Source organism: Triturus cristatus, chromosome 3_2 (genome assembly GCF_964204655.1).
Source record: "Triturus cristatus chromosome 3_2, aTriCri1.1, whole genome shotgun sequence".
In the NCBI taxonomy this organism is placed as follows: Eukaryota; Metazoa; Chordata; class Amphibia; order Caudata; family Salamandridae; genus Triturus; species Triturus cristatus.
In genome coordinates this window covers 1,048,932,973-1,049,176,765 of record NC_140584.1, presented here as the reverse complement: position 1 = coordinate 1,049,176,765, position 243,793 = coordinate 1,048,932,973, and the positions used below count along the sequence as shown (strand labels likewise).

The window sequence follows — 243,793 nt, the reverse complement described above, 5'->3', positions numbered from 1 at the left end:
GCTGGGTTTTCTGAATATCGGTCGTACATACATTCCTGATTATGCCCAGCGTATCAAGTCGCTTTATGCCTTGGTACAACCTACTTTTACCAAATCTTGCTGGCTGCCTGAGCATTCGGCTGCATTGCAATCTTTGCAGTCTGATCTTCTTGCTTCAAAGTTCTTACAAACTCGTGATAACCACACTAACCTAGTCATTAGAATCGTACCGGGTGCAGTGGGTTTCACCTACTTGATGTTCAATGAGGGCGACACCGTCCCCATTGCATACAAATCTCATCTGTACACTTCGGCTGAGCTGCGCTTCTCCGCTGTCGAAAAAGTGCTGACAGCAGTTCAGATGGCGATCCTGAAAGAGCGAGCGCTATCACAGGGGAAGCACACGCTGGTGGTAACACCGTACCCTGCCCTTGAGGCGGTCACTAAAGCCAGTGTACCTAATTCTAAGGCTTTGCATCCAAGATGGATACAATGGGCAACCTCCTTGACTTCGCCTGACGTCACATATATCTTTGACGCGGCATTACAGACACAGGAGTTCTTGGAGTATGAATTTGTTCATCCGGCTCCTCTGACTTTGCGCCCGCTCGAGGAGTACCATTGTGTCATTTACACTGATGGGTCTGCGCAACCCGCAACTGGATCAAAGCACGCCTATTCAGCGGCCTGCGCAATTGTAGTGGGTACTTTCGTGAATGGTGAGTTCCAGTCTGATGTCGTGCATACGCAGTCATTGGGTGATTGTACCGCGCAGTTGGCAGAACTGAAAGCTCTGGTGCTTGCACTGGAGTTTGGGATCCTCGAGTCACCACTCTTATAGTGAGTGACTCGTTCTATTGTGTTCAATCATACAACGAGAATCTACACTTTTGGAGTCACAATGACTTTCGTGATTCGAAAGGTAGCAAAGTAAAGCACAAAACGCTTTGGGTTCGAGTGGCAGAACTTAAAGAAGGTCTGCCCCTCGTGAATGTAATTCACACTCTTGGTCACCAACGAGTTGGTGTCCATGCTGTCGGTAACAGTTTGGCTGACGAGGCAGCAAAAACCGCAGTGGCGACATATTTAGTAGCAGCAGTTACAAGATCCAAGACTAGGATTGATGATGACATCTTGGCAGCTATTGCTGCGTCCGAGACAGGGACGGGCTTTCCAAAAGGTTTCCCTTCCCGCTACCATTATCGTTTAAGTCCTGATAACGTCCCGTTAGTGAGGATTAACGACGTTGGTGACAGATTGATTCCCAACGCGGACTGCAGACCATCTCTGATTACAGCTGCCCACGAAGGAGTTGCGTCTGCGCACGCCGGCGTTTCGGCGACTGTATCTCTTTTGCAGCAACGTTACTGGTGGTACGGTTTGTACAAACAAACGCGAGCTTATGTTCCTTTATGTGACATTTGCCAGCAGATTAAACCTGCGTCGCGCGTCCACCACAAACGCAGCTGTATATATCTAATCAACCACTTGCGTGTGTTTATTTAGATCACTGCGGTCCTTTTTCCTCTGATACTGCGTACAAGTACATCTTGGTTGCAGTGGATTCGTGCACACGTTTTCTGTGGGTGTGGCCGCAAAGGAGTACTGATGCCCGGACGGTCATCAAGGATTTGCGTGTCTTTATTGGGAGTTTTGCATGTGGTACCCTTCATTCTGACCAGGGCCCTGCGTTTGCCTCTAGGGCTTACAAAGAAGCCATGAGAAGTTTGGGGGTCCAAGTCAAATTTTCGTCTCCATACCGGCCTGAGGGCAATAGTGTTGTGGAGCGAATGAACAGTGACCTAAAGCAATCTTTGACAGCAAGGGTTTTAGGTACAGGCCGAAGCTGGCTAACCCACTTGTATGACGTGCAACGTGCACTTAATAATCTCCCTAGAAGGTCTCTGGTTGGGCGGACCCCAAACATGATGCTCTTTGGAGTGCGAATGTTTGTTTCGGACCTTGAGGGTCTAGACATGGCGGCGGCTGCCACACCTTTTGACCTAGATGATCACTCTGCTGTATTGCAGAATCTACAAGAAGCAAGAGACACTCTAGCAAAGGAACACGTACCCTCTACATGCGAAGCTGAGCTCCAGATTCCAGTAGTCGGCTGGCTACCTCGAGTTGGTGACCTGGTCCGTGAGAAGGTGGAGAACAAGAAAGAGTTTGACCCCTCTTATCGTGCACCAGTCCCGGTGCTTGGAGTCCAGGGTACACGTACAGTTATTTCACCACCACTTCCTGGTCGCAAGGATAACAGGTACATCTCGATTGACAATGTCAAGCTACAGCGAGTGGCCGATACTTCACAGTATGACACCTTCAGTTTCTTGCCCTTCCATTCTGCGAAATTCTGTTGTGATGCCGCCCTCGAACATCATGCCTGAGGTTGCCGTTGAGATGCATGCTGTTGCTTCCCCTCCTATGCCGCCTACTGATGGTGGTTTGCCTGATGATCCAAAGTATGCTTATCCTGCAAGTGTCCCGTTGCCTCTTTTACATTCAACAGCGATTCACCAATCCCGTTCTTCCTTTGACACTGAATCAATGACTTCCACTGCCCCTTCCAAAATTGCTATATTTTTTGCCTGGTTCAAGAGACATTTTTTAGTGGCACCATGGACTTACATCTGGCTGGTGCTAATGTGTATTTTTTTGTTCATGACAATTGGCTTTGTGGTAGTGTTTTTTAAATTTATAAATGGACACTACCTGACTGAAAGATCTACGATTGGATTAATTGATGGAACTTTGGCCCCCCATTCCTCATCGCACATAATGAAAAGGGACCAGACTTTTGTGAACATTACTGCCTGGCCTGTGCGTGATGGGATCGCTTGGGATGCTGTTAAATTTCAAATTCATGGACCTACCGAAGTGATTAATGTGCCTAATGTATTTCGTGTTTCTATGGGTGATGTAGTTAAACAGAATGTCCGATCTGATGATTGGGATGTACAAGCAATAGAAGCACTATTTTCTGATCTAAAATATTATGCTGCATTTGATGCTGAAGATTTGTATTTAAATTCTGCTAACTATGGTGAACAATTTTGTTATCAACATTATGGCACACATTTCCTACACAGAGCAAATACCTTTCGACATTTTGTTAATTACACACAATGAGAACATTGTCCGGCCCCTTATCATGGCAGTTCGGCCACGTTAGTGAACAAGTTCACATACTTTTCGGATTTTAGTGTGTCTAAACCGGCCTCCTTTTATTTTAAAATGGCGCCTGAGACCGCCTCGAAGGTAAGGTTGACACATACCAAATTATTATATTCCAAGTCCTTTATGGACGAATTGGCTATTGGAGGCTATGAGCTATGGAAAGCTACTATCGATCTTAAATCGGTTTGGGGTACTAAACCATGGCAGGTTCAGGGAACAGAAGCTTTGCACCGCGCCTGTCTTATCCCAAACCACATTTTATTTTTGAATTCATCTATTTTGCAGACGACTTGTTTTGGTTTGGCAACGTCTAAAAAACTGAATTCCCCCACAATCCCGGATCTGGGTGCTTACCTCGGCTGGGGTAATTACACTGATCTATCCCTTGCTAAGTTGCAGTCCCTCATTTCCAACACCACCTTTAATGTCTTGGCGTTTAATCCTGAGGGGTGGGTAGTATGGCAAACTGGGTCAGATTCTTGTCAACGTCGATTTTTATCCTTGGCACCTGGGTACACTCAAGTCAGGGTAGATCCTCGTTTTGAATCATCACACACTGTAACTACCTACTCTGTGGGTAAGTTATGCCAGTCGTGGCTGCAACATTCCACATTAGCGTCTGTTAAACTTCATTTGTCACGTTTAAACGACAAAATTGATTTGAATGATTTTATTAAAGGTCCTGCAGTAGGCAGGTACAAAAGATGGGTATATGCTATTTACAACGAAGTTTGGAAATTGTCACAATTTGAGGCTGCCTCCAGATTACGTGCTATTGACCAGGCCAATATGGAAAAAGTGTTGGCTGTGATTGATAATAGTATAACTACCATGTCTTCTAGAATTTACACTTTAGATAACATAGTTTCATCTGTCGTAGACATTGTGCAGGATGATTTGTCTGTGTTGTACCATGGCCAGAATCAGTTGCGTTCTGTTATGCAGTTTGCATGGACTTTACAAACGTTAAAGGCAGGGAAGGTCCCATGGGATTACATGAATGTTTCCTCTTTGTTCCTCCCTTTTAATTTAACTGCGAAACAACAGTTCATGTCTATGAAGGATGCGACTTATTCATTACTGCACATTGAGAAATTAGAACCATTGCCTTTCTCTATTGCTGAGTTAAATTCAGCCGTGTGGCATATCCACGGCGTGATCACTTTACCTTTTTCGCTTTTTAAGTTTAGTTCGTGCATGAAACATTATGCTCTTGGCAGATATGAACAACTTGGTAGTGCGTTCCTGCACGAAGTTTGGTCGCTCCCGTTTACATATAGATGCATGCGGGAGGGCACAGAGGTTTATCTGAAGGGTGAGGAATGCACTTCTGCTCCTGATCATTCTGTGGTGTGTAGACACATACAATTATATGGTGCTTGCAATGTACACGCTCCTAATTTGGCTTGCGTCCTGAAAGGTGTCCCGGTGCCAGTTATAACCCCTTCGTTTACACTGCTTGCTAACGGTAGTTATTTGCTTTTAAATAATGAGAATTGCTGTGGGACGCTAATGGGCATACCGTACATAGTCACTGTTTCACAGCGTGTAGTTTGCTGTAATAATGTCCTTTTCCCACCCCCGCATGACCGGCTCGATGTTTCTATCTGGCCTTCGATTCCAACCTTGAGCGCAGAGTTCAACCAGATGAGCAGAATAAGGGCTCTTTTGTCTCAAAAGGAGGTCGCTTTGACTTCATCCCGTGAAACCTTTCTTCTTCACGTGGCAAACACCCGCATGGAGGTGCAGGCGCTTTTGAATACTGACCTCCCCTTCCATTTTGGAACATTGATACACACTATCTTTAATGCCTCGTCTACGACCGGCATTGTTCATTTTTTTAAACTAGTGGGCTCCGGCCTCGTGACCTCCTTTCAGACTATTTTTGGTGTGATTCCCGCATTTTTTCATTCTATTTTTTCCGCGTCTTCGGAGGTCTTCCTTTGCTTCTCGCCTTTATAGCTGGAATACTTTTGTTGATTTGCGTCCTACGCAATGGCTGCGCAACTTGCGTACCGAGACAACAAGCCCCGGCTGTTTCATCTGCGTAACCGGATGCTTGAATACTATGGCACGTTGCCCCTGGCGACTTTAAGTGTCGCGTATGGATTGTCCTTCCGGTTTCCCTTTTTTACTTGTGTGCAACCCGTCTTTCACTGCCTGGATTGTCCATTCCAGTGGGCTCTGGATTTATGCCGGTCAACCTCGGTGTCCCCTGTACCGGATTTTGGTCAACTGATGGGCCCCTTAACGGCTCATGAGTATGAATGTTCTGGTGTTGGGTTTATGGCCTTGGGTGCGGCACATGGAGTCCTTGGTAATTGGGCCATTGAAGAGGCTACGATTGACTTTCTGGAACGAAGTTATATCGAGGAACCTTCCTGTTGTCCCCGTGTGGTGCTGGAAGCTCCAATTGTGAGTGAACATGTGTGTTCCTTTCCCTTGCTGAACTGGATGGCAGATACTTTTGCGGAACGCTCCAATGATTTCCTCTTGGAGGCTGTTGCAACTTATTGTGCCTATACCTTTATGGATTGACTTTTTATCTGGATCGACCCATGATGTATCCATCGATGTCGTTTTTTCCCCATTTTTTCTTGTTTTTTTTTTCCCACCTGACGACATCTTTTTCTGTTTTTGAATGTTTTTTTTTTCCCTTTCGAACTTTACACTTACCTTATATGGACTTATAGTTCATGCCCTTGGTTCCGTTCTTTCTAACTTGAACTCTGCGTTCTTGATAAGTGCGCCCCTAGTGGTTAGTAGTCCGATCAGAGGGGGGTGTAGTATGGTTAACCACACCCTATGTACAACGCTAAGTTAGCATAACCTCGATGGCTGTTAGAAAGCCAGCTTGCCGCTTCTGCTGCTTTTGCATGCGACACTGTTGTTACATGTTATTCATTCGAGAACTGCTGACTCGACTTTGCTTCACATGAGAACCGTCTGTTGTTTAACATCCTTAACAGTGAGCTGTGACCTTGGTATGTACACCGTGTAAAGAAAGAGTCTGGGTCACTAGACGGGGCAGGTTGTTGTGTTCAAGTTGATCGTACTACTTCTTAGCCATAACATACATACAGCTGCCAATACCTGAAAGACGAGCCCTTTAATATTACAGAGCAGCATGTTTTCTGTTACATTCAAAACGAAGAGCTGTTGCAGGAGAGATCCTAGCTGATCCTGTGATGTGATTTCACTAAGCTGATCTATAAGGTATGGGGTCCCCCATGCAAGCCTAAGAGACCTTCTATTAGTCTAATAATACCTTATTAGTTGCTAGAGAAAGGAGGGTGGTTGCTTTCCACGGTCATTATTATTATGATTGCTCCTTTCATTTTCTATGGTATTGTAACAATGCTGATGGTGCTGATCCTAACCATTTGTCTGCTTGTGTTAGCCAAAGTACTGCATCTTAGGACGCGAGGTTTATAAAATAAACTCTTTAAACTTTACCGTGTCTTTGTTATTCTGTTGTGGACTGATATATAGCTACCAACGGTTATTTCGGATTCCCACCACTCCTGACAGTATCTAAGTCGCTTGTTCTGGGTTGTCTATACATTGGGACCGCTGAGCTAAAATCTCGGATAACGAATGTGACACTAAGCTAGTTGGATAGGGGTTCTTGGTTCTGAGGGGAGTTTCTGGTACACCACAATTCTCTGAGGTCCTGGTTTCCTGCGCATAGTTCTGTGCATAAGCTGAATCCCTGCAACACTTGTCTCCCAATCCAAATCATTTCAGTGCCGCTTCTAAATATGGCTAGTGGACTCTGTTGAAGGCTTTCTCCAAGTCTATAGAGAAAAGCATTTTGTCCCGCTGGAAACAGGATGCCTTGTCTATGAGGTGGAGAATTCTCTTGGTGTTGTCTGAGCTCTGCTCGCCCGGAATAAATCCAGCTTGGTCTGGCACCACTAGTCCGGGCATATAAGTGGCCAGACGTTTAGCTAGGATTCCTGTAAATAGTTTGACATCTAAGTTCAAGAGCGATATCGGTCTATACGATGCACACAGACAGTTGTCTTTCCCTGGTTTTGTTCTTACTACTACAAAGGCTTCCTTCATGGAAGGAGGGTGCCCCTGAGTCTGAAATCTATTGGTCTATAAGATTCACACAGACGGTTGTCTTTCCCTGGTTTTGCTATTACTACTACTAAGGCTTCCTTCATGGAAGGAGGGAGTGTCCCTAAATCTGAAATCTCATTAAAAACTCAGGTGAGAAGGGGAGCCAGTAGATTACAAAAGGTTTTATAAAAAGGGGCTGAGAAGCCATCTGGACCTGGGGATTTATGGACCTGAAGCTGCGATTATTTCTTCTATCATTATGTGGCTATCTAAGCTCGCTGCTTGCTCTTCTGTCAGGCTTGGTACTTTGCTGTTTTCTAGTTAGCTGGAGATCGCTTGGAGTGGGAGATCCTGCATGGAGTACAAAGCTTTATAAAATACCCCAAATCTCTTCGCTCCCGCTTCGTCCCCCATCACCTCTGACCCATTGTCCGTCAGTAGGGCCTCAACCATGTTAGCCTGTCGCTGGCCTCTGAGTTTGTTTGCTAGCATTCTCCCAGGCTTGTTACCCCCACATAGAATGCATGCTTGAGGTGGAGTAGAGAATACTTCGCCCTGGCCAAATCTAGCCCTGCAAGTTGTTTCCTGGTCGCCTCTAGTTGGCGCCAGACTCTGGGTGCCCCAATACGATAGTGAATACTCACCAGTTTGCACGTTTGTTGCTGTATGTGCGTACGCTTATCGCGTTGCTCCTTGTTATCTGCCGCTGAGATTGCGATCAATTTCCCTGTAAGCTCAACCTTCATTGCTTCCCAGATCATTGCCGTTGAGGTCTCCGCTGTATCATTGACCTCTAAGTACCTATAGATCGCACTCTCTATTTGCTTTGCTACTTCTGGTCTATGTAGTAGGGTCTCTCGCAGTCACCAGAAACAGGGTCTTTGCACATGGGGGGGAGCACAATGTCTGGCAGAACCGCTGAGTGGTAAGATAGGGATCTAGTTTCAATGTCTACTGCTTGTGTCGCTGCTAGGGCCTCCCTAGAGCCAAGGAAGTGATCCAATCTCGCTATGGATTTGTGCGCATGTGAGTCGAATGTATAATCCCTAGTGTTTGGGTGCAAATTTATCCAGAAACTGCAATCTAAGGGCAGCTTTCTAGCTAATTTCCCCTGCTACCCCGTGTCTTGGGGTCGAGCGGTCAACTGCATTGTTAAAAACTAAGTTTAAGTCGCATCCCAAGATCACCCACCTGTCCTTTGCGGTTAGAATGTCTGCTGCTGCTTCCTGCAGGAATCTGTCTTGTCCTTCATTTGGGACGTACACTGACCCCAAGACGATAGAGTGTTGGCTAAAATGAACTCTATACCCCAGAAGTCGCCTCCCTATCTCCATCACCATCGACCCAACCTTCCCCTGAAAGGATTGTGGAAACAGAATCGCCCCCAGCCCTCTTATGTAGTAACGAGGAAAAGAATTGCTGCGAGAAGGCCCGGGATCGCATCCTAGTCCAATCTCTATGAAGGAGATGCGTCTCCTGTAGGAGGAAAATCTTTGTTCGGGACTTTTCTAAGTATGCAAGGACCGCTCTTCTCTTGATAGGGTTATTTAATCCCCTAGGGCCCGATTCACAGAACTAACTTAAGACAAAATCCTAAACTTACTACCATTTTCGTATTCACAGAAGGCACTTACTCATTTTGGTATTCACAGAAGACACTTACTCACTTCGGTATTCACAGAAGTTAGTAGTCCTAACTTTAGGACTCCTAAATGCCTTCTGTGAATACCGAAAGTCTTAAAATTAGGATTTTTCTCAGTTTAGGAGTCCTAAAGCTAGCGAGCCCGGAGCAAGATGGCTGCGCCGTAGTGCAGCTCCGCTGGTCGAGCTCCTTACCCGCCCGGGACCCCATCGCCTGGAGCTGCGGAGGGAGCTGTGGCCCGGATCGGGGATTGGCCCTGTTCGACCTGACGGCGCACCGCAAGAGGTGCGGAGCTGGCGGTGGCGGCCTGGAAAGCTTTGGGGTGCAGCCCAGTGTTCGGGGCCGGATCCTGACGCGGCCTGGACGATCTGGTGGAGCCTGCGGTGGGGCTGACGCCTGGCGGCAAACCCGGACGGGGGCGACCTAGCCGGATCTGCTGGTGAGTGGGCGCTGGCTTCGGATGTCGGGGGCACCCTGGCCCTGAGTTGGGAGGACGGACAGCACGGCCTGGGGGGGCCTCTTCGGACACTGTTGCGGCACCATAGTGGCCTGCGAGCGTGATCCTGGTATATTGCGACGGACGCATACTGTGACTGCCTTGGGGTGTCTGCTCGGCTGCGACATTTGATCGTTGGCTGCTCTTAGGTGGATCCGCACTGGCGCAAGTTGTTTAGGAGTGTGTATTGGGCTCTATGCAACCTCCCCCCGTGTGGACAGCTGCGCAGATTTCTGCGGCGTTTGAGTGGATCCGGATCTGGGCTGCGAGGAGCCGACGGGTGGCGGCCTGGTGACGGTCCTCGCACTTGGAAAGAGGCATTGACAATATGGGCCGCACAGATAAGCAGCAGAGCAAACTTCAATTCGAGGCCAAATCGCAAACTAAGACTCCTGCGGCTACCGCCCCTGGTGCGGAGCCGGGACCAGAGCAATGCCCGCCCACGCGACTGGAGCAACTGATGCTCACTATGCAGCAGAGTCTCCAAACCATAGATGCCAAGATAGATGGTATTAATCTCCGCATGGACAGCATGGCCTCCCGCCTGGACAAGCAGGGTGCACAGATCGTAGAAGCGGAGACCCGCATTTCGGAGGCAGAAGACCGCATGGAGGTGCTGGGTACATCCTGTGCTGCTATGGAGAAAGTGCTCGAGGTCATAAAAGCCCGGAATGAGGATTTTGAAGCCCGCTCCCGGAGAAATAACCTGCGCATAACGGGGGTGGCCGAGACTACCAACACTGGTCCCATGGAACTGTATGTGGAAACATTGCTCACGACATTGTTGGGTGCTGAACACTTCTCCAAGGTTTTTGTGGTGGAGCGTGCTCACCAATCCCTGGCTCCTAGACCTGTTCCGGGTGCCCTGCCCAGGCCGATCATCGCCAGGCTCCTCAATTATAGAGACAGGGACGTGGCTCTTCGGCTGGCCAGAGAGAAGGGGAAGCTGGAATATCAGGGTATGAAAATAGAACTATTCCCAGATTTCACCGTGGCGGTGCAGCAGGCTCGGCGCGAATTCCAGGCGGTAAAGAAAAAGCTGCAGTCCCTGAAAATTCAATACGCCATGCTATACCCTGCCCGGCTACGGATCCAACATGGGGGGACGGCGCATGTATTTACGACACCAAAGGAGGCAATGGTCTATGCTCGACGCTTGGAGAAGCAGGAACCATCTGGCAAGAACGCCAGACAACTGGACTCAGAGGATTGAGTGTGGACCTGCCTATTGTCATTTTATTGTCTCTTGGTGCTTTGTTGCCTGCGCTCCTTGATCTGCTGCTGCTGATGGTGGTACTGTGTGGCCTCGGGTGGTGTGGGGGCCGTGGCTCTCTATATTGATGGGGCTGGGTGGCTGAAGCCGGGTACCATGTACTTCTTCGACTTCTCCTTGTCAGGTTTCTATGATGGCTGCCACTCTCCTTTAGCTCGACCCACCCTGCTTCTGCGGGGGGCCAGGAGCCGCTGGTGACCCCTCTTATGGGTACTTCCCACACAGTTTTGGGTGTTTGTAGATGCCTGGTTGGCGTCCAAGTTAGGGCACTGCTGTTACTTAACCTATGGTTCTTATGTGTTGGGAGGTTGCAGTTGCCCTATGTTCGTTTGGTTCATGCTGGGGTACATGTGTGGCAGTCGTTGCTAACCGCAGTGGGGGGGATGGGGTGGTTGGGGATTTATACTTCAACATGTTGATGAGACACAGATTGCTAGGATGTATAATATGTGGTACTGCCGCTATGGCTGCTTATTGTTTATCTATCATTATGTTTGGCTGCAATGTCGAAGAACGAGTCAACCCTAAAGTGGCTGAGTTGGAATGTCCGGGGGCTTAATAACGCTAGGAAGGTGAGGCAAGTGCTAGCTTATTTAGACAGGCATGGTATACAGATTGCTCTGCTGCAGGAGACGCATCTCACGCAGCAGACTGCCCAGAAGGTGGCATCGGGTTGGGCGGGGGTGCGGCTGGCTGCGTCCTACTCCTCATATGCTCGGGGGGTTATGATACTGGTCAAGAAGGGCATTCCCTTTGTACCCCACTCGGTTGAGACGGATGCAGATGGCAGATATATTATAGCGCAGGGCACACTTTATAATACACCATTAACTATCGTTAATCTTTATGGCCCCAATGTGGATGATCCGGGTTTCTTTGATGCTCTTTGGAGTAAGCTGGCCAATACCCAATGTGCGACTGTTGTGTGTGGGGGGGACTTTAATGCGGTGTTGGATCCCGCGCTAGACCGGAAAACCACGGTGGTCTGCCCTGCCCGAAGGGCCTCGGGTGTAATACGGGAGGGAATGAGCTCTTTGGGACTGGTTGACGTTTGGCGGAGAAAGTACCCTCAGACTATGGAGGGGACGTGTCACTCATACGCCAGGCAGACTTGGTCCCGGATAGATTATTGGCTAGTGGCGCCTGATGTTTGCAGTTGGGTGGTGCGGGTTGGACACTTGCCTAGAACACTGTCTGACCACTCACCGGTGGTGCTGGACATGATGGTGCCGACACGGGTCCCGCCCCCTTTCCAGTGGCGCATGCAGTCCACATCCTTACTAGATCCAGTGTTCACGGAGGGGGTTCGTGAGGCCATCGCGAATTACTTCGCAGTTAATACGGGATCGGTTGCAACGATGGAGTCCTTATGGGAAGCCTTTAAGGTGACCATTCGTGGGGAGTGCATTGGCCTCCAGGCTGGTGTATTGCGGTCTCTCCGTCGTCAGATGACGGCCCAAGAGAAGGAGCTGACGGATCTGGAACACTCCTATAGTGCCCAGCCTAGCCCATCCCTTCTAGCGCAAATAAAGGGAAAAATCTCGGAATATAATGACACTGCGGACCGGGAGGTCCGGCATCTCTCCCGACGCAGCAGGGCGCGATATTATGGGGAGGGCGGAAGACCGGGGAGATCACTCGCCTCCCGCATTCTTGACCCTCATCGTCGGGTGCATGTGATACAGGGAATTGAGGTTGCTGGGGAGACCCGGCACGATGCTGATGGTATCCTGAGGGCATTTACGGACTACTACACGGATATGTACAGTCACCGGCCCACAGCGGGGCTGGACGAACTAAATCAATATTTGGATGAGGTCGCGTTGGTGTGGCTGTCGCGCAGACAACAGGAATTTTTGATGCACCGATTGACGCTTGGGGAAATTCAGGATGCTATTAAGGCGCTTCCTAGCGGTAAGGCGGCGGGCACTGATGGCCTGCCGGCTGAATTTTATAAGGAATATGCGGACCAACTTGCGCCGTGTCTATTACAACTCTATGAGGAGGCGTATGAGACCCAGCGCTTGCCGCCGACACTTCGTGAGGCGCTGGTGATTGCCCTGCTAAAGCCTGATAAGCCGCCGGATCAATGCGATTCGTACCGCCCGTTGTCGTTGATTAATACTGACGTCAAAATATTGGCGAAGGTGCTGGCCGCGAGGCTCCAGCTCCGCCTACCGGTTATGGTCCTCCCGGACCAGTCGGGGTTTGTCCCCTCTCGCTCCACGTCTCATAACCTTCGCACTATCTTTGCGGTCATGCATGTATTGACCCCTACGCTCCCGGCGGTGGCGGTACTACTCGACGCTGCTAAAGCGTTTGACTCTATAGCATGGTCTTACATGATAGCAGTCCTTCATCGTATGGGAGTGCCGTTGTAGTAAGGACTCCCTTAATACGTACATACATTGTTAAGTTAGCATAACCGCGTTAGAAGTTAGAAAGCCATCTTGCTGCTTTTGCACACGGCACTGCATTTACATGTTATTGCTTAAACGAACTGCTGACTCGAGTTTTGCCTCACACGAGAGCAATCTGTTGTTACCATCCCGAGCTCTGCGAAGCGACCTTGGTCTGCACACGATGTGACAAACAGTCTGAGTTGTTAGACAATGCATGTTTTCCACTCTAGGTTGATCGACCCACTATTTAGCCATAACACACGAGCTGCTGCACATACCTGAAAGTTGGTGCTTTTAATATCACGGACATCATGTTTATTATTCAGACCGAAGACGAGCCTTCCTGCGAGAAGTCTCCTGCTGCTCCTGTGATGTGATTTCACTAAGCTGATCTTTGAGGTATGGGGTCCCCTATTCAAGCCTAAGAGACCCTCTGTTAGACTAATAATAATATTAGCTTCTTAGTAAAGGGAAAGTGGTAGTATCCACTGTCATTATAACATGATCACCCCTTTTATATTCTATGGAATTGTAACTATGTTAATGGTTTTGATTTTAATCATTTGTCTGCTTGTATTAGCCAAAGTACTGCATATTAGGACACGTGGTCTATAAAAATAAACTCTTTTTATTTTCACCGTGTCTCTGTTGATTCTTGTTGTGGACTGATGTGAGAATAATATACGAACAGGTGTTTCCGATTCCCACCATTCCTGAGTATGTACTGAGTCGCGTGTTCTGGGTTGTCTTTTCATTGGGACCGCCGAGCTAAATCTCGGATAACGAATGGGACACTTATGCTAGCCGGATACTGGGTTCTGGGTTCTGAGGTGAGTTTCTGGAACACCACAACTCACTGAGGTCCTGGGGTTCTACGCATAGTTCTGTGAATAAGCAGAATCCCTGCAACATGGCGCACCTAACGTTTGGTCTATGAGTTGAAACGCCTTAGTAGTGCTCGCGTTTGTCCACAACACCCTCATTCTTGTTTCCGGATAACAAGTCTGACGGATTTAAACCTACCTAGGTCTATTGATATAGGTTCTTTCAAGCTTGATAATTAAAAAGGTTAGTGAACCCTTGTGCTACTGATAGTTTCACGTGTATTGTCCTGATGTCGGTGGATATTGCGGCGCATAGCCGAGCGGCTCTAAAACGTCATTTGACGCAGTATGGGGTACCGGACACTGGTATGAACGTCATCTTTGTGGTGGGAGCCGATGCGGCTCATCCCTATGAGTTGTTCTACTCTTGGGTGACGATTCCAGCGGTGGGGGATGATGACACCTTTCATTCTTACACTGCCGCTGCAGTGCCGGCGAACTATACGCCGTATAGGACACAGGAAATACCAATATCTGCTTGGCAGCATCTTATTTGGTTTAATGGCGCCCTTCCCCATGTGGTTATACCGCCGAGAATGGGCCCTTTATCAATTGCAGGGGCCACTTGGCCGGTACTAGCCGGATTTACGCCTCATCCCCGTTACCTCACGGTGACGGTGGCTGAGCTGCGTGTACTACACACTGCCCTAATTACGGTATATAGGGCGTTGGTGCAGTATGTGTCGCGCAATATGCAGGCGGGGGCGCCTGCTGTTGCGGGACAGCCTACTGATCATCACGCGGTGGTCATTAGTCCTGTTATGGTCAATTCTGTTATGGGCAAGCGCCCCCTTACTAGGGATGATTTCCCATTTTGGCTTGCTGAGAAATTTGACCAAATAGAAGCGGTTTACCCGAATACTTCACCTGTGGAGAAACACAGGATCCTCACCATTAGTTTGCCTAAGGACTTGGTCCCACACATTGACGATTGTACAAATTGGGGCAAGGTCTTTGCAGCGACGTACGCGCAGTGCTATGGCACTCCGTCTATGTTGCAGCTGCCCTCCGTAATCAAAAGAGTTCAAGAGAACCATGGTGCGGAGTCTGCGATAGAGTTAGGGATGCGGCTCCTCGGGCAATTTGACCTGGTGGCTACCATGATAATTGGTAACCTGAAGGGTGATGCTTTGCATTTCCAGGTTCGTAATGAACTGAAACGAATTCCTGAGGAGGACAAACCGCAGGAGTTTGCGAAAATAATCGCAGAGGCATATCGGGATTTGGGTCGTAGCTCTTTAGGAGTTAAGCCTGTCATAAAAAATCCCGATCTAAAGCAGCAGGGTAAGGCAGAAACGTCTGGTAAGGACGACCGGCCCTTTTTTCCTAAACAAAAATGGCAGGTTAAACAACAGGGGAAGCAGCAGCAGCAGAAACAGGGCTCTCGGCCTGCCTCTCCCGTACAGTCTAGTAGTGAACGCACTTATGATCTGCGCGATCGTGCTGCTATAAAGTCTCCTGATAGATTTCAGGTTTCTGAACAGCGCTCTCCTCGTTCTTCACAGGAAACATCGGCTACACAGTCCGGTGGCGGAGGCGGTGGCAAAGGTCGGGGTGCTCCACAACAGCGTGACCAGCCCCGACAGACTGAGGGTAAAGGCAAGCAGGACGAATTTGCACGACAAAGACCCCCGTTTCAGAAGAAGAAAGTGGCGGCTCTGACGGCAAGGTATGCCTCAGATAGTGCGGACACAGCTTCGGAACCGGACATGGGCGCTGACGCTCCTGGACAGCGCAGCGGAAATTACCATAGTCCGTCAAGCTCTGCGTCCATTTCTGGCGGTGACAGCAACTGATATATCGGTTACTGTGGAAACAGCTGACACCAGAGTGGCTCCCCCTGATAGACTTTATGAAATAGTCTTATTAATTGAGGGTGACATACAACGTACAATAAAAGGGATTTTTTGGGATAATCTGACCACTACCTATGATATCCTCCTAGTGGAGGCGGATTGGCCCCCAGCTTTCATTTTAGAGGCTCCTAGAGGGGAGGAAGTAATCCTCCCGTCCTTTGCGCACACAGTGCCTAAGGACCAAGCTGAAGTGTATGCTGAGGAGTGGGCGCTTGCGCTTGCGCCGGCAGTGTATCGCACTCAGGTGGGATGGGACAGATTGTCCCCCTGCCATGAGATTCCATTGCGGTCTATGCCCCAGCCTCAACCCCAATATCCTATGCGTCGTGAAGCGAGACCTCACGTCGCGGCAATCCTTGAACAATTGGAATATCAGGGTGTTATTGAAACATGTGTGTCCCCTATGAATAACCCTTTATTCACTGTAACGAAGCCTGACGGCTCGTACCGTTTAGTTTTGGATTACCGGCACCTAAACTCCCACTGCCGGACCTGCGCGGTACAAAATACACATAGTTCGGCTTTGGTCGACAGTCTCGTGCGTAAAAGATTTAAAACGACACTTGACATTTCCAATGGCTTTTTTAGCCATAACCTGTCCACACTGAGTAGCCAGTGGACAGCGTTTACTTCGGGCGGAAAACAAAAACAGTTTACCAGATTAGCCATGGGGTACAAAAATAGCCCTGGCGTCTTTTCTGCTCGCGTGGTTTCTCTTTTAGAAAGAATAGACCCCGAAGCATACTCATATGTTGACGATATCTATCTTACGGATGATGAGCTGATGCCACATCTGTCTCGCGTTGACAATATTATAGTGAGTTTTGCAGACTATGGCTACAAATTCAATTTTGCGAAGTCACACATCGCAGAATATACGGTGTTGTTTTTGGGCTACGAGCTCAACAATGAAGGTAAGGGGTTAGCCCCCCACTTTCTGGAAAAGTGTGCACGCTTGAGTGCTCCTACGACACTGAAGAAATTACAATCTCTGCTGGGTTTTCTGAATTTCGGCCGTACGTATATTCCTGATTATGCCCAGCGTATCAAGCCGCTTTACGCCTTGGTACAGCCTTCATTTTCGAAGTCTAGCTGGCAGCTAGAACACTCTGCTATTTTACAGTCTTTACAGGCTGACCTTCTTGCTTCACAATACTTGCTGACACGTGATAACCGCACTAACCTGGTAATAAGAATAGTACCAGGCGCCGTGGGGTTCACGTATTTGACGTTTAATGAGGGCGACACAGTCCCCATTGCGTACAAATCCCACTTGTACACCTCTGCTGAATTACGTTTTTCCACGGTCGAAAAAGTTCTGACTGCTGTGCAGATGGCGATCCTCAAGGAACGCGCACTGTCGCATGGGAAACAGATTCTGGTTGTAACACCATATCCTGCTTTAGAGGCAGTGACAAAAGCAAGTGTACCAAATTCTAAAGCTTTGCATCCACGGTGGATACAATGGGCTACAACACTGACGTCGCCAGACGTCACTTACATCTTTGATGCCTCATTACAGACTCAAGAGTTCTTGCAGTATGAATTCGTTCATCCGGCACCTCTGTCTTTGCGCCCGCTCGAAGAATACCATTGTGTCATATACACTGACGGGTCTGCGCAACCCGCAATTGGATCGAAGCACGCTTATTCAGCGGCTTGCGCAATTGTCGTAGGTACATTCGTAAATGGTGAATTCCAATCTGATGCAGTGCATACGCAGTCGTTGGGTGATTGTACCGCGCAATTGGCGGAGCTCCGGGCTCTAGTGCTTGCACTGGAGTTTGCTGATCCCCGAGTCACTACTCTTATAGTGAGTGACTCCTTCTACTGTGTCCAGTCCTACAATGACAATTTACACTTCTGGTCTCAGAATGATTACCGTGACACTAAAGGTAGCACAATTAAGCATAAAACGCTTTGGGTTCGAGTGGCAGACTTTAAAGAACGTCTCCCACTCGTAAGTGTTATACACACTCTTGGTCACCAGCGGCTTGGTGTCCATGCTGTCGGCAACAGCTTAGCTGACGAGGCAGCGAAAACAGCAGTGGCTACATACTTAGTGGCAGCAGTTACAAGATCCAAAAGTAAGATTGATGATGACATCTTGGCAGCTATTGCTGCTACAGAGAAGGGAGGAGATTACCCGAAGGGTTTTCCCTCTCGGTATATTTACCATTTAAGTCCTGATAACGTCCCGTTAGTGAGGATTAACGACGTTGGTGATAGGATAATTCCCAACGCGGACTGCAGACCAGCACTGATCTTGGCTGCACATGAGGGGTTGGCGTCTGCCCACGCCGGTGTGTCAGCTACAATATCTCTGCTACAACAACGTTACTGGTGGTTTGGTTTATATAAACAAGCGCGCGCTTATGTTCTTGATTGTGACATTTGCCAACAGATTAAACCTTCTACTGTTGCGCGCCCACCACAGACACAGCTGTACATCTCTAATAAGCCATTTGGTTGTGTTTATTTAGATCACTGCGGTCCTTTTTCTTCTGATACTGCGTACAAGTACATCTTGGTTGCAGTGGATTCGTGCACACGTTTTCTATGGGTGTGGCCACAAAGGAGTGCTGACTCGCGGACTGTCATCAGGGATTTGCGTGTCTTTGTGGGAACTTTTGCGTGTGGTACCTTCCATTCTGATCAGGGCCCTGCGTTCGCCTCTAAGGCTTACAAGGAGGCTATGAAAAATTTGGGGGTCCTTGTCAAATTTTCGTCTCCCTACCGACCTGAGGGTAATAGCGTGATGGAGCGAATGAACCGTGACTTAAAGCAATCATTGACAGCACGTGTTTTAGACACAGGCCAGAACTGGCTAGCCCATTTATATAACGTTCAACGTGCACTAAATAATCTCCCTAGAAGGTCTCTGGGTGGGCGGACCCCGTACATGATGCTCTTCGGAATCAGAATGTTTGTTCCAGACCTTGATGGTCTAGACATTGCGGCGTCGACCGCACCCTTTGACGTAGATGATCACTGTGCTGTTTTGCAGACTCTACAAGAAGCCAGAGACTCTCTTTCGAAAGAACATTTGCCCTCCACGTCTGAAGCTGAGGTTCAGATTCCGGTAGTCGGCTGGCTACCCCGAGTTGGTGATCTGGTCCGTGAGAAGGTGGAGAACAAGAAGGAGTTCGGCCCCTCTTATCGTGCACCAGTTCCAGTGCTTGGAGTGCAGGGTACAAGAACAGTCATTTTACCTCCACTTCCTGGTCGCAAAGAAAACAGGTACATCTCTATTGACAATGTCAAACTTCAGCGAGTGGCCGATACTTCTTAGTATGACTCCGGCAGTTTCATGCCAGACAATGCAAAGAAATTCAATGATGGTTCCTGCTTCTACCACCTTGTCTGATGTTGCAATCGAGATGCATTCAGTTACTGATCCCTTGCTGATACCACCGGCTGGTGGTTTGTCCGATGAGACTGAGTATGCTTATCCTACACGTGGACCTTCGCCTGTTTTACAATCTACAGCGCTTGGCCAGTCCCGTTTTTCCTTTGACACTAACTCTTTGCCCTCACCTCCCCCATCAAACATTGTTGTTTTTGTGAGCTGGTTTAAGAAGCATTTTTTGATAGCTCCTTGGACATACATCTGGTTGATGCTTTTTGGTATTTTTTTGTTCATGTCTATTGGATTTGTTGTAGTGTTCTTCCGTTTGGTGGATGGACATTATCTCAAAGAGAGATCGACAATTAGACTTATCAATGGAACTTTGGCCCCCCACTCCTCATCCCACATCATGAAAAGGGACCAGACTTTTGTGAATATTACTGCCTGGCCCGTCCTGGATGGAATCGCATGGGATGCTGTTAAATTTCAAATTCATGGGCCTACAGAGGTCATTAATGTGCCTAATGAATTTCGTGTTTCTATGGGCGATGTAGTTAAACAGAACATACGTTCTGATGATTGGGATGTACACGCCATTGAAGCACTATTTTCAGATTTGAAATATTATGCCGCCTTTGATGCAGAGGATTTGTATGACAATGCGGCTAATTATGCGGAACAGTATTGTTTTCAACATTATGGCAATCACTTCTTGCATAAATCAAATTCGTTTAGGAATTTTGTAAATTTTACCCAGTGGGAACATTGTCCCACCCCCTCGTTTGGCAGTTCACACACATTAGTTGATAAGTTTACTTATTTTACTGATTTCAGTTTTTCAGCCCCGGCTTCCTTTTATTTTAAAGTTAAGCCTGAGTCTGCCTCCAAGGTTAGACTGACACACACCAAATTGCTATATTCTAAGTCCTTTATGGATGAGTTGTCAATCAAAGGTTATGATCTATGGAAGGCTACAATTGATCTTAAGTCGGTTTGGGGTTCCAAACCGTGGCAGGTTCAGGGAACTGAAGCTTTACACCGTGCCTGTCTAGTACCAAATCATATGTTGTTTTTAAATGCAACCATCTTCCAAACCACCTGTTTCGGATTGGCCACTTCTAAAAAACTAAATTCGCCTTCTGTGCCGGATCTGGGTGCTTACCCAAATTGGGATAATCACACGGATCTGTCCCTTCCTGCTTTACAGTTATTGGTATCCAATTCGTCCTTCAACATTTCGAAATTTAATAGTGAGGGATGGTTAATTTGGCAAAGCAGCTCTGATACCTGTCAACGTCGTTTTCTAGGACTGAAACCGGGGTATACTCAAGATCGAGTGGACCCCCGGTTTGAGTCGTCACATACAGTAACTACATACTCAGTAGGGAAATTATGTCAGTCCTGGCTGCGACATTCCACCTTGGCATCTGTCAAAGTTCATTTATCAAAGTTACATGACAAAATAGATTTGAATGATTTTGTTAAAGGTCCTGTGGGTGGCAGATCCAAGAGATGGGCGTATGCTATTTACAACGAAGTATGGAAACTGTCGCAAATTGAGGCAGCTTCAAGATTGAGAGCTATTGATCAGGCTAATATGGAAAAAGTATTAGCAGTTATTGATAACAGCATTAACACTCTTTCTTCTCGCATTTATACATTAGATAATATTGTATCTTCAATTGTTGATATTGTGCAGGATGATATGTCTGTTTTGTATCATGGTCAAAACCAGTTGCGTTCTGCTATGCAGTTTGCATGGACATTACAAACTTTGAAGGCAGGGAAGGTCCCTTGGGACTATCTGAATACAACATCGTTATTTCTTCCCTTTAACCTTACTGACAAACAGCAGTTCATGTCCATGAAAGATGCTACATATTCCCTGCTCCATATTGAGAAATTGGAGGCGTTACCTTTTTCTGTTGCGGAAGTCGATTCCGCTGTGTGGCTCTTACACGGATTGATAAGTCTACCGTTTGCGCTTTTTAAGTTTACCTCTTGTATGAAACACTATGCTCTGGGTAGATATGAACAGCTGGGTACCGCTTTCATACATGAAGTCTGGTCCCTCCCCTTTACGTATAGATGTACAAGGGACGGTACTGAGGTTTATCTGAAGGGTGAAGAATGTACAACGTCACCTGATCATTCTGTTGTATGTCGGCACATTCAATTACACGGTGCTTGTAATGTACACGCTCCGAATTTGGCCTGCGTCCTCAAAGGTATCCCGGTACCAGTGATTACGCCATCTTTCACGCTGCTTGCAAACGGTAGTTATTTGATTTTAAACAATGAAGCTTGCTGTGGGATGTTAGTAGGGATCCCGTATATAGTAACTGTAACACAGAGGGTGGTCTGCTGCAATAACGTCCTGTTTCCACCCCCGCATGGGAGGCTGGATGCTTCTATCTGGCCTTCAATTCCAACCTTGAAAGCAGAGTTCGACAAAATGAGCAGAATAAGAGCGCTATTGTCCCAAAAGGAGGTGCCATTGACTTCCTCCCGGGAAACATTTGTCCTTCACGTAGCAAATACGCGCACCGAGGTACAGGCGCTTTTGAATACTGACCTCCCCCTGCATTTTGGTGCTTTGATCCAAACAATTTTCAATGCCTCGTCCACGACTGGCCTGGCTCATTTTTTTAAACTTGTGGGCTCGGGCCTCGTGACCTCTTTCCAGACTATTTTTGGTGTGATTCCGGCATTTTTTCATTCTATTTTCTCCAGCGTCTTTGGAGGTATCCCGTTAATTCTGGCTCTAGTGGCAGGTGTGCTACTTTTACTTTTCATCTTGCGGAATGGCTGCTCTTTCTGTGCCACACGTCAGCCTGTCCCGTCTGCAGCTTCTTCGTGACAGGATGCTTGATTACTATGGTGTCCTGCCGTTGGCGACTTTGAGCCTGGCATATGGATTATCCTTCCGGTATTCCTACTTCACCTGTGTGCAACCTGTCTTCCACTGCCTAGATTGTCCCTTTGAATGGCCTATGGATTTGTGTTTAACCAACATGGTGTCTCCGGACCCGGATTTTGATCGGCTCATGAGGCCCTTAGTGTCTCACGAGTCTGCCTGTTCTGGAGTTCGGATTATGGCCTGCGGTGCGGCACATGGTATCCTGGGTAATTGGGACATCGTGAGAGCGGCATATGACTTCTTGAATATGAGTTACTTGGAAGTACATGCTGGTTGCCCTCTGATGGTGCTAGAGGCTCCGCTGATAGAAGAACACGTATGTTCCTTTTCTTTACTTAACTGGATGGCTGAAACCTTCAGTGGCCGTGCCAATGATTTTCTGCTGGAAGCAGTGGCCACATATGCTGCATATACTTTTATGGATTAAGTGAACTTTCGTCCACAGTGTTTTCCTCACGTGTCTTGAACTGGCCCTGTACGTCTGCACTTCTGCCCGGTGAGGCGTTTTTTCAGTTTTTTCACCTCCCCGATTCCAGTTTGAATTTTTTTGTTTTTCCTCTCTATTTTTGAGGTTTTTTCCTGTTCGAACTTTGCCTGAACTGACCAGTTCCTTTTTCAATTGGATACGCCTTGTTCTGCTCTGTCGCGCTTGAACTCTGCGTTCTCTCTCTTTTCTTGCATACTAAGTAGTGCTTCGATCAAGGGGGCATGTAGTAAGGACTCCCTTAATACGTACATACATTGTTAAGTTAGCATAACCGCGTGAGAAGTTAGAAAGCCATCTTGCTGCTTTTGCACACGGCACTGCATTTACATGTTATTGCTTAAACGAACTGCTGACTCGAGTTTTGCCTCACACGAGAGCAATCTGTTGTTACCATCCCGAGCTCTGCGAAGCGACCTTGGTCTGCACACGATGTGACAAACAGTCTGAGTTGTTAGACAATGCATGTTTTCCACTCTAGGTTGATCGACCCACTATTTAGCCATAACACACGAGCTGCTGCACATACCTGAAAGTTGGTGCTTTTAATATCACGGACATCATGTTTATTATTCAGACCGAAGACGAGCCTTCCTGCGAGAAGTCTCCTGCTGCTCCTGTGATGTGATTTCACTAAGCTGATCTTTGAGGTATGGGGTCCCCTATTCAAGCCTAAGAGACCCTCTGTTAGACTAATAATAATATTAGCTTCTTAGTAAAGGGAAAGTGGTAGTATCCACTGTCATTATAACATGATCACCCCTTTTATATTCTATGGAATTGTAACTATGTTAATGGTTTTGATTTTAATCATTTGTCTGCTTGTATTAGCCAAAGTACTGCATATTAGGACACGTGGTCTATAAAAATAAACTCTTTTTATTTTCACCGTGTCTCTGTTGATTCTTGTTGTGGACTGATGTGAGAATAATATACGAACAGGTGTTTCCGATTCCCACCATTCCTGAGTATGTACTGAGTCGCGTGTTCTGGGTTGTCTTTTCATTGGGACCGCCGAGCTAAATCTCGGATAACGAATGGGACACTTATGCTAGCCGGATACTGGGTTCTGGGTTCTGAGGTGAGTTTCTGGTACACCACAACTCACTGAGGTCCTGGGGTTCTACGCATAGTTCTGTGTATAAGCAGAATCCCTGCAACACCGTTTGTCTTTACAAACTGGATTAGGTTGCTGTATACTGGGCCGGAGGCCAGGGTGAGAATTAATGGGCATCTCTCTGAGAAGTTTGCGATTCACCGAGGCACGCGGCAGGGTTGCCCGCTATCGCCTCTACTATTTGCCCTGGTGCTCGAGCCTCTGGCCTGCATGGTGAGGCAGCGCCACGCTGCGTTGGCATTGCGCTTTCTGCAGCGCCCGCTGGCAGTTTCCATGTATGCGGATGACATGGTGCTGTATGTCCGAGACCCGGAGCAATATCTGGCGCCGCTTATCCGCGAATACGTCCGATTTGAACGCTTCTCTGGCCTGGGGATTAATTGGACCAAGTCCACTGTGCTGCCTCTTACTGATTGCACCCGGCCTTTTGACATGGAATATCCATTGATGTGGGGTCTGGAGGCTGTTAAATACTTGGGGGTGTGGCTGCATAGGGACCCCCAAACGGTCATACAGGCAAATTTTGGTACTGCAATTACCAAATTGGAGGAGCAGGTTTCTCGTTGGGTTAAGCTACCGTTCTCCTTTGCAGATCGAATAGCCTTGATGAAGATGGTAGTGCTCCCGCGCCTATTGTATTACTTTTGCAATATTCCAGTCCGGCTTAATCGTTCCTTCTTTGATACTCTTCGCACCCTCCTGATTACACTGGCGTGGGGGGGGAAGAAGTCCCGCCTTGGTTGGGCGACTCTCACCCTACCATACGCCCAGGGTGGATTTGCGGCGCCTGATTTTTACCTCTACTACCTCTGTGCGCAGGCGCAGTATGCTTATTATTGGCAGCACGACCCGGCTTTCATCCCGCATGTGGCTGTAGAGGCGGGAGCGGTCCATCCATTGCCCCTTAAAGCAATGATTGTCAACACATATACGATATATGAGAAGGGGGTGTTTGACACAGTACAGACTACTGCCAGTGCCTGGCGAGCATTGGGACGGCGCGCGGGCAGATTGCCGCTCTACGCCCCGGGAATGCCGCTGCTCCATCACTCTGATCTATCGGTGACCCAGGAGGCGGGCGCTTTGAGGACGCTGGCGGCGATGGGGCTCAATGTTATGGCGGACGTATTCGCGGGAGGACAGTTTATAACCCTGGCAGACCTAGAAGCCCGAGGGGAGGTAACGGCCATGCAACGCTTCGTATATGCGAGGTTGCGCTCAGCATGTATTCCGCACTTCCCGTCTGAGCCGCCGACTCTTGGGGCGCTGCAGATGATTTATACAACAGCCTCTAGAGCGCGGCTGGTGACCAGGCTCTATAAAGAATCGCAGAGGGATGGGCTCTCCGTGGGATCCGCTGCTCTGGACAATTGGAACAAGGTGCTACCGGAGCCTCTCACGGAAGAGGAGTGGCTGGATAGCTGCAGTTTGACGGGCCACCTAACGCCGAATGGCAATCTAAGGCTGGTGCACTTCAAGTACCTGCATCAGATGTACTACACACCAGCGCAATTATGTAGGTTCGGACTCCGCCAGTCTGATGCCTGTAAGCGATGTGGCGCGTCAGGGGCGGACTTTTATCACTTGGCTTGGAGCTGCCCGAAGATATTTGCATATTGGGGTGAGGTGATTGGAGTGCTTGGGAAGGTGATTGAGAGGCCGCTGGACTGCCATCCGCGGATGTGTCTGTTGGGGGTTGGGGCTGTGGTCCGCCCTTGTCACAAAAAACTAGTGTCCATTGCCCTGCTCATGGCTAAGCGACGTATATCTATCTGTTGGGAGAGCCGGTTGGTTCCCACGGTCAAATTGTGGCTGCAAGACTTGGCATATTGCCGGGATCAGCTTACCTGTTATGCGGAGGAGCTGCCTGCGGCCTCCAAGCCAAGAGATATCTGGGGACCACTCACAACGTATTTGCTCTCACTTAATGATGATTGATGTATTGTACGATGTTGATGCTTGTGCTTTCCTCTGTCTTTTTGTTTCTCCTCTTATGTTTATCCTCAGGGGCTGAGCTCTGTTGCCTGGCCTCGGAGCCCTGTGACTTCCTGCGACTGTGATGTGGCAGCCTAGTAAGATTATTGTATTATTGTACCACTGCTGATTGTATCTCTCCTTATACCGATACCTTGAATCTGTTCAATTTCACACTGGTGATATGCATGTTTTAACGTCTGTGTTGGTTTTCTTTTGAAAATGCTTAATAAAAAAATAAAAAAAAAAGTTAGTTCTGTGAATCGGGCCCTTAACGTTTAAGGTCAAAACCTTAAGGTTATTGTGTGGAAGACATTATAGAGGCTCCACTCTTCCTCCCAGCTCAGGCTTCCCTCATCCTCCCCTATCACCATCCCGTGGGAAGCCCTCCACTTCATGGATAAATTGATGTGTATGTTGCGTTTGTCAAATGAACACCCAATAATAATCCCAAGCACAAAAACAGTAACAACAAAGAACCATTGTCCCTGGATTGGAGAGGGAAAACAAAAGTATGTCTCTCCACCAGTAGAAGTGTCTCTGTGTGGGAACGTGCCCATGTCCGCTCACTCTCTCAAGGAGGATCGCCGGAGGCAGTATCCTTAGCCAGTTTGTCCAACAGGGCCTTTCTCTCTGATGCCATGGTTGCTTGATCTGGGCCGGACCCCCTCTGGTTCGAGGGGACCTGTCTCCACCTCCATCGGTTATTTCCTTCGAGACTGACCGTTGCCTCCTCCTGTTGCGAATCCCCCAGAGCTTCTATTTGAAGCAGTGGGCAAGCCGCGGAAAGGGAGCGAATCTGATGAAGTTGATCCTGCTAGCGAAGAATCAGGTGTAAAGGATGTCCCCAGGAATAGGCCACTTTCTGTGCTCGCAGGAAGTTCATGACTCTGCGGAACTCTTTCCGCTTCTGGAGCGTGGAGGCTGCCAGGTCCTGGTACAGATGTAGGGTGGGTAGAAAGACTGGCTATTTCTTTTGGAGGGGGTTGGGGCATTGGCATGCCCATTCTGGGCAGCCCACACCCCTGTCCTACTAAAATCAATTGACCCTGGTGTCCAAGTGGGCTGTCTGCCCCCCCTCAGGGGGGCAGTGCGGAGGTAATAACCCCCATATTCTCCCTGGGGGGCAGAAAGACTGTCCCTTTTGTTCTGGGGGTGGGGGCATTGTAAAGCCCATTTAGAGCAGCACCCACCTTAAGTATTTAAAAATAAATAATCCGGGGTAGTGGCCTAGATGGCGACGGAGTAATAGGCGGGTTTCGTCTCTCCAATCTGTCCCGAGAGATTCTCCCTCGCCGCCTGGCCCATGAACAGTACTGAGGTCATCTCTCTTGCTTTCTTCAGGATACGTTCATTCAGAGTCTAGTTATGCACACAAGTCAGGCTATCTAGGGATCATGGCGATCCTGTTCCCCAGCGGCTGACTCTATCTGTCCTGTCTAAGTGAATCTCCGAGGCTGGGGTGTCTCCTAAAATTTCGGCGAAGAGCTCCGTGACATAGGTCTCGATGTCTCCATCCTCCGCTTCTCTTAGGGATCCCCGTATGCGGATGTTATTCCAAGTACGGGTGCGTGACCAGTCTTCAGCCCTGGTCAAGCCACCGCTAGAGACCATGATTAATTTCAGGCCCGGCTGCTCTGTCGCGGCCATCTCATATGGGGCTCCGATTTCTTTGTGCGCTGTAGCCTTATGCTGATGTCCGCTTGTTGAGTCTAAAATTGAATGCGGAGCTCGCCGCTTCTTAATAGCTCGGGTCCATGGCCCCCTGCTCCCTGTCAAGCGTCAACACCCAGCCGGGGTCTTTCGCGATCCCCGGCAGACACAGTTGCGGTTTCACCAGCTCTTGGGGCCACTCCAGGCCCTATGCGTGCCTGTCACCCTTCATGTCTGCTTGTGGCTGGCCTTACCCCAGGGCGGTCAGTTCCGGGTCGTTCGTTGGCTGTCTCCATACATCACTGCAGGGCCCAGGCCTGTATCTCCGCCGGTGATCTAAATCCGCTCTCCGCTTTGACCCGATAGGCACTCACCAGCGTGTTCTTGATTTCAGAGCTCATGGGTCCTCAGCTGTGGGTCCCCTGCAAGTCGATTGCCACCAGCGTCCGGCGGAGGTGCACTGACTCTGTCTGCATCTCTCGCACACTGCGCCATTGCCCAGTGAGGCTCCGCTCCAGTGCAGTTCGGGCTCAGGCCGCTCACTGCCTTCTCTAGTCTCCTGCTCTCCTCGTCGCCTAAGCTCCCCTCTCGGCGGTCACGAAGCCTCTCTGCATCTCCAGCTGCTAATTACCTCGTTCACCAAGGTCTATCAGAATCTCTCGGGACGGGATGGAAAGACGAAACCCACCTCTCACTCTGTCGCCATCTTGGCCACGTCCCCGAAGTAATTGTTTTTCAATACTTAGGGGTGGGTGCTGCTCTAAATGGGTATTACAATGCCCCCAACCCACTAGAACAAAAGGGACATTCTTTCTGCCCCCCTCCCCCCCGCCCCCCCCCCAGGGGAGCATATGGGGGTTATTACCTCCAAACTGCCCCCCAGGGGGGTTAGAAAATCCACTTGGATGCCAGGGACAATTGATTTTTGTAAAGCAGGGGTGTAGGCTGTCCAGAATGGGCATGCCAATGCCCTAACCCCCTCCAAATGAAATGCCAGTCTTTCTACCCCCCCCCCAGGAGGGCAGATGGGGCAGTAGCCCCAGATCTGCCAACCTGTGGGGCAGAAAGACCACTAGGATACCAGGGACTATTTCTATTCTTCTTAGTAGAGCAGGGGTAGAGGCTGCCCAGAATGAGCATGCCAATGCCCCCAGCCCCTCCAAAAGTAATAGACAGTCTTTCTGCCCCCCCTGGGGAGCGCATGTGGCAATAACCTCCGATCTGCCCCTAGGGGGCAGAAAGCCCACTAACCACCAGGGAGTATTTTTTGTTTTGTACCCAGAGTAGGGGTGGGGTTAGGGGTGGGGCCTGCCCAGAATGGGCATGCCAATGCCCTCCCCACAAAAAGAGCCACAGTATTTCTATAGGTTTCCCTAGATGGCCGCCAAGCCTGGGACCAAAAGCGCAGGTGACTCCCTCGCAAAACCAAGTCTTTTTATGATCGATAATTGTGAAGTCTCCACTGTACGTTTTGGGCCTCTTCCTGTCGCGGGCACTAGGTCTATCCACACAAGTGAGGTACCATTGTTAACGGGAGACTTGGGGAATGCTGGGTGGGATTAATTTGGTGGCTCACCACAGATTTCCGGAACTTTTCATCACAGAAATGTAAGGAAAATGTGTTTATTTTGACAAAGTTTGAGGTTTGCAAAGGATTCTGGGTAACGGAACCTGATGAGAGCCACACAAGTCACCCTATCCTGGATTCCCCTGGGCGTTTAGTTTTAAAAAATGTACATGTTTTCTATGTTTCCCTAAGTGCCCTCTGAGTTAGGGTCCAAAATCCACAGCTAGGCACAATGCGGAAAAAGGATCAGTTTTCACTGGAAAAAAGCACAAGTTAAGCTGTGGGCCTTTTCCTGTCGCCGGACACTAGGCCTACCCACACAAGTGAGGTACCATTTTTATCGGGAGACTTGGGGGAATGCTGAGTGGGTGGAAGTTTGTGGCTCCCCACAGATTTCAGAAGTTTCAATCACAGAAATGTAAGGAAAATGTGTGGGTTTCTTTTACAAAGTTTGAGGTTTGCAAGGGACTTGAGGGAATGCTGGGTGGGTGGTAGTTTGTGGCTTCCTGCAGATTCCATAACCTTCCATCACAGAAATGTGAGGAAAATGTTTGTTATTTAACAAAGTTTGAAGTTTGCAAGGGATTTCGGGTGACAGGACCTAGTGAGAGCCACACAAGTCACCCCATCCTGGGATTCCCTTGAGAGTCTAGTTTTCATAAATGTACAGGTTGGCTAGATATTCCTAGGTGACAGCTGAGTTAGGGCCCAAAATCCACAGCTGGGCACATTAAATAAAAAGGGTCAGTTTCTGTGTAAAAATGTGATGTGTCCATGTTGCGTTTTGGGCTGTGTCCTGTCGGAGGCACTAGTCCTACCCACACAAGTGAGGTACCATTTTTATCAGGAGACTTGGGGAAATTCTGGGTGGTTGGACGTTTGTGGCTCTCTGCAGATTCCAGAACTTTCCATCACAGAAATGTGAGGACATTTTTTACAACGTTTGAGGTTTACAAGGGGTTCTGGGTAACAGAACCTGGTGAAAGCCACACAAATCACCCCATTCTGGATTCCCCTGAGTGTCTAGTTGTCAAAAATGTACAGGTTTGCTAGGTTTCCCTAGGTGCCGTCTGAGATAGGCCCCAAAATCCACAGCTAGGCACATTGCACAAAAGTGTCAGTTTTGGGCTGTTTACCATTGCTTACACTAGGCCTGCTAGAGCGTGGGTGACCAGCTCGGGTTAAACACACACATACCTAAATACTCACCTGGGACCAAACCATTCACGCAAATGAGCTAGCAAACCCCGCTGATATACATTTTTGAGTTTACCTGCAATTTAATTTCATCTTTAACAAGTCTTACCAATTTGATCTCCTTAATTTAATTCCTTTCTCGATTAATCAGGTTTCTGAGATAGATTAAGGTAGAAAATGACATTTAACTTAAAACTTGAAATAACCACAAACTCAAAAAGTTTTAAGAACTTTATCAAAATCAATACTTTTGTGAGTCAGACTCAACTACAGCTTAAACACATTCTTTCAAGAGGCAAATTAAAGTCAAATAAAACATAGTCATAATAATGATCAATGAAGACGGTACCTGGAAAAAGGAAAAAGAGAGAGCAGGTACAATGACAGTTTTCGCAGAATTATATTTACCTAAGGTGATAGATGAACCCAACTCTTTGAAGATAGGCCGATAGAATCTGCCAGGACAGGATGCGGACAGAGGATTGGACACATTTGGATCTGGGAAGGTGACCTCTTCTAAGTGCAACGCCAGCGTTGCACCCCTCTCTGATACTGCTCTCCTCGGGCGTCCATCTTCCGAAATCCCCTTCTAGATGATTAGATTAGCTATCAGTATCTCTATTTCTCGAGTAGAGTTTCTGGCAGCAGCAGGGTCTGAGACAGCGTCTCGGACAGAGTCTGTAGCAGCATACGTGTTCGGTCGGTGACGAGTCGGAATGACAGATCTGACAAGTCTGACAACCATTCTAGTTAACTTACCTCAATTATACTATTCTGTATTCGTGTACCACCCCCAAAAATTGCAATATTCGTGTTTTCCCCTATTCTGATTGGTCAGGGCGAGGAGGTGAGTTCATCACACCACAGTAAAAGTAATAATTTCACTGTGGACAATTGTTCTATGTTTCCGCCCCTTAATTTGCTTTCCCATAGCTTTATTCCCACCCGCATTTCACATTATGATGAATACATTTTTGCAACAATATTTTATTTTCTTCCTGTATTCAGGTCAACAGTTCCTTTTCCCAGGCGTCTCAGTTCAATGTGGCCTTGGCTGGGTTTCAAGTGGTGCTGTCACAGGGTTTTCAGCAGGTTCTTGTGCGCCTGCGTGAACATCAAGTGAGGAGTGATTTTTAGTCACCCTCCGAGGCCCAAATGTGAACTAATAATAAAGTCAGAAAAAGACACATTAGAATGGGACAATAAATGATTTCACTGTATACCATTTATCTCTGTTCTATCCCCATTTACTTATTTTAATCTTTTTGCATCAGTGTTTCATAGAACGTACGAGTTTTAGTTCAAGTAGTAGCATATGCGTTAACATGTGCGTTTCAAGCAGCCATGTTTAAAGCCATTGCGCAGCTGCAAAGTTTTCCCACCAAGCGACAGAATGGGTCGTACTACGTAGATGCAGTAGACGCATGCGCAATGAAGTTCCCGTGTTTTTGGTGGGCATTTTAAGACACTCAGGTTACTTGTTAGTAATACACATAGGAAAGCTTCCCCTAGATACAGTATGTTGTGTATAATGCAATATTAGTATTTACAAAACATATTGGTTATGTGGTTACATGTTATTTGAGAGGAATGCATAAAAGCAAGTTTCTTTAATACGAAATCTTGCTCCATCAATCCCCTCTCTGATGGCATTTAATGCCATCACTAATTTCTACTAAATCAGATGCCAACTTTAGCACATCTCAATTTCTTCTTCAACCCTTTCATTCCTTTCTTTCTCCCCCTTACACTGTAATCCTCTCATTCTTTTGTAAAAGTCTCCTTTTAATTCTTCTAGTTGTATTTCCTTGAATTGAATTTTCTTACCTCTTTTATTCAATTCATATTTCTTTCTCTCTTTGCAGCATTTATGCCAAAACATTATTGCTAATACTAATAGTGTTATTCCCATTATGGGCAGTATTATATGGCCTAGAATACCATTACATATGTTAGAAAACCGACTACCTAAACTAGAAATGCTATTTGTCAACTTCTTCCAAACATTTTCAACGTCCAGTGGTTTCAACTCTTCTTCTAATTTCGTAATATTTTTAAGGTATTTTCCAATTTCAACGCTTTTATCTGGAATATACGTGCAACAATGTTGCGCTTTCAATAATTTACAGACTCAACCCTCTTTAGCCAATAGTATGTCAAGAGCAAGTCGATGTTGCATAACCATAGATCTGACCACAACTAATTCAGTGTTGATCATTAACAATCCTCCAGCAGTGTCAGTAGATAACCGATCAACTACTGTAGATAACTGACAAATCTTCCATGAATTTAGAAGAACTCCCACTGAAGGTATCAATGCTCCAAAAATGTCACCTACTATTTCATAAAAACAAGCTCTTTTTACACGTGTTAGTTCATTATTGCCTTCATTGCTTCCAGTGATTCTCTTTACATGATAAACTTTAGGGAATACTATTCCAAAATAGCAACTCCCATACCAGTGGTCAGGCAGCCTAAAATAGGCTTTATTGCCACACACATAATAGATTCCAGGAAATACTGGATCCGTTCCTCCCTTTAGTCCCCATCCCCCAATTACTAATAAATTATGTTCACATTCACTGGAACCAATAAACACATTGTTATATCTTTAACTAATGAAGACAGATTTTTCCCTTTATTTCACAATCCAAAGGCATTGCAGCATGAGTCTTTCCATTTGCATAATGCTCTTCCTCCTCGGCCCATTTAGGTATCTGAGGTTTAGGTTCAGCAGCTCTCCTTTGAAAATCCTGTCTCCTTGCCTCAACTAAATTTAAAAATATTTTCTCTTCTTCATGCAATTTACAAGTTAAATTGTGCTTGTGTGCTTCAGCTATATCTATTGCTTTCATTGTTAGAAAATATTCACCCATAAATTGTGAGTCTCTCGTACTAAGGACAAGGTTCATGCTTTTTCGCATAGGAACCTCAGAAAAGATCACATCTACATTAGAATAATAATACTGCAATTTCCCTATTCTTTAGAATAAACTTGCTAAAACGCTACACGAAATACCATATGTCAATGGTAAATGATGATATGTTACTCCTTCTGCTGCTGATGCGGGTAGTTTCATACATACATAGCAATCACTAACCTCCATGGTTACTACATATTGTACTAACAAGTTGGTAAAAACATTCAAGTCTGTATCATTTTTATTAACAGTGTGGTGCTTCAAATTCTACTTTGTCTCCTTTGATGGTATCTACCTTTCCATGTGTATTAGTGCTATTTTGTACATTTGTAACCATCAAATAAGGTATGGCCACGGTTAGTACTAACCATATTATGAGTACTAAAAATATACTACCTATACATATTCTACAATATTTCTTTACACAGTTCGGTTTTCCAGCAGCTCTATTGTCAGCCATTTATCAAATTGGATAAGAAGATTTATCTTCTTTTTAGTTTTTAACTTCGTGACAATATGTAAAGGGAAATTCTTTTTCAGGTTGGCCTCACTTCTTCATCAATTGGTTCTGCATTTAAGCTTTCATCATCTTCACTAATTATTTCCAAATTTTCGAAATCTTCAAGAATAACATATGTCCATTCGGGACCCTTGAATTTATTATTTATTATTTTCAATCTTGGACTTCTTCATTTTGGTACTTCAGTTGACGGTCCAGATTGACTGGATACTTTGTCTACTTGTTCTGGTTCCTCTGTTATAGGTTTAAACCGGTACTTCACTCTCTTGATAACACTAGGCCAATTATTGCCTCTCCTGATTCTTTTAGCTTGCACTGCACTTTCACTTTCTTCAAGTGTTCTTTTATTTTCCCTAAGTTGTGGCATAACTTGTTTATTTTCGTTTTCCGAGTCCCTCTCTACCTGACCTTGTCCAGGGCTTATTATTTTGATGTCTCCTGCCTGGATGCGTTCTTTTTCCCTAATCTGACCCTGTTCAGGTTCAGTTTTAATTGTCTTTTCTTCTTCCTTTACCTGAACTTGTTTGACTTTGCCTGTCTGGTCCTGCTCAGGCCTTTCTGTTTCTTGATTTTCTTCTGCCTGAACATTTTTTCTAAGACCTATCTGTCCCTCCTCAGACACCGGGGCTGTAACTTCAACTTCGTCTGTCTGAGTAAATTGCTCTTTCCTTATCTGGTCCTGCTCAGGTTCCCTAACAATCGTGGTTTCATTTACCTGAGTGTGTTCTTCTGTTCCTACCTGGTTCTCACTCTTTTCCTGACTAGCTAATCTAGTTTGGCTCCTTGAATTTCTTCAGGTACCTCAACTATTGGGATCCAATCATCTTGACTGGTGCTTGGTTGTTCCTGCTCAGCTACTTCAGGATTTATTATTCGTGATCCCTCAGCTGTACAACCTTCAGCCCCTTCACCTGCTTGAGTCTGTTGAGGTTCTTCTTCGTCTGGTGCTGGTACTCTTTTAGTATGGCTTGCATGAATCCAATTAGGCAAAATTGCACATTTTACTGCTGTTGTTGTAACCAATATAACCTGATGTGGCTTTTCCCACCTTGGTGCTAGGCACGATTCTCGAGTATGATTCATCACTACAACCCAGTCCCCGGGATTCAGATCATGCGCTTGGTTCTGCTGCCTGGGGACTGCTTCTTCTCCAACCTGGTGAGATATAGAACGCACTTGGTCAGCCAACTCTTTGCAATACTCCAATACCAAATCATTAGTTATATTTAACAGTTTGTGTCCTGGTAGACATGCCTGCCTCATTGTTCTTCCCATGATTATTTCATGGCGATTCAATCTGCTATTCTTGTCTGGAATACTCCTAAGTCCCATCAGAACAAGAGGTAAAGCATCAGGCCAATCCAGTGCAGTGGATGCACACACTTTTCCTAGCCTTGACTTAATTGTGCCATTCAATTGTTCTACCACTCCAGATACCTCTCAGCTGTATGCACAATGCTGCTTTTGTTCAATTTTGAATGCTTCGTAAATTAATCAAATTATTTCATTATTAAAATGAGACCCTCGGTCTGATTCAATAGTTACTGGAAAACCGAAACGTGGTATAAACTCTCTTAATAGGAGTTTGGCCACTGTCAAGCTGTCATTTCTTCTGGTGGGGTATGCCTCCACCCACTTTGAAAATAGACAAACGATGACAAGTACATATTGTAATCCTCGACAAACAGGCAACTGAATGAAATCAATTTGAAGTCTTACAAAGGGACCTTCAGCTTTTCCAATTTTCCCCGTATAAACTATTGTTTACTTGCCGGGATTCATTTGTTGACATGTCAAGCATCTTTGGCAAAGACTCTCTGCAATGTTTCTGAACCTAGGGTTAAACCAATCCCGTCTGAAGAGTCTAATCATTGCATCTCTGCCTATGTGGGTGTCTCCATGATACATCCTAGCCATGGGTGCAAGCATACAGTCTGGCAATACAGGTCTGTCATCTAAGTACACCCATACACCACCTACTGCCCTTCTCTGACAATCAATTTTCTCCCCCTTTTCTCTTTCTTTTGTCTCTGCTTCATCTTGGAGTTCTCTTATCTCTCCATGTTTGTAATCCTGACAATAGCATAAGTTGGCAGCTGATTCCACAATTTTCAACTTTCCTGTTTACTGCCATTTGAAATTTTGCACAGTGTTGGGCAACCTGGTCAGCATATCGATTACCTGCAGTCACACGTTCATTTCCTGACTTGTGTGCGGCACATTTGACCACTGCCACCTCTTTTGGTAATTGTATTGCTTCGAGCAACTCTCTTACTAAATTTCCGTTTTAATAGGAGACCCTGAAGAAGTCAGGAAGTCTCGCTGCATCAAGAGCTGGCCAAAGTCATGCACAACCCCCCGTAACCATACTGACTATCAGTGTAAATGGTTACTCTCCAATTTTTTCGATTTCTGCAAGCTTTAATTAAAGCTATCAATTTAGCTACTTGTGCAGACTTGAATCCTGGTAAATAGGATGCTTCGACTATTCCAGCCAATGTACATACGGCATAAGCAGCACTCAACCCTCCCTCCTCATGCCGCATTCATGAGCCGTCTACAAACAGCTTGTGCTCAGCATCTCTCAAGGGCTCCTCCTGTATGTCTGGTCGGGGTTTGGTACTGAGTTCTGTTACATCAAGACATTCGTATTCAGCTTCATCTTTCACTTCCTCATTGTATGGGTCTGGCAACAAGGTATCTTGTTTAAGAATGGCACATCTGATTATGGTCACATTTTCTGCTCTCAATATGATCCTTTCATATTTGGTTAATCTGCGCGGAGTAAGATACTGAGTTTGAGGTCTTGTTAGCAGAATTTCAACTGCATGAGGGACGTATACCTTAACAGGATATCCCATTACAATTGACTCACTTTGTTCTATACTTACACATGTTACAGCCACAGCTTTTAGACATCCTGGCAATGCAGATGCTACAGGATCTAAGGTAGCAGAAAATTATGCCACAGGACGTCGCATTAGACCATGTCTGTGTTAAAACTGAGAGGGCACAGTTATCTCTCTCACGACAGAACAATGTGAATACTTTTGAATAATCTGGCATACCTAGAGCAGGTGCTTCACATAAACAATTTCGCAATTTTACAAAAGATTGCATGCTCAGATCATCCCACTCTACTGGGTCTTTTGCTTGTTTCTTTGTCATTTGTATCAAGGGTTTTGCCAGTAGAGAAAACCCTACAATCCATTGCCTGCAACACCAAGAAACATTCCTATTTCTTTTTGTGACTGTGGTAGTTTCATTTGCTTTATTATTTGTATTCTCTCAGTGGTCATTCTTCTTAATCCTCGTTCTATTTGGTGTCCTAATAACTTTACTTCGTTTCTGCAGACATATGGTGCAATTCATTTTGCACAAGTCCATTCCCAATAAATTTCCAGGACTAGAATCGCACACTATAAACTAGTGCATTTCTTTAAAGTTTCCAATGCACACCTCCATTGGTTTTGTAATAGGGGTCCTAATTTGCTTATTAGGAACGCCCACTACTTGGATCGCTTCTCCCGAGAGGGGTAGGTTTGGGATGTCTGCTGTTCTCACAGTAGAACGGGTAGCACCAGTATCCAACAAAAAGGTAATGTAATTTCCTTCTACATTTACATCAGTGTACGGACCTGACTGATCTACCGGTAAGGATGTGCCAAGAACGCACTCCTCCTCCTCCCTTCTCACCGCCATTGATCTTGATCTCCAAACTATGTATCCTGCAAATGAAACTGCAATGTTATATCGTTTTTCTTACCACTTCCTTCTTGGAATCCTGTGTCCGCATTGTACCTGGCTTGACTCACAAAATTTGGCAAAGAGGCAGGTGGCAATTGACTCTGTAGGTTTACAACCTGCTAGGGTTGATTCATTAGCACCTCATTCTGCGTCTGTGGATTTAAATTTTGATTAGGGCCATTATTATGTTGTATGCTTTTACACTCATTCTTCCAATGCCCCAATTTTCTGCACCCATGAAAGGGAAACCTCTTCTTGGCCTCTTCTCTACTTAACCGCCCTTTCGGTTTACTCCCATTATTTTCCCCCTGACCTTGCCCCTTCCTGTATTTCCTGCCTGATTTTGTAACTGGAGTTCTTGCTGTTCTGCTAATTTCACTTGAGCCCACATCACTTTTTCCTCTAAATTCTTTCGTCTATTGTCAATTTCATCTCCACAATATTTTGCATATTTTAAAATCTCGTCTATTGGCTTTGCTTGCCAGCACAAATTATGCTGCTTAATCATTTCAGATATTTCTTTTCGTAACCCTGGCACAAACCGATAAACAAAATGCGTCATTTCCTTATCCCCAATACTCTCAAATCCATTATACTGTTTGAATACCTGTAGGAGGCGCTCATAATACGCATGTACAGACTCATCTTTTTCCTGGGTTGTTCTATCGATTTTTATTCAATCTGTTTCCTTTGGGGGAATTTTACCTTTTAAGAAAGGTATTACTTGGTTATATTTCTTCATAACCTCCTCTGATGGAGCTCCTGTTTTCTCATTTCTCGGGTACTCATCATTAGGCCAATCGACTGTGATTTTACATTCAGTCCTCAAATCAGCAGGCACCACTATATCAAAGAGACAATCTAAATCTTTCAACAACATTTTCCATACTTTCACAAACCTTTCAACTTGCATGTACCATTCCACTGGTTTTTCTCTCAACTTTGGAAAATCATTTGTAAATTATAATATAGCCTGTCGGGTCCATCAGACATGTACATATCCTCCTTCTGAAACCTCTCTCATTGGGTACAACTTTTCTGCCTTCGCTGTTTCTTTCACTAAATATTCAGATGTTACCCGATTTGTCTGAGCTTCCTCTTTTTTCTTTGACCACCGAACTTTCCATCTGTCTAAATCTCCTCATTTCTGCAATATAGTCATTAGTTCTTTAATCTGTAATTTTCTTCCTGACACATTCATATTTTCTAAATACTTATCAGAAAATTCTGCTCTATAAGGTTTTTGCAATACTTTGGATCGCCCTATTTCTATTCCCATTTCAGAGGCTAAAATTACCAGTTTTTCATGAAATGTTTTTGTGTTTCGGGTTATGCTTCTGCAAATGAATAGCAATTCTTCCTCATTATAGGTATTTAACCTATCTAGTCCTACATTCCCAGCAATCATTTCTTCTAATTCCACTCTCAATTTGAATACGCTAATATTTTCGGTGGTGAATTTGGTTTCTCTATTTATTGTGCCCATCTTTCTATTTCTTCTGGGGTTACAATTGTGGCACTCTTCGATCCAGTGGCTGTCTCGATTCGTACCTCTTTTGAGCAACCTGGTGTGACTCTTCTGGGTGTTATTAAATTATTTGTAGTCGTATGTACAAGACATTACAAACACACAAAGAGAAAAAAAAAAGAGAAAAAAGAGGCTACAAGAGTTTTTTTTGGTTAATGCGCCCGTAGGCGTCATATATTAAGGGAAGATTAACAAATTATAGCAGCACTATACGGTACAATTACCAAAACAACCCTAAGGGAAAAAGTGTACAATGTGCTCGTGACATAAGTGTGACGGCGCAAGTGACAACGTGTATACAACCATAGCAAGGGGCGTAACACAGTAAATACAAAGTATATACAATTCAAGGTTCCAAGCAATAGTTCCAATTATTCATTTAAAAGTTCTCAGGGAGTAATTTTCGGGGAACCAAAAAGATCAAAGAGCGCCAAAAGGATTTGGAGCTGATGGGAACAGGTCGACGACGTTTCGATCCTTAATAATTCCGGATCATCCTCAGGACCAGGGTCGTTAATTTCAGGGAGTGCTGTATAAAATAAAGGTCAGTATCAGAGCGGTGGTGGGAAAACGGACATAGGAAACAGGCGAAGGAGAAGGTGTGTCTCGACTAGAGCCTACCTGTGGCCCAGGTTAAGGGGAACTTGGTTAGCTAGGGTTCCGGGTAAGTAGATTCACGGTCACGGTGTGTCCAGGAGAGACATCGAGGGACTCGGAGTAAGTTCAAGCGTCTCTGGGGAATAAGAGGGTGAAATGAGCCAGGGAATAGGGAGAGTGAATGAACAGGGGAGGATAGCCTGCGCTATCGAGTTGTCCACTTACCGCAGGAGCGGAGCAGCGGAACCGGAGGAGCGCAGAGAGGCGCTTCAGTGTTATCCTGCGAAAGGAGAAAAGGATCGGATGAGTAATTCCGCAGACTTAGCAAGGGAGGAGGGGGAGGGGGAGGGGGGAGGGGTGTCAACTTACAGAAGGCAGGTCAGGGGAGTCGTGGTCCAAAATTCCACAAGGTACAACAAGCCGCCACGGACGTGTGCGGAGCTCTACCGAAGCCTGTGTAGAGAAGCCGGGCTCTCTTCTACATAAAGGAAAATAATCGTCATGGTGAGGAGCGCCGATTGGACCAATGTGAGGGGGGAGGGACGGTAACTACGGACGCTGGGGCAGTGACCGTAGTTACCGTCCGATCCTTTTCTCCTTTCGCAGGATAACACTGAAGCGCCTCTCTGCGCTCCTCCGGTTCCGCTGCTCCGCTCCTGCGGTAAGTGGACAACTCGATAGCGCAGGCTATCCTCCCCTGTTCATTCACTCTCCCTATTCCCTGGCTCATTTCACCCTCTTATTCCCCAGAGACGCTTGAACTTACTCCGAGTCCCTCGATGTCTCTCCTGGACACACCGTGACCGTGAATCTACTTACCCGGAACCCTAGCTAACCAAGTTCCCCTTAACCTGGGCCACAGGTAGGCTTTAGTCGAGACACACCTTCTCCTTCGCCTGTTTCCTATGTCCGTTTTCCCACCACCGCTCTGATACTGACCTTTATTTTATACAGCACTCCCTGAAATTAACGACCCTGGTCCTGAGGATGATCCGGAATTATTAAGGATCGAAACGTCGTCGACCTGTTCCCATCAGCTCCAAATCCTTTTGGCGCTCTTTGATCTTTTTGGTTCCCCGAAAATTACTCCCTGAGAACTTTTAAATGAATAATTGGAACTATTGCTTGGAACCTTGAATTGTATATACTTTGTATTTACTGTGTTGCGCCCCTTGCTATGGTTGTATACACGTTGTCACTTGCGCCGTCACACTTATGTCACGAGCACATTGTACACTTTTTCCCTTAGGGTTGTTTTGGTAATTGTACCGTATAGTGCTGCTATAATTTGTTAATCTTCCCTTAATATATGACGCCTACGGGCGCATTAACCAAAAAAAACTCTTGTAGCCTCTTTTTTCTCTTTGTGTGTTTGTAATGTCTTGTACATACGACTACAAATAATTTAATAACTCCTACTGAGATACTGTTGCAATTACATTGTTATCACCCTGATCTCAGTTGGGTCTACGGGTTACACTCCTGTGGTTTTTTTCTCTTCTGGGTGTGTCATTTATTTGCCCTCTTATTGGTAAGCCCATTAATGAAATTACAGACTCGCATTCACTAGCTTGGTCATCAACTACTAACTTCTCTTTTCTTGGCTCAATAATGGGTGTCGTCATGACAGGTGTTTTAGGACAATTGCTTTAGCCCCGTACAGTTGGACAACAGGACCTATAGTCACTGGTAAAGTCAAAGCTTCTGGATGTGCGTTTAACTGCGTTATCTTCTGTATTAATTCATCTCTATTTTTATTTATTGCTTCTCTTTCTTTTTCCTGAAGTACCCTTTCCATTGTTTTCTCATGTACTATTTGTGGCACTAAGGGTGCATATAAAATCGGAGCACTCGGGGAAGTTCTATTAGGTCTTTCTTGATAAGGTGGAGGATTTTTCATTAAAATATCTTCTAAATAATCATCTTCTGAGTCCCTGCAACAATTTAATGTTAAATGCTTTTTCTTTTCTGTGCACTTTCCTCCTGTCTGTTCCTCTGCCACCAATACAGTATATAACCCTTCAGTTAACATGGCCTGTCTCCACTGTTTCATCTGCTTATCTCGAATTTCACGTGGAAATTTTGGATAATATCTGCTCAAATTGCTGTCACTCCTGGGTCTATCTCGCTCAAATGCCTCAGTCTCCCATTTTTCTAGTGCTTCATACTGAGTTAATCTGTGTCTTGGTTCTAATTCATTCATTCTAGTGCATAAGTTATGTAAAATTCTTCCATTAAATGTTCCGTTCTCTGGGAACGCCAGTATTCCACCATCTTTTGTATATTTTGTCACAGAGTTTTCAGCAGGTTCTTGTGCGCCTGTGTGAACATCAAGTGGGTAGGGATTTTCAGTCACCCTCCGAGGCCCAAACGTGAACTAATAATAAAGTCAGAAAAAGACACGTTAGAATGTGACAATAAATGATTTCACTGTATACCATTTATCTCTCGTCCATCCCCATTTACTTATTTTAATCTTTTCGCATTAGTGTTTAATAGAACTTACGAGTTTTAGTTCAAGCAGTAGCATATGCATTAAAATGTGAGTTTCAAGCAGCCATTTTTAAAGCTATAGCCCAGCTGCAAAGTTTTCCCACCAAGCAACAGAATGCGTCGTACTACGTAGATGCAGTAGACGCATGCGCAATGAAGTTCCCGCGTTTTTGGCGGCCATTTTAAGACACTTGTGTCACTTGTTAGTAATACACATAGGAAAGCTTCCCCTAGATACAGTACGTCATGTATAATGCAATATTAGTATTTACAAAACATATTGGTTATCTGGTTACATGTTATTTGAGAGGAATGCAAGTTTCTTTAATACGAAACCTTGCTCCATCAGGCCTATCCACACAAGTGAGGTACCATTTGTATCGGGAGACTTGGGGGAATAGTGTGTGGGTGGTATATTGTGGCTCACGACAGATTTCAAAACTTTCCATCACAGAAATGTGAGGAAAATGTGTTGTTTTCACAAAGTTTCAGGTTTCAATGGATTCTGGGTGACTGGTCATCCCATCCTAAACCCCCCTGGGTGTCTAGTTTTCAAAAATTAACAATTTTGCTAGGTGTTCCTAGGTGACAGCTGAGTTAGGGCCCAAAATCCACAGCTAGGGACATTAAATAAAAACGGCCAGTTTTCTGTGGAAAAATGTAATATGTCCATGTTGCGTTTTGGGCTGTTTCCTGTCGGAGGCACTAGGCCTACCCACACAAGCGAGGTACCATTTTTATCAGGAGACTTGGGGTAATGCTGCGTGGGTGGAAGTTTGTAGCTCCCCACAGATTTCAGGACTCTCCATCATAGAAATGTGAGGTAAATGTGTTTTTTTTCACAAAGTTTGAGGTTTCAAGGGGTTCTGGGTGACAGAACCTAGTGAGAGCCACACCTGTCACCCCATCCTGGATCCCCCTGAGTGTCTAGTTTTCAAAAATGTACAAGTTTGCTAGGTGTTCCTAGGTGACAGCTGAGTTAGGGTCCAAAATCCACAGCTAGGCACATTAAATAAAAAAGGGTCAGTTTTCTGTAGAAAAATGTGATGTGTCCATGTTGCGTTTTGGGCTGTTTCTTGTCGGAGGCATTAGGCCTACCCACTCAAGTGAGGTACCATTTTTATCAGGACACTTGGGGGAATTCTGGGTGGGTGGACATTTATGGCTCTCTGCAGATTCCAGAACTTTCCATCACAGAAATTTGAGGACATTTTTTACAAAGTTTGAGGTTTACAAGGGGTTCTGGGAATTAGAACCTGGCGAAAGCCACACAAGTCACCCTATCCTGGATTTCCCTGAGTGTCTTGTTCTCAAAAATGTACAGGATTGCTATGTTTCCCTAGGTGCCGTCTGAGATAGGGCCCTAAATCCACAGCTAGGCACATTGCAAAAAAGTGTCAGTTTTCTGTGGAAAAATTAGATGTGTCCACGTTGCGTTTTGGGCTGTTTCCCATTGCTGACACAAGGCCTACCCACACAAGTGAGGTACCATTTGTATCGGGAGACTTGGGGGAATGCTGGGTGGGTGGAAGTGTGTGGCTTCGTGCAGATTCCATTACCTTCCACCACAAAAATGTGAGGAAAATGTTTGTTTTTTAACAAAGTTTGAGGTTTACAAGGGATTCTGGGTAACAGAACCTGGAGAAAACCACACAAGTCACCCCATCCTCGATTCCCCTGAGAGTCTAGTTCTCAAAAGTATACAGGTTTGCTAGGTTTCCCCAGGTGCCGTCTGAGATAGGGCCCAAAATGCACAGCTAGGCACATTGCAAAAAACTGTCAGTTTTCTGTGGAAAAATTAGATGTGTCCACATTGCGTTTTGGGCTGTTTACCATTGCTGGCACTAGCCCTACCCACACAAGTGAAGTACCATTTGTATCGGAAGACTTAGGGGAATGCTGGGTGGGTGGAAGTGTGTGGCTTCTTGCAGATTCCATAACCTTCCATCACAGAAATGTGAGGAAAATGGTTTTTTTTTAACAAAGTTTGAGGTTTGCAAGGGGTTCTGGGTGACAAAACCTAGTGAGAGCCACACCGGTCACCCCATCCTAGATCCCCCTGGGTGTCTAGTTTTCAAACATTTTCAAATTTGCTAGGTGTTCCTAGGTGACAGCTGAGTTAGGGCCCAAAATCCACAGCTGGGCACATTAAATAAAAAAGGTCAGTTTTCTGTGGAAAATGTGATGTGTCCATGTTGCGTTTTGGGCTGTTTCCTGTCGGAGGCACTAGGCCTACCCACACAAGTGAGGTTCCATTTTTATCAGGAGACTTGGGGGAATTCTAGGTGGGTGGACATTTGTGGCTCTCTGCAGATTCTAGAACTTTCCATCACAGAAATGTGAGGACATTTCTTACAAAGTTTGAGGTTTGCAAGGGATTCTGGGTAACAGAACCTGGTGAAACCACACATGTCACCCTATCCCGGATTTCCCTAAGTGTCTACTTCTCAAAAATGTACAGGTTTGCTAGGTTTCTCTAGGTGCCGTCTGAGATGGGGCCCAAAATCCACAGCTAGGCACATTGCAAAAAAGTGTCAGTTTTGTGTGGAAAAATGAGATGTGTCTACGTTGCATTTTGGCCTACCCACACAAGTGATGTACCATTTGTATTGGAAGACTTGGGGGAATGCTGGGTGGGTGGAAGAATGTGGCTTCTTGCAGATTCCATTGCCTTCCACCACAGAAATGTGAGGAAAATGTTTGTTTTTTAACAAAGTTTGAAGTTTGCAAGAGATTCTGGGTAACAGAACCTGGTGAAAGCCACACAAGTCACCCCATCCTGGATTCCCCTGAGAGTCTAGTTCTCAAAATTATACAGGTTTTCTAGGTTTCCCTAGGTGCCATCTGAGATAGGACCCAAAATCCACAGCTAGGCCTTTTGCAAAAAAGTGTCAGTTTTCTGTGGAAAAATGAGATGTGTCCACGTTGCGTTTTGGGCTGTTTCCCATTGCTGACACAAGGCCTACCGACACAAGTGAGGGACCATTTGTATCGGGAGACTTGGGGAAATGCTGGGTGGGTGGAAGTGTGTGGCTTCTTGCAGATTCCATAACCTTCCATCACAGAAATGTGAGGAAAATGATTTGTTTAACAAAGTTTGAGGTTTGCAAGGGGTTCTGGGTGACAAAACCTAGTGAGAGCCACACCAGTCACCCCATCCTAGATCCCCCTGGGTGTCTAGTTTTCAAACATTTTCAAAATTGCTAGGTGTTCCTAGGTGACAGCTGAGTTAGGGCCCAAAATCCACAGCTGGGCACATTAAATAAAAAGGGTCCGTTTTCAGTGGAAAAATGTGACGTGTCCATGTTGCGTTTTGGGCTGTTTCCTGTCGGAGGCACTAGGCCTACCCACACAAGTGAAGTTCCATTTTTATCAGGAGACTTGGGGGAATTCTAGGTGGGTGGACATTTGTGGCTCTCTGCAGATTCTAGAACTTTCCATCACAGAAATGTGACGAAATTTCTTACAAAGTTTGAGGTTTGCAAGGGATTCTGGGTAACAGAACCTGGTGAAAGCCACACAAGTCACCCTATCCTGGATTTCTCTGAGTGTCTACTTCTCAAAAATGTACAGGTTTGCTAGGTTTCTCTAGGTGCCGTCTGAGATGGGGCCCAAAATCCACAGCTAGACACATTGCAAAAAAGTGTCAGTTTTGTGTGGAAAAATGAGATGTGTCTACGTTGCGTTTTGGGCTGTTTCCATTGCTGGCATTAGGCCTACCCACACAAGTGATGTACCATTTGTATTGGGAGACTTGGGGGAATGCTGGGTGGGTGGAAGTGTGTGGCTTCTTGCAGATTCCATTACCTTCCACCACAGAAATGTGAGGAAAATGTTTGTTTTTTAACAAAGTTTGAAGTTTGCAAGAGATTCTGGGTAACAGAACCTGGTGAAAGCCACACAAGTCACCCCATCCTGGATTCCCCTGAGAGTCTAGTTCTCAAAATTATACAGGTTTTCTAGGTTTCCCTAGGTGCCATCTGAGATAGGACCCAAAATCCACAGCTAGGCCTTTTGCAAAAAAGTGTCAGTTTTCTGTGGAAAAATTAGATGTGTCCACGTTGCGTTTTGGGCTGTTTCCCGTTGCTGACACAAGGCCTACCCACACAAGTGAGGGACCATTTCTATCGGGAGACTTGGGGGAATGCTGTGTGGGTGGAAGTGTGTGGCTTCGTGCAGATTCCATTACCTTCCACCACAGAAATGTGAGGAAAATGTTTGTTTTTTAACAAAGTTTGAGGTTTACAAGGGATTCTAGGTAACATAACCTGGAGAAATCCACACAAGTCACCCCATCCTCGATTCCCCTGAGAGTCTAGTTCTCAAAAGTATACAGGTTTGCTAGGTTTCCCTAGGTGCCGTCTGAGATAGGGCCCAAAATCCACAGCTAGGCACATTGCAAAAAACTGTCAGTTTTTTGTGGAAAAATTAGATGTGTCCACATTGCGTTTTGGGCTGTTTACCATTGCTGGCACTAGGCCAACCCACACAAGTGAGGTACCATTTGTATCGGAAGACTTAGGGAAATGCTGGGTGGGTGGAAGTGTGTGGCTTCTTGCAGATTCCATAACCTTCCATCACAGAAATGTGAGGAAAATGTTTTTTTTTAACAAAGTTTGAGGTTTGCAAGGGGTTCTGGGTGACAAAACCTAGTGAGAGCCACACCGGTCACCCCATCCTAGATCCCCCTGGGTGTCTAGTTTTCAAACATTTTCAAATTTGCTAGGTGTTCCTAGGTGACAGCTGAGTTAGGGCCCAAAATCCACAGCTGGGCACATTAAATCAAAAGGGTCAGTTTTCTGTGGAAAATGTGATGTGTCCATGTTGCGTTTTGGGCTGTTTCCTGTCGGAGGAACTAGGCCTACCCACACAAGTGAGGTTCCATTTTTATCAGGAGACTTGGGGGAATTCTAGGTGGGTGGACATTTGTGGCTCTCTGCAGATTCTAGAACTTTCCATCACAGAAATGTGAGGACATTTCTTACAAAGTTTGAGGTTTGCAAGGGATTCTGGGTAACAGAACCTGGTGAAAGCCACACATGTCACCCTATCCTGGATTTCCCTAAGTGTCTACTTCACAAAAATGTACAGGTTTGCTAGGTTTCTCTAGGTGCCGTCTGAGATGGGGCCCAAAATCCACAGCTAGCCACATTGCAAAAAAGTGTCAGTTTTCTGTGGAAAAATGAGATGTGTCCACGTTGCGTTTTGGGCTGTTTCCCATTGCTGACACAAGGCCTACCCACACAAGTGAGGGACCATTTGTATCGGGAGACTTGGGGGAATGCTGTGTGGGTGGAAGTGTGTGGCTTCGTGCAGATTCCATTACCTTCCACCACAGAAATGTGAGGAAAATGTTTGTTTTTTAACAAAGTTTGAGGTTTACAAGGGATTCTGGGTAGCAGAACCTGGAGAAAGCCACACAAGTCACCCCATCCTCGATTCCCCTGAGAGTCTAGTTCTCAAAAGTATACAGGTTTGCTAGGTTTCCCTAGGTGCCGTCTGAGATAGGGCCCAAAATCCACAGCTAGGCACATTGCAAAAAACTGTCAGTTTTTTGCGGAAAAGTTAGATGTGTCCACGTTGTGTTTTGGGCTGTTTACCATTGCTGGCACTAGGCCAACCCACACAAGTGAGGTACCATTTGTATCGGAAGACTTAGGGAAATGCTGGGTGGGTGGAAGTGTGTGGCTTCTTGCAGATTCCATAACCTTCCATCACAGAAATGTGAGGAAAATGTTTTTTTTAACAAAGTTTGAGGTTTGCAAGGGGTTCTGCGTGACAAAACCTAGTGAGAGCCACACCGGTCACCCCATCCTAGATCCCCCTGGGTGTCTAGTTTTCAAACATTTTCAAATTTGCTAGGTGTTCCTAGGTGACAGCTGAGTTAGGGCCCAAAATCCACAGCTGGGCACATTAAATAAAAAGGGTCCGTTTTCTGTAGAAAAATTTGATGTGTCCATGTTGCTTTTGGGCTGTTTCCTGTCGGAGGCATTAGGCCTACCCACACAAGTGAGGTTCCATTTTTATCAGGAGACTTGGGGGAATTCTAGGTGGGTGGACATTTGTGGCTCTCTGCAGATTCTAGAACTTTCCATCACAGAAATGTGAGGACATTTCTTACAAAGTTTGAGGTTTGCAAGGGATTCTGGGTAACAGAACCTGGTGAAAGCCACACAAGTCACCCTATCCTGGATTTCTCTGAGTGTCTACTTCTCAAAAATGTACAGGTTTGCTAGGTTTCTCTAGGTGCCGTCTGAGAAGGGGCCCAAAATCCACAGCTAGGCACATTGCAAAAAAGTGTCAGTTTTGTGTGGAAAAATTAGATGTGTCTACGTTGCGTTTTGGGCTGTTTCCATTGCTGGCACAAGGCCTACCCACACAAGTGAGGTACCATTTGTATCGGGAGACTTGGGGGAATGCTGCGTGGGTGGAAGTTTGTTGCTCCCCACAGATTTCAGAACTTTCCATCACAGAAATGGGAGGGATCTTTTTTTTTCACAATATTTGAGGTTTCAAGGGGTTCTGGGTGAAAGAACCTAGTGAGAGCCACACCGGTCCCCCCATCCTGGATCCCCCTGGGTGTCTAGTTTTCAAAAATTTACAATTTTGCTAGGTGTTCCTAGGTGACAGCTGAGTTAGGGCCCAAAATCCACAGCTGGGCACATTAGATAAAAAGGGTCAGTTTTCTATGGAAAAATGTGATGTGTCCAAGTTGCGTTTTGGGCTGTTTCCTGTCGGAGGCACTAAGCCTACCCATACAAATGAAATACCATTTTCATCAGGAGGCTTGGGGGAAGTCTGGGTGGGTGGACGTTTGTGGCTGTCTGCAGATTCCAGAACTTTCCATCACAGAAATGTGAGGACATTTTTTACAAAGTTTGAGGTTTACTGGGGATTCCCGGTAACAGAACCTGGTGAAAGTCACGCAAGTCACCCCATCCTGGATTCCCCTGAGTGTCTAGTTCTCAAACATATAGAGGTTTGCTAGGTTTACCTAGGTGCCGTCTGAGATAGGGTCCACAATCCACAGCTAGGCACATTGCAAAAAAGTGTCAGTTTTCTGTGGAAAAATTAGATGTGTCCACGTTGCGTTTTGGGCTGTTTACCATTGCTGACACTAGGCCTACCCACAAAAGTGAGGTACCATTTGTGTCTGGAGACTTGGGGGAATGCTGGGTGGGTGGAAGTGTGTGGCTTCTTGCAGATTCCATAACTGTCTATCACAGAAATGTGAGGAAAATGTTTTTTTAACAAAGTTTGAGGTTTGGAAGGGATTCTGGGTGACAGAACCTAGTAAGAGCCACACAAGTCACCCCATCCTGGGATTCCCCTGAGATTCTAGTTTTCATAAATGTACAGGTTTGCTAGGTTTGCCTGGGTGCCGGCTGAGCTACTGGCCAAAATCCAAAGCTAGGCATACTGTAAAAAATGGTCAGTTCTCTGTGGAAAAATTATATGTGTCCAAGTTACGCTATGGACCGTTTCTTGACTCGGGCATTAGGCCTACCCACACAAGTGAGGTACCAATTTTATCAGGAGACTTGGGGGAATGCTGCATGGGTGGAAGTTTGTGGCTCCCCACAGATTTCAGAACTTTCCATTACAGAAATGTAAGGAAAAGAAATGTTTTCAGAAAGTTTGAGGTTTCAAGGGGTTCTGGGTGAAAGAACCTAGTGAGGGCCACACCGGTCACCCCATCATGGATCCCCCTGGGTGTCTAGTTTTCAAAAATGTACAAGTTTGCTAGGTGTTCCTAGGTGACAGCTGAGTTAGGGCCCAAAATCCACAGCTGGGCACATTAAATAAAAAAGGTCAGTTTTCTGTGGAGAAATGTGATGTGTCCAAGTTGCGTTTTGGGCTGTTTCCTGTTGGAGGCACTAGGCCTACCCATACAAGTGAGATACCATTTTTATCAGAAGACTTGGGGGAATTCTGGGTGGGTGGACTTTTGTGGCTGTCTGCAGATTCCAGAACTTTCCATCACAGAAATGTGAGGTCATTTTTTACAAAGTTTGAGGTTTACAAGGGATTCTGGGTAACAGAACCTGGTGAAAGCCACACACGTCACCCCATCCTGGATTGCCCTGAGAGTCTAGTTCTCAAAAGTATAAAGGTTTTCTAGGTTTCCCTAGATGCCGTCTGAGATAGGGCCCAAAATCCACAGCTAGGCATATTGCAAAAAAGTGTCAGTTTTCTGTGGAAAAATTAGATGTGTCCACGTTGCATTTTGGGCTGGTTACCATTGCTGGCACTAGGCCTACCCACAAAAGTGAGGTACCATTTGTATCGGGAGACTTGGGGAATGCTGCGTGGGTGGAAGTGTGTGGCTCCCCACAGATTTCAGAACTTTCCTTCACAGAATTGTGAGGAAAATGTGCTTTTTTCACAAAGTTTGAGATTTCACGGGGTTGAACCTACTGAGATCCCCCTGGGTGTCTAGTTTTCAATCATTTTCAAATTTTTTAGGTGTTCCTAGGTGACAGCTTGGTTAGGGCCCAAAATTCACAGCTGGGCACATTAAATAAAAAGGGTCAGTTTTCTGTGGAAAAATGTGATGTGTCCTTGTTGCGTTTTGGGCTGTTTCCTGTCGGAGGCACTAGGCCTAACCACACAAGTGAGGTACCATTTTTATCAGGAGACTTGGGGGTATTCTGGGTGGGTGGACGTTTGTGGCTCTCTGCAGATTTCAGAACTTTCCATCACAGATATGTGAGGACATTTCTTACAAAGTTTGAGGTTTACAAGGGATTCTGGGTAACAGAACCTGGTGAAATCCACACAAGTCACCCTATCCTGGATTTCCCTGAGTGTCTAGTTCTAAAAAATGTACAGGTTTGCTAGGTTTCCCTAGGTGCCGTCTGAGATAGGGCCCAAAATCCACAGCAAAGACACATTGAAAAAAAGGGTCAGTTTTCTGTGGAAAAATGAGATGTGTCCACGTTGCGTTTTGGGCTGTTTCCATTGCTGGCACATGGCCTACCCACACAAGTGAGGTACCATTTGTATCGGGAGACTTGGGGGAATGCTGGGTGGGTGGAAGTGTGTGGCTTCTTGCAGATTCCATTATCTTCCACCACAGAAATGTGAGGAAAACGTTTGTTTTTTAACTAGGTTTGAGGTTTACAAGAGATTCTGGGTAACAGAACCTGGTGAAAGTCACACAAGTCACCCCATTCTGGATTCCCCTGAGAGTCTAGTTCTCAAAATTATACAGGTTTTCTAGGTTTCCCTAGGTGCCATCTGAGATAGGGCCCAAAATCCACAGCTAGGCCTATTACAAAAAAGTGTCAGTTTTCAGTGGAAAAATTAGATGTGTCCACGTTGCGTTTTGGGCTGTTTCCCATTGCTGGCACTGGGCCTACCCCCCAAGTGAGGTACCATTTGTATTGGAAGACTTGGGGGAATGCTGCACAGAAATGTGAGGACATTTTTTACAAAGTTTGAGGTTTACAAGGGATTCTGGGTAACAGAACCTGGTGAAAGCCACACAAGTCACCCCATTCTGGATTCCCCTGAGTCTAGTTCTCAAAAGTATAAAGGTTTTCCCAGAGATTGGGGGTTTTCGAAAGGGACCACAGGATGAGATAGAGGAAAAGATATCCCTGTATGCGGATGATGTCCTTCTCTATGTTACCCGCCCGGCGACAACGATCCCGATAATCTTTTCGGAGCTAGAGCACTACGGAGCCCACTCGGGATACAGGGTTAACTGGCACAAGTCGGTACTGTACGATCCGCAGGGGCAAGAGCAATGGCCGTGTCTTCCGGACAGGCTCCAGACAACGAAGGAAGGGTTTCATTATCTTGGAGTGTTTCTGACGCTTGACCAGAAAGTCTCCTATGACAGGAATATAGGAAGGGTTTTCAACAACTTCATAGAGGACGCGAACAGATGGCGACGGCTGCCGCTTACGATACTGGGGCGCGCAGCCATGTTTAAGATGATGACGCTGCCCAGGTTCCTGTACGCGTTCCAAAATGAATACTATCCTGTCCCCAGGGGGGTTTTCCGGGAGATAGACTCAGAGGTCCGTAGCTTCCTTTGGTTAGGCAAGCAACCCAGGGTAGCGCTAAAGACCCTGCAGAGAAACCAATATAGCGGGGGGATCTCACTTCCTAATGTTGAAGCCTACTACTGGGCGGAACACCTAGTATCCATTAACAACTGTTTCCATGCCCCAGCCACACACCCAACATATGCTTTGGAACGATTCGCCATGAGCACACACTCATACAACCACTACCTCTATGGTGGTAAAGGTGCGGGGCGGCTATAAACGGCAACTAGACTCACCCTGGCGATATGGAAAAGGGCGAACCGGGTGATTGGATGGGATCAGAAACTTACTAGACAGACGCCTTTGTGGCACTGCGCGTGGTTACCGGAACTGAATAAGTTGAAAGGGTTCAAACAATGGGACACCATAGGGATTTCGACATTGGGGGATGTGCTAGAACGGGGGGAACTGAAGTCATTCTCGGTACTTAAGACGGAATTTGGCCTACTCCCCACGCAATACTATAAATATGCTCAGCTGACGCATGCATGGAGGGCGGGAGGGCTGCAGACGGCCTCACTCCCGGAATACGCACCCCTGGAAGGGCGTCTATTGCAGGAACACATGATAGAGAAAGCGGTGTCCCTCACATATCGGACCCTCATGAACAACATGCCCGACACTCTGGGGGCGCTTAGAGATACCTGGGAGGCTGACGTGGGTGAGATGGATGAAGTGGATTGGAACACAGTGCTCATGCATCCACGAGAATTGGCGATTAAGTCTCGGCTGCGGCTGATACAATTTAATATCCTGCATAGGACATACTTCGACAGAATACGATTATACAAAATGGGGAAGATAGGGGACACGACCTGTCTGAGATGCGGAAGGGAAGGGGGGGATTTCTATCACATACTCTGGAATTGCCCACAGATTCAGACATATTGGCGAGGGATCCTGGGGGAACTAGGTAAAGTGCTAGAGGTTCCATTGCAGGAAGATCCCAAAATGGTGTTGCTGGGCATGACCAACGATGTAGATCTCACTCGCCCACTGCTGACCTTCTTGGTTCTGGCCCTAGTAGTGGCTAAAAGGGACGTGGCGAAATACTGGGTGGCGCCCGCACCACCCCGAATGAAGGAATGGAGGAGGGGTCTCGACCTTTACATGGCGGCAGAAAGGGTTACATACAAGGCTCGGGGATGTCGCAAGAAATTTAGCAGAGTGTGGTCTAGATGGAGGAAATATCATGGCCTGGAAGGGGGTCCCTAGCAGGGCGGATGGGAGGGGGTTCCTCCACGGTTCACGGAAGGCGTGGATAGCCCAGCAGCCGGGGCAGATGAGGACATTACGGACAATTGTGCATTGGGGTGGAGCAATTATTGGACTGGCTCCTCTTATGAAGGGGGAGGGGGGGCGGTGGGAGACAAGCAAAGTGGGTGTGATGACCAGTGATGACCTGTCTGTTTGGTTGTTCTTGTTTTGTGATAAGGAAAAAAATGCAAATAAAAATATTACAAAAAAAAAAAGTATAAAGGTTTTCTAGGTTTCCCTAGGTGCCGTCTGAGATAGGGCCCAAAAGCCACAGCTAGGCCTATTGCAAAAAAGTGTCAGTTTTCTGTGGAAAAATGAGATGTGTCCACGTTGCGTTTTGGGTTGTTTCCCATTGCTGGCACTAGGCCTACCCACAAAAGTGAGGTACCATTTGTATCGGGAGACTTGGGGGAATGCTGGGTGGGTGAAAGTGTGTGGCTCCCCACAAATTTCAGAACTTTCCATCATAGAAATAGGAGGAATTTTTTTTTTCACAATGTTTGAGGTTTCAAGGGGTTCTGGGTGAAAGAACCTAGTGAGAGCCACACCGGTTACCCCATCCTGGATCCCCCTGGGTGTCTAGTTTTCAAAAATGTACAAGTTTGCTAGGTGTTCCTAGGTGACAGCTGAGTTAGGGCCCAAAATCCACAGCTGGGCACATTAAATAAAAAGGGTCAGTTTTTTATGGAAAAATGTGATGTGTCCAAGTTGCGTTTTGGGCTGTTTCCTGTCGGAGGCACTAGGCCTACCCATACAAATGAAATACCATTTTTATCAGGAGGCTTGGGGGAAGTCTGGGTGGGTGGACGTTTGTGGCTGTCTGCAGATTCCAGAACTTTCCATCACAGAAATGTGAGGACATTTTTTACAAAGTTTGAGGTTTACAGGGGATTCCCGGTAACAGAACCTGGTGAAAGTCACGCAAGTCACCCCATCCTGGATTCCCCTGAGTGTCTAGTTCTCAAACATATAGAGGTTTGCTAGGTTTCCCTAGGTGCCGTCTGAGATAGGGTCCAAAATCCACAGCTAGGCACATTGCAAAAAAGTGTCAGTTTTCTGTGGAAAAATTAGATGTGTCCACGTTGCGTTTTGGGCTGTTTACCATTGCTGGCACTAGGCCTACCCACAAAAGTGAGGTACCATTTGTATCTGGAGACTTGGGGGAATGCTGGGTGGGTGGAAGTGTGTGGCTTCTTGCAGATTTCATAACTGTCTATCACAGAAATGTGAGGAAAATGTTTTTTTTAACAAAGTTTGAGGTTTGGAAGGGATTCTGGGTGACAGAACATAGTAAGAGTCACACAAGTCACCCCATCCTGGGATTCCCCTGAGATTCTAGTTTTCATAAATGTACAGGTTTGCTAGGTTTGCCTGGGTGCCGGCTGAGCTACTGGCCAAAATCCAAAGCTAGGCATACTGTAAAAAATGGTCAGTTCTCTGTGAGTAAGTAAGTAAGTAAGTATTTTATTTGTGCATGATTAATTAAAATCTTTACAAATCGAGTAAAAACATTATAAATGGAAATTAAAAAATTGCAAGGACAATTAACCAGAAGATGTTTAGAAGTTCTCTCTGTCCTGTGAATTTGCCAATTTGATTCAGATTATAGTATACTATTATTAAAATCAACAGTCCTCAGGCTCTCATGTATCCAACCCCAGCTAGTTCAAATTTTTTTTACGACCTGACAGTTTAATTTTGTTTTGCTGGGATTGAAGCAAAGTTTGACTGCCTGTCTACATGTCCGGATACCGTAAGTTTTGAAGGAGTCTCACAGGAATTTGCATCTCAGGTCTTTCAATTTGGGGCAAATGCACACTGCGTGGACAAGGTCTTCCTTTCCGGCTTTGCACAGGCGGCATTGTGGTTGAAGATTTTTCCTTATCCAGGGCGGTAAGTGAGGATATACAGGGATTACGCCCAGACGCATTTTTAAAAAATTTTCTTTCTTTCTTAAGTTCATGCCAACATTAAGGTATGCCTGTGGTTGCATTGATCCATAGTCATTAAGGATTATCCAGCCGTGTGCTTTTTTAGTCGGGCCTCCTTATCTTCAACTGTGGAAATAAGTCTAACTACTTTTTTGGCTGTTTTTTTTTAAACGTCACGTGGTCTGTTGGGATGCCCCACAAGTTGGATAGGCCCAGCACTTCAAGAGAGTCAATTAAGTACTTCCTCGCTGATGATTTTTGTTGCCGAAGAGTCTCTTCCCAGATGTTAGAATTTAGGGAATCTTTATCGGCGTTGCGTATCTTGTGCCAGGCAATGACGTATGCACACCGTCTTTCTAGAGTTTGTATCGTGATGCCAAATTCCAGTCGTATTTGTGCGGAGGAAACTTGTTTTGGCAGGTTAAAGATGAGCCTGTAAGAGTTTGATATGACTATGTCCAGGAGGGTGCCATCTTTCCCTTGAAGGGGTTCGCTCCCGTAGGTGAGTGTTGGTTGTAGTTTTGCACGAAGTACTTGAAGGAGCGAGTAAAAAGTCAGATCTGGGAGTTTAGTCTTTAAGGATTTTAAGGCAAGGGAGGTTGCCATTCCCTTGCCTCGCAGGGAGTCCAGCTGAGGTTTAAAGGTGATCTTCGAGTCCAGTATTACGCCCAAGTATTTGTAGGTTGTTACATTTTCCATTAGTTCTCCATTTATGTGCCAGTTGTATTCCCTTTTCTTTTTGTAATTTACTGCCATTACCTTAGATTTATTAAAGTTTATTTGCAGAGCATTTTTATTTGAGAAGGCGTAGGTGGTATTTAGTAGGTGCTGGAGACCAATGGGTGTCTGGCTGATAAGCACCAGGTCGTCTGCGTACAGCAAGTTGGATAGTGTGGTCTTCCCTAGCTTTGGTGCGTGGCAGAAGCTTTTATCTAGTTCGCCGGGCAGGTCGGCTAGGAAGAGATTGAATAGCATTGGAGCTAGGACACAGCCTTGTTTGAGGCCCTTTTTTGTTTTTATTGGTTTTGAAAGGTGTGTGCCAGCACCAAGTTTGATTTTAATCCAGGTGTTAGAATGTAGTGCTATCAATACATTTAAAAGGTGAGCAGGTATACCCCATTTGACCAATTTTTGCCATAACATGTTGCGATCTACATGATCGAACGCAGCAGTATAGTCGATGAAAGATAGATATAAAGATTTGTTGTTTTCTCTTGCTGATTCCATCAGTAGAGTCAGGGCCATGATGTTTGTGATTGTTCCATGACCCTGACGGAATCCGGTTTGGGTGTTCGGGATTATTGAGTTTTCTGTGGCCCATGAGGTTAATTCCTCTAGTATGTTCCCTGCAAAGTATTTAGCTTCTACATCAATTAACGCAATCAGACGGTAGTTTTTTGGGTCTTTTTTGCTCGAGTGTTTATAGATTGGACTAATTATTGAACCGTGCCATGACTCTGGTAGTGTCTGAGTAGTTTTTGCGTAATTGAATAAAGGTGTTAAGGCGACGCTCCAGAACTCTACGTCGTTTTTGTAAAGCATTGATGGTAAGCCGTTGGGTCCAGGGGCTCCTGTTGGTCTTCCTTTCGCTATTTGTCTTCTGATGTCATCTGTCCCAATAGTCGATATCTGTGGATCCGAATCTGTAGAGATGTCAGCGTCATTCTTTGAATCGTTCGTTTTCAAGAGGAGGATACTACATTTGTTGTTTGTTTCTCTTTGGTGATAGCCTAATCCTTCCGCCACGTCATCCGTTCTCAGGCCCTTTGGCGCTTCCTCTTTGGTTATATCCTCACTATTGAAGTGCCTGGCTAGATAGTTTGTCCACGCTTCTTCTGTGATGTTTGAGTCTATGCCACGATGGTCTGGATTTTTTATTTCCTTAATCATTCTCCAGAATTTAGAGCTGTTTTTTTGATTCGCTTCGTGGAATAATTTTGCCCATAGTTGATCGTTTTTATTTTTCTGTTTCTCCCATTTCTTCTGTTTTAGTGATTTTTTAGCTTCCCTCAAGGTTATCTGCAAGTCTTTGTTATCTGGATCTTTCCGTATCTTTCTCAGTGTATGATTTATTATTCGTTTTTGGATCTTCATTCCTGGAGAGAGTGATGTTTTATTTAGGTTCCCCTTTCCGTTTGAAAGCTTCCTTGCCGATCCCTTTGATAATTTAACGGCGACTTTTTGGATGAAGTTTTGCCATTCTTCTGATGGTGTGTTCAGGCACTTTACTGTTTGAGTGTATAAGGATTTTACGTCGAAACTTATTGTAGTTATGTTGTTGGAGTTGCATCGGAGTCGCCTTAAGTTTGATGTTGTGTCTATCTCAGTACCGGTGTATGGCTCTACGTTTAGTAATGCTCTTGCTTTTATAGAGACTTCTTGGGGGAGGTGATCACTAAGGTCGTTAACCCCTATCCTAAATGTTGTTATCATTGGAAACATGTTTAAGGATGTAAAGGTATAGTCCAGATGGGAAGAATGTTTATTAGAATCGAACGTTGGGGCCGGTGGATTGTCGCCAGCAAAGCACCCGTTCAGTGCCCTTAGGTTGAGGTCATTTAGTTGTCTCAGTAGTTTTTTTGAGTTGGTTGTTGATTTGTCGATTTTAGCCATGCTTTGTCTTGGTACGCCCCACGCGGTGCTAAGTTCTTGCTGAATGTTATTGTCATATTCTGTGTTGATAAGGAACATATTGAAGTCACCACCGACTATGATCTGGTCGGACAGGTCTCCTTCGGAGATTTTTTGCAGTACCTTTATCATTTCATTTGCTGCCTTTCGTTTTTGTGTTGGGTGAATATAAGTATTTATTATTATGACCTCTTGAGTGTATTGTTGTAATGTTAGCTGAATTTTTACCGTCAAGATTCCAATTGGGAGGGTTATATAAAACTCTGTGGTTCTTATTGTTCCTATTGTGGCTATGGATGCCAGAATGGCAAGACCTCCTGATCTGCGTCCGAAGATAGAGTTTTTGCTGGCAGGGAGAAAGCATGATGTAAACCCTTGAATTTCAAATGGTTCTTCCTCCCAAGTTTCTTGGAGCAGCAGGAGGTCAAATGAGTTTAGATACTGTAGGAATTCAGGGTCGTGTCTTTTACTTGCCAGACCGTTGATATTCCAAATGCAAATTTTTATTTGTTTGGCTTGATCTGTAATGCTCTCAGTGTTCAGTCCCCTTTGTCAATTTGGAATGTTGGCTGTGTTGATGGTTCGCTGGATCGATGTCCACTTCTGAGTGATAATTGGCAGGTTTTGGTCATTTTGCATGAGTTCCTGTCCATTAACCATTGTTGTCCCGGGTTTGGGATGTGCTGTCGGCGAGAAACTCCTTGCTCCTTTTAGCACAGAATTGGTCTTTTTTCGCGCCGGTGATCTGGGCGGAAATAAGAAAGGTGCCGGGTATCGAGGTTGTTCTACAAGACGTAAGTCGATCCCCCAATTTTTAAAGATTGTTTTTTCTTCCATTATCTTTTTTACTGTCTCGGGAGTGTTCCAAGTTGTTTTTGTCGTTTCTTGGTGGCAGATGCCATTGCTGGGGATGAATTCGATTTGAAGCAGGTCTGAAGAGTAAATATTCTCTAGGGTTGTTATTGAGTGTAGGAGTTTAAGAATGTTACCCCTGTTCAATATATCGTCCCTGCCAAGGGACGTATATTCTGGTACAAAGAGGATGACAGTAGAGTTTGCTTGATTGGTGGTATTTTTAGAACTTGGTTGGAGACTCGCGTGACTGTTTTGATTGGACTGGGGTTGTCGGCTTGGACTGCTCGTAGTTGGGTTATTTGATTTGGTTCTTAGTGTGTAATCGACTCTTGTTTCGGTTGTGTTACTATTAGTTGTGCTGTTTGATGGTTGAATAAATTCTGTATTGTTAATGAACTTTGTGATAGGCATAGTTTTTTTTGTTAAGTTAAACTTGGCTGTAGGGTCGTCGGTCTTTCTTGGTTCACAGTTTTTTGGGTCAAGCAATTGTTTGTTTTTTCCCGGTTGAAGTTTCTTGGTTGTGCTTCTAGTTGTCTTTTGAGCTGTGGCATGAAAAGAGAGTTAGCTGCTCTTGTATTCTTTCTTGTGCCTCTTGTTGCGGTGTGTGTGGGCATGGCTCCATTTCCGTTGCGTCTGTAAAACTTTTGCTATCTTCTTGCTGTGGGTTGGGCTGTTTTTTGGTGTAAAAATTGGCGTTTGATGTGAGCTTTTTCCTCCCTTTCCTTTTTTTCCTTCGAATTTTGTTCAGTGCTTTGCTGTTCATTGCTGTCAGGTTGGTTGGGGTTACTGTTTGATTTACTGGTTCAACACCTGGGTCCTTTAGCTGGATAGAAGTAGATTCCCAGCTCTCTGCAGTTGAATTGGTGGCTGCTCCCAAGACCACTGTTGGCTTGGGGTCCTGCGGTTTTTGTTTTGGAATTGACGCTGCATTACAGTCTTGCGTTTGAGGAATTGTTGATTTTATTTCTCGCATCAGGTCCCCTAGCATTGATGGCATTGTGGCTAATTTGTCTAATATCAATTCGCAGGAGCATGGTTGGGACGGTGACTTGATCGTGTAAGTCGCTTCTTGGCCCCTTTTTATGAGACCATTCAGTTCAGATATCTTCCCCTCAATGCCTAGTATTGAAGTGGCTATTGATTGTAAGACAGTTAGCTGGGTATCCATTTTTAGCGATTGGAACTCTAGTGCTTTAGCTGTTGTTTGCAAAGTATTTATGATTATAGGCCATGGAATTTCAGATAGTGGATTTAACGTACTATTGCTGTTCCCCTGGCTTAATAAGGTGTTTGGTTCTTCGAATAGAGTGTTGTGCTCTGGCCTAAGGTTGTAAGAGGCGATAAGATCTTCCCATTCCTGTGTGGCCATAAATGTCATGTCATTTTCCGCGGAGCTGGTCGTGGAGTTGAAGTCGCTATAGTGGGATAGAGTACGACGTGTTTTTGAATTAGAGTCGACTGTCCCGCTCTGGGCACTTATATGCCCCCCGCGATCTGTTTTTGTTTTTATTGGGGACTCTATTTGTGTACTGATGATGTTAGTCAGTTGAAGTTGTTGGTGTTGTTCTTCTGGCTTTATTTCTTGCTTGGTGCCCAGGCTGTCCCGGTTTGTGAAATTGAATTGTTGCCCCTTTGGGGAATTTCTGTTTGTTTGGTGGGGTAACACGTCTTGACTGTTCCGGCTGTTTCAGCCCTTACTGCCCTCTTTCCTGGGTGGGCTTCGCAGATTCTGGTTCTGGTTCTCCTGGCTGTCCCAACTTTCCTGGTGCAATTTGTTAGTTTCGATTGTGTGGAGCTCCTCCTTAAAGATGGAATTTGGGGAGTTGGCTGTCTCAGCGGGTTCGCCCATTTTTGGTATGTTCTCTCTTGTGTGATCATCCGTGTCCGTGTCACGTGTGTTAGCCAAGCTTTGATAGTTTCTTCTGATGGCTCCTTGGTCTACCTTTGGCGGTGAAATTGTCAGACTCCTCAACGCTGGCGATGTTTTTGTGACTGGTGGATCATCTGGTGTGGTGCAACTGCTCCCCCCTATAGGCAGTGAAGTGTCATTTGTGTGACAATCGGAGCGAGCATGAATGGCTGCCCCGAGTAGGAGAGGAGTTTGCAGACCCTCTATACATCCAGTCTTAGAATAGATTGCTAATCCTGGGTCTTTCAGAAAGGAACATTTTGTGTATATCTTGGGTTGTTTAGTACATTTCCTTTTTGTTTCTAATGTTTCTAGTGGTCTCTCTATAGAAATGAGCTCCTTTAATTCGCTAAGGACTTTTGGATGTGACTTGGTCTTGGCGATTGGGGGCTGCAATGTTGAGAGTGATGGGCCTGGTGCGACGACTGTTGATAGTTCCGATTCCGATTGTTGTTGTTGGTGGACCATGATAGAACTCAGGTTAGTGAAGCTGGCCTTTAATGATATGTTGTCCTGCCCTTTCCTGTTACTGTTTTCGTTTGCGGTTGAGGCTGGAGTTGATGAGGCCGTTAGGACGCTTCTATCCATCTTAATTGAGGTGTTTTGAGTATCCTCTTCAAGGCCTTGAGGGCCTTGAGGGCCTTCTTGATGCAGTTTAATGTGCAAATCAAGTGCTCTCTTTTTCTTCCTGGACTTTGAGGGGGGATTTGGGTGGGGATTGAGTAGCAATTCCCTGACTCTGCCAGATCTCATCCCTGTTGTCTTGAAGGCCCAGTTTAGAGTTTAGAGTTGTTGGGTTATTGGGTTAGGTTGGATTAGGTTGGATAGATGTATAGATCCGTTGAGATTTAAAACTGAAATAAAGTATTGTTTTTTTTGTTTTTTTTTACCGGTCTAGTTGAACTATCGGAGCCTTTTTTATTTTTTTCAGCCCCCTACTGCTCCACGCAATGGAGGGGCAAAGCGAGGCGGGGCGTGCAGAAGAAGGCAGAAGGCAGAAGAAGGCAGGAAGTGCACACGATCAACGATCAACCTTTGCCAGTCAGACCCCCAAACCCCCCCCAGGTCCGTATCCGGTTCGTTTGCTACTTCCAGATGTACAAGTAGACACCTGGCGTCGTCTATGGCAAGGAGAGCGGGGGCAGAGGAGCGGGGAGAGCAAGGGAGAAGTAACTTGGGGGACAGTCGCTGACAATCGCTGACCAAACCCTCTGAGGGGTGACAGGTCGAAGCAAGACACAACAAAGCAACAAAACAACAAAACAGGCGTCAGGAGATTGCTCCTTACCGCACTCTCGTTGTGTCCCGCTGTGCCCCGCTGTGTCCCGCTGTGTCAGCTGTGTCAGCTGTGTCAGTTGCAAGTTCGCCAGTCCTCCGGCTCCGTGTTCTCCGTATTATCCAGTATTCTCCCGTGCGTGCGCCTCGCCTCAGCTCACTCGCTCAAACCGGCGCCGCTGTTGGACAGGTTGGACAAGTGAGTCAGCGTGTCAGTGAACCGGCGATGGATCAGTGGTCCTGTCAGTTTTTTTTTTGCAGCGTCGGCTCGCGGGTTCGCGGGCTCGCGGGTTCAAGGTTCAAGGTTCGGAGCTCGCGGCCCGCCGGCTCGCAGCTCGCAAGTGTGCAGACTCCGCCTCCTAGCGTAACGTCAACGTCAACGTCAGAAACAGTCAAGATGCAATACTGGGATTGTAGGCTTCTCTGTGGAAAAATGATATGTGTTCAAGTTACGCTATGGACCGTTTCTTGACTCGGGCATTAGGCCTACCCACAAGTGAGGTACCAATTTTATCAGGAGACTTGGGGGAATGCTGCGTGGGTGGAAGTTTGTGGCTCCCCACAGATTTCAGAACTTTCCATTACAGAAATGTGAGGAAAAGAAATGTTTTCAGAAAGTTTGAGGTTTCAAGGGGTTCTGGGTGAAAGAACCTAGTGAGATCCACACCGGTCACCCCATCATGGATCCCCCTGGGTGTCTAGTTTTCAAAAATGTACAAGTTTGCTAGGTGTTCCTAGGTGACAGCTGAGTTAGGGCCCAAAATCCACAGCTGGGCACATTAAATAAAAAAGGTCAGTTTTCTGTGGAGAAATGTGATGTGTCCAAGTTGCGTTTTGGGCTGTTTCCTGTTGGAGGCACTAGGCCTACCCATACAAGTGAGATACCATTTTTATCAGAAGGCTTGGGGGAATTCTGGGCGGGTAGACTTTTGTGGCTGTCTGCAGATTCCAGAACTTTCCATCACAGAAATGTGAGGTCATTTTTTTACAAAGTTTGAGGTTTACAAGGGATTCTGGGTAACAGAACCTGGTGAAAGCCACACACATCACCCCATCCTGGATTGCCCTGAGAGTCTAGTTCTCAAAAGTATAAAAGTTTTCTAGGTTTCCCTAGATGCCGTCTGAGATAGGGCCCAAAATCCCCAGCTAGGCATATTGCAAAAAAGTGTCAGTTTTCTGTGGAAAAATTAGATGTGTCCACGTTGCGTTTTGGGCTGGTTACCATTGCTGGCACTAGGCCTACCCACAAAAGTGAGGTACCATTTGTATCGGGAGACTTGGGGAATGCTGCGTGGGTGGAAATTTGTGGCTCCCCACAGATTTCAGAACTTTCCTTCACAGAATTGTGAGGAAAATTTGCTTTTTTCACAAAGTTTGAGGTTTCAAGGGGTTGAACCTACTGAGAGCCACACTGGTCACCCCATCCTGGATCCCCCTGGGTGTCTAGTTTTCAAACATTTTCAATTTTTTTGGGTGTTCCTAGGTGACAGCTTGGTTAGGGCCCAAAATCCACAGCTGGGCACATTAAATAAAAAGGGTCAGTTTTCTGTGGAAAAATGTGATGTGTCATTGTTGCGTTTTGGGCTGTTTCCTGTCGGAGGCACTAGGCCTAACCACACAAGTGAGGTACCATTTTTATCAGGAGACTTGGGGGTATTCTGGGTGGGTGGACGTTTGTGGCTCTCTGCAGATTTCAGAACTTTCCATCACAGAAATGTGAGGACATTTCTTACAAAGGTTGAGGTTTACAAGGGATTCTGGGTAACAGAACCTGGTGAAATCCACACAAGTCACCCTATCCTGGATTTCCCTGAGTGTCTAGTTCTAAAAAATGTACAGGTTTGCTAGGTTTCCCTAGGTGCCGTCTGAGATAGGGCCCAAAATCCACAGCAGAGACACATTGAAAAAAAGGATCAGTTTTCTGTGGAAAAATAAGATGTGTCCACGTTGCGTTTTGGGCTGTTTCCATTGCTGGCACATGGCCTACCCACACAAGTGAGGTACCATTTGTATCGGGAGACTTGGGGGAATGCTGGGTGGGTGGAAGTGTGTGGCTTCTTGCAGATTCCATTATCTTCCACCACAGAAATGTGAGGAAAATGTTTGTTTTTTAACTAAGTTTGAGGTTTACAAGAGATTCTGGTTAACAGAACCTGGTGAAAGTCACACAAGTCACCCCATTCTGGATTCCCCTGAGAGTCTAGTTCTCAAAATATACAGGTTTTCTAGGTTTCCCTAGGTGCCATCTGAGATAGGGCCCAAAATCCACAGCTAGGCCTATTACAAAAAAGTGTCAGTTTTCAGTGGAAAAATTAGATGTGTCCACGTTGCGTTTTGGGCTGTTTCCCATTGCTGGCACTAGGCCTACCCACACAAGTGAGGTACCATTTGTATTGGAAGACTTGGGGGAATGCTGCGTGGGTGGAAGTTTGTGGCTCCCCACAGATATCAGAACTTTCCATCACAGAAATGTGAGGAAAAGAAATGTTTTCACAAAGTTTGAGGTTTCAAGGGGTTCTGGGTGAAAGAACCTAGTGAGAGCCACACCGGTCACTCCATCCTGGATCCCCTTGGGTGTCTAGTTTTCAAAAATTTACAAGTTTGATAGGTGTTCCTAGGTGACAGCTGAGTTAGGGCCCAAAATCCACAGCTGGGCACATTAAATAAAAAGGGTTAGTTTTCTGTGGAAAAATGTGATGTGTCCAAGTTGCGTTTTGTGGTGTTTCCTGTTGGAGGCACTAGGCCTACCCATGCAAGTGAGATACCATTTTTGTCAGAAGACTTGGGGGAATTCTGGGTGGGTGGACTTTTGTGGCTGTCTGCAGATTCCAGAACTTTCCATCACAGAAATGTGAGGAAATTTTTTACAAAGTTTGAGGTTTACAAGGGATTCTGGGTAACAGAACCTGGTGAAGGCCACACAAGTCACACCATTCTGGATTCCCCTGAGTCTAGTTCTCAAAAGTATAAAGGTTTTCCCAGAAATTGGGGTTTTTCGAAAGGGACCGCAGGATGAGATAGAGGAAAAGATATCCCTGTATGCGGATGATGTCCTTCTCTATGTTACCCGCCCGGCGACAACGATCCCGATAATCTTTTCGGAGCTGGAGCGCTACGGAGCCCACTCGGGATACAGGGTTAACTGGCACAAGTCGGTACTGTACGATCCGCAGGGGCAAGAGCAATGGCCGTGTCTTCCGGACAGGCTCCAGACCAGACAACGAAGGAAGGGTTTCATTATCTTGGAGTGTTTCTGACGCTTGACCAGAAAGTCTCCTATGACAGGAATATAGGAAGGGTTTTCAACAACTTCATAGAGGACGCGAACAGATGGCGACGGCTGCCGCTTACGATACTAGGGCGCGCAGCCATGTCTAAGATGATGACGCTGCCCAGGTTCCTGTACGCGTTCCAAAATGAATACTATCCTGTCCCCAGGGGGGTTTTCCGGGAGATAGACTCAGAGGTCCGTAGCTTCCTTTGGTTAGGCAAGCAACCCAGGGTAGCGCTAAAGACCCTGCAGAGAAACCAATATAGCGGGGGGATCTCACTTCCTAACGTTGAAGCCTACTACTGGGCGGAACACCTAGTATCCATTAACGACTGGTTCCATGCCCCAGCCACACACCCAACATATGCTTTGGAACGATTCGCCATGAGCACACACTCATACAACCACTACCTCTATGGTGGTAAAGGTGCGGGGCGGCTATTAACGGCAACTAGACTCACCCTGGCGATATGGAAAAGGGCGAACCGGGTGATTGGATGGGATCAGAAACTTACTAGACAGACGCCTTTGTGGCACTGCGCGTGGTTACCGGAACTGAATAAGTTGAAAGGGTTCAAACAATGGGACACCATAGGGATTTCGACATTGGGGGACTTGCTAGTACGGGGGGAACTGAAGTCATTCTTGGTACTTAAGACGGAATTTGGCCTACTCCCCACGCAATACTATAAATATGCTCAGCTGACGCATGCATGGAGGGCGGGAGGGCTGCAGACGGCCTCACTCCCGGAATACGCACCCCTGGAAGGGCGTCTATTGCAGGAACACATGATAGAGAAAGCGGTGTCCCTCACATATCGGACCCTCATGAACAACATGCCCGACACTCTGGGGGCGCTTAGAGATACCTGGGAGGCTGACGTGGTTGAGATGGATGAAGAGGATTGGAACACAGTGCTCATGCATCCACGAGAAGTGGCGATTAAGTCTCGGCTGCGGCTGATACAATTTAATATCCTGCATAGGACATACTTCGACAGAATACGATTATACAAAATGGGGAAGATAGGGGACACGACCTGTCTGAGATGCGGAAGGGAAGGGGGGATTTCTATCACATACTCTGGAACTGCCCACAGATTCAGACATATTGGCGAGGGATCCTGGGGGAACTAGGTAAAGTGCTAGAGGTTCCATTGCAGGAAGATCCCAAAATGGTGTTGCTGGGCATGACCAACGATGTAGATCTCACTCGCCCACTGCTGACCTTCTTGGTTCTGGCCCTAGTAGTGGCTAAAAGGGACGTGGCGAAATACTGGGGGGCGCCCGCGCCACCCCGACTGGAGGAATGGAGGAGGGGTCTCGACCTTTACATGGCGGCAGAAAGGGTTACATACAAGGCTCGGGATGTCCCAAGAAATTTAGCAGAGTGTGGTCTAGATGGAGGAAATATCATGGCCTGGAAGGGGGTCCCTAGCAGGGCGGATGGGAGGGGGTTCCTCCACGGTTCAAGGAAGGCGTGGATAGCCCAGCAGCCGGGGCAGATGAGAACATTACGGACAATTGTGCATTGGGGTGGAGCAATTATTGGACTGGCTCCTCTTATGAAGGGGGAGGGGGGGCGGTGGGAGACAAGCAAAGTGGGTGTGATGACCAGTGATGACCTGTCTGTTTGGTTGTTCTTGTTTTGTGATAAGGAAAAAAATGCAAATAAAAATATTACAAAAAAAAAAAAGTATAAAGGTTTTCTAGGTTTCCCTAGGTGCCGTCTGAGATAGGGCCCAAAAGCCACAGCTATGCCTATTGCAAAAAAGTGTCAGTTTTCTGTGGAAAAATTAGATGTGTCCACGTTGCGTTTTGGGCTGTTTCCCATTGCTGGCACTAGGCCTACCCACACAAGTGAGGTACCATTTGTATCGGGAGACTTGGGGGAATGCTGGGTGGGTGAAAGTGTGTGGCTTCTTGCAGATTCCATTACCTTCCACCACGGAAATGTGAGGAAAATGTTTGTTTTTTAACAAAGTTTGAGGTTTACAAGGGATTCTGGGTAACAGAAGCTGGTGAAAGCCACACAAGTCACCCCATCCTGGATTTCCCTGATAGTCTAGTTCTCAAACGTATAAAGGTTTTCTAGGTTTCCCTAGGTGCTGTCTGAGATAGGGCCCAAAAGCCACAGCTAGGCCTATTGCAAAAAAGTGTCAGTTTTCTGTGGAAAAATGAGATGTGTCCACGTTGCGTTTTGGGCTGTTTCCCATTGCTGGCACTAGGCCTACCCACACAAGTGAGGTACCATTTGTAACAGGAGACTTGGGGGAATTCTGGGTGGGTGGACGTGTGTGGCTGTCTGCAGATTCCAGAACTTTCCATCACAGAAATGTGAGGACATTTTTTACAAAGTTTGAGGTTTACAAGGGATTATGGGTAACAGAACCTGGTGAAAGCCACACACGTCACCCCATCCTGGATTGCCCTGAGAGTCTAGTTCTCAAAAGTATAAAGGTTTTCTAGGTTTCCCTAGATGCCGTCTGAGATAGGGCCCAAAATCCACAGCTAGGCATATTGCAAAAAAGTGTCAGTTTTCTGTGGAAAAATTAGATGTGTCCACGTTGCGTTTTGGGCTGGTTACCATTGCTGGCACTAGGCCTACCCACAAAAGTGAGGTACCATTTGTATCGGGAGACTTGGGGAATGCTGCGTGGGTGGAAGTTTGTGGCTCCCCACAGATTTCAGAACTTTCCTTCACAGAATTGTGAGGAAAATGTGCTTTTTTCACAAAGTTTGAGGTTTCAAGGGGTTGAACCTACTGAGAGCCACACTGGTCACCCCATCCTGGATCCCCCTGGGTGTCTAGTTTTCAAACATTTTCAAATTTTTTGGGTGTTCCTAGGTGACAGCTTGGTTAGGGCCCAAAATCCACAGCTGGGCACATTAAATAAAAAGGGTCAGTTTTCTGTGGAAAAATGTGATGTGTCCTTGTTGCGTTTTGGGCTGTTTCCTGTCGGAGGCACTAGGCCTAACCACACAAGTGAGGTACCATTTTTATCAGGAGACTTGGGGGTATTCTGGGTGGGTGGACGTTTGTGGCTCTCTGCAGATTTCAGAACTTTCCATCACAGAAATGTGAGGACATTTCTTACAAAGTTTGAGGTTTACAAGGGATTCTGGGTAACAGAACCTGGTGAAATCCACACAAGTCACCCTATCCTGGATTTCCCTGAGTGTCTAGTTCTAAAAAATGTACAGGTTTGCTAGGTTTCCCTAGGTGCCGTCTGAGATAGGGCCCAAAATCCACAGCAGAGACACATTGAAAAAAAGGATCAGTTTTCTGTGGAAAAATGAGATGTGTCCACGTTGCGTTTTGGGCTGTTTCCATTGCTGGCACATGGCCTACCCACACAAGTGAGGTACCATTTGTATCGGGAGACTTGGGGGAATGCTGGGTGGGTGGAAGTGTGTGGCTTCTTGCAGATTCCATTATCTTCCACCACAGAAATGTGAGGAAAATGTTTGTTTTTTAACTAAGTTTGAGGTTTACAAGAGATTCTGGTTAACAGAACCTGGTGAAAGTCACACAAGTCACCCAATTCTGGATTCCCCTGAGAGTCTAGTTCTCAAAATATACAGGTTTTCTAGGTTTCCCTAGGTGCCATCTGAGATAGGGCCCAAAATCCACAGCTAGGCCTATTACAAAAAAGTGGCAGTTTTCAGTGGAAAAATTAGATGTGTCCACGTTGCGTTTTGGGCTGTTTCCCATTGCTGGCACTAGGCCTACCCACACAAGTGAGGTACCATTTGTATTGGAAGACTTGGGGGAATGCTGCGTGGGTGGAAGTTTGTGGCTCCCCACAGATATCAGAACTTTCCATCACAGAAATGTGAGGAAAAGAAATGTTTTCACAAAGTTTGAGGTTTCAAGGGGTTCTGGGTGAAAGAACCTAGTGAGAGCCACACCGGTCACTCCATCCTGGATCCCCTTGGGTGTCTAGTTTTCAAAAATGTACAAGTTTGATAGGTGTTCCTAGGTGACAGCTGAGTTAGGGCCCAAAATCCACAGCTGGGCACATTAAATAAAAAGGGTTAGTTTTCTGTGGAAAAATGTGATGTGTCCAAGTTGCGTTTTGGGGTGTTTCCTGTTGGAGGCACTAGGCCTACCCATGCAAGTGAGATACCATTTTTGTCAGAAGACTTGGGGGAATTCTGGGTGCGTGGACTTTTGTGGCTGTCTGTAGATTCCAGAACTTTCCATCACAGAAATGTGAGGACATTTTTTACAAAGTTTGAGGTTTACAAGGGATTCTGGGTAACAGAACCTGGTGAAGGCCACACAAGTCACCCCATTCTGGATTCCCCTGAGTCTAGTTCTCAAAAGTATAAAGGTTTTCCCAGAGATTGGGGTTTTTCGAAAGGGACCGCAGGATGAGATAGAGGAAAAGATATCCCTGTATGCGGATGATGTCCTTCTCTATGTTACCCGCACGGCGACAACGATCCCGATAATCTTTTCGGAGCTGGAGCGCTACGGAGCCCACACGGGATACAGGGTTAACTGGCACAAGTCGGTACTGTACGATCCGCAGGGGCAAGAGCAATGGCCGTGTCTTCCGGACAGGCTCCAGACCAGACAACGAAGGAAGGGTTTCATTATCTTGGAGTGTTTCTGACGCTTGACCAGAAAGTCTCCTATGACAGGAATATAGGAAGGGTTTTCAACAACTTCATAGAGGACGCGAACAGATGGCGACGGCTGCCGCTTACGATACTAGGGCGCGCAGCCATGTTTAAGATGATGACGCTGCCCAGGTTCCTGTACGCGTTCCAAAATGAATACTATCCTGTCCCCAGGGGGGTTTTCCGGGAGATAGACTCAGAGGTCCGTAGCTTCCTTTGGTTAGGCAAGCAACCCAGGGTAGCGCTAAAGACCCTGCAGAGAAACCAATATAGCGGGGGGATCTCACTTCCTAACGTTGAAGCCTACTACTGGGCGGAACACCTAGTATCCATTAACGACTGGTTCCATGCCCCAGCCACACACCCAACATATGCTTTGGAATGATTCGCCATGAGCACACACTCATACAACCACTACCTCTATGGTGGTAAAGGTGCGGGCGGCTATTAACGGCAACTAGACTCACCCTGGCGATATGGAAAAGGGCGAACCGGGTGATTGGATGGGATCAGAAACTTACTAGACAGACGCCTTTGTGGCACTGCGCGTGGTTACCGGAACTGAATAAGTTGAAAGGGTTCAAACAATGGGACACCATAGGGATTTCGACATTGGGGGACGTGCTAGTACGGGGGGAACTGAAGTCATTCTCGGTACTTAAGACGGAATTTGGCCTACTCCCCACGCAATGCTATAAATATGCTCAGCTGACGCATGCATGGAGGGCTGGAGGGCTGCAGACGGCCTCACTCCCGGAATACGCACCCCTGGAAGGGCGTCTATTGCAGGAACACATGATAGAGAAAGAGGTGTCCCTCACATATCGGACCCTCATGAACAACATGCCCGACACTCTGGGGGCGCTTAGAGATACCTGGGAGGCTGACGTGGGTGAGATGGATGAAGAGGATTGGAACACAGTGCTCATGCATCCACGAGAAGTGGCGATTAAGTCTCGGCTGCGGCTGATACAATTTAATATCCTGCATAGGACATACTTCGACAGAATACGATTATACAAAATGGGGAAGATAGGGGACACGACCTGTCTGAGATGCGGAAGGGAAGGGGGGGATTTCTATCACATACTCTGGAACTGCCCACAGATTCAGACAAATTGGCGAGGGATCCTGGGGGAACTAGGTAAATTGCTAGAGGTTCCATTGCAGGAAGATCCCAAAATGGTGTTGCTGGGCATGACCAACGATGTAGATCTCACTCGCCCACTGCTGACCTTCTTGGTTCTGGCCCTAGTAGTGGCTAAAAGGGACGTGGCGAAATACTGGGGGGCGCCCGCGCCACCCCGACTGGAGGAATGGAGGAGGGGTCTCGACCTTTACATGGCGGCAGAAAGGGTTACATACAAGGCTCGGGATGTCCCAAGAAATTTAGCAGAGTGTGGTCTAGATGGAGGAAATATCATGGCCTGGAAGGGGGTCCCTAGCAGGGCGGATGGGAGGGGGTTCCTCCACGGTTCAAGGAAGGCGTGGATAGCCCAGCAGCCGGGGCAGATGAGAACATTACGGACAATTGTGCATTGGGGTGGAGCAATTATTGGACTGGCTCCTCTTATGAAGGGGGAGGGGGGCGGTGGGAGACAAGCAAAGTGGGTGTGATGACCAGTGATGACCTGTCTGTTTGGTTGTTCTTGTTTTGTGATAAGGAAAAAAAAGCAAATAAAAATATTACAAAAAAAAAAAAAAGTATAAAGGTTTTCTGGGTTTCCCTAGGTGCCGTCTGAGATAGGGCCCAAAAGCCACAGCTATGCCTATTGCAAAAAAGTGTCAGTTTTCTGTGGAAAAATTAGATGTGTCCACGTTGCGTTTTGGGCTGTTTCCCATTGCTGGCACTAGGCCTACCCACACAAGTGAGGTACCATTTGTATCGGGAGACTTGGGGGAATGCTGGGTGGGTGAAAGTGTGTGGCTTCTTGCAGATTCCATTACCTTCCACCACAGAAATGTGAGGAAAATGTTTGTTTTTTAACAAAGTTTGAGGTTTACAAGGGATTCTGGGTAACAGAACCTGGTGAAAGCCACACAAGTCACCCCATCCTGGATTCCCCTGAGAGTCTAGTTCTCAAACGTATAAAGGTTTTCTAGGTTTCCCTAGGTGCTGTCTGAGATAGGGCCCAAAAGCCACAGCTAGGCCTATTGCAAAAAAGTGTCAGTTTTCTGTGGAAAAATGAGATGTGTCCACGTTGCGTTTTGGGCTGTTTCCCATTGCTGGCACTAGGCCTACCCACACAAGTGAGGTACCATTTGTAACAGGAGACTTGGGGGAATTCTGGGTGGGTGGACGTGTGTGGCTGTCTGCAGATTCCAGAACTTTCCATCACAGAAATGTGAGGACATTTTTTACAAAGTTTGAGGTTTATAAGGGATTCCCGGAAACAGAACCTGGTGAAAGCCACACAAGTCACCCTATCCTGAATTTCCCTGCGTGTCTAGTTCTCACAAATGTACAGGTTTGCTAGGTTTCCCTAGGTGCCGTCTGAGATAGGACCCAAAATCCACAGCTAGGTACATTGCAAAAAAGTGTCAGTTTTCTGTGGAAAAATGAGATGTGTCCATGTTGCGTTTTGGTCTGTTTCCCATTGCTGGCACTAGGCCTACCCACACAAGTGAGGTACCATTTGTATCGGGAGACTTGGGGAAATGCTGGGTGGGTGGAAGTGTGTGGCTTCTTGCAGATTCCATTACCTTCCATCACAGAAATGTGAGGAAAATGTTTGTTTTTTAACAAAGTTTGAGGTTTGCATGGGATTCTGGGTGACAGAACCTAGTGAGAGCCACACAAGTCACCCCATCCTGGGATTCCCCTGAGAGTCTAGTCTTCATAAATGTACAGGTTTGCTAGGTTTCTCTAGGTGCCGGCTGAGCTACTGCCCAAAATCCAAAGCTAGGCATACAGTAAAAAATGGTCAGTTTTCTGTGGAAAAATGATATGTGTCCAAGTTACGCTATGGACCGTTTCTTGACTCGGGCACTAGGCCTACCCACACAAGTGAGGTACCAATTTTATCAGGAGACTTGGGGGAATGCTGCGTGGGTGGAAGTTTGTAGCTCCCCACAGGTTTCAGAACTTTCCATCACAGAAATGTGAGGAAAATGTATTTTTTTCACTAAGTTTGAGATTTCAAGGGGTTCTGGGTGACAGAACCTAGTGAGAGCCACACCAGTCACCCCATGCTGGACCCCTCTGGGTGTATAGTTTTCAAAAGTTTACAAGTTTGCTAGGTGTTCCTAGGTGACAGCTGAGTTAAGGCCCAAAATCCACAGCTAGGCACGTTCAATAAAAAGGGTCAGTTTTCTGTAGAAAAATGTGATGTGTCCATGTTGCGTTTTGGGCTGTTTCCTGTCGGAGGCACTAGGCTTACTTACAAAAGTGAGGTACCATTTTTATCAGGAGACTTGGGGGAATGCTGGGTGGGTGGAAGTTTGTGGCTTCCTGCAGATTCCAGAACCTTCCATCACAGAAATATGAGGAAAATGTTTTTTTTGTAAACAAATTTTATTTGTCAAATGCACATTCAACGGAGCTCTGTAACCCAGAGACTTCTGGAGCATCAATGGACAAAATCCTGACTTTGACAGTTTTCTCATAAAATAACAAAAAAGAAATACAGAAGGGACATGCATATAAACTGCAACCCAATAAAGCAAAATAACAAAGAACATCCCCCACCCCCCACCCCATCGCACAGACAACCCAGCAAAATCAGCAAGTATATTCGGAGCTACAGTTCTACCCTCGCTATGAAACATGTCCAAAAGACACCACGCCGCCCAATACTCATATGTTACATGCCCTCCCACGACAAAGGAGGAAAAGACTACAAACCACACAATCCCTACGCTGGAGTGGGCTCCAATCCCAATCCCCTGTAACCTGCCCAGCGTTTCCAGATTTTATAATGTTTACGCGGGCAGCCCCGAGCCACAACAATGGGGGCCTCAAGGCCCATGCAGAAATCCAGCCCTGCCTTCCACACTGATACGGAGGGTGCGGCCGTCACCTTCCAAGCCCTCGCAATCTAGCGCTTGGCAAGGGTAAAGCCTAGGAGCATCAGGTGGCGCTTGTAGACATTGCCCCCTATATCCTCCATAACATGCAGGAGCACTAGTTTAGGAGACCGCGGGAGATCCCAACCCAGAACTTCAGAGAGGCATGCCAGTACACCCCGCCAGAACCTAGCTAGCGCAGAACAATCCCATATAGTATGCAGCAGAGTCCCTTCTTCACGCAAGCAGCGAAGGCAATTCGGGGATGCCACCAGACCAGCCCTGTACAGTCTAACTGTAGTAAAATATACTCTATGGAGGTATTTAAACTGGATAAGTCGAAGGCTCATAGCGCTGGCCGCCCCGCGTGGGGAGGCCAGGGCCTCCGTCCAGTCCTCCGTCCAGTCCTCCTCCTCAAGTGGGCCCACATCCTGCTCCCATACCCCACGGCGACGCTGTAAAGATGGGGAGCTGTGTTTCACAAGGGACTGGTATATTTTTGATATCTTATGGTCCCGCAGGTCCCCCATGAAAACTTTCGCCTCTATTGGACTGAAGTCGGCTAGCTCCCCCAGACCCACCAAGCTAGGAGAGAGAGCATGCCGAAATTGCAAGTATTTAAAAAATTTAGTGCGCGGCATTTGAAAGTCCTGCTGCAAATACTGAAATGATTACAGGACAGGACCCCTCATGACGTCCCCCAAAGTGGAGATCCCAATCGCATCCCAGTCCTGGAAGCCGGGCAAGGCCGCCAACTGCGGCAGGCCTCCATTTTGCCAAAGCGGCGTCTCTCGAGTTAGGCGATTCCACCAGCCCATCCTCCGCAACGCCTGTCTCCAAACCTGAAACACCAGTCGTGTCACACATGGAAAAGAGCGCCTCAAAGGTGCGGAATAAAGGAGCGTATGCAGTGAATGGTCTCCCATTAACCGGCGCTCTAGAATATACGCCGGATCCGACCTGTCGCCATACCACCATTCATTAAGGACCAACAAGTGGGAGGCCATATAGTACGAGAGAATGTCGGAAGTAGCGAGTCCCCCGCAATACGTGGATTTAAAGCAAGTACGGAGAGCCACCCTAACGACTCCCCCGCCCCAGAGAAACTGGCCCAAAGTCGCATTAACCTGGTGGTACCAACCTGAGGAGATAGGATATGGATGGTTTTGCAGCTGGTAAAGTAAGCGAGGAAGAGCAACCATCTTGAAATTGGCTGAGCGGCCATATATAGATAGGGGCATGTGGGACCAGACTCTAAGATCTTCACGCACCCTGTTCCATACCGGCACCAAGTTCTTTTCCCAGGAAATAGACCGAGTGTCCGGAAGGAACACACCCAAATATTTCAGCCCCCCCTCGCGCCACCTGCACCGCGGAGGCCCAGGCACCAGGGTCAGTCCCTCCACCCAGGACCCACAGGGTAGACTTACGCTCATTCATATACAAGCCGGTAGTCTCCCCAAACACCTGCATGATACGCAGCAACCGCGGGCCAGTCCTATCCAGTTGTGTAAGAAAGAATAGCACATCGTCTGCATAGAAAGCATTACGATCCGACAAGCCATTGGCCCATTCAAGCCCTGACACCTGAGCATCAACACGCACCCAAGCGGCTAGGGGCTCCATTGCCAGGGCGAACAGATAGGGTGACAGGGGGCACCCCTGCCTGGTGCCTCGACCAATGGAAAAGACCGACGAGACAGAACCAGCCACGCGCACAGACGCTGTTATGTCTGTGTAAAGCAAATTCAGATAGGAGAGAAAACGAGGTCCTAAATTCAATCTGCGTAGGAGGGCGAATAAATATTCCCAGCTCAATGAATCAAAGGCTCGATCCATATCCGCAAGCAATAAGGCCGCGCGTACCCTCAAGCTCTCTGCTGCCGCAATTGCTGTATGGGCTCTACGAATATTATGGCGGGTCGCCCGCTGAGGCATAAACCCGGCCTGGTCCGGATGAACAATAGACGAGACGTGGGGACGGAGACGATTAGCAAGCGCCTTGGCCAAAACCTTAGCCTCGCCGTTGAGAAGGGAGATGAGACGGTAGGATGCATGATGTTCAGGAGGCCGGCCGGGTTTGTGGAAAACCACCACCTCAGCATGCTGCCAGTCTCTGGGCAGACGACCAACCTCCCTTGCCTCTTCCACCACCCTACAATAATGAGGACCAAGCTGCTGGAAGTACCGTTTAAAGAATTCGTTCGGAATCCATTAGGGCCCGGCGCCTTACCAGGCTGCAGCTCCTGAAGAGCAGAGTTTAGTTCATCTACTGAGAATGGGCGATCAAGGTCCGCGCTTACCTCGTCAGTCAGAGTTCTGGGCGGAAGATCATCCAAAAATCGGGCAAAAACCTCTGCCGGCAGACATTCTCGGGGAGCATAGAGGTCCGCGTAATAGGCCGCGAAACTTTCTGCGATGGCCGACGGATCCGAGATCGGGTCCAACTACACCCGGGAGGACAAGGGAGCCTGTCGCCCCTTGGCACAATCTATGTAAGAGTTTGCTCGAATTGTCCCCCCACTGATATATCCTGCTGCGGGTTGCCAACCATGCCTGGCGGGCTTCGTCCAACAAAAGGGACGCGTGATCCTGTTGTGCCAGCAACAGCTGGCGGCGGACCAGCCGCCCCCCCTTGTCTCCACTGCGTGCTTCTAGGTCTACGATCTTCGCCTCTGCCCGAACAAGAGATTCCCTGCGGACCCTGCGGGCCCTGCGTGCCGCCACGCAGAAGGAGATATCAACCCCACGGAGTGTGGGCTTCATCGCCTCCCACACGGACGCCGCCGCCGAAACCGTTCCCACATTGTGCAGCAAATAGTGATCTATGGCGTCCCCCATGTGTTCCCTATATTCCACCTGTTGGAGGTTCCACACGGAGAGCCGCCACCGGAATGGTCCTCGCGCAGGGCCAGCACGCAGTGTAATGGCCACCGGTGAATGATCAGATAACCCTCGGGGATGAATGTCGGCCTCTACCACCCTGCCAGCGTCGTCCCGAGACACGAAGATAAAATCGATACGAGAGAAGGAGTCGTGAACCGCCGAGAGATAGGTGAACCCCGGAGTCTCGCCATGCAACCGACGCCATGGGTCATCCCAATCCTGGCCCACCACGAGGGAATGAAGCTTGGTGGGATTGCGAACCATCAGGGCCCCATCAGGCCTCCGCCTGTCAAGAGCAAGATCCAGCACATCGTTCCAGTCCCCACCAACCACTGCCAGTCCCTTTGGGATATCTGTCCACACAGTCACCAGTTTCTCTACAAAACCCCAGGACAGCGGCGGTGGGGCATAGACGCTCCCAAAAATCATGGACTCACCCCTCAAAGTACCCTGTAGGAAAAGATATCTGCCCTGCGCATCACCCCACGTTCTAACGTGGATGTAAGGAACTCGTCTATGGATCAAGACTGCCACCCCCCTTGAACCTCGCACTAAGCCCGCATGAAACACCTGAATATATCCGAAACGCTGGAAGCATAGTGTTTTAGTCCCCATAAGGTGTGTCTCTTGTAACATCAAGATATCAGCACTGGCGCGTTTAGCCTGCTTAAGGATAGTGCCACGCTTAATCTTATCTAGCACCCCTCTGACATTCCAGCTCAAAATGCGCTGGGACCCCAAGGAATCCAACGATCTACCCGCAGTAGCGGCCATGCCAAAACATCAGAAACAGGAAGAGCCCCAGTAGCCCAAGACATGTCACACTGCACGACCCCGACCTGCAATTGGACAGTGCGATAAAAGAACAACAACAGTTCCCAGAACAACCCAACCAACCCCCTACCCCCTACGTGATCGACTGCCTTCACGTTGGAGTACTAAAAGCAAAGACGCGCTACACCCACCCCGACCAAAAGGAGCACGTAATTGAGGAATAGCTGGTGCTCTCGTTTGAAAGACATCACACAAACCTTTCTTCAGTGATAAAAGCCTAAAGATTCTTCCCCGACTAAGAAACCTATGGATTCTGAAACCTATTAACCACTGATTTGATTTCACGTGTCCTTCGTATACATATATATCTACCCTGATGAAGACCTCCGAGATAAGAAGCGCCACGCAGAAGGTCGAAACGCGTTGGTGAATTTCCCGAGGAGGCGAGTCTTAAAGAATCCAGAATAAACTGATGTCAAATTATTTTTGACGACCTGTAAAATTCATTTAAAAACAGTGCTTTGGGCCTGGTTTCTAGATCTAGAGGCAACCTCCCCTTTTGGCATTAAAAAAGACTTTTGTATTGTTGTATTGTGAGGACCTTATGAAAAGGAGTCCCCGTACCTCCACTTAGAGAAGAACGTAGGACCTCTCTCTGTATATAAATTTACGGAGTTTGATGTGTATAAATTGTATAAGAATTTTTTATGTGTTTTCACCACATTCCGTCTATTTGTTATTTGTATAGATGTAAGTTGTTGTTCATTTACCTATTTTTGTGTTGTGACCCTTTTTATGAATGTATGTTAAATTGTTTGGAACACTCACTCACTGTTTAAGCAGGCCTTGTATAGGAACAACAAGTCTTGATGAAATATAAAAAACAGTTTTGACATGCATTTAATTGCAATCCAGGGATAAATAAAAAATCCAACTGGGAAGCAAAAGTACGCATTATCGATGGTGTCAGAGGTAACATATTTTTTTACTATATTATCGGATTCCAACCTCTGTACTCCTTAACAGAATCACTCCCCTGTTTGTTACACTGCCCCTATTTTGGCATCCAAGGCATCCCTGGACTGGGTGATAGCCGCCAGGAGGGCCGCATTGTCCGGGACAGTGCCCTGGGCCCCACCCGCTGCCACTGCGGAGCCCCCAGGGCCAGCAAATTTGTCCAGCGTGCTTTGCTTAGAGGACCCTCCACTGGTTTTATCTCTCGTCATGGTGAGCCGGGTAGACCCTCGTGATCCCTCTACCCTCGGGCAAGCACTATCACTGTGCACCCCGGTAGGGCAGCGCAAGTAGCCCAGGGCGACACTACTGTCCGGCAGCAGTCCGCGCAGCTCGATCCAACGGCCGATGCGGCCGTCGGAGTGCCGTCTCCGATTGTCCCTACCCTTCGTGCGTCAGGTGGCACCGCTCCACGCCACCCAGCGGGTGAATGTCAATGCCACTTAGCAACCCTGCGGGCGATGAGGATGCTGCCAGGGTGTCCCAGAAATCACTGCACAGGTCACCAATATCGCCGTATGCCCCAGAGCCCGGGTCCTCAATGGCACCCCCACAGAGCCCCCGGGAGCGGACAGGATGCGCCCCTGGGCCATCCAAGAAACGCTGTAGGCTTTGCAGGCCGCGGTCACCCCATGCACCCCCACGCGGTCCGACAGCACCGCCGAACCCCCACACAGACCTGGAGACGACGGGGGGGCAGCCCATCCACAGACAGCAGGCCCAGTGGGGGAACACGACCACTCACCCCGTGCCGCCCGGGTCCTCGCCGCAGCCCGATCCGACTGCCGACAGCTAGGAGTGATCCTCCGTGATGGCCGAGGTGCTCCGGAGGCCCAGAGCGGATGGGCGGGAGTCTATCCGCGAACCACAACGGGCGGGCCAATCTCCGCAGCTCGGGGGCCACGCACCAGGCCCCGGCTCCTCAATATCCAGACCAGCGATGCACCAGGAAGGCGAGCCTCTGCCAATCACCACCACCACCAGATTATGCACGGATCCCGGGAGCTTCCCCGCCGGGGGCCCAAAATGGCGTCCGCAGCAGCGAACACCTCCCAGGTAGCCAACTCTCTCCCCCCTCGGTCCGATCGACCGTTGATCACTAGGGGGGTGGTGGGGGGCGCCACACAGGAAACCCCCCGCCAGCAGGATAACTCACTCTGCGCCTCCAGCGGGGGCCGCCCCATCCACCACCGCTCCGCCGCAACAGGATCCTCCAGCCGGGCAACACTTGAGGCCGCGGTCTCAGCGCCGCCCACAGGCCTCAGCGCCGATCCGATCCCATCGCCACTGCAGGATGCCGCTCCGGACCCCAAAACACCGCCAACAAGCGCCGCCGCAGCTCCCAACCTCCAGGCATAGCAGGCGGGGGTATCGTGGCCAGAGGAGCAGCATAACGTAGGGATTAATGAAGGGCTGGACGGAGCCTACTTAGAAGCCGTCCGCCATGCTGGCTTGCTAAGCCACGCCCCCCCGAAAATGTTTTTTTTTAACAAGGTTTGAGGTTTGCAAGGGATTCTTGGTGACAGAACCCTTGTGAGAGTTACACAAGTTACCCCATCCTGGAATTCCGCTGCGTGTCTAGGTTTTATAAATGTACAAGTTTGCTAAGTTTCCTTAGGTGCCGGCTGAGCTACGACCCAAAATCCAAAGTTAGGCATACTGTAAAAAAGGGTTAGTTTTCTGTGGAAAAATGTGATGTGTCTGTGTTGTCCACGCAAGTGAAGTACCATTTTTATCGGGAGACTTGGAGGAATGCTGGGTGGGTGGAAGTTTATGGCTCTCTGCTGATTCCAGAGCTTTCATCACAGAAATGTGAGGATAATGTATTTATTTTTAACAAAGTTTGAGGTTTGCAAAGGATTCTGGGTGACAGAACATGGTGAGAGCCACACAAGTCACCCCATCCTGGATATCCCTGTGTGTCTAATTTTTTTTTTTTAAATAACTTTTTATTAACAACAAAATATGCAGCATTACATTGGTCATGACACATGTATAGCACCGACATAGACGGAATACAGGTTGGGTATATGAGAGAGTGAGCACTGCATTAATGACAGCCAGGTCAAAGTCACCCCCAATCATGGCACATTATAGAGGTGTTTCTCGACCCCGGTAAGGTACAAGGGAACCCCCCACCCATCATCTAGGCTAGGTTGCTCCAGGCGCTCAGGATGATTCCCCAACTCCCAAACTCTCTAGTATGGCCTGTCTTTCTCGTCGGAGTTCTATTGTGGGAGAAATGCAGATGTCCCCCCGATATTTATTCCACCGTCCCCATTTGTGATCCCACTTTGCTGGGCATCCTCGACCCTTATAGACTGTTTTCTCCGCCACCATCGAGAAATCCATATCTCTGGCCCAGGAGCGCAGCGGTGGAACAGCGGCCACACCCCACTTCTGAGTAATATTCCTTTTAGCTGTGACCCAGCCCAACGCCGCCCACTCCTGCTCCGTTTGGGTGAGTTCGGTATCGTCCCATATATTGAGCAGGCATAGCTGAGGGGAGGGGGTAATCGCCTTACCAATGACTCGCGCCATCTGCCGCGTGACCTCCACCCAATATTGGTGTACTGGGGGGCAGGCCCACAATATATGTATAAATGTGCCAACTTGATGACAGTTCCGCAGGCAGTATTCATCAGGACGCCTTCCTATTTTGCACAGCAAAGGTGCATCGAAGTACACCCGGTGCAGCACTTTGAGTTGCACCAGCCGGAGTCGCATTGGTATCGCTACCTCCCGAGGGGAGGCCAACGCATCTCTCCAGTCTTCGTCAGATAGGTCACCTACATCTGATTCCCATCGGGCCCGAATGTTCTGCATGGAGTCAGTGCGATTGTTAATTAACTTTTTGTACATTAAGGAGATAGCCCTGCGGTCCATTGGATCCAGCAGCAGTCTGTCCTCCAAAGGCGAGTAATTCGGAAGGGAGGAATCCGCGGGCAAGGCGCGGTCGATAGCATGGCTGATTTGTAGATAGCGAAAGTGCTCCGAGGGAGCCAGCTGGTACTTGAGTTGCAGCTCTGCGAATGTCGCCAATTTACCCTTACCCCAGACGTCCCCCACCCTAGAGATGCCAATAAGATCCCACTTATCGAATCCCGCGCAGGTGCTCAGCCGGCCCAGACAGTCAGGTTCCCAGAGCGGGGTGGCCTTCGTCAGCCGTCCGCACCACCCCATGCGTCTCTGGAGCTTATGCCAGACCTCGACCGATCGGGCCGTCGGGCCAGTCAGGCCAAGATTCTTCGGGTTGGAGTATAACGCCCGGTTGTACTCTCCCTTCCCCATGAGCCAGCGGTCCATTCGAAAGCTGGGGTCGTCATACGACCCGAACACCCACTGGTTAATCGCCGTCAATTGCGTCGCTTGATAATAAAGGCGTAGATCCGGCAATCCAATCCCGCCGTCATACCAGCCCATAGTCAATTTTTTCATCGCGATACGCGGTGTACCTGCCTCCCACAACAGCCCACGCAATGCCGCATCGATCTTTAGGAAATAGGACTCAGGGATCGGTATGGATGTGTTTTGAAGGGCATAGAGGAAACGGGGAAGAGCTAGCATTTTGAAAAGGGCCGCCCTTCCCAGGAGGGTAAGGGGCAGTGTTTTCCAGTGAATCACATCCGATTTGAGCCGCCGCAATGGGCCCCCCAAATTACGCTAGTGGAATAGTGCCGAATCCATTGTTATGAAAATGCCCAGATATTGAAAACCCTGTAGTGCTACCGGTATATTATATCCCCTAGGGCTAAGCGGCGGGTCACCCCAGAGGGGATACATCTGGGATTTGGACCAGTTGATCTGGTACCCAGAGTGGGCCCCAAATATGTGAAAAATGTGTAGCGCGCGACGAATCGAGCGTGCAGGGGAGGCCAGGTACAACAGAATTTCGTCCGCATATAAAGATATGCGGTCTTCGTGATCCTCCGTCCATTTAAGGCCCCTGATTTCGGGGTCACTCCGGATCCAGACCGTGAGCGGCTCCAGCGCCAAGGCGAAGAGGAGCGGCGACAGGGGGCAGCCCTGCCGCGTGCCCCTTCCGAGGGAAAAGGATGACGAACGGTGGTTGTTGACCGAGACATGGGCCGTGGGCAAGGTATACAATAATCAAATCCACCCTATCATCCGGGGACCCAACCCGATACAGACCAGGACAGCAAAGAGGTAATCCCACGCCACCGTATCAAACGCCATCCTCGCATCGAGTGCAAGTAGCAACACCTCCTCTCGGAGTGTTTCCGCCTGCCCCAGGACCCCATGAACCCGATGCAGATTACGCGCGGTATTGCGGCCAGGCATAAAACCGGACTGATCCGGGTGGATCAGGGCCGCTAGATATGGAAGTAAACGGTTGGCCAGCAGCTTAGCCAGGATTTTTGACTCCACGGCGATCAAGGAAATGGGTCTGTACGATGCGCACTCATCTGCTGGCTTGCCAGGCTTCCGTATCACCACTATTGTGGCCTCACGGATCTCGGCAGGGAGGGCGCCCGTCTCATAGCACTCCTTATACAGGTTGAGCAGATGGGGCGTCAGCGTTTGAGTCATAGATTTCACTAATTCTATCGGGATACCGTTGGGCCCCATGGCTTTTCCGGAGCGGGTATCCCGGATAGCCGTCTGAATTTCATCCGGCGAGATGTCCGCCTCTAGGGACTCTCGATCTTGCTGGGAGTGACATCTCACGTCTATGGTGGCCAGGAGGGCCGCCGCCCAACCTGCCTGAGAATCTTGTGGCGGGGTATATATTTGTTCATAGTACTTTGCAAATAGCTCTGCAATGCTTTGAGGGTCGGTGATCAGTTCACCCTGCGGTCCTTTGACCGCACCCACCCAGTGCGCTGCTAACTCTTTACGCTCTAGCCAGGCCAGTAGTTTACCAGTGCGTTCCCCCAGCTCATAAATTCTGTGTCGGGTGGCAAGAGATCATCGACTGGCCTCTTCACCGAGCAGTTGTTTATAGTCCCGCCTCTTAACGTCAAGCAACTGTTGGGTCTCGGGGGCTGGGTTGCTTGAGGTCTCTTGCTCGAACTGTAGTATCTCGGTCTCCAGCTCACTGACCCGTCTCCTACGTTCACTTTTGTGTCCCACCATCAGGGACAAAGCTCGTCCCTTGATGACTGCCCCGTACGCGCCCCACACCATTACCGCCGACTCCACCGATCCCACATTCTCCTCAAAGTAATAATCCGTGTCCTGGCTCAAAGAATCTCTGATATGCGGTATTTTCAGCAGCCACGGCTGGATCCGGATGGGGCCAGGCTGCCGCTCCATGCTCACTCCAAAGGAAGATAGTACCGGGGAGTGATCAGAAATCCCCCTCGCCAAGCTGGAGGAACCAGTGAAGTGTTGGATATACTGCGCTTGAGTAAACAGATAGTCAAGTCGAGAGTGACTGCCGTGCAGTCCAGATTGGAAAGTGTAAAGCGTGTCTCTGGGGTGTAACCACCTCCAGATGTCTACCAGGCCGAAGGCGTCCGCAAAGTTACGCAGCCGCGAGCTCCGTGGGTCCCCCCTCCGCGGCGGAGAGCGGTCCACCGCCTCGTCCATAGTCAGATTAAAGTCGCCTCCTGTAGGAGAGTAGGGTCTGCAATCCTATGATCACCCAGATTTTTTGCTTTTGCTTCATTGGTTTACGACTTTCCCCGGCTGCGGGCCTGCCAATCAGACCCACAGCCTAGCTGTTCTCTCTCGAAATTAACACACATGTACATTAGGTGCATCCACTAATTGGAACTGGGCCGCCTTATCAGTCCCTGTATCAGCATACCACAGGTATCCAGGGCATCGGTGTACCCAGGGCCTACCAGGGGCAGCAGCATGTATTATGCCACCCCTGGATGGCCGCCCAAATCTGACACAACTGGCTGCACGACAGCTGGGGCAAGGTGGTGTAACCACCCGTTGCTGTAGGTGTAGTATTCCTATACCTAACCCTAAAATGGACGCATGGATTCCTGTCAGTCACTCCTATGGCAGGCCTTATCAATCCTGAAGGCAGAGTGCTGGGAATCATGTGAGATGGTGCTCTAGCGCGAGCTGAGCCAGTCGCCGGCTTGCGGAACCAAATCCTAATAGCCGTTCCATGGTGACGCGGGCCAACTACCTTAAAGTGCATTATAATCCTCGCGGTTATTTGCTAACTTTGGCATCGCATCACCCAAACATGTCGAGTAAGGTGTCATATGAATTGGAATACGAACCCCTCGCCAGTTCTGGCGACGGGGTTAGCATTCCACCCTTCTAGAGGGACACGACATGGAAGTAACCTTGAACCCCGGTTAAAGTTGACTCAAGCCTCAGCATCACAAAATGGATGCTGCCACCAGACACAAGTCTGACCTCCTGCTGCTGGGAGACCTTCCAGCGAGGGGAGCTTGGACAAAGGGTTTCCTGTCGAGGGCGGTGTTAGCACCATCCCAGACAGGGTTTGTGTATCCCAGGTAGGCAGGGCTGAAAGGAAGGTGATTGCAAGTGGCACCCCGGTGCTCACTGTGCATAGCCCGGCTCAAACCAGTTTCGGGGGCACACCAGCCCCTGAGCTGGGGTGAAGCCGGACAAAGGATAGGGGTGTAACCACCCCCCTCCTGGTCCCACCCATAGGTAGGACCTAGTCACGGGCCAGCCCCTTTTTCCTAGAATAAAGGTGGGAGCGGGTCCCCTTCCCAAATTGGATAATTCTGAATCTTGAACTACTTTCCACGAAAGGAACTCTTGGTTTTTTCTGAAGACTCTCCCTTGTGGCTAAGGAGTAGCCACCCTGCACCAGCAGGCACCACCTAAGCGCTTTCGGTTTGCTGTACGTCTCTCCCACGGATCAAGACTGCCCAGCTCGACAAGACCCGGGTTCCCTGCCATCTCTGACCTCTACCTACATCGTCAGCCCAGCTGAGATTCGTAGGTGTGACGAGACCTGCGGGACCGGCCATCTTCAGAACCTGCACGACGCTTATCTAGCACGCCCACCGAGGGACCCTCGAGTGAGTGCACCTAGGGTTTGAGAAGCCCTAACCCTGAGCAGCTCCAGCACCGAAGTCTGCCTCCCCAGCATCCACGAGATCTGCGTGGGGGCCCTTCCGCTCCTTGCTGTTCACCGCGTTGTCCGACCACTCGCCGACCGGCTTGAGGCCCTCTTCACGACGCACCACGATAGTTTGTTTTCATCACTGGTCTGGTTGCTCCAGACTGGCTCTTGCTCCCCTTCAACAGAGTAGTACCTCGGACCCTCCTGGTCCACTCCAGACGCCATCTTGACTCCACCGCGTGGGTTTGCCACTGCCAAGACCTGCTGCCCCACTCCCGGGCCCAGCATCATCGACAGCAGACGCCTTCGTGGAACAGCTCGCCCTCCATCCTGGTCACCGCCGCGCCTCCTGGTCCGAGGAGCAGCCGAGTCCGACGTCATCCACTCACCTGGTCGAGGTGACTTCAGCCGGTGCCTTCCGGGTACCCACACGATCGCTGGCTAGCGGTTGAGAACTGAGTCCCCTCTGCTTTCAGGTTTCCTTCATCACCGATCCAGGCTTGGATCTCGCTGAACATCGACACTGGTCGCCTGCCAGCAACTTCTTCTTTCAGGCTCCTGAGACTACAACGAGGACTCCCGACATCTTGCCGAACCTCACGCAGCCGCAGCCTCTGGGCTAGGTAACTCGAGCATTTCGGTGCTCCATCGCAGGTTCGCTCCACGAGTGTCCAGTTCATTTTCGTTTAGTCCCACTGATCGGATCACTCCGGAATCAGTAACTCCAAACTATCTAACCTTTCCCATACCACTTGCAGTGTATATGGTTTCGTGCCCTTCGGGCATTTGTGTAAATTGTGCAACCAGAAGTATTTTTATAAGAGTTTTGTAGTGTGCTTAGCTCCCCGACTCATAAAGAGCCAGGGTAGTCTTGTTATAAATAAATATCCTTTATTTTCATAACAACTTGTGTGGTGTCCTTTCACTTGGTGTTCAAGGGGTATATGTGATGGCAAACAGCTGGCTTAACACGCCCTCTAGAGTTTAGCCTGAAGACTGCTCTTGTCCACGCTACTAGGATAGCTGGTCTATAAGGTTGACTTACAACCAATCATCAATAAGGGTCGTTTGGAATGATACACAGTGATCACTAGAATAGTGAGCACTACATATCAGGCCAACTTCTCACATTGGTAGCAGCGGTTGGGATTTTAGCTTGCTGTTGGTTACCACACACGTATCCTAAGAATATCAAAGTGAAAGATCACATAAGTACCCAGGTACATATAACTTAACTTAGAATACTCTGAGTTCTACTGAACCAGCTGTTGTAGTGTAACAGGGCTTAGCACACCCTGACTACAACTCTTAGCAAGGGATCAGTAGGTAAACAAATAGTGTAGGCAGGTGCATCACTTACACCTCACTAGAAAGCATGTCGGTCCACGGAGAGTCTGCAGAGACTCCCTTAGTGGTCAGTGACCCTCCACAGGTCGTGTCACGATATGCAGCTCTTAGCTTCAAGGAGATGAGACAACTGTGTGCCTCCAGGAAGCTAAACCAGGGTTCTAACCCTACCATCGCATTTCTGATAGGTCTCTTAGAGACGTACGATGCTAGGAGGTCCTCTAACACAGGTCCCCCCAATGCTGATGGGGACATGCCCCCCTTAGAGGGAACCCTTGGTGACCCGGACCTCGACCTCCATACAGAGGAGGAAGACGAGGAGGAGTTATCAGGAGACGAGGCAAACAAAGGTCCAGTGGTAGTCGGCAGGCTTACGAGGACCAACTTAAGCAGGCATGAGAATGGAACCGGGGGAGCCCCGGGCCCACGCTCAAGCAGGCCTAACATTGGGAATGGACGAGCTAGGTCTCTCTCCAGAGGCTCTAACAGATCTGTTCGTACACATGTCTCTCAGGCATCTTCTCAGAGAGGAATGACGTCCCCTCAGAGAAGGGAGCATGAAGCGAAGATGAGGGAAGTCAATCTGAGGATCGAGCGGGAAGAACTTGCCCTCGCCAAAGAAAGACTTGCCTTAGCCCGAGAGCAGAAATTAAGTGGGTTAGATCCCACTGGTGGCAGCATTCTCATTAGAGAGAAAGACAGGGGTATAGATACTAGACACCTGAGTAAAATAGTGCCCCCCTTTAAACAAGGGGACGACATCCACAAGTGGATAACTGCTTTGGAGAGGGCCTGCACTGTCCAGTGCGTCCCCCAAAGTCAGTGGGCAGCTATACTGTGGCTCTCCTTTGAGGGTAAAGGACGAGACAAGCTCCTCACTACTAGAGCTGAGGATGCGAACAACTACCAAGTCCTGAAGAATACACTGATTGATGGATTCGGCTTAACCACCGAGCAGTACCGGGTGCTGTTCAGGGACACCCAGAAAATTCAGTCTCAGGATTGGACTGACTTTGTTGATTGTGCCACTAAGGCTTTGGAAGGCTGGTTGCTGGGTAGCAAGGTTACTGATTACACAGGATTGTACAATCTTATCATGAGAGAACAGATTTTAAACAACTGTCAGAACCAATTGTTGCATCAGCACCTTGTCGACTCGGATCTGACCTCTCCCCAAGAATTGGGAAAGAAGGCAGACAGATGGGTCAGAACAAGGGTCAAGCAGAACCAGACTCAGAACCAGGGTGGTCAGAAGAAAGCAGACCAAAAGGGTAGTAACAAGAACGAACAAAATTACCAGAAGTCTTCGACAGGTCCCCAACAAACCAAAGAGGGTGGGGGTCAGGCTTCACAGAAGAAGAAGACTCAAGAAGGCCAGTCAAAAAGGTGGTGCCAATACTGTAAAAGTAAGACTCACTGGTTTAGTGAGTGCACCAAGAAAGGAGGGCAAACTCCTGCCACTGCAGCCCCTAAGGCACCTGCACCCCCTAGTACAGTCAGCAGTGGTAGTGCGCCTCCCAAGGCATTAGTTGGGTTAACCTTGGGAACCGAGGGGAGTGACGACTTAGTCAGCACGCTCACTCAGGCCGTCCTTGTCTGTACAGGGGATATGGATATGTCCCCTGGTGCCAGTCCCAATACTTTGGGCAAATACAGACAGACACCTTTGATCAATGGAAAAGTGGCTCAGGCCTACAGGGACACTTGTGCCAGTGTCACCATGGTGACGCCTAACTTTGTGGACCCTGGACAGATCATGCTAGGTACCGATTACCTAGTGACCAATGCCAGCAATGTCACTACCAATCACAGTATGGCAGTTGTTGATTTCTCCTGGGGAGGGGTAAGTGGCCCGAAAAAGGTTGTGGTTAGTTCAGACCTCCCCGTAGAATGTCTGTTGGGAAATGATTTGGAAACGTCACATTGGTCAGAAGTGGAGTAGAGGACTCACATGGAAATGTTAGGCTTGCCAGCACATGTCCTTGCTGTGACCAGGTCACAGGCCAAAAGATGCCCCACTGAACAGGTGCTGGATCCTGGAAGAACGGACCAGACACCTTCCAAGAAGAGGAGCAGTAAGGGTAAGGCTGCGCCTTCCCCCTTGCCCCAGGTCGTGGATCAAGTCTCTGAGGAGGCTGACCTTAAAGAACTGAGGGAAACTGAGCCGAAAGAGCTTGAACCTGGTCAGGTTGAGTTTCTGGGCTCAGGGGGACCCTCCAGGGAAGACCTGGGGAAGGCACAGTTAGACTGCCCCTCACTTGAACCCCTAAGACAGCAGGCTGCTGCTGAGGCTGCAGGGAACGCCACAGGTACCCACAAAGTGTACTGGGACGATGGACTCCTGTACTCCGAGGCAAGAGACCCCAAACCTGGCGCGACCAGGAGGCTGGTCATCCCCTTGTCTCTGAGAGGTTTCCTTCTTACCTTGGCCCACGAGATTCCCCTTGCAGGTCACTTAGGCCAGAATAAGACTTGGGACAGGATTGTTCCACACTTTCACTGGCCCCACATGTCCGAAGATACAAAGGAGTTTTGCCGCTCCTGTGTCACTTGCCAAGCCAGTGGTAAGTCAGGTGGCATGACCAAGGCCCCCCTCATACCACTACCGGTGATGGGGGTACCCTTTGAACGAGTGGGGATCGACATTGTCGGACCAATGGAACCCCAGACAGCATCAGGGCACAAGTTTATACTGGTGGTGGTGGACCACGCCACCAGGTATCCTGAAGCTATTCCCCTTAGGACCACTACAGCACCTGTTGTGGCAAGAGCCCTAGTTGGAGTGTTCTCCAGAGTGGGCTTCCCTAAGGAGGTTGTCTCAGACAGAGATGCAAACCTTATGTCGGGATATCTGACTGCTATGTGGAAGGAGTGTGGTGTCAACTACAAATTCACCACACCCTATCACCCACAATGCAATGGGCTTGTTGAGAGATTCAACAGGACCCTAAAAGGAATGATTCATGGACTACCTGAAAAGCTTCGGCGGAGATGGGATGTCCTGATACCCTGCCTCTTGTTCGCCTACAGAGAGGTCCCGCAGAAGGGGGTTGGCTACAGCCCTTTTGAACTTCTGTTCGGACATCCTGTAAGGGGACCCCTTTGTTTGGTAAAGGAAGGATGGGAGAGACCTCTCAAAAAGCCGGCATCATACATTGTGGACTATGTGCTCGGTCTCCGCTCGCGGATGGCTGAGTACATGGAAAAGGCATCTAAAAACCTTGAGGCGAGCCAAGAATTACAAAAAGCTTGGCACGACCAAAAGGCTGTCCTGACTGTGTATCAGCCTGGACAGAAGGTGTGGGTGCTGGAGCCAGTGGCCCCAGCAGCACTCAAAGACAAATGGTCTGGGCCCCACACGATCATTGAGCAAAAGGGAGAGGTCACCTACTTGGTAGACCTGGGAACTCCCCGGAGCCCCCACAGGGTGCTCCATGTAAACAGGCTCAAGGCATATGTCGACAGGGAGGGCATGGGCTTGCTCATGGCCACAGATGAGGGACAGGAGGAGGAGAGTGACCCTCTCCCGGACCTGCTCTCTCAGAACCCTGACGATGGGTCGGTAGATGGTGTTGTCTTTTGCGGCAGCCTCTCTGGACATCAACAAAAGGATTGTAAACAGGTTCTTCAATCCTTTCGACATATGTTCTCTCTGACACCCAGTCAGACCAATTGGTGTACCCATGAGGTCGACACGGGGGACAGTCTGCCCGTAAAGAGTAAAATCTATCGACAGCCTGATCATGTCAGAGGCTGCATCAAGACAGAGGTGCAGAAAATGTTGGAGCTGGGAGTCATTGAGCCCTCGGACAGCCCCTGGGCTAGTCCCGTAGTTCTCGTGCCGAAACCTCACACCCAGGGCGGTAAGAAAGAGATGAGGTTTTGCGTGGACTACAGAGGCCTCAATGCAGTCACTAAGACTGACGCCCACCCGATACCGAGAGCAGACGAACTTATAGACCGGTTGGCTTCGGCCAACTACTTAAGTACGTTTGACCTGACAGCTGGGAATTGGCAAATCAGGTTAGCTGAGGAGGCCAAGCCCAAAACAGCATTTTCTACCCCGGGTGGGCATTATCAGTTCGTGGTAATGCCCTTTGGTTTGAAAAATGCACCTGCCACCTTCCAAAGGCTGGTGAATCGAGTTCTCACTGGGTTGGACGACTTCTGTGCGGCGTATCTGGACGATATCGCTGTCTTTAGCTCCACCTGGGAGGATCACCTGGTCCACCTGAGGAAAGTGTTAGAGGCCCTGCAAAAGGCAGGCCTCACTATCAAGGCCACTAAGTGCCAGATAGGGCAGACACAGGTTGTATACCTGGGCCACCTTGTAGGTGGAGGCCAGGTTCAGCCATTGGAGCGCAAAATACAGGCCATCCAGGACTGGGCTCCTCCAACCACCCAGACTCAGGTTCGAGCTTTCTTGGGCCTGACTGGTTATTACCGGAAATTTGTCAGAAATTATGGATCCATTGTGACCCCGCTAAACGATCTGACAAGTAAGAAGATGCCAAAAAAAGTTCAGTGGACAGCCAGCTGTCAAAAGGCATTCGATGACCTAAAACAGGCAATGTGCACAGCGCCTATCCTAAAGAGTCCAGACTACTCCAAAACATTCATTGTCCAAACAGACGCTTCGGAGTTGGGTGTGGGAGCTGTTCTATCTCAGCTGAATTTTGATGGTCATGACCAGCCCATAGCTTTCATTAGCAGGAGGCTGACCCCCAGAGAGAAGAATTGGTCAGCTATTGAGAGGGAGGCCTTTGCTGTGGTTTGGGCCCTGAAGAAGTTGAGGCCATACTTGTTTGGCACTCACTTCAAGATTCAGACCGACCATAAGCCCCTCTTGTGGTTAAATCAAATGAAGGGTGAAAACCCCAAACTACTTAGGTGGTCCATTTCCCTACAGGGGATGGACTTCACAGTGGAGCATAGACCTGGCACTGATCATGGCAATGCAGATGGGCTCTCCAGGTATTTCCACTTAGAGCAAGAAGACTCACCTGGTCAAGGTTAGCTTATTGTCCCAAAGTTTGGGGGGGGGTCATGTAGGAGAGTAGGGTCTGCAATCCTATGATCACCCAGATTTTTTGCTTTTGCTTCATTGGTTTACGACTTTCCCCGGCTGCGGGCCTGCCAATCAGACCCACAGCCTAGCTGTTCTCTCTCGAAATTAACACACATGTACATTAGGTGCATCCACTAATTGGAACTGGGCCGCCTTATCAGTCCCTGTATCAGCATACCACAGGTATCCAGGGCATCGGTGTACCCAGGGCCTACCAGGGGCTGCAGCATGTATTATGCCACCCCTGGATGGCCGCCCAAATCTGACACAACTGGCTGCACGACAGCTGGGGCAAGGTGGTGTAATCACCCGTTGCTGTAGGTGTAGTATTCCTATACCTAACCCTAAAATGGACGCATGGATTCCTGTCAGTCACTCCTATGGCAGGCCTTATCAATCCTGAAGGCAGAGTGCTGGGAATCATGTGAGATGGTTGTGAGAAGTTGGCCTGATGTATGATGTCACTAGTTATAGTGTACACCTTATATCAGTCCAAATACCCTTATGGTGATTGGTTGTAAAGTCAACCTTATAGACCAGCTATCCTAGTGGTAGCATGGACAAGAGCAGTCTTAGGCTAAACTCTGAATGGCATGTGAAGCCAGCTGTGATACCATATATAATCCCTTGAATACCAAATGAAAGGACACCACAACAGATATATATATAAAATAAAGTGTATTTATTCTAAGCAAACCCTCAGCACTCTTTATGAGATTAGAGGTAAGTACAACACAGTCTTATTTATGCATACAGTAAGTCACACAGGTAAGTAATACAGTTAGGCCCTAGGGGCCACGCAAACCATATACTAAGTAAGTGGTATAAGAACCACTGTCACGGAAATAGAATAGGCCTAGGCCTAGGGAATCGCTGGGGCTACACTACACTAGCGTTAGTTAGGAAGTGGGAGGCCCACGGGATTCGTGTGCAGAGTGGAAACACTCACGCGTAATGCGTAAAAGTCAATAGCAATGTTACAGTTTAGAAATAGATAGATTTAGGACACTTCCGGAGTAGCTAGGAAGTTGAGACTTGAAAACTAGACACTAGGATAGTCACTATCCTGATGAGCACCGGAGTACCCAAGTTACCTAGCCCACAGGCTGCGGGTGCATAGGGGTGAAGATGCGTCGTTTTCGTCGTCGACTCCTATGGATGCCTGAAGAAAGATGCTGACAGGCAGTCAGGGGAGAGTGTCCGGTGGATCCCAAGGCTGGGATCAAGAAGAGAAGAAACCTGCAAGCAGAGGGGACAGAGTCAAGGTCACTAGCCAGTGACCACGTGGAACCAGGAAGGAACCAGGCGATGTCGTGAAGAGTTGCAGGTGAAGGTGAAGCTTGTCGCTGCAGCCAGGAGGACCAGGAAGCGTCGAGGACGACCAGGACCAGGAGGCGAGCTGTCCCACGAAGGCTCTTGCTGTCGGCGGCGTCGAAGTTGGACTAGGACTCACCAAGCCTTGGCAAGCGGAACCCACGAAGAACAAGGGACTTGCTTCTGGTGCAGACCAGGAAGGTCTGGGATGCTTCTTCTTTGCAGAGAAGCGGGAGCCAGTCTGGAGGAGCCAAACCAGCGCAGAAGATTTCAGGGAGCGTCGTCACAAAGGCCACTAGCCAGCGGGCAAGCAACCGGACAGACGTGGCAAGCAGGAAAATGCTGAAGGGCCCCACGCAGGACTCGTGGAGTGTGGGGGGCTGATCTTCGGTGCAGATGGTGCTTGGGGTTGGGGCTTCTCAATCCCCGGTGCACAACTTCGAGGGTACCTCAGAAGCTGCGCTGTAAGTTACTAGCCACTTTTCCCAGGTAGCCGGTCCCACGTCGCTCGTCGCCTCCACGGATCTCAGCTCTGCTGCAGATGTGGATGAGGGTCGGAGAAGTCTGGAAGTCAAGGCTCTGGTCGGGCTCTGCAGTCGGTTCCTCGTAGAACGGTCGCAAAGCAAAGGGTAGTCTCTTGATGGTGCCTGTTTGCACAGGGTAGCCACTCCTTGGCTACAAGGGAGATTCTTCAGTCTTCTTCTTTCGTCGAATGTCGAAGGTCCAGAGTTTCTGTTCAGTTTTGCAGGTTCAGGATAATCTAAAGTCTTGAGGCCCAACTCCCACTCTTATACTAATCTGGGGGGCTGGGATACCTGCTAGGTCACGCCTTATGGGTGGGACCTGGGAGGGGGTGGTTACACCCACTTCCCTTTGTCCAGTTTCGCGCCAGAGCTGGGGCTGGAGTGCCCCAGCGCCGGTTTGAACTGGACTATGCAAGGAACACCTTGTGTGCCCCAGGCATGTCTCATTCCTTTCAGCCCACCCTGCCCCAATACACTAAAGGCTGTCTGGGGAGGTGCTAGCACCTCCCCAAGCAGGAAACCTATTGTCCAGGCCTCCCTGGCTGGGATCACTCCCAGCTGCAGGAGGTCAGACTTGTGTCGTGGCAGCAGCATCCATTTTGTGATGCTGAGGCTTTGGTCAGAGGCTAACAGTTGAAGTATGATTTTAACATGTCTTTCCCTCTAGAAGGGGGGAATAATATTCTCATGTCCAGAAATGGCATGGGGGTATTATTCCACAGTGTTAGACACCTTACACGACATGTTTCGATAAAGCCAAACCATAGTTACCATAACCGTCTAAGATTATAAGGCACTTTAAGAGTATATGGTAGGCTATATCATAGAACAGCTATAAGGACAAGGTTCCAAAAGCTGCAGACAGGCTCAGCTCATGCTAGAGCACCATCTCACATGTTACCAAGCACTCTGCCTCCAGGATTGTCAAGGCCTGCCATAGGAGTGACTGATAGGTACACATGTGTCTATATGTAAGTTAGGTATAGGAATACTACACCTAAGCAAGGGGTGATTACACGACCTTGCCCCAGCTGAGTGATCAGCCAGTTGTGTCAAAATGGAAGGCCAGGCCAGGGGTGGCATAATACATGCTGCAGCCCCTGGTAGGCCTAGGGTACACCTATGCCCTGGGTACCTAGGGTACACTGTACAGGGGCCAATAAGGTGATCCTATCCAAATGGGTTATGCACCTAAAGTACATAGTAGTAATTTAGAGAGAGAACAGCAGGGCTGTGGGTCTGATTAGCAGGCCCACAGCCACATCTAAGTCGAAAACCAGTAAAGCAAAAGCAAAAAGTGGGGGTGAACATAGAAAGCAGACCCTACTCTCCTACAATGGTGCTCTAGCGCAAGCTGAGCCCGTCGCCGGCTTGCGGAACCAAATCCTAATAGCCGTTCCATGGTGACGCGGGCCAACTACCTTAAAGTGCATTATAATCCTCGCGGTTATTTGCTAACTTTGGCATCGCATCACCCAAACATGTCGAGTAAGGTGTCATACGAATTGGAATACGAACCCCTCGCCAGTTCTGGCGACGGGGTTAGCATTTCACCCTTCTAGAGGGACACGACATGGAAGTAACCTTGAACCCCGGTTAAAGTTGACTCAAGCCTCAGCATCACAAAATGGATGCTGCCACCAGACACAAGTCTGACCTCCTGCTGCTGGGAGACCTTCCAGCGAGGGGAGCTTGGACAAAGGGTTTCCTGTCGAGGGCGGTGTTAGCACCATCCCAGACAGGGTTTGTGTATCCCAGGTAGGCAGGGCTGAAAGGAAGGTGATTGCAAGTGGCACCCCGGTGCTCACTGTGCATAGCCCGGCTCAAACCAGTTTCGGGGGCACACCAGCCCCTGAGCTGGGGCGAAGCTGGACAAAGGATAGGGGTGTAACCACCCCCCTCCTGGTCCCACCCATAGGTAGGACCTAGTCACGGGCCAGCCCCTTTTTCCTAGAATAAAGGTGGGAGCGGGTCCCCTTCCCAAATTGGATAATTCTGAATCTTGAACTACTTTCCACGAAAGGAACTAATAATAATAATAATAATAAAACCATTTCTAGAGCGCCTGGTTACACTACCATAGTGTGTCCCCGCGCTAACAAATGCTGCTGCTGCTCACCTAAGACCAGAGACCGGGTGCAAACCCCAATCCCAGATGCAGAGAAGTTAGTTTATACCCGGGAATAGGTGGGTTTTCAATTTTAAACGGAATCTTGCTTCAGAAGGCTCCATACGAAGATCAAGAGGAAGCCTATTCCAGTGTTTACAGGCCAAAAACCTAAAAGAAGCACCTCCGATCCTGGTCTTACGAACCCGGGGAAGTTGGAACCTCATAGCTCCCGCAGACCTAAGGTAGCGGACGGGGCGATGAAGGGTAAGAAGGTTACGCAGATAGCCAGGGCCTTTACCCTGAGCTATGCGATGGGCTACGCAAAGAGCCTTGAACCTAATTCGCTCCTCAATGGGCAGCCAGTGGAGTTCATAAAGAGCCTTTTTTCCTGATGCTCTGCGTGGGAGGTTGAGCACCATACGTGCGGCGGCATTTTGCACACGCTGGAGTTGGTGAATACCTTTTTTGCTAAGCCCCAAAAGGAGAGCATTGCCATAGTCCAGGTGAGGCGTGACTAAGGCATGAATGAGTGTCTTTCTGGCACTGATGGGGAGTAACTCTAGGATTTTCCGAAGAGTTTTGAGTATGCCAAAGCATTTGCACGTGACTTTACTGATCTGATACTTAAAAGAGAACTCCGTGTCCAGCATAATCCCCAGGTTTCTAACGGACTGAACCGGCTGAGGAGTATCCCCCAGTTGTGTAGGCCACCAGGCCTGTGACCAAGCAGAGGGGGATTTCCCAACAACAAGAATTTCAGTTTTGTCGCCAAGTCGTAGACAGTTGTTGTTCATCCACCCAGCTACGGAGAGCATACAGTTGGAGAAATTTGTGGCCACATCTGACTGGTTATCGGTGAGTTTGATTATTAATTGGGTATCGTCAGCATAAGTGACGATATCCACTCCGAAGGCTTCCACAATACGAGCTAAAGGCTCCATGTAAAGATTAAACAGTGTAGGGCTTAAACTGGAGCCTTGAGGGACTCCATGTTTGAGCTTTCTGAGGGAGGATTTATAAGGGGGGCAGTGCACCTGGAAACTTCTGTTGGCTAAAAAGGATTTAATCCATTCCAGTGCAGATCCCGTCACTCCCCTTTCCGAGAGGCGAGACAGCAGCGTTGAGTGCAGTACCGTATCAAAGGCTGCACTTAGATCAAGTAAAACCAACGCTGCCGTCTGCCCCTCGTCAGCTAGTTGTCTCAGGCACTCAGTAGAGAAGAGGACCGCAGATTCCGTGGAGTGGCCCGCTCTGAATCCTGACTGAGTAGGGTGGAGAAGAGAATTATCCTCCACAAATTTCATGATTTGAATGTTAACTACCTTTTCTGCTACTTTTGCACAGAAAGGAAGGAGGGAGATCGGGCGCAGATTTTGAAGCTGGGAAATATGCATTGAAGGTTTTTTCTTCAGAGGGATTACTTGAGCCCTTTTCCAAGCATCAGGCACATAACACTCCTGGAAAGAAAGAGTGATGAGGTGATCAATCTGATCAATTGTACTTTCTATGGCCCCCTTGCAGTGTTTAGGAGATATAACATCAAGTGGGGAGCCAGACCGGATGCTATTCATAATGGTGAGCAGCTCCTGCCTCTCCGGAACTAAAAAACATGTCAGAGAGGGTTTAGATGCATGGTCGTATTGCGCACCATTATGACTAGTGGACGGATTTCCAACAAAAGTGGCATGAATCGTGTCAACCTTTTTCATAAAAAAGTCTGCAATGTCGTCACATAGCTCATTTGAGTAGGTGTCTTGAGCCACCAATCTGCCTGGAGTGGTAAGTTCTTTATAGATGGAGAACAGTTCCTTGGTGGGATTCTTAGCAAGTTCAATGCGTTCCTTAAAGAAGGCGCCTCTAGCTGCTCTTATTAATTTATGGTATATTTTTAGTTCATTTTTATATTTCAGCAAGTCTTCGGGAGAATAGTGTTTTCTCCAACCACGTTCCAAATTTTTGCATTTGGCTTTTGCGACCATAAGATCTTTAGAAAACCAGGGGGCGGTCTTGGATTTTCTGGCAGGAGGCTTGGTTGTCCATGGAGCAACCGAATCCAAAGCCCTGGACATCCATGTCTCATAGGTATTCCACGCCTTAAGCAAAGTTTTGCTAGATGGGGGAGGATCCGCAAGTAAAGCGGCTTGAAAATCCTCCGGCGTGAACTTTCTCCAGTCCCTACGCTTTAGGGGCTTGGACTTAGTCACTAAATTTTTACTTTGGGCTAAAGCTACTTCAATGGGAATCAAAAAATGGTCGGACCACGGTATTTGAATTGGGTTTGCAACTGTCACCCCCTCCCAGTTAGCAAAAACAGGGTCTAAGAGGTGGCCCAGTTGATGAGATGGGGAAGAGGATTGAAGTTGAAGTGCAAGGGATTGAAGTGTAGCTACTACTTCCTGTGCCTCCCTACTATTAGTTTCTTCAAAATGAAGGTTGAGGTCGCCCAAAATAAGAAATTTCTTATAACGCAGAGCAGGTTGGGTTATAAGCTCTGCAAGTTGGGTATTGAATTGACCGGGCTTACCGGGAGGCCGGTACAAAAGAAAGCCATTAATAGTGGTTTGAGGGTTGACGCCAATAGTAAAAAAACCAACCTCACAGTAGGGTAGAGTAGCCTTCTCTAAACTACAATTGAGATTGTTTTTAAAAATTATGGCCAGCCCCCCCCCCTTTTTATTTCCTCTATCAAGTCTGAGAAGGCAGTAGTTAACAGGTACCGCTTCCAGAGTCTCGGGGGTAGAAGCATCATCCAGCCAAGTTTCCGTTAAAAAAAGCACATCGAGATCGCTATCTATAACTAGATCGTGTATCTCCTGTTTATGCTTTTTCATAGATCTGCAATTTAATAGGGAAAGATTCAGCTTTCTTAACAGCAACTCACCTTTGCTCCCATAGTTTGTGGAAAACTGACAAGTACCACAGTGAAGGGTGGAGGCAGCACAGTCAACAGACATAGAGTGGCGACAGCCGTCTGCGACTGTGGGGCGTAGGGCCAACAGATCATTATGCGTATATTGATACTGTCTGTGTACGTTCCAGGGAATATTCTTGCCAGGGGCAGGGGTCCTGGCCCCGAGCCCCGGTCGGCCGCGGACGGGCGCAGACGGGCTTGCCTTTGGCGCGCCTTTGGCGCGCCGCCGGCGTGCCCGCTGCGCCCGCCCGCTGCGCGGACGGGATGATACCGTGTTTTTATACATGAACCTGAAGGGTAGGAGGGAGGAGCAAGTAGCCCGTCAGCCTTCCCCTACCCAAGATGGCGGCTGAGGAAGAACGAAAGAGCCCCCGCCCAACAACAGCAGCGGAGATTCAGGGATGGTCCGTTACCAACCTCAAATGAGTGCCAGTCATGCCGCAAAGTAGCAGGTGAGGTAAAATATGCAATTTAAAATATATACACGCTCTAAAACCGTTGTACATAGATAAAAGACACACAGCCTAAAACTTGTAGCAGCAGTTCTAAGGAAGAGCAAGAACCCCCGGCTTCCGCCTCAGGGGAGAGCAAACAAACAAATGCAGCGATAGGGGAAAACCGCACTCTAAAATATCATGGGAAGGCGGGAGGGAGGAGCAAGTAGCCCGTCAGCCTTCCCCTACCCAAGATGGCGGCTGAGGAAGAACGAAAGAGCCCCCGCCCAACAACAGCAGCGGAGATTCAGGGACGGTCCGTTACCAACCTCAAATGAGTGCCAGTCATGCCGCAAAGTAGCAGGTGAGGTAAAATATGCAATTTAAAATATATACACGCTCTAAAACCGTTGTACATAGATAAAAGACACACAGCCTAAAACTTGTGGCAGCAGTTCTAAGGAAGAGCAAGAACCCCCGGCTTCCGCCTCAGGGGAGAGCAAACAAACAAATGCAGCGATAGGGGAAAACCGCACTCTAAAATATCATGGGAAGGCGGGAGGGGGGAGCAAGTAGCCCGTCAGCCTTCCCCTACCCAAGATGGCGGCTGAGGAAGAACGAAAGAGCCCCCGCCCAACAACAGCAGCGGAGATTCAGGGACGGACCGTTACCAACCAACTCTTGACTTTTTCAGAAGACTCTCCCTTGTGGCTAAGGAGTAGCCACCCTGCACCAGCAGGCACCACCTAAGCGCTTGCGGTTTGCTGTACGTCTCTCCCACGGATCAAGACTGCCCAGCTCGACGAGACCCGGGTTCCCTGCCATCTCTGACCTCTACCTACATCGTCAGCCCAGCTGAGATTCGTAGGTGTGACGAGACCTGCGGGACCGGCCATCTTCAGAACCTGCACGACGCTTATCTAGCACGCCCACCGAGGGACCCTCGAGTGAGTGCACCTAGGGTTTGAGAAGCCCTAACCCTGAGCAGCTCCAGCACCGAAGTCTGCCTCCCCAGCATCCACGAGATCTGCGTGGGGGCCCTTCCGCTCCTTGCTGTTCATCGCGTTGTCCGACCACTCGCCGACCGGCTTGAGGCCCTCTTCACGACGCACCACGATAGTTTGTTTTCATCACTGGTCTGGTTGCTCCAGACTGGCTCTTGCTCCCCTTCAACAGAGGAGTACCTCGGACCCTCCTGGTCCACTCCAGATGCCATCTTGACTCCACCGCGTGGGTTTGCCACTGCCAAGACCTGCTGCCCCACTCCCGGGCCCAGCATCATCGACAGCAGACGCCTTCGTGGAACAGCTCGCCCTCCATCCTGGTCGCCGCCGCGCCTCCTGCTCCGAGGAGCAGCCGAGTCCGACGTCATCCACTCACCTGGTCGAGGTGACTTCAGCCGGTGCCTTCCGGGTACCCACACGATCGCTGGCTAGCGGTTGAGAACTGAGTCCCCTCTGCTTTCAGGTTTCCTTCATCACCGATCCAGGCTTGGATCTCGCTGAACATCGACACTGGTCGCCTGCCAGCAACTTCTTCTTTCAGGCTCCTGAGACTACAACGAGGACTCCCGACATCTTGCCGAACCTCACGCAGCCGCAGCCTCTGGGCTAGGTAACTCGAGCATTTCGGTGCTCCATCGCAGGTTCGCTCCACGAGTGTCCAGTTCATTTTCGTTTAGTCCCACTGATCGGATCACTCCGGAATCAGTAACTCCAAACTATCTAACCTTTCCCATACCACTTGCAGTGTATATGGTTTCGTGCCCTTCGGGCATTTGTGTAAATTGTGCAACCAGAAGTATTTTTATAAGAGTTTTGTAGTGTGCTTAGCTCCCCGACTCATAAAGAGCCAGGGTAGTCTTGTTATAAATAAATATCCTTTATTTTCATAACAACTTGTGTGGTGTCCTTTCACTTGGTGTTCAAGGGGTATATGTGATGGTAAACAGCTGGCTTAACACGCCCTCTAGAGTTTAGCCTGAAGACTGCTCTTGTCCACGCTACTAGGATAGCTGGTCTATAAGGTTGACTTACAACCAATCATCAATAAGGGTCGTTTGGAATGATACACAGTGATCACTAGAATAGTGAGCACTACATATCAGGCCAACTTCTCACACCTCCCAGCACCACCGCCCCCTCCGGAAGAGTAGTCAGGATTGTCCCCACGTCCACTAGGGTCTGGCGCTGGAGGCCGGGCGGCGCATAAACTGAGATCAGGTGGACGGCCCTCCCCTCCCAACTACCAGAGCAAACCACATATCTACCCTGAGGCTCAGTGTGAGTGGTGTGGATCACATAGGGGCAGCCCTTTCTATGGAGAATCCCCACCCCCCTGGAACCCGAGGTAAATCCAGAGTGTGCCACCATACGATACCCCTTTCGGTGCAGGGCCTGACATGAGTTACCCATAAGATGCGTTTCTTGGAGCAGTACCACGTCTAATCTATGGCGGTGTATGTATTGTTGCACTATGCTCCGTTTAATTTTGTCGCCCAGCCCGTTGACGTTCCAGGTCATGAGACTAAGTCTTTGAGCCATAGCCACTAGAACTTGAGAACAAGGATTGCTCGGGGCTAGCAGCACACAGGGGCCTAGCTTTCGGTACCCACAAGAACAGTGTCCGCCTCCCCCCGCCCCTCCCGTAGACAGCTGAAACATGATCAGAAATCGAGAAGCGATTAGTCCGTGCCGTGCATTGACCAGTGTTGCTGTGTGTACCTGCTGCAAAAAACCAATAAATAACAACCCCCCCCTCCAACTCAGTCCAAGAAACTACCCCTCCCTCCCTGCTCCCCTGCCAAACGGGACCACAACCGCCCGCTTCCCCCAACATGCAGAGTGCCTGTCGCCCCCCCATAAAACCTACGAGGAAACTTGTCTTGCCCCACTCCCATCGCTCCAACTGTCAACTTTCAACAACCCTCCCCTCCCCCCCCCATCCTATGTACCATTAGTCACTGTAATCAATTTGACCACTGCTCGGACCGCCAGAACCCCGCTCCACCCCATGGCTGCGTACTTGATTCAGAATCCCCCACATCACTCCATTAAACAGTACTTGAATAGACCCACAGTGGAGAGGAGGCCATCAATATCAGTGTAGGCACAGCTTACGCCCATCCGATGCCTGCCTGGGGGACCCCGGTGGCCGCGACTGCGCAAAGAGCGTCCTGCCCCCACGGCCCGGGCGTCATAGATACCTTAGGTAATATCCCCATGCGGACAGCAGTCCGCCTCGTGGACTTTCAGGGGAGAGGATACAGTGCGGCCAGGATGGATCTCCTGCCGTATTGTCCCCCGTTCCAAGTTAATGGTCTCCCGACTGGCCAGTTGCCCCCGCAGCGGAACGGTCCGGAGAGCGTCTCTGCTGGCGCCAGTCATCAGTTGCATCCGCCGCCGAGGGGCCCCTTGTCCACCTTGCGCCAACCCTCCAGCCAGTCCCAAGCATCCTCCGGGCGCGTGAAGAAACACGTTTTGTCATCGGCCTCTACTCGCAGCTTCACCGAGAACATCATTGCGTACTTGACCTCCTGCCCACGAAGGGCCTTTTTCACCTCAAGGAAGCTGCGCCTCTGTTTCTGGACCCGCAAGGTGAAGTCCGGGAAGAACGTGACTGCGGTGTTCTCCACCGTGACTGGCGGAGCTGCTCTCGCCGTCTGAAGGATAACGTCCCTCTCTGTGTGTCTAGTTTTAACAAATATACAGGTTTGCTTGGTTTCTCTAGGTCCCGGCTGAGCAAGGGCTCTAAAATCCACAGTTAGGCACATAAAAAAAAAAGGGTCCATTTTCAGTGGAAAAATGTGATGTGTCCATGTTGCGTTTTGACCCATTTCCTGTCACGGGCACTAGTCCTGCCCACACAAGTGAGGTAGCGATTTTATAGCGAGACTTAGGCAAAAACAGAATAATAGAACAAGTGTTATTACCAGTTGTCTTTCTATGCATTTCTATAAACATCCGCAATGGAGCGCACACCGCTAGCTCCTCCTCCGGGTTGCCCCATGGGAAGCTGGTACATGAAGTTCTTGAGTGGTTCACCCCAGTGGGTGCAAGTAAGTACTTGTTAAACAGATAATCTCTTGACCCGATACATGTCCCGGGTTTTAAAATATCGCCCGGAACATGGCTCGGGTTTCGGGATAACTTCCCTCCTCAGTAGAGAAAATAGTTAGGGGTGGAAGAGAGGGCCGCCAAGCAACCGTCAAGGGCCTCAGTGCCCGCACAGGCACGCAGGTGCGTCGTCCAGGAGCTCGTCAGCTCAAAGCTCAAGGGAGCCATTTATATAAACATCCGCAATGGAGCGCACACCGCTAGCTCCTCCTCCGGGTTGCCCCATGGGAAGCTGGTACATGAAGTTCTTGAGTGGTTCACCCCAGTGGGTGCAAGTAAGTACTTGTTAAACAGATAATCTCTAGACCCGATACATGTCCCGGGTTTTAAAATATCGCCCAAGACATGGCTCGGGTTTCGGGATAACTTCCCTCCTCAGTAGAGAAAATAGTTAGGGGTGGAAGAGAGGGCCGCCAAGCAACCGTCAAGGGCCTCAGTGCCCGCACAGGCACGCAGGTGCGTCGTCCAGGAGCTCGTCAGCTCAAAGCTCAAGGGAGCCATTTATATAAACATCCGCAATGGAGCGCACACCGCTAGCTCCTCCTCCGGGTTGCCCCATGGGAAGCTGGTACATGAAGTTCTTGAGTGGTTCACCCCAGTGGGTGCAAGTAAGTACTTGTTAAACAGATAATCTCTAGACCCGATACATGTCCCGGGTTTTAAAATATCGCCCGAGACATGGCTCGGGTTTCGGGATAACTTCCCTCCTCAGTAGAGTAAATAGTTAGGGGTGGAAGAGAGGGCCGCCAAGCAACCGTCAAGGGCCTCAGTGCCCGCACAGGCACGCAGGTGCGTCGTCCAGGAGCTCGTCAGCTCAAAGCTCAAGGGAGCCATTTATATAAACATCCGCAATGAAGCGCACACCGCTAGCTCCTCCTCCGGGTTGCCCCATGGGAAGCTGGTACATGAAGTTCTTGAGTGGTTCACCCCAGTGGGTGCAAGTAAGTACTTGTTAAACAGATAATCTCTAGACCCGATACATGTCCCGGGTTTTAAAATATCGCCCGAGACATGGCTCGGGTTTCGGGATAACTTCCCTCCTCAGTAGAGAAAATAGTTAGGGGTGGAAGAGAGGGCCGCCAAGCAACCGTCAAGGGCCTCAGTGCCCGCACAGGCACGCAGGTGCGTCGTCCAGGAGCTCGTCAGCTCAAAGCTCAAGGGAGCCATTTATATAAACATCCGCAATGGAGCGCACACCGCTAGCTCCTCCTCCGGGTTGCCCCATGGGAAGCTGGTACATGAAGTTCTTGAGTGGTTCACCCCAGTGGGTGCAAGTAAGTACTTGTTAAACAGATAATCTCTAGACCCGATACATGTCCCGGGTTTTAAAATATCGCCCGAGACATGGCTCGGGTTTCGGGATAACTTCCCTCCTCAGTAGAGAAAATAGTTAGGGGTGGAAGAGAGGGCCGCCAAGCAACCGTCAAGGGCCTCAGTGCCCGCACAGGCACACAGGTGCGTCGTCCAGGAGCTCGTCAGCTCAAAGCTCAAGGGAGCCATTTATATAAACATCCGCAATGGAGCGCACACCGCTAGCTCCTCCTCCGGGTTGCCCCATGGGAAGCTGGTACATGAAGTTCTTGAGTGGTTCACCCCAGTGGGTGCAAGTAAGTACTTGTTAAACAGATAATCTCTAGACCCGATACATGTCCCGGGTTTTAAAATATCGCCCGAGACATGGCTCGGGTTTCGGGATAACTTCCTTCCTCAGTGGAGAAAATAGTTAGGGGTGGAAGAGAGGGCCGCCAAGCAACCGTCAAGGGCCTCAGTGCCCGCACAGGCACGCAGGTGCGTCGTCCAGGAGCTCGTCAGCTCAAAGCTCAAGGGAGCCATTTATATAAACATCCGCAATGGAGCGCACACCGCTAGCTCCTCCTCCGGGTTGCCCCATGGGAAGCTGGTACATGAAGTTCTTGAGTGGTTCACCCCAGTGGGTGCAAGTAAGTACTTGTTAAACAGATAATCTCTAGACCCGATACATGTCCCGGGTTTTAAAATATCGCCCGAGACATGGCTCGGGTTTCGGGATAACTTCCCTCCTCAGTAGAGTAAATAGTTAGGGGTGGAAGAGAGGGCCGCCAAGCAACCGTCAAGGGCCTCAGTGCCCGCACAGGCACGCAGGTGTGTCGTCCAGGAGCTCGTCAGCTCAAAGCTCAAGGGAGCCATTTATATAAACATCCGCAATGAAGCGCACACCGCTAGCTCCTCCTCCGGGTTGCCCCATGGGAAGCTGGTACATGAAGTTCTTGAGTGGTTCACCCCAGTGGGTGCAAGTAAGTACTTGTTAAACAGATAATCTCTAGACCCGATACATGTCCCGGGTTTTAAAATATCGCCCGAGACATGGCTCGGGTTTCGGGATAACTTCCCTCCTCAGTAGAGAAAATAGTTAGGGGTGGAAGAGAGGGCCGCCAAGCAACCGTCAAGGGCCTCAGTGCCCGCACAGGCACGCAGGTGCGTCGTCCAGGAGCTCGTCAGCTCAAAGCTCAAGGGAGCCATTTATATAAACATCCGCAATGGAGCGCACACCGCTAGCTCCTCCTCCGGGTTGCCCCATGGGAAGCTGGTACATGAAGTTCTTGAGTGGTTCACCCCAGTGGGTGCAAGTAAGTACTTGTTAAACAGATAATCTCTAGACCCGATACATGTCCCGGGTTTTAAAATATCGCCCGAGACATGGCTCGGGTTTCGGGATAACTTCCCTCCTCAGTAGAGAAAATAGTAAGGGGTGGAAGAGAGGGCCGCCAAGCAACCGTCAAGGGCCTCAGTGCCCGCACAGGCACGCAGGTGCGTCGTCCAGGAGCTCGTCAGCTCAAAACTCAAGGGAGCCATTTATATAAACATCCGCAATGGAGCGCACACCGCTAGCTCCTCCTCCGGGTTGCCCCATGGGAAGCTGGTACATGAAGTTCTTGAGTGGTTCACCCCAGTGGGTGCAAGTAAGTACTTGTTAAACAGATAATCTCTAGACCCGATACATGTCCCGGGTTTTAAAATATCGCCTGAGACATGGCTCGGGTTTCGGGATAACTTCCCTCCTCAGTAGAGAAAATAGTTAGGGGTGGAAGAGAGGGCCGCCAAGCAACCGTCAAGGGCCTCAGTGCCCGCACAGGCACGCAGGTGCGTCGTCCAGGAGCTCGTCAGCTCAAAGCTCAAGGGAGCCATTTATATAAACATCCGCAATGGAGCGCACACCGCTAGCTCCTCCTCCGGGTTGCCCCATGGGAAGCTGGTACATGAAGTTCTTGAGTGGTTCATCCCAGTGGGTGCAAGTAAGTACTTGTTAAACAGATAATCTATGGACCCGATACATGTCCCGGGTTTTAAAATATCGCCCGAGACATGGCTCGGGTTTCGGGATAACTTCCCTCCTCAGTAGAGAAAGTAGTTAGGGGTGGAAGAGAGGGCCGCCAAGCAACCGTCAAGGGCCTCTGTGCCCACACAGGCATGCAGGTGCGTCGTCCAGGAGCTCGTCAGCTCAAAGCTCAAGGGAGCCATTTATATAAACATCCGCAATGGAGCGCACACCGCTAGCTCCTCCTCCGGGTTGCCCCATGGGAAGCTGGTACATGAAGTTCTTGAGTGGTTCACCCCAGTGGGTGCAAGTAAGTACTTGTTAAACAGATAATCTCTAGACCCGATACATGTCCCGGGTTTTAAAATATCGCCCGAGACATGGCTCGGGTTTCGGGATAACTTCCCTCCTCAGTAGAGAAAATAGTTAGGGGTGGAAGAGAGGGCCGCCAAGCAACGGTCAAGGGCCTCAGTGCCCGCACAGGCATGCAGGTGCATCGTCCAGGAGCTCGTCAGTTGTCTTTCTATGCATTTCTGCCTTCCAAATGTAAAACTCAGTGTAAAAAAAAAGACATTTTGCGAAATTCTCTCTAATTCACATGCCAGTAAGGGTACCCACATATTCAGAGATGTGGAAATAACCACTGCTTCTAAACCCCATATCCTGTTCCTATTTCTGAAATATGTAGGTTTCCTTGATACCTATTTTTCACTCTTTACATTTTGAATGAATGAATGAATGAAATTATATTTATATAGCGCGTAGCTACCCGGAGGCCTCCTAGCGATTGTGGACACGGAGAGCATAAAAGAGGGAGAATTACTGAAATGCTGATAGAAAGAGGTGGGTCTTGAGATGTTTACGGAAGAGTGAGATGTTGGGTTCACTACGGAGCATGAGTGGGAGGGTGTTCCAAAGGTTAGAGGCATTCAAAGTGAAGGAACGTCCGCCATACCTGGCTCTTTGGTCTTTAGGCGGCCCGGTAAGGAAAGTAGCACTAGAACGAAGCGTCCTGGAAGGTTGATAGGGTACAACCAAAGATTGGAGAATTTGGGAGCCATATTTCCAGAAGGCTTTGTGTGCTAAGCACATGGCTTTGAACTGGATCCTGGCGCGGATGGGCAGCCAGTGTAGGTTTATTAAGGCAGGCTTAGCGGATTGTCTTCGGGGAATCTGTGTTAGATGACGCGCAGCGCAGTTTTGAATCACCTGCAGTTTATTCAGGGTGGACTGAGGAGCGCCCAAGTAAAGTGCGTTCCCATAATCCAAACGGGACAGAATCAAGCCTTGGACCATGATTCTCCTAGCTTGGAGAGGGAGTAGGGGAAGGATTTTCCTGAGCATACGTAACAGTCCGAAGCAAATGGCCGAAAGCTTCATGGTCTGATAATTAAAACAGAGGGAGTTGTCAAGCCATATGCCCAGACTTTTAATTTGTTGCTTGGGGGTTGGCATAGGTCCCATACATGGTGGCCAGATGAAGGAAGAAGATGGCGAAGGGGACTTTCCTAGGAACATTAGTTCAGATTTTTCCCCATTTAATTTGAGGTGAGAGTGGCGCATCCAATGGGCAACTGCCTCTAAGCAGAGGCCCAGGACGTCAGATGAGCCCTCAGGGTGGTTGAGTGCCACCACCAGTTGGGTGTCGTCTGCGTAGGTGACTATTTTAATGCCGAAGGGCAGCACTATCTCAGCTAGTGGGGCCATGTAGGAATTAAAGAGGGTCGGGCTTAGTGAGGATCCCTGTGGGACCCCGCAGTCAAGATGCCACTGCTTGGACATGGCTGACCCCTCAAATACCTGGTAGAAGCGATCCTCTAGAAAGGACTGAATCCAGGTCAGTGCTGTCTTTGCTATTCCCATGTCAGATAGCCGTTCAAGAAGAATGTTATGGTTGACAGTGTCGAAGGCGGCACTAAGGTCAAGTAAAATAATGGCTGCAGAGCCGCCCTGATCTAGAAGTCTTCTGGCTTCTTCCGTGACAGCAAGCAAGGCTGTCTCGGTACCTAACTGGGGACGGAAACCTGTTTGGGAGACGTGTAGTAACTTATTGGTTTCAAGGTAATTGACTAGTGTAGAATTAATATGGCGTTCAATCAGTTTGCTCAGCCATGGGAGGAGAGAGATGGGGCGATAGTTGGCCAGGTTGGAACGGTCCAGATTCGTTTTTTTTAGAAGAGCTCTGACCTGGGCACATTTCCAGGCCTGGGGAACTCTACCAGAGGTAATGGAGGAGATAAGTATGTCCATGATAACTGGGCCTACCGTGTGCTGGACCAGGGAAAGTTGTTGGGGGGGGGGGCAGGGTCCGTAGGGGAACCAGAAGTAACCCTGGTGATGAGAGTGTCCAAAGCTTTTGCGTCTAGCAGGGGGAAATCTTCTAAAGAATTCATCATTCTGGTTCTGGAGCTAGAATCAGAAGAATCAGACACAAAAGGAGAGAATGACTGACGAATTAGTTGGATTTTCTGATGGAAGTATTCGGCTAGCTTGTTGCAGTGGTGGGAGGCATCCTCCATTTTGGAAGGTTCCTGGGGAAGGGCACAGAGTGATTTAGCTATTCTGAAAATTTCTTTGGGGGCAGAAGCGGCGGCATTGATCTTGTCCTCGTAAAAGTGTAATTGGGTTGACTTGATCTCAGCTTTGTAGGACCTTAAAGCTTCTTTGTATTCGGATTTCCTATCCTCCTCGTAGTTTTGTCTCCATCTTCTCTCTAGTCGTCTGCATGATTGTTTGATTTTCCTTAGGCTAGGAGTGTACCATGGTGCCGATTTCTCCCTAAATTGCTTAAGGGCCGGTACCTTAGGCAGGAGCAAATCCAGCGAGTTACAGATCCATACATTGAAGTTAGTATTTGCCAGATCAGGATTGGGGTCGTGGGGGGGTATGTTGGTGGCCAGTGTAGTGGACCAGGTGCTGGCGGAGAGCTTTTCCCATTTTCTCTCCAGTGTGATTGTCGGTTGCCGAACGGGATTGGGGGCGCAGTCTCCCAAGTCATGGGAACTAGGAAGTGATCAGTTCAAGGAAGTCGAATAGGTGCGGCTACTGATAGTTTCTGTGCGTTACTAAAGATGGGATCAAGGAGGTGGCCTTTGTCATGGGTAGGAAAAAGACCTTTTTGGATGATTTGTAGAGCAGAGAGACAGGTAGAAAGCTCTATAGTGGAGAGATTAGAGGGGTCATCTAAGTGGATGTTAAGGTCACCTAGCAAAGTGAAATTGGTGAGGTTTACAGCTCGTTCGGCCACAAATGACGGAAGGAACTTAAGGAATTGGCCTATGGGTCCAGGAGGTTGGTATATTAGAAGACCCGAAAAGGTACAGGTGGGGGAGATTTCCAGAGCAAACTGCATACTTTCGCAATCGGGAAGACCCTCTGAAGATGAACGACAGCTAATATGCTTTTTATAAATTATGGCTAATCCTCCGCCTCTGGAGGTCATACGGTCAGCTCTACATATAAGATAACCAGGAGGAAGGGTCTGGACGATATCTGGCTCAGAGTTGATGTGTGGCCAGGTTTCCATTAGGAATAGAACGTCAGGCTGACGGTTTTCTAATAAAAGGTAGAGTTCCGTAAAATGTCTGGGGAGGGAGCGACAATTCAATAAGAGCAGCGTTAGAGGTGGGGTTGGTGTGTGGGGGTCTTTGAGGCTGGGTAGCAGTGTGAAGTGACAGGCAGGGCAATCAGAGGACTCTTTAATAGGATTTATGGAGTGTGCGCACTGCGCAGGGATGGAGCCCCTTAGGGATTTAAGAAAGTGGCTGCTGTAACGGATAGAGGCGCAAAAACTGGCAGGGGTTTTGGCCCCAGGTCCCAGCCGGTCGCGGACGGGCGCAGACGGCTTGCCTTTGGCGCGCCTGCGGCGCACCTTCGGCGCGCCCGCTGCGCGCGTCCGCTGCATTTACCATATTAATTGGTGTATAACCGGTACATCATGAAATACCATTGCAAAGTGCCACTCAGTTATTGGCCCTGAGTGTTGAAAAATATATATGTGTCCATATAAATGTATGTGTATGCACTTCAAGAGATAGCATGCTTAGATATATCACACTAACATGAGTCCTGGAGCTCCAAAGGGTTTCCTAACTGACCTTGACTGGACAAGCTTCAACAGCTATTCAGAACCCCCTTAGAGGTCACTTTGCTTGTCCTGACTTCATGATAGTTCTTTATCTGGTTGTGCAAGTTGCTTACACAGTGCCGAGCCAGCCTTTCTGGTCTGCCCATATGTCGTTTTTTTTAATTGGCATGGTGAAGATCTTGCAGGTCCCTGTTAGCCATATTTTGCGTGTTGCCCTTATTCTAGTTTCGCTGACATGGCATTACTAAATGTATATAGCACCCAGAAACCAGTCACTCTGGGAAGAAGCAGTCTGAGAGCCCCTAAGGCAGGAGACCTGACTTCTTCCTTGCTAATTAGCAAAGATGCATGCATTTGGTACCAATAAAATACATTTTGCTCCGTTTCTGAGCAAACCTGCTATGTCTGGTGAGTTTCATTCATTTGCTCCTGGGAGGGTGCCAGTATTTCCCCATCAGAATGGTGTCAGAAAAAGTGGGACATTGGAGGACTGTGATGTCACCAGTTGGCAAGTGAGCTGTAGGTTAAATAACTAATTTGCCTTGCTGCAAGTGACCTTTCAGTCTTTCAAATGCGTAATCAACACATAGTATTAATAAAAAGGGGCATTAACTGGCATTTAAACTAAACAGGGGACTGTAGAGAATGTTTTTAAAATATTCTCTGTATCAATACACTAATTGATATGTGACATACACTACAAGAGAGCCTGGGTTAGAGAATAATTTATGTATACCTACACATATAAAAAGTAGTGAAACAGGGGACTGATAAGTATCTAAGTTACTTTATGTCAATACATTTTGACAAACGGCTAGACCCTGGGGAGTCTTATTAAACCATTCCAGAAGAACCTGTGTTAGGATGGGGTATTGATTTTACCCAGAAAACAAAACCCTCCCAGAATATAGTGAGTGGAGCTTCTGATTTGCGGGTTGCACCTGAACACAGGGAAATGATTTTGAAATATGCGTAGTATGTCATGGATGGGTGACTGCATTTAAATAGTGTATTGATCTTGATTCCTTGAAATGTTTTCTTTAATTATATGACAAATAGAGAATTAGAGAAGCAAATGGTTTTATATGATGTCTCTGGCTGGTCCATAACTGTTGATTTTCCTCTTTTTAACTCATTCTATCCACTACCTAACAACTTTTCCTTTGCAGGAGACCTTTTGTATTTATCTTTCAGGGTGTAAGTGCACATTGTGAGTAAAAAAAAAACACATTTCATGAGAGTGGATCTTGGAGAAAATCATGGTAAGCCCACCAGAAAGTTGTTTAAAAACTGGCAGGAGTGAAAAGTTCGAACCAAATCATCACCAGATAGCCCTGCAAATAAAGGTAAGAATATAATTTATATAAAATACGTTAAGTAGTTGTGATCCAGCGGCGCACCAACAACAGATACTCCAATACCATATACTCACATGGGCCCATAAACTCACACACACACAGTTGGGTAACCGCTGTAGTCAAAGTTTATGTTTCCTAAAATCAAGATTAGTTACCTCTTATTCTCAACTAATCTTTCACTGATCAAAAAGTTCTTTCCTCTGGTCGATGGGCCATTAGTTGGAGATAGTTGATGGTGAATGATTAACCCTCTTCTATTTTAATGAAATAACCACAGACTCAGGAAATGTTTACATTTTTATCTAAATTAATTTCATGTGAACCACTTTCAAAGTACAGTACAGCCGTCGTCACTCATAGGAGAGAAGATTCCATTAATCAATCATCAAACACATACTTAGTACTTTTGCAATGACATATGCTCAGAGAGGAGAGGACAGAGAGAAAAGGACATCTACACATTCACCAAAATAATAATTACCTGGGATGGTGTGAAAACCAACCCCCTGGCCAAAGGGCTGGTAAGGGTTCCTCGGGAAAGATCAGGCGACAAAGTCTTCAGGACAGGATAGATGACCTCTCTAACACCGATGCTTGCGTAGCACCCCTCTCTGACACTCTCTTCCTCCTTGAGATTCTTCCATGATCTTCTTCTAAATCAATTAGTTTAAGATAGATGGTTCTGCATTCCATTCTTCATCAGCATCTCTAGTTACTCCGACAGCATCCCGAACTCTGCAGCATTCAGAAAATCTCCGTCTGACTAACTAAGACTACCTCAATTATACCCTTCAATATTCATGCACCTCCCATTAATGTTTCAATATCGTACAAATACTAATTCTGATTGGACAGGCAAGGGGGGAAGATCATCACACCATGCTTACATGTCATCTTAGTCTATCAACCCATTATTCATATACCCAACGCCTTAATTTTCATTCAAAAGCTTTATTCCCACCTGTATTCACATCTTATTAGAAACATTTGTTTACATTTTTCGTGAACATCCATTCATCCAGAGGTCTTCAGTGCTTGTTCCCAGGGTATGTAACTTTTGTGTCCTTGGATCGCATTCAAGAATATTGTCACTCTTCCGGCACACTTTAAACAGGCAAGCGCAGAGTTCACATGTCTAATAAATTCTAGACACACACGAGAGGCCCAAATGTGCACTAATAAGAAAGTCAGAAAGACAAATATTATTTGCAAAAAGAAATGATTTCATTGTATACCACCCATCTATACTCTAGCCCCATTTATTTATTAATGCTTTCCCCGCATTAGCATTAGTAAAATAGCTTGGTTTAGTTTCAGCAAAGCAGATGCCATGCATGTGAGCTTTCAAGCCGCCATTTTAGTATCTTCTGCTCATGGGCAAGAATTTCCCTCCAAGCGACAGCTCGTCATATTGCGTAGATGCAGTTGACGCATGCGCAATAAAGATTTACCATTAGCTGCCATTTTAGAACTTCGCTCGACGTACTTACGTTAGCAAACACATTAGCAAGCTTTTCTGATTTATTTTTTTTAAGTGGTGCGTATTAGTGTTACACAATACGTAATTAATACAATGTTAGGGAGTTAAACGAGAAGATTGCCTCCGAGCAAGTCTCTGTTCTATGAGTCCTTGTTCCATCAGTTGCGCGCTACTATGGAAAGTGTGGCTGCAACAAAGTATCGATGTGTGAAAATTCAATTATTATATTCCCAGAATGGTAAAAATTTAAATCAAAACTCAATACAGAAATGCCTAGCATTCCATATTAAAAGAGAATGGACTTTGCATTAATTGTCCTGTGTTTCATAGAAGATATGTTGTGTTTGTTTATGTACATAATTGATGTATTAAGTATTGTTCATGTTTTATGTACCTCTTGTAAATGTTATCTCATAACAAATAAAGCGCTCTGAGTCCTTTAAGAATAGCTAGAGCTATATAATACAAAACATAATAATAATTTTAACATAGTAATGTTAAAACTAATTGTACCTAAAGAATTTTATATGTAGAAAAATAGGAGTTCAGAGCTTGGGAAGTAATTTCTTAGGCCAAGACAAGTAGCATTAAAATGTGCACACAGGCCTAGGGTTTCAAAAGGTTTCAAAGGTTTCAAAAGGCTTCTGTGCAAAATGTTGCATCAATCTAATGGCATAGCACTTTTTAATGAAATTTCAAGTAAACTCAATATGTCAATAGTGTATATACCATAGTTGTTAATAACAAAAATTAGAAAGATAAGGTGAATTTATCATTGATATGGAGTAGTTTTGACTCTCCTTAGATACATGATATTAAATATTAAAAGGCATTCACATTATATGATTAATTGGTGGCTGCTGTAGGGGGTGAATTGCTAAAATAAAAGCGTCCTCCCATTATCACACTGCAAAGGATAGATTTTGACTGCCTTGGAATGCCTGGGTTTTAATAGAATGAACTGAGCTCAGTCCCAGCACCAGCTGCTGCCTTCTCTACTGAAAAAGTGAAGAAGCTGACACCTGCCAGTCATAAAAGACAGCTAGATAAAGAAGACAGGGCCTACCCAGGCACAAGCTACAAGTAAAGACTGTGGCAACTAGGTTTTAAGTTAATATCAAATAGCGCATAAAAGCACGTACATTATTGACAACTAGTCTTGAAAGTTAGAAATATAGCTTCACTATTTTGGATAAAGGATGAAAGGATGAAAGTCAGGACTTTCTTTCCTATTTCTTTCCTAAGAAGCACATTTGTGGTTCTAATGGAAAATAATGCCTTATTTCCAAAAGGGGAAAATAACTTTCTATGTTTCATTAAAGCTTCTGTGCTTAGCTTCAAAAGAAGTTTTGTAAGGAATGAGGCTTGCTTTTCATACGTAGAAACAGCCAAAGGATTAGTGATTATTATTCAATAATGACTACAAGTAAAATATTATTAAAAGACATTGCACTAAAATTGTTTTTGCATTTTTATGATCTTTATAATGTCTAATAACCCTACTGTGAAAAATAAATAAAATTTAGCAATGTAAAAAAAAAGCAAAAGTTAGATCCTACCTTTAAATTATCAGGACGGAGGCCCCTCAGTCATGCTTCTCAAGAGTTACTTTGAATTGTGATGGCCACAGGGGGATAAGCTTGCTCAGACAAGGGACGACAGGTTTAAGGGTCAGAGGCCATGTTCTGTATTTAGCAAACTAGCACTGCTGAAACCAAAATGCCGACACAGGGGGTTTTGAGCATTTTGTATTTGAAGTTAGCCACTGTGACAGTCCTTAATTTAATAACGTTTTGTTAGCAGATCACTGATAAAATTGATTTTATCTAAATGATTGCAGAGAGTCACATGCACAGACTCTGTAGTGCAAGCTAAAAACATCATAGCAGTTAAAAAAAATTGCTCAATGTTAAAATAAATGTAGCTCTGATGATGTCTGAGGCTATCATGTGCCTAGGAAAATTAGGGTCAAATTAATGCTCAATTCATGTAAATGATATTCAGGATATCGTCATTAGTAGTTTAACTACATTTAAGAAATGGAAGAAGTTACATAGTTCTTTCAATGAAATTATGGCATTGATTAAGCCTTCCTGCAACTAGATTGGACACCACAGAGCTGTTTTAGGTAACATTAGCTAAAGGAAATATTGCTTATTCTGTTAGGAGCAGATGGGGATATCACTGTTTTCTTGAGAAATAATACCAATGTAGGAGATATGCTGGGTGGGGTTTATCCTACTGAATAACATTTTCAAGGGGCACGGCGTAGATACCAGAGAGTACATAAGAGTAGGGTACCAGTGTTATTGTTGCACAGTGTTTCAGGGTGAAGGTATCAGGAGAATGTCATGTTTCCAATAGGGTAGGAGATGTTTCCACTAAGGTGGGAGATACATTTTATAATTTTAATATACATGAATATGGCCTACCTGGAAACACATTTTTGCAGCAGTATACTTTTTTTGAATAAATGGAATTTACTCACAAATACCTAAGGATAGGTTAGAACAGGGCACTTACTGCTTGCAGCTTCAGTAAGGATTCTCTGTTGTATGCACCCCCTGTAGAGCATTTATGGATGTGTTGAGAGATGATGAATGATACTGTTAGACTGCAGTTTCATGAATATGAAAGGAAAAGGGCTGTACAGATCACTAACAATAAGGTTCTAGAACTAGGGAACCAAGAGATTTGGAAAAATGCAATCCCCATAAAGTGATATTTAAAATAAATAAACAAAATTAAAAAAGAAAGGGTGGTGATTACCTTATGAACTTGTGGTTCTCGTAAAGCCTGTTGGGCCTGACACCAGTATTATATTATTATTAATACCTGTAGAGGCAGAGCATTTTTCTCTCCTCAGTGGGTTTTAGCATTAAAGTCCATCCACAGAGTGAAAGGCTCTTTGCCGTCGTGCTGGGATACTCTGTACACTGTGAGTCCCAATGTCAATGCGCAGGCAGTAAAGAGAGACTTGAACCACCTATGCATGGAAGGTGGTAGCATCGTCTTGCAGTATGATGATGACCTCCTTGTGACATCTTCATCACTTGAGACCTGTGAAAGCCTGTGAAAAAGACACTGTAGCTCTGCTGAACTACCTCTAGAAGAGATGACAACACCTCATTGGCAAAATGCCAGTGCTGCCAAAAAGAGGTGACTTACCTGGGTTTTGTGATATTCCAAGGTACACGCCACATGCCACCTGGCAGAATAAAATTGTTGCAGGGCACTCAGCTCCGGCCCGCCAAGAAAGGAATGTTGTCCTTCCTGGGGATAATAAACTGCTGCTGTGGAAATGTGCCTTTTAATGTGCACGCCAGTGCAGGGGTCACCCTTCTCTGTCCACGGGTCCGTAGACTAACAAAATAGAGATTTGCACTGAAGCTGGAATTCAAATACCACGTTTATTAACCATTCATGAGTGGGACTACGTCCACACAGCACTCTCAAGTGCTGCCTGAGGTAGTACATTGAATACACAGACCATGGTGCTTATATACAGAGTTTGTGGCAGAGTAAGCATGTAGTTACAAATTGAAGGTACAAGCCTACACAGGAACAGTTCCAGCCAGACATGGACAGATGGGTAATCACTTAGTCAGCAAAGTGGGAGGGAGAACAGAACTGCTTACAACAGCACAAATGATTGACAGTTACATCTTTAGACAGGTGCATTTTAGCAGCTACAGGCCTTTTCTCAGCACATACATTGCTCTGGCTCAGTACAGAAGGAGTTAACTTAAGCTGATGACTCAAGCAGAATAGAAAGGCAAGCAATAGTGAAGACAGAAGAATTACATAGCTAACAAAATGGATGCCACAAACAATATGGCTTCAGCTTATGCTAACAGAAATTATTTCAGATTTTCACAGACGACCCTTTTAGCATACGCTGAAGACATGTTCTTATGCTTTTGAGGGAATACGAAAAATATAGTTTATATCGATCTGCATCATTTCATATACCCAGCAGTTGGTAACGTCTGTGGCATTGTGTGTATGGAGCAACATCTGAATGAAAGTGATATTGAGGAAGGACATTCGATGTTTTTGCTCATGATAAGGAAGAGTGAAGTAATGGTGTTCAATGGGGACAGGAGTAGTAGCAGTCAGTAGATTTCCGACAGGAGCTACTTCCTCCACAATCCAAGTTATTGTAGCAATGACAACAACAATCAAAGTGAGTCCAGTAGCAATCATAGTTTGTTTATTACAGAATCTCGCAGCAGCGGTTTCTTCTCCTCAAGCATATTCATTCCATCGTCAAACAACAAAGCAGAAGGTGCACTAAGGTCCTGGGCAGGCGTTGAGTTATTCACTAACATTGAGACGAGTAGTCACTAATAGACTACCCCCCTTTGAAGTCAGTCTTTAACCACCCAGGACAGTGGCTCAAACAGTCTTTTTCAGCAACAAAGTGTCTTTCTTCCTGGGTCGCAGCTGATTTTGGGATGTACCAGGAATCGTGTGGTCCAAGAAGACTTCCTCTGGTCCTTCAGGTGACGTGCTTGTCCTTTCTCGGTGACCAGGATATCACTGTGATCTGCCAACGCAGCTGGGCTCACTAGGTCTTGCAACACTTTTCGACAGTGTGTCGCATGGACCCAGTTTTTCCGATTCGTCACTCGAAATGCAGTCCTGGTAGCCAATAATACCTGCTCCTCGGTGCTAGAGAGCTGGTTCTCTGGAAGGACTTTACTACCACGTAATCGCCAGGGTGCAAGCAGTGGCCCTCACCTTGCAACCTGTCTGGAAGAGTCTCCTGAACCTGTTGAAAAATAGAAGACAAACTGTCAGTCAACTCAGACAAATAGTCATTCATCAATACATAGGGTACATCATGTATAGGGCGTGGCTTAGGAATCCCCCAAATATTCATTGGCCTTCCAAAAACCACCTTATACGGTGTGAGGCCAGATCGTGTATGTGGTATCGATCTAATGGTTAGCAATGCTAGAGGCAGCGCATCAGGCCATTTCAAAGATGTAGAAGCCTGTATCTTAGCCAATTTCAATTTCAGGGTAGAGTTGTAACGTTCCACTAGTCCTGCTGATTGTAGGTGAAAAGCAGCATGAAACTTCTTCTTAATTTCCAACCCTTTCATGAGATACCCAACAACTTGCCCAATAAAATGAGGTCCATTGTCACTCAATAAAACTCGACAAATGCTGAAACGGGGGAAAAACTCCTTTAGGAGCACCTTTGCTGTCATAAGAGCTGTATTATCCTTTGTAGCATATGCCTCCACCCATTTACTGAAGGCACAAACCACTACCAGAACGTACTTTAGATTATTACAGCGCTCAAGCTGGATGTAATCCATTTGCAGGACCTCAAAAGGTGCAGTTGGTATCGCAAACCCTTATGCTGGAGTTTGTGTTCCCTTTCCAGGATTATACTGGAGACAGATCAGACAGGACTGGACTATTTTCTTAGCCATACCGACAATCTCTGGATGATCCCAAACTTGCATAAGTTGCTTTGCTATTGAGGATGATGTGCCGGCCCATGTGCCATGTGAATCATAGGGTGTAAATAGGCTGTGGGTAACTTCCATTTGGTAATTTCTTTATTCCTCCAACAGCCCTCATCATCCAATACTTCCTCCTTGGACCATTGGTCTAATTCAGCAACAGAAGCAGATTGTTGCATGTCCAGCACCTCTTGCCTGGCATCATGCCAATGTTCAGCCTGTGATTTAACTACATACATAGATGTGGTACTTCGCTGCATTGCAGTCTCTCGAGCTGTGTAATCCGCAAAGGCATTGCCTGCTCCTATTTTATCAGTCACTTTCTTGTGTGCGCTACGTTTAACAATTGCCACTTTCTTAGGATAGGTCAAAGAAGTAAGGAGATTATGGACTAATTCCCCATGCATTATCTGTGTCACATGTGAAGTAAGAAAGCCTCTTTCTTTCTTTCCAGAGTTGCCCAAAGCTATGAGCAACACCAAAGGCATATTGGCTATCAGTGTAAATGTTAACGAGCAAATCAGTACTAAGCTCACATGCTCTTGTCAGTGCTATCAATGCGGCTGCTTGAGCTGAGTTCTGTGGAATGCGAGCTGTCTCAACTACTGTCTGAAGTGTTGTAATTGCATAAGCAGCAGATGTAGTGCCATGAGGCAACTTCAGGCAAGAACCATCAACCCATAGTTCTCGATCAACATTAGAGAGAGGCGTTACTTGCAGGTCAACACAAGCCTTTGTTTGTTCTTCAGTAAGGGATATACAGTCATGTAACTCTTGTGACAGAGACTGTCCACTGGAAGTGGCAATAATGTAGCAGGATTCAGAGTCAAACATTTTTTCAACGTGATATGAGGGGCCAAAAGTGTCAATTCATATCCTGTCAAGCAGGCACTAGTAAGATGCTGTGTTTTCGTTTGATTTAACAAGGCATCAACTGAATGAGGTACTAACACAAACAAATCTATGTGACAAGACTATTACCTCAATCTGACGTATGGACTCAGCCGCTGCCGCCACCGCTCGGAAACAACCAGGCAGTACGCGGGCAACTGGATCAAGGACATCAAAAAAATATGCACAAGGACGTTGTTTATCACCGTGTGTCTGTGTTAAAACCGAGAGGGCACAACCTTCCCTCTCGTGTATGTAGAGTGTGAAAGTCTTAGTGTAGTCTGGAGTTCCTAATACTGGTGCAGAACAAAGAGCTTGACATAGCTGTTGGAAGGCATTCTGGCATTCAGTAGTCCATGGGAAAGGCATTGGAGTGTCTTTAGTCAAAAGGGCCAACAAAGGTTTAATAATGTACGAAAAGCTAGGGATCCACTGTCTACAAAAAGAATTAAGGCCAATCAGTGCACAAACATCCTTCTGAGTACGGTGCACAGAAGTATCTAAAATGGTCTGAATGCGATCTGGTGTGAGTGCACATCCCTCCTTAGACAGGAGGTGACCTAAATATGTAACATGCTGTCTACAAAATTGCAGTTTCTTCCGAGAGACTTTATGATGATGAGAGGCAAGTAATGATAATAATGACAGTGTTCCTTCTTTAGACTGTTCAGGGGTATCGGCAGCCAACAAGATGTCGTCGACATATTGAATGAGAGCCACCCCTTTCGGCACAGGAAAAGAATAAAGCTGCCTTTTCAATGCCTGCCTATAAATGCTAGCACTCTCTGTATACCCTTGTGGAGCTCTACAGAATCTGAATGATCTATTAGTCAAAGTGAAGCCGAACAAATAACGGCTGTCAGGAGGAATAGGTATTGAAAAGAATGCATTCTTCAAATCTATTACACTAAATGTAGTGGCAGTAGGAGGAACCATAGTAAGAAGTGTCGTAATGTCAGAGACTACCGGGTAGTGCAGCACTACAATTTTGTTAACCTCTTGTAAATCAATAAAGAATATGTAAATCTTAGTATCAGTGTCTCTTTTCAAAATAGGAAGGATAGGGCGATTACAAATGTTATAAGGGACTTCTTCCACAACCCCCACCTTGATCAAATCCTGAACAATGTGCGTCAATGCTTCTTCACCTTCCTGAGATATTTTATAATGGGGCAGTCGAGGCAATGAAGCACCTTCCTTCACTTGAATATGCACTGGTGGAATAACCATTTGTCCCACATCGGTGTCTGATGTAGCCCATAAAGTACTAGGTAATGATGCCAGAGCAATAGCTTCTTTAATGAAACAAGACCTCTCAACCATTGGATAGTTATCATTTAAGATAACACGCACACCTTCTGGGGAACAACGTATTGTAGCACAAAAATGTTTAAGCATATCGATACCCACAATATTATCCGGCGTGGTAGGGGAGAGCAAAAATGGACATGCTGCAGTGAATTTATCAAAACTAAATGCAAGTGGCTGTGGCAGTCGGCTAGATGTAGGTGTCCCATCGAATCCTATCAATGTCATCATTGCGCCAAACAGGGGAGCCCTAGGAACCAATATTTTAGACAGAGCACTATGAGTAGCTCCTGTATCAACCAGAAACCGATCAGTAGAGCCCAAGACATTTGCATCAATATAAGGACCTTTCTCGTCTACTGGGACCACAACCGGTTCCTTACCCCATCCTAGTCATTCCTTTGCATAATCAGAATCCACAACAGCAGTGGCCGAATAATCAGACATTTGATATTGATTTCGTCTATCAAAGGTATTAGAATAATTTGGTCTGTGTTCAACTGCCTCAAACCTGGGATGAGTTCCTATTCCTCCCCTTTGTCCTGAATTCCCTGGGCGTCCTCTCATACTTCCTCTACCCCATTGATACTGCTGACCTCGCAAAAGGGGGCACTCAGAACGCCAATGTCCAATCCCTTTACAATAAGCGCACTGATCAGAAGACAAAGTTGATCGAGAGAAAGGGGGCACTCCAGGCGTATATACTGCACGTCTGCCTCTACCACCACCTCTGAATGGTGGACCATATACTTGAGCCAACATAACTTTCGTCATTAAATCCTTTACCTTCTTATCCTCCCTGCCTTTCGCTCCCAATTCCTGACGCTCGTAATACTGGGCCATAGTCAAAAGGGAGACTGGGGAAGACATAGTCCACAAACTCTCACTGGCCTTAAGCTGACTAGCTATTTCTGGCAACATGTTAGCAACAAATTTGTCGACGAACAAATGCTTACCCGTGTCATCAGTCAATAACTGCCCACTAAAGTCATGGAATGTCTCTTCAAATCGTGTAAAGAAATCAAAAACTGACTCATCCGCTTTTTGTATACAAGACGCTAACGTTGTCCAATCTATTTTCTCAAGGGGTATGAGAGTTTTCAACTTAGTCACAATAGCTTTGGGAAGATCCAATATCTCCTGTTGTGGTTTCTGCGCAGGTTCTCTAGCCGCATCTATTTCTTCTAAATGCACCCAAGTATCACCATATGCTACATTATCATCTATTTTCTGAACTTTTCTCCAAATATCAGGGGGCAAAATAAGTCCAAAAATCATATTGATATCTGGCAAGGTCATAGTGCAGGAGCTAATGGCTCCTTCCACTTCCTCATAGAAAGCGGCAGGATTTTTCTGCATGACGGGCAAAGCAGCTTTAAGAGGCATAACATCTGCTCTACTCCAAGGAGTATAGACCCAATTATAGACAAAATATCCCTTTACATCATCTGAATCTTTATCAGCACTTGTTACCGCACCCTTCGGAGGAACATACAAAGGCGCAGCTTCACGCATTGGTTTTACAGTAACCACAGTATCACTAGGGTTATTATCTGTCCCCGAAATTTCTTCTTTCTGCGCTGTGGTCTGAACTGTTTGTGTAGTTTTAACTTTACTAGCTGATTCTTGCTCCGCTTTCAAACGTAGTGTATCATGTCTTAATTTAAAGACTCGCCTAATTAGATCAGGTATACTTGAAAAAAGGAAAGTTCCATCATTTAATTGTTTATAATCAGAATTAATATCATTGGGCTCTAAGTTTTTAGAAACGTTTCTAAAACCAAGTATTACTTCCCAAGTGAACTTCTCTGCAAAATATGACTGCTCTAAATCCTTCCATTGCTGAATCATCGCTACAAGGTCTGAAGCAGAAGTAGTCCCACGAGCTTCTTTGCGAGTAGTGGATCTGATAGTGGCTTTTTCATCAACAGTCAAAGTAGAGCGAGTCTGCCGCCCATCTTGCTTATCTAAGTCTTTATTGTCTGAGGAAAAATGTTCTTCTTCAGAAAGATCATTCTCAGGGGCAGAGGGAAATTTATACAGGGCGGAGGTCGATCTAACAAAATGGAGTCATCCTGAGGTTTATTAAGTATGGGATAAATGAGGCGCCTAATAGGGTACTAGCCAGTTACCTCTAAACTACGCTCCCTTTCCTCTTTTTCTTTTATTGCCTTCATCTCTTTATTTTTTAATTCCAATGCTTTTTGATATATCGTTTTTCGCTGTTCTTTTTCTGCTATAGCGTCTTGTTTCATCACTCTCTCTTGCACTTCTTTCTCCCACATTCGCACACAATCAAACATATCTTGTCGACTTTTTCTCTTGAATTAACACTGCTCTACATATTGAATCTTCTTAAAGTCAAATGACCCATTCACTGGCCATTGTAGATCAGGATCCTTTTTCGTATATTTGTACCACAGTGTACTATACAATATGGAAGAAATACTGTGTTTGACATACATATGTCTATTAGGTGTCCCCTCTGGGGGAGCCGGCTGACTTCTTTCTAAATCCTTATTCGTACCACCAAGACAGCAACACAACCTACGGAGTGTGCTGGAAACAGGCATGCTACCAAGTTTTTGTAAAATATTACTTTTCCAAAATATTCAAAAGTAGAGAAAAATCTCCACATTACCTGCCTTTATCTTTTGCAAAAAATAAATCAAACAAACAAAACCAGAATCTTGGCCAAGCAAACAAGAGTGCTGCTTCAGTGACCTTACCAAACAAGAGTCTCCAACTTTCAACTGCCAATCACTTGGTCGACCTAATGGTCACTGCAAAAACAATGCCAAAGGATACCTCAGTCGGGACCGGCCAACACCTGGAGAGTCAAATCGAGAAAACCGGAAAAATCACTTCGGCTGCAAAGACAAGGGTCTCCTCATGCAGGACGTCTCCTCAGCAATATTCCACTATTCAGTCAAGACCACTCCCTCGGACGGCCGCGTCCTCAATGAGACCCCACTTGTCGAGCCCCAACTGTGGAAAAGTGCCTTTTAATGTGTACACCGGTGCAGGGGTCACCCTTCTCTGTCGACGGGTCCGTAGACCACCAAAATAGAGATTGGCACTGAAGCTGGAATTCAAATAACAAGTTTATTAATCACTCATGGGTGGGACTACGTCCACACAGCACTCTCAAGTGCTGCCTGAGGTAGTACATTGAATACACAGACCATGGTGCTTATATACAGACTTTGTTGCAGAGTAAGCATGTAGTTACAAATAGAAGGTACAAGCCTACACAGGAATAGTTACAGTCAGACATGGGCAGATGGGTAATCACTTAGTCAGCAAAGTGGGAGGGAGAACAGAACTGCTTACAACAGCACAAATGATTGACAGTTACATCTTTAACCAGGTGCATTTTAGCAGCTACAGGCCTTTCCTTAGCACATACATTGCTCTGGCTCAGTACAGAAGGAGTTAACTAAAGCTGATGACTCAAGCAGAATAGAAAGGCAAGCAACAGTGAAGACAGAAGAATTACATAGCTAACAAAATGGATGCCACAAACAAGATGGCTTCAGCTTATGCTAATGGAAATTATTTCAGATTTCCACACTGCCACCAATGGGTCCCTGAATGCAGATGCTATGACTAATGAACTTGCAAACTGTTTTAAGAAATTGAAAGAGACATTGTGTACTGTGCCATCAAGGGGACTGCCTAACTACAAACTGCCTTTCCATCTCTGTTTCAGAGCAAAATGACATTGCAAATGAAGTGGTGTTGCCAATGGTGTGCTGACACAGCTGGAAAAGAAAGGCCTATGGGACACAACTATGTGACTTTGCTTTCTGCAGTGATTGGGGGTCGACAGCTGTGATGGTGGAGAGGACGGCTCTCATTGTGTTTGACTATACTTGTATTGTCTAGGTGCCACATTTGGTGCGGATGCATTTGGTACGGTTGCTGTTGTTGTTGTCTGGATCGACACAACATTTTCTGCTGGCAGGCACACATGTTATAATGGGACCATGCTGTCTAATTGTAATGTCATAATAAGATGGCTACCTGTTAATTTGGCAAAAGTATTACCTGCAATAGGTTATTCTGATGAGATCCATTCTCTTAGAGACAGATGAGACCCCTAAGTAAGTTGGTGTGGAGATTGTAGAAAACGGCACTACGCCGAGATTAGACACTTTTAGGAAAGACAGTACACTGATGGTTTCTTCAGCAGACTTATAGAAACTAATTACAGAGCAGGGAATGCAATAGCAATAGTAGACAACAAAGTTAAAGTGCAGCTCTGCCACTTGAAACATCTACCCAATAAGATGAGCTGTATGCTGTAACAAAAGCATGAATACTAGTCAAGGGTAAAACTGCTAACGTTTACACTGACTCACATTATGCTTCACAGTTCTAAGTTAGCCAAAGGTAATGCCTTCACTGACACAGCATTAAATGAGAGCATGTTACAGCCAGTGCAGATGGGATTCAGAGACAATTGTTGCAAGCTAATGTAAAGGAAGCACAATGGTCTGCAACACCAGATGAACATAGAGGGTTGTTTGATGATGGATGTGAGCCGAATAATGAAGAGAGTGCGGGCCTACCAGGATGAGATGCCTGTGTCCCCACGCAGTAAGTTCCTTTCCCTTACAAGACTGGAGCAGGGACCATCTGATATTGCACAAGGGAAGATGAATGTGCAGATGTATGTTGCTTCTCAGTGAAAGGATTTAAATACTTACTGGTGTGGGTGGATACGTTTTCGAAATGAATGAAGGTGTGTACAACAGGGAAGAATGATGCAGCAACTGGGGCGCTGTGCTTCAGGAAAGCCAGCTCTCCAAGGTTAGGGCTCCACCAGGGCATAAAGAGCGATAGAAGGAGATCACTTAGTGACTACATTTATGCTAAAGAGGTTGTTTTTGGGAATAAAGTATAACATGCATACCCCATACCACCCTCCAAGGTAGAGGCCAGGAGGAGTAAATGAGCTCCAAAATAAAAAATAAAAAATAGATTATTAGTAAAGGCAACTGATGGAACAGGCCTGAAATGGCCTGATGCTCTGACTTTAGTACTGCCTGCAATAGGAGCAAAGACTTCTAAAGCAACTATGAAGACATGGTCATGATGAGAAAAATAAAAGCTGTTTCTTTTAGTTCTAGGTGGACTGGAACCCAGATAGTGAACCAACACCATGAATGGATTTATTTAGGGGACAAGATGCAGGGCAGCACCCCAATGCCTGAGAGGACAGTACCAGAAATTGATGTCACCAGAGGATTGCGCAACACAGCAGTCAATAATAGGACAGACCAGACCATTTCTACGATCCATGAGGGCCCATCATAAAGTGTCAGAGGAACGTGACATCAACTGATGCTGTTGAGTGAAGTACACAATGCAGTCTCAAAGAAAGGTGATGGTCTGCACCTACAGAAAAATAGACTGAAGAGGAAAACGCAGGGCAGGCCGTGAAACCGCCGCTGAGCAGGACGACTGCGAAATAGGAGGAGAAGCAGATGATCGCTCACTGTGTGCCTTTAACTTACTGACACTTGCAGAAAGTGCCCAGTAACTGAGTTACTAAGTGACACTGTAGCCTTATGCATTGCATAGAGCAAACAATATTTGTTGGACAGTTAATTATGAGTATGCTGCCAGTATCGCAAGCCTGCTGATATAATAATGCACACAGGAAGGAGTATGAATTGAATACTAGCATATCATTGTGTTCATGTTAAAAAATAATTATCAGCTCAGGATGTATCGATGTGACAATATATGCATTTTTATGCAAACACTGTGTAATGCCATCCAAAGATATGTAACTATGTTTCCTTTATATATATACATATATTTTAGTTTTACACTAATGTCGGATAGGACTATCCAAAAGAGATGATTGTTGAAAAATATATGTATGTCCATATAAATTCATTTGTATGCACTTCAAAAGATATCATGCTTAGATATATCACACTAGCATGAGGCCTGGAGCTCCAAAGGGCTTCCTATCTGACCTTGACTGGACAAGCTTCAACAGCTATTCTGGACCCCCTTAGAGGTCACTTTGCTTGTCCTGACTTCATGATAGTTCTTTATCTGGTTGTGCAAGTTGCTTACACCGTGCCGAATCAGCCTTTCTGGTCTGCCCATATCTAGCTCTTTATAATTGGCATGGTGCAGATTTTGCACATCCCTGTTAGCCATATTTGACTTGTTGCCTTCTTCTAGTTCTGCTGACATGGCATTACTAAACGTATATAGCACCCAGAAACCAGTCACTCTGGGAAGAAGCAGTCTGAGAACCCCTAAGGCAAGAGTTCTGACTTTTTCCTTGCTAATTAGCAAAGATGCATGCATTTGGTACCAATAAAATACATTTCGCTGTGTATCTGAGCAAACCTGCTATGTCTGGTGAGTTTCATTCATTTGCTCCTGGGAGGGTGCCAGTAGTTCCCCATCACTGAGTACCTCAGGTTTTCTGGTGGACCTACAAGCCTGATATATCCCCACAACCAGAAGGATCCCGCGGACATAATGGTATATTGCTTTCAAAAATCTAGCATAGTTATAAAAAGTTACAGGTGAAAACATAGGGGAAAATGGCTGTTTATTTTCAACTCAATCTCCATATTTTTTTATTTCAACCGTTACTTTCTATAGGGAAACCCTGAAGGATCTACACATATGACCCCTTGCTGAATTCAGAACATTGTCTCCTTTTTAGAAATGTATAGCTTTCCGGAATCCATTATTGGTTTCACACTCATTTCTACCGCTAGCTGGAAGGACGTTGAAAGCACAAAAAATAGGAAAAATAGGCTATGTCCCAGTAAAATGCTAAAACGGTGTAGAAAATGTTGGTTTTCTGACAAACGTCTGCCTGTTCGTTAAAGCTGGGAAGATGGTGATTTTAGCATTGCAAACTCTTCATTGATAACATTTGCACAGAAAAAAACAGACGCTGTCTTCTGCAGCACTCCCCCCCCCCAAACAAGATTTTGCTGTATTCTGCCTAATTTCTTGGTCCTCTCAAGGGGAATAAACAAACCCTGGGTACCTTTAGAATCCTCAGAAAGTTAAAAGAAAAGTACACAAATTTGGTGAGGATACTTTATGTGGGCAGGTATGCGGCCTAAGCACAAAATACCCTGAATAGCCAAGAAAGGGTGTGGCACGGGGGGAGGCATTGCAGCGAAGGGGTTAAGAAAAATGTTGAACTTTCTGGGCAAACAACATTGTGCAGTCCTTCCTCTAATGGCTCAGTAGAAAGAGCCAATAGGTATCTAAAGGAGGGGGTTCAGATGGCATTGGCCTCTAATTTAAGTGTATCAATTATTTTAAGACCAAAGGTTGGCAGTTATAACGATACTCGGCATTCAATTACTGCCTTCTCGCTATTCTTTTTATTGAGAGCGAGAAATGGCTGTACTTTGTAAACACCAAAAATTCAAGATAGCAGAAAATGTACTAAAATAACAGAGATTAAGGATGACAATTTTCGATCTAAGGAAAAAAAATTGTACAAGGGCAATGTAAGGACAAACTTTACCATGACAAAATACACAGAATGAAAAGTAAACAATTCTCTGTAGGAGATTGGGATTGGGATTTAGTGAAAAAAAACTGTGAAAGTACAAAAGGGTGAATTGGCGTATTATTTTCCAAAACAGGTAATAAAAGTGTCTGATAATGCAGTTTTATTCAAAGAAAAAGGTTGGTGGAACAAAAGTGCGCTGATATTGCTCAAACCAGGGCACGAAGAAATGTTTGACAACAAAGGTATAGGCAATAATGAAATTGAGGTTCAAATTTTGTGAATGTACCTAATGAACAAAGATTTCATGATTTTGTCAATGTACCTGGTAAGCAAAGAGACAGTGGGATTGAAAATTAAAATGATTTTGTTGTTGAATGCAGAAATATTCATGATTTGGTTCATACTGACTCATACATACTTGCAAATGAACAAACACAGAATAAGGATGATAATTTAGAAAAATAATTTGTAGACAGTGCTGTTAGAGGAAATAGGAAAATTGTAATTCCTGCAAAGCTGGATGACTTTATTCTATATTGAAATGATAAAGTGTTAGTTCAGTTTTTTCTAATAACCTTTGCCTAAAAAAAGATTTCGGGAATATTTTATAGTATTTGTACCTACTTTGGGTATGTTTTTTTCTGTAACGGAAAGGAGGTGTTGTAATGCCAGGTAAGTTAAACATAGAATGTGTAGAGCATAGAATGTGCAGTTTCATTGTATCGTATTGTATTGTGTTTGCATTTAAATAGTGCTTACTATCCCTGACGAGGCGTCGAAGCGCTGTTTCGGCAAGTGGCACGCTACTCCGGAATCCATAAAGGATTAGTGTTGAAGTAGTATAGTGAAATATGAAAGTAATTTGATTGGTGGATAGGCTAGTCAGTTATTTGGATGGAGAAGGGTAGCAGAGGGATAGAAAAGGGACAAAGGTTAGCATATATATATATATATATATATATATATATATATATATATATATATATATATATATATATATATATATTGCTTGTTAACCCTGATAGGGTGTTGAAGCGCTTTTTCAGCGAATAGCACCCTACTCCGGAACCCATAAAGGATTTGTGGTGAATTAGTGTAGGGAAATATGAAAGTAATTTGAGTGGTGGATATTAGTCAGTTATTTGGATTGAGAAGGATAGCGGAGGGATAGAAGTTGGAAAAAAGGTTTGCATTTATATTGCGCGTGTTACCCCTAATGGGGTGTTGAAGCACTTTCTTGGTGAGTAGTATGCTACTCCGGAAGCAATAAGATTTAGTGGTGAATTAGTATAGTGAAATATGAAAGTAATTTGAGTTGTGGATATTAATCAGATTGGGAAGGATAGCGGAGGGATAGAAGAGGGAAAAAGGTTTGCATTTATATAGCGCTTGTTAACGCTGATGGGGTGTTGAAACGCTTTTTTGGCGAGTAGCACGCTACTCCGGAACACATTAAAGGATTAATGTTGAATTAGTATAGTGAAGTATGAAAGTAATTTGAGTGGTGGATATGTTAGTCAGTTATTTGGATTGAGAAGGGTAGCAGTGGGATAGAAGAGGGACAAAGGTATGCAAATATATATAGCGCTTGTTATCCCTGATGGAGTGTTGAAGTATCTGTTCGGTCGAGTAGCATGCTACTCCGGAACCTATAAAGGATTAGTGGTGAATTAGTATAGTGAAATATGAAAGTAATTTGAGTTATGGATTTAGTCAGTTATTTGGATTGAGAAGGATAGCGGAGGGATAGAAGAGGGAAAAAGGTTTGCATTTATATAGTGCTTGTTACCCCTGATTGTGTGTGGAAGCGCTTTTTTCGGCGAGTAGCACGCTACTCTGGAACCCATAAAGGATTAGTGGTGAATTAGTATAGTGAAATATGAAATTTGAGAAGTGGACATGTTAGTCTGTTATTTTGATTGAAAAGGATAGTGGAGGGATAGAAGATTGAAGGATTTAGACTTTTTTTGGAGGTCATAGCAGTAGTGGAAGGCTTGGGATGAGTAAAAAGGGATGTGGAGGGGAAGAGTCAGAGGGAAGAGTTTACCTACTGAAGCAGTGTCTAGTGCTGATTCCTTTTCAGAGATGTACAAGGACCTGTATAAGGCCCACACAATTGTTATATGAATTCCCAGTCAGGCGTCCAGATGATAAAAATCTGAGCAATGCTAGACATCTTTTAACATCAAAGGGGTTGTTAGATGCCTTGTCCTGTGCTCCCTGCAGTTATGGGAGATGCCAGGTTTAAACAGCTTCCCAACTGAAAATGTTCAGACACGGTTTAAATCCTGATGCTGCATGTGGTGGGCACAATGATCAATGAAGGCGTTCAGGATGGTAAACCCTCTCAAGGGCTTTGTACTACAACTATTCCAGGACGCCCTCCAGACAGTTGTGATTCCTTCTGGGCCATTTCCCTCATCAATGTTGAAGCGAAGGTACTGGCCAGGATCCTGGCTAACTGAATAGTGGAAGTCATTAACATCTGCACCACAAAGACCAAAATGTCATCATGCCACTGTTGGTGACCAGACACAGCCTATGACGAAGGCACTTGACCCTTTCGCAAGCACAATCACTAGACGGTCTCTCTGCCATTCTGTGGGTTGACTTTCAAAAGGCCTTTGACTTTCTAAGTTGGGAGTACATAATGTGGGTATTGAGCAAATGAACCTAGGGCCTCGTTCCTTGGCAAGGTCAGATGTACACCAACGCCATCACTTGAATGTGAGTGGATTGTGTTCTCTGGGCTTCATTTTTAATAGAGCAGGGAATAAGACTGGGATGACCTCTCCTGCCACTGCCTTTTGCCCCCATGACTGAAGCTCTTGCAACTTGGATCCAACAAGATGGCCTTGTCTAGGGTCTGGAGTGGGTGTTGCGGGGAGGGGCTGCAAGTGGCCTAGCTAGTTTTCATTTATGTGGACGACTCCTTAGGGTACGAGAGATACCCCACCAAATACTCCATCCCGTGACAAAGAGTCTAGACAAATATCAGGCAAACCTTGGGTTTAGTGGTCAAACGGAGCATATACCTAATGGATGCAAGGAAACCTGTAGGGTGTCAAAGGCGGGGTTTACTAGCAGCAGGCTGGCTATAACAACTATGGGTGGCTGGAGAGTTTTAAATACTCGGGACATATGACATTGTAAATCCATAGATGTACTGAGAGCTTTTGTTTTGGGACTCCCAATGGACATTTTGGGTAGGGCCACTCTCTTTACATGGTGGCATTCCCCCTGCTTGTCCAGAACTATTCCTTTGAGATCCCTTTCATTTCTTTAAAAAGAAAGTACATGCATACTCCCTTAGCTTCCTTTGAGCATATGGAGTGTGATGGAGAAAGGTTTCACATCTAAAGAAACTTGCTCGAATGCAATCCTCTCGAATAACCTGTAATACCATAACCAATCTGTCCGTGAGTACTAATTTTGCACCACATTTTATATAACCATATCTAGGGGAAGCTTGTCTATGTGCTGTCTTAATAAGTAACCTGAGTGTCCTAAAAATGGCCGCCGAAAACACAGTTCTGCTTTCAAGTCAATGAAGTCATTTGACGGACTGCCAAAACCCAAACCCAGCAAGGACATGAGAAAGTAAACTCCTGACCCTACGAGAGGAAGACCCAGCAACATTGTACCTTAAAATTATCGATCATAATACAAAATGCTTGTGGGAATAAAGCTTGTGGGTATTAAGATTAAAGGACGGGGAATTAGACAATAGACTTCAGAAAAATATTGCACTTGGTATGGTGTGATGTCCTCTCCCCACTGCTTGGCCCAAACAAATTACGGGTGAACATGGAATTGAAACATTTGGGGGTGTATCATATACTTGAATTTGGTATAACAAGAGGAAGGTATAGATAGTTAGACACACTTGATGTGGAGATGCTGATGCTGTGCTGAGATGCTGCCCGATTTTGCTGCAACCTGACTGAAGAATCCTGCATAGGAAAGTTCGCAGAACAACCCAGGAGGTGGTGCAGATCGGAGCTTCCGAATCCCCTCTACTTCCACAGACGGAGTGATCTCACAGTCACACACGCACACACACATCACACGCTGGTGGGGCCCATTACACCAACATTCATCCTACCACCCTATCCGTGCCATGTATAAGGGGAAACACTTTCGATACCTAACCAATCTGCATGTACCCTGAGGTCAATGGCATCAACTAGTTGCTATAGATCTAGTGAAACATTTTAGAATTCGCAAATAAACTCAATAATCATGACAATAAAATAACCACCCGACACAGTGATTCAAACAGAATATTTGTTTATCTAAGATTGTAAGAAAAGCCAATTGAATGCAAAATCATTTCTGTCATATTTACCTATTCTGGCTAAAAGTCGTTTTCTAAGTCAGAACCGGTCCTCAGCAAAATAATCAAAGTTTCTAGCCGTCATGTAGAGTCACCGTCCTCTCCGTCAGCATCGGGACCTCGGATCATCAGTTCGGGAAGAAGTGGCGCTAGACTTCTCTAGTCTACTAATATTTATACGAAAATTACATTCCAAAATGTTGCAATCATATCGTACAAAACGGATGAATGGCGGAAATAATATCGTCTTGGTACATAGGGTTACATGGGTATTTGTTCACACACATTGATCGTCTCAAAATAATGAATAGAAATAAGGTGTCCATCACTAATTCGTTACTTCTACGGATGTCTCTTTTGGATAATTTGTATCCCATTCGTGGGATCATTACTAGTTTATAAAGTCAGTCTTTTATTTAGCAACAAACTTCATGTTCAGGGGCCTTTGGCAGACTTCCTGGGCTTGTCGTCATGATCATGGCTTTTCAGTTCGTCAAGAGGGCAAGGTCACAGGCAACGCGGAGCCTTCTTGTAAATTTTCCATCTACTCAAATACAGGCTGCGGGTGGTAGCCATTTTCTAGCAGGCCACAATGGTCAACTTAAGTAAAAAGAAACACAAAACATAATTAGTGCACGGAAATGATTATACAGTGTTATTCCCCTGCTAATACCCTTATGTGTATGTATTTATCTAGCCATTTGCGACATCAAAAGTCATTAATGCTTATTGATTATAAGCGCAAAGCACAATAACATCACATAAGCAACATCTATTTTGTCAATTTGCTCACCATCTTAATTCACTTATTATTTTAGCCATGCAATAGCATTTCCCACGTGTAATTCTTCTGTTAATAAGGTTGATTAGACCAGACTTTACAAATCTTTAGTAGTTATTAATTAATCAGTAGTACTTTTAATAAAAACATACGAAAATGAAACAGATATTCGGGTTTAAAGTAAAAACCCTGCTCCATCAATCCGCCCCCCCTTTGGTGATATCTAATCACCACAATAATCAACAAAAAAAAAAAAATTTAATTGAATTCCCCTTTTGAAGAAATTCAAAATATCTTCTTGTTCATTTTTCAAACTCTTGTTTCCATCTCATCTTCTTTCTTAGTTTCTATATACATGCTTTCTCTTAGCTCTTCTAATTCTATTTCTTGTAGATCTCTTTCTGGTTTCTTTTGTCTCCTTTTAACATTTTCTTGTGTTATTTTCTTTTTATTTCTTCTGTATCTACAACACATACACCCTAATCTAAGAATCAATAATGCAACAATCACACATGTTAATGGAAATAATATCTTACCAAAAATGGTACTACCTAATTTAGCTACAAAATTCTTAATAGCAATCATCTTATTAGCCATTTTAGTCCAGATACTTTCAGCTTCCAATGGTACTAATTCTTCATGCAAATCAGTAATATTTTTGATATAGACTTTTAGATCTTTACTTTCGTCAGGAATGTAAGTGCAACAATGTTGAACTTTCAGCATTCCACAGACTCCACCCTCTTTCGCCAAAAGAATGTCAAGGGCAAGTCGATTTTGCATCGTCATAGCGCGCAAAGCAACCATTTCAGTATTCACAAAAAGAAAGCCTCCAGCGGTGCTTGTTGATAAACGATACCACTGTTGACAGCTTCCGAATGCCAAATGCATTTAAAGAAATTCCCACTGCTGGAATTAAAGCTCCAAAAATATCTCCTACAATTTCTGTCCATGTTTCTCTTCTATAGCGTGTTAATGGATTAGTATGTTCAGCATCGTCTACTCTATCCATGTGAAAAATCTTTGGAAAGACCAGGCCAACATAACATGTGCCAAACCAATGGTCAGGCAACCTGTAATAAGCCTTATTCCCACAAATATAATACACTCCCGGAAAGACTGGATCTTCTCCTCCTCTAAATCCCCATCCGGTTGCAATAAAGTATGTATCATGACACTCACTAGTCCCTATGAAATAATAATCATACTGGGATCTCTTCCTGGTAATGCATAGTTTGCCTTTCTGTGGTGCATCTATAGCCATAGTTGGACTGGCTCCATTTTTCAATTCTTTTTCTTTCTCAATATCCCACATTGTTTCACTCATTTTATGCCCTTCTGCTTTCTTGTGCATGTTCAACCTTCTTCTCTCAACCATGTCTAAAACATTCTTCTCTTCTCCTTTCAAACTGCAAGTTAAATTGTTTCTAAAAACATATTCTAAGGTTAGTTCTCTAGTTTCTAAAAAAAACTCACCTAAAGTGTTAGCTTCTTTTGCAGGATTCAGTTCTTTATTCATAGGCAATTGCCCAAGAATATTATCTACATTAGACATATTGTAATCTAATTTCCCTAACTGATAAAATATACTAATCAACACACTACATGAAATTCCATACGTAGCCGGAAGATGATGATAAGTCACTCCTTCCGAAACAGAAGCAGGTAATTGCATGCAAACCTAGCAATCCCTTACATCCATTGTCTTTACGTATTCATACAACAATTTTGAAAACACATTGCTAGAAAAATCAATAATTGACCTATCCTTATGTATATGTACATTGCTAGTTCCAGTTGGAACTATCTTCTGCGAACTCTTTCCCATATTAGTTCTGTTTTCACTATGTCCTTCTAAAGTGTCTATAGTTACTCTAAAAGAAATCAGTAGAGCAAGCACGCTCCAAAGCAGCATTAATAATCCTGTACAGCAGCAGCACATTTTGCACCATCTTTTCAAAAAGGTACATCTACTTTTATTATTCTCAGTGTTAGCCATCTTGTTAATTTGACCGTGTCTTTTGACTTAGCCTCTTCTACTCCACTACCGAACTTTAGGGCAGCAAGTACCCAACAGATTATTACAATCTACTAGTTTAATTTTACTACTTTTTCTTCTTCTCCAACACTTCTTTGGATTTATTCAATTTGGATTTTCATCACTTTTCACTGTTTCCTCATCATCATCAAACTGTATTAGGTCCTGAACATCCGTTTCTTCTCCAATGTCGGACAAGATAACGCTCAGGATTCCCACAGCTTCTTCTTCATCAACCACTTTCAGCAAAGCCTCCTCTGGACTTCCTTGACTGTCTGCCTCTTCTCCTTGTTCAGGCAGTGCCACATACGTCCATTATGGTGACTTATACCTCTGGTTTGGTTTTCTGATTCTTTTAGTTCTCTCAGTTATATTTGTTTCCTCTTCTTTCGTTGGATTTTGACATGACACTTCGTTCACCTGTTCAGCTTTCGAAGAGTTAACTCGTGTCAGTCGGTATCTCAGTCTCTTTATCTTGTTAGGCCAGAGATCTCCTTTAGCATTTCTCTTTTGCCTTCCTTCTTTATTGTTTCTTTCTCCAATCCAAGTTCTCTTTCTCAGAACTCGTCCTTCATGTATCTCACTTTCACTTTCATCAGATTCTGTTTCAATTGCCTCTTGTTTATCAACAGTTTTCTCTTCTCCAACAACTTCCTTTTCTCCAACAGTCTCTTTTTCCACCAATTGAGATTTCCCTACTTCTGTCCCTCCTCGGGTCTCCGACACGCAATCTTCTTGCTGTCTACTTGTCCCTTCACCTAGCTTGTTGTTGATGTTCCCTACACCTCCTCTGGGTTTTTCCGCAATCTGTCCCTCTCTGTCTTTTTCTGTCCCTTCTTCTTCAGAAATTATCTCAGGTGGAACTTGTCCAATTTCCACATCTGATTCAGGTGTCACTTCTGTTGGAATGTTCTTCTCTTTTCTTTCTTTCTTTTTGTGTTGGTCACTGTTAGTTGAAACCTCAGGCACTTCTTCAGAATCTGAACTCGCCTCTGCGGTTTGCACTGTTCCTTTCAGAACCTCTTCTGGTGGGATGAAAATTTCTCTTGACTCCCTTTCCCCCCTTTCAGGATTCTTTTTCCTTCTTACTGCCTCACTGTCTGCATCATCACTGGAATCTGATTCTTCAAAGTATTCTTTTCCAGTACCATCTCTGGGATTTGGAACTCTCAGTGTGTGACTTGCATGTATCCAATTTTTCACTCCAGCACACTTCACAGCAGTTGTTGTGGTCAGAATGACTTGTCTTGGCCTTCCCCACCTTGGAACCAGGCAATTTCTTCTTCTGTGGACTTTTATCCTTACCCAGTCCCCTGGGCTTAGATCATGGGCTGGTTTCTTTTCAAGTGTGGTGGCGTCTTCTCCAACCTGGTGAAACACAGAATGAACTGCGTCAGCCAGGCCTTTACAGTAATCCAAAATCATGTCATCAGTTATAGCCATCAGCTTGTTGACTGGTACAAAAGCATGTCTCATAGCACGTCCCATGATAATTTCATGTGGACTCAAACCTGTGGTTCTGTCTGGAGTAGACCTAATGGCCATCAGGACTAGAGGCAAGACATCAGGCCATTTCATTCCTGTGGCAAAGCACATTTTTCCAATTCTGTTTTTGATAGTACCATTCATTTGTTCAACCACACCAGAAGCCTCTGGTCGGTAAGCACAATGTAGCTTCTGCTGTACACTCAATGCTTCACAGATCAAACCCATGATTTCATTATATAAATGTCCTCCTCTGTCTGATTCAATGGTCACAGGGAACCCGTACCTTGGGATGAACTCTCTTAACAGTAGCTTGGCCACTGTTATCCCGTCATTTCTTCTTGTTGGATAGGCCTCCACCCACCTGGAGAACAAACAGACCACCACCAGGACATATCGTAATCTATTGACTTGGGGCATTTCAATGAAGTCTATTTGCATTCTTGTGAAGGGTCCTCCCTCCCTGCCTATTGTTCCTAGGCTCACCACTGTTTTCTTTCCAGGATTGAATTGCTGACATATCAGACATCTCTGACAAAGACTCTCGGCTATCAGCCTGAACTTTGGACTATACCAGGTCTGCTTAAAAGATCTTATCATATTATCCCTCCCCAGGTGTCCTTGGCCATGATACATCCTTGCCATCGTTGACAGCATGCTATTTGGCATGACTGGTCTTCCATCCCTATAGACCCACACGTGGTCCTTTTCCCTTGGTGCACAACCTGCTTTCACCCAATCTTTCATTTCCTCATCTCCTGCCTCATCCTGCAGTTGTTTCACCTCCTCCCATGTTCCTACCTCATTAGTAAACATTAAGGAACAAGAAGACATTTCTCTTTCTTTACTCCGATTAATGGAATGATTGTTTATTGCTATTGTGCTATGTCATTTGCAAATTTGTTCCTAACAGTGACAAAATCATCACCTTGACCATGAGCAGCACATTTTACAACTGCTAGTTCTTTAGGCAGCTGTATAGCCTCTAGCAATTTTCCAACCACTTCAGCATTCTTTATGGGAGTTCCACTTGAGGTCAGGAAACCTCTTTGAAGCCATAGCTGGCCAAAATGATGGACAACTCCGAAGCCATACTGGCTGCCAGTCATTACAGTCACTCTTACATTTCTTCCAATTTTGCAGGCTTTCGTCAGTGCCACCAATTCTGCCACCTGAGCGGATTTAACTCCTTTCAAAGGTGATGCTTCCACAACTCCTGAAACCATACACACAGCATATGCAGCACTCAATGTTCCTTCATCCGTTCTCAAGCATGATCCATCCACAAACAACACATGATCACTCTCAGGCAGTGGCAGATCTCTTATATCAGGTCTTGGTTTTGTACAGTAATCAAGCACGTCCAGGCAGTCATGATCAACTTCATTTCTCACTCCCACACATTCAGCATCAGGCAACAGTGTCGCTGGATTCACATTCACACATCTTTCCAGGCTCACATTGGTTGCTCCAAGAATGACTTTCTCATATTTAGTCAGCCAACTATGAGACATAAATTGTGTCCGGCTCCTTGTTAAAAGGATTGCCATATCATGAGGTACGAATACCCGTACAGGATATCCCATTATAATTCCCTCACTTTGTTCCAGACTTCTACATGTAGCAGCTACCGCTTTCAGACAACCTGGTAAACCCACAGCTACTGGGTCAAGTGTTGATGAGAAGTAGGCAATTGGCCTTCTCAGACGTCCATGTTTCTGGATTAACACTGAGAGTGCACATCCATTTCTCTCACTACAGTACAGTTCAAATTCTTTTTCATAATCTGGCATTCCCAGGGCAGGAGCTTCACACAGCCTGTTCTTTAACTCTTTAAATGCTGCCATTTCTTCTGGGTTTAATTCCAATGGGTCTTTCACCTCACTTTTGGTCAATTTAATCAATGGCTTGGCAATCAAGGAAAAGTTACTTATCCATTGACGACAGTAGCCAACCATTCCCAGGAACATTCTTACTTCTCTTTGTGTCATTGGGGCCCTCATTCCCTTGATGATTTTAATCTTGTCAATGGTCACTTTCCACAGGCCTTTCTCAATATTATGTCCTAGATACTGGACTTCTTTCTTGCAGAATTGCAATTTGGCTGGAGATACTTTTAATCCTCCGTCTGCCAAATGATTCAGTAAAGCCTTGTCTACTTCAGAAGCTTCACGTGTTTTTGATGCCACAAGCAGTTCATCAATGTATTGGACCAAGACAGAATTTTCAGGCTTTGTTAAACTCTCCAGAGATTTCTTCAGCAATTGATTAAATATAGAGGGGCTCTCTGTGTACCCCTGTGGAATTCGGCACCATGCCAAAATTCGTTCTCCAAATCTAAATGAAAATATCGGCTGGCTGTCATGATGCAACGGGATTGAAAAGAAAGCATGACACAAATCAATTACTGTATACCATTCTGCATCATGGGGAATCTGGTACAAAATCACTGATGGATTTGGCACAATGGGACAGCATGACACGACAATCTTGTTAATTTTTCCTCGAATCCTGTACTATTCTGAACTTTCCATTAGGTTTCTTCAGTCCCATTATTGGTGAATTACATGGACTGCTCAATATTTCCCTTAACACCCCCTGCTGGATCATTTTCTCGATTATGGGTGTTATACCTTCAATTATTTCAGGTGTCAGTCTGTATTGTGGAATGTTTGGGTAAACCACTCCTTCTTTTACAGTAATTTTCACTGGATCTACATTTCTCATCAGGCCCACATCTTCTCCAGTAAAATCCCAAACTGCCGCTTTCACTGTCTGTTTCAGTTCTGGGGGTAATGCATCTGGATTAAATACAGCATATGTTCCCAAAGCCTCACATTCCCTGTTATCCATGGTCATTCTGTATAGAACATCCTCATCTGGTGTTTCAAAGGTTATTCCATCTGGTGTACAAAAAATAGTGCAATTCATCTAGCACAGCAGATCCCTGCCTAGCAAGTTCACAGGACTAGTGTCACATACAACGAACCGGTGCATGTCTGAGAATTTCCCTATTCTGACCCTTACTGGTTCAGTAAGATGAGTTTTTATCTGTGTGTTCGACACACCAACTACTTGGATAGCTTCATCCGAGAGAGGAAGATTCTTTATATCAGCTGACCTGACAGTTGATCTCGTGGCTCCTGTGTCAACTAGAAAAGTAACACTTTCACCATTGATTTTCCCATCTACAAAAGGTCCTGCCTGGTCTATTTCTAGAGTTGCGCCAAGTACGCACTCTTCCTCCTCTCTTCGGCACCGTCAAAAGTCTCCCTCAGAATCACTTCCCTCATTTTTCAACCAATATTGAGCTACAGCGCTTGCGCGTTTTGGCCTGTTTACCTGCTCTTCATCGTAGAACCCCGACTCTTGGCTGTACTTCTGGGATCCTCTTCTCTGTGGCAAGGGTGGTTTTGGCACCTGATTCTGCTGCTTAACAGCCGTTTTGCTGTTGCTGATGCTGACCACACCCCTCACTCTGCACCTGTGAATTCAATGATGGATTGTCATCATTAGTAGACGGTGGATTCTAACACTCGGATTTCCAGTGCCCTAATTTTCCACAGTTGTGGCAAGGGAATTTCTTCTTGGCTTCCTCAATATTTCCTTTACCTTTTCCTGGACCGAACCTGGGTTTATTTCCTGGGTTATTTGCTTGTTCAACCAGCTGAGCCTCCTTCTCATCACTGAAGTATTTTGCATGTCTCAGGATCTCATCAATCTTTTTGCTCTGCCAGTCTACGGTATGCTGCCTTATCATATCACTGATTTCAGGTCGCAAACCATACACAAATCTATATACAAAATGGCTCAGATCCTTGTCACCCAAATGTTCATCTCCACTGAACTGTTTGAAAGCCAGTATTAGTCTTTCATAATATGCATGGACTGATTCTTTCAATTCTTGATGTGTTCGATCTATTTTAACCCAGTTTGTCTCCTTGGGGGGTACCTTATTTTTCAAGAAGGCCATAACCTGTTCATACTTTTTCATGACCTCCGGATCTGGAGCTCCTGTCTTTGGATCTCTTGGGTATTCCTTAGTGGGCCAGTCTATGACTATCTTACATTCTGCCCACAGGTCTGCTGGTACAATTATATCAAACAGACTATTCAGGTCAATCCACAGCACCTTCGACAACTTCACAAATCTGTCGACCTGTCTATACCACTCGACGGGCTTCTCCCTTAGTCGAGGGAAATCATTTGTAAAGGACAAAATATCCTGTCTGGTCCATGGGACATGTACATACCCACCTCCTGGAATCTCCCTCATGGAATAAGCTGTCACTGCTTTCTCCTTTTCTTTCATAGGGAATGCTGAGTAAGTTCTGTCTGCTGCATCCTCTCGCTTTCTATACCATCTGTCTTTCCATCTTTCCACATCTCCCCATTTTCTCAGCAAAGCAATCATCTCCTTAATCTGCCCTGTTCGGCCTGCATTGTTCAAATTCTCAATGTCCTTATCTGTAAAATCCACTCGGTAAGGCTTTTGTAAAGCTTTTACCTTGTCCATGTCAATTCCCATTTCACTGGCTATTCCTTTCAACCTGTCATGTATGTTCTTTGCTCTCCATGTGATGCTTTTACATAAAAACAGAATCTCCCCTTCCTGATAATTTTTCAGCGTTTCTGTAGGGATCGTTCCTACAATCAGCTCCTCCATTTCCATACGTAGTCTAGCTACATCAATTCCCTGGGATTCTTTTTCTTTCCTCTGCAAAGCCTTCAGCCAATCATTCAAATCTTCAGCAGTTATTCCCATGGATTTCTCTGCACCCCCTGGTTCTGTCATTCTTTGTGGTTCTAAGATCGATCCTCTGTTCCCTTCCACACATCCAGAGTTCAAACTTGAGTTAGTCTGCACACTCAACTCTCCTCCACATATGGTATGTCTCCACTGATTTTCTCCTGTTCTCCACTGATTTTCTCCCGTTCTCATTTCTGCTTGCTCTGGAGGAACAACCAATCTATTGCCCACAGATCACTCTTACACCAAATTTATGCCGCCAGGACGCTCGACACACCAAATACAGTGACTATTGTCGTTTGGACTTACTCGGGCTGTAACTCTTGCCCAATACTTACTGGTCAGAGCCAATACACTTTGAATACGTTTTACTTTGAAGACTTGATTTTACGTTACATGCGGTAGGCACCTTTAGGACCACTTTTGCTCGAATATTAAGAGATTATACAGATTTGTCTGGTCTGAATGACCTACTGTTCTCACTTATTGTGTTGTTTACCCAGCCGGGTTGGAATTATCACCGGTTGTGGGCATCCATTGTTTTTCTGGCTAAGGCTACAGCCCTGTAGAGTCGTGGTCTACTCTTTCCATGACGAAACACGTGTCGGCTGGTTACGCCTATTAAACAGAACCACCTGTTCATATGCGGATGCTTCTTTTGTCATTTCTGTACTTACCCTTGTCAACATTGATTTGATAAACTGTATGTGTGCACAGGATTGTCCTTATTATTGCCCACATATGGCACTGTCAAACCACTTTCACCAGTCCTCTGCTTGTCGAAAATCGGCATAACTGGACCTATTGTCACAGGCACTGTAACTGCCTCCAGATTTTTAGTCAGTTCTCTGATTTTCTCTGTCAATTCGAAAGTAGTTCTTGCTAGTTCTCTGGTCTTTTCATCCTTAACTTCATTCTCCCTTTCTCTCTCTCTTTCTCTCTCTCTTTCTCTCTCTCTCTCTTTCTCTCTCTCTTTCCCTCTCTCTTTCTGCCAGAGAACAACTGCTTTTCAACTCAGGGGTCGTAACCTCTGTTTTTATAATCCGCAGGGTGTTTGTCATTGGGGTAACTGCTGTTCCTACCTCTGGTTCTCGTCTATACGGGGGTGGTCTTTTGTAGAGCATGTCTTCTAAGACATCATCATCAGACTCATTCGCCCCATACCTCCTAGTTTCTACGTTATGTTCTTTCTCTGTACATTTTCTCCCTTCGGTCTCCTCTGCTGTTCTTACAGGATATAATCCCTCAGTCATGCTGGCATCACGCCATCTTCTCATCCGGTCATGATGGGTTTCGCGATCATACTTTCGCCCGAACATATATGGGTAACTTCCTCCACCCCTCTGCTTTTCTCGCTCATACATTTCATCTTCCCATTCAGTTAATGACTCAAATTGTGTCGGCCTAGGCCGAGGCTCTAGACCCATCATTCGCTCCCGTAAGTTCCTTAATATGGCTTGATTAAATGACCCATGTTCCGGGAAAGGTAAAACTCCATCTTCCTTAGTATATTTCACCCAGTTGTCTAACCAAATACAGGTATGATACCCATACTTCGCAACCATGAAGGATGCGGGGGTTCTTATCGGAGGAAGTAATTGTCCTTCCCTAGTCACAATATCCTTATCCTTGTCAAACCAGTTCTTAACCATACTAAACAAGGATTTATTTTTCTTATCCTCAGCGTGGTAATACATTTTCTTATTTTCCCCAACTCTTTCGTCCTTTCTACAACTGTACGATCTCTTGTCCAATTGCAGCGCGACTCACACTAACGCACCAATCCTGGAGCGTCAACGTCACTGACTCAGTCGACGAATCCCAGCGCGACTCACACCAACGCACCAATCCTGGAGCGTCTACGTCACCCTGTCTGTCTCCCAATCCTAGCGCGGCGTACACTAACACACCAATCACCGTGCTTCCACCGTTCTAACCCACTGTCCAATCACAGCGCGGTCTTCCTGACGTCAGCAGTCGCTGCAGCAGCTTCTGCTCCTGTCTCCTGTCTCTCTTGTCTACCCCTCCTTTACAAAACTACTCGGTAGACTTTGTTTCAACTTCTACCAGTCTGTTAGTTACGACATACAAACATCTCCATTGTCCGCTTCGCTAGCCACAGAACAGCAAAAGACCTTTCCCACGAGAATTCCGCCTTTCTCGAGCGCAGCGCTTACCTCTGCCCTACTACGGAATCGTTACTTCCGTTGATAAAGTAGCACATCCCTCTACTTTACCCTTCTAACAAGCACCAATTAACTGTTTTCTCCGGAATGCTCCTAAGAGTTCTACAATTAACCAGAATGCCTTCTCATTCACGCACTTTCACACCAGAAAATGTAGTACATTCACACAGAATCCTGTCTTTCCCGAGAACAGCGAACAGTCTGTCCTACTACAGAATTATATCACACGTTAACAAATCAGCGCTTACCTCTGCTCTGTCCTTCTAACAAGCTCAGAGAATACCTATTACCTTTCTAGTGATAAGTGATAACGGAATGCCATAAGGATCCCTGATACCTAAGACCAGAACTTCACAGATAACCTTCGCTATCATATACACTTCACTCACACAGGAAATACGTCTCTAATGGTAAAACACGACGATGCTACCTCATCGAACCCAGACAATGCGACGCGCAACTTCAATTGTCACACGTTTTCCCCTGCCTTCATACAGGGCCAACAATCCCGCTTTTTCCGAGAGCAGCGCTTCTCTCTGCCCTACCACGGAACTGTCATCGACTTCCTACGTCCCAGAAGCCGTACACACAACATAAACTCAATACCACTTCGACATACAGTGTTAGTACATATATCAATACCAATCAATAATCAAAAGCTTATATACACGCAAAATTCACCAGATCAAGACAATAGTTAACCATCTTTCTGCTACCAAGTAACTGGTGCAGATCGGAGCTTCCGAATCCCCTCTACTTCCACAGACGGAGTGATCTCACAGTCACACACGCACACACACATCACACGCTGGTGGGGCCCATTACACCAACATTAATCCTACCACCCTATCCGTGCCATGTATAAGGGGAAACACTTTTGATACCTAACCAATCTGCATGTACCCTGAGGTCAATGGCATCAACTAGTTGCTATAGATCTAGTGAAACATTTTAGAATTCGCAAATAAACTCAATAATCATGACAATAAAATAACCACCCGACACAGTGATTCAAACAGAATATTTGTTTATCTAAGATTGTAAGAAAAGCCAATTGAATGCAAAATCATTTCTGTCATATTTACCTATTCTGGCTAAAAGTCGTTTTCTAAGTCAGAACCGGTCCTCAGCAAAATAATCAAAGTTTCTAGCCGTCATGTAGAGTCACCGTCCTCTCCGTCAGCATCGGGACCTCGGATCATCAGTTCGGGAAGAAGTGGCGCTAGACCTCTCTAGTCTACTAATATTTATACGAAAATTACATTCCAAAATGTTGCAATCATATCGTACAAAACGGATGAATGGCGGAAATAATATCGTCTTGGTAGATAGGGTTACATGGGTATTTGTTCACACACATTGATCGTCTCAAAATAATGAATAGAAATAAGGTGTCCATCACTAATTTGTTACTTCTACGGATGTCTCTTTTGGATAATTTGTATCCCATTCGTGGGATCATTACTAGTTTATAAAGTCAGTCTTTTATTTAGCAACAAACTTCATGTTCAGGGGCCTTTGGCAGACTTCCTGGGCTTGTCGTCATGATCATGGCTTTTCAGTTCGTCAAGAGGGCAAGGTCACAGGCAACGCGGAGCCTTCTTGTAAATTTTCCATCTACTCAAATACAGGCTGCAGGTGGTAGCCATTTTCTAGCAGGCCACAATGGTCAACTTAAGTAAAAAGAAACACAAAACATAATTAGTGCACGGAAATGATTATACAGTGTTATTCCCCTGCTAATACCCTTATGTGTATGTATTTATCTAGCCATTTGCGACATCAAAAGTCATTAATGCTTATTGATTATAAGCGCAAAGCACAATAACATCACATAAGCAACATCTATTTTGTCAATTTGCTCACCATCTTAATTCACTTATTATTTTAGCCATGCAATAGCATTTCCCACGTGTAATTCTTCTGTTAATAAGGTTGATTAGACCAGACTTTACAAATCTTTAGTAGTTATTAATTAATCAGTAGTACTTTTAATAAAAACATACGAAAATGAAACAGATATTCGGGTTTAAAGTAAAAACCCTGCTCCATCAGAGGCACATCCAGGGAAGGATCCGGACGCACCTGAACCGGACAGAGTAGCACCAGAGAGGGGTGTAACGCTGGTGTTACACTAGAAGAGGTCACTTTTCCTCTCATGAAACTCTGACACTCTGATGTCGGGGTTCTCACACCATTCTAGGTAAATATAATTATAGGGTAAATGCCCCGTACTTGCTTTTCTGTCTTTTCCCTCCTCAGGTGCTGTCATTGCAAAGAGTTAATCATGCAAACTGATTATAAGCTAACTGTACTATTTTTCCTGATGTAGATTTCTGGTTTAGTCATGAGTATATTGATTTGACTCACAAAATTATTAATTCAGATAAACTTTTAAACTTCTCCGGAGTCTGTGGTTCTTTAAATCAAAGTTAAATGCATTATTGTCTTTCCTCCCTATTCTAATCTACTACTAGAACTTATCGAATGTACATTTACTCAGGAGACAGGAAGGGTAAGAATACTGGTGTAAATGTTTCCGAGGGTAAAATAACATTGATGACCAGTGGTCATTTGCCAGCTCAATGCGTGTATGAATGTATATGGGCCCAAATGTGTGTTGTGTGTATGAATGTGTAGAGCTGGTAAACTCCGCTGCATTAAGTGCCTAGCTTGGCTTATAAGAAATGTAACCAGTCGGTCTATGATGACTGGCTAGCTATGGTGGACATGCTGCTGTACATTTGGGCATCTCAACGTATCATACTCAATGATCAGCCCTTCCGACAAAGAGAAGACCCAGCTATTTCCTTGGAACTTTCTGGCTTTATGGACACAAATTTGTGGTCTGTACTGGAGTCTTACCCCCTGTTATGAGGATGGTGCAAGACTCATAAAGGTTTAAAATCATAATGTTGTAATAACAGGTAAGTGGTAGAATGTTCAGGCCATTATGACAACTGCTGGAAAGGGTAACTTAATTGTAACTGCCTGCTGTCTTGTGGGCCTACTGGATAATTGGTGAATAGACCATATACTCGATACCTTGTTGAAACTTGTTTATTAATCTGATTCTGATACTACATCTCTGAAATTCCCCGTTCTGTCAGTTGATCTATTATGAGAATCGGTGGGCCAAACAACGTGAGCAGGTTGGTGTCCCCTTTATGTTCTGTCAGGTGATCTATTATGAGAATCGGTGGGCTAAAAAACGTGAGCAGGTTAGTGTACCTGCGGAGGATGGTGCAGGATTGACTAATCAGAGACGAGGCTTTGTTTTCAGGTAGCTGTGCCGTAGCGGTAACGTTGTCAATTAAGCGTGCACGCGCACTCCTGTCTTGTCTCAGGCTTCAGTTCCTCATGCTGGTCGCGAAGTTGCGCATGCCCGGTGGAGGGCGCCTGAATGCGCGCCAAACTCAGGTCAAAATGAGCGCGCTCCTTCCTGTGGGAGCTGCGCGCGCTGCTTTTCTCCCATGGCGGGCACAGCGCGTGCCCGCTTTCCGTGGCCGTTAGTTTCCGTTACTTTCAGGCGCGTTCGTTGCCAGGGGCGGAAAAGGAAACATCGGTAAGATGATGAGGGAAAGAAAGGGAGGTTGGTTGGGCTTTGGAGAGTACAGGCGGCGTTATATCACAAGGGACACACAGCAAGGAGAGAGAGTTTGTGGGAATAGAAGACTGTCAATCGTCCTTATTGTGTTAGGCTTCAAAAGAGTGCTATTGTCCCAGACTTTGGCAGTCTTCCCACGGGAGCCCTGCAGTCACAATATCACGGTTACTTAGAGAGTGTCGGCTATCAGGAAGGGACTGCCATCTTAAACAGGGAAAGCGCCTTTTCCTAGGAAGCTACGGTCTCCAATTCCAGTAGAGTGACGGGGGCGTGACTGTCCGTAGTGAAGTGGCACCTACGGTCTCCAATTGCAGTACATTGACGGGGCGTGGCTGTCAATAGTGAAGTAGGCGAAGTGGCACCGCGCCCCCTGCGCCCCATGTGGCTCCTTTTTGCTACATAGCCCGGGGTATCGGGGCCTATTTGCTTTTCTTGCGTTATGGTCCACGGTGTTCTTGCTATGCGTAGCTCTGCTGTTTATCAATTCTGTGCGTGAGTAGGTCATCGAGACCAGTTTATTTTCTTTGCATCTTGGGATCTGTAGTCTTTTTGTTCTCAGGCACGTGTGTCTTAGAATGCAAAGACATCGCTCTGGATGAACTGCTCACGCATGAACCTGGCCCTGGGAAACTTGAGAGTTCTGCCTATGCTACTGGTGTCTGTCTTCCACTAGTAAAGACAGTTCTACTATTTACGAACCCTAACCGGAAGCAGTCTGCCCTGCATCCCATAGAGATTCATTCTTGCCTGTCAGCGCATATCTTCACTGACCCTAGGAGTGTCTGCTTCCAGTACATTGTCTGCTCCGCAGAATGTCAGGTTTGAAAAGAATGTCAGGCTCCCTTTCTCACGAAAGTCAACTCCCCAGAGACTGTCGCTTCCCTGCCTAGAAATAGTACGCACAATATTGTGTTAGGTACCCAGCAGAGTTAGTCCCCAAGGCCAGAGGCCGCCAGTCTCTTCTACTCTCCAAAGAGTGGCATCTTCCCAACAGATTGTCAGCCAACGTGTTCCAGAGACTGCTACCCTACCTTAGACTCACTGTCAGCTGTCCAATCATAAATTGTTAGCCCTAATACTGTTCAGCCTGCCACTCTCCCTTTCTAGGGGAGTTTGATTCGTCTGGTAGTGAATGTAGTGGCGCTTGGCTATTTTACTGTTGATGTGGAAGAGCTTCACTGATTTACTTACAAAGGAAAGTGTTTTTTTGTCGTTGTAAAATGTCTTTGCTATTTTTTGGTTCATTCAGATAGGGGACAGTTTGTGCTTTAAACGCCATCTGCTTACTGGGACTCTTGCTTCTTTGCTGTAATCTTTTATGTCTCCTGAGAACCCTGCTGCTTTATCCTTTTTCACAGTAGTGTGTGGCTGCTGAGCTATAGTAGTTTAATGTGAGATTATTTAAAACTCTTTTGAATTCATTGATTGCTTGATAGTAATTTATATGCATCAACATTTTTTTTTTTTTTTTTAAATTAAGCTCCAGATTAAGTTGCATTCATCAGTGTACTGGAGTAATAAGTACCATTCTACTTCATGCTCTTGTCTCTTGATTTATTCACCCATTTACATGACAGACTATCTTTGAGCTAACACAATTAAAGTTTTGGAGTGGCAGTTAAGAAAAGTTTCAGTAAATATTAGTCAGCTTTTTTAGTACAAGAGTGTCTCTAATTTCAACTGTGTGCAGTGGCTGATCTTTAATTAATCAGCAAGTATTTAAGAGTGTCATGCACTGTCATTACATCTGTGGCCTATCAGGTGCCCGCGGGCCCCTGGGCTCAGAAGACACCGTACAAAGTAAGCAGCTGTGGGGGCTGGGAGAATCTCTCACTATCTATACATTCTTAATTATAAGTCTCTACTAGTTAAAACTCATACGCTATTACAACATTGGTATACACTTCCTCCAGTGATGGTGGAAGTTAAAATTATATTTCCCCGCTTTCATATAAGAAAGCCAGTAGTCGGAGGTAACTGAAAAGATACTAAAGTGTATTATACTCGAGCAGGAGCACCAGTTCTATGTCCGGACCGGAGGCTCTACTTATACTTTTCTCTTCCCAATTTTATTGCTCAGCAGCCTTAAACAAATATACTACAAATCCCATGAGTCTTTTCATAGTTCAAAACAACCATTGAAGCAGCCCATATAAACAACATCAAGGGATAGCACTTCATCTTTCTTCGCACCTCAGCAGCCAGAGAAGTGCTTTCCCCTGATCTTGTTTAAGTCAGTGAGAACATTGTAATATAATTCCTATGAAGACATTAGGGCATTTTAAGCGCGATTGTGCTGTGATTATTGATGGTGTTGTCAGCGCTAACTTTTCTCTCGGCGACGGTCCCTGTCAGCTCCTGTAGTTCAGTTGGCTGGGGGGATCCCCGGGGATCGGGATTGCGCAGTGTGTTGCAGGAATCTTAGCGTCTTTTAACTTCGGCGCTCTATCGCGTTGGAGTGCCTTGATCGTGCGTGGGCTTGACTGCCTCTCTGGCTGATGGGTGGGGCTGGGCCTTCCTAGGCGGTGCCTCTCCCTTCTGCTCACATGTGTGCGGGTGACAGGAGGGAGAGGGGCATCCCTCTGCATTTTTGACATTCCTCGGCTCCCGTTGGCGCGTCTGGCAGCTTCCCGTCAAGCAGGCTGTTAGTTTCTTTGCGCGATTGGGGAAATCAGAAGCTTGCAGTACTTGCATCCCTATAATTAGTGGCTCTAGCATAGCGGTTCTTCCGCAGAGCGTTAGCTATCTCTGTTCTTTGGGCAACCAACCTTGGCCTGTGCTGGTGAATTTTTAAGGCACAGATTTTTCTCTGGGCCATTTCTGGTAATTCACTCTGGCCTCTTTCTGATCCTCTTTGTGATGGCGTGTGAATTTAATACTTGGGAAACCGGGGAGGAGGAGCACTCACTTCTCCCTATTCATTTTGGGTTGGTGGATGCGATAGATGCATCATTAGAGAGGTCGGTTTCCTCAGCCTTGGATGGAGTGCATGCTCCCAAACGCAAAAGAACCCTCCAAAGAGTACCGCCTCTTCAGATTCCTTTGAGAGGCTGTGTCAGGCCTTCCTTAAATGATACTCGGAGGGCTTTGAAGGGCAAGAGGATTTCCAGCTGGAGGGGACCCCCCCCCCCCCCCCAAGACGATTCCTGTCCCCAAGCAGGGGCAGATGACGATACCGGGTTTGGTACGGATGCTCCTAATGGGGAGTCAGACGAAGAGCCTCGTCCGAGCAGACCCTGGCATCTGGAAGGTGGCACTAAGAAAACGCAGTTAGATGTACCTCACACCCAGGACTCTGTGGATATCTTGGGTATGCCTAACCCGAAGGATATATCCTCCCGCTCTGCGGACTGGATACCGGCGCCTTTGGTGGCGTCATATGTGGCTAGCCTGATATGGAAGCCTATGGACCAAGAGGTCTGTGGCCGTCAGAAGGGGGAATGCCCCGACCATCCCAGCCGAGTAAAGTGGCGTGTACCCCAGAGCTCAATGCGATAATGGCCACTTTGATTGGCAAGTTCATCAAAGACCTTTAAAGAGGGTCTGGACTGCTCCTGGCGGTCCTGCCAGGATAAGGTCTTGGACGTGCTGGGGCCACTTACTAAGATTCTGGACATGGCAGATGACTCCAAAGAGACAGGCCACATTATAGACCCCGCGATTCTCTCGGGCTGGGCGCAGAGAGCCCTGTGTTTACTTGGCAATGCAAATTGTGCGTTATCAACAGAGCATAGGTGCTCTTTACTAATCAAAATTGAGCCCAGACTTGGCGAGTTGGCCTTTACGGAAGCCGTGGCAAACGGAGGTCTCTTTGGAGAACCGTTTATTAAGGAGTCATCTCATTTTGTCAACACTTTCTCCTCACTTGATGAGGCCCAACAGTCTATAAAGAAAGTGTTCAGCCAGCACATTTTTGGAGGGGCCGGAAGAGGTAGGGCCGCTCCTCCAGCCGCCCTTACAACAACAACCCCCGCAAGTTCCAGACCAAACGATCCATGCAGTGGCAGGACCTAAAGAAATTCGAAGGGTTTTATCCCTCGAGAGGCCGCCGCAAAGGACGCGGGTGGAGAGGGAAGCCCGAGGAGCCAGCAACACACATGGTAGATCCACTGGTAAGGACTATCCCTCTTTTTCCCACCAGAGGTGGGGGTAAGGCTGCAGTGGTTTTGACACAACTGGGCAGCAATTACAGGGGATGCTTGGGTGTTGCAAACGGTGGTGGGCTTCCCCGTCGTGTTCCATGGGGCACCCCATCAACTATCTTGCCCCAGACTGCTTGTTTTCTCACGCAAGTGCACCCAGGTGGTGGACGGGGAGGTTCAGGATCTCCTAAACAAAAAGGCCATCCTATGGACATTCCCACATCCCGAAGGTTTTTTGAGCAATATTTTCCTTGTTAAGAAGAAGGACAAGGGGTCATTTACAAGTTTACTTGTCTGCCGTTAGGGCTGTTGTAAGCTCCTTGGTGCTTTACTAAGGTGCTGATGCCAGCCATGGAGTGGCTCCGGGCTCGAAGCATTCTCCTCATAGTGTACCTGGACGACATCCTTTTGATGCACCAGATGAAGCATACTCTGGTCTCTCAGCTCCGACAGACTCAGAACCACCTGCAGAGTCTCGGTTTCATCTTGAGCAACCAGAAATCGGTTTATGTGCCGGCACAACAGATGTCCTCTTGCGCTTCAAGGTTGACACGGTTCAGCAATGTCTCAGATTGCCCCAGCAGAAAATGTGTCTGATCCGTAGGGAACTGCGCCGGACTCTGGCGAAAGAGGTTCTCGCTACGTCATCTAGCCCGGATCGTCGGCCTGTTGTCATCTTTGATACAGGCAATCTTTCCGGGCCCCAAAGAGCCCCAAAAAAAATGCAACACTTGCATCACGGTCTCACGTATACGCAGGAGAAATCCCTCTCACAGGAGGCACGCACTGAGCTCCTTTAGTGGCTCGAACATATGCAGGTCTTGAATGGGAGGGCCATTTTTGGATCTGCCTGGGATCTGGTGATCCAGTCAACAGTGTTGGGGCGCTTGCTGTGGAGACATTACTACAGACCGGCATTGGTCCGAGCACGAACAATAACTACACATCAATTGCTTAGAGCTCCTGGTCAGTTCCTTCGCGATGCCGAGCGGCCAACAAGGTCTCCAGCCACACCTTATTGAAGATGGACAATATCTCGGCGGTGAGATATATAAATCGGTTAGGAGGCACCCGGTCCATACTCTTAGCAGATTTGGCCAAGGAATTCTGGGAGTACTGTCTGAATCGCAAATTGTTGGTCACAGCAGAGTATCTTCGGGATTGCTCAACCAGACGGCGGACTGGCATTCCAGACATATACAAGATTACAGTTATTGGAAGCTGGATCCAGCCATGACTTGGTGGGGTCCATGTCATGGACCACTTTGCTTCACTCCTCAACTGTCATCCCCGTTTCTTCAGCTGGCGTCCAGATTCCCTGGCGGAGGCAACGGACACCTTCTTGCAAGATTGGAGCCTGTTCCGGGGTTATGATTTTTCCACATTTGCCATGATACCCAGGCGCACTGCAGAAGGCGGAAGTAATTGTGGTGATGGCGCGTTGGAAATCTCAAGTCTGGTACCCAGCTCTTCTGGAAATTTCTATGGATTTTCCAGTCCAACTTCCCCAGACTCCTCATCTTCTGACTTACTCGTAGGACAACTTGCACCCTCTGGTTCAGGAGGTCAGCCTCAACCTTATGGGTTGAGTATTACAGGGGACTTTGAGATGTCCCTGCCCTTTCGGCAAGAGCTTCTTTCCTTATCGGGAAGGCATGGGCAGAATCTACAGTTAATCGATACAGATCGTTTTGGAGAAAGTGGTCACGCTGGTTTGTGTGATGGGGTTTGGATCCTGTGGGGGCCGATGTAATTCATGGAGTCAGCTACTTGTCGGAACTCTATGATCAGGGCTTGGCCTGTCGTTCGATTAACACAAGTAAATCCGCAATATCAGCAGGCCATTTGCCCATTCACGAGGTTCCTGTGGGGCAACATCCCCTGCTGTGTAGATCGTTTCCTCCCCTTCCGAGGTATTCCTCCTTGTGGGAAGTTAATACGGTGCTACATCTTCTGCAATCTTGGCAAGATAATCCATACCTTTCCCGCAAGAAGTTGACAGGTAAGCTAGCGCTGCTCCTTGGTCTTGTCTCGTGTAAGCGAGTATCGGATGCCCGAGCCTTGGAGGTTACAGCACAGATGTTCACACCTGGAAGGGTGTCGTTCACGGTGGCGCAACGTACAAAGTCAAACACTACGGTGGTTCACTATCTGGCTTTCCCGGGTCATCCGAAGTTGTGCGTTGTTTGATGTCTCAGGGCATACAAAATGATGACGGAAGAATGCAGACCTCCAGGGGTATTACAACTTTTTCTTTGGCTCGAGAAGCCTTTTAAAGCTGTGACAGCTGCCACAATTGCCCGCTGGGTGAGATGGGTGCTCCAGGAAGCGGGCATTGATACAACAGTCTTTGGGGACCATTCTGCAAGGGGAGCCATGGCTTCAAAAGCCTTTGCCCTTGGGGGACGTCTAGAGGACATACTCAGAGCAGCGGATTGGTCCTCGGACTCCACCTTTAGAAACTTTTTATTTTAAACCTATCTTGGTCGTGGTTTCTCTGGTTGTCGATCAGCTTTGAACTAGAAGAATCAGAGCCTCCTATCCTGACATAGAATATAACATTTCCTAGCACTTGTGAAGGAAAGTTTCAATTCTATTAAGGACGTGGAGGCGAGGATTATCCCACCCAGAGTAATCATTATTCCCACCCTCCCTCGATGTTGGCAAGCTTCATGTTGGCTAAGTATTGTAGTTTTGGAGGGTTATGGGGAGATGCCTATGTAGGACTTGCTATTTGCGGTGAACTTAATGATTTTGATCGCTAATTAACCTGCGTCTTTGATGTTCTGTTACAGGGATAACAGTTTTTTTAATTTGCTTATATTGCTTCTTTCTATTTTTCCAGGATCCGATCAGAAACAAGATTATTAACAGAAAGCGGGATTAGGTGTTTCGCCCGAAGAAAGAGGAATTGCTATCCCTTGATGTTGTTAATATGGGACTTCCTTTATGGTTGTTTTGAACTATGCAAAGACTCATGGAATTTGTAGTCTTTTACTCTTGTGTTTAAGGCTGCTGAGCAATAAAATAAGGAAGCGAAAAGCATAATCCTCGGCTCCGCGTCCTTAATAGAATTGAAACTTTCCTTCACAATAGGTAGGAAATTTTATATTCACCGCACTAGGATGGCCACGAAGAGAGTGAACAACAGACAAAGATCTCGAAAGCTATTTATACATGTTTGAACAGGCTGTGCATGTGTAAAAGATGAGCAAAGACAACCTGTGATTGTGTTGGAAAGACGAAAACATTTCCAAGAAGTGCAAACATCGGAAGCAAATTACTGATAAACCTCAGGTGGTCAAAGTCCAGACAGGCAGAATACGTGGCAACACCAAGTGGGCAAGGGTACGAACAAACAAGTCTGGTTAACCCCTTCAGTGCCCGCCCCTTTCCCCGCCCTGTGCCAGCCGTTTCATTAGCGGGCGGGGTTTATGACGAGCTGGTCTCGTCATGGGCACAGCGCAACCGCGGCCCATGACGAGACCAGCTCGTCATGGGCATTGAAGAGGTTAATGCACACATGGCAATTTACAGAAAAACATGAAAGCTCATAATACAATATCGGCCAAATACAAAATGAAAGAACTGATGTTCACAGTATTAAGAAAGTGTTTTTACACCATCATAGGCTGTATTCCCTCATAAAAATAAACTTGTTACTTCTGTTTCTCTTTTCTAATGTCATCATTAAATTCTCGAAGTCATTTTTTGAGGCCATTGACTCAGACATTCACACATTCATCTGGCAAAAGAAACTACCACGGGTTAAGCTCCCAATTCTTCACTTAACTCAGGAGAAAGGAGGTATGTCTCTTCCATGTTTTAAAGATAAATAATTATCAAGTTGGCCTGTTAAATCGGTTAACTTCTGCCGCCGAAAAACCATCCGGTGACAATTACTATCTGAATAATATGTTAAACGTTGCCGGAATTGACCCTGACTCTTTTGTACGGATCACCAGACTACCAAAGAGAATTTGTTATAAGACTCCCCAAACTATAGTCAATCGTTTTAACCTCACATAGCAAGGATATAAAGTCCCATATTTTCATTCTGAGTTAAAACTTGATTTCTGTGTAGGGTTTTGTCTAAGCTTCAGTCATTCCACGATCAGTCGATAGGGCGGCTGAGAGATTTTTTTCGTTATATTCATTTGTCTCATGGCAAATGCTTACTCATGCGAATATCTATCAGCTCAACCCTTTATTTCAGTTTCATTCAAATACTGTATCTATGTAGTAGTAATTTGGTTGAGATGAATGAAGTAGCTGAGAAAAGATGTCAAGCTTTCTTCATCTCCCACCTGCCTGACACTGGAAATTAGTGTAGAGTGTTATGTCGGGGATCAGAGAACCTAGCTAGGTGGGAAGGGAGGGGTCTACTTAGTGAGTAAGACACACCTCAAATAGAGAAAAGAAAATACTTTTCTTGAGTCCCCCTCACTCACCAAAGGTTTCCCCTAGGTGACATGCTTCATCATTGGGGCCATCCCAAGCATCTACTGCTTGGGGCGTGCTGCGACTTGCGACAGTTACGTAGGAGCACTATTTAGTGAAGACTATGTGTAGTGCAGGGAGAGGGGAGTGGTGTGGGTTTAAATTAAAAATTACCTAGCTAGTGAGCGTAAATGAGTTTATTCGTGCTCCTAGTTGGTAAAGGATAAAAAGGGGGGGTTAATAAAAGGGAGGAATTGGGTAATAATGTGCTAATAGTCCCTAATATTGAAAGCCAACATGTTTCGAGGTTATCTCCTAAACCTCTTCTTCAGGACCGCATGGGGACCAGCCCCATGTGTACCACTCCGTGCAAAGACCTATAATAAGGTGATAAAGTAAAAAGGAAAAATAAACGCGCACATTAGTGTCAGCGTAAATCAATTACATACGGTTAGATTGAACGCGTAGTAGCTGCAGAAATACAAAAAACATACATGTTAATACGCTGCCTGCCCAACGATGTCTTGGGCAGGTGATTCATCTAAGATCAACTTCAACCGTAGGTGATCGTGCTCATGCCTGTAACTTAGAATAGGTGTAGACATCCAATGTAGTCTGGTAAAACACATATGAGAAGACATTACACTCGTGATGGGACATCCGACATAACAGACACAACATAAAACATATATAGTGGCGTTTGGACCTACTTAGTAGTTAATACAAATTTGCCTCATGGTCTGCCGGGGTGGAGGAGCCTAAATAACCCTAGGAGAGAGTGGGGGGCATAAAGCTTAGAGTTGGTATGGCGTTACAGCCCTGCAGAATGGACAAAAGTTCAAGTTAGTGAAAAAGGGGCTCAAGGTTGCAAGTTAGCCCCAGGCGCAGGAGAGAGAGAACTTACTTGCCTCCGTAAAATTGACCTATTGGATCCCATCGGCGGACCGCATCTTAGCGTGTCCTGGGTTCCAGTGGTTTAAATACTCTCTGAGATTGTTAGAAAATGCTTAGTCACCGGCTCTTGGAAGAGAAGAGCTGGGCCGTGTGTAGCGCTTTGTTTGTAGCGGCCATCTTGAGTGTGTAAGTTGGATAAGTATTGTAAAATAATTGTGTAGGGTGCGGAGCACACTAGCATTGAAGGGGAAGAGTTAGAGAATTATTAGGAAAAAATTATTGAAAGCGGACAATGGCGAGTCTCGAACCTGGGAGGTCGAGAGGGAGTTGTCCTAATAGTAGGAGGAAACACAATAATGTGGCGGCCATTTTAGCCTAGTCGGCTAAGGAAGGGAAAGACATAGTCCCAGGCACAATTGAGAAGGGTGGGCACTGGCTCATAGCTAAAAATGGGAAAAAAATGACTAATGAGGAAAAATGTAAGTTAACAAAAGAAAAATTTAAATTAGAAATTAATGGAATATTAATAGAATTAAGGACAAAATTAAAATGATGCAAGACATTGGCAACAAAGGTGTAAAAATGACGCACATGGTTTTCTTAAAGTAAAGATTATTAAGAAAAACAAGTAATAACAATTAGGAAAAAGGACTAGGGGTTAGGCAAAAATCAGAATATACAACAAGTTAAAAAAGGAAAAATGAAAAAAGCAAAATATGTCCGTGAGGTTATGTCTGTTTATCTGACAAATTGGCCCCACGGGATATTGTCATTTAATCCTTTGGTATCGGTGCGCAGTTTAAAGACCCAGCGTTGTTCTTTTTCTAGCAGTCTATGCTCGAGGTTGTCACCAGGCTTGATATACTCCAGGACCACCCACCTCATGTCGTTAGGTGTGTGTTGCATATCGTTAAAATGTGCTGTCATTCTGGTACTTGCTCTGTGGCATCGGATGTTGCTGCGGTGTTCACAAATCCTTGTGCTCACCTTCCTAGTTGTCATGCCCACATAGTGGAGATTGCAGGAGCATGTGATCAGGTAGACTACACCCACTGTGTTGGCATGTCGTGAAATTTCTGAGTTCCCATGTCGTGTCTGTGTTGAATTGGACCGTTTTTGTGGTCGAGGTCAGGTGGCACACACTGCAGTTATGACAGGGGTGATGGCCTGGTGCTTATGGTCATCTTTTTTTTTTTTTTTTTGCGTTATTAGTACCTAGGAGGACGAACCTAGCCATATCCTCCTCTCCCCTCTCCTTATTTCGAGTGTTATGTCAGAACATAGGTCTGAAATTAGTATCCAACCATGTGGGGAAAATAGTGATTATTACGGTCTGTGAAGTAACTAGAGCACACTGGAAGTATTCTAACCAAATGACCATAAAATCTAGTCGGGCAGCCAACTTAAAGCGTATACCTTTCTATTTTAAATGGATGCTATATTCTACTCTGGAAAAGATTAAACCGATGTATAACGGAGCAGATACCAGACGTTTTACGTGTGGATCCGATTCTGGGGGTTGGTTCCACATGATTTTTACCTGCCCTAAATTCTGCATGTTTTGGACTAAAATCTTTAATGAAATAGGGGTTTGGACAGACGAGTGATCGCCCTTGATTCCCTGAGGGTTCTTTTCGGTTCTCCGTCAGCCGTAAACATTCTTTCTACCGAACCTAATCTGCTCTGTTTCATAGCCACTTTAGTGGGAGAGTCCTTAATACTGGCAAACTGTAAATCAATAAACATACCCTCTGTGGCTCAATCGTATATAAAAATGTCGAAGGTAAAGAATCAGGAGAATCTCTCTGCACAGAGAGTCGAGACCAACAAGTGATTTAATAAAATCTGGTCAAAAAGGGAAGGTGTAGGAGTGACTCCACCAGATAATAGATTTGGTTAGCTAAATGTGGGAGATAGGAAAAGCCTCCTTCAAATATTGGTTCTACACACGTTTTTATCCTCATAATTATGGTGTACGATGAAACTGTTTTTTTAGAGCTGCTAAACAGAGGCTATATGTAATGCCATTCACAAATATTGTAAATCTATTCCCTGTTAATTCTTCATGATAATTGTATTTGACTTATTTTTTTGTATTGTATATAAATTGATCAATTGTTTATTTTAAGTGTTATTTATGAAGTGTGGGACAACCTCTCTGCTGCCTTTGTGATAAATAAAAAAAAAAGAAGTGGAAAGAAGCGAAGATGTGTAGAGAACGGGGCTTTGGGGAGCAATGAAACAAGAGGGAGGAGAAGATGAGTGTTTCACCACTCGTTTGGGGAGGGGCGTCCCCAAACCCTTCTGAAAAATAGGGCCATAGTAAAAGAGACGAGAACATGACGGGGATCCCTTAAAAGAGGGCAGGAGGATGGAATAGAAAAAGATGGAGGGTTTATAGACCCCTCTAGCCCCCCCAAAAAGGTGAGCAATTTGTGGAAAACAAACCTATACCTAAGTATTATTTTTGCAAAGCATTGACCATTTTTTTTCAGTCTGGTGAAAGCTATTACAGGTGAAAATATTGTTAAAAGAAGTCTGAAAACGGGTAATCAGAAATAGTTTAATCAGGCTGATTTTTCTTATGATTCACTTATAGTGCCTTCTCAAATTTAGAACAACCTCTAATACAGCGCTCCCCAATGAAACCCTTTAATATAGAGGGTGATCTGACATTGTGGGTTAGTATCTACCTAAGTGACAAGTCCAATACAGTAAAAACGGAAATAGGCTCCTCATCCCCATCGTATCCTCGTGGATTCCGAAAAGGTTCCAGACTGGCCTGACACTTATCAGCGTATGTGTAGAATGTCTCCGCTAAAAACTCTGAATATGCACGAATACTCTGGTGAGACTCAGCTGTATCTTATAGTATTACAACAAACAAATGATGGACGGAATGCTGACAATGCAGACATTCTCCCCCAGTCAAGAGATCTGGGTTAAATCCATTGTTTTTTTGCCCACTACGCCACCCCAGTTTAGACATGGCCATATGCAAATCAGTCTTGACCCTGTGCCTCATGGGAACAGTCCAGCCCGAACTGCCAAGCCATGTCTTCCCTGGACCGGAATCAAGCATCCTAGGACCGGTTTCTGGCTATCAGCCATCATCAGCCAGGATAGCTTGACTCCAGTTATAGTAAGCACAGAGCAAGACATGCAAACTGTGATAACCTCAAGAGGGCTCGGACGTTGCTCTCCAACCATTTCTAAAGTTAAATTTCGACAAGACAGAGTTACCGTGGTTCACAACTTGTTCTGTAACCCTTTGGGAACTAAACTACAATTGTAAAGAAAGCAAAATCCCTTTGTTTTGTACTAAGCCACAGCGTGTCTCTCCAGAGTCACTGAAACAACATTGCAAAAAATGCTTATTGGACACTATACAACCAAAAGTACTTGGTAACTACTCATAGTGCAATGTGCAAGTCTCTGTACAGCACAACTGCATCCCTCCTCAACCCCCGTTCCGAGTAGTCCCCCAGGAGACCGGTAAATACGAATGTATGGTTCTACCAAAACGTAGCTCTTTTCACCGAACGAATGAAAGGCAGTAATCTACCGTTTGATGTGAGACTAGAAGGAAGCAAGATAAGGCACAGAAATACACTGACTGTACAGCAATTGTCTCTTGAATTATACATTGAATAAGGCACATTTTGCTAAGGTTCATACATTGAATGCAAGCTTCCCCTCTGTCTCCCAGAGGGAAGTGAAATACATGCAGGTTTGATCCCAAATACACAGCACCAGGGCACTGCATAACGCTGTGTCCTTGCCCCTGGGTACTTATCACAAGCTGAAGCCCCCTTTCGTCATCAGTCAGTTCAGGATAGGGCAGAAAGATCCAGGACCACGATGTCACTCTCCACTCGCGAGATCCATCGGCCACCGACCCCCCCTTCTGCTCAGCTCCTGGCCATGTGGCGAATAATTGCACCCTTCTGCTATGTGCAGTGTGTGCCCGACCAAGACCTTCAAACACTAGTGCAGCTGCTATATTTAATTTTTTTTTTTGCATTGGGCTATGGAGCTGCAGTTCTCACAGGCCTCCCTAAATCTAAGGTCAAGCCCTATAAACCGTTCTGAACTCAGTGGTAAGAATAACTTAAAACATGAAAGGACTGCCCATATCTAACCTGCACTTAGAGCAATAAGCTTGCTCCTAATTGAGAACCAATACATATTAAAAACTGCATACATACCACACAAAGCTTTGCTACTGGCATTCCTAACCTAACAACGAAATTAAAAGTACTATGGAAAGGTAGAAGTGCAAGAAGCCAAGAGATACTCAATGGAGAAATTCCATGATAGATGCTCTAGTAATCCTTTTTCTGGTGCTGCACCAAAAATCTGGAATAGCATTCTCCTAGCACTCGGAACAATATCTTCAGGGACTTGCTCATTCCTCCTAGGTTAACTTAACTTGCTAATGTACTCAGTATTAGTTTAACCTGACTGCAGAAACGAATCACTTGTTTATCTTACTATAACTTAGCACAACCAAAGATTGAGAACAAAAGCTGAACAAAAACAACACTACCCTTAAGGTCTTTGATATGAAATTATCAAAAGTTCATTTATTTAAATGACTTTGTGTGTATGTATGTATGTGCTATACTTGTACTTCTATACAAGGTGTAAGGTGCTCTGCACTATATAAAACTGCAAACAAATGGCAGCATCACAATACATAATATACCTAAAATAATGCTTTACTGAAACTGAGCACTGAATACCTTACCCAACTTAGTCGCATCTAGAATAAGTTAACTGTAGTATAAGTTAACAGGATCATCTTTGTGTGATTCACAGAAATAAAGGTTTAATTTTGACTCTCCACTATCTGTCACCATCTAAATGACTCCATTAAAAACACAATAAAAGTGACATTTCCTGTTCCATTTTTTTGTGCAAGATAAAATAAACGCATTCCTGCAGGAGGGCTCTGAAGTTGTGTAAATGTGCATGCATCAAGAAACCTTGCTAGCATCTCTAAAAGCAGAGAAGTCCCCAGTATCCTTCATGACCTCATTTATATCCTGTAGGTATTTCCTCCTCCCAGTTCCAATATCAAGCAGTCCCCTAGCACTCCACTGAAGCACAAGCTATTTTCAAGACCCGAATACTTGACCCTCATGGCAATCCCTCACAACAGTCAGTGTGACCTGGCAAAAAACTCATATGTGATGGTACGTAATCACGGTCAGAACATGCGTAGACTGAAATCCCCACCACCTTTTTGTTGGCTTTAGGACTCTGGGCTCTTTACCACTGCTGACTAGTACTAAAGTGTATGTGCTTTCTCCTTTAAACATGGTATAATTGGTTCATACCTGATTGGCATATTTGTTGTACTGATAAGTCCCTTTTAAAGTGGTATACCATATACGCAGGGCCTATACATTAAATGCTACGAGTGGGCTGCAGCACTGATTATGCCACGCACAGACGTAGCCTTTCAAACTTGTCTGAGACCTGCCGTTGTCAGGCCTGTGTGCAGTTTACTGCTGCTTTGACGTGGTCTTTAAAACTAATTGCCAAGCCTGAAACTTCCCTTATATTACTTGTAAGTCACCCCTACGGTAGGCCCTACGTAGCCCTAAGGGCAAGTTGCTATGTAAGTAAAAGGTTTTTGTTTGGCCTGCCCAGGTAGTGACAAACAGCCTATTTCGTTTTTCACTATTGTGAGGCCTAGCCCTCCCATAGGGTAGCATTGGGAATTCCTTAATAATTTTAAGCTTTAATTCCTGACCAGAGAGGAGTAGCATTTTGATGTTTCATATGTTTGGAATGGTCATCATCATCATAGCTTTATTTTGGCAATTGACATAAAAGCGAACACAATAACTTGAAACTTTAAATAATTCAATAATTGAACACTTAGAAAGGATGACATATAAAGTGATTAAAATGCCCACAATTAAAACTGGCATTAAGTATAAGCAACACCATAACTGTTTAAAAATGCAAGGTTAATTTTCATCCAGCAGCTCCTTTACTTATTACCTACTATTACATATATTTAGGAAATTACAGGAAAACAGCAAAATGTAACTTGAACGCACAAAACATAGGTCCTAAAAACAGACAACTGGGCATTCTTTTTCTGTCTGTGTCTCCACATATATGCCAAAAACCAGGAGACAGCAAAGACAATTGATTGTGATGTCTGCCCTGAATACCCTAGTTGCAATTTGGTAGTCCCTAACACCCAGATTGCGACACAGCAGAAGGATCCTTTTTCTCCTATGTGCGGAGTACTGAGGACAAAAGTACAAGACAAGAGCAACAGTTTCCTTTCCATCTGGGCAAACCGACAACTTGGGTCAGGTTCAGCACCAGTGAGGGTTTGCCGACACTTCACAGTGAATAATCGAAGCAGCAACCTTCATACTCGGAACAGGCTCAATTGTGTCCATCTACATTTCCAAATGATAAGTGTCTTTAAATTCCTGTAAGGTAGAGGTGAGAGTGCCCCCCCTCCCCAGCCCCCCAGAACTGTGTAATATACCATCTACATATCTCCAATTACCTTTTTATGCCTGGCTTGCCAGTACGGCTGTCACCATACTTCATGTGATCAATCTAAAAAAACTCCCAGGAGTATAACCAATGGAGGTCTTTGGCGCTGTCGACATGCTGGTTGCCAAGAGTACAGGTGTAATGTGATAGGTCTAAAAAAAAAAAAACCTCTCAGGAGTATCGCCAATGGGGGTCTTTTGCGCTGTCCACATGTTGGTAGCCAAGAGTACATGTTGTGATTGGGAAGAATGTATGTGCTTCCATGCAAATAGTGCTTTCTCTCCATGCAACTGCAGTTGTTTTGTTTATCCAGCTGCTTGAGCTTGAACTATCGGGCACACACATGACACTGTAAAGCTGTTAAAGTGTCTTAACCCCTTAACTGCTGAATCTTTTCGAGTCCAGTGCTCAGCCCTTTTTTTTTTTTTTTTTACTATTTGGGGTACTTCACTCTTAGGCCTCCAAAACCTTTTTTCCAAATAAGTTATCAATGCAAAATTTGTGTCCTTTTTTCCCAACATCGTGGGGATTCTAAAGGTCACCAGGGTTTGATGATTCCCGTTGAGGGGACTGAGAAAATAGCCAAACTAATTTTTTTTTTTTGGAAAAGTGGCAAAGAAATGCTGCATAGGAAAGAGTCTGTTTTTCGTCCCAAAAATGGCATCAACAGAAGGATTGCTGTGCTAAAATGGTTTTTTTTTTTTTTTTTTTTTTTATGCAGCCCACTTTCCTTTACGGGAAACGGGCTGCATTAAAAAAAACTGCTTTATTTAAAAGCAGTCCCAGACATGGAGGTCTGCTGAGCCCAGCAGGCCACCATTCCTGGGAGGGCCAGCCATTCCCAATGGGGTCGCAAATTGCGACAGTCTCATGAATATTGATGAGGCATGTGATATGCGACCCCATTGGGAATCGCAAACAGTGTCTCTGACCCTGTTGTACATGGCATTTTGCTATTGAGCGCAATTTGTGATTCCCAAATTGTCATGGTCGTTCATCTGGCCCTATGTAACTAGAAACGGAAAGGATTTCCAAAGGATGGCTACCCCTCTAGAGCCCTTTGTAAAGGAGACGTGGAAGACTCGTCAGTAACCAAAACACCCGGAAAATACGATGGTACCTAAGATGATTCTCTTATAACAAGAGGACATCAGGGGTTTGCCTCTACTCAAAATGAAAAACTGCCTGCTCCTTATTTTAGTGGTCATCTTTGACGTTCCAGATCATAATTTTGAAATGGTCAGCTAACCTCATGGAACACCGAGTATCCTACTATGATGATGCAACAGTGAAAACCTACAAACTATATAACATAAAAGGAGGAACGCCCAACAGCTATCCTATTGCCAAATGTACCACATTGTATATTTCCACCCCAGAAGCATCCATTGCCTTATTGTAACCTCAGCCTAACTAAAAATGTAAACTTAACTACTTCAAATAGACCCAAATACCTATTTTCCTTCTGATTACTGAGACAACAATATTGAGAGCAGTCCTGCACCTCAACTACTACAACGTCTACTTTTGCTTCAGGAAGAAACTTATTAGGTGCGAACAACCCAACAATATCCCGGGATGGAGAGAAACAGTCCCGCCCTCCTCCCCCTCTTACAGCTAACAAGAGTGAGAAAGATAAGGACAACAGTATGGCAAATAGCAACAATAGCTAAACAACTATACATCTTTTTGCATCTCCTTTGCTCATATGCCAAAAGGATTACAGATCCACCCTCTCCTCATATAGTTCTGGTGCTCCAAACCCCTCTAAAGCACCAATAGTGAACAGGGAGATGGTCAACAATGGAGCAAGTGATCTGGAAAGACAATTTAAAGGATTTCGAGACACAAAGCTGGCCTTCTATCCATGGGAGAGTAAAGGGGCAAAAAGTTGAGATGCAAAAATGTTTGTAACATTTTATCCAGAGTTCCAATGTGTGACCTCCATGCCAAGCATCTCTGCTGGAGGAAGGTCTTACTCATCAATATCTTCATTTCACTCCCCATCAAACCCAGAAACCTGGCCATTTGCTTCGGTGAGCTGACACAGAACTGAGGTGTTGTTGCCTTTCACGATGAGTTCGCTCTCTTCACTACAGTGTGTTGCCATGCTCCTTCATTCTCCTGTGCCCACCATCTTAGGCCTAATCCTGTATGTTGTTCTGATACGAATTGCTGTATGACTACATAGCAAATTGACTTCTTACATTGTCCTTAGTTGTTTGCAGTAGAGAAAGCAAAAGTCAGCTGTGAGGCTTTCAGTGGATTTATAATGCCCTGGAAACACATATGTTAGGCAACAACAACGTATTACTGAAAGACTATGGAGCCTTTTGATCAAGAATTCAGGGTGATTATAGAGCTTTAGTGTGCAACACAGACAATAGGTATGCCTGTCAATGATTAAAAGAAAACACATAGGGGTGTTAGACTTGGCCCTCTCTGCAGGGTCATCCTAAAATTTTGCCTTTACTCCCTTCCTTTGCTGAACCCGTTTTGGTTGGCTTTTAGGACTCTGTGGAATTTACCACTAACCAGTGCTAAAGTACTTGTGCTCTCTCCTTCAAATATGGTAGAATTGTCTCACACCAAATTGGAAACTTTGATTCACAAGTCCATTGTAAAGGGTTACCCAGGGCGTGTAAATTAAATGCTATAGTGGGCCTGCAGAAGCAAATGTGCGTCCACTACAGTAGCCATTTAAAACATGTCTCAGCTCTATCACTTCAAGCCTGCAATACAGTTTTAAACTGCCACGACCAGGCAGGGGATTTCCATGTATAGTCATAAGCAGTGGAGTAGTATCGCCCACATGCCGGAACCCCGGAGCACTTCTTTAGATCTATCTTCTTAAGTGGATATTTCTTGCCTTTCTTCAGGAAGGCCTGTAAAGACACTTAAGAGATAGAAATGACAATAATGCAGCCTAACTAAATAGGCTACAAAGGCCACAACTTCATCTTGAGGTGAAAAAAATGCCAGAATACTATGTCTTGTACTATTTTGTATGGTGTTTAACACCCAAAAAAGCCCCCTTCACAAAAATCCTTTTTCATGATAGAGATGAAAGGATGGGACAGAGTAGCCCCCATAGGCTGCCATTATATGTCTTAAACTAGATGCTGTGCCTTTAAGAAAACTCAGAGACCACCATGATGCACAGTCAGTGGCAGTTACTTCAGTTCTTTTTTCCGGCTCCTGCTAACAGGACCCTGGAGCATTGAGCTCTATAAAATTTGATTTTTTCATCAAAAATCTCTTAAGAAGTTTAAGTCTAAGTGTTTCACTCGACGTCTTTGGTCTTTCTCTACCTTTTGTCTTTTTCTGACAGGAATTGACCACAGTTTCTTTAAAAAATGCCCTCTCTTTTTGAAAAGTGTCCAGACAGTGGAAGAAAGAAGGCCAAATCTGACCCTCATAGAGTATGAATTATTTGTCTACCTGCTACTCAAGTTCCTGACTCCTGTTCAATCTGTAAAACCTTTTCCAGGCATACTCTGCGTGACAGGGAGAAGATTCGCCTTCAAGGAGCAGAAGAACGAAGAAAGCGGCATGTCCAGTCATCAGGTGGGGCTCCAGGGCGAGGAGAGGGTCAGTCCTCTACCAGGGCCCTATCTTCAGCCTCTGAGGGGCTCCCCAGCAGAAGAAAGGCTGAAAAATTGCATCGTTTCTGGTTGACGTCGAAGACTACGACGTCGAGAGGAGCAGCGGCGACCTGTTCGCCGTGGACACCCGCAGCTCTGGGTCGAAACGACATCGACATGCAACCCCGAGGAGAAGGTCGATGACGGTGGCTGCACCAACGGCGAGAACACGTTCGGTGTCGAAAAGCCCACCACAGACGGTCACAAGATCACCGTCAAGGACATCGCGTCATTCGACGTCTACCCATCACAGTCAATCGACGTCGACATATCACCGACGATCGGGGTCGACTCATCACAGTTGATCGAAGTCTCCACGTCGCAGTCGATCGATGTCGAGAAGACATCGTCATTCGACGTTGAGAAAAACCCGTCGATCACAGACTCTGTCTTCAAAGAGTCTACTGTCGACATCAGGAGGAAGTTCTCTTTCAAGACCACGTCGAAGGTCTCCGTCGGCTAGCAGATCAACTTTGAGAAGGAAAGATATTTCTCCTGTGACTCCCCAGAAGGCTAGGAAAAGGAGGAGATTAACCTACTCATCAGATTCTGAGTATTCTAGAACATACTCTCCATTTAGGACAGTATCTCCTGCTCAGTCTCCTCCTCATCGGCCAGATGATCCGCCTCCGCCTTCTCCTCCACCTACTCCTTCTCCTCCTCCACGGGTAACACCTCCACCTCCTTCTCCTCCGCCTTGTACTCCACCACGAAGGCCGAGATCCATGTCTCGTACAAGGAATCATTCTTGTCGAAGTAGACATTCTTCTATGCATTCCCACCGCCGACATCACGTTGGAAAATCCCGTTCTAGACACACCAGGGACACGTCCCCTATGAGTACAGGAATACACTCACCTACTTTATCGGATTCTCCTCCTCAAAGGATTTCTCCAATTGATGATATCTCGACTTTTTGGTTTGCGGAACTTCAAAAAATTTAAAGTTCCTAGGTCCATTACTACTCCATCAACTTCAGTTATATTTGAGACTTCACAGCAAAGACAAGTATCCCGTCCTTTGCTCCCTTTGGTACCAGGCCTCTTGGAACTGGCGATGGAACTTTTTCTTACACCATCCTCTATTAAGCCAGCTCCATCCAGGCTGCAAAAGATGTATTGCCCTCCAGAACAGGATCCCACATTCCTAAGGGCTGACCCGCTCCCAGACTCAGTCATTGTGGTGGCCGCTAAAAAACAACATACCACGGCTCCAACATCCACAGTTCTACCTGATAAACAGTCGTAAAATAGACTCAGTGGGAAGAAAAGTGCAACACAGCAGCGACCTCCATGAAGGCTGCTAGTGCGACAGCGCTTTTAGGTAAATATGACTGATTACTATGGGAGTCGCTCCAACAATTAGCTGAACATCTACCTAGAGATAAGAGGGAGGATTTTAATGAAATATTAATGGAAGGACTTATGGTTTCTAACCAAGTTATTAGTGCTGCTAAAGGCATATCACTACTGGCTGCGCATGGATATTGTCATGGAGTGGCACTCATGCCGCATTCATGGCTTCACTTGACTTCATTGAAGCCTGAAGCGCAGCAACGTATTCACAAAATCTTCCTTTCTCCGGCACTACACTCTTTGGTTCTTATGCAGATGAGGAGATGGTACGCATGAAAGCAGAAATGGAGACATTGAAAGCGGTGGGTCTCGAGAAACCCAAGGAACAGCAAAGATCCTTTCGTCCTTTCTCAAGACGATATGCAACACAGCGGATTCAAACCCCTAGGTGGTTCAGGGTCGTCAGTCTGGTACACAGCAATCTTATCAAAGATCCTATCAACCGTATCAGAAAACACAACCTAGAGGAAGGTCAGGGCAACAAACTTCACAAGGAGGCAAGTTGCCTGCTGGCTCCAAGCCCTGAATCCTATCTCCCCCCCCCTTCCGTTACCCACTCCGGTAAGGGAAGCATTCAACATTTCTTGGCAGAGGGGCAAAGTATCACACAAGACAATTGGGTTCTGCATATTGTGTGCAATGTATATTCTCTACGATTCACCAGCCCTCCCCCATCAGTGCCTCCAAAACAGTCAAGATTCCACCTATGGCAATTGCAAGCAGAAGTGAACATTCTCTTACGAAAATAGGCAGTAGAGCCTGTTCCTTCGCTGCAACGAGGCAAAGGGCTGTATTCAAGATTATTTCTCATCAAAAAGAAAGTCAAGAGCGCGTTCAGACCCAATCTCGATCTGAGGGAGGCAAATAAATGGATTCGGAAGGAAAGATCCCGGATGTTAGCACTACCTCAGATCTATCCTCAACTACATCGGGAGGATTGGTTGTGCGCAATAGACCTACAAGACGCATACTTCCACATTCCCATCATAAAGAAACATCGCAAGTTCTTGAGATTTGCAGTGGGAAACAACCACTACCAATACTCTGTGCTTCCGTTCGGCCTGAAGTCAGCACCCAGGACCTTCTCCAAGTGCATGGCGGTGGTGGCTGCCCACTTGAGAAAACACAAAGCGTTTGTCTACCCCTATCTAGACGATTGGCTGTTCAAGGCATTCACGTGTCAAGAGGCTCAAACACATTTCAACTGGACCTCTGAGACCTTCACCTTCAGTTAGGACTTCACCTGAATCAAATGAAGTCTACTTCGACCCCCGTACAGTGCCTACAATATCTGGGAGCATCCATCAATACTCGCACGGCAAACGTGTATCCTTCGGAAGAGAGGCGCTTATCGATTCTTCAGAAATCTCAGGCTCTCATGTCAATGTCGCACCCAACTGACAAGAAGGTCTCTTCTCTTCTGGGCTCCATGGCATCCAGCATATTTCTCACACCGAACACATGTCTCCACATGAGACCCCTGCAGGAATGTCTGGAGGACCAGTGGGACTTGGGAAAACCGGATTTTACTGTCACAACATACCCTCTGTTCCATCAAATGGTGGCGCTCACCCACCAATCTCCTATGAGGGACTCCTTTTCACAAGGATATACCGACTCAAACTATAGTCACGGATGACTCTCTGCTGGGATGGGAAGCCCATACAGATCGCCTTCAAATTCAGGGCAGATGGTCATGCAAGGAATCCACTTACCACATCAATCTGCTAGAGCTTCGTGTGGTTCCCTTTGCTCTGAAAGCATTTCAGCCATCATTCCATGCCAACTTCATGCTTGTATAGACGGACAATACGACAATGATGTTCTACCTCAACAAGCAAGGAGGCTCGAGATCCAGACCATTGTCTCGGGAAGCCTAGACAATATGGAAGTGGCTTCTAGCCAGAAACCTGACCATAACAGCAACCCATCTCCCAGGTGTTCAAAATGCTCAGGCCAACTCACTAAGCTGACTCCTTCAGGAAATCACCTAAACGAGGACGTGATAAAAGACATATTAAAAAAATGGGGTACTCCGGAGGTCGATTTGTTCGCCACCGCAGAAAACCGCAAATGCCAAAACTTCGCCTCCAGGTTCTACCAACCGGGAACCCTGGGGAATGCCCTATGTATCAACTGGTCAGGCAGATTCCTCTATGCCTTTCCTCCAGTTACCCTGATCCCGGCTGTTCTCATCAAGCTCTCTCAATCATGGGCCAAGATGATTCTCATATCCCTGGAATTGCCATGTCAATGGTGGTTCACGGACCTCCTTCACCGGTCTATCTGTCCTCTTCTCAGACTGCCATGCAAAATGCACATAATAACGAAGTTCGGAGGTCAGATGGGACACCCCAACCTCTCCTCTTTGAATTTGGCAGCAGGGCTCCTGAGCTAGTGCAGTATGGACACTTGAACTTACCTCAAAACTGCATGGACATTCTTAAGGAAGCTAAGCGGCCATCCACACGCTCCGCTTATGCTCACAAATGGAGGAGATTCTGTATTTGGTGCTCATCGAGGAATGAAGACCCTACCTCTTGCCAGGAAGAAGTCATACTTCCATTCTTGCTTCTTCTAGCACAATCTTGCTTCCAACTTTCTTCCATTAAGGTTCATTTGACAGCCTTGACTGCTTACAGGAAATGCCCTTCACAAACTTCCTTTTTTAGAATTCCTGTCATTAAAGATTTCTTGGAGGATTTGAAAAAAGCTTTTCCTCCCATTAGAAGTCCTTCACCTCCTTGGGAGCCTAATGTGGTGCTTTCTCGTTTAATGCAATAGCCCTTTGAACCCATTCATAAGGATACTCTTCAGCATCTGTCCTGGAAGACAGCTTTCCTTGTGGCTATCACCTCCTGCAGGGTTAGTGAAATTCAGGCACTTTGCTGTCAAGAACCGTATACAGTTTTTCATACATCTAAAGTAGTTATGAGGACTGATCCGAAATTCCTCCCTAAGGTAATTTCAGATTTTCATGTAAACCAAGCCATTACCTTACCTGCTTTCTTCCAACATCCATCCTCTCCAGCGGAGAGATCGCTTCATTCCCTGGATGTCAGAAGGGTTTTAAAATTTTATCTGGACAAAACTAAAGATATAAGCAGAGCGTATCAGTTATTTGTAAACTATGGTTCTCTCTGTACAGGTCCAGCCAATTCTAAATAATCTATCTCCAGGTGGATTGTTACTTTTATTTTGCTCTGTTATCAGAAAGCTAACAAATCCCTTTATGGTAAGCCTAGGGCTCATTCTACGAGGGAAAAGGCAGCTACTGCTGCTTTGCTTCGTAATATATCCATTTCGGAGATTTGTAAGGCTGCTACTTGGAAGTCAGTCCATACATTCACAAGACACTTCTGCCTAGATTCTGATGCCAAGGCAGATGCTCAAGTAGGACAGGCTTCCCTTAGGAATCTCTTTGCTTAAAACTGCAGTTTAACTCTATCTCTTCCACCGCGTCTGTGTGTAGTGATGGGCTTGCTAGTCTATTCAAGTGTTTGTGACTATACATGGAAATCCCCTGCAAGAGAAGGAATATTTTCTTACCTGTAACTCCAGTTCTCTTGCAGGGGTATTTCCATGAAAAGTCATAAGCAACCCTCCCTCCTCCCCGGTGGAAAAGACAGACTTATCCTTTGTCCAAAATAGGCATTCACTTCTCATCGCCTTCAAAAAGAACTGAAGTAACTGCCACTGGCTGTGCATCATGGGATACTGGTGGTCTCTGAGTTTTCTTAAAGGCACAGCGTCTAGTTTAAGACATATAATGGCAGCCTATGGGGGCTACTCTGTCCCATCCTTGCATCATTATCATGAGAAAGGAGTTTTGTGAAAGGGGCTTTCCTGGGTGTTAAACACCATAAAAGATTGTACAAAATATAGTATTCTGGCATCTTTTTCACTTCAAGATGAAGTTGTGGCCTTCATAGCCTATTTAGTTGAGCTGCATTATTGTCTTTTCTATCTCTTAAGTGTCTTTACAGGCCTTCCTGAAGAAAGGCGAACAATATCCACTTAAGAAGTTATATCTAAAGAAGTGCTATGCGGTCCGGTCACGTGGGCGGGACTATTCCAGTGCTTATGACTTAACATGGAAATTCCCCTGCAAGAGAATTGGAGTTACAGGTAAGAAACTATTCATTTTGTCACACCTAAACGTTCCTTTTTGATGCATATAAGACACCCCTAAGGGTAGGGTCCAAATGCCCATAGAGCAGGGTGCATTATATTTAAAAAGTAGGACATGTTCTGCAATTTTACATGACCTAGCAGTAAAAAACTCCAAAAGTTGTTATTCACTGCTACACAGTCTTTCTCTCCCATTGACCTTACCCATTTACCTAATTACATATTTAAAAAACAAAAAAATCTTTTTGTTAGGTTTCATAGAGGGAAAACAAGTGAACAAGCATAACAGCGCCATGGCACAATAAGAACAGCTGGTTGTCTGCTCTAGGAGTGGCTAGTGGTCTGGATTCTTCACGAGCTTTAGGGTTGCTTTCTTACCCTATCTTTGCTACGGAGGCAAGTTCCTCATTTGCAGACAGAAGGAAAGTGGTGACAGTCCACAGACCCCGCTGCATATGTCCCCCAACCCTTTTTATTGAGGTCCTTTTTCAGGAACAGGCTGGGGAAGAACCTGTTCTTCTGTTTGGAGAGGCCCTTTATGATATTTTATTTGGTACTTAGATCAGGCCTGAGTCGGGGACCTCAGTGGACCGAGATATTGCACGTAGACACCCGCCTGCACCTTGAAACCCAGTTTGCCTTCATATACACCCTTCCACCTGTACCTTGGTGACGTGGGTTGCGACTTCTTCACAGGATGAAGATTCTGTTCCTATAATTTCAGTGGGTAACGAGTCTAGGAGTCGTGATGCATGTGGTAAACACATCTTTGCTTCGGAAAGCTCAGCCTTGAGATCCATAAATACATCTTGTGTGCTGGGATGGTATTCCCATACTTTATGAGGATGTGCTACAGAATGTGTTACCATCTCTTCCGGATAACCTCCGCTTGGAGATCGGTGATTTGATTAAAGATGGTCAGCAGGCTGCTAGACTTACCATAATGTGTGTTATGGACACAACGGACTCAGTGGATTGAGCGGTGGCATCGGCATTGACATTAAGGCATCGGCCTTGGTTGGCAACTTTGGGTTTCCCCGATGGCTGTCCAGTCGACTTGCCATTTGATGGTGCCCATTTGATGGTGCCCATCTTTTTGGGAGTCAAGCTGATGCAGTTTTAATCCGCTTCCTTGACAGAGGTCTTCAGAATCATAGCTTTTTGTTGTTTGTTACTGGGTAACTTGTCTCTATTTCTTTATAAGCGAGTAAGCTTTGTTAGGACAATTTACATGTCTGTTGTTGGTTGACCACTTGGTGTCCTGGGAAAGCAGATGTTTTGTTCTCAGTACCATTTTTTTCCTTGTTTAGGATTGGTTTAGATAACTGAGGGAGGTTTCCCTTTGTCCCGTGGCCTTTGAGGAGGAGCTTTGTGCTCAAGAGGTTTTTGTCAAGAGACGTGTCTTCTTTTATGGAAGATTATCTAACGCAAGCTTCTTCAAAGCAGTTCAGTATGATAAAATGTGCATGGTTTTGACCATTCATTGTCTCGCATAGGGACATGCTGGTATGCCAGTGGTAAGTCTGGTATATAGGGACACTCTGGTCTTTACAGGTTAGAGTAATCAGCGAAGCATGTCCTCACTACTCTGGTGGTGTGCATATTTATAATAGCGCTGATGGATTCAGGGCCTACGCTTTGTATTCTTTGAATACATGTTCTTGTAGTTTATTCTTCATTAAAATCCTTTTGGCGTATGTGTTTTTTGGTGCACGTTGCTTCTCTTTTTGATCTGACTGCATATCAACATTTTTATTATATGTGCTTCACTTTTTGGAAAATTGTGCGGGTAAACTCACGAGTTTATGGTGTATTCTTTGGAAGACAGGAGTTAGTGGTCTTCTCTGCGGGATAGGTAATTCATTAGTTCATTCCTAGAGCATGATGAGATGGACTATGTATCTTACACTGTGTAATAGGTAGTGTTAGAAATAATCCGATGGCGACTTCTAGCTGCAGTTTCATTACCTGTTTTCGGCCATACAGTTTATGGTGGAGTTTTTAGGCTTTATAGGAAGCTCTTGTTATTCTCCCACAATGCTTTTTGCAACTTTTTGGAGGTTATATATTACCTGTCTTTTTGAGTATGTATCTATTTTCTATGTGTTTTACAAGTCCTTGGTCTTATGGCCATACCACCCTGAAAGTGCCTCATCTCGTCCGATCTCAGAAGTTAAGCACGGTCATGCCTGGTTAGTACATGGATGGGAGACCTCCTGGGAATATCAGGTGCTGTAGTTTTTTCATCTTTAGAAATCCTGGCTGTTCCTTCTAGAGGGGGACTTGTGATTGTATTTTATTTCGTATCACAAGTGTTGTTGCATGCGCTTGTTGCTAACAAGGATTCATTTGATATATTATTTCCTTTTTAAAGTTTCGTTTTTTTCCTTATTTAATGTTTTGATACTGCACTAATAGGTGCGTTACCCTTTCTTTTTTTTCTTTCCTTGGTATTTTGAGCGTGCCCACGGCTTGGAGTCATGTTCAGACTTTCTGGCCAAGACACTGAAGGTCATCCAGGCGCAGGCTTTGTAGATACCTGTGGTCCTGCAGTAAATGTGGGCCAGCGATGCTCTTTGTGTTGTCAGATCACTCGGATTCTATTGTGACACAATTTTATATATATTATCATATGTCCAGGTGATAATTCAATGCTATTAGTGTCATTTTAGTCTCTTTACAGTGCATTATGTAACCTTCGAGTGGTCATTTTGTTCACACAAAATTCTCTATACCATGGAGTTTTTATTGTTCATCTTTCTTTTGGTGTTCATTCATCCTGGTATAATGGAATGAGTTCTGAGCGGCTTTCTTTTGGATTTTATCAAGACAGTTCTTTCTCTGATATTTCTTTATTGTTGCGAAGAATACGGATTACATAACTATTGTCTTGCACTGGGCCCTTTTTGATCAACGAGTTCTCTTTCCCCTTGTGGGATAGAGGATGTCTGTTAACTGACTGATGTTTCTTAAGGCATTGTTTTCCCCTTTTCCTTCAAGGGACGATTCTCGGGCCTGTAGGATTGTTTTTTATTTATATGTTCTGTGACAGTGATCATGGATTCTATTATGAGCCAAGCTCTTGTTGTTCTATTCCTAGGTATATTTGGCCGGTTGATAGTTATGACCGGCTGATTCTCTTTGAGAACTTTTGTAGGATTGGTTCACAGACCTTCCTCCAGGGTGGTATATCTATGGTATTTAATTCAAAAGTTAAGGAATCTGCAGCTAGATGTCTCTATCAGATGTAAAGGTTACTTATCTTCGGTAATGTAATATCTTCCTAGACCCACATCAGGCCAGTTTCCGCGCAGCCCACTCCACGGAGTCCATTATTCTCTCTGTAAAGGATGATCTAAAGGGGAAGGCAGATGTAGAAAGCACTCCAGCATTGATTCTCCTGGACCTGTCTGCGGCCTTTGACACCGTCAACCACAACAACTTGGTGGACCGTCTGGCTGCAGCAGGTCTCAGTGGCACGGCCCTGAAATGGTTTCAATCATTTCTTGTGGATAGAAAACAGTCAGTTTGGCTTTCTCCGTACAAATCGGGCACAGTAAACCTGTAATGTGGAGTACCACACGGCTCATCCCTATCCCTGCATCTTTTCAATATATATATCCGCCCTCTTATCGTTGCGTTACGGCAGATGGGAGTGCAAATCTACAACTATGCTGACGATATGCAGCTAGTCTTCCCCATAAATGAATCTACAGAGTCTCAGGAATTTTTCAAAAAATCTATGCTGTTCATCATGAAATGGATGAACAAAAATCAACTAAAACTCAATGCCGAAAAAACAAAAATCATTATCCCCAACAATAAACTCCAGCATTGGACTCCTGCCCACTGGCCCTCCGAGTTAGGCTCGCCTCCGGCACTACAAAACTCGATAAAAAGCCTAGGCGTACACATTGACTCAAACCTAAACATGAACACGCAGATTGGAGCAGTCCCCTCCGCTTGCTTTCTCAAGCTGTGGAAACTGAGGAAAATCAGAAGATTTTTCAGCAGAGGCATGTATCCAAATTGTCATCTCTTTGATTCTGTCAAGAATTGATTATGCTAACTCTAAATAGCTAGGTCTTCAGCGCAATCAGATACATTGTCTGCAGCTAATACAAAATCAGGCAGCCAGAATTGTATTCCAACAAGGCAGACAATGTCACATCAAGCCGCTGCTAAAAGAGTTGCACTGGCTTCCAGTGGAGCAACGCTCCAAGTTTAAAGCCGGCTGTATGCTTTTTAAAGTCTTGCATGGGACTGGCCCTAATTACATTTCATCAAAAATCCATAGGTACATCCCCCACAGTACTTTAAGATCTATGCACATGAACTACTTATAGGTCCCAGTTTTTAGACGCAAAAAAACAGGAGGCTTTCGCTTCTCAATATTTGGTCCCAAACTCTGGAACGCCCTTCTGCCCCCATTGAGACTCGAGTCAGACCTCTTTCATTTTAGGAAGATGTTGAAGACCTGGCTCTTCACCCAAGCTTACAGCTAGACCTGGACTATCCTTACCAGTAACTCTTTTTGGAAAGTAACTCCTCCAGCGTCAAGAAACCTGTTGGTGAACGAGCGCTATATAAGTTCCTATTAACATAACATAACATAACATCTGGTAGAGACCCAGTCTAGCTGCAGATTCATTAACTCCCTGGCCATCCGTCCTACTCTGCGAATGACCTATGAAGTAAGGGTTATTCCCTTTTTCAGTACTGTTTTTAAATACCGGTGATCACTATCTCAACTTATGTTGGGACTCAACAGACCACTTAGCCTGGCCACGTAGGTTTTGTTTATTTGTTGCCATACTGTCTATTTCCAAATGTGGGTGGTCGGTAGGGTGGGGTGTGTTTTCTCTTTCACACTAGATTGCACGCCAGTTGGCAGTATTGCTTTATTTGTTCTTTCTTTAAAAGTCTTTGTTTGGTATCATCATACCTTGTATTGGCCATATCAATATGTCGCGTAATGGTGTGATTCAATAAACAGCTTAGTGTTATTTTGTTAGGTTTAGTTTGCAGTTTCCATGCCATTCATTACCATTGATGAATGGTCTATAGAGTGTAAAGTTTTTTACATGTTGGTAATTCACCAGGGTGCAGGGTTTCACTTAGCCTTGTGCTGTGTTGATTCTTGTGGGGTTTTCTTTAAATTCCATGTCTGGTATTAACATACCCTTTGATGTTTCTTCTTTATTAATGTTTCAAAGATTTTTGATCTTTTTGATTCAGTATTTCTGCAACCAGTTTCTATAGTAGCTCTGCGTTCTGCTCAGTTTCATAGAAAAAACTGACGTCCGCGTGCCGGAAGGGACTTATATGGCTCCACTGACGTCATGACCGGAGTCAACATCATCTCGGAGCATTTCCACCCTGCTCCCCGGCTCGCAGAGGTACTGCAGAAAAAATATCCAGATCTAGACTGACACCTGGGGAGAATTCAAAAGTTGATAAATCCGCGACTAAACTGTCTTTACCAGCTATTACGTTACCGAAGGTAAGTAACTTTTATATCCCGTTATTGTGTGCATCTTTTCGCTAATGGAGGACCAGTAGGGCTTTATTTGTTGGCAGTTCCAAATAATGTGTATGAAATTTCCCTCTTCCCCACAGCCTCGTAAGCAGGCTGCTGTGGGAGTTCTATCTACGGAGTGTGAGTAGCATGAACGATGTAATAGGCGCAGCTGGATCAATCTAAAGCCCAATTCGATCGCTATCTCTCTGGGGACTCCCAGCGCTTCCTCCCATCCACCCTCATCGAATTGTCCAACTTCCTCCTCCTACTTTGCCCTGAGGGTTAGCTTAGGGTCGGGGCAATGTTGTGTATTTTCCTATATATCGAGTTACCTTTCTTGGATAACCTGTCTGACAAAACACGTTCTTCAAGTGGGGAGGGTTCCTCAATGGGTGTGGCGGTGGGAATGTGTGCGGCAGTGGCATGTTTGAGTTGGATATATTTATAACTTTGAGTAGGCGCTGATTGGTATTTGTCGGTCAATGCAGTCTAGGTCAGCAGAGTACTACCCTGCCATACTTTGCCCAGTTTAGTAATTCCTATCAATGTCCACTTGGCAAACCCCTGTAGTTTGCCTACCTCAGACAAGGGATCGCTGGACCATAGAGGGGTGATCTCAGTCAGTTGTGCCTTCCATCCTAACTATGTGGTGGCCTCCCTCCAAATGTGAGCTACTGTCCTTGTGTGTTTCAGCATTGTACATACTAATTTAGCCCTGTTTAATACCCCCTCATAACCCTCCTTACCTCTTGCGAATCTGTGCAGACGTGTCGCTGGGTCGCACCAAGGCAAAAAGACCCAGTCATTACTTACTGTAAATTGTGCTGCACAATAGTATTCACGCATGTCTGGCAGTTCAGTTCCCCTGTAGTATACCTCCTTAATAAGTTTCTGGAGGGCAATCCCGGGAGAGCTATCTTCCCAAAGTAACAGTTTTTTCTCAGGAAGGAGGCAACTCTCCTGCTCTTTGGGCACCAAGTATGGGGTGTTTGTAAGGCATAAATTATGCGTTGAGGATCCTAATTCTAAACACTGCCGCCCTTTCTAATAGGGAGAGCAGCAAGGTCTTGCAGTGTTGCCCATCTCATTCAAATTGCTCCAGAATGGGTTTGAGGTTATGTTTGTAAAAGGCCAGCAGGTTTTTTGTGACATAAATGCCTAAGTATTTGAATCCCTCCTCTACCAAGTGCATTGGAATCTCGCCCGGCAGAGCCAGCGGTGGTTCCATAAGGAGGTGTATGAGCGATTTCTGCCAATTAATGGTGTATCCTGAGAAGGTACCAAAAATAAGAAGTATCTGCAAAAGTCTGGGGATGGTAAATGTTGGGTCTGTGACATAGAATAAAATATCATCTGCCTATAGAAATATGTGTCCTTCTGTCGTGTATCCCCATTTAACTCCCTGTATTAGAGGGTCCCCTCTGATCCAAATCGCCAGAGGTTCCAAAGCCAAGGCAAATATTAGTGGAGAGAGTGGACAGCCCTGACATGTTTCCTGATGCAAGTCGAATGCTTGCAAAGTCACCCCGTTCACTCTCACCCGCGCCTCTGGTTTCTGGTATAATAGCCAAACCAAACTTAGAAATAAGTCAAACCCAACTTAGAAAGGTGGGGCCAAATCAAAGTGCTCTTAGACCGCGTGCATTTACCTTCAGTTAAGGGTGTCAAAAGCCATGGAGGAGTCCATGGACAGGACCACTGCTGTGATACGGTGATCCTGAGCACAGGCCATCTCTCCAAATAGTCGTCTTAGATTAAGACTGCTGCCCCTATTGGGCATGAAGCCCGATTGGTCCAGGTGAATCAGGGTAGTTATGACCTGCCTAAGTCGAAGTGACAATATTTTGGCCAAAGCTTTGGCTTCCACATTGAGAAGGAATATGGGTCTGTTTGATCCACAGTAATCTGAGGGTTTGTTTTCCTTGTGGATTACCACACTTGTTGCTTGTCGTTGGTCCTGAGGTAATCGTCCCACGGTCTTGGCCTCATTCCACATGTTTAGGAGTTGAGGAGCCCCTTTGTTCGACAGCCCCTAATAGAGCTCAGTCGGTATGCCATTAGGTCCTATTGTTCTCCTGGAGGTGATGGAACCTATGGCTTGCATTATTTTGCGAGGCAAGAAGGTACTATGTAGCATCTGTCCATGTTCGTCCGATAGTCATGGTGTGGCTAGCTCTTTGAGGAATTCATGAGACTTGTGTTTGGAGGGTGCTCCTATCTCGTTAGAGTTCAGAGTAATAGTTTGCAAATTCTTCCGCTATATCTTTTGCCACAGTCCTGACCTCCCCCTCTACCGTCACCAGTCTTGGCACCCAGTTGTGTGCCTGGTCTCTCTTTTCCAGCAACACCAGAAGCTTGCTAGTCTTGTTCCTCATGTCATACTCTCTGCTGTGTCACAATATGACTTTTACCTGCAGTGTCCTCCGAGTCTGACATGACGGCGTTAAAGTCTTCCCCCCAATAACAATACGCCCTATGGGAGTTGTAGATTGAGCTCACTTATTGACAGGAAGGTCATCTGGTGATGGTGTGGTGGAATGTATACTGAGCATACGGTGACAGTGATACCGTCCCATGCCCCAACTGGGAGACATATTTTCCTTGTGTGTCCCTCCTTGTAGTGATGTTGAATTTTAAAGGAGGATACCTACCCCCTCTTAAATTTGAGGTGTAGCCACCATGAGCTGTTAACGTATACCCATTGCGAGATATTACCTTGCAGGTATTACCTAATTGGGTCTCATGCAGAAGTACTATGTCTGATCTATGTCTCTTGATGTATTGTAAAACTATGCCTGCTTCGATTTGTGGCCCGGGCCATTGACATTCCAGGACTTCACTCTAAGAGTATGTCGGGTAGTATAATGTGGTTGAGTGCCTGACATTGTGTGTACATGTGTTTGCATCCCTCATCTGGACTTAGCCTGTCCTGCCCATGCTGAGTTGTAATGGTGTGCTTATTGTGTGAGCATAACAGCTAATCTTAACAACATTACCCCCGCCTCCCTGCATAGTAGGCTTTGAACTGCCCACCATCCCTCAACTACCAGAGCACCTGTTTGCCCTGTAATTCCAATGCCATATACTTCTATGAAGTGGGGTAGGTCAATGCAGTCCCACCATGTCCCGCTTATACCCTACCGCCACCTGCCTCCTCCTCCCCATTAAGAAAATTGACCAGCAAGAGGCTCCGGCGGCCCCACTCAACATATGAGGTACATGTTGGCTGAGTCCATAATAACATCACATTTAATAAGTGATAACATCTGATAGAGACATCTAGCCGCAGATTCCTTAACTTTAGAATGTTCCCAGGCGTCAGTCTGGATCCGGAGAATTTTCAGCAGTACCTCTGCATGCCGGGGGATGGCGTCTCATGGCTCCGTCCTGACGTTGCCCATGGATAGGAGTTCAATGGAGCCATATAAGTTCCTCCCGGCGCACAGATGTCAGTTTTTCTTCTTTTCTTTTCAGGCCTTTTTGACGCCTTTTGGTGTCCGGGAACAGTGTGCGATGCCTTCGTGCTTCAAGGCGTGTGAGACTTGTACGTGGCAGATGTCGGCGACGGATCCACACAACATCTGCATGTGGTGCTTGGGAGAGCACCATGACTCCGAGGAGTGCGATCGTCTGACGGCAGTTGAAACCGAAGTCCTTGCGGGCACGTCGGATCAAGTTGTTGTCCCCCCTGATGTCCCGTTTGGAGTCCTCATGCCGCTGGTCTCCATCTCGAGCTAGAGCTCCTGTTCGGGACAGGTCACGGAGTCGTTCCCGTGGCCGTCGCTCGTATGACGCGGGTAAACACAAGAAGAAGTCACGGAGGTCGTCGACCACACATAGACGTGACGTCGCGGCCCGATGCTCTCGGTCTTTACCGGACACGGGCCCCCAGGAGTCGACCCCCACCTATCCTCCATTTCCTTGTGCTGGGGCGACTAGGACCCAGATGGAAGCCTATTCTCGGGCCCCACTGGACATCTTTGGGTCACCCCCCTCCCTGGCGTGCCTTCGGGCCCCACAGAAGGGGTAGGGACTCAGGTCAGGATTTAGCCGGCGGGTTCGCCCTCAACGCCGATTGAGAACCCTTACACTGGTTCCGGAGACACTGCGACATCAGGGCACGGCCCGGAGGGGCATCCCAGTCTGACGTCGGGCCTTCCTGTGGCGTCTCTGCACAGCCCTGTGAGGCTCTCTGCACCGACGCCGGATGCGGCTGCAGCGCTGAGTTCGACATCGAGTTGATGCTGTTCCTCTCTGCAGTTCCCCATCTCAGTGGAGGTCGAGTCGACACCAGAGCCGGGCGGACGAGTCTTCGATGGTCATCGACGTCGAGGCGACGCTGCCTCGACATCGGTCGATGCTGCCTCGACATCGGTCGACGCTGGTGCTGTCCACTGCTATTCCTCTGTTGGTGGAAGAGGGTGAGGCCTCTGAGGGTTCCCCACCACCAGAGTTGTTTTGATGCTCCTCGGAACAAGTGCCCATGGGGCACTGGCAATCCTTTGGCCGTCCTCTAGCTGTTTAGCCTCTATCGTTGGGTGGACGGGTTATCCTACAACCTTTCCCTACAGATGGCTTATTGTTCCCACTTAGAATTGCCACGGAGGCTAGTACGGCATTTGCGAGGGCTGTTTGCGTACTTTTAATTTTTATCTACAGTATTGTTACTGCTTTTCTGGTATCCGTCTATAGGTTCAAGATGTTATTTCCTGGACGGACTGTACGGCTAATCAGCCGTTTTTGCCCTTATTTGGTACAGCTAGCCAGCTGTTTTGCATTTGTTTTTTAGTCCTCTGACTACGAGTTCGTCTCGAGGTGTTCCTTACTTTTTATAGGATTGTGACATACCCTATGTGGGGTATTCGTTGGCTATTACATAGGTGCTCTTCCTGGTACGGGAAGTTTTGAAGGCTCCCACGGAGTCTTCTTAGGATGGTTGTCTTCTGTCCCTTTGGGGAATTGTCCTTTGGGTCATACTGTAGGCCTCTCACTTCGTTCCGCTCTTCCTACTGTGTGGGACATCCTCTCTGGTGAGACCCACCTCTCTCCTGGAGCTCATGTGTTGTCGTCTATGGTTGGTCCGTAGCACTCTCCTGCCTCTGTGGATGCAGACTTCTCCAGGGTATTATGGGGTTTCTGCCACATCTGGTTCACCCCGGTGTGTTCACGTCTTCATTTCTTGCCTTTGGCTGTACTTTCGGCCTTTCGCTGTACTCTTTTTGCCTATGTTGCAAGTGTCTCTTGTGGGCATGTTGTTCTGTTCTGCTCCGGAACAGTTTCTTTCCGTGTTTGTGCGGAGACGACATGTGAGTACACACTGGGTATGTTCGCTGTCAGGGGGTTCCTGCGGTATTAACAAAGAAAGGAGTATGTAGTTACTAAGGAGGCTAACAGTGACTTAAGGAATGAGTGCAAGTGATTAGCTACCAAGGAGGAGGATGGGGAGTTCCTCCTTTCGGAATTAGGGCCCTAACACACCCAGCCCGCTGGGTGACATGCTTCATCAATCCTTGGGCATGCTCCTCGTCGGGTCGGTGCTGCAATACCCGATGGGCACCCTCAGTGGGGGCTCTTTGGCAAAGATTTTTTTTCCTTGCCGTTTGTTGTGTGTGTGTGTGTAAGGGGCCCTAGAGTGTAGAAGTGTAGTGTTGTGGTTTCTAAAAAGACCAAGTGAGGTAAAACAAGGAGAGGGAGGATCAGGGCAACTAATTTAATAATCCTGTCTCCCACCTTGATTAAAAGGAGTGATGGCGACTGTCTATAGTGATGTTATAGGCAGTTACTCTATGATTCATGCGGTCAACATGTTTCTTGCCCTGGCTGTCCCAAAGAGGATCAGGCGGCAATTCTTCAGGACCTAATATGGAAGATGGACTCTACACTAAGTGGCTGATAATGAGGTATAATGACCTAGATATTACCAGTCTGGAGACGCCTGTGGCGTGTGATGTCCTTGGGTGTGGTAGCCAATCTGAAGGTAAAAAAGCACACATAACAAACAAACAGTCACTGTTAGCATAACTAATCCTGCTAGGATTTTCCAAGCGTTTCAACGTTATCCATAAGTTGTACTATTCCATGTAGTGCTGGTTTATACGGATTATTAAAGGCAAAGCAAGTGCAATAGTAGCATGTATATTACTATGCCTGTGGTGTAATAAAAGCAGTGAAAATGGTACTATGGCAGTGAAGCAACCGACAAAACGGTGGGGGGGGGGCTTGTTAAAAAGCTGGTCACCTTGAATATCAGATGCAGCCACTCACCTATAATATATTCAACAATGGCCCCATTGGGTAGTTGGCTGCGTTCTATTCTGGTGGTATTGTCTACTCTTCAATCCCTGGTGTGGGGAAGTGCTTAGGTCTTCTCTCATAGCTCAGACCCTGACTGTGTTTTGCCTATGGGCAGTGGAGTCTACGCCAGATGCGCCACTGCTGCATGTTGCCTGGTGCCCTATTTCTCTGTGCACTTCCCAGGCAGGGGCTCAAGTCCCTCTGCTCATTGCCGTGCAAGGGCTCAGGTACTTCTGCTCCTGGCCTCTTCTTATGATATTGGTGGAAGTTTTCTTCTTCACGATACTCATTGTCCTTATGCAGTATTTGTATTTGGCTATATATACATTCTTCGAACACTCTGTGTATGTGTAATACTAACTCATTCCTCGTTAGTGTATTGGTCAGTATTCCCGCCAGTCATGCGGAAGTCCAGGTTTCCTTCCCCGACTGGGAGGATGATGTCGCTTTTTAAGTGACTTGACATTGTTATGTCCTGCTATGCTTCGCATCAGTACTGTTGATACCTATTGTGCGGCCTCCTATTATCTACGGCATGCTCTTCGAGATCCCCTTGTCTTTCATTTTTCAAAATGTTTTCATATGTATGTTTATATGTAAATATGTCCTGAGATATACACTGTAGGAAGGTGGATATCTGACTATGGTTACCCCCAACTTTTTGCCTAGTGTCTAGCTGGTTTTTCGACTTAGTTGGCCTGAGATCCTGCCATTCAGGGTCTCAGGCTGTCTGCTCTCTCTTTAAAATGGACTCCATGTACCCTAGGTACATACCCAATTGGTAAGGATCACCTTATTGGACCCTGTACGGTGTACCCTAGGTACCCAGGGCATAGGTGTACCCTAGGCCTCCCAGGGGCTGAAGCATGTATTATGCCACCCCTGGCCTGGCCTTCCAATCAGACACAACTGGCTGATCACTCAGCTGGGGCAAGGTCGTGTAATCACCCCTTGCTTAGATATAGTATACCTATATCTACCCTTATATATAGACACATGTGTACCTATCAGCCACTCCTATGGCAGGCCTTAACAATCCTGGAGGCAGAGTGCTTGGTAACATGTGAGATGGTGCTCTAGCATGAGCTGAGCCTGTCTGCAGCTTTCGGAACCATGTCCTTATAGCGGTTCTATGATATAGCCTACCATATACTCTTAAAGTGCCTTATAATCTTAAACGGTTATGGTAACTATGGTTTGGCTTTATCAAAACATATCGTGTAAGGTGTCTAACACTTTGGAATAATACCCCCATACCATTTCTGGTGATGAGGATATTATTCCTCCCTTCTAGAGGGAGAGACATGTTAAAATCCTACTTTGCTGTTTAACTCTAACCAAAGCCTCAGCATCACAAAATGGATGCTGCTGCCACAGACACGAGTCTGACCTCCTGCTGCTGGGAGCCCTCCCAGCCAGGGAGGCCTGGACAATAGGTTTCCTGCTTGGGGAGGTGCTAGCACCTCCCCAGACAGACTTTAGTGTATTGGGGCAGGGAGGGCTGAAAGGAATGAGACAAGCCTGGGGCACACAAGGTGCTCCATGCATAGTCGAGTTCAAACCGGTGCTGGGGCACTCCAGCCCCAGTCCTGGCGCGAAACTGGACAAAGGGAAGGGGGTGTAACCACCCCCCTCCCAGGTCCCACCCATAAGGTGTGACCTAGCAGGCAACCCAGCCCCCCAGATTAGTATACGTGTGGTAGCTAGGCCCCAGGAGATTAGATTATCCTGAACCTGCAACTTGAACAGAAACTCTGGACCTTCGACATTCGACGAAAGAAGAAGACTGAAGAATCTCCCTTGTGGCCAAGGAGTGGCTACCCTGTGCAAACAGGCACCATCAAGAGACTTACCCTTTGCTTTGCTGAAGTTCTACGAGGGACCGACTGTAGAGCCTGACCAGAGCCTTGACTTCCAGACTTCTCCGACCCTGATCCACAGCCGAGCTGAGATCCGTGGAGGCGACGAGAGACGTGGGACCGGCTACCTGGGAAAAGTGGCGAGTATCTTCCAGCGCAGCTTCTGAGGCACCCTCGAAGTTGTGCACTGGGGATTGAGAAGCCCCAACCCCAAGCATCATCTGCACCGAAGATCAGCCCCCCACACTCCACGAGTCCAGCGTGGGGCCCTTCTGCATTTTCCTGCTTGCCGCGTCTGTCCGGTTGCTTGCCCGTTGGCTAGCGGCCTTTGCGACGACACACCTTGATTTTCCTCTGCTGGTTTGGCTCCTCCAGACTGGCTCCTGCTCCTCTGCAAAAGAGAAGCACCCCAGACCTTCCGGGTCTGCACCAGAAGCAAGTCCTCCATTCTTCGTGAGTTCCGCTTGCCAAGGCTTGGTGAGTCCTAGTTCGACTTCGACGCCGCCGACAGCAAGAGCCTTCGTGGGACAGCTCACCTCCTGGTCCTGGTCGTCCTCGACGTCTCCTGGTACCCGTGGCTGCTGCGACAAGCTTCACCTCTTCGCCTGCAATCTCCTGACATCGCCTGGTTCCTTCCTGGTTCCACGTGGTCACTGGCTAGTGACCCAGACTCTGTCCCTTCTGCTTGCAGGTATCCTTCCTTCTTGATCCCGGCCTTGGGATCCACCGGACACTCTGCACTGACTGCCTGTCAGCAACTTTCCTTCAGGCATCCATAGAAGTCCACGACGAAACCCGACGCAAGTTCACACCTATGCACCCGCAGCCCGTGGGCTAGGTAACTTGGGTACTCCGGTGCTCACAAGGGTATTGACTATCCTAGGGTCTAGTTTCCGAGTCTCGACTTTCTAGCTATACCAGAAGTGTCCTAAAACTGTTTATTTCTGAACTGTACTATTTCTATCGATTATACGCATTACGCGTGAGTGTTTCCACTCTGCACCTGAATCCCGTGGGCCTCCCACTTCCTAACCTTGGGTAGTATAGTGTAGCCCCAGCGATTCCCTAGGCCTAGGCCTATTCTATTTCCGTGACAGTGGTCCTTATACCACTTCTTTATTATATGGTTTGCGTGGCCCCTAGGGCCTAACTGTATTACTTACCTGTGTGACTTAATGTATGCTTGAATAAGACTGTGTTGTACTTACCTCGAATCTCATAAAGAGTGCTGAGGGTTTGACTAGAATAAATACACTTTATTTTATATATATATCTGTTGTGGTGTCCTTTCATGTGGTATTCAAGGGATTATATATGGTATAACAGCTGGCTTCACATGCCATTCAGAGTTTAGCCTAAGACTGCTCTTGTCCATGCTACCACTAGGATAGCTGGTCTATAAGGTTGACTTTACAACCAATCACCATAAGGGTTGTTTGGACTGATACAAGGTGTACACTAGAATTAGTGACCTCATATATCAGGCCAACCTCTCACATACACACAACGAGAGGGCAAGCATACTAGGTATTTCCTTGCTGTAGTATCTGGGGGTTTTGCCCCAGATTCATATTCTATTCATATTCTATTCATTATCTATCTATCTGTCTGTCTCTCTCTCTTTCTCTCTTTCTCTCTTGGCAGTGAGCCCGGCTTTTGCTGGTATCGTTTCTCCTTTGTACCTTTGGGTACGGTTGGCTGGTTGACTATCTGGTGATGCGCCTGCCTCTCTCTGCGGACGCATATGTGCTGTTGATGCTACATTTCATTTGGCTTTCGCATATGTGTGGTGTAGTTCTCACGGTATTCACTTTCTACTTCTGTGTATCCCTGTCTTCCACATACATATATCTCTTGGTAGTCATGGTTCTGTATATCTCTATATGGTGACACCTGTCCCCTCAAATGTCATTTTTGGCATCCACTGTAGTGCATGCTCAGTTTGTATGCTCTGACTCTGTTTTGTCCCTTCTCTGGGACTTTGTTTTCTGCGGATCCATGGGATCCTGTGCTAGGTTTGACTTCTTTCTGTAGAAGTTCATGGATTTTCTTCCATTATGCACTGACCAATCTGGTTCTGTGATTTCCTTTCGTCCCTGTCTGGATGAGAGAGGTCTCGTTCTGTCCTCTGACTGATTGTGGTGCTTTTGCCTCCTCTTGTTAATGCTCCTTTACAGAGCATAATGTGTCTGGTGTTAGCCACGCTGGCTTTGCTTTCCCCACCGTGTTTCCGTCAATGTTATTGACGGATTAGTTCACTTTGGAATTTGGTGGGTTTCAGTCGCAGTCCCTCCTCCAATGGGGGTATAGCTTTGCTAGCTATTCTAAAGTTAAGGAATCTGCCGCTAGACGTCTCTTTTAGATGAATGAGTTACTTACCTTCGATAACGATGTATCTGGTAGAGACACAGTCTAGCCGCAGATCCCTGAACGCCCACCCATCCTCCCCTCACTGCGAGGATCTTTTCAGGTTGAGTTCTACCCACTTGCCTCCTTACAGGTGGCCTTCATCTTCCTGCGGGGTGTTTCTACTTCACCACCCTCCGGGGCACGATGTCTCTTTTTGTTTTATCTGTTGCTTCTCCACCCTTTTTTCACAATTGGGTGATGGGGTTTTATGTCCTTCCACGATCCTCCACCCTGGTTCTTCCATTGTGGGGGGTTAATCATGTTCTTCTACCCTACCTTCCACTCTCATCTAATGTTTACCCGTTACTTTTCGGTATCTTTGTCTATGCTACAGTCGATTGGTTTGGGGGCCTATTTGACTATGCTACAGTCAATAGGTCATTTATGGGGTGTATAGTTGCACATTTTCTGTTGTTGCAGAAATGTGGTCAATTACCATGAGTCATTTAGTTCAAGTCTTGTTGCCCTTTACAGTTACATTCTGTGGTTGCAGACTGCCTACCGTTTGTCGTGACATTAATTTCCAATACCTTTTTGCATTATAGGAGGGCATGGCTCTTTGCTTTTGCGAGACTGTTTCTAGGGGCGGGTACACTGTTTTCGCCCTTCAGTCCCTTACAATATAAAGTACTCTTTTTCTAACTTACATGGTGATGTTTCTCATTATTCTATGTTTCTTGTCATTGTTGTTTCAAAGTTTTTTTATCTTTTTTGGCACACTGTTCCCACTCTCACCGTTTTTTGTGGTGGCGCTGCGTTTTTGCGCGGAAAAGTTTCATAGTAGAAAACTTGCGTCCGCACGCCGGGAGGGACTTATATGGCTCCATTGACGTCATATACGTGGGTGATGTCAGGACGGAGCCATGCGACACCGTCCCCCGGCGCACAGAGGTACAGATGAAAATTCTCCGGATCCAGACTGACGCCTGGTAACATTCTAAAGTTAAGGAATCTGCAGCTAGACTGTCTCTCTACCAGATACATCGTTACCGAAGGTAAGTAACTCGTTCTTTGGATTGGGAGCAGATAAAGATATGCTGTCTAGACTACAATGAATTGTAATATAACAGACTCTTGAATGCTAAAGTCTTATTTTAAGTCAGTTCTAAAAACGATTTGTGCCTTCTGCCAGCGTCCTGGGTCACATTACTGCAAATGGCTTTCCTGTTGGGCTTTGTGTATTCCTCCCAGACAGTGACACAAAAGAGCATAGGTGTGGACAGGATGGTTGGAGGCGTAGCTGTTCCATGCCTCACTTGTGCTTCAAAAGGCTTGCCTCCAGCACACACAAATGGACCTGACACTAGTCTTTGAAAGGGGTAGGAAATAACTTTCCAGAAACAGATGTGGGGTTAGCCTAGAAAATGTACGCACTTCAAAGGATGACTCCAGGTGTAAATATTGGACCTCCTAATCCAATAGTCCATACACATCTGGACCTGCAGACATTACAGAATAAGTACTGGCTTGTTCCTGCAGCTACCAGAGTACTGTCTTGTTGCTTGAGGTCTGCCTTGTTCCCCCAGAGGACTGCCCTGCTGCTTGAGGCCTGCCTTTTTCCCCCAGAGGAATGCCCTGCTGCTTGAGGCCTGCCTTGCTGCTTGAGGCCTGCCTTGCTCCCCAGAGGACTGCCCTGCTACTTGAGACCTACCCTGCTCTGTGAAAAGGTGAAAAGGAAGACTGGACCTAATCCTTCATCCCAGGCTAACCATCGTGACTCCAAGTATCAGTTGGCTGACCTCCTGTTCTGATCTACTGCGGCACAACTAGCTCTAGAGGTGTCCTTGTCACTGACTAGCTGACCTGCTGCAACTGGCCCTGCCTGGGCCTCCAACTGGACCTGCTTGAGCCCTGCTGGCCTCTGCTGGAATGATGTCCTGAATCCCTAAGAGGTGCCTCCCCAGGTCCTGGGCCTTTGGCTGGCATCATTCGAGGCCTCCTTTGAAATCCTGAAGTTTTTAACTCTTCATGCCAGACTTTGAGAAGGTAACTTTTTCAGCTGGACTAACCTGGCTCCTGTGTCATGCTCTTGTTCCATCACGGCCAGCGTGAACTTGTGACTTCCCCCCAGTCTATCACAATTAGATGACTTCAAGAGGTAGTTTGTGCTTTTAGGCACTATACTTACCTAAAACTTTAACAATTTATCTCGGGTTCTACTGATTGGATTTTTGTCGTTCTAGTCTCATTTCATTTATTACATTTATTTAAAAAAATGTGCCTGTAAGTTAAACCTGACGGCTTTTGTGCCAAGCTACCAGAAGGTTAAGCATTGGTTAATTCAGTGACTTTTGAGGATCAACCTGACAAGGATTGTGCTTGTTGTTGGATTGGGGCTTCCACATCCCCATCAACCAATGAAACCATTTCTCACATTGCTGCTTGGTGGTGGGTTCAAGAAGCTTTATTTGTGGAATGCCACATAGTGATTTTGTTGAATACTAAAAGCCCATATAAATAACTTGATACCAGTTTTACTTATTTTCAATATTTTTTGATTGGCCTCTTTTGCAAATTATTATTCAAATTCACTCCTATTCCTGCCTCACATTTTGACTCTGGCCTGCAAAGATGTTGTTAGTTTTTGACAACCTTGACAGCTACAGTATGGCAGAGCTGAAGAAGATGTGCCAGGAGAGTGGGCTGAAGCCCGCCATGTACTCCCTAAAGTTTGAGTTTCAGCCTTTGAGGAGGTTTGCATGTTTCGAGCTGCAGCAAGGGAGCAAGATGATGAGGAGGAGCAGGGGGAGAGTAAAATGGAGGAGGTGGTGATAAACTTGCAACGGCTCCAAAGCTAGAAAGATAGCAGTGGCTGCTCCTCTGCTAAGGCGGAAGAGCATAGCCTCACTGCTCAAAAGGAAAAATAAAATGATAATAACTAATTGTTATCATTTTATTTTCCCTATTGCAGTCAATGGGAGGGCGGGGATGGCTAGAGCAGGGAAAGAGGTGTGCACTCCCTGAGTGTGCATGAACTGTTGGGCCGACCAAATAGTTCATGCGCACTTTGCATGTTCCTCTCATGCTGAATTACACAGACTGGTTGCGAACATGCACAGGCGCCCTGTTGCAGTCTGAGCGCCGATTTATGGCGCTCAGAACAATCACAATGCTGCATTGCATCGTTGTGATTGGCTCAGGGGAGTCTGTCTGCCCACGTGCTTCCTTCTGCCTGCCGGGACAGGAAGTTGAAGAGGACAAAGACAGAGGAGAGACAGCAGCCGGCCTTTAAAGGTAAGTCCTTTTTTTGTTATTTTCCTCTATCCACCCAACGCCTCACCACCTCCGTCCGGTAGCAGCTGCTACTGAAAGAGTGGGAAGTCTTCTGCCCCTCCCGAGCCCCAGAACCAGAGGAGAAAAGGAGATCCACAGGAGTGAAATCCTTTATTGTGACAAGCACAGGAAGCACTTTGTCGTTCCCTGAGGATCTGGAGGACAGGAAAGCCAAAAGGGAGTTCAAGCTGCAGCAGGTCCAGATGTAACTGGCTGCAGAAGTGACAAGAGCAAGGGCTGAGAGAGGATTGAGCAGAGTGAGCCCTAGCCCTGGAGGAGAGAAAGTTAGCTCTGGAGGAAAAGAACATTGTGACCTCACAAACGTAGTCTAAGGGAACTGGACTTAAAGATCAAACAAGTCTGAGCCCACCAGCAATGGTGGCAGCGAAAACGCATTGTCCAATGGAGACAAAAGGAACCCCATACACAAAGACCTGGTGCACAGCTTTGCAGTGTGGACGACATTGATAAGTAGTTTACGGCATATGAGGTAGGCCCAAGGATGCATTGGGTCCCAGAGGAGTTTTTGAGGGTAGTCTGTGGAGACCGATATCAGGTATTGGAGAGATACCCTGTTGGCTTTAAAAATGGCTGACCAGATGTCCTAAACCCCCAGGGAAGCAACCTTTATCCTAAATTTAGTCTCACCCCTGAGGGATACAGCTTAAGGTTTAGGGACAGTCACAAACTGCCTGACTTGTCTTGGATAGAAATTCTGGACTCCTCCTGTAAGGCTCTGAATATTTAGGTGAGAAGCAGCAAAGTAAGTATTTAAGAAGAGCTGTGAAATCTGATTTTTGAGAGAGCACATGCTCTGCAACCTTTTTACACTCGCACCAACACCTGATTGATAGCAAGCTAACTGGCCCCAGGGAGCTAGCTAAGGAAGCAGACCTCTGTCTCAGCAGAAGAGTCTACGGGAAGGTATCTGGGAGTGACCCTGAGGAGTGTGGTTCCGGCCTTCCCCAGCACAGTAAGTGGGAGGTTCACAGTGACCCAGACAGCTCCCGGAATAGTGTGGGGGGTAAAAGGGTCCCATGCCCATTCTAAGAATAGGAGCAGGATGTTCAGGCGGACGGTGACCCAGGGTGCCCTATTCCCAACCCCGGTACTTTGATTGATCCTAATTGGGGCACAAGCAATAACCTGGTCTGTACCAAAAGACTGTCCACTGGTGGGAGCTCCACATGGGTGGCTAGTATTGCCTAAGGGGAAGGAAGTCCCCAGAAGCGGCGGATAGAGCATGCCCTGTGTCCCTTAGCTGGACGATGGATACTAAGGGTAAACTTGTGATCTCAGAGTGTGGTAGTCGTTACCACCATCAGGTAACAGTTAATGGGATATAATATCACCAAAAAGAGAGACAAGGGAAAACTTGAGCCTTCTCTGACTCCCCTAACATACGTTTTTAACTCACTACACAGAGAAGAACTACACACAACTTATTAGTAACAGGTTATTATGATAGTGAGAGAGACACAGTACTATCCCTTACCATCAAAAACCTAGACTATTTGTCAGAAGGAAAATACATTATTCTTTTAATACTGCCCTCACACACTTTGCAGTGTCATGCTTCATCATTGGGCCGCGTCAAACGCCCCCGAAGCGGCCTTCCTCTGTAATTTACACCCAACAGTGCCCTACTCGTACATTTTGCCTAAGGTGCATAAACCAACACGGCCCCCCCCTGGACGGCCGATAGTGTCAGGCACCAACTCAATATTAGAACCTTTGTCCAAATTTTGTGATGTTTTTCTACGCCCTCTTGTACAAAAAATGCCGGCCTACCTGAAAGACACAAGAGAGGTTTTAAATCTGATTAAAGACTTGGAATTTGACCCCGATAGAGACTTGATGATGGGACTCGATATTGAGTCGTTGTATACGAACATTCCTCAGCAAGAAACATTAAGGGTTATTGAGAACATACTCTTTTCTGAGGAATGGAATTACAACACACCACGGGCATTCATCTTGAGCCTTTTGGAACTGGCCCTAACTAAAAACTTTTTTAAGTTTGAAGACTGCTTCTACCTACAAACCCATGGAACTTCCATGGGCAGTTCCTGTGCCCCTAGTCTGGCATGCCTTTATGTCTCAAATTTTGAAAATGAGACAGTGTTTACAACAGCCAACCCTTTTTTTAGAACATATTAGGGTATGGCGTAGGTACATCGATGATGTGCTCATCATCTGGAGAGGCAGCAGAGACCTGGCAGACACCTTTATGGATTGGTTAAACCATAAAAATCCATTTCTATTTTTTACTAGCACACTTACTAATGAGGCACTACCATTCTTGGACCTTTGGATAAGAGCAGAAAATGGAGGCTTAGTGAGTAGTGTTTTTCATAAACCTACGGACAGGAATAACTTGCTATCTTTTCAGAGCTTCCATCCTCGCTCACTGAAAGAAAATCTGCCGTATGGTCAGTTCCTGCGTCTCCGCAGGAACTGTTCCGATATTGGGGATTACAAAAAAGAGGCAAGTATTCTGAGTGAGAAATTGAAACACAGAGACTATCCTGAGAAAGTAATTTCTAAGGCACAAAAAAGAGCGAGAAATTGTAATAGGGAATCCCTCCTACAAACACAAGATAAAGAAAGAGTTGAGAGCAGTATTTGTGTCACGACGTTTAATACAGCATCCAACTACATAAAAAAGATAGTACAAAAGAACTGGAGGATCTTGAACTCTAATGGGTTAGAACAACCTCTCCAACTATTTTCTTTTTTAAAAAAGTGCAAGCATAAAAGACACCGTTGTTAACACACGTCCGAGAGTCTCAAAGGTTGGCAACAGTGGTTGCCATCAAGAACATTTTTTGCCTCCTGTGATAAGACATTATGCTTGTGGCTCCTGTAGGGCATGCCCCTTGTCTTTGAACGGAAAAAAGGTGGATATTGGAACTAATCACTCTTGGGAGCAGAGAAAACATACCACATGCAATACTGAGAACGTGATTTATCTGATCCGGTGCCCGTGTAACCTATTGTATGTTGGAATGACCACGCGCCGAGTTAAAACGCGCATTTTGGAACATCTCAGTACAATACGTTGCGGAAAAACAAATACAAAACTGACAGCCCACTTCCACCAAAAAAAACATAATGAACATGACCTAAGGTGGACGGTACTGGATAAACCCTTTATACCACCGAATACAGTAGATATCGCCAGTTTTCTGTTTATCAGGGAACAACGGTGGGTAAACAGACTGAAAAGCAGTATAAGGGGTCTAAACGACTCTATCCCATGGTTCCATCTGTATGGGTTAGGTAAAAAATGATCAAACTGGAGGAACACAGTGTGAATCTAAAATGTCTCTGACTCTGCTAAACTTAAGATCTTGTACAGTAATGCTGTTAGAAAAGGGATTTGCATCGGTAAGAAGTCATGGTTTGTTCGACCGTCATGGTACTTAATCATTACGGGATCGGATGGTCTTATGTAAGTCACTGTCCCTCCCAGCGACCCTCCCACTCGATGCGATGTAGATAATAATGAGGGGCATATTAATCTGTTGAGGCAAAACCGAAAGTTGGCTCATTGTCCCTAACACAATTGCATCATACAGAGACGGTGATAAAAGGCAATTCCGAACTTTGGAGTACAGACATTTATGGAGAGTCCGCGTTGATTGTGGGTGAGTTAGGACTTCTAAGATGTCTGCGGTTAGTTTCCATACTAACAGACTCCCATACGGGAGTTGTCCGTCTTTCCTTTCGCATATTATCTGACGGCCGGAACTACGAAATAATATTGCGTTTGGAGATCTTTTACCGGATGAGTGAGTCAATACGCCACCTTTAAAATGAAGGTAATCTGGCCCCGTCTTTATCGACGGAGGACCGATGTGAGGACGATTAGTGCCGTGTGTCTTTGGAGTAGTAAGTAATAAGAGTGGAAGCAGTATGATAGACAAGTATTTACGGTGAACTACGAGTGACTGGGAAGTCGAACTGATGTAATGATGGTTTTGCATGTTCCTTCCATTTCGTTTGGTAAATAGAGTGTGACTATAGGACCACGGTCCCTCGACGGTCCCGGGTTTGGAGATTTTCCAATGAACCCTTGTAAGTCCATTTTTCTATCTTTTTTCATACTCATTGGAAACTACATGTGCTTTGGGTGACAAGCAAGTAACAGCATGGCACTTTAACACCACGAAGATGTGTTCACACATGGGTTTGAGGGTTTTGGAAAGACATGTTTCTCCCTCACATTACGGGTGCAATAGATACCTGTTTTTATGTCCTGTGTCATATTCACCTAGTGGTGCAGTGTGGTGTATAATCCTGGGTGACACGATATTCGGTGGCATAATAGTCTAGAGGACAGTTATTGTTTTTATGGAAGGTACAGGAGAGAAGTAGAACGATAAAGAATATGTTCTACTCTTTTTCAGAAAAGTGTTCACTCTCAAATTGTTCAGAGTACAGGACGAAAACGGTAAACGGCTGTTTGTCGTTAGAAGGTAATGAATCCCCAAATAGGGGGTAGACCAAACAACCAAGGGACCAACACCCTGATGAATGCCAGTACGACTCATGTGAGCGTTTGATGTTGGCAGAAACATGTTGGTAAAAGCAGCAGGGATTTAGGGGTCTTTACCTCCCCTGACCAATCCTGACAGATTACTTTTAATCCTGCCAGGGGGTGACAGGAATAAAATTAAAGATAGTCCCCTCCTAGGCAGTTTTAGCGTAGATGTCTGCACTTTTGTGGTCCCTCCTTTAGGGAATATTTTTCCTTGTTTTGTTTTTGTTGTCACTATTTGTGTTCTGTGTCAACACCTTTCATCTTTCTGTTACCTCACCACTACATTCTTCATCTCTTAAAACATTGCGCTCCGCCCTCTGTGTTGGTCTGCACGGGGGCGTTTGACGCGGCCCAATGATGAAGCATGACACTGCAAAGTGTGTGAGGGCAGTATTAAAAGAATGTCTTTTCCTTCTGACAAATAGTCTAGGTTTTTGATGGTAAGGGATAGTACTGTGTCTCTCTCACTATCATAATAACCTGTTACTAATTCGTTTTGTGTGTAGTTCTTCTCTGTGTAGTGAGTTAAAAACAGTTAATGGGATACCTGTCACTGCCCTAATGGATTCTTGTGCCAGACAGACCATGGTGGTGGAAAGACTCATTTCACCAGAGCAGTACACCGAAAAGGTGTGTAGGGTAACTCAGGCCCATGTGCAGAATTTCTTTCACCCTGTGGATCTGGTTTTCCTGGAATTGGGTGGACAAGAGGGCCAGGGAAAGGTCATAGTTAGTTCCTGGGTGCCTTTTGGCTGCATTCCGTGGAACAAATTACAACCAGTGTTTGAGGAGCTGGGAGGTGCGGCCACCCAAGATGCCCTGAATGCTTAAATTTCAGGGTATAATGCTCCCAAAGGGAGAGTACGGAGGCCAAGAAGCAGGGGCAGGAGGTGGAGACAGTCCACAGGGGGAGAACCTGTGGATCAGGGGTTGCTAGCTCTGAGAGCAGAGCCCTCCCAAGGCTGACCCTTGTGAAGCCACTTCTGACCTTGAGGTATTCTCTGCGCAGTCATGGAGATAGAGGACCGGAGACTTGCTGGCAGAACCTTGCATGACACAGATGAAGCGTGTCCTGGGCTGGGAGGCCAGTCTCAGACCATCACCTCACGGCTGGTGGGAAGGAGAGTGGAAATAGGGTACTTAATACCAGGGCAAATGCTTCCCACTCTAAGAAAGTTCAGAGGTCTGGGAAACCTCAGGAGCATATATGGAACTCCTTGCCAGCCCCAGGGCTGGAAGTGAGGTCTACTCAAGTCCCCTGCTTAGAGTATGGGAAGGCCTAGGGCCTGGCTCTTGAAACTGACAGCTATCAGTTGCCACTGCTGGTTGCTGTCCTTATGGGCAAAATTCTCCTTGGTTTGGGGACAGAAGTCTGATTCAAAAGGGTGAATGGGCCATATCACTTTGTTGCCCATGGTGGTACTGTTTGTCTATTGGGATGTATCTGTGAGCAAATTAAGGTTTGTTCAACAGATAAGCTCCACATGGGAGAACGGTTCTCCATGGGTCTGTCCAAATGCCCAATATGATATTCACCGGGGAATCCAACTAGGTTCAGAGGGGCATAAAACTGACATGTGCCTCTGCAAAAGAGGCCACTGTCCACGTTCTATCGCCTAAGCAGGGAAGCCCATCAACGCATTCATTAGTCTACCCTAGCTTGCGGCTGAAGAGGTGTAATTTTGGACTAGGCCCTTTCTGCAGGGCAACCCCAAACTTTTTGCCATCACTTATTTTCTTTGTTGAACCCGTTTTTGTTGGCTTTTAGGTCTCTATTCACTTTACCACTTCTAACCAGTGGTAAAGTGTTTGTGCACTCTACTTCAGACATGGTAGAATTAGCTTACACCTAATTTATAAGTCCCTTGTAAAGTTGTACTGCATGTACCAAGGGCCTGTATATTAAATGTTACTAGTGGGCCTGGAGCACACCTTGTGCCACCCACTACAGTAGCCTTTTAAAACATGTTTCAGGCCTGCCACTGTCTCATGTTACCTTTAAGATGGGCCTTAAAGGCATGTCAGGCAGGTTGCATTCTATTTAAAAAGTAGAACATGTGTTCTTCAGTTTTATCTCTTAGCAGTGAAAAACTCCTAAAGTCATTTTTAGGTCTCGCCTGACCCAGCGCATGCGCTGGTCTGGCGAGACTTATTGAGAGGGCTCCAAAAAGTGCTACCAGGCCAGCCTAGAGCTACAGTGCATGTACGCGGGCGCACGCGCCGTATTTTTCCGCGATTACTTTCACTTTGATGTTTGATCGCGATCACTTTCGCGGCCGTACGGCCGCTTGTTTTTATTTTTCTAAGCTGCTGATCATGTTGTACTTGTGCTGTGTCTGTTTCTTTAAAGCATTTGTTTACTATGGAAAAGTTAAACCTTTTGAGTTTGCCAGCTCCTGTTGAACTTACAAACCACTCTCTCTGTAAGGCATTGGAGAGCTCTGTAGTCCAGCATGAGTGAAGGGAGGGCTAGAGAGCTGCTACGCTTTGATAATGCAGAAATAGAGGCGAAATGAGGTGCAAAAGGAAGTACTTGTCTGACTTCCACCTCTTCTGAATGTTCTGCATCCTCAGATTTGCACCCAAGTTATCTGAGGCCTGAGCTAGTACCTGCTGCAGTAGCTCTGACCGCCGGCATCTTGATGGTGCCTTCAGGCTCAGCCCCGCATCACCGCACTCCCACAGCCCTTCTGTCTGTGCTGTGCTGGGTGGCAGCCAATTTCCAGACGTAGAAGGACCGCTTCTGAGCAAGTCTGTTTGCTCTGCAGTCGGTTTCTGCTGCAGTTACATTTTTTTGACCGAGCCTGCGGAATTTTTCTGCGTCGTTTCACTTCCGTTTTCAGTGGCGTGCTTAATATCTTATGGAAGATTTGCAGCCATGGTTTGCGGTGTCCCCGCTCATAAGTGTCTTCTCAGCATCCTTCATCTGCCTCACCCCAGCAGCTGACCGGGGACTCTCGTTGAACGAGCTGGAGTCTTAAGCGAATGAGTCACTGGCTTTATCACCTTGCCCGTTTTGCATCTGATTTAGGCATTACATCATTATAATATAATAATTAACAGACAGCAATTACATTATTGTGGTGATAAAGCAAACCCCCTTTCTGTACCGTACGCTCTACTAAAGACGTTTTCTGAGAGGCTGTTGTGTCTGAGAGGCGCTCGATAAGTTGGGAAATCCAGGGACAGGAAGCACACCCCTAGAGCCCCTTCTGCACATAGGGACTCCATTTGGCTCAATGTATATATATATATATATATATATATATATATATATATATATATATATATATATATATATATACCTGCGAGGGTGCAATCTTCACTCGTATTATAAAAGATGCTCAGTGGTGTTTGTAATTAGGAGTTTGGAGGGCTTCTGTTGTGCTGTGCCTTTTAGGGGAAAATGTATTGTACCGCTAGGCCACTGACCTTTACTCCTGATCGCAGAGTCTTTAAATTGTAGATGACTAGACTGCTGGTTCCATGTGTGGTGGGCACAGTGAGAAAAGGGCAGTGAAATATATTCGACAAAGACTATCCTGATTGCAAGTATCTTTGGCTAGTCGGAGACTGTTATAAAGATAGATGGGTGCAGGCAGGGAGCAGTGCTTAATTTGAGCCGGTGGTCTCTGGTGCTCAGCACTGGCACTTAATCATCAACAAGCTTTTCATGAGCACCAGTTAAGGACACATTCATTTATGGTAGGCACTGGGAGATTAAATGATTTGCCCAGAGTTACAGGATGTTGAGCCGACTCCGAGACTCAAACCTGGCTCCCCAGCCCCGAAATCGCCAGCTCTGGCCATTACGCTACATCCTCTGCCCACTTTCATGCTTAGTTGGCAAATTAACCACTGGCAAAGAGGGTGATGTTGGTAAATGGGTGGTTTTAGTTTATTGAAGGTCCTAGGCGAATGAATGTTGAGGTTATAATGAATGATTACATTTGATTGTCATCTCCACTCGGCTCATGTGTGAGAACCTCAGCACCTCAGACCTCCCTCTTCTCACAGCCCAGGGGTGGTTCCTAGTCTACATTCAAGGGTCCCCCTATGTGAAGAATGCAAAGGATAGCGGGGGATCGATCCCAAAATAGCAGCAAATGTTTGGGGAAATAAATGACTCAATGCATTTTACACCTGATTCCACCAGGTTTCAGTTAGCCTACAGCATTTATTTCAAGAAGTTTGTTGGATTTCGCAGTAAAATGTGACCCCATTGCTTAAGGCGTGTTCGTCTTGTCTCCGGTAGATTACTGAAACTCACTGTATGGAGGTGCACCATTTGAGACCATAAACTAAAAGCAGTGCAAGGGGCCTTTTAAATCTCAATACAAGGAAAATTTGCAACAGGTGCTCACACGTTTTTAGGTCCTGCTGAGCCCAGCGCATGCGCTGGCTCGGAGAGACATTTTGGAGGTGAGTTTTCAAAGTGCTGCTGGCTGGCCTAGCGCTTGCGTTCATGCGAGCGTGCACGCGCGAACCGCTAGCCTTCAGCAGCACTTTGAAAACTCATGCTTTAGCGCGTCATCGCAATCACTTTCGCTTTCAGAGCGATCACGATGACTTTCGCTTTTACGGCCGCGTGGCGAATGCTTGTTTTACATGCAAACCATCTCCCCAACCCTTCTCACCTACCCACCTGCTGCCCACTTCCCTTCCCCACCCACCTCCTGCGTCTCCCTCCCCCGCAGTCTCTTTCCCGCTCTCATGTGTGCGCCCCTACTTTCCTCTGACTCTTCCTTTCCACCTATGTCCCCATCTCGCTGCCTCCTCTTCTATCACTCCCTCTGCTGCCATGTTCTCCATTATTTGAAAAGATTGACCGTCTCCCACAAACCCCTCCCACCACGCCCCTGTATTACTGTTAAACAGCCTCATCCGAGCCCCGACTGCTCGACCAGGTCTACCTCATTAGAATAACCCCACCCTCTGGCTTCATTCATAAAGCTGTGCACGGCCCCAGAGTAACCGCTCACTGGTTACCCCGGGGGACTTCTAAGGGTGAGCGAAGAATTACTGCTAACTCAAGTTAAAGGGACCGAAATAGTCTCTCAGTAGTGTCCCAGGGGAGCACTTCTGTCATGCGGACTTTCAAGACGGCCATATTGGAAAGGGGATTTCACCTTAAAGTCCTCAGAAGGGACGCAACGTTTACTTTCATTCTCTCACCAGAGATAACAGTTTTAAGGATTTCATGGCTGCAATGCTAAAACACTAACATAGATAGCATAGCTGATATCGTCAGAGGACTTGAAACCAATGGTGTCACAAGAAGACCTCAATGAAAATAAGACCTCCTCAATTAAACCTAAAATTATTATAATAAATCCCAATTCCACACTACTCGCGTGGCTAGATTAAATGTCGAAAATATACTTGTCAACGTTTGACAACAGCTAAGAATACAGTGGCCACCTGATTGGTTTTATAAGGGCGTGACCGGTATTATAATGTCCTGCTGGCCTGGTACATAAATTAGAAATATCACCTAAAGTCGATATATTTCCCCCTTATAAGCACGTACTTTTAGCAGTAAATGCTAGAAGAAAACATTTCAAAATGTGTTCTACATCTGCCCGAATGACCTTTGGCTGATAAATAAAGGCCATATTAAAAACAAGCATTGGCATAGCCAATAGTTCTCGCCTTTGGGACCTTATAAGTGTTTAGCCATGCAACAGTTGATATTGTTGCACCAAGGATATTGTGCTGCCTAACTAAATACTTATAAGGTCCCAAAAGCGAGACCTATAGGCTATGCCAATGCTTGTTTACTGTTACAAGGCCTATCTCTCCCATTGACTAACACTGGGTTATCTTATTACATTTAATAGGTGATACCTTTGGATTGGGAGCAGATAAAGCTATGCTGTTGAGACTCACAGTTGTAAATTAAAATCCTCTTTAATAGTAAAATAAGTTTTTTTTCTTTTTATAATTCTTTTTATTAAACAGCAGCCGGTCACACCTTTAGACATTTACATTCTTGAATGATGTCGTATGCAGACTTAACAGCACACATTTTCTATAGCACCTTTACATTAAGACATGATGAGTAATTACAGTTATGGTGACGTTGGATCGTCTAGGGAAGGAAGAACAGGAGGCTCACAAATATACACACGATATGCAGTCCATTTGGCCCAGATAGCAATCCATTTTTTAGGACAGCCTTGCGCAACGTAAACAGTTTTTTCCCTGGTCATGCACCAGTCCATATCCGCCTTCCAAGTTTTAACGCTAGGCGTTTTTACTGCCCCCCATTGTTGTGCAATATTCCTTTTTGCTATCATTTGGCCCAGGGTTGCCCATATCTTTACTATTAAGATCTGTGGGTTCCCACACATTCAGGAGACACCTCTTTGCTTCAGGCCTAATAACAGTTTCCAATACCTCGCTCATACAGTCATGCACCTTCCAATAATTCTGGATATACTCTCACTCCCATAAAATGTGCATAAATGAACCCTCTAGGCCACACCGTCTCTTACATTGTCCGTCAATCGCCCTGCCCATCTGCGCCAATCTGGGTCCGGATACATATACTCTGTGTAAAAATGTTTGTTGGAAAAGGCGTAGTCTAGATGAAATTGCCACTTCCCGTGGGGAGGCAACTACCTCCTGCCACTCCTTGTCGTCCAGCTCTAGTCCTTCCCTCTCCCATTGTTCCCTCAGTGTAACCAGGGGGTCTGCAACATTATAAAATAAGATTTTCAATCATTCTTCTGAAACTGCCACTTTTAGAAAGTTGACATTTCTTGTCCTACCCATTTGTGCCTTCTGCCAGCGACCTGGGTCACATGATTATGACTGGCTCTGCTGTTGGGATTTGTATATTCCTCCCAGACAGTTACACAAAAGGGTATTAGGTGTGGACAGGATGGGCCATCCTGCCAGGAGGGGTGTATGCGTAGGTGTTTCCTACCCCACATTTCAAAGGGCTTGTCTCCAGCACACACAAAGTAACCTGGCACTGGTCTTTTGTTACCCCATAGTTCTTGGAGCCTTTGCAGGGAAAGAAATACATTTTCCTGAAACAGATAGGTATCCTAGAAAATTCCCTCAATTCAAAGGATTGCACAAGGTATAAATATTGGACTTCCTGAGCCACACTTTTCAGTACACTCCTGTCCCTGTGAGCAATAAAGAAGTTTTCCCTGATGCTAACAGAAGACTGTCCTGCTGGTTGAGGCCTGCCTCTTTCCCCAGAGGACTGCCATGCTGCTTCAGGCCTGTCCTGCTCTGTGAGAAGAAAGACTGGACCACCTCCCTACATCCCAGGGTAACCGGAGGGATTCCAAGGGTCAGTTAGCTGGCCTCTTGTTCCGAGTGTCGGGGATACAACAAGCTCCAGAGGCATCCATGCAATTGTTCAGCTGCCTTTCTACATATGGCCCTGGCAAGGCCTGCCACTGGACCTGCTGAAGCGTGGAGATTTTATTGCTTATTTGTAACCTGCTAAATTTAGTAGTTGCTGCATTGTGTTCTTGTGGTTTCTAAGGAAATGAGATCCAGACCATGTGATGTGTGTGGCAATCCAACATACTACAATATATTGTCCAGATTACACCCTAATTTGTTCCTGAGATATTGCAAAGGTTATGAACCTATTATTAAGAAATAAGTCTCCTTCATGTTCACATACATCTTCGTGCCAGCTGGCGAAGGGCATGTCTTTTAACATACTAGAAAATGCCCACAAGACTGAAAGAGGCATGTCCTCTGCAAGGAGTGGTCTTCGCAATAACTTACAAACCACACCATGCCACACATTTGCCATTAGTCGAATTGAGTACGGACAAACCTTGGTGACCCGTTTGCCAATCATAAATAACTCTATTAGGGGATAGGAACTTGGTGCGTCAGCCAGCAGAGATTTTTCCCAGTTAGAAAACCAGGGTGATTTCTAAAATGGTTTAGCTGTTGAAATGAGAAAAGAAGGTGAGTAGGGTGAGTTGGTAACCTAATGGGAATTTAAAGGTTTTCCGTGCTGAGAATATTTTACAAGCCTTTGTCGAATACTTTAAGAACATATATTGCCCAGCATTCGTGGGAATCCATGGAGGACATGGTACCCTTTCTCAAACCTGTCTCTTTGTAGACTATTGGAGGAAGCTTAAGCTAGGACTCATGAGATTATAACTGTTGAGGAGGTGTCTGAGCAACCAGTCCATTGCAAAGTTGGAAATTGCCAGGTCCCAACACATTACTGTCAGTTTCTTCAAGAGCTTGGCTTCCCTTGTGGGGGCATCCTTGATAAATATATTCCTTGCGACAAAAGGAGAGGATTGTTGCCTCTGGAGCTCCTAAATGCTATGATATCACAAATATTCAAGAAGCGTAAGCTGGCCTGTAGATGTGACTCGTATCACTCTCTTTTGCTACTAAACATAGAAACTGAGGTTCTGGCCAAGGTACGGGTAAGCAGGCTCTTGCAAGTAATCACTTTCTTTATAGACCTAAGCCAATCGGGCTTCATGCCACAGTGACCACCTAGGCTCAGTCTGTATATGCTCCACATTTGGCTGGATGGAACAAAGGACCGGTAGGAACGTATTCCATTGAGTTGGGGGTTTCTCATTGTAGTACTTCATCGCTTTGGGCTTGGACCAGAACGTATGGCATGGGCCATCCTGCTATACATGGACTTCATGACAACTTTTAAAGGTAACTGGAGGCTGTCCCTGACCTTTGCTGTATGGGGAGGGACTAGTCCGGAACGCTCCTAAACCCTGGGCTTTGCTTTTCATTCTTGTTCTGAGACCACAGTTTTGTGCAAAAAAACATTTTTGGGAACTTGCCCATTTTTACTCGGGTGTTTGCTTCTATGGTTGCCCACCTTTCAGATCGTAGATTCAGGTCTCTATGCTTGGGGATGGGATGCTGATTTCCATGCCACTGTTATGTGCCACTTTAAGAGCACCCGGGCTAAATGTATAAACTTTGCCCGGTATTTAGACCGATGCAAGATAGCCAGGAGAGACATCATAGGGCCCTGTTCCAAGTGCCTCTCAATCATCTCTCCAGTTCCCTTCACCTATACTGTTGATTCAATAGATACTGCCACACCATGAACACCCCATTTTCCGCTTGGCACCTCAGGTTCGCTGAGCTTGCCCCCTTGATCATGAGGGCTATACACCCTGGTGATAGGTATGTCTGATGGAAATAGTTGAAATGGGTATATTTTAGCCTCACACTGCGGGATACTCGCTGCATTGCCTGTATAGCTGCAGCCCAGTTTTATCTGCAATTTGTTTTCTCATGCATCTCTAATCTCTTATCTTAAACATTCTTTATGTTAAAAAAGGAGCAGTCTCTTTTTTATTGCTGCCTTGACTGAGGTATCCTGCTTCCCACATTGGTACCCTGCCTGGCAATGCCCAGAATTCAGGCAATAGTATGAATATTTGAACTAATTAAATGTATAGTTTATTAGTTAATTAAAACCATAAACACGATCACAAAAAAAGAAATACAGCATGATTAATCAAATAATCTTCAAGATTCGTTGCAGACCAAAGTCCTCATCTTGGGCTCCACCCCCTCGGCTTGGGATGACTCCCAATGGCCTGCAGATATTGGACGTCCCCCCCCACAGACCACACAGGAAATCTCTGCATCATCTTCGCCTCCTTGCTCACCTTGAACTGCCAGATCAGTGCAGTCTCATCATCCTGCTTCCAAACACTCTGCCTGCTCCGAAAGATCTTCAAGTGGATCCACACAGAGTCCAGAAAGACAGTCACCCATGCACTCATGAGCAGCGGAGTCTACTACGGCAATGCAGTCTATGCCGGCATCACCCAGAAACTCCTCAAGAAACTGCAAACCATCCAGAACGTCTCCGCCATACTCAACCTCAACATCTCCAGCCACAGCCACATCACCAGCCACCTGAGAGATCTCCACTGGCTCCCAGTCAACTAAAAAATCACCTTCAAGCTCCTCACACACACACACACACCTACAAAGCCTTACACAACATGGGACCTGCATACTTCAATCACTGCTTCTAGTCCCACGCACCCACCAGAGACCTCCACTCCGCCCAACTGGCCCTGGCCGCCATCCCACGAATCCGCATGACCACGACTGGGGCAAGATTCTTTTCTTACCTCGCAGCAAAGACTTGGAACACCCTGCCTCTCCCCAAGGCAATCGCCGTCACTACACCAATTCCAGAAAGACCTCAAGACCTGGCTCTTCGACTAAACCACAGTGCCTTGCAACAGATCTGCAGGTTCCCCCTGCCCCAGCACCTTGAGACCCTAATAGGTGAGTAGTCGCACTTTACAAGCCACTTGATTGATTTACTTATTCTGGTAATCCATAAAACCTATTAGGTGCATAATTTGATAAGATTAAAAAGACCAATCCCACATTTTTCTCCCTCCCAATGTTAGAAAAAAACCAAAGGAGGTCAGTAATCCAGCTAAAGAGGCAACCCCCTATCAACCTGCTCCTTCCAAAGAAATTAACCATCAGACCACATTGTAAGTGACAAAACGTCAGACTAAAGGGGTCCCGGATAGAGGACGGCATTAACCCAACTAAAAAAACAGTCCTCCCAGCAGCCTAGCTTTTAGAGATATAAGACGTGAATAATAACCTGTTTAGGGGGAGAACAGAATTTGTAATATATGTCCTTAAATGTCACCCTGTAGCTCCCACCCTTGGAACCTGTATGCTGACAGCTGCAATCTCCGTATTGAAGATTTCTAAAAACTTACACCGTTCGGATGCTCAGCATAAAGTTCAGTGGTTAACGACTCAATTGGCGCCTGCGTGCAACTTCGAACTCCCAGGGCCAATAGTTTTTTACGTAGGAGTGACATCCGATAAGTCACCATTCATGGGCAGTTGCAAAGTATGTGCATCATGGTTTCCTCAGCAAGCTTGCATCACCAACTTATTTTGTCCACATGGTTACCTTCTTCCTACCACTTTGGAGTATAGTCCATGGGTGGGACAGACCCTACTCGCAGAGCCATAAATTTCCTTTTCGATTTGTATGGAATAGCAGGCCCCAGATGTGGTTGCTCCAGCATGTCTGTGTAAGAGTTTAGCACCAGCCAGCACCCATTGGCCGGATTTGCAAGGTACCTTATCTCCTCCAACTGACTTATCCTCTGAATATATTTATTCACTGTTTGTTTAAACGCAGCTTGGCTTCTTGGCAAAGGCCATAGCTCCCTGAGCCCCAAGTTTTCAATAGATTAATTCAGATATCTCTTAAACATATCTTTCCTTTTGCCGTATTTATTTCTGCCCAAACACAATAATCCAGGGTGTTGTTTAAGGCAGTCTGAATCTTATGGCAGAATTTGAGGAAAGCCCCCTTCCTGACGAGGGTTTGTTTTGCTAAGGTGAACTCAAACCTTATTTGTGCCGGGGAAGCTGATCTGCGCAGATGAAATACACTTTTGTATATCCTTGTCAGTATGTTCTCAGGAGTTTTGCATCCCGCTCGAGCATCAATTCACTGCCTTAGGAAATAGCAGGTAAGAATGTTGATGTAACCACGTCTAGGAGTGGGCTCAGAGTGGGTCACCAAAGCCTTTTGGAAAGGGCTATGAATGCAAAGATTGGGCTGAGGCCTTGTTGGAATCTAGCTCTGTATATACTACACCAAAGCAAGGTATAGTGCGCACAGAGTCCAGTAGATCCCCAGAGGTTTACACGCTTAAGTAGATAATACTAAAAGCTCTATTTGTGGTAGTGTGGTCGAGCAGTTAGTCTAGTCAGAGTGCTGTGTTAAGTATTTGTTGTACATACTCAGGCAAGAACTCATTGCACACACTCAAAGACATGATCCAAGACCAGTTGTTTTTAATAAAAAAAAATGTATTTTATTTTAGAACCAAGAGGATCTCAGTTGCATGTAAGTAAAAGTTTGAAGAATAGCAATACTTTTAAAATACAGTAGGTATTATGTTGTAAATGCATAGAAGTATTAAAAATACTTTCGTAATGTCAAACAGTAGCAAGCTTAGCAAATGTATGAGACGGATATTTAGTGCAATAGGCAGAAATGCAAAGTAATCCTAAGGAAGGAAAACGGTTATGTTACTTTACCGGTTAGTACTCGACTTACACATTCAGTCTCCGGGGGGTTTAGACTCACACTGGGCAAAGGTCAGATCAAGGTAGGCACTGCACCACCAGCAGCATTGAGGCGGCCGGATGCAGAGGCCTCTGTGCCCAATGTTAGTTAATGGAGACTGGGGTCACCCACAAGAGATGCTGCTTGCAGGTAAGTGCCCGCAGTTTCAGGGCATTGCTTGGGGTTAAAGCAAGCACAGGGGGGGGCCACAAGATAGCACCACCCAAACGCCACCAGTTGCTCAGGGGTGACCGTGTGCAAGGCGCAAATCAGCGTTGGTTGCCCAATGCAAGTAAAGGGGACTTTCGGTTGCAAAAAGAGGATGGAAGGTCACCAACAGCTGGGCAGGTAAGTGGAGGTGTCATGGACGCCTGGGCACCGTCAAGGGGGCAGAGGATGCAGGGGTGGCTTAGGTGTCAGATTTTGTTTACCAGAGCTGGTCGCTGTCAGGAGGACCTTTCGTGATGAAACTGCAGGCTTCTTCATGGAGTCCAGGGGAGGTCAGCCACCGATATTGTCGAGGTCAGGATCGCTGGGGAGAGTTCACTGGACAGGTGAGCCACTCCGACTCAAGGCCGTGGTCATCGGGTGCAGAGTGGGGTAGGAGCTCCGGTGCCAACTGGATCGATTCCTTGTAGTTGGTTTCTTCTAGACAGGACTGCTGTCCACGGGAGATATGGTCTTTGTTGAAGAGTAGGCAGTCTTCTTTGGGGTCTGGAAGTGGCTGGTCACAGGACAGGTGTGGTCTTTTTTCCAGTGTCTTTAAAGCTGGAGACAGGCCTGTATGGCTGGGGCCAAGTTAGTAGGCGTCTTCAGGCTTTGCTGCACAGCATTTTCTTTGTCGTTCTTCGTAGGTTGCAGGAGTCTGAGTAACAAGTTTCAGGGGTGCCCCAAAATCCTGAATTTAGGGGCCTTACAGATACTGCCGGATGGTAGCCAATGTGCTTCTTGCCTTTTGTGCGACTACACCCTTTGTATGTCCCCTCCCTCCCTTTGGGGAGGGGGCATTCGCTAACCTGATTGGCTAAAGTTCTAATATTCAAGATGGAGGATTTTCTAAGGAGGTGGTCACCTGTCCTGGGCACCTTAAGGGTGTTCGTGGCAGAGAGGGAAAACAACTCTCCTGACTACTAATTTTTTTGCAGACCTTGCCTCCAAAAGTGGGGCTTGGTCAGGAAAGTGGGCATCTGGCTATCATATCAAAGGGCATGAAGCCTTTGAGTCTCACTGCCCCGAATGCTCTTACTACTTGGGGGTAGGTGTGAAGCTCCTCCACCCCAAGTAGCATTTGTCCCTGACCCACGAGCGCACAGGGGCACCCACCTCAGGGGGGCAGAAACATGGCTGTGTGTGGCAGGCTGGTGCAGACCATTCAGCTGGACAAGAGAGAGTTGGTCATTTTTCAGGGGGCATCTCTAAGATGCCCCCTGAGTGCATTTTGTAATAAATCCAGCACTGGCATCAGTGTGGGTTTATTATGCTGAGAGGTTTAAAACCAAACATCTTAGCATTCAGTAAAGTCATCTTTGAGCTGTGGAGTTCATAATGACAAATTTCAAGCCCATGTACTCAATGTGGCTTTACTGCACTTGCAATGTCTAAGAATGGACTTAGACTGTGTAGGGGGTATTGCTCTTGCAGCTGTGCTCTCACCTGTGGTATAGTGCACCCTGTCTTAGGGCTGTGAGGCCTGATAGAGGGGTGACCTACCTAATGCCACAGGCAGTGTTTGTGGGCATGGCACACAGGGAATGTGTACCATGTCAACGTCTTAAGTTTTATCTGCACCAAAACACACAGTCTGCAATGACAGTGTATATGTGTTAGGTGAGGGGTCTCTGAGCATGGCACAAAACATGCTGCAGGCCTTGGAGGCCTTCTCTGGTTACAAGGCCTTTGGTACCCGGGTTACCTTTTTGACAGGATTTATATGTGGGCCAAAGGTGTGCCAATTGTGGAAACAAAGGTTCAGTTTTGGGAAAGAACATAGGCACTGGTAACCTGATTGGCAGGGACCAAGTGCACATTTAGTCAAAGTGCATCAGTGTGAGAAGTTGGCCTGGTATATGCTGTCCACTAATTAAAGTGGGCACCTTGCACTACTCCAGACAACCCTTATGGTGATGTAAGAAGTCAAAGATAACCTTAGAAAGCTATGCAAGTGGTAGCTGTAGAGAGCAGCCTTCAGGCTTAGTCTTGAAGGAATGTTAAACAGCTTGTTTTACCAGAATTCAACCTCATAGTATTGGTTAAATGAAAGGAGAACCACACAGTAGTTATAAAAATATGTATTCATTAATAAAACACTCTCTAGTTTGACACAGTATCTTCTACACAAAGATAGTCTCAAAGCACACAATACTGTAGCACAGAAACAATAGTAAATAGCACAAATACACAGTGGGCCCCGGGGGGACCAAACCATATACTAAAATAGTGGTATGAGAACCATGACTCGAGTCAAGATGTTGTCTAGAGGACGTAAAATCGTTGGGACCACAAGGAACCACCCAAGGTGAGTAAGTAGGGACACCATGGCGAACGGATGCAGTGTGCGAACACTACAGCGTGCTCCGTACAATTCTATGGGGAAGTCACAGGTGAAGTTTTGGAGTTTAAGGACCCTTCTCAGTGAACTTCGAAGAAACCCCGTGGAAGTTAGGAGGTTGGAGAGCCAATCCACCCGTGGATACCGTAGTACCAGAGTTACCTATCCAAGGAGAGCTGGGTGCATAGGTCTGAAGTGGTGTTAGAAACCTCCCTCGATCTCAATGGATGACTTCGACAAAGAGCCACTGCTACAAGGAAGAAAAGTGTCAGTTGGAATCCAAAGGTGGATTCTGGTCGAAGGGTACATGAAAGCAGGGGGGGACAGTCTGGGTCACTCAGGAGTGACCAGGGGCTCGGTAGCCACGGGGACCAGGAGACATCAAGGACGACCAGGAGCCGGATATAAGTTGTCCCACAAAGGATGTTGAGTGCTATGGGGTCGGTGTCCGGCAAAAGCATCAACAAGCCTTGGCAACGGCAACCCACGCAGAAGGTCAAAGAAGGTTACGTTTTGGACCAGCAAGGTCCAGTAGACTCACCAAAGCAAGGGAAGACAGGGCAGGCCTGGAGCAACCAGGGGAGCCCAAGGAAAGCAAAGATGACCCTCAGATGGACTCACAGGCCGGAGGCACGGGAGTCGCGAGAGGACCTTGAGGAATTTCACCAAACAGCAGCTCACGGAGCACTTGGTGCGAGGAGGCTGGAGTGCTCGATAGGAATTGGTGCCAGAGGTTAGGGGCTACTCGGAGCCCAATGCACATGCTCGGGAAACGCCAACAAGCATATGCGCTTGCAAATGAACACAGTGCACAGGTGTTCGGTTATTGCAGACCCCACGAGGGATTCGGACCTCAAACTTGGTAATAGGGCAGCTTGTACCTCGAGGGACGTGGGAATCTACCTCCTATGTTGCTGGAGCCTTCGGAGTCCGTAGGAGCTCAGGAGCTGCAGAACGGTCTGTCGTGATATGGTGCCTACAGATGCAGGGGAGTGACTCCTTCACCTCAAGGGAGATATCTTCGGTTGTCCTTGATGCCCCACAGGTCCTGCACGGAGCCTGTATGGTCCACGGGCACAGACGATGCTTTGGACTGAGAGGGAGTCAAAGTTTTTTATCCTCAGTGGCTGTCAATAACAACGGACAGAGGGGTACTGGATGTGATACATCAAGGCCATACCTTGGAATTCATACAGAAGCCCCCGAATCAACCACCTGTTCTCAGGAAATAACATCTTGCAGCCCTCAAGGCAGAAATGTTGTCTCTTATTGTGAAAGGGACGATAGAGAAAGTTCCGCCTCAACAACAAGGGAAAGGATTTTACTCGCATTCCTTCCTGATAAGGAAAAAGCAGTCTTCCAAATGGAGGCAGGTAATGGACCTGAGAGGCCTGAACAAATTCATCAGAAAAATATCGTTTCGTATGCTGTCTCTTCAGGAAATCCTCCTGATGTTACGCAGGGGAGATTACATGGCATCCCTAGATCTCTTAGATGCCTATTTTCATATCCCGATTCACATCAAACACAGACAGTATTTACGATTCGCGGTGGCAGGGCGCCACTACCAGTTCAAAGTCTTACCCTTCGGTCTCAAATCCGCGCCAAGGGTTCTCACAAAATGCATGGCGCCAGTAGCAGCGCACTTGAGACAACGAGGCCACCAGATTTATCTGTATCTGGACGACTGGCTCATAAAAGGCGCATCATACCAGGACTCCCTGCACTTCCTACGCTGCTGCATGGATCTCTTCCATTGCCTAGCACTACGGATCAACATGGAAAAATCTTCTCTCATTCCATCGCAATCCCTTCAATTCCTAGGAGCTAAGCTGCACAGGAAGGAAGCAAAAGCGTATCCTTCGGAGGCGCGCACTCAAAAAATCTTAAATCTGGCGTCACAATTACAAACAAAAAGGTTCACTTCAGTGAGAATCTTCAAATCATTGTTGGGGATAATGTCTTCCTGCATCCCCTAAGTTCCCAATTGCCGATTACACATGCGGCCTCTCCAAGAGCTTCTTGACATGCAATGGGTGCAATCCCAAGGGTCCTTCGAGGATCGACTCACCATCACTCCTCAAATACAGGCAGCACTGTCATGGTGGAGGATCAGGAAGCATTCATCAAAAGGACTACTCTTCGAACCTCAATGCCCCAGTTATGTCATGACGACAGATGCATCACTTCAAGGTTGGAGGGCACACCTCCAAGACTTCGAAATACAAGGACATTGGACCACTCAAGAGGCTCAGCTTCATATCAACTTGTTAGAGCTAAAAGCAGTTCCTTCCCAGAATCCACGATTCGCCGGTACTAGTCAGGACAGAGAGTACGACGACTATGTTTTATCTGCTAAAACAAGGGGGTACAAGGTCAAAGCCCTTATCGGTGCAAGTTCAAGAGATTTGGAAATGGCTCCTGCTGCATAACATCTCTCTCCAGGTTCAGCACGTTCCAGGAGTTCACAACACACGGGCAGACATCCTGAGCAGATCAGCCACTGTCTCCCACGAGTGGGAATTAGCTAAAAATCAGCTACTAAGAGTATTTCGCCTATGGGGCACCCCATCTCTGGATCTGTTTGCAAACCAATACAACAAAAAATGCAAACACTTTGCAAGCAGGTTCCCTCAAGCGGGATCTTGGGGAAATGCTCTACATCTAAGCTGGACAGTTATGTTTGCGTACTCGTTCCCACCGTTCCCTCTGATACCAAGGGTGTTACGGAAAATGAGATCCGAACCGTGACATTTAATTCTGATAGCCCCGGCATGGCAGAGACAGTTCTGGTTCTCGGAGCTCCTTCAGTTGTCGGTGGCCCCCAGAGTACAGTTTCCCCTGATTCAAGACTTAATCTCTATGAACGATAGACAAGTTCTCCATCCACAATTAACATCGCTGAACTTGTCAGCCTGGAACCTCATGAGCACGAATTTCATTCCTTAAAAATTTCTCAGGAATGCCGGGATATCCTCTCTCAATCTCTGGCAGTTTCAACAAATAAAACTTGCACAACAAAATGGAAGAGATTGTGTCAGTGGTGTTCCACTTAAGCTCTGCATCCTTTTCATGCTTCTCCAGAGCAAATTCTTCCTTACCTTTTACATTTAGCCAAAGCAGGACTCTCACATGCATCAGTCAAAGTGCATCTTGCAGCTATTTCAAGATATCGCAGAACACCAAATCGTCCATCTCTTTGGTCGCAGAGGGTGATAAAGGAATTTCTGAAAGGGCTCTTCAGAGTGTTCCCTCCAGTGAAGCATCCGCTGGTCAGCTTAACACGGTCCTGACGCAACTCATGAAGCCTCCGTTTGAACCAGTGCATAAAGCTAAATTACAGTTCATTTCTTGGAAGGCGGCCTTGCTACTAGCCCTCACTTCAGCCAGGAGGGTCAGTGAGATCCAGGCTTTCTCTATTGCCGAACCAGTTCTTCAATTCAGACAAGATAGTCATTCTCAGGCCAAATCCTAAGTTCATTCCCAAAGTCTCCTCCGTTTTTCATCTCAATGAACCCGTGGTGTTACCTACATACTTTAAGGATCCCTCTTCTACAGCGGAAAAGTCTCTGCATACACTAGACATCAAAAGATGCCTAAAATTCTATAACCCAAAACTAAATCATTTCGAAAGACAAACCAACTATTTGTAGCCTTTTCTGGGCCTAGAAAAGGCTTAGCTCTGTCCAGATCTAGTATTTCAAGATGGATAGCTTCTGCCATTTCTTTATGCCATGAGAAAGCTGGAAAACCTCTGCGATCCAGAGTTCGCTCTCATTCCACGAGAAAGATGGTAACTTCAGCGGCTTTGTTTATGGGAGTACCGCTCCCGGACATCTGCAGAGCAGCAACATGGACAAATGTGCACACCTTTACTAGACACTACTGTCTAGACACAGCGTGGAAAGAGGATACAGCGGTGGGAGAAGCAGTTCTGCGATACCTGTTTCAATAAGATAATTCTCAGACCATAAATTCTATAATTATGTTCCTTTCTTGTTACAATTTTGCAATATAAATATATTATAATATATCCACTGTCCTGAAAATGATCAGTCTTTATCCAAAAAAGCAGGTACGGACCACAAATGTGGTAAAGAAATTCTTCTTTATTTGCAGATTTCAAAGTGCGAGTGCATAGTCAATCCAAAGCAAGTGCCCAGCCTGACGCGTTTCGACTGCCCAACGGCAGTCTTGATCACATGACACGCTGGACCAAACAATGTGTATATATAGTGAAGACAATTGAAAGCACATGATACATTGCATCCAATTAGTTAAAGACAGAGTGTAAACATAGAAAGAGGCCCATATCCTTTGATAGAGACACTAACTCTACCACAATGCATCGTAATTGAACAACTCGTGTACTTATTTGTAATACATAATATATATAGAGAGATATATAGATGTTTTCATTGGATAATTGTTTCAATGCATGGTCGTTAATTTTTCTTGGTTCTAGGTACTTATTCTATCTAGGTATTTATTCTATCCTAGTGATGAGGAGCAGAGCCCTGAGATAAAAAGGGGTTCTATCCTGGAAACGCAATATAGTATACGTACTGCTCTCTATTCTGATACAAGCATGTGAATCTATGAAAGATTCAATACTCGAGAAGAAACTAGTTACTTATCTGTACACTATGGTTCTCCAGTATTGATATGTTTCATAGATTCACATGCAGCCCGCCCGCCTCCCCGTTTCTCAGGTAGATCATTTTTTAGCTCTAGATACATCCTTGGCTCTCACTCGGGGCTGGAAATCTGAGGTATGGTGGCTCTGCTGGGGAGTGTGATGTCAGGGCTGGCAGCTGATTGATTGAGTTTTGGACCACATAATAATGATGCTAGGTTACCAAACACTATACTTCCCTATGAGGTTTCTATGCAGTTTTTTCTTTTACTGCTATTGTTATTAATTTACAGTGAGACTCCCACCATGACTTTGGGGAAGATACAAGCATGTGCATCTATGAAAGATATCAATGCTGGAGAACCATAGTGTACAGGTAAGTAACTAGTTTCGTCTTCTTTGTCCTTCTTCTTCATAGGTTGCAGGAGTCTGAGGATTAGGCTTCTGGAGTGCCTCTAAATACTGAATTTAGTAGTTTAATGTGTCCTGTCAGCTGTTAGCCAATGCTCTACTTGCCTTTAGGGTGACTACACCCCTTGTATGTCCCCTCCCTTTGGAGACTGCCCATCACCCTTTGTATGGCCCCTCCCTTTGGGGGCGGGCCATCCCCTAACCTGATTGGCTAAAATGATTCCATTGAAGATGGAGGATTTAGTAAGGAGTCACATCGGTCCAGGGCTCCTTACGGGTTGTCGTGGCAGAGAGGGGACACACCTCTCCTGACTACTAATGATTCCAACGACCTTGCAGCCAAACGTGGGGCTTGGTCAGGGAGGCGGGGATCTCCACTAGTGGGAGAAACCCTAGCTAGCATATCAAAGGACACAGAACCTTTGAGGCTCAAATGCTGTTTCTGCTTGGGGGGTATGTGTGAAGCACCTCCCCCACCCCTAGCAGCCTTTGTCCCTGGCCCACGAGAGCACAAGGGCTCCCACCTCAGGGGGTCAGAAACATGTTTGTATGTGACAGGCTGGTCTGGCAGGTGCAGACTAGTCAGCTGGACACAAGGTAGTTGGTCGTTTTTCATAGGGCATCTCTAAGATGCCCTGTAAGTGCATTGTGTAAATCCAGCACTGTGGTCAGTGTGAGTTTATTATGCTGACAAGTTTGATACCAAACTTCTTAGCATTCATTAAAGCCAGCATGGAGCTTTGAAGTTCGTAATGACAAACTTCCAGCCATTGTGCTCACTATGCCTTCACTGCATTTACAGTGTCTAAGAATGGACTTAAAAACTGTAGGGGCATGTTGCTTATGCAGCTATGCCTTCACATGTGGTATAGAGCACACTGCCTTTGGTCTGTGAGGCCTGGTAGAGGTGTGATGTACCTATTCCACAGGCAGTGTTTGTGTGCTATGTCGACTTCTTATGTTTAATCTGCACCAAAAGACACAGTCTGCAATGGTTGTCTATGTGTGTTAGGTTAGGGGTCCCGAGGGTGGCACTATAAATGCTGCAGCACGTAGAGGCCCCCTCTGGTCACAAGGCCCTTGATACCAGTGGTACCTTTTACAAGGGACTTATGTCGGCCAGTTGTGTGCCAGTTGTGGAAACAAAGGTACAGTTATGGGAAAGAACACAGGCACTGGTAACCTGATTGGCAGGGGCCCAGTAAACATTCAGTCAAAGGGCATCAGCTCTCAGGCAAATAGTGAGGGCTAACCATGAAACAAGGGGCACTTTCCTACAGACCTTACAGTTGATAATTTCCTTCTGTGGGGCGCAAAGGAGTGCTGTGCATCCAGTGTGAATCCCTATTACTTGTAGGTGTATACATCCTCTATTGGCAGTACATTGACCTGTTTTCAAGGAAATTGCCTGGTGTGTACTCTGTTTGTTTATCAGTCTTTGTAAACCCACTTGTGTTTTGCTCATCAACAATAGGCAAGAGGTTGTTTTCAAGGAAAAATTGCCCGGTGTGTACTTGCTTTGTTTATTAGTCTTAAAAAAAAAAAAAGTAGATGTCGTGCTAGAGACCATGCTTCTGCACCCATTCTTGAATTAGTAATTTTTGGACTTTATGAAAATTGTATTTGAATGAGAAGGGGTACATAGAATTCTTTCATACTTCGTTTTAATAAATATTGAACTGTTCTCATATATCTGAAAGAAACACGTTAGTTAGATTCCTCACCTTAGAATATCCCCAGGCGTCAGGCTGGATCCGGAAAGATTTTTCGGCAGCAATACCCTTGCGCGTCGCTAGGCGTCGTCTGCGGCTCCACGTCCATTGTCGGCGTCGTGATCGCCGGGATGACTTCATCGGAGTACTTAGACGCCGCCCTCGCGCGCTGACGTCAGTTCTTCTTTTTTGCGCGCCAATCCGGGAAGAGCATACCCTTTTAGTCACTTTTTGACGAAACTTTTTTTGAACTCTTTTGGTTCAATTTCCAGTCGACCTCGACTCTGGTGCCGGTAGGGATGCCTGGCTTCTAACCTTGTGACGTCTGTCGGTCACGGATCACCACCGCCGGTGCTTCTATTGCCTTGGGGCCGACCACGATGCCGAGTCGTGCCCCGACTGCCGGGCCTTGACCTCGAAGGCAAGGCGGGAGCGGTCCTGCAAGCTGCTCAAGATCCGGCAGTCGGCTCCGTCGCGTGATTCAGCTGAGGGTTCGGGTGGCACCACCCGCACGGCTCCATCGGAGCCGCAGGACTTCCGTCCGACCCCATACCCTCCGGTCCCTGGGTCTGACGCGACTCCAGAGGAGATCGGAGACTTCCTCGTGGCCATGAGGAGCCTGCCTCCACCGTCGACGCCTGCCGGCGCGCCTTCGGGCCCCGCAGGCTCGACTGGGAGGCCTAGCAACCCGGCTGCTCCGGCCCCAGCACCGTCGTCGACTCCGGTCCCGACGCCGCAGGCCCCCGCAGCATCCATGCCTGGATCCCGGTCGGCGCCGGTCGACCTTACGAACCCTCTCCCAGCGCCGGTCGACCTTACGAACCCTCTGCCAGCGCCGACCCCTCCGGTACTGCCCCCGGCGCCTCTTTCGGACGACGCCGTTCCCCGGTTTAGTCCCGGTCCGGGCCCAGCGTCGGAGCGGCACCGTATCCGACGCCGATGGGTGACAGGTTCATCTTCCGCCCGGCTCCGATCCTTCCACCTGTATACCAGGAATCGGATGACGGAGACGACTGGGAGGGATCTGAGGACCCTCTGGTCACCGCAGTGCCAGTTATCTCAGGACTGGGCAGACGAACTGGGGGATGCCAGTGGTCTTGATACCTCCCCTGACACTGGCTTCATCTCTCCTCCGTCCGTGGCTTTGGAGGAAGGTGCTACGTTTTCTGTGGTGCTGTGCAAGGCGGCTGAAGCCGTCGGGCTGGAGCTGCCTTCTGTGGCCGTGAGAACTAATCTCCTCACTGAAGTGCTTCAACCGCCAGCAAGCTCCTCGGAGCCTCTGCTACAGTTCAATGAAGCACTGACTGACGTTCTGAGGGGCACCTGGTCTAAGCCCTCCATAGTTCCTCCTGTGGACCGGAACGTGGCCCGGCGCCACCGCCCTGCACTGGATGACTCCAGTTTTCTGTCTTTGCATCCCACGCCCGAGAGCCTGATTATCCAGGCCTCTACCTCCCAGACCTCCTTCCCGTCCGCTCCCCCGGATCGGGAATCCAAAAGGTTGGAACAATTTGGGAAGAAACTGTTCTCCTCCCTTAGTTTGGGGTTGCGGTCTATCAACACCGCGTGCCTTTTGGACCGTTACTCCCACTCCCTGTGGGATACGGTGGAGGACGTGCTGCCCCAGTGTCCGGAGGAGGCCTGGACACGGCTCGCCCAGGCTCTTACCGAGGGGCGGGATGTGGCACGGCATGCAATCCGATGTGGACTGGACACAGCGGACTCGCTAGGCAGGGCAATGGCGACCACGGTGGCCACGCCTGGCTGAGGTCCACGAGTTTCTCCGGGGATATCCAGAGCACCCTCATGGACATGCCCTTCGATGGCAGTCGCCTTTTTAACGACTCCAGGGCTACGGCTAAGTCCTTGGGCCTCTCGGCCCGCGCCCGCTATCTTCCGCTTTTCGTCTCTTTCGTGGCCAAGGAAAGGGCGCCCCCTCACGTCCGTCTAGCCACAGGCCGCAGAACCAGTAACGCGGTCGTGGACGTGGATTCCGCCGAGGCTGAGCAGGGGGACAACGAGCCGGTCCATCCACATCTACCCCGGCAGCACCCGCCTCATTGCCCTCCTAGTCCGTGCTTTCAGGTCCATTCCACGCCAGTGGGAGGCAAAGTTCGCCATCACCTGCTCCACTGGCGTACCATCACATCGGACAAAAGGGGCTACTCCCTCCCCTTCGAGGTGACCCCTCCAGCCATGCCACCGCAGTACCACCGCATGTCGGGGAATCACTTGCAACTTCTGCAGGAGGAAGTTACGGCCCTCTTGGCCAAGGGGGCCATTGAGCGCGTTCCTGGCCCAGAAGTAGGTTGGGGTTGTTACTTCCACTTCTTTCTGGTTCCCAAGAAGGGCAAAGGGGGCCTACGCCCTATCTTGGACCTCAGGAGTGTCAACGCCTTCCTCCGGAAGGAGAGGTTCAAGATACTCACCTTGGCTCAGGTTCTGGCTGCCCTAGACCCTGGAGACTGGATGGTAGCGTTGGACTTGCAGGACTCTTATTTCCACATCCCCGTCCTGCCAGCCCACCGGGGTTACCTGCGGCTCACGGTAGGCCACAAGCACTTTCAGTTTACCATGCTCCCCTTCGGCCTCACCAGTGCCGCTCGGGTGTTCAGGAAGTGATGGCGGTGGTCGCAGCTCACCTGCGCATATTAGGGTTCCAGTCTTCCCCTATCTCGACGGCTGGTTGTTGAAGGCGGGCTCGCCCCAGGCAGTCGTCTCCCACCTCCAGACTACGGCCGACCTCTTGCATTTGCTGGGGTTCTCCATCAATGTGCCGAAGTCGCATCTGAGTCCCTCCCAGAGCTCCTCTTCATCGGAGCAGTTCTTGGTCTATCCTCCGGAACAGCGGGTCCGGGATATTCAGGCTCTCATTCCAATCTTTCGACCTCTATCCCGTGTTTCGAATCAGGTTGGTGCTGCGGCTTCTGGGTCTGATGGCCTCCTGCATCCTTTTGGTGCATCACGCCAGATGGCGGATGCGGGCTCTGCAGTGGGACCTGAAGTTTCAGTGGGCCCAGCATCGGGGAAACCTGTCCGACCATGTCTTGATCTCGGAGGACACTGCCAGACAGTTGCAGTGGTGGCTCACGGACTGCGATTGGGTCAGATCCCTCTCCCTACCCCAACCGGATCATGTAGTAGTGACGGATGCGTCCCTCCTGGGATGGGGGGGGCCACATGGGAGAGGCGGAGATCAGAGGCCTCTGGTCTCCGGCGGAGTCCCGGCTCCATATCAACCTTCTGGAGCAGCGGGCGATCCGACTTGCACTGAATGCATTCCTTCCCTCTGTCCGGGGAAGTGTAGTGCAGGTGTTCACGGACACCACCACCGCCATGTGGTATTGCAACAAACAGGGCGGGGTGGGGTCGTGGAGCCTTTGTCAGGAGGCTCTGCACCTCTGGACATGGCTGGAACATCAGGGCATCACCCTGGTGGTTCAACATCTGGCGGGCTCTCTGAACGCCAGAGCAGACGTTCTCAGCCGCCGGTGCATGATGGATCACGAATGGCGTCTGAACTTGGACGTGGCGCAAGGCCTCTTTCTGCAGTGGGGAGAGCCTTGATTAGATCTATTCGCCACCAAAGAGAACGCGCAATTTCAGCAGTTCTGCGTGTTGGAATTTCCAAGGCGGCACTCGCTCGGCGTCACTTTTCGTCACGAGTGGAGTTGCGGTCTGTTGTACGCCTTTCCGCCTATACCACTTCTGCCCAGAGTGCTGAAGAAGATCAGGCGCGACCGGGACCAAGTCATCCTTGTGGCTCCGGATTGGGCACGAAGATACTGGTATCCTGAGCTACTCAGTCTATTGATCGATCCCCCGATCCGACTGCCTCTTCAGGAGGACCTTCTGTCGCAGCAGCAGGGGACGGTCCTCCACCCGAAACTGTCCAGCCTCCACCTCCATGCGTGGAGATTGCGCGGCGGCAGTTGATGCCATTTGACTTGCCTCCTGAAGTCTGTAATGTTGTTCTGGCAGCCAGGCGTCCCTCCACAAAATCAGTATACGCCTGCAGGTGGAACAAATTTGTGGCATGGTGCACAGCAAAGGCTGTGGATCCCCTCTCTGCCCCTCTTTCTGAGGCTCTCCTCTTTCTTCTTTCCCTGGCCCAGCAGGGCTCTGCTCTGGGCACCCTCAAATCTATGTACAAGAACTGACGTCAGCGCGCGAGGTTGGCGTCTAAGTACTCCGTCATCCCGGCGATCACGACGCAGACTACGGACGCGGAGCCACAGACTAAGCCTAGCGATGCGCAAGGGTATTGCTGATGTAAAATCTTTCCGGATCCAGCCTAACGCCTGGGGATATTCTAAGGTGAGGAATCTAACTAATGTTTCTTACAGATATATCGTTACCGAAGGTAAGTAACTTGTTCTTCAGTTGGAACATGAACGACGTAAAGTGCATTCTTAGTGCTAGGTTTTGGTTGTGATGAAATTGGATATTTTTTGGAAATGTTTATTTATTGGTGCTTGCTTATTAATGTGTCTTTGCATTCCTGACCCCACAGCTGGACTCATGCATGCTGCTAGACTTCCTCCTCTGCATGAATCTGCCTGCTTTCTTCTGCAAATGATACCTTTCGGCTATTTCTGCTTTCTTACGGCTTCCTGATCAGCCTTCTCTTTTTAAATCCCCTGTTGTTTCTCGATTCTTTAAGGGCATTACCCACATGTTCCCTCCTGTCCCTTTCGTAATGCCTCAGTGGGATTTGAATCTTGTTTTGACATATCTGATGTGCGCTCCCTTTGAGCCACTTCATAATTGTCCTCTTCGTCTGTTGACGCTTAAGACTGCTTTCCTGGTTGCCATCAGCTCTGCTAGAAGGGTGAGTGAGCTCCAGGCTCTCTCTTCTAAGCCTCCTTTCCTTTCTGTCCATCCAGACAAAGTTGTTCTAAGGACTCGTCCTTCCTTTCTCCCTAAGGTGGTAACTGCCTTTCACATCGGCAGTCTGTTACACTGCCCACCTTCTTTCCGCCTCCGCATCCCTCGAAAGAGGAAGAGAGGCTCCACCGTCTGGACCCAAAACGGGCGCTGTCCTTCTATCTGGACCGCACCAAACAGTTCCGGGTGGACGACCAACTCTTTATTGGCTACGTGGGCGCTAAGAAGAGGCGGGCGGTACACAAGCGAACCATCTCTCGGTGGGTCATTTTGTGTATCAAGGCCTGTTATTCCTTAGCTAAAAAGGAACCTCCTGTAGGGCTGAGGGCCCTTTCCACTCGGGCCACAGCGGCGACCACTGCCCTGGGCCGGGGAGTCCCCTCGCAGGACATTTGTCAGGCAGCAACGTGGGCCTCGCTGCACACGTTTGCCAAACACTATTACCTGGACAGTCCAGTCCGGAGAGACGGCTTCTTTGGCCGTTCTGTTCTCCAGGACTTTCTGGTGTGATTTTGGTTCGCAGACCCACCACCGGGGTTGGTATTGCTGGGGTATCTATTCTAAGGTGAGGAATCTAACTAACGTGTTTCTTTCAGATGAACAAGTTACTTACCTTCGGTAACGATGTATCTTTTTTTTTTTTTTTTTTTTTTTTAAGTTTCAAAAACCTTTATTACCATCTCAAAACAATTGTACACAATCACGCCTACAACCTCTCAGGCCGGCTATCATCTACTCGTTATCATTATGTATAGTCACAGCCATTTGTCCGACAACCCGGAGGTCCGGAGGCGATGCATTGCAATCGATTTCACATATCATCCTTGCATATGTCCTATCAGTCTAAGGTCCCTATAGCTACGCTGTAGTCTCTGCCTCGCTGCTACAATGTGCCACTGCTACAAAGTCAAATTTGTGGAATGAGTGCCCAACCCTCTCTCAGGTATTCGCTCTTTCACGACTATTACACCTCTTGCGATTACATCAACTCTTACCATTTCCTCTAGCATCAGCCAGCCACACATATCAGTACAGCATAACCCCAGCCTACTGTTCCGAACTTCCCGGTGCAGCTGTGGAACCAGCACCACTTGCCTCAAGAGTTCCGTCCCTCTCTGTCACTGCCTGCGCTGCCAAGTATGCTCTAAACGGGTCCCATATATCCGTGGCTCTACTACTCAATGGTTGTGTGTCTGCGTATATTGTATTCTGTTCCTGACAATATAATAAGTCCGCTATCCACTCCTTAAATTTCGGCGCACGGCCTCTCCCCCACCTACATGCCACCCTCCTTTTCGCCATCAAAAGAGCAATATTTCCGATGTACCTTGGCTATTCCCATAGTGTACCCCAGGAGCATCACTAGTGGATCACAGTCTATCGTGGCGCCCAGCATTGCCACCAGCGCAGTGTGCACCTGCGCCCAATAATCAGACACAGCCGGACATAACCATGCCAGGTGTAAAAACCCAGCTCCTTCCGAGCGGCACCGCTCACACCTGTCGTTATCCGCCAGGCGAAATCGCAACTTCCGCACTGGTGTGCAGTATAAACGCTGCAAAAACTTATAGTGAATAATACGTAGTCTGCAGCTGGCCGATATCTGCGAGGTCTGTTCACAACAATACGTCCACTGCGCCTCCGTTATGTCGGTAACGATATATCTGTAAGAAACATTAGATAGTTAGATTCCTCACCGCCCCACCCATCCTCCCCGTTCTGCGAACCGATATCTAGGGTTGAGGTCATCCCTTTCAGGGCCGTAGAATTTTTGGCACCAGTGTCGGTCTCTTGCATGGCTCTGCGTTCCTGGCGCGGAAAGCTATGTACAAGAACTGACGTCAGCGCGCGAGGTTGGCGTCCAAGTACTCCGACGTCATCCCGGCGATCACGACGCCGACGACGGACGCGGAGCCGCAGACTACGCCTAGCGACGCGCAAGGGTATTGCTGATGAAAAATCTTTCCGGATCCAGCCTGACGCCTGGGGATATTCTAAGGTGAGGAATCTAACTGTTTCTTACAGATATATCGTTACCGAAGGTAAGTAACTTGTTCTTCAGTTGGAACATGAACGACGTAAAGTGCATTCTTAGTGCTAGGTTTTGGTTGTGACGAAATTGAATATTTTGTTGGAAATTTTTATTTATTGGTGCTTGCTTATTAATGTGTCTTTGCATTCCTGACCCCACAGCTGGACTCATGCATGCTGCTAGACTTCCTCCTCTGCATGAATCTGCCTGCTTTCTTCTGCATGCTGCCTCTTTTCCTTGCTGATTCTTTCCCAAGCGACTTTACTTGATCATGATGAGAGACAGTCCTAACAATTCTCGTTTTTCACCCAAGAAGTCTGATGTCATCCTTCTGGAAGATTGTAGACGAGAAGTTGATCAGCTGAAATTGGAATTGGAAAATGAAAAACTGAAAACGCAGGAGTTCCGCAGGAAATTTGCAGTAGAGGTGAAGGGGATCAAAGAGGCAGCAGAAAAGGAAAAGCGCAAGTTGGTGGATGATCTACGGTCCAAATGGGAGTTGCAGAAGACTCGTGAGTCTCAGCAGCTTAAGGATCTTATTGTGCGAGAGCGGGAGGTGGAGATTCGACAGCTGCTGAGATGGAAGGATGCTGAATTACGTGAGCTCCAGAGTTTTTTAGAGAAGGAGAGGAATGCTGCTGTCAGGCAGGCACGAGACCTTCAGAAACAGCTGGCTGAGGAGTTACTGAATAGGGGCTACTCAAGCAAATCTGGCAATGTCCGGAGGTTGAGTGAAGGAGACTCTGGGGCGGCTGAGTGTCAGTGCAAGTTGCAAGATGTCTTGTCGAAGCTTCGATGGGAGGTCGATGGAGAACAAGCTGCTCGCATCAGGCACCTTAAAGTTGAACTTGATGTGGAGAGAAACCTTTTTCTAAAATATATACTTGAAGGTTCTAAATGGGATTTTACTGCCTTGCTGAAGAGCAAACCAAAGCCACTGACTAGTGTTGTGGGGAAAGTGGATCTGGAAAATACTTCCCTAAATAGCCGAGCTTGCAGACCACGCTCCCTTGAAAGTACAATATCTAAACCTCTCTCCCCGTGCAGCACAGCATCTAGGCCTCGCTCCCTTGATGCCATTGTGCCTAAGGCAGATTCAACAGATAGTGTTTTGGATCATCGAGAGCTCCCAGAGAGCATTGCAGTTGAAGCAGTTTCTTCGAGAACTTCAGGAGCACAGCTGCTGAACTACACAGAAGGTAATAATGAAGACTTTTCTGCCTGGATTGTTCTAAGTAAGGATTCTGAGCTTCATTGTTTGAGCTCAGAACCAGAGCGACAGCCTACGTCACCTGAACTTAAGGAAGACTGGCTGCCTGCTGTGGAAATGTTCTCTGTGAGAAACACCAAGATTTTGGAGAAAAGTCATTGTATAGAGTCGCAGTGGTCGGTGAGTTTGGTTTTTATCTAAATTGAATACAGCGATTCTCATTTCGTAATGAAGAGTGTGTATTAACTGTTTGTAATGAAGAAAATATTGCAGAAGGAGAGCTTCCTAACAAGTGTGATGTTAAAGTACAATTATTCGCCTTTCTCTTTACGAAAATCAAGATCTCTTCCATAGTTTAGTTGCTCTCTTGTCCTGCTCTCCATCTAGCCAGTTTGCAGCTGTCCTTCCTATTTTTTTGTCACAATTTGGGGCCCCCGCCCAGGAGCCACAGGGTTTGGAATTTGTATCCCTCTGGTGTGACTTAGTTCAATGCACCAACACAAATTAGAAATTCAGCTGGACTTCGACCCGTACACAATCAACTAAGCAGTACTATGTAGGTGGTGTTTTCTGTTCAAAATAGTACCTCTGAATGAGTTCAGGGACACAGCAGAAATCCAGACCCTCTTAAGTAAATGAATAACTCACTTAAAGTAGCACTAAGAAACACAGGATGGATGAAACTTTCAAAATGTTTATTTCTAAAACCCAAATCTGGTGCATAAAATGTGAACGGCAACAATACAGAATTTGAAATTAAATGCAACGATGCATTTTATGGCCAGCCAAAACAAGACAGCTGTTCCTAAATCCAGAGTGCTACTTCTTAGTGCTGTGCTAAAATGTAGTAGAAGCAGTAAATAGCAAGTCTATAAATTGAGTTTCTTAAGACTGTTCACACAGCATACCTTTTTTTAGTGAGAGCTGTTTAGCTATTGTCTATCTCAACCCTTGCCCAGGAATGATAATCAGTGGCTAGCTGAATGCCACTTCTCTGCACATATTTCATAGACTCTGACCAGTCCCCGACTCGTCTCGTTTACAACAACCTGTTGTGACCTCTGGCCTGATAGTTCCGTCACAAAGTCTTTTCCAACTATGGCTAAATACAAGCAGTTTTTATAGCATCTTATTGCCGATTTTTATCTCATTTTTATAAGTTTGATGACACAAACGTTTCAATAAGAAAATAAATACGGAGAAAAATGCATCAGCCAGATTCAGATGTAGACAGTTTGGCCTAAACTGTAAGCATCCATCTTACCGGGACAGTGATCATGGAGAAAATATGTCACCCTAGTCAGCGGACCTGATGCTAACATAAACGTACTCTCTCAAACAGAAAGAGATAAGAGTTTTCAGAAAAACATGTCATAAAAATAGAAAAGATTTAAAGGGGCCCTGTCACAGTTGGGATCAGGAACCTCTTTGCTCCAGAGCTTCTTATTTTGTGGGCAGTGATATGTTTCCCTCTTTACTCTTTTTCCTGGGTGAAAAGTTACATGTATTTTTTTTTGTTTTACTTCATTTGATTGCCTTATTTAAATAAGCCAGAAAAAGTTTTTAATTTTGAACATGTGCCTCCCACTTGCAGTTGCTGTGTATCACTGCCTTTAGCTGTTGTTGCTCATCATCAGGGTTAATTCTTTGAGCATGCTGCAGGAAGAGTATTTCTTAAAGGGAAAACTCTGAGTTGAAAATTAATAACTCTATCTTCAGCAAGCTAACAACTCCTTAAAAATGTGCCCTTGTACTGCAAAGAAGAACCTTTTGTTTCTGTACAGACCCACACAGGTGAGAAACGCTTTAGAGTTGATTAGTCTCTTGCAAAGTGGACCTGTTGAGCCAATCTTAACTCTATCTGCAGCAGACTAACTACTACTGATAATTGTGTTCTTATACTGCAGTGGCAGCATGGTTAAAGTAGAGGAAAGACTTTTGCGCCCATTTAATTCTTTTGAATGTGCTCTGTTGAGAATGACAATATTGGCAATGGCATATGCTTTAACCCAGGTCATGAAAAGGTTTCTTAACAAGCAATAAGTCAACATCAATCATTACATTTTAAATGATGATTACTGACATAATTTGAATTGCTTTATTGATAACCCCAAGGTTAACAATGAGTCATGATAAGACTTATTGAATGTAGTTTTATGATGGCACCATCCCTTTTGCTTTCAGTTGTGTATTATTAATTTATCCAATATTAAATCTTTCATAGATTCACATGCTTGAATCATTCCCCATCGTCTGAGTGGGAGTCCCATAGTCTCATATTTTAGCAGTGTACATTACTTTAATAGGCTCTAATCCAATTGAAAATCAGTTAGATAACCTATCTGTGTCCTTTTCTAAAAAAAAATGGACAAAAAGTAAAGCCTTAACCAATCAGGCGATAGCACCTTCTGGAACACTTCCAAGAGAGGCTGGTTCCCTCAGAGTTTCACTGCGCGTTGTATGTGAAGGAAGTCTTCCTGAGCTCTGCTCAGCTTTCTCTAGCCATATCTTGGAAACCTTACTACTACTCTACAGTGTCTGATACAGAGCAGAAAGCCGTTTTAAGGACCTGCAAGACCTGCAGTAAGAAAAGAGTACATGTAGATGAACCCTATAAGGACTGCCTTTACTGCCTCTACCCTTAACATAATGTTAAGGAGTGTAAGAATTGTCATAACCTTTTCTCAAAATACCTGAATGAATGAATGAAATGAGATTTGTAAAGCGCGATGGCTACCCGTAGGCCTCCCAGCGCTAAGGACAGAGAGCAGAGCGACAGAGACTGGAGAGAAAAATTAGAACAGCCAGGTTTTCAGGAGCCTGCGGAAGAATAGGAGGTTGGGTTCCTTACGTAGTTGAAGAGGGAGGGCATTCCAGCCCATCGCCCCGTTATAAGAAAGAGCGGCCACCGCATCTGGTCTTTCTTATTCTGGGTTGAACTGCAAGAAAGGATCCGGATGACCGAAGATCTCTTTTTGGGAGGTAGGGAGTGATGAGAGATTGAAGAATGACTGGACCCTTCTTCCAGAAGGCCTTGTGGGAGAGACACATAGCCTTAAACTGAATCCTTTGCTTAATCGGTAGCCAATGGAGGATTTCTAATGCCGGTTTTGCAGATTTCCATCGAGGAATCTGCAAAAGTCTACGAGCCGCGCAGTTCTGTATTACCTGGAGTCTATTTAAGGTGTATTGAGGTGCTCCCAGGTAAAGAGCATTGCCATAGTCCAAGCGGGAAAGTATCAATGCTTGGACCAAAATTCTTCTGGCATGGAAGGGCAGCAAGGGGAGGACCTTATGAAGCATCCTCAAAAGTCCAAAACAAGTGGACCAGAGTTTGTTTGCCTGGTAACTGAATGATAGTGACTGATCAATCCAGATACCAAGGCTCTTAATTTGATCTTTGGGCATGGGGGCAGGGCCCAGGCAGACTGGCCATAAGGAAGACGAATTAAAGACAGGAGAATTGCCTAGCAACATGAGCTCCATCTTATCCCCATTCAACTTGAGGCATGATTGGTCCATCCATTTGGCAACCTCTTGTAAACAGCACGCTAAGGTATTAGATGGTCCCTCCAGATGGTTGAGAGCGACCACGAGCTGAGTATTGTCTGCATATGAGACAATTTTTATACCAAATGGATGGACAATTTCTGCCAAAGGTTTCAGATATATGTTGAATAGGGTAGGACTAAGAGCGGAGCCTTGAGGAACCCCGCAGTGGAGGGGATACTGAATGGATACAGTGATAGATAGATAAGTAAACTTTATTCGATATGTAATTTCAATATCATAAAAGTACATACACTTGAATATATAAAATCATTTAAAACCAGTAAAATTCATTTAGGTCATGAAAATGATAAAATCAGTAAGAGTACGAATACAGGATCAGGACATCAAGGCATATATCATCTTAAACCTGCATTGATAACCGCAACCTCAACGACATTTTCAGGTAAGATGAAACAGCTACCAAGGTTAAAGGCGTTTCCAGGGATTTCAATTTTTGGTAAGCCATCTTACATGACCTTATTCCCCAATATTTAAGCAGCGGTTTCAGGAAAATAGCTCTTGGGTGTTGGTAAAATCTGCAGAATAAAATACTATGAATATTAGATTGAGTTGAAAGGTCATCACAAGGGCACTTCGGTAAGTCACTGGACCAGCAGTTTAAATTAGGAAAAGTTAGAAGTCTAAAAAAGGTATTAGTACGAAAACGGGACAGGAGCATGCGCGTATACGGCGATGGTTCTAAGAGTAGATATTGCTGTGTACCACTCATGATGGTTGATTTTTGATAATCCGCAACAGAACTCTTCTGGTTTTCTAGAGACCATCGTTTGCAGCTCCAGTAACTTAGGACAAGATGCTTTAACGTAGCTTTTGGTATATTGGCTAAGGTTGAAGGGTCAGTAAAAAATTCAGAATGCCCTATGTCACTAGACAAACTCTTGACATAGTTCAACCATTTAATGTTCTTGGCCTCTTTCAATTTTAGACAGTCTTTAATAATTTCCCTATTAAAAGGTGTCTCTTCGTTGGTCCAGACTTTGTGCCATAACAAGAGGGGAGAGGATCTAATCGTGTCCGTAATATACTTAAGGCCCAATTCAATATGCACCATGTGAGTAGAGGTACCGGGAGGGACAGCCAAAAGATAGCGTAAAAAGGCGTTCTCCAGACGTTGAATTTGATCGACGGGTTCAATCCCCCGGATCCATAGGTGCCGGTTGGAATACACTTCGCCCGGTAGATCTGAAGTAAAGGGCTTATTGGTCGACCCCCCAGTTTTTTCGAAAAATTGGTCAAGGCTCCTATGGCTTTAGACAGTGCTGAGCCTCTCGCTTGAACCGCAGCTCGCCAAGTGCCCCTCTTGTTAAAAGTAATGCCCAGGTAAGGAAAGCTATCGATATCATCCAATTTGTTGCCTTTCAAGAAAATAGAGCATGATTTTTTTCCAATCCCAAGGCCACAGGACATGGTATAAGTTTTGGAGGTGTTAACATTTAATCCTTTTCTTGACATAAAATCAGTAAAGGCATTGACTGCCCTTTGTAGGCCGATAGGTGTCTGGGACATGATTGCGGCATCGTCCGCGTAGAGGAGAATGGGTACGGATTTATCATTTATTGTAGGATAGTCGTGGAAAGTTCTATTCAGGTAATGGGTAACAGAGTTGATATAAAGAGTAAAAAGTAAAGGGGCTAAAATACAACCCTGTCTAACTCCTCGCCTGATAAAAAACCTGTCAGAACATTCCCCATTACTACCATATCTCACGCGGGCCGAGGCGTCCCTGTACAGCTCTTTGATGAATGATAGAATGGGGGGGGTCTAAACCAATCTCTACCAAAGAATCCCATAATTGCTTATGGTCAACGCAATCAAATGCAGAGCTAAGGTCTACAAAGGTTATAAAAAGATTACCTTTTTTGGCCTGGGTATATTTTGCTATTATGAGGGTTAAATTCAGGCCCTGTTCAATGGTGCCCTTGCCTTGTCTGAAGCCGTATTGCGAATTAGAGATGATGTCTTGTTCACTTAACCAATCCTGTATTCTATTTAAGATAATTCGCCCAGCTACCTTCATAAGGGAATCTAAAAGTGAAATTGGGCGATAATTTGCAGGATTATCCCTAGCGCCTTTTTTTAAAATTGGGACGACAATTGCCTCAGGCCAAGTGGGAATAAAACCAATGTTATTCAGGGAATTTAAAACATTAGTAAGCAATGGAGCCCATAGGTCAGGGTGTGATTTAAAAACGTCTATTGGGACACAATCCGGACCAGGGGCTTTCCCAGAAGGGCTGGCTTTTAAGGCCATCAGTACTTCAGAATGCTGAAAAGAAATATTTAAAGGAAAAAAAGTAGGGGTAGTTGGATCACAAAGAAAATTGAGGTCACTTTCACACGATTGGTTAACGGAATCCCGGGGGTTATATAGGGTGCTAAAGTGTTTGACCCAAGTTTCAGGGGTTATGGCTGAGTCCAGTATCGGGGGTGGCAAGGTCGAAAAAAGGGGGCATTGACTGCCCTCCAGAAGGCGATGTTATCCTTCTTCTCAGAAGCTTCCACAAGCGCTGACCAGGCCTCCGACTTCAGCTGGTTTTGTCTAACCTGACGCATGCTACGATAGTTATGTCTAGCTTGCTGAACTTCCAAGCGGTTCCTAGGATTACATTTCAGAGCTGCTTTTAAAAGTCGCAAAGCTTTAGAGCAATTTCTGTCAAACCAGCCATGGGTAGATAGTGGAGATTTCCTTGGGGCTCGTGCAAGGAGAGTTTTAATTTCTGACAAAATTGCAGAAAAAGAATTAGTTATTGTCTGTGGGTTTTCAGTGAGTGATAAACAAATTTGGATATGGTCATGTACATTGTTAACCAGAGAGTTAAGAAAAGTCAGGGGAACCACTTTGTCCCATTTAAGAAAGAGACCCATGGTGGATCCTGTCTGTAAGGGAGGGGGATAAAGAGGATTCAGCCTAACCATGTCATTAGCGAGCGGGGTTAGCTTTAAAGTTACCCCTATTGGATAGTGGTCGCTAATGGCAGTGTCAAGGGTCTCCCAGTTGAGAATCGTTCCTGAGTACCTAGCAGATATGAGTGTATAATCAATAATGGTATGACAACCTCTCCCATTGTAAGTAGGTTTAAAACACTTGGGTGGGAGACATAGATCATTAATAAAAGATAAATTGAAATGAGATGTTAAATCATTTAAAAGATCCCCTAATTTAGAGTGACGAAAATGACTGGTAGGGTCGTCCATATCGATTGTCATTCCACAAGTACCTTTAATACTCTGAGAGCATAAAGAACAATTAAAATCGCCCACCATAATAATTAGGGTGTCGGATTTATTTTGGGACTCTATTTTAATTAGGTCAGTTTTTAAACCATTGAGCACCAGATCTAATTGAGAGCTTAGGATATTATTATAAAAATTGACCAGAATGGTATTTTTAATAGAGCCACCAGATAAATTAATAAGCTGGTAGTGTGAGGTCCCTGTGATAAGAACTGGTTTTAGACGGCATTTCACAGAAATATAAGTTGAAAGTCCCCCTTTACTTCTACCATGGGGACTGGGAGAAGCTGGGGTATGGAAGGTCTGATACCCTACGAGATGGAGCTCAGTGGTAGTCCAGGTTTCCTGTAAGCAAATAATGCTATAACGGGAAACGATTTGAGTCCAAGCTGGGTTGGTCAATTTGTCGAGGAGACCTGCTACGTTCCAGGACAAAACGGTATCACCCTGCATGGGTTCATTGGTGCCAGTACTTCCGATCGTAGTTTCTATTGAAATCTCATTAATTTCTGTGGGTTGCAAAGGGATTATAGAGGATGAAATATTGCTGTGGGCTGTATGGTTAAAAGAAAGATTAATTATCCGGCAATCAGTCAGAGACATTGACTCTAAAGTTGGGGAATATGGAACAATGTCAGAAGTTAGCTTCCACCCAGAATTGTCAATAAGCGATGTATTGTTAAACTTGGAAGTAAAATTATCGGGTTCCAAGGTAATTGGTAAAGAGCTCACATTAGGGGGGTTGTCAGCCATAGACGCAAGGTTGAAAAGTCAATCTTGTTCTTCCAAGCCTGAAAGAGTGGCGTATCTATTTGAGGTCGGAAGGGAAAAGTGATGAGCCTCGGGATTCAACCTCGATAAAGGGTGTGAAAGTGTGGAATTTAACAACAAAGAACGGGGATAAAAATAACTTAAATCGACCGTTGAGATTCCCATGCCCCTACACGGGGAGTACCAGTCCACGATATGAGGTAAGACCCTGCGGTCTCTAAAATTAATTATAATAATGTCACCCTGGATGTCCTTAGGTCTGGTGCCAACCCATTTCAATCTCCTCACATGTAGTATTTCACCATTGATTTCAGGGGGAAGTGGTCTATTTTGTGTCAACCAATGTACAACTTTATTTTTAAGTTCTTGGTATCTCTCTGTTTTACCTGGAACAAGTACTGGGACACCCGTAAGTGTCACTACATAAGGAGCCGCTTCGGGGGGCAGGTCAATATGGGAGCTTTTATCCAGTTTGTAATCCGGGACAAGCTGCCGGTTGATGTTATTACCTAAGGGCACTACAGGAATGGAAAGTTGGTCGACTCTTAGGGCCCTTGTGGCAACGGGTTCTTTCTCAGGTACAGGGAAAGGTACAACTATGTCCTCTATGTGGTTTAATGTATTAGACTGAGTAGTAGATTGGATGAAGGGTGGGGGCACAGTGGCCACAGTAATATTTTTGCAAAAGTGAGAGTAAAGGTCATTGTTTTGTGCAATAAGTGACGCATGCGATGCTTCCAAGGATGTTAATTGAGTCGCAATGTTCTTAACTCGTTCCACTAAAGGAGACAGCAAGGATTTTACCAACTGTTCAATGTCAGTCAGTAAGTTTGAGAAGGGAGATGTAGGAGGCTCTATTGGAAGCGTTGGGGGCCTACTTTGTGTGGTGGTCGAATTTGAATGAGGCATAGATTTGAGCAAATCAGAATGGGACTCTTTTCTCAGTTTTTTAATAGGTGCAGTGGAGTTTTTTTTTGCTAGTAGCTTAGATGTAGAAGGTCTATTTTTAACAACTTTTCTCTTGAATGTCTTAGCGTTATGCGTTGGGACTAAATCCTCGGGGGAGCTGACAGTTAATAATTGAGGAGATGAAAAACGTGGGCTGGTTTCCTTTGGAGCAGGCGCTATCTCTAGTAAGTCGTGGGGTTGCGAAGAAGGACCAGCGTCATCCCTTGAATCAAGATCAATGGTCCTTGATGGAGGGGAACGGACCTGTTGAATACGGCCCAGGGACGAACGCTTCTGATAGATAGGGTCCATTGATAGACGGCGTTCCGTAATAGCAATCTCTTTTTCTAGAACAGTAGCGGCTCTGGTAATAAAATGGTCCAAAGTCCCCCTAACTGAACCCCCCACCAAGGATGGCCTTGATTTTATGAGATTTGTGGCCATAACGGTTTGTTAGATAACTAAAACTTGGGTACAAAAGTAAACCAAAACTGAAAATAAGTAAAGAAATTTCAATAGGTACAACTAAATAACGATAGAAGACTGAATAGGACAGCCCCCTATATGCCGAGGTAAACAAATAGTGTACGAATAGCTTAGCTCTGAATCTGGTGTTGCAGCTCTGCTGTCATCGACAGGAGGTGTGGCCCAGCCCGGCCTCGTTCGGCCTTGGACGGCCGTAGACGGCCCGCCCTTTGCCCGGGCTTAGCCCGGCGCGTCCCGCGAAGCGGGAGGCGCGAGGTCTATTAAGGCTGCCGCTGGAGAGAGGGAGGGGCTGTTACTGGTCACGCTGCCCCCGTAGGATCCTGGGCCAAGTAGTTCACAACAGCACTGGGCAATATGGTCCACTCTCAATACGCTGCGCGTCCCGCGAAGCGGGAGGCGCGAGGTCTATTAAGGCTGCCGCTGGAGAGAGGGAGGGGCTGTTACTGGTCACGCTGCCCCCGTAGGATCCTGAGCCAAGTAGTTCACAACAGCACTGGGCAGTATGGCCCACTCTCAATACGCTGCGCGTCCCGCGAAGCGGGAGGCGCGAGGTCTATTAAGGCTGCCGCTGGAGAGAGGGAGGGGCTGTTACTGGTCACGCTGCCCCTGTAGGATCCTGGGCCAAGTAGTTCACAACAGCACTGGGCAGTATGGTCCACTCTCAATACGCTGCGCGTCCCGCGAAGCGGGAGGCGCGAGGTCTATTAAGGCTGCCGCTGGAGAGAGGGAGGGGCTGTTACTGGTCACGCTGCCCCCGTAGGATCCTGGGCCAAGTAGTTCACAACAGCACTGGGCAGTATGGTCCACTCTCAATACGCTGCGCGTCCCGCGAAGCGGGAGGCGCGAGGTCTATTAAGGCTGCCGCTGGAGAGAGGGAGGGGCTGTTACTGGTCACGCTGCCCCCGTAGGATCCTGAGCCAAGTAGTTCACAACAGCACTGGGGAGTATGGCCCACTCTCAATACGCTGCGCGTCCCCAATGGATACAGTGTCTCCCTCAAAAACCCTAAAAGAGCGGCCAGTGAGAAAAGATCTTATCCATTGAACTGCCATACCGGACACACCCACATTCATGAGTCTAACACATAATGTGGTGTGATTGACAGTATCAAATGCAGCGCTGAGGTCAAGAAGGATAATGGCTGCAGTTCCCCCTGAGTCTAAAATCCTTCTTGATTCCTCAGTTACTGCTAAGAGGGCCGTCTCGGTACCCATTTGCGGGCGAAACCCAGTCTGGGAAGGGTGAAGTATTCCATTGTCTTCCAGAAAGGATACCAAGGTGTTATTCACATGCCTTTCCAGTATCTTGCTTATCCATGGTAGCAAGGAGATGGGGCGATAGTTGGCCAGAATGTCCCGATCCAAATTAGGTTTTTTCAGTAAAGCTTTTACCATAGCTCCTTTCCATGCTGATGGAACCGTCCCAGTGGAGATGGACGAGTTGAGCAGGTTCAGCATAGTTGGACCGATAGTATCAGACACCATGGAAAGTGCTTGGGGAGGAGCAGGATCAATGGGAGAGCCTGATTTTATATGAGCCATAATTGGCTTTAACAGGGATAAATCAAGAAGGGGAAGTTGTTCTAAGAGAGGGAAGGGATTTTCTTTAAGTTCAACTGACCTAGTAGTAGCACTTGTAGTATGAGTATGGAGGGATGAGAAGGACTGATAGATCGTCTGAATTTTTTTGTGGAAAAAGTCTGCTAGCATATTACAATGTGCTACAGGGTCGATTAGTATGGGAGATTTCTGGGGGAGTTTAGTGAGAGTCCTGGAAATTTTAAAGATTTCCTTGGGGGAGTTAGCAGCTTGCATAATTTTATGTTCATAGAAGATGGCTTGTGTAGTTTTAATAGCAGCTTTATATTGTTTAATAGATTCCCTATATTCTGTTTTACTAAGTACAGAGTAATCCAGCCTCCATTTCCTTTCGAGCCGTCTACTACGTCGTTTAAGTGCCCGTAGGTTATCAGTATACCAAGGAGCAGTTTTCTGCCTGCACGCTATAGGGATAGGTTTTTTAGGAAGAATCATGTCCAATGAAGCCTGGATCCAGGAGTTAAACTCCTCATTAGCTTTTCCTACAGTACAGGTATCCTCCCAAAGCGGTTTATTGGCTTCCAAAACCGGCTTCCACAGGTCGGCTGATAATCTAGGCCAATTGCGTCTACATACTGTGACACTGTTGACAGATGTCTCGGGTCTGATGATTTTCCATATTATGGGAATCAAAAAATGCTCAGTCCATGGCAGGGGGACTGGGGGTCCTGTGGAGAGCTTGTCACAATTACTAAAAACCGGATCTAGTAGATGACCCTTAGAGTGTGTAGGTTTTCCTACCTTCTCCATAAGTTGGAGGGCTGCTAGACTCTCTGTCATCTCCAATGCAGTTTTATTTAAGGGATCGTCTATATGAAGATTAAGGTCACCTAGAAAGGTAAAATTCGCGGGCCTCATAGCAAGTTCTGCTATTACAGCAGGCAGTGCGTTAATAAATTTATTTGCATTGCCCGGAGGACGATATGCCAGGATGCCCGAGAAGGTACTTGTGGAGGAAATCTACAACGAGAAGGCCATACTCTCGCAGTCAGACAAAGTATTTTCAGTAAAATGACATTCAAAAATATTTTTAAAAATAATGGCTATACCTCCTCCTCTTCCGGATTTCCGGTCACACCTATGTATAGAATAGTCAAGAGGAATGGTTTGTACGAGGGTCGGGTCAGAGTCCGCGCGGAGCCATGTCTCCGTAAGGAAGAGGACATCAGGTTTTAAGTCTTCCAATAGCATGGTAATTTCAGTGGTATGTTTGGGAACAGATCTACAGTTCAGTAGGAACATCTTAATGAGGACAGGGGGACTTGAGCTTTCAGACACTTTACCGGTCGGTGCAAAAGTAAAATCACAGTGAGAACAGTTTTGAGTTTCATCACTAGAAGCGTTCATGGAGTGCATGCAAGGACAGAGAGGGGATGTTTCTTCTGTGGCTTCAGAGGGCAAAAACTCAGAACGTATCATCTTCTGATGAGGATAGTGACTCCTCTACTAAGTCTCACAAAAGACCCAGGTCCCAAGAACATGGGACTTCTGAGAAAAGTAGGAAGACCCTCAAAACATCTCATCACAGAGAATCTCTGAAAAAGCAGAAACACAAACTAATCTCGTCAGAGGCAGCCTCATCTGACCCTCCTACTCCCATCTACAAGGGCTGAGGATCGCCCTCACAAATCAGCCTCTGAACAGTCGACGTTGTGGCAAAACCCCATCTAAGAGCGCCATCGACGACATCATTGTCAGTGATATCATCAACAATGGCCACAACCATCTCGTCATCGAGACCATTGACGGTGAAGACAATGATGACGTCAGCCATCGACGGCCCAATCCAGTCGATGAAAATCTTATCGTCGTCGAACTCCATCAACCACTGTGCCGACATCGTCGATGACCCCATCAACGACTATCCCGTTGACAGGGGCCCCGTCGATGGAGAGTGTATCAACAGCGCAAGAGCAAATCAGTTGGTGGTCTTTACACTTATGGACATTCCCTCAACGACGACCTCATCGACGCCTCCGTCAATGATGATAAAAATTATTAAGATGGCTAAAGCATCCTTACGACCTGAGGTTACCTCAACTAGCAAGGTTGTTCCTCTTCTCCCAAGTCATCTATTGGACCTGGAGGTTTTGGAGGACGATGGCCTTCTTTGTACAGCTCATAGCCCATCAGAGCTGAAGGTTCAATATGTAGATGAAGATGACGACATAGAAGAACAACAATACTATCAGCATTGTTATGCTTCTTGGCCAAAACATTATCATCAACCTTACCAATATTAACCTAAACCACAGCCAAGACAAGAGGGAGTTCAGTTACCTTTATCACTCTTTCAAGATTTGCAGGCCATGTTGCATGACTATTAGAAGAGGTTCCTGGCACCTCATCAGGAGCAACAAGTGACTCCACATCAGCCTGCCTCTCCTTTAACTCCGAGACATCCGCCAACGCCCATTACACCCAGGATGACACCCTCTTCAAACATAGCGGCACCTCCTAGAGATGAACCATCTTCAACAGATGATGATCAGGAAGAAGGTGAAATCTCAGACCCTCAGCCTCCCCGTGACAAATAGAACTATTACTTAGTACCCACTCCATCACCTCCCCACCACATCTAGCGGACTCTCCTCCGGAGGACATTGGAGGGTTTCACAACTTGATGGATCGCACTGAAACATGGGTTCACCTCCTAGTCTCAGTCAAGCAGTCTGACTGCTTTTTATATGATTTCAAAGAACAGACAAGGAAAATGGTCATATCTATCCTCATCATTGATTATTTATGGGAAGAAGGCTTAAAAATAATGAAGCTCCTCGCAACAGTGGCAGTGGTACGCACCATATCGATAAAAAATATAAGACCCCAGAAGATTATCCTTCCTTCCACAAAGGCCATCCCAAACCGGACCCGGTCATATCTGAGGCAGCGCAGCACAGCTCCAGGAACCCTACCACCCCCATATCTACGGCAAAAGACAAGGAGGGCAGGCGTTTAGATAATATGGGTAAAAGGTTCTCCAGCATGTCTGCCATCACTGTTCGGGTGGCCAATTCTCTAGCTATCCTGGGCCGCTTTGATAGGCAGATGTGGTCTGACATTGGTGATCTCATGGACCTAATACCTGAGGATAAAAAATCTGAAGCAAGGAAAATATTGCAGGAAGGTGAGCACATGTCAGCCGAGATCATAGATTGCACAATGGACATAGCATCCACCGTTTTTCGCCAACACGCCAGGTCAGCAGTCTTAAGGTGTCAAGGCCTACTTAAAGTGACAACCTTCAGGCCAGAAGTCCAGTCAAAGATCTTAGATATGGCCTACGACGGACAGACAGTATTTGGAAAGCATATTGATGATGCTTTGTTAGCCATCAAAATGGACACAGACACGGCCAAATCTCTTGGTACGCTCCTGTTTAAAAAGATTCTCTTTCGAAGGGCACGCTGATGAGCTTTCTCAACCTTCAGAAGTGGATGCCAGTGCACCCAACAGTATCAGCCCTTTCACTCTCAATACAGGAATCCCTATCGACAGCAACCCTACCACCCACCACCTGCTGCAGCATATACAAAGCAAGGGCCTATTTCAAAAAACAGCCCCAAGGACGAGATACAAACTGTAAGCAGTGACCTCAACCTGGGATCAGCTACTTCCCCTCTCCTTCCACTGGGTGGGAATATCTCCTATTACACCACCATTGGCGCCAGATCACTTCAGACAAATGGGTATTGGACTTGGTCACCTATGGCAATACCCTGAAGTTTATCCAAAGAACACCCAACAATCCGCCAAGGGGAGCGAACCCCCCTCCTCTTCATTTACTCAAGAAAAAAGCCCTTATGCTCGCCAAAGGAGCAATCACAAATGTTCCTCCCACCAAGAAGTGCATGGGTTTTTACTCCTGTTTATTCTTACTCAGAAAGAAGTCATGGGAATGGAGACCAATCCTAGACTTCAGGGAGTTGAGCAAATTCCTGCAGAAACAATCATTCTGTATAGTTACTGTCTCAGACATCCTGCACCTCCTCAACCAAGGAGACTATATGACAACTCTGGACTTGCAGGATGTGTATTTCCACCTCCCCATACATCCTGAACACTGCAAATGTCTTTGTTTTACCATAGCCGGTACCCATTACAAGTTCAGAGTCCTCCCATTCGGCCTCGAGTCAGCTCCTAGAATCTTCACCAAGGGCCTTGCTCCAGTAGTAGCCGGCCTTAAAAGGCAAGGTTATTGGATAGTCCCCTACCTGGACGATTGGTTTCTCAAAGCTCTAACACCAAGTGTCCAAGAGCTTGCATCACTCTGTTTCAGTAACTGGGTTTCACAGTCAATCTTCAAAAACCAACAACCACTCCACAAATGCTCCCTTCATGCGCACAATCAGAAATTAATTCACATCGCGCAGCAACTCAAGGTAATAACAACTTAATAAGAACAAGGTAATAACAACTTAGAGCTGAAGTTGTTATTGGCTTGCAATCGAGTTGCTGCGCGTTGTGAATTAATTTCTGATCGTGCGCATGAAAGGAGCATTAAGAAAAGGATTTATCCTTCGTTGGCCAGTGTTGCCTGATTAATTTTAGCAGCTATGAAGGTCATTTAATTAGTGGAGATAAATTGAAGACTTATTTCTTATAATAAATAAAATAAAAAAATTTGAAAAAGTATTGATATCTACTCTGCTTGTTCTCCCGTATACAATTACTGTCTATTGGGATGCTCAGTTAATTTTATGTCCTGAAGATGACCATGCACTAATGACAAAGGTCGAAACGCCGTCGACGCAATTGTGGCCGCAAATAATGGAGGACACATTGTTTTGTTTTGTTGTAGTTCCGGTGTTGCCCCGAAACTCCTTCTTTTATGTAATTTCTCCTTGTCTGCCACTTGTCTGGTTGTATATGTCTATCAAATGTTATATGTACCAGATTATAATTCTGAGCCTTTTGACACATCTTATTGAATACATTTTGTATGTTTTTCAAAATTTTCTTATATGGGCCTTTCTCTCTTTTCCTTGTATTTCGGTGTGTGCACCGTTATACACACAATTTGTTTCATTAATTGTTTATATATGTTTGTGCTATGATAATTTTATGAACATTCTGAACCATTGTTTGGATTAGATATGTCTGAAAATGAGGCCATTGAAGAGGAGCTTCAGAAGCAGTGAGTCCAGACAGAAGGGTCTTTCGACGACTTAATATACATCACCCCAATGATGGTGCAGACAGTAAAATGTGTTCTCAAACCTCCAAGGGCCTCACGTTCTTGCCACAAATACCAAAATGTTGCCCTAACTACAGATGCCTCTATGGAAGGCTGGGGCAGTCATCTACAATACCTACAAATGTAAGGGAAGTGGTCTACACTTCAGAAAATAATGCATATCAACCGCCTAGAGTTTAGGTTTAAATCTTTTTATTAATCGTAACCAGGTATCACGAACAACAGCAGTAACTCCTGCCTACAACGGGAGGACCAGCCTGTCTCAGAGCCCAGGGGTCGCGTCATGAGGACATCACTATACACAGCATGCCGCCTACAACCCCGTAGGGCCGGCCGCGATTAACCTCAAGCATAATCAATGGGTCCCCCGTCCCACCCGCAGCCTAGCGCTATACGGCCGCCCCTCAAGTAAAGCCCCGTGCATGACCCCTCCCGTGGCACAAGCTACCATAGGGGACCCGAAGGAGGTCACCGTCTCTCTAAAACCCAAGCCTCCTCCCGTGCCGTGAGGTCCGCTCTCCGACCCTGTCCAGGAGTGCTACCCTCTGCTCTGATACCTATGTACTCTCCCCAATTCCTACCCCCAACAATCCCTCTCAACCCTCCCACCCCGCCCTTCCCAACTCCTGATGCCCCCCCCCTCTCTCCCCTCTTCCCCCCCCCCTAGTCCAGCGCGCGCCTCTGACGACTCCCGCTCAGCTCCACAGTCCGCCCTTCAATTCTTCCCCATGTCACCTCAGGAGGCCTCCTCCTCCCGCGTAGTAAGCCGCAGGAGTCTCAGGTATCTCGGGCAGGTCAATTCTCTAAATTCCGTGACCAGTAGGGACCGCAACAGCTGCCAAAGGTCGTTAAATCGCTCCGCTTCGCCCGCCACCGCCAGTGACATTTTCTCCATCCCCAGCACATGCCACAATCTATGCAGCCAACCCGTGACTGTGGGGAGCGTGGGTGAACGCCAGTGTACAAGAATAGTCTGAACTGCCGACCCCAACGCAATGGCAATCTGTCGACCTCTACGGGACTTTAAGGGATACGTCAGCCCATTTGGGAGGCCCAACAGGGTATAAGCCGGGAAGCGCGGTATTTCGGTGTCAAAGTGGGAATCCACATTGTCTATCACCTCCTTCCAGAAGGCGGTTAGTAGGGGGCAATCCCACAGCGCGTGCGTCAGCGTTCCCTTCTGCCCGCAGCCCCTCCAACAGTCGGCCTCCCTACTATGGTCCATTTTGTGCATGCGTTCCGGGGTGTAGTACCAATATGTGGAAACTTTAGTGAAAGTCTCCGTGAGGCCGGCATGATAGGCTGAGTGTCTGGCCCTGTAAGCGACCTGCTCCCATTCGACATGGCTCAGGGATCTTCCCAACTCTCCTTCCCAGCGCTCCCTTCCCGGGTTATATAAGTGTGAGGCGGGTGTCTGGAGGAACCTATACAGGTCACTGATAAGCTTTGTGTCGGACGAGCGGGTCAGGAGCCAGCGCTCATACGGGAGGAGTCGCCGGTCCGCCATCTCTCGCACCTGAGGGTGCAGAGCCCAGTGACGAACCTGCATGTAGCGCAATCTTTCGGAGTCTGGGAACCCATACTCCTGTCTGAAGCTCGTGAAGGGAAGG

The 243,793-nt window shown here is 46.3% G+C and overlaps 1 protein-coding gene, 2 long non-coding RNA genes and 1 pseudogene across 3 annotated transcripts in view; 3 read left to right on the top strand and 1 right to left on the bottom strand.

The window, feature by feature from the left end:
• Positions 1–18,825: 18,825 nt before the first annotated feature.
• On the top strand, positions 18,826–128,835 carry LOC146859084 (uncharacterized). The gene is made up of 3 exons (XR_014980061.1): positions 18,826–19,020; positions 111,744–111,920; positions 126,220–128,835. It is a non-coding gene; the product is annotated as an uncharacterized LOC146859084 (long non-coding RNA).
• A 16,357-nt stretch (positions 128,836–145,192) lies between these two features.
• Positions 145,193–243,793, bottom strand: part of LOC146859082 (uncharacterized) — a 110,261-nt gene continuing 11,660 nt past the window's right edge. The window contains exon 3 of the long non-coding RNA XR_014980059.1: positions 145,193–145,855. This is a non-coding gene — a long non-coding RNA (uncharacterized LOC146859082). The remainder of the gene's footprint in view (positions 145,856–243,793) is intronic.
• Positions 175,049–175,167, top strand: LOC146859083 (5S ribosomal RNA; annotated as a pseudogene).
• Positions 225,333–243,793, top strand: part of TSPOAP1 (TSPO associated protein 1) — a 3,327,443-nt gene continuing 3,308,982 nt past the window's right edge. Inside the window, exon 1 of the mRNA XM_085649739.1 lies at positions 225,333–226,556. Coding sequence (XP_085505865.1) covers positions 225,438–226,556 — 1,119 coding nt within the window. The 5' untranslated portion in view covers positions 225,333–225,437. The remainder of the gene's footprint in view (positions 226,557–243,793) is intronic.